The sequence below is a fragment of the Falco rusticolus genome, chromosome 2, assembly GCF_015220075.1.
Source record: "Falco rusticolus isolate bFalRus1 chromosome 2, bFalRus1.pri, whole genome shotgun sequence".
Lineage (NCBI taxonomy): Eukaryota > Metazoa > Chordata > Aves > Falconiformes > Falconidae > Falco > Falco rusticolus.
Window position 1 is genome coordinate 76,741,637 of NC_051188.1, and position 202,385 is coordinate 76,944,021.

General features: G+C 38.8%; 2 protein-coding genes across 6 annotated transcripts; one reads left to right on the plus strand and one right to left on the minus strand.

Moving 5' to 3' along the window:
• The first annotated feature begins 480 nt into the window (after positions 1-480).
• Positions 481-59,474, plus strand: SIM2 (SIM bHLH transcription factor 2). The gene is made up of 11 exons (XM_037376498.1): positions 481-655; positions 9,761-9,843; positions 12,742-12,831; positions 19,184-19,292; positions 36,201-36,286; positions 38,455-38,654; positions 42,519-42,625; positions 48,179-48,326; positions 50,151-50,319; positions 51,487-51,895; positions 58,750-59,474. Exons 1-11 carry the CDS (start codon positions 481-483, stop codon positions 59,472-59,474), a joined length of 2,301 nt encoding a protein of 766 aa, XP_037232395.1.
• Positions 59,475-67,121: 7,647 nt separating this feature from the next.
• On the minus strand, positions 67,122-190,897 carry HLCS (holocarboxylase synthetase). 5 transcript variants are annotated; one of them, XM_037376493.1, is made up of 12 exons: positions 190,644-190,719; positions 189,920-190,036; positions 186,897-187,049; positions 181,220-181,382; positions 177,518-178,467; positions 173,932-174,114; positions 145,883-146,154; positions 76,624-76,691; positions 75,459-75,619; positions 72,247-72,361; positions 68,215-68,428; positions 67,122-67,708 (listed from the first exon to the last, which is right to left on the minus strand). In XM_037376493.1, exons 2-12 carry the CDS (start codon positions 189,929-189,931, stop codon positions 67,537-67,539), a joined length of 2,463 nt encoding a protein of 820 aa, XP_037232390.1. In that variant the 5' UTR covers positions 189,932-190,036; positions 190,644-190,719; the 3' UTR covers positions 67,122-67,536. The 5 variants fall into 5 exon arrangements, with proteins under 5 accessions (XP_037232390.1, XP_037232391.1, XP_037232389.1 ...); XM_037376494.1 differs by having other exon boundaries at positions 189,920-189,995; positions 190,644-190,703; XM_037376492.1 differs by lacking the exon at positions 189,920-190,036 and having other exon boundaries at positions 190,644-190,897.
• Positions 190,898-202,385: the final 11,488 nt, after the last annotated feature.

A 202,385-nucleotide genomic window follows, 5' to 3' on the forward strand; every position in this document is an offset into this window, starting at 1 on the left:
GCAAGGATTGAGTAGAAGAAATCCTTCAGTGAAGGGAACCTAGTGGTTTGCTCCCCGCTGAGGAGAAGTTCCGATTCCAGCTGCAGGCAGAGAACCGTGGTTCGTGTAGGTCTTTCAGTCTCGGTTTCGCAGCCCTAGATATTGCAGGGTCAGAGCAGAACTGCCTCCTCCCGAGCGGCTTGCCTGTCGTGGTTGTGGCTCAGACATCGCCTCCCCCCTCCTCGCACCATTTCTGTTGGTGTTGTTTTTGTTTGGTTGGCTTGGCCGTTTTTTCCCTCCCCTTTCCCCCTTTTTTCTCTCCTTTTTACTTTTTATTATTATTGTTATTTGATTTGGTTTGGTTTGGTTTGATTTGGGTGATTTCCCTCCCTCCCTTCCTTAAACGAAAATACTAACTCTGAAGCCGAAATCCATGCCCCCTGCAATTCGGAAGAATCGGGTCTAATATGCCAGTGTCATCTTCGCCTTGCAGTAGTCGCGATGAAGGAAAAATCCAAGAACGCGGCAAAGACTAGACGGGAAAAAGAAAATGGAGAATTCTACGAACTGGCCAAACTCCTGCCCCTGCCCTCGGCCATCACCTCCCAGCTGGACAAGGCGTCCATCATTCGCCTCACCACCAGCTACCTGAAAATGCGAGCCGTCTTCCCCGAAGGTAACCACCCCGGGGGGGGCATCCGCCTCCCGCCCGGCCCGCACGGGAGGGACGGGGCAGCACTGCGGCCCGAAAAGGGGGACGGGGGGGGCGACCCCGAGACGAGCCCACAACGCCTCTACGTCCTGGGAAGAAGGGGGGAGGGGTGCTTGCAGGGGTCCCCGCACCGGGTGGCAAACGAGAGGCGAGAGAGGGAAAAGCGGCCGGCGGTGGGAAGGAGCCCGCTTCCCGGGAAGGGGAGGCAGCGGAAAGCCCAGGCTTGCCGCCGGGGTGGCGCGCGCAGGGCGGGCTGCAAGTAGCAGCTCTGGTGCTGCGAGACCTAAACCCGAGAGCAGCTCGCCTCAGTCGCACGTAGGAAACCGAGACCCCCCGGGAATCGCCTCCGGGGTGCGGACTGCGGGGGGACCCCGGCCGGTGGCTGCGCCGGGCTGGCGGCGGAGCGGGGGCGGGCAGCCCGGCCGGCGGCGGGGGCGGCAAAGCCCTCTGGTTAACACACACACCCTCTTCCCGCTCCTCCTTTGCTGCCCGTTCGGCTCCGTCTGCTCGGGGGGCACCGTCCCGAAAAGAGCGGGCTCCGCTCGTCTGTGCCGTGCCCGGCGCCCGCGGCCCCGGGAGGCAGCCGCCCCGGCCCCTGGGGGAGGCCCCTCGGCGCGGCGCTCCTGCCTGTGCCCGGGCACGGCCTCGGGGAAAGAAAAACAGCGTGGGTGTTACTGTTTTGTTTTGGTTAGTTTTCTGGAGGTAGAGAAGCAGGCTGGGAAATAAGGTGCGTCGGATTCTCAGCGAGGCCCTCCCCCTTCTCCTGGGGTCGAGGAGAGCGGGGAGGGCCAGTCCGAGCCCCCCGTGCCCCCGAGCGGGGCCGGGACCCAGCTGCTCCCCGGCCGGGGCCCTGCGGAGCCGGGGCCCTGCGGGCCGGCGGTGGCCCTCGTAACTCTTCTCGGCGACAGACAGCAACGAGGGCGGACACGGCTCTCTCCTTGCGCCGGGCTTTGGTAAAGAGCACCCTCCGGGCTGCCTGGCACCTCACCCCGAGCGCCGGGCGGAGGCAGAGCTGGGGCCGCCTTGGGCGAAGGGGAAGCGGCCGGCCGGCACCCACCGGGAGCCGTCGGCCGCCCGTTCTTTCCGTGCCGCCGCTGAGCTGATGGAAGCCGTGAAATGAAACACTGGTTAGTGTCTGCGGGTGGCTAAAAAAAGCCCAGCTCCCCCCTTTGTCATTTGTTTGTGCCTCTCCGGACGGAGAGCGGGGGTGAAGGAATTAGCAAATTCCGGAGTGGAAGGTCTGCTCTCCGTCGCGGTTTCTAAGCAGTATTATTAAAAGGCTGAAAAAAAAAAATAAGGTGGGGGTGTGGAAAAAAACCCACTCCCAAACCGAGAAAAGCTTACCGTATGGCTATCTAATTCAGTAATTTCGAGAGCAAGCACGAGCCGTGCTACAAGAACGCCAGGGCTCCTTTAGCGTGCCCTCCCGAAGCACACCGAGTTAGCGGGGCAAGGGGAAGCGAGGAGCTTGCTCCGCTGGAATTTCCAGCCGTTATCTCCCATCGGGCAATTTCCCGATGAGAAATAGAGCGTCGTAATTTCGGGGGGCCGCTCGCCGGCCCTGGTTGGGGAGCATGTCCCCGAATGGCTTTGATTTGGGAGGGAAGAAAAGTGGCAAGTTTCGAGATGCTGCTGAATGTGTCCCTGATTTTCCAGCCCTGCCGGTGCTCAAGAGCCACAAGACGACCCCGAGAGCAGGTTTATACCCACAGCTCGGGTGTGCTTTACGTGTCTGTCTTCCTTAAACAGGCCGGGCGTGCGCTTCCGCACACTCTGCTTATTAAGAACAACGTTTAAATGCATACAGCGAATTCCTGATCTTTCATCGTCTTAAGTACGGATGGAAATATATTTAAAACCAAAGCTTTGCATCCAGAGATGACAGGCCGGGGAAATAACCGCGTCCGGTCTCCGAGCAGTGCGCTCGGTGTCTGGGAGGGTGGAGGGTACCGGGGGGAGCCGAAGAGACGCGGCTGCGGGCAGTGCCCGCTCCCCCGCCGGCTGCGTTTGGTGCCGGGCGGGGGGGCTGCCCAACGGCACAGTCCTTCAGTACCCTAACTTCCCTTTCCCTCGAGATTTGTCTGCGGAAGGAGAGGAGGGAGAGTCCTTTCCCTTCCCATACCCGACTGGTGATTTCCAGCTGGCTGTACTGGGAGGGGAGGAGGGGAAACTTAGCAGCCCGAGAGTGCTGCCCAGGACGGTATCTTGAATTCTGGGGCAGCAAGACCTGGGGAAACTGCCCCTTAGAGCATGCTGGACTCGAATTGGGGGGGCGGGGGGGGGGGGGCGGGGAGTGGGCGTGCGGAGGGGCGAGGACACCCACGTCCCAGGTCCTGGGGCTTGAAATAAAGATGGGCACGTAACGAGTCCCCTTGCCACCCGCCGGCCTCTGCTCCCGGGGCAGTGGGAGCTGCGCCGACGGCGCTCCTCCGGGACTCGCCCCCGAAGCGGCCGCCGCCGCGGGTCCAGCGCCCCGGGCCGCCCCGGCCGGCACCGTGGCATCACCCCCGTAAGGCTGAAGGGAGTTTACTTGTCGCAGCCCGCGGTGGCGGGGGGCGGGGGGGCAGGCGTGAGACGCCTCCAGCGTGCTTGCTAGGCCCGGGGTAGCTGCAGCCAGCGTGATCAGAATTGTTGTCAAGCTATAAAACTGGCTTCCAGCTCTGTCTAGACTGGAAGGGAAAAGAGAGAGAGAGAGCGAGCTGTGTTTTTAAAAACTCCAGTGGATGGCTTCCCCTCTACCCCCCTCCACACCACTGCTTTATAACCAGAACGAACTGACACACAGTTTAGGCAAAGCGTGGGACCCTCGCCGAGGTGTCTGGTCCCAGGGTTCGACAGGGCTTGTAAGGGGATTCAGACGGGTCTCCCCCTGCTCACCCCGGCCAGGGTTTTCCCGAAGATGCACGTTTTGGACTGAATTCACATATCCCCCCTCGGAGGCGCCCAGTCAGGCTCCAAGAAGTGAGAGTGAAAGGAGATTTATATTCCAGCTCCTTCCTGCCCTCAAAGTGGAAGCCCTGGAAGGCACAATTTCGTGCTCCGATATCACAGATTATGCCGTGCGGTTTCACTCTGGCCTTCAGATTAATGAATTAAGGTCCAGGAGACAGCAACCTACAGCCTCCCCCACGCTCCTGCTCTGTAACATTGTCTTCTCTTGTGTTTTGATTTTTTGCCAAGGCATTTATTACTGTAGAACAAAAATACACCACGGGGCTTCTTTTGTCTTGACTGTCAGTATTTGTAATTTTAATTTTTTTTTTTCTGAAAATGAGCTAATGGAAGAAAGAGACGAGAGAATAAATCACATTTTAAATCCGCGATTCTCTGCCCCCGGCTGTGGCAGACTGGTTAGATTGTGACACTCTTCCGCCCCCATCCCGGACGCAGTTTCCAAAACTGACTATAAAACTGCACATTTATGCATGTTTAAACTTGGTGGGAACGAGCTAAATAATCAGTGACACAAAAGATAATGTGCGCTATACAAAATGATCTGAATAAAACGATTGAGCGGTAGATTTTAGACTTCTCCCTTATTCCGAGGCGCAGACAATAGAAATTCCTAGGAGTACACAGACTTTTCGGTCCCTATTTAAACCTGGCCGTGAATGTATATTTTAAGAAAATTAAGGCGAATTGCAGCTATTCCATCTAATTTTCATACGCACGGGGAAGAGGCTCATTAAATAAATAAAGCCCGAGCTGACGGCGTGAGTAATCCCTCTTCAAAACCGTGCCTCTATTGTAGTAACCGCTAATAGTGTGGCATTAACGGTCTTTACTAAAACAAAAGTGCCGTTAGGGCTTCCCTGGAGCTGCGCAGCCGCTCCCAGGCGGCGGGAGCCGGCAGCCGGGCGGTGCGGGGACGGGCGGCAGCGGCGGCGGGGTCGCTCCGGCCTCTCCCGCCGGCGGGGAGGGAGGGAGGCAGGGGGCGCGGGAGGAAGGGGGTCACTGCCCCGGTGGCTGTGGCTCTGCCCGGGACCTCGCCGTTTGCCTTGAGCCGGCTTTCGGGCCTGATAACGTGACCTGGTGTTCCTGGCTCGCCGAGAAGAGCCGGGTTTGAATTTGTCCGGGTGTCCTGGAGGGCGTTTTTGTTGGTGGTTGTTTTGGTTTTTTTTCTCTGGGACTTGGCCTTTTCCCTTTTCTTTTCTTTTTTTTTCTCCCCCCTCCCTCCCCCAACTAAAGTCTTGATCCTTACGTCCGTCGCTCCCATCGCCCAGCCCTCGGTTGCCTTTCCAGCCGGTGACGCTAAAGCCCGCAGAGAGGAGGCGGGCGGCCCTGCACATCCCTGCCGATCCTGCCAGAATCAAGCTAACGCAGCCCTGCTCTTTCCCAAAGCGACGCCGGCTTCGGAGCCTCCCCCGCCGACTAGATGTTACCCCCGCCAAGGCCGGGGGCTCCCCGTCGGCTCCAGACCGAGCCCGGCCCCTCGGCCCCGCCTGTCAAGCGATGCTATCCTCCGTGCCGTCGGGGCTGAGATACTTAGCCCCCCGCTCCAGACGGGGCTTAGGGCGAGATGTCAGCTTTTCCCCTCGCCCAGACCCCCGCTGTCTGCCTCACCTCACGGGCTGACAGGCCACCCCCTCCCCATCCAACCCTGGGCCTCGCCTAAACGAGGGAGACAAAGCTAGACGGAGAGCAAGGGCCTCCGCCCCGGCCCCGGTTGGCAGCCCGCCGCCCCCCCGGTAAGTTCCCCGTTGCTCTCCCGGCCGAGGGAGGCACAACCGCACTAGGGAAAAACATCCCCCAGGAGAGGCGGCGCTGAAAATCCCGGCGCTTGTAGTTGACCCAGGTTAGGATGGCGATTGAATAACCGGGGGGCACCAGGCGCCCCGGGGGAGCTGGGGAACAGTACAGTAGACACAAAGGAAATGCTCCAAGTTACAGGGCAATCCGATACTTCACATAATACATCGCTAAGTAATTCTTTTAGCAGAATCCCAAGCAGAAAAGCTACCGGGCTTTCAAACGTGTGTATGTACGAATTTATACATTCGGAGAGCAAAGGTGGGAGTTGTTTTCAAGATTTCTAGATCTTATTACAGTTTAAGTCATCCCCCTCCCTGGAAACTGGGAAATGGTACAGAGTGAATGTTGAGGTACGTTGAAAAACACTCAGAGATGTCAAAAGACGGTGGGGAGGAAATCGTGCCCGGGTTTGCCGAAGGGACGGGGACGCATTGTGTGAGAACTCCGCGTCTTTCAATGGCAAAAGTAGCACGTACCTTGGGGTGCCTGTGCAAAACCCCCTCTCTGCCCCTGGGACGCCGTTGTCGGAGCTGAACCTGCCGCCCCCTGCCCGGAGCGGCGGGCGGGCACAACTGCGATTAGGGCCGGTTATTTGCCCGTTCGCGTCGCCTGCCAGGCATCCCGCTGTGCCCGTCCTGCCCTCCTGGCACGGTCCTCGTCCGGACCAGGGGTCGTTACAGACACCAGTAAACGGAGCGCAGACAAGGAGAAGGGTTCATCTCATCCATGTTTGCCGACGGCAGGGTGCCAGGAAAGAAGATGTTGCTCCTGGGACCGGCAAGTCACCCTCCCCGCAGGCAGCGCTTCGCCGTGCCAGCTCCTGCCCGCCGGGGCGGGCTTTGCCGCTGAGCCCGGCCTCGGCTCCCCGGGCTGTGCGCTACCGGCAGCGGCCGGAGTCGCCCCAAGCCGCTGGCTGCAGGCGAACCCCTACCTTCTGGCACGGCAAAGGGGCTGCGCTCGGGAGACAGGCCCACCCCCACGGGCGTCCCAAGCGTTTGTAGTAAGGATGCTCCAGCTACTCGCTTGCTCGCCGCGAAATCGCTTTCTGGGCCAGCGTCGCAGGTAATTCGTGCTGCAAGGGGGCATTTAATAACGTTTCCTTCGAAATGACCTGTCCGGTCCCGCACCGGCTGCACAGCCGTGTCGGAGACCCGACAGCCTTCCCCGTCGGTGACCCCTTTCCGGCCGAGGCCACCCCAGCAAACTCCCACCGCGTTTAAGCGATGCAGGAAACGCTGGCTTTGTATCGGCAGCTCTTTTGGCCTCGCTCCAGTCCAGTGAGTGAAAATGTGCGTTATTTACTGGCTGGGCAGGAGCAGCTCGTCTGAGTCTATTGCATCCATATGTTTACAGGACGTACGCTGCGCGTTTGCTGATCTCTCGGAAGACAGGTTAACGGGCGTTAGTCCTTTATCTGAACTTAAGGTTTTATTCGTTTCGTTTCCACCTTTAAAGGGATCTGCTGGTGGATTAAATGATAAAATCATCGGCTTTAGAGTAGGCTTAGACGAATGCCAGGCTGATCCACCAGACGCTTTACGTTTGATGCGAGTTCGCAATTGCAACTCCAATTTAGAATTTCAAAGGGAACAAATCTGCGGCAGTGACTTTTTTTAGTCCGGGTTAGGAAAGAACCTCAAAAATAGTGGAGATTTTAGGGGTGCCGTGAAACGGTACCTGGCCCAGTCGTGATGGACAGGACGGAGCAGATTGCCATGCACGGGTGTGGCAGAGATACCGTTCGTTCTTGAAAAGCTTCTTCGTGAGCGGCTCAAGAAGTAAATCTGCTTCGTCCTTTGGAAAGTTAAGGCTCGTTTCAGGACGGTTTTTAAACCACTATGCGTAACAACCCCCTTTGTAGGGTTCCAATCCCATGTTTCAAGATTTGCAATAAGTAAATCGAAATAAAGGCAAGCCCCGCAGCACCAGGACTGCCGTTTCCATTTGTCACCGTCTCGGAAAAGGGGCTGCAGGATGTCTTTGCGAGGTCCTTGGAAGTTTAGGAGCCTTTTCCAGACTGCCAGTTGGGAAACGACGTAGAAAAGTGCGACTTTTCGTTTGTTCTTCAAAGAAAGTTTCCCAAAGCGTGGTCAAACCTGCCTCTCGGCCAAGGGAAGGTGTCCTTCCCCTCCTCACGAGAAAGCTCAGCCGCACACCGTGCCCTTCTGCGGCGCGGTTTGGAGAGACCCGCTGGGGCAGCCGGAGCGGAGCGGCTGTCACGGGCTGGGGAGGCAAACGCCTTCTTGGACTGACCTCGGGTGCTGTTAGTGTCTTGCGACGCTGGGAGGGAGGTGTCAGGGACGGCCCAGGTCCCCGGGGTGCCCTGCCTGGAGCTGGGAGCCAGAGGCTCCTTTGTGCTTGACCGGCTGGAGCGGGGCGCGGGGCCAGGCTCCGCTGACACCGGGAGGCGAAACGCGCGGGGAGGCACCGCGGGCAGCCGCGCTTCTCCACGCGTCCTTCTCTGCCGACCCCCGCTTCTCCAGCGGGAGATCCTGTCCACCTCAAGGGAGGCCCCAAGAACGGGGGGAAAGGTTCCCATCTTTTCTAGACCAGGGCTACCTGCCGACACACGGCCAACGGATACGCGGATCCGGGAGGGCTTCGGCCAGAGCGTTTAGAAACACGGTCCAGAGCTGCAGCTCAGGGCAGGGCTTTCCGCCTGGGTGCCAGCCGCTTCTCCCTCCCGTAACGGAGCCGAGCGGGGCGCCCGCTGCAGTGGCCTTTGCCCCCGCAAGCTTGCGGCGGGAGGTTTCTTTGAAAGCACCTGGTCGGTGAGAGGGCACCGGAGGAAAACGCGGCTCTGGGTTTTATGGCTGCACATCGGTTTGCAGCGACACTGAAGGCTGCCCGGGCTGAAGGGTGCAGGGCTGTGCATCCATCGCACGCATGTGTGTCCACGCGAAACGCTACAGGAGGGACCCCCGGCCGCAGTGAGCCAGGGTGCTTGTGGAGCCGTCGACGCCAGCCCCGCCGCCAGCCCAGCCGGCCTGGCAGCCCCGAACATCCCCGCCTTTCACCCGGCACCGGCCCTCCCGCAGCGCCTGTATCCTGCAGGCCAGCACGGGCAGGACACCCGTCGGGCTCCAGGTCCTCTCAGAAGCGGTGCCGTAGCCCCGAGGGCTGTCCTTTCTCTCCAAAAAGAAGACACTAAACGGATGCGGTCCCGTCCCTTCCTTCCCCCGCCATCTGTGCGCTCCTGAGGGTAATGGCACGCTGCAGAGCCTGCCGTCAGGTGCCGACATGAATCTCCAGCTCTTCGGCTGGCGCGGGTAGTGGTACCAGCTCCACCGGGGAGCTCGTGCAACCCTTCTTTGCGTGGAGGAAACTAAAAACAAACAAATGAACCCCAGGCCAGCGCCCCCCCCCAAGCCCCCCCAACACAGCTCCATCGATAACCTTTCGCTGTCACCAAGGCAGAGCAGGGCACACGGGCTGCCCCCACCCCGCCGGAGAGCGCTATGGCGGAGCGGCGGGGCCGGGGCTCGGCCGGGGCCGGGATGGCCGCAGGCAGGGGCGGTGCGGGGCGGCGAAGCTGTGCAATTGCGCCGGCAAATTGCTCGGTCCCGCCTGTGAGCAGGTGACGAGGCCGTCGGGGCAATTTCTCCCCTACTGAGCTCCGGCCCTTTTTAACAGCCTCAGCCCCCTCCCCAGCCGGGACCCGCCTTGGCCAGCGTGGGGGTCGCCGGCACCGGCACCCCTGCGCAAGCTGCGCTCCCGCCCAGCCCGCTGGCCAGCGGCAGAAGTGGCGGGCGGCGGGGGGGCCGCGCCGGTGGCCCGGCACTAACTGAAGACAGGGGATGTCTCATAGCTCCCTGTGCCTTCCGTGTGGGAACCCCGCCGGGCTGTGCCTGGCAAGGCTGCGGTCAGGCTGGCTGCTCCGCGCCTGCCTCCGCTGCGGCTCGTCCCTCGGGTCCTCAGTGTGTGACCGGTGTTCCCTCATCCTGTCCGCGGGGGAAGTGGGGACGGGCGCGGTGCTGCTGGCAGGACGGTACCGGCACGGCGGGCGGGGGGAAGCGGTGGGGGCAGGCGCGTCCCTGAGGGTGCACTGGAGGGCGGACGGCTCTCCGGGGAGGGAGAGGGTACGTCCGCGGGTGCCCTGGCAGGGACTTCCAGAAAAAGAGCAGTTTTCTTCCCAAGAGTGTGCGTAGAAGGGACTCGGCCTTTCCCACGTGGTGAGCACCCACTCCGCGGTCTGGCCCGCTCCCCGCGGGAGAAGGGGGAGAGCGGGCGGGTTGGGGACAGTGTGCGTCCCGTCGGGGAGGCATGGCGGGCCCGGCTCCGCTTCCCGCTCTAACCAGCTCCTTGGTTGCCTTGCAGGTCTGGGCGACGCCTGGGGACAGCCGAGCAGGATAGGGCCCCTGGATAACGTGGCCATGGAGCTGGGATCCCATTTGCTTCAGGTAGTGGACGCCTTCCTCCTGCCGTACGCGCTGCGCATCGGCAGCCTGGTTTTGCGGTGTGATCAGCCGCCAGCCTCTTCCTCCTCTTCCTCCGCTCCCCCGCACGGCGAGAGGAGCCTGGGCGAAGCGTCCCTCTTATCCCGAGCCTGCACCGGCTGGGAGGGGAGAAAAAACACCAACCACCTCAGTAGCTTTTTGAGTTGTTTGTTTTTCTTTGGCCTTTGATACTAGCAGAAGTAACAGCTCGCCATGGCCCTGATCGGCTCCCTGCGCACGCAAAGTGTCTCCCAGCAGTAAGAGCGATAACCAGGCGGCCCGGGGCTGCTGGGGTGTCCCGCAGGCAGCCCCGGCCAGCGGCAACGGGGAGCGCCTTTGGGCTGGGGGGTGCCGGGCACTGGCGACCGTCGTTCTCCGCCGGTGACTCGGGAGGAGGAACCCGTGAGGGAGCGCAGAGCTCCCGAGGCGGGGGGCGAACATCTGGGTCAGATCTCCCGCGGACGTTAGCACCTGGAAACACCGTTGTTCGCAATCCCGTAGATCCGCTCTGGAATTCCTCCGGGTTCCCCCCGCGTAGGAGAGTTTAGGAAGTCGTAGCTGGGGCGTGTGTGCCAGCCGTAAGAAAAGAAAAAAAAGAGTAGTTACGCTTAGCTCCATTTTTTTTTTTTTTATATGTGAACTTAATACAGCAAGGGGTTTTCTCCCCCGATTTTAAAGACCTAGTAAACCGTAATCATTTAACGGCCGTTTTTATTGTGGGAGGTTAATTCCTGGTCACAGAGCCGGGGCTGTTTTCACTCGGCTGGGGATGAAAACCTCAACAGAAACCCTGTTCGGGGTCTGTGGCCGCTCCCCCCGCCCAGCCGCCGGGAGGCCTGGCCCACCTTTGTCCCCGCCAGCCCCGGTGGCGTTCGGGGCGAGCCCCGGCGGTGGCCTCGCGCCCCGACCGTTGGCTCCCGCGCCCGCCCTCCCGCCTCGCGCCGCGGCCTCTGCGCCGTGTGCAGCCCCCTGAGGCGGCTGCCCCCCCCCCGGGCCCGAGCGGCGGCGTACGCCGGGGTCGGCGGGGCGGGCTGGCCGCGGAGGCTGCGCCAGGCCGTCCGACCTGCAGCCCTGCAAAACGCCGTCCGCCCTCCTGAGGCGAAGGGACTTCCACAGAGAGCGATTTGGTTCGGTACCGACCGCGTACAGTAAATGGAGATTGATAAAAGTTCAGTATTATCTCACGAGGAGGTATTTCTAGCCTTGAACGTTTTGTTCCAAGCAGCTGATGTATCAGCTGTTTCGGAATCACTAGTCTACCTAGAAAACACATTCATAGCTGCGTCATAAAAATCACTGTTGTTGCACTTGCTTCTCCTCCCTGTGAGCTATTTCACACTTTTGTCTGGCATTAAATGAACTTAAGTAACATATGCTAATCACCTGTAATACTCCTTTTACAGTTCAGTTATTTCTGAATTATGAATGCTTAACATTTTAGTAAAACCACATTTACTGTAAACTTCTTTCAAGGGTTCTTAGACTGAAACCTTACGTGTGGTGTTTCAGTTTCAGCGTGCTTTTCTGTACAAGAAAGAGAGCTACTGCACTGTACAATGCAGTAATGGAAGCATCAGCACGGTTTTTGTTATAATACTGTGTAGAGCAATTGCAAAATGACAGTATTTAAAAGCAAAGTTATGGCTAAGGGATGCAATAATTTATTTCCCATTATAATACTTCTACAAAATTTAATTTATGTTTCAAAAAAGTTAAAAAACTAAAGGCAAAGAATAATCTGGTTTCAATTACATGCTGCAGAATCGTTAGTAGGCCAGAGAATAATTTGGAATATTTTCTTATTGGGGCAGCACTCTGAGACCATGAAGCATACAGGTCTTTATTGCTTTTCTCCTGATTCAGTAACTTAAAAGATGAATTAAAATAGACATTTCTTTATGTGTGTACTGTAAAAATTATTTTTCTTTTCCAAATACATTTTCCAATGATGTTCGTACTTATGTGTTGATCAAAGCTTCCTAAACTGTTTAGAGACAATGGATACTTTTTGACAAAGGACATCAGATATTTTTGAAAAAACACCTCAAATTGAGCACTGAAAGATCAAGGTACCCCCAAACTGGTAGTTGTGCATCCAAATCATGGCCAGATTTGGCTAACCTGTACCGTTTGCAGCATAATATTTTGTCTTGTATGAATGATGTATGACTAAGTTAAACTTCAGTTTTTACTCACACAGGTAATATTTACTTTCCAGTCAATATCCCATCAATAAGAATTTGTAGGATTGGATCTCGAGTTTGCATTTTTTATTACCACTACTTGAGATTCACAGACTAGGGATATAGCTTAATAAGCATAAATATCTATCCTCAAGTGTGATAAAGTTGTGAATGCTGATTTCTTTTACTTTCTTTATCTATGTTCACATAGTTATGGCAGATAGTCCTCTGTTCAGAAAGACGTTATTAAAAATATAGTCAAAGAAAGTTAAAACATTGCTTATGGTATCATTAAATATATTGCAAATAGTGGTAAACTGTGTCTGCCAATTATACCATAAAAAATGGCTTGTATAGTACTAGACTTTCCCCTAAGTACCACATAGCTCAGGATTTGTACTAAGTACTAAAATAACCAGAATCAACAGGAGAATGTTAGCTTGAAGTGAAGCAGTAAAGCTAGCATCTGTAGGGGGAATGAATTGGATTTCACAATGTGTGTGTGTGTGTCACAGAGTTTGTAGGAACAGCATCGGATAAAAGTTTCTGTTCCTTAAATTCTGCTTCTGTTTGCTGATGTTGGATAGCGATCTTCCTTCCAAAGACTTCAAAAATTTTTCACTGTAAATGGTTTAAACAGAGTGCTTGCTTTTTACCCTACATATTTTTTCTTTTTCAGACATTGGATGGTTTTGTTTTTGTGGTAGCATCAGATGGCAAAATAATGTACATCTCAGAAACAGCATCTGTACATCTTGGCTTATCTCAGGTATGAGTGATTTATTCTGTCCATCTGTTAAATACAGACACTAGATTTGGAACCGAACACTGATACCTTGCCACGTATATAATGTAATCGTTTTTTAGGGGTATTTGAAGGTTCAACTTTGTTCTCTGAGAAATGGTCTTACTTGAATATTCAAGTTTCTTTTACTTACAACCACATCATGGCTGTCTTTATATCTTTTCTTGTTCATTGTATTTTACTCCTCATTACCTTTAAGAAGGGTAATAAATAATATGATATTGCAAATTGCAGATATATACAGACCTTGAAACCCAAACCTATTGCCTGTGTGGTGACGCTATATGTCTGAAATAAAGTTTAGAATTCAAGTCTATATGTTTTAGATTGTGTAAGATATTGAGACTTACTATGAAATAGAGAGGAAATCTGATGTGGAACATGAGTTTTATGGTAAATGTGCTTTAGGAAAAAAAGAAAAGGGGCAGATTTATGAGTGTTCACATGGAATTCAGGGTAGTTTTTCCTGAGTTTTTCCAGCTCAGTGGTCTTTTCAGTAAAGCGTTTTATATGGTTGTGATAGAACTCATAAAACTCAGTTTACTACTGTTTCTGCACAAGAAGTATAAGGGGGTTTTATTGGTTTTTTTCTTAGAAGGACATTTCTAATTTTTTGCCTTCTTGGGACAGGCACAAGGGCAAATAGCCTGAATTTATTGCAGAGTGCAAGTTTCCATACCTTTGTGTGTAAATGTATTACACAAATTCATTGGTAGCACCTGACCTAAAGCTTGCCAAAGTCCAATAGAAAAAATCCTAATTAATTTCACTGGATGAGACTTGCAAGAAACAGAAGTGTTTCTTTAGAACCAGTTGCAGCTCAAACACGACTTGGAGTTAAATAAAGGGAAATAAAGACTTAATGGCAGAGGGAAGAAGAAGGAGGAGATGAAGGTGAGAGGGAGCAGGATGTTCTGAAAATGTCTGGGGAATATGCCCTGTGGCTATTGCCATAAACAGGAAGGGGCTGAGTTGGGGAGATTATATGTGTACTTTAACTTTGGTACTAACTAATACTTTTGATTGAAAAACTGTGAAGTCCTTTGGATGTGTGTTTATAATAGTGACATTAACAGCTGTGAAAAAAAATAGAACTCTAAATAGCTAGAAAAAGCAAGTATATAATCTCATAAACACCACTTCTAAATCCAAAGGCAACTACAATCCCTGTTTTTGTAATCTCTTTTAGAAAAGGTAATTTTGAGAATCAGTATTCTGTGTGGATACTTTTTTTCTGCCAACTTCAAAAAATGTGTCCAGGGAACATTCTCAGTTCAAGCAGTTTGTTCAATTGAGTCTGTTACAGTATAGTATTAGTTGTTTCCTAACATTTAATGCATGTTAAAATTACTTTAAATATTGCTTTTTTTTTAGAATAAACTTTCCTAGAGAATGGCCATATTTTCTACTCTGAATCAACAGCCTTATTAAAAGTTTTTCTTGCTCTAACTTTTTGAAAAGATCCACCACATTGCTGACTGCTAAAATATATTCATTTAGTCAGTACAATTATTCCAAAGCACTGAGCGTTGCCATCTGTCCTTGTTGAAGCAAAGTCTTATTGTCCCATGCTGCTTGCTGTTTGGTAAGTGCTAACTGATCTTGCAGGTTTTGTCCAGAAATTGTTTCTTTCTTTTCTTTCTTCTTAAGGAATATCAAGTCACCAGATCCTGGAGATCTCAGTACTATCCACTCATCTGGTGAAATTAAAGAACTACGGGATCAGTAGGGCACTAAATAGACTTTGCCACATTCAAGGAGAGGGGACTGAAAGCGTCATACAAGTTTTAGTCATATTTAGCCCGCATGCCCTTACAGCCATCTGCACAGACTGAATTCCATGTGCATTGCACATGTAAATATCTATAAACCCTTAGTGCAGGGGGTGCCGAGGAAAACTAGAGGATTGGGTCATATTGCTTGTTGAAGCCAGCTTAATAAGCAAAATCACAAATGTTTCACTGTAGCAGAGATTTGTAAGTGAATGGGCTGTATCTCCCCAGAATGCTATAGATCGGAGAGAGCAGAGGGATGTGAAATTTCAGGGCATATTTTAGACTCTCAAAACAGTAAGTGTTTCAGCAATTTCACAGCAGAGTTTTTCATTTATAAATACAAAACCCCAGCTAAACAAGGCAGTGATCCCCCCTCTTTTTCCTCACACTGTCTTATCATTTAATCTGTTCTTTCTGTGTCTCAATGTTCCATTTTTGAAGGGTCAATTTTGCTTTAAGTACCACTAACATTAATACCAGGCTACTCCTACGTACTAGGATATTAATACATTAACAGTAGGATATTCCTGTAAGCTTCCCAGGGCTCTAAATGAGTTCTTGTTCCTACTTCTCTGGAAATAACTGGGAGTTTTGCCACTGACATCAACAAGAATGAGATTGGTCTGTTGAAGCAAATTCTGTGAGTCTCCCTCACCAAGTCATAATCCCACACTATATTTCCAACAAGTGCTCTTATAGAGCTCCAGCCAATACAAGCTGAGACCAGAGTGATGATGATTGTAGAAAATCTTTTAGAGTGTGCATAGAAAGGTCTTTTTATTAAATAATTTGACAATTAACTAGTCTACACATCAATTTCCAGTTAAAGTGCAATTTGTTTAAAAATATGTATTTAAACTAAATAAAAAATCCATTTAAAAATATTTTGCAGTATATTCTTGGAGCCCTACTACAGTAGCCCTTATCTTCTAGTTGATCTTGAATTTAACTTCAGCAGAAAGAAATTAGAGCTTCTGAATAACCCTTCACTGGCTGGTGTAGTTAAGCTAGTTTAAAATTTAAAAACAACATTAAGGATTGTTTTTCAGTACTACCTCACTGTCTGCAGCACCACAGAATCAGAAACAATATTTCTGAAAAGGCTATGTCTTCATTTGTGGAACTATTACTTAATTTGTGGCTTTGGATTTTGATCTGCCTTTGCTCTCAACTGTAACAGTAAATTCTGTAAATACTGATGGTTAGGACCCCCTTCTCCATTCAATTTCCATAATTTCAATTGGCCTCAGACCAGTGTTGAACTGACTTGTACTAGTTGAGAGTGCCAATTCCTTGCCTCTTTTTTTCCATGGATAACAAATAGGTTCAAATTCCCCAAATACTTTTCCCCCTCAGAGTCCAAAGGCACAGAATGGAGAGGAAAATCCTCTTAGGAAACAATGGTGAAAGATATATTTTTTAAAAATTTTGAAAGTCTGGAGCTTATTCCAGCCATTTTCTGGGACCATGAGGGAGCCAAGCTTATCTTTGACTTTTGATAAGTCTTGAAATATTTAACCACAAACATCTAACTTTTCCAAGAGTTTATTTTACTTTCATCACATAAGTATATGAAAGGCCAAATATGTAATTATTTGCTCTAGAATCCATCTACTTAGTCCTCTGTGTTTATTATGAATCTTTTCTTGGCAGGAAAAAAATGTGCAGCTGAGTTACACATAAAAAACCTCTTAGTAGGAAACAGCAATATTTGGTAGTAAGCAGGTATTTACAGATATTAAAAAACTGCATCAAGGAAGCTGGTTTAATAAGCCTGAGGCATGGGATCTTAGAAGGTTTATGAATTGAACCATATAATTTATTTTTTTAAGTTTTCAGTGTTACATTGTAAGCACTATGCAGAGCAGGAGACTGTGGTCAGTTCTAAAATTATGTACACATATTTTGGTTATTTGACCCTTACATAGCCCCCATCTCTTTGCTGATGGCTTTATGTTTCCACTTGCATTTTTACAGTCAATTTTGGTTTCAGTGTTGTATGTTCACCTCCTGCTGATTTTGTGGGGGTTGCAAATGCATACATCAGAGTAGAAAATATTCCTATGTATATAACGGGAAAAAGTAGTCATTAGTTTGACAAAGCATTTTAGTTTTGAATTTTAGATAGGAGCCCTGGGATACAAATTACAGTTTGGATAAAACTATGACCTTGGGTCCAGCCCTGTGAATCCTGTGAACAAATGTGTATTTCTGTCAGTAGTCCTTTTGAAATAGTTATGACTTTTGCAAAAGCAAGAGATACCCACAACTCAGACTTTGTAAGAGAGTAGATGCATGTTGATGTGGTTATGATTATACTTGGTAATAGCAAAGAGGCAAGAAGATCTTTTGGATTACTACAGTTGATGTTGCTAGTCAGGTTGGTTGATATTGTTTTTATAAGAAAGTGTTTTTATTGAAGGGAGAGATTGTTGGCACATAGCCTCCCATGAATGATTTTTATTGAAAGCTGTATACTCTGATACAATTGTTTTAATTTCAAAGGGAAAACATAGTCTTCAGCAAAATCTTTATTAGCCAAAGATAAAATAATAGGAACAGGGTCATAAATGATATTTCTTTTGGTTTGAAAACTGGCCAAAGCCATGCATTTTTGCAATGATAATTTTTTTCATGTTCTGGTTTATTAAGCATATAGGCCAACAAAATGCCCATCACCATAAGAATTATTAGAATTTTAAAAAATAATTTTTATGTGTCTGTAGGTGATTGCGGTATTTACAGAGATAGCTATGGACATTTACAATACATTTTCCTCCATATAATTAAAACCAAACAGAAGCATTGAGAAGCATGACTCATGGTGAGATTGTATGTTCTCCTTCCTCCTCTGCCACTAAAGCTTGAATATGGTGTGTTACTATACAGGTTCCCACCTGTTACAATACTGAAAAGGAACAGCCAGTGCTTCTTAAGGAGCACTTTTAGAGAAAATTACAAAAATGGAGCAACATAGATAATCTCCTTTCTCTTCTTCCTTTTCTCTTTCCTTGCCTTGCCTTGTCCCGTCTCTCTCCCCCCACCTCCTGTCCTCTCTTTCTTTCTCTCTCTTTCTTCACCTCTTTCTCTCTGCCTTTTTTTCTTTCTTTTTCTCTCTCCCCATCTCTCCTTTCCTTCCTTCCTTCTTTCTTTCTTTCTTTCTTTCTTCCTTTCTTTTCTTTCTTTCTCTCTCTTTCTTCACCTCTTTCTCTCTGCCTTTTTTTCTTTCTTTTTCTCTCTCCCCATCTCTCCTTTCCTTCTTTCTTTCTTTCTTTCTTTCTTTCTTTCTTTCTTTCTTTCTTTTCCCCTTATTAAGTGAAATTTTATTCTGGTTAGAATTTCAAATCAGTGTTGGTGTTTTTGTTTTTGCAGGGAGGGGTTGTTGGAAAGAAGCAGTGGGGAATAGATGGCTGGAAAAAAAGTTAGTTTGCATAGTCTTGAGAAGAGACATTCCATGAATAATGCAGAAAATGGAACGATGAGAAACATTTTTGGAAAAAGATTGCTTTGTGGGGTAGACAACTTCATTTATTCGAAAGAAAAGGCAACTCACACATCTCAGCAAATCAGTAGGATTGGCTCAGAATAATAGGTTAAATTACTTCACCTCTCAGCTGTCTCTGATCTTGGGGGCCCAAGGCACATCAGGCCACACTGAACAATTGGACAGCCTGACACTAATTTAAAACACAGGCTCAAAGTATTGGTTCACTCCTTAAATCAATTACTGCATCTATCTGGAGACTTTTGTTGGTGAGTTTTATACGTGGCAAATAGAGTTAGCAAAAAGGACATACGGTGCACGCCATTCATTTTTTTGCAACTGTTATTATGGGTACAACAGTGAGAAAGACAGAAAAACATTCTTGTGTGAGCAAAGTTCAGGTTAGAAGAGGGAATACACTATAAGATAGATCTAGTCTTTACTGTGCATGTTTACTTAAAGCAGTGAAGGCTCAATCCAGCACCCATGAAAATCTATGGACGTCTGCTTTTGAATTCACTGGCTACTGTTCTGAGCCCTTTGCACTACTGTGGATTGAGTGTGGTGGATCATCTTTGAAAAGACACAAAGGAATTGTGTCAGTCTAGTGGTTTGGCTCTGAAGGGCCAGCTGCCAGCTGAATGCAGGTGATAGTTTCTGGGAACTTGTAGAAACCTTATTTTTCTGGATATCGGTCTTCTTGAGAGACATTAATATAGTTCACAGAGATTTTATCCCATTTTGTGGCAATCTAACATTTCTACAGCTGTGTTAGTTTACTACTTCATTTGCCAGCTTTCTCTAATAGCAGCTCCTCTGTATCCAGATCATCACCAGAAATTCCCATAAAAGCCCCTCTAATATTAGTTACTACTGAAGAAGGAATTAATTCAGTTTAATGAGTATAATTTGGAACACAGTTTTGATACATTCAGCTTATGTTTTAATGGTGTGTAGTTACCCAGATGCAGTGTATGCAGGTTACTTAAGAGCATTTTTGGGATAGGAAAAAACATAGCCATCTGCACTGCTTCATGTCTTACATGTCTCTTCACAGGTGGAGCTTACTGGTAATAGCATTTATGAGTACATACATCCTTCTGATCATGATGAGATGACAGCTGTTCTTACTGCTCACCAGCCTCTTCATCCTCACCTCTTACAAGGTACTTGTGTGAACTGTGATCCAACTACCACTGAAAAATTTAAATAAGTTACAATCCTAGGCTGAAATGTGACCAGTTCGTATTTATCTGATACGAAGCTACATATGTGAATGGAGGAGGAACAGGAAACTGTGACGCATGATTTTGGTTTGTTGCAGTAAAGGGAATAAGGTATCTTAGATTAAATAATGCTTTTCATGCCATGGAGTCCGCGCAGTTTTGAACAGGTGTTTATAGATTTTGCCCAGTGGCCATTTGATTTCTTTTATTTTGTCATCACTCCTGAGATTGCAGGAATGTTGCAATAGTCTAGTTGTGCACAGCTGTGGCTGTGTGGTCTTAGTGGGAAAAAAAAATACATTAGGCAATTGGGAAATAGGAGGACACTTTTAATGCTTTAAAAACAACTGTTGAATTCGAAGCTTTGACAAAAAGCTAGACCTAATGCCCTCCACTACAGGAAGAGCAAAAATGGGTTTTGTAAATGACCTAGATTTAGAAAATCTCATTAAAAAGTGATCTCTCCAGGAAAGTAATGTCCGCTTGCCTTGATACTGGATCACTGATTCACCAAGCCTCTCCACACATCCTGTTCAGGTGCTGCAGATGATTCACCCACGCGTACCCATACAGCATGATGTTAAGCTGGATGGAGTGTCAGGGAAGACAGCAGAACTCTCATTGATTATGTGAACGCCTGGATCAGACTGTCCACCCTGGCTGTGCTTAGCCACCACACATAAATATTAACATAACCCTTTGTGTATTAAGTTGTTACTTCAGTGTTGTAACTACTATATCACTAACAAAGATATGCTCATCTTCGCACTATAATCCTCAGTAGCTTTCGTTTCCTCAGGAGCAATTCTTTTAACTTTAAAACACCAGAAATAACCTGGCTCCATCGTGTACAATGTACTTCCACATATATTTCATAACTACTTAATCAGCTGGAGCTCACATTCTGCTAGTTTTTACTGGCCTTCTTAAAGGACAGCTCCTAAAAGCATGAGAAGCTTTGGATTTGAACTACAACTCTGTTTAGGATCAGGCATTTTTTTCACAGTTCTGGTGCCAATGGATTTTCTGTAGTTGGTGATCTCACCGCAGTTCTGACTGCTGTGATTCCATCAGTGCATAACCATGTACCCCCTGCATGCAGGGAAGTTTAATGTGCCTGGAAGCATATGTACTGGTCTGAGTGGTGTAAATGGAAGAATTATCTTAGTCTCCTTCTCTCCTCTGCCTCCCTAAACAGGTTGTTTTGCATACCCTTTGGTGTCTTAAAAAACAAACTTATTTTTCTTGGACTCTTCTCCTTCTAGTTGTTACTTGACTACTTCACAGTTTGTTCATTCCTTTGTCAGTTTGGTTTTTTTTTTAATGTTGACATTTTTTAAAACAAATTTTTTATTTTTTCCTAAATTATTGACAGGAGAGGGGACACTTCTGGTTGAAATGCATGACTTATCATGCAGTTCTGCTGGTATCCAGAATTGGTAGTAAGACATTTTTATACCCACTGTTTTGCCAGTGGCAATAATCTGTTTTTGTTACCTTTCTTTTTTTAAAATTTGTTAGCTGGAGATTTTTTTACAGATTTAAAGTCATGAGCAACTGATTGGAATTACGTCAAATGCAAATAAGCCTGCAGCTCTTCCTGTTCTCTGTTCAGTGAAATGGCTCTGTTTTACTAGAAGCAGTGAGACAGCACACTAGTACTGCAGTTCCAGAAGGTTTTTGGGTTTTGGTTTTTTGTTCAGAAATAGGTGCTGCCTGTTTCTTGCTTATGTTTGGATATCTCTGGATGCTTATCATGTCTGTTAGCATTTGTTTTCTGAAACAATCAGGTCTCTCATTTTTTCTACTTATGGTCAAATTCTTTATTTCCTTAACAAATTCTAGTCGCTGTGAAGTATAATTCTGTTCTGGTTGTGTCTCAAAAGACTTTGCACACAATTGAAACTTTTAAATTCAGTTGTGCTGTTTCAGTCTGAAATTCTGCTGATGGTATAATTAGCCCCAGATACATTCCTCATTCTCTGTAGCTTTCTTTACCTCATTCTACATAGATGCTATTTGTTATTAGTATCAAGCTCTGATTTCTCAATAGCGCAAAGGTAAAGGAAAATTTACTCTGAAATGTGATCCATTTACACGTTTTGTTTTGTGTAAAATTTTGTGTGGCAGAGGAAGTTGGTAAAAACCTCAAAACAACAGCACCTTATTTGGATTCCTAGACTTGGAGAAGATAAATAAAGGAGTTAAGCTGTGTTCTGGTTTGTATAGGGATTATTTAATGCAAATCTTACTTCTGTGTGTCTCTTCTCCATAAAACATGTGGACTGGGTGTATTGAAATATCCAGAATCCATGGCTAAATCTTTTTAAAATGAACAGAGTGACCAAATATTTATTTATATTTGTCTGCCCTGTGCCAGTAGTTCTCTTTTCTGCAGTGTATACATTGTACATATGTATCTTGAGGTATAACCTGAAACTACCTAGGCTACAGAAATCAAAGCAGATTTTCTATTTTTCTTCAGTGAAGCCCTGAAACCTACTTAATAAACGACAGGAATGAAGAAAGTTCTGTCTGTACCTTAGTAGATATTTTGAACATTTAAATGAAACATGGAGTTCTACAAATAATTTAGAACAGAGGGAGGTTGGGCGAAAGTGGCTTTATTTTCTAATAAAAAGGAAATCAGACTTTCTAAAGAGCATTTTTTGTCATTTCAGTTTGATTTTATCTCTTTTTTAAAACATGTCTGAAACATCAAGTCACAGGGTCAAATAAAATAATTCCTTTTATAACTTTAGTAATTTATAGATCTCTCCAATCTGTCGTATTACTCAGGAGTAAAATCAATATTGCACCTCAGACACAGAGGTTTATAACACAAATTTACAGCTTGGCTCATGTAACTTTACTTGCTCAAGATGTGTTCTTCAGCTAATTCTCAGATACGTATATACATTTCTAGTTCAGTTGCTATTTCAGCAGCTGTAGCTGGATAAGATCCATTATGATAGAAATAAAATCACAAATGTGAACACACGTATCTATACTTTGTGGCATTCTGTTGGTGGTGTTGAATAACCCAGAGTACAGATTACTTTTGACCTTCAGTTTTACAGTCTTAGTAAAATTTTATGCTATCCCTTTATTTATTTCTTCATTTGCTTTTAATCTTCCTCATTGTCCCTCATTATCCTCTTCAAACCTTCCCTTGTACGTCCAGTGCTTCATCAATTCCTTAGAAGCTTTTCTGAAAGACCAGACAACATGAGAAAGGTGGAAGCCTTGCAGCTGTTGAGCTCTAGAAGTTTTATTTGCATGCGTTCTATTTCTCAGGGAAATGCAAACTATTGCTCACTGCATAAAAGCTGATATAGTGTGTATTTCTTTATATTGTGCTTACTGTCACATTGTTTTTCTTCATATAACTCAGCCTGGTACTCAAAAATAATATATCAATTTAACAGGCAAAAGCCTTTTTCAATTATAACTTCTAAATTTTTTAAGTTTGCCCTGGACTTCCTAATGTTTCAGGTACAACAAGATGTGCCCATCTTCAAATATAGGAGGGTAGATACTTTGTTTTTATAAAGACAGTGAAAAATTATTGAATAATCACATGCTTCCAGTAGCTGGGACTTCATAGCAATCTTAAATGTAATAAAATTTGGGAAAATGGATGTTGGTGAAGTAGCTCTTGTGTTGTGTCATCACTCTTCAGATAAGTCCAATGTGGTGCTATAGCAAGCTATGGCAAAGAAAGCTTTTAGGGCAAGAAACTGGAAGGCAGCAATTCTGAGAAGCATTTAAAGGTCATAAAAGAAAACAGCTTGGTGTGAGCTCCTGTTGTGAAGCTGTGGCAAAATGGAGTAATGGAAAATCCTTGTGTATATAAGCAGGGGAATAGTAAACAGGAATAGCAAGGATGAATTAAGGATGAAAATAATACTGTATTATTTTTACAGTATTAGTGAAATGGACAGTGGATTTTTCTGTGTAATTCTGTTGTCCACTTAAAAAAAATATGGCAGTTTGGAGAAAGTATAGAAGAGACCCACAAACATGATTGAAGGACTGGAAAGGCTTATAATGAGAGATGAAAAAACACCATCTGTTTGGTTTATCAAAAGGAAGATTGGGAAGTGACTTGATTACTGTGCGTGCATACTTCCAAGGGAAGAAAATACTGGGAACTAAAGGACTGTTTTAGAAGAAAAAACATATCAAGGACTAATATCTGTGAACTGAAACCACAAAAGCTTAAATTAGAATAATGCATACATTTATAACTAGGAGTCTGATTAATCACAGGAACAAAGTACTGAGGAAAGCAGTGGTTTCTTCCTCTTTTGATGTCTTCAGATCAAGGCTGTATGCCTTTATAGAAGATACGCTTTAGGCAAACAGAAGTTACTGAGCTCAGTGCAAGAGTACCTGACTGAAGTTTAATGAACTGCAATGTACAGGTTACATCTGTGATCTAATGCTCCTTTTTGTCCTTTAAGGTCTACAAGCTATGACTCCATGAAAGCCATAAGCCCCGTGATCTGTGGAGGCTTTGGAGAATTTCAGCTTTAACTTATAAAGTCTTTAAGCTGCCTTTTTAGTTGCATGACCGGCATTGAAAATGTAAAACAATATGTACTGATCCCTTGCTATGAAAGAAACCAACAGCTGGACTCTCTTTCTGAGGGTAGCTGGGGTGGGGAAAAAGAATAATTTCTCTCACATATATATTAAAGGTAGGGTATGCCTCAGCAAATCACCGCACATGAGTCTTTAGGCCAACTTTGCACCAGTTGTAATAAATTTAATCCATTATATTCAACTGGGATGAGTTAGTAGGAAAAGAAAAAGGAAAAAAAAAAAAAAAAGAGAATGATTTGGTATCTTTTCCAAATGATGTGTACTGGGTTGTGCTCAGATCTCAGGTAACTTTATTAGCCTTTCATAACTTTCCAAATATTGCTTAAAATGTTTCTGGTCTGCAGCATTTCAGTGTGTTCTGGCTTGGTTTTGTACTGTGAAGCCTTACACCTCAGTTTTGCACTGCCTATACCACCTGTATTTTTTGCATAGGCTGATAGTGGGATTCCTGGGCCTCTATCCTAAGACATGCAACAGTTCACTAACAGGAACATAGGAATTGTTTCATGGTGTAGGGCTGAGCAGCTAATTTCTTAGGATGTAGAAAAGTGGGTTTGATGCATGCTGTCTTTCCTTGAGGACTTCCAGTTCTGAAAGTTTTTCTTTTCTGTTTCTTCAAGCAGTGGAACTAACAAACTTGGTCCACTGGATGAGATTCTCCTGCTGGGGCAGAAAGTAGTCATCCAGCAGGGTGGCTAGGCTCCAACACGTGGGTATGAGGAGGTAACATTAGTTTCTGAATCTTGGAAGACTGCAAGATTATGTTTACAGCTCACTGTAGACACTCAGTGCATGCTGCGTATCTCCCCTGCTTATTGCAGGAGACCTAGTAGGTCGTGGTTGTGGTGCCATGCAAAATTCTGCCTAGCCAACAATAGCTCCAGAACTTCATGGAGGCATGTGAGGAGCTGACCCCTTTCCACACTTCACACATAGTGTAAAACTAAATGTCTGTCAGGCTAGTAAGTCTGAGCTGCTACAGCTCAGCATATGGTGGGAGGCAAAATGCTGGCAAAGGTTTGTGAAGTGACTGTTACAAAGTGCTTTGTCCAGAGGTGATAAGCATTTTGAATGTGTTTGAAATAGTGGTTGGCTTTCAGGGACCGAATGTTGAGGATTGCACCAGGATTATTGACTACATCCAGCTTCCCCTCGCATGCTCTTTAGATGAAACAACATACTGACACAAGCTGGGATGCACATACTACAATAAGTTGGGACCTTAAGCCCTCAAATTATGTTGCTGTCAAGTGTGTCTGTACTAACCATTTTTGCAGAAATTTTTCTGTTAGCAGCATAGAGTGGTAGGCTTGTAGCAGGATAGTAGCACTTACTAAACCATCTGGATGTTTTTGGAAAACGCTGTACCTCCTGAACCATATCTCTAAGAATAAAGAAGAAAATTTGTGTATGAAATATCAGGGTAGTGCAGGCTGGATATGACTAGTCAGTCCATCTGTCATCATTGCAGCTGAATACAAGCAAGCAAGCAAGCACATGAAATAAGAGATATTTGCACTGCAGGATAACTGAGACAAGCAATTAAGCAATGCTGAGAGGGATTCAGCATTGTGTGTTTCTCTTCCATGTGTGCATTTGGAATCAGACATTGTGTGTCTTTTATTGGTTTCATATGTTTTTTTCTGAGATTTTAATCCTTTAAAATGTCTATAGCTTCCCAGCTTTTGCTGACTTGCACACCAAAGCACAGTGTACTAAACCCAGCTTATTAACAAGCTCCAGAGCAGACAAAGGGAAAAAGGAATACTGCAGTTGTTGTAGACATCTCGGTTGTCTGCTAATAACTGGATAATTCTTATATGACTAGTTATAAGCCTAATGTAAGTTACACAAGGATTTTGGAATACATTGTGTCAGACTTTCTCCATTCTGGTTGATGCTTTAAAGAGCACTGTATCAGTCAGCGAAGAAGCAAATGCCTGTTCCTATCAGGGAAGAACATCTTCCCTACGTACATTTCATTCAGTATTAAAAGAAGGGAATAGAAAATTGGACATCTGGAAAAGTCTTTTTTACACTAAGTTTTAAAGACATTTTTCTAGTAGCACATATACAAAAGAAATGTTGATATAAATTTTTGTTTTAATTAATCTAAAATATTTTATAGGATCTAAAAATATTTTATAGGAGAACTGTTATTGAAAGATAAAGGTTTAACAGGATGATCCTGTTACCACTGTTTGTTAGTGTTAATTTAAACTTGAGAAACCAAGAAAATACTATTATTATGGATGTACAAAAGTGGAAAAGAGGGAAGACTGTTGTCACCCCATTAAAAAAATCTTTTTTTGTTGGTAATTAGCCATACTATATATCAAAGATAGTAGAGTGCTTCAGACTGCACAAGATATTTGTTTCCTTTCTGCCTAGTGCCCTGTTGAGTTTCTCCTGTAAGAAAAGTTTAGAAGCATCATTTACAGGAGCAAAAGAAAAATTGGGCAAATGCTGGAAAACATCTAAGTTTGGGTGACAGGAATGGTAGTAGAGACAATTTACCCTCTGCAGCACTGACAGGATTCTGCATACAGTCAGGACACAGAACAAACTGACCAAATAGGGACGAAATTTGGGCAGCACGTGCAAGCTTGAAACTCTAGGACAGAGGACAGCAACTGATTGCTCTCCTACCATAGCAAGAACATTACCAGGACAAAACAAGTCAGCCCACAAACTTCAGTTCTAGCTTAGTATGTGTGTAGGGACTTGCTCTCTCTTGCTCGCTCTCTAATTTGCAATTTTGCCATGTAAGGTATTTATATTTTATCATTCAACCAGTGCCACTCATTTGCTAAAAAGAAGATGAGTATTCTCAAACACTTAAGCCTGTAACTTGCATGTGTATATACAATGCTGCAGTGTAATAGGGAGAAGGGAAAGCATGTCTGGTTTGTTTTTTCTCTCTACTTGAAATCAGTTTGACCAAGTAAGAAGGGGGAAATGTTGTTTTCATACATCCCTTTGCATGCAGTGTTTTGTCTTGCAGAATAGTTTTGATCACAACCTCACTTTTGCACTGTTCTTTTTAGCCTAGCAATAATAAAGATGGTTAGTAAGCACCAGGCTTACAGGTCTGACTCCTCATTTTCCACTAACTCATCTCCAGGCCTGCTTCTGAATTTGTCATGAGCAAAGTCCATCAAAGGCATTCACAAGCCCATTCTCATGCTGGCCCTGTCCTGGATTCCCCGCTTCAAGGACTACCTTAAAACTGTGTGTGCTACTATGCAAGCTCTCTTTTGTGTGCACCTACAACGCTTTTGCCTCTTTTTTGTTCTGGAAGTTGGTGTTGACCTCATTCAGAGTTAAGGGGTAGAATTTGTGACATTCTTTCTCCCGTGCCTCACAAAAGCTATAGCCTTATGCTCACAGGAGACTAGCCAAGATACTTGCATGCTCTTTTAGTCAGCAACGTGCTGTGTGGGACCCAGATGCTTTGCAGATTACACAAAAATAAGAGTAGAACATGTGTGACTTCATACTACAGAGGAGCTAAGAAGGCAATAACCAACTGAACGAGCAAAAATAACCCAGAGTGTTTTGGGGGTTGGGCAGTAAAGTGTTATCCAGACATGAACTTGCGGTATCTGTGTTTCCACCCTGTAAAACAGTCCAGCAGGGACATGGAGCACAGCTTATCACACATGCATGCCTTGTCTCCAGAGGACTGCACTAGCTTGAGGCAGGCACGTGTCTCCACACAAGTTAGATGGGAGGAAAGGTAGAAGCAGGTGACCGTGAGCTCAGTGCTTTGTCTAATCGTGCCCTTAGAGAACTCTTTTCATCTTCTACACTATAGCTGAGATTTGACATTGCACCCAAGCTGCCATGCAGAGCGAACATGAATCATTAGTTGTGTCAAGAGCTCCCAGTTTTAATGCTGCTTTGTATTTTTCATAGTGACAGATGAGGCATACATTCTTAAAACAGTGCATGGCGCAGCAGAGTGCAGTTTGCATGGTGATGTATATTAATTTACAAAGTGGTTCTGCAATAAAACAATGCCATATTTTGCTAATGTCAAAACTTGGGAGCTTTGCAAAAGACATATAAAATAGTAGCTTTTGCCTTAGAGAAAATAAAGGCATGAGAGGTGAAGTTGTGGAAAAAACTATGATGATTTTTTTTCTCAGTCCACTGTGCAAGCAGCATGCAAACCACAGAATTCTGTGGCTGTTTGCTTTCAAAAGAGATGAAAGATGGAGTGGAAAGAAAAGATGGATTTCATAGTTGCACCCCCAGGGATGGCAATTCTGGGTTCCATAAAACTAACCATAATTTCACAGAAATGCTTGGAGAATCCTGTTTGGCAGTCATGTGCAATAAGAGTGAACAAATGCACAAATTCTTTGTCCAAATTAGCAAGACTCATTTTCTTTACTGTGATACTTATTCTGTTTATGAGAATAAGAAAATAAAAACCTGTAAAATATAAACAGGCTATTTTATTCTTGACTAGTACTTGTAGTCAAACCATAATCCGTGATATAGGAAGCTAAGAAAATAAAAGGGACTAATGGAGAAGGCATTCTTTATAGAAATGGTACTTGGTGCTGTGAGAAAGAAATATATCTTCTGTATGTCCATAGACAGCACTGTTTTTCTGTGTTCTCAGTCACAGGTTGCTGTGTTTCAGCTTTGTGAGGATGTTAACATATGGATAACTTTGGGCTGGGATCTGAATGAAGCTATTTACTCTCTGCCTCATTTATAACATTTACTGAATCTACTCAACTATATGGTAGCAGTGCTTCAGGGAGGGAGCCTCTCCATAATGAGCAGGCAATATAGTAATATATTAGTAGAATAGAAAAACCTCTCTGAGTCTGATAAGGGAAACATGGAGTTTGGCTAAAAAATAAACAGCGATGCATTTGAAATAGATGTCTTGGACATGGATATGGACTCTGACTTGCAGTACCTCCCCCTCATTATAAATGATACCTCAATTTTATTAAAATATCTGCTAGTAGACACACTGGAAAAGTCAGGATCTCAGTAACTAGTTACACCCTTCCAAAGAAGAGCAGAAAGAAAGACAAAGAAATCTGCTCAAAGTGTATGATCATGTTGATCAAAACTAGTATTTTACTTACATTAGTTTTAATTTCCAACTATTACCAGTCACCCAGTTGAGGAAAAATGGAAAATTGGAATTCCAGGATAAAACCCGAGTGACTCACAGATCATTCTTAAAAACATTTCAATAAAAGTTTGTGGAGCAGTGGGGAGAGGACAATCACTTTCAAATGTTAAACATCGATACAAGGCAAACAAAATCAGGGATTTGCTATCATAAGTAAATCCAAGTTATAACAAATACTGGAAGTGTTTGTCTGCTAGAAAAATAGACCTGTGATTGTGTTCCGCATAACTAAAGAAAAGCACTGTGCCAAAAATGGGAGGGTAAACATTTAGAAAGAACCCTAAAGCTTTGCTTTTCATCTCTAATTCCTGTAGCAGATAAACACATCAATACGTTCTGAGAAATGTTAAAAGCTGTACGAAGATGGCTGGTCTGCTTTTCAGGAAGGTCTCATCAGAGCCTTTCAAGATACTTACCAATTTAGAAGTGGGGGTGGAGGTTTATTTTTAACGATAACAGTTATGAGACATTTTCTTGACTCATCTCGTGCAAAAAGTTTGAACAGAAGAATCTGCAAACTTTGAAAATTCTTCAACTGACTTATGAAAAGAAGGATCAATTTCCAAGTTATGTTAAAATTGTTTGGGGGTGGGAAATAAGTCACATTCAGGTAAAGAGGGAAAATAGATGCTGACATAGAAAGTAAAGGGGAATATGGGAAAAGCTGCAGTACGCCTGTAAAGGAAAATGCGTTAAAACCTTTCTTATGAAATACAGAACTGTTTGTCAGAATTATAGATGGCTAGGGCAAATGCTAGAAAATGTGCAAATAAACACACAAATTTCATCATATATGGTGAACCTTCTGGAATAGTCGGTATTTGAAAGAAATGGTGCTGAGTAGGAGATACAACAGTAGTGATGTTTTGCATGAATTGCAGCAAAATTTGCCATCTCCATGAGGTGACTGCTTACTTTTTTGGAAACTCAGGTGGTTGGGAGAGGAATGGCTGGAGACCAGTCCTGCAGAAAGGGATCTGGGGGTGCTGGTTAATGCTAAGCTGAGTATGGCCCTGGCAGCCAAGAGGGCAAACCACATTCTGGGGTGCATCAAACACAGTATAGCCAACCAGCCACAAGAGGTGATTATCCCACTGAATTTAGCAAATTTAGCATTGGTGTGGCTTCACCTAGAGGGCTGTGCAGTTCTGAGCCCTGCAATTTAAGAAGGATGTGAAGGGCCTTAAATGCATCCAAATGAGGGCAACAAAGCTGGTGAAAGGGCTGCAAGGCATGCCTAAGGAATCTGGGTTTGTCTAGTTTGGAGAGAAGGAGGCTGAGAGGTGACCTCGTTGCTCCCTACAGCTTCCTGAGGAAGGAAAGTGGAGGGAGATGCTAATCTCTTTGCCCTGGTATGCAGTGACGGGACACATAGGAATTGTTCAAAGCTGCACCAGGGGAGGTCTAGACTGGACATTAAGAAGCATTTCTTTACAGACTCCCTAGAAAGGTGGGTGATGCCCCAAGCCTGTCATTGTTTAAGAGGCATTTGCACAATGCCCTTAATAACATGTTTTAACTTTTGGTCAGCTTTGGAGTGGTCATGCACTTGGACTAGATGGTTGTTGTATGTCCCTGCCAACTGAACTATTCTATTCTATTCTATTCTATTCTATTCTATTCTATTCTATTCTATTCTATTCTATTCTATTCTATTCTATTCTATTCTATTCTATTCTATTCTATTCTATTCTATTCTATTCTATTCTATTCTATTCTATTCTATTCTATTCTATTCTATTCTATTCTAATTCTATTCTATTCTTGTTCTGTTCTGTTCTGTTCTAATTCTATTCTGTTCTGTTTTATTCTATTCTATTCTGTTCTGTTCTCTTCTCTTCTATTCTATCCTATCCTATTCTATTCTATTCAATTCATTTCTATTCTATTCTATTCTATTCTATTCTAATTCTATTCTATTCTTGTTCTGTTCTGTTCTGTTCTGTTCTAATTCTATTCTGTTCTGTTTTATTCTATTCTATTCTGTTCTGTTCTCTTCTCTTCTATCCTATCCTATTCTATTCAATTCATTTCTATTCTATTCTAATTCTATTCTATTCTATTCTATTCTATTCTATTCTATTCTATTCATTTCTATTCATTTCTATTAATTTCTATTCTATTAATTTCTATTAATTTCTATTCTATTCTATTCTATTCTAATCCAGCTTTCCAGTTTTACAGCTTTTCAGCTTGCTTCTGGAAGCTCTAGTGTATGGGGCAATATAATGTATAACACATAATGCCTCCTGCAGTGACAAATGTGAATTTACATATGAGATTGTTTTACTCCAATCTAAAATATCCCCAATACCACACTGTGTGAAGATACAGTTGTCTCGGTTCCAGGTGCTGTGAAGGCACAGCTGGAAAGTAGTTCACCATGGGAGATACTGTTACGCTTCATGAAATCTTCTCTGCTTCTTGCAGCTCTAAAAATACTGTTCTGTAAATACATCGAGTTACATCCATCCAAATACACACAGAATACATACACGGAGATTACAGTGCTGTAATAGTGTTTTATCTATTATTTATTATCGCTAATAATAATATGAAGTACATCCTCATGCAGACAAATGGGGTCTCTTTTTTTAGAGATGAAAATATCTTCACATTGGATCTGGTTTTATTTCTTAATCTCCCTTTCCATAAAAGAAAAAAGGAAAAAAGAAAGACCAAACTCAAAGCTGAGCAGTACGTAGTTATCAATATCTATACGGTTTGAGTGAATTACCATTTTTTTCTTTGATACATACAGAAGATAAAAAACAATAAAGATTGTTCTTATTCGTTTTTTTTTGTTGTGTTAACTCAGCTGGAACATCTTTATAAGACTTTCTGGTCTATTCGGTAGCATTTTGTTTCTCATCCTTCACTAGCTGATGATTTCATCTTTTCTCTATAACTGATATAGTTTATAAAGAGATTTTTAACATTTTCTTAACACAAAGGAAAGGCATTAACATCACTTACAGTGATGCATTTATATAGTTAACATTTGAGAATAACTAAATATAGTGGTTAAGCTACGTTATTAGATGGTATGAATATTTTCTGATAATTAAAAAGGCTATTTTCCTTCAGTGTTGCTTATATTCTGTTTCAGTCATAACAATTTACTACTCATTATTCTGTCTCTTAAGTTTCATGTATATGTGCTTAACCCACAGTTGTCTCAACCTTTAACTTCTTAAGAACAGGTAGGACTTGGTTGGTTTCCTCTCTGTTATCTTCTTGATAGCCTAAGATTCTTTCTGTTGTTTATATGTGCTGTGCTTACTCATTTGCTTGAAAGAACACTAGTGATATTGATAATTACATTACCAGGTCTAGATGCTTTAAGTTATATTTTTTGCAGTTTTTCAAAACTTAATTCTGACTGATAAAATCACTTAACTCCTAAGGATAATTGGTTACATACACCGCATAGCCTGGAGTGCCTATTTTACATTTACTGTTCTTCTATCTTTCACAACTGGAGACTTTTGCTATATCCCTGGACATCTTCAGTTACTTTCCTTTTACAGAAGGTGCTGGATATTTATGCTACAGGCTTTTTTCCTGTATAACTGAGCTGTCATGCTTACTATCTCCTCACAATTTTGTGATTAACCTCTGCAGCAGGACAGCATGCATTAGTAATCACTCTTCTCACAGCTCATCTGATTTCTCCTATTTTAATATTCAGCATCTCCTTCTTTACTTGCTAAATCTTTAAGTACTTAATTTCCTTTCTACATTCTCTTCATTAGAGTAGACCATTTTAACTGCATTAGGTACAGCCTGGATGTGATGTTCTAAGTTTTGCATTATATTGATGGATGTGTTAGTATCCAGCAGGATACCAGGGCTTTTCATTTCCTAATCAGCTTTACAACTACACATTTACTTTAGTTCTTTTCTGCTTTGCTACCCTCTTCTACTAATTCCAAGGGTATTGGGAAGTCACACTGGCAAAGGTATCAGTTAATATGAATACTAATTCACATTGTTCACAGCCTTGCACACCTAGGCTCTTTATGTGACAGTTTTGGTCTTATTGCTCCTATATATTTTGCAGTCTCTTGATCAGGTCTGCAGATAGTTTTATCCCCAGTAGGCACGCACAAACACACATATGTACACAGAGCCCACCAACAACAGATCAACAGGGACAGCAGAACAGTGCTTTTACAGGCACCACATACACACTAATAACACTCATGTAAGCATGAGCAATGTGGATGGCCTTGTCCTGCTTTTCCTTGCCAGTGAGTCATTCTCAAAGCTCACTAATAGGTTTTATACTCTCTTGCACACACTCACAAGCTTCTCTGGTAGTTTCTGTGTTCTTCAGCTCCAATCCTGCAAATGATGCCCAGACACAATTATAGCACCTGCACATTATTCACTGGGCACTTTGACATAGCCATTAGCCTTAACCAGTCATGTCACAATCCCAGCAGGCTGCTTAAAAATGCTGTGGCATCCTGCATCTGCCCATCTTATGGGACACACTGCATTACTAGATAACTGCATTAGTAGTTGTTACGGCCCCAGACCATCCAGGAATGGTCAAGTGCTCTTTTTCTCCTTTAGACATATTTTGCTTTTTTCTCTGCAAAATGACACTGGGGTCCCACACAAAAACAATCACTCTTAAGACACACAGGAGGAGGAATGCATATCATCCTGTATGTACTACTTTGGCCTCTTCAGGTAAAAAGGCAGTATACCACTCAGCCCAGGTTCTGTCTGGCCACATGGACCATCTCTCCTTTTGCTTACTTCAGGCATCTTAGTATCAGCTAGGTCAAGACTCAAAAATGGAACCTCCCAGATAAGTCCCCAGTTACCTCATGGGTAACTCATCCCTCTTTAGATTGCAGGCATGAGATATAACTGATTTAAAAGACTACTGTTTGTTGGTTCAGCAACACACTGCTAAAAAACTAATTACAGTTATATGTAATTTTGCACTTGATTACACAAAATGACAAAGCTACCGATTATTACTCTTCAGTCTCACAAGTCACGTGTGGCTACTACTGAATTACAATTCTATCACCCTTCCCTCCCCATACCACTTAGTACTAGGGTGCAGCTCTATTCCTCTTTACTCTGTCCTCCTATACCACATAGCATGTTTGCACTTGCATTGTTTTAATCACCCTCTTGCTTTCCTAGAAAGTCTGTAGCCAGTTCCAGGGGGACCTCTTGCTTACAATCCTCATGAAATCAGGGACACAAGGTATCTTCTTAAATAATTAAATAGCTAATAATGTAAAATAATAAAGGAAAAATGTTATCCTCTAGTCTGGGTTCTGCTCTAGTTTTATCAACACCTGAAGACCACACTGTGGATCATAAACTGCTGCTGGTGGAACAGTGAAGTTACAGCTAACTAAGTGTTTCTGTAGCAGTGTACTAGTCTACAGTAACATTTAAAAACAAAGGAAGCAGCAAATAGAAGGCTAATGAATAAGGTGCCTGGAAGGAGCTTGCTACTGAAAAAGACTCTTTAAGATCTTGTGGCAGGACATTTGAGAAGTTTAAGAGTTTAAGGCACTGCTTCCAATTGCACTAATAATCTTTTTATAGAAGTCATTATGTAAGTAATTAAAAGACAATTAATGTAAGTCATCAAAATTGCTGGCAACTCACTTCATGTCTAAAGATGGTCTTTGTATCCTCATTACTGTTTATTAATTATTTTTCTCCCTTGCCCCCTTGAAGGGAGAAAGTTACCTTTATTTTGTGTGCATGGGGCTGTGGCAGAAAGAGAGCAAGCACTAGTATTAGGTCACACAGAAAATTTGTATCGAAACCATGAATTGCACTGATGTTCCTATCTCCCAGATCCATTCTTTACTTGTGAAATCACGCTTCAGCAATAGTAGTCTGTACTGTATGGCTTCCTCCCACCAAATTGTATACATTTGTATTTAAAACCCTATAGTAGATGTGCCAGTTCATTTAAATGCCTGTTTTCCCCATACGGATCTAATTTGCATTACAAAAATAAATGGAAAATTAAAATGCTCAGGAAGGCTGATATTAGTTGAGATACACTACATAGTGCATTTCTTTTCCTTCCTTGCTAAATCCTTTTTCTGTGGTTATATCTTCAGACCTTTAAACTCAGAACTTAATATAGAGAGTTTATTGGTTTCCAGGTAGTGGTCTGAGGCTCAAACCAGTGCAGGTGTGTGGCTAAGAGGTGTTAATTAGGTGATGGATGCACAAAAATTGGGAATACAACTCAACAGTTACATCAAATTAAAGCAAGACTCCAACTGATTACAGTGGACTTTGGATCAAACCCTATGGTGAGTTAGAAGGTAATACAACATTGCAAAAAACCTGAAAACCGCTCTGTTTCCCTGATTTTCCTATTCACAGATGTACCAAGTGAGATTTCTTTCCCTAATATAGTTGTGTTTTGGCAAACTGCAACTTTCAGTAAAAAAAGTCAGAACTATGTCTGAACTGTTACTGAGAATAATTAACATTAAATATAATAGTAATTTATTCTTAGTAGAAAATGTGTACCTGAGCAATATTTAACTTTAAGACATTTCTGGAGGTTATGCATGAAGACATTTGTTTAAAAACATCTGCCAAGATGGTTTTGGACATCAGTGAAACAGGTATTAATATTGCATATGGAGACCAGAAGTTCATCAGTCTGGGCACAGCTAACTATGTACGCTCAAATTATTACAAAACCAATGAATTTTCTTGTTTTCCTTTCTGCTGTTATTTTAGAGAGTACCTTAATTTACCTAACACTCCAAAGGGCATGTTTCCTTCCCCCTACCAATAGGGGCTGGTAACTAGCTGTTTAGAAACAAGGGTGGTAAAACCAGAAATGTGGAGACCTAGTCATGTTGACTTGTCCAACTTTCACAAAGAATCCTAACATGAAGGTGAAATAAATCCTAAGGGCAGAGATTGAGTGGGAAGTAGAATGGCTGGATTCTATTGCTCCCTAAGGCTGAGATGTAAGCACATCTGTTAAACCATGAAAGGCGATGTTATGGACAGTTTTGAAATCTTCAGTAATAAATTAGCAGTGTACTTTATGTTTTCAGAATATGAAATTGAGAGATCATTCTTCCTGAGAATGAAGTGTGTCCTAGCCAAGAGGAATGCAGGATTGACATGCAGTGGCTACAAGGTAATGTATATAAGCTTTTCTCTCCCCATCCCCCTCGCCCAGGCAAGTATTCACAAGTGACAAGTTTATTTCAGTTTTTTACATATGTGTAGCTGGAAGCAAAGACTGTGATGGAAAAAATCAGAACAGATGCAAAAAATGCCACTGCTGATTGCAGATTCCCTTAGTAATGCAAGTCTAGACTCTCACCGTGAGTTGCAGTTTGCTTTGTTGCACATTCCCACATCCTGATCTTTGTTTCAGACTGGGGAATTGGCTGGAGCACAGCCACAGAGGTGTGAGGAGAGCACACAGCTAGGTCTTATTCCCCTATGGAACTGGAGGCAAGTGAGGCAGGAAGCCATACACAAGAAATTGGAAGTCTTCCCACAGCCTTCTGCCTTGGTGTTACCGTGCTCTGTCTGAGCAGACACCCAGTTGTAGGAGCCACTTCTTTGGCTTGACCAGAATTACCTTAACATTAATGAGACTGTAATGTTACCCTAAACAATCATTACTATCAACTCAGGGCTGAATTATACTAAACCACCATGTTTGTTTATAAATCTTACCTTTTGTATTAATTTTCTATTTATTACATGAAATCAGAAGCCACAGCAAATACTGAGATTCTATAATAATACCTGTCATTCAGGTAGTTCTTATTTTCAACTTTACAGTGTGCATTTGCTGCTCTTTGAGCTACATGGTGTAATTCTATCACTTCACATACAGTCTGGTAAAGATTCATTTTGAGTAATTCGAAAACAAAAAGAAAAGCATGCAAGAGAAGCAGAGCTCTTTTAAGGAATGTGTTCAAGGTCCAGACATATATCTGTCTATTTACACTACTATCTACTTGGTTAGACTGATAATTCTGCATTATATGGACCCCTATTTGCTCAGCTGCTTCCCAGCAAAAATAATTCTGTCCCAAAGCTGCAAGTGAAATCAGGTAAAAGAGTAAAGCTTTTAGTGGTGGTATCTCTGTATGGGTTTCTCCCCCACTCCCATTTATGACTGCTAATCAGAGGGATCACCTTCACTCTTCTTTTGGTCACTATTAAAATTTTACACAGTGAAACATTTAAGGATGTATTAATCTAGAGAGATGTTGGCCTAAATTTATTCTCTTTGTACTTGGAGTCAGGAGTTAATTTTGAAAATATCACCTGATTAACTGAAGCACAGGAAGAACTCATGAATCAAATAGTATAGGAATTAGCAGGTTCTGCTGAGAGAAATTAAATAAGTTTTGCTTGCTACTGTTCTTTTGCTAAACATCCTAACCACTTGGTGGTTGGAGAGGAGGCAGGAAGGAAGGTTACACAGGAGGAGCCTGTTTATAGATGACTGTTTAGTAGGTTGTTCAGAAGTACTATATACAATGTAAATTAATTCCTTTCCATTGGACACAATTAAAAGTCAAATACAGAAATTAAGCTGATGGATGTGTAGTATGCCTTCTGTTTGGAGTAGGAAATCAGCAGGAGCACAAATGATTCTCCAGGTTACCATTCCACCCCCCCTTTAGCTGACATTATGGATTTTTACAGTCTAACACTGAAGTTATTGCTTTTTTGATTAGGAATTGCATATGGGGATTCAGGAATCTTGTCTCAGGACCCTGGGCTTGGTCACATGTCAAAACAATGTCATATGAGCTTGGCTGGAGAACTTAATTTTAGTGCATATACAGCAGTTAATCTTTATAAATGTGATGCATTAATCTCCACTGGGTTTTTAAAGTGTCTGTTTTTCATCAGAATAAGAACTCATTAAAATATAAATGTTCATATATACCTCTGTGTGTGTGTGAGAGAAGAGTAATTTAAAAACGCAATTTCCAGATTATTTGATTAATGAACAGGAATACTGACTGTATCTACAAGAAATCTATATCAAAGAGAGTTTAAAGTATTAACTAGAAAGCAGTCTAGATAGTCCCCAAAGACCATGTGCTTTAATACTGGATTAATCATGTTGACAGTAAACACAAAAAATGACATTTACTGTGTTTTAACCTCCATTTATAAATTAACAGCACTTTTGAAGCCTTAACATACTACACAGTATTTAATTATTGTAATTGTATAGTGCTTTATAACCTCATTGGAATTGGGCGGTCATCTGAGTTGCAGCCTCTTCCATTGCCATCAGATACTGAGTGTGTTTTCTTCTCCTGCCAGGTGATCCATTGCAGTGGCTATTTGAAGATACGGCAGTATATGCTAGATATGTCTTTGTATGATTCCTGTTACCAAATCGTTGGACTGGTGGCTGTAGGTCAATCTTTACCTCCCAGTGCAATCACTGAGATCAAACTTCACAGTAATATGTTTATGTTCAGAGCAAGTTTGGACTTAAAATTGATATTCCTAGATTCCAGGTAAGCAGCTATTTAATTTCTAGCATAAATGTTTCCAAAGTGTTATCATAAGCTACAGTGTTTCCAAACAGGTGAAGATATCCATGAAAAAATGAAGCAGTCCAAAATAGACTTGGACCAACAAAGACCATGTGGGTATTCAAAGCCCTTCAGGTAGCTGGATAGACCATACTTCATCTTGAATGCCAACATATAAAAGCCTGTACAATTGAACCTATAGTTACCTACAGTTTCAGAGAGTCAGCTAAAGCCTTCTTGTTGTGAGTAGTTGGCAGATGAGCAGAATTACATTTTTACCTCAAATGACATAAATTTTAACACACAAAGCTAGCAAAAGGAATAAGGATGTACCATGATCAATAATAACAGTAACAATAACAACAACAACAACAATCATAATAATAATGATAATAAACAACCCCACAGCTGAAACCCTGAGATCAAATGACTTGCTGGGGTCATCCAGAAAGCTTTTGACAGATTAGTAAGAAAACATAGTCTTCTGCACTTTAGTGTAATAGTCCAACAATGAAATCAACCCTACTAATGGGATTGTTAGAATGAAGATGAATTAATTTGGCTACTACATGAAAACACAGGCTTTTTAAAACGTGTGAAAATGGGTATTGCTGAGGAAAGAAAATGCTGCCTTCGCTCTCAGCTGGTAGAGCTCACATACCAGACAAGAGCACAAAACCAGAACTGGAGGAGTTGTGAAATGATGCATTACTCTCTTTTTGAAACATAGTATCTTTTAGTGTACAATGATACTTTGTACACTGCAGTGCAAGATACCTTGAGGGGAAAAGCCCAATTCCCAGACAATATAACAGATTTGACTATTGACAAGATGATCATTCTTCAGAAATCCCTGCATGTGGAGCAATATGTCACATACACTCTCATTTCCTTGGCATTCTGGATTTGCAAGAAGCAGAAACAATACTCATGTGTAGCAGCGAGAAAGAGCCTTGTACCCAAGACAGCGGCGAAGTTTTGCATGGCAGGTCAACCATGCAAGAACATGCTCCTTCTCCACCTAAGTCAACGAGACGGTGGGCTATCAGCTGCTAAAATACAAAGAACTAGTTGTTTCTGGAATCCTTCTTTTTTCTCTTTTATCTTCCCCCCACCTCCCCCACCCCCCCCTTTACTTAATGTTACAGCTACAAAGCAGCACAAGGGTTTAGCAACATGTCTTTGCGTGTGGAAAAAAGGAAATTATATGCCTAAAAGGAACTGCCTGGAGACATAAGTGTCTTCAAAGGAGACAGTATAACCAGAGGTGTTGACAGGAGCACAGATAGGACCAGTACTGTTGCAGAGTTGTGTTTACCAATGAGCAGATGGGTGTCATCCACACACAGGACAACCAGGGGTAATAAGCATTACCAAAGCCCTTTGCTCTCCCAGCTGAGCAAACCAAATTACATTTGCTCAGAGTAGGGACACATTAGGAATAAGACAAAACCGTTTTCAGGCTTGCTTCTGGTATCCATACAAGGAAAAGTATTGCTAGATCTTTGGAGGTAGCAGTCACAGAAGACAGGCCAGTCTGAAAGCCATAGGAAGGAGCAGTTAAATAAGCCTTTCTAGGTACTTGATACAAAGTGAAACATGCAAGAGTTCATTTATCAAGGTCACCAGAAAAAGGAGGCGGGATCTGTTGGTTCTGACATTCCTGGTGCAGCCTGTGCATTCACTGCCACATGGTTTACAAAGGCTTTAAAGAACTCTAGAGGGCAGAACTGATTATGGGGCAAGCTCTGTTTCCTTCCGTGTGTTGGTCACAGCAAAGAACAAAGTTCAGAGCCCAAGCTCCCTACAGTGGCTTATTGAGGAGTTGGTTTGGTGTCAAGGTTAAGTCAAGCGGCTAAGTTTATTTCCAGATTCAAACTTTTCAAAAGTTTGGGTGTCCTAGTAACTGCTAATGATGGGATTTTGGCCCATGAGAAGACCAGCTTCAAAGTGAGGCTGCATCTCGAGAAAAATTAACATGTGGCTTAGGTTTGGGGCATTTTGCTTGGGTTTGGATTATCTGTTCCTGTACTTTCCAATTAAGTGAGCAGGATGAAACTGCCACCCTTGTTTTAATTGCACTGAAGTCAGAAAGGGCACTGAAACCTGAACAGGATCTTTCACCAGTATTTCACCATGCTGATAGGCTTAAGCGAGAATTTGGGCCTCTAGAATTGTAAACCAGGAGGGACAGTGCACACTGCAGAGGAGAAACGCAGGCATATGTTCACATATCGTCCTGCAGAAAGGGACACACGCTCACTACACGCTGGCAGTCCCTGACTGAGGCAAAGGCATGCAAGATTCTCCCACATGAAGGCATAGCTAGGGGAAATATGGATGTATTTGTACGGTATTTATAATAAATCAGACCATGAAGGCTTTTTTATTGTTGTTTTTCTGATTTCCTTCAGAAAATCCCACCACCTGACACTCTCTCAAGTAGAATGTAAAGTCCCCAGTCTCTGTGGGATCCGCATGATTGCCAAGTTAGGGTATGAGTAAAGAAGATACGTAATAGTTACAAAAGAAAAAAAAAGTAATCAAAGTTTACATTATCTGCAACACTCCCCCCCTCATCCCAACACATGTTGATTGAGACCCCTGTATTAATTTCTGTAGATATGACTGTGTTATTCTCTGATACAGTGTGTCCTCATTAGTGTTGAAGTCCAGACCAGAAGTATCTTCTTGACGTGGATGTCCTGACCACCCCCACTCATTGCACTGCAGTTCATGTCATGAAGAAGCCTTAGGCATGTGAACTGGGTTCCTTCTGGATTAATATAAACTGGAGGACAACCTCCAAAATCATGCCAAAGGCACTCCAGTTGTTAGAAAGCTTTCAGTCCACAGGCCTAGACTAGAGCTAGTCCCAAGTAAAAGTCCTGAAACTAAAACAGGCAGATGCATCTGCTGCTGCAGAAGTAGATCCTCAGCAGTAACAATTTTATTCTACAGACTGCCTGCTAATGGACTGTATTGCTTGTTAAGCTACACATGCCTTTGTATGGTACCCGTGTTCTACCTTTTTAGGTGAAGAAAGCTCAGGACAGCATAAAACACCCCCAGCAACACTAGGTGAACAAGCCACATTATGGCTGGGTTGCACAATGTACTTTAAGGATTTTTGTTCTCCAGCAACTATGCTAAATAAACAAAAGTCCATTTTGAACCATGAAATTTGACTCTTCAGGTCTGACCCAGTGTAGGTCTGACCAGTGTAGTCTGGCTCTTTAACATCTGCAGAGATGCTGCTTTTTCAAGTTTGTTCCATTATTCTACTTCTCATCATGTGAGAATGTTTTTCTGAAGTTTAGCTTCAGCCTTCCTTTTCTTAGCTTGTGATCTTCATAGCTCCTTGACTTTCCCCATTTTTAGCTGCAACAATCTCCTGCTTCTTCTTCTGTCAAGTGTTAGCCTGAATTTATTTATGGACCATGATCACAGCTTCTATGGACTGATACACATGCTACACTTGTATGTTTGCAAAAGCAAATGAAAATGTGTCAGCAGTACACAAGAGTAGTTTTATTGCTTTATGAATGGCTCCTCGACTGGATCTTTGTGCAAAGGATCATGCATGGCAATGGCAAAAGCCCAAAGTGGAAATAAGTAACAGAACTCTTTTTCCTGCCTGCGTGTAAGGCTGGCCAAGGAATGGCTGCACCTTGCTTCAGCTGGGTTGAGAGGGTTTATTTTCTTATAAAGATGAGGTTTCTGCTTCCAAAACTAACATTTTGTTCTGCAGTTTTTAGAGGCACCTGATTTGTTGGCACAAATGTTACGTTAATGAAACTGAATATTCCTAGAGATTCTGCGTATTATAGAATCTTCCTTTTCCAGGGTGACTGAATTGACTGGATATGAGCCCCAAGATCTCATAGAAAAAACCCTCTACCACCATGTTCATGGCTGTGATGTGTTCCATTTACGATATGCTCATCATCTGTGTAAGTAAAAAGAAAGCTAGAATGAAATTTATTAAGTAGAGTGAGAAGTTTTGCAGACAACAAGTCCTATGCTGGAAAATAGAGAAAGCTTTCAAAATCTTGACAAGATAGATTTTTCAAAAGTGCTTGGCTATCAGTTAAGGAAACCGGTAGTTCTGCTAATAAGCTAGATACTCAATATGCTGTGCTTCTGAAAAAAACCATGCCTGGCCACTTTCATCTTTCTGCTTAAAGCACCTAGGCTCTTTTGAAAATTGGGACTTGATTCTGGGCCGTGAACTCCTGAAAGGAGAAAAGCAAAAGAGTGAGTGAGTCAGAGGGAAAATCTGAACTTTACTAGCCTCTGTTGTTAAGAGAAACGTTATGCAACAGCTCTCCATTCCTCTGAAATATGTTAATCATAATCATCCCATGTTTGAAGTGAATGCAAACCCAAAAAAAATCTTTAGATGAATGTTCATTAATAGCATGTGGATGAGGTTTGGACAATGGAGTGTCAGGAAAAAAATATTATACATCTAATAATTCCCCATCTTCCAAAGGAGACACTAATCATATCTTCAGACATCTGGATTTGGGAAGCAGTTCATTCAGTAGCACATTAATTTGAGAAGCAAATTGAAGGAATAGTTGAACTCTGGATTTGGCACACTGTGCTGCAGCCCATATGATGCAAAGATGACATCCAAAAATCAATGTCAGTGAATTTTTTTCCAGATTGCTCCTGTACGCTGAAAGCAGCCAGAGTAAAATCCTTCTTTCAGGCTTGCTGAAGGAGAAAGCAGTCAGTTCTTCACCTTACTATGTGCTATGCATAAGGATCTGGACTATAAAGGAGGTTGTAACTGTATTTCTTAAGTCAGTGCTGAAACTCCAAGTGCTGAGTTCTGTTGATGGCAGTGAGTGTTACACCTGGAAAGCAGAATGTGATCTTTGCAGTGAGTTCATATTTACCAAAACACTGTTGAATATTCTGGGCCATTGCAAACTAAAAACTAGAATGACCAGGATACATGGTAATGTCCTGTTGGGGGCATCCTCTTTGTAGTGTTAATGTCTGCATTTGGATTTGACTTTTGACCTGTACAAAATATCACTCACTATTTTCACAAGACTATTTGAAATACCTATGTCAACCAGTATAGAGATGATGCCGTTATAGCCACAATCATCTCTGAAAAACAGTTCTCTGTTTTAGAGCAGAGTGATAGATAATTCTGTGCGTGTGGTAAAAGACTTGTACTTTGGCTGCTGATTTGATCTATGTATGACTGGAATTTTAGATAAAGAGACAAAAAAACCCCTCAACCAAACAGAATAATTAAAAGCAGTTCTCTAGATACTGTATCTGAATCACAAAGGTAACGTAAAATTTAAAAACAGAATAAAAATGCAAGACATATGCATAGAAATTAATGAAAGCGTCAAAGCCAATGAATGCCAAGAAGCAAAAAATAATGGCTAATGCTTGGGCAACAGTGGGAACAGTGCAGAATCATGGTTAGAATACCAAGTAATAGGAATTACTAAAACAGATGTAAAGTGTGCAAACTTCCTCTGGGGAGCACTGTTATAACTCCCCCACCATCCATCAGTAAATGTCTTAGGAACATGAACAGTAAAAGGCTGGCAAGTTTGACGTACCATTCTATAAAGCAATCTAATGATTAAGTGTCATCTGATGAAGAAATCTGGAGAGAAACATCTTACACCCAATAAGGGTATTAAGAAAAAAAAAAAAAAGAAAAAAAAAGGCAACCCTAACCTAGGGTAACAAATTGCTTTTTCAAAGAGGAAAAAAATAAAATCCCAAACTGAAGACCTAAAGGAACTGAACTTTAAGTTAGGCAGCAGAGAGAACAAAACAAAGGAAACAGTGAGGAGAACAAGTTAGAAGTGCTATAACAAGAACACCGGACTGAGGAAAACATAGAAGTGAATATCTGCCTAAGGTGTGCTGGCAGCCAAGTGTTTCCTGTTTTAAATATTTGATTAGCTTCCAGCTATATGAAAAAACTACTTGCATTTGAACTAGTTTTATTTATTTCTATAGCAGCATCGATATACATTGTGTTCTGCAGCTGGGAAAATGCGGCCACACATATAGTGAGTCCCTGCCTAAGGATCTTGCATTCTAAAAGACAGGATAGAGAAGCTGCTCCAATACAGACAAAATATTCCTTTGTTCCAGTATATGTAAAATATTTTTCTGGCCTCAGAGAAATCACTTCATTTGCACCATCCTTTCTCTGTGAGGAGGACTTTGTGCATCCCACATGTTGTAACGTCATTGCTTTTCCCACATAAACTCTTACAAAAGCCACATCTCTATGCCTTGGCAAGGCAAGCCCTGGGCCCAGCTGATGTCATCACCAAACAGTTTTGCTGCTTCCTGGAAGTCAACCTATGTATTTATAGAATCTATCCTATAGCAGAGCACAGTTTACACTCTGTCTGCAGCACTGAGTCTACTTTTGCTCCCCCAGCAATTAAACCTTCTGTCAGAGCTGCACTAGGCTTTAAGAGGGCAAAAGAACTGTCGAATTTGCTAGGGCACGGTCCATTGACCGTGCTGCTGGAGGGCTGGACCGATGACACACTGGGTTATGTGTGCCAGGGAAGCTAAACCAATAACCGCTGTGAGTGAGGAACCAAGAGGTCCATTTCACTTAGTGGTACCCTTAAGTGCAGGCTAGGAACTCCCAGCCACATGCCTGTGAGCCTGCTGGAACCTTTTAAAATAGCCATCTATGACAGACCAGAAGGACCAGCCCAGCCAGCCCAGTGCCTTTTTCAGATTGCCTGCTAAACCAGGAGGGAACCACAACGGCGGAACACCCAGTTACAAATGGCACATCCAAGAGCCAAGGCTAAAGCCACTGAATCCTCCCGGTTTGATTGCAGCAGAGGCCACCAAGAAGCCTGAGCCTGCACAGATTGTCTTGGTAGTGGATTTACCTCACTCCCATTTCTGAGGTTTCCCAATCAGCATCAAACAGGGTAATTTAACACAGAGCCAAAAGGAAATTGACCTCATTTACTGTATCGCAGCTACTATCCCCTAGCCAAGGTCAGACTTTCCTCAGATTGCTAAAAATGCAGGAGACATGGAGTCCTCCCCCATCCCAGGAGAAATATTGGTTTATCCATATAATTAGGAAGAAAAGCTGAAAACTGTAGTCATCAGTGGTTTTCACATCTTTTAAAGTACTGCCTTAACTGGAGAGCTAAAACAGGGATTTCGAAAAAATTGGTGAGAGAGAGAGAGAAAGTCAAAGCTAGTCCCAAAGCACACAGAAGAACTTTGTTATAGCTAGCAATCCATCACAGCACTGATTTCTATTTTGGAAGACTGAGTAGCAAGGCATTTTGGATTAAAGGAAAACCTGACCATTAAACTAGCACGAAGTCTTAGTTATGAAAAGCCTAGACCACTTTATGAAAAATATCTGTTGGCTATCTAGGCCACAATGTAAGCATCATTTCCCAGAACTGGACCATTTGGATTATAGAACAACAAGAAATATAGTGATTCCATGGCATATAGCTGCCATTATTACAAATATTTTTAGAACAGGCTTATTTGGCATTGTTACACGGAATCTTTGAGTAGCAACTGCAAGACCTTTACCTTGGAGTGATACACAGCACATAAAGAGTACACATGCCTTTATATTTTGTAGGTGTGTTTACATACTTACACACATATTCCTCATGTTTTTCTTAAATATCTGTACATATGCACACATCTACCCTATAGAGTATTCCATTTAGAAATGCTGGCATGAAAAAGGACACCAGCAAGAACGAGGCAAAAAGCTATCAAGAGAGACTTCAAACTCTAAATAGTAGTGGCTTGATGTCAGCGAGGATGGGTTTTTGAATGTCTTGCAAGATGCTGGTTTTTATCTTGTTGCTTTCTGAACAAATGGATACCATATCCTGTAATGGAGGGAGGACTGACACTTCCAGAAAGATCTGTCTATAGCCATTTTGTAAGAGCCTGATTTTCTTAGGGAGTTTAAATGGATTTGAAGAAAAGTTTAAGTATGTTGTGATGTGCCCAGATGGACAGGAGAGTAAGCAGCCCAGAGGGTTGATCTATATGTTACAGACTTAGAAGACCTTTCAGCAAGAACAAGAACTCTTGTTCTTCTATTTGTCAGTCTTGCATTGGGCAATTCATATTATTCACATTATTGTGGTCTCTGATTACTATTGAAATTACAAACCACTACTCGCCCAAATAACAACTGAACAAAAAAAAAAGTCAACCACAGTGATGACTGATAGCCATATAGTTAATTACCAAACAGTGAAAAATCCCCCAAAGATCATGCACTCTTTAGTTCCCAACTTAATATTGGATGCCCTCCCTGTGAGAAAAATCTTCTATGAACACTAATTATAAGGCCATATATTTTCAATTCAAGTGTTCGTTTGCTCTACTAGAGTTGGCTGAAAGAGAAAGCTGTTGTTCTATTTCCTTATTATGTATCTGCTTCTGCACCAAGCATGTACAATGGGAGAACAAAATTACAGTGTGCTTTGCTACTAAGTTGTCTAGTACAAGCCCTACATTTGCAAGCAGCAATTCCATTTCTTAATCATGTATTATATAAAGGAATTGCTGCTATTTATCACTTTTTTTGGGCATCATTTATGTAGCAAGCTCAGCAGCTTATTTCCTAATTTAAAATGAATAACTGATTGTATAGAAAAGTAAGACTATCGAGTTTCCTAGAGGAATGCTCCAGGGTCACACAGGAGAAGAACCACCTTTGAAGACTGAGCGTTAGCTTCTAGTGAATCATTAGACAAATGCCTGGCACTGAAACAGGAATATTTGTGGCTAGGTTAAATATTTAGAGACGCTGCACAATTCCTATTGTAGCATAGCCTTGTGCCAAAACATCTTTGTTCACAGAAAATCCAAACCGGTGTATAGAGGATTACGTTTCTAGTGAAAACTATCAGATAACTAGTCCACCTCTCTGTCCTTGTCTTTATTTGTGTGCTTAAGAACCAAATAGCATTTGAATTTTACCCTTTTACATCAACCTTTAAAATGTAGAGCTTACAGAGGAAAAAGCATCATAGCATGAAATACATTGCAAAATACACAATAATCTATCAAGCTATGATTGACAAAAGTGCTTCCAAATGTGCTGGAAAAAATTCAAGCTAGTTGCATCTGCTTCAAAATATTTTTTCTGTCTTGAACCTTTCTTTTGCAGTTAGAAGATCAGAAACAGTAATTGTTTTTGCAGAATGTAAGCATAAGAAAGAAGGGTGAACTGGAAAAGAAGGAAGACAAACCTTAATAGTTTGCAATGTACTATTTGTAAACAATAATGTGACCTTGTGAAACTATGTAAAGGGCAGGACAGCTACCTTTATAAGGGGGTTGTTTAAAGTTTGGTGGGAAGAAGAGGAAGTTTAAGAGAGGGGAAGGAGGGAGAAAAGTCCCTGCCTTGCAAATACATCTCTCCAGGAAGCGATCACAAGTCCAAGCAATGTGAAATGCTTTTTTTTTTTTTATCGTATTCACAGTGCTGGTGAAAGGCCAAGTCACAACCAAGTACTATCGACTACTGTCCAAGCATGGAGGCTGGGTTTGGGTACAGAGCTATGCTACTATTGTGCATAACAGCCGTTCATCACGGCCTCACTGCATAGTGAGTGTCAATTATGTCCTTACGTAAGTCAAAATACTTTGTACCATTATGTGTTATCAGTAATTGATTCATTACTAATTAAATCCTTGAGTTTGTTTTACTTGTGCCTTCCAGTATCATTCTGTGCTTGCATGTTACAGCCACTTTTCTCTCATATCCTCCCTCCTGAGCTGAAAAGAACTAGTATTACTGATGGTTGCCTTGTATGCCATATGCTTGAATGTAATTACACTGGTAGCCATTTGCGTTAGGCCTGGACCCCAGTTCTGTAATTAGCAGCAGAACTGCACTGGGCCTGTCCAGTGAAAACTACTGCTACCCAGCAGAGGTCACAGCGTCATTTTGGGAGACAGAGACACGGTAGGAAGCACTCCACCTTTGAGGGACAGGTGAATCACCAAGGATTCCCTCACTTGCCTTGGGCTGCACAGTTACTCAGGGCAAAACTACATTCTTACAATGGCAAGTAGCTCCCACTGAGCTGCAGAACATACAGCAGTTTGGATCTGCAGTTTATGAATTCTAGTTCAAGTCATGAAGGCGTTACAAAATTCCGATCTTCATATAAACCTGAGACAGCAATCTATAATGAATAAGAGGGATAAGTAATAGTGAAACATGTGACTGAAGAGATAATAGGGGAGGGGGTGTGCCCGCTCCCTTTTGTTGAATAGTGCAAAAAAGCAGGGAACTATACACTCTTTTCTTTTGTCTAGATGGGTCCATTTCAAATCTGGATTGAAAGTAAGATGTGTTTGCATGATGTGTGGTAGGATCATGTGTGTTTGCATATTACAATGTTATCACTGATACCTGACTTAGGGATCTAAACTGTGTGAGCTGAGGAACCACAGAGTGTTCCCTTAAGCTACTTGAAGCAGGTACTGACCCCTAGATACACTGGCTAATGCTGCCCTCGTTCCTGTACAGATTTAAGAGCCAGCAGCATGAAGGAAAGACTCAGTCCTGCAATCTGGTTGAGTATCATGAGTTGGGGCAAGTGATTTGAGTAAAAAGAAGGACACCGTGCCAGGGATGTAACAGCATATTCTCAACTTGAATTTACTTCCAGGTTATTCATCATCAAAAAGTGATAGAAATGAGTTCTAGATAGAAATTGAGAGAGAAATAGTTTTTTTCTAGTTATCCTTTAAAAAATATGTTCCACTGTTGCTACTGACAAAACCAGAGGAAAATGTTCAACCATCAGAACGTTATCAATTAATTGTTTCAAAATATGATCCACAGTGTGTTCTTGATTTGGTTTTTAACTTCTTTTGTATAAAGATCTGCCCTGTCTGTGGAGCAAATAAAACTGAACAGAACAGAGGAGAAATGAAAGTCTAGAGACTGTCATAAAAACAACATTGCAGCTCATGTGGTCTAGTTAAAAGCACATCGTGCTGACAGGAGAGGAACATTGCTCCTTTTCCTTTCCTTAGGGCTAATTGTGAGAGCCAGGGCAGAGACCAATTCCTGATTGAGGAGGAGACAGATGAATTGATCGGTGCCTTTCTGTCAGCTGACATGGATACGATTCTGAACTGCAGGGTGCCACAGAAGGCTAAGAAGTTCGCACAGTTTAGGTTCAGAGAGTGGGGACACTTCGTACAAAGATGTTAACACAGTTCCCAGTGGAACATTTGTGAAAGACTTGAGTGGGGACTGGGTCAGATCATAAGATTCACTGCCTGCTGACATCCCCAGACTTGCACTACAGACTCAGTGAAAATCTTGGAAGAATGAAAATGAAAACACTGTCAAAGCTAACATGTATTTTCAAAGGAGCTATTTTGTGTTTGTGTGGTATGTTTGAGTATGTATTTTATCGGACTTTTCTTTTGCAGAGATATTGAGTATAAGGAACTTCAGTTGTCACTGGACCAGGTTACTATTTCTAAGTCACAGTTTTCATGCAGAAACTCAGTATCTACCTCGCAGGAAACAAGGAAAATAGTAAAACCCAAAAGTAATAAAATGAAGGCAAAACTCAGAACAACGCCTTACCCACAACAGGTAACTTTTTCAGCAGTATTTACTTACCAATTGTTGTCATAGAGTGCTTGGGACAGGACAGAGATCATCCAGAACTGAACTTACTGTAAAACTGACTATAGTACGCTCTGCCGCAGGAGCTCCCTTGTTAGGCTGGAATGCAATTAGACCCTTTTGTTCTTGAGGTGGACAGCACAAGTAGTACAAACCAACTCTGGTGAGTGATGCAAACACAAAACCTTTTGGATATGGAGTATGTAAAGTACTTAACAAACAAAATGCTTTCTTGGTAAAAAGAATAAAAACATGTACTAAGAATAGCTGTGTTGTGAAAATTTGGGCTGGTTTAGAATGCACCTCATTCACTGTTGATATGCAGAGTTCTTAATGTCACATAGGTATTAGCAGTTTCCTTATGCTGGAAAATGCATCACAAGAATGAATCCTAGCTGACAGAGCACTGGAGTGGGATTTGGAGTATCTCTCACTATCACTGGGTGAGCTAGAACCAGATGTGAAAGGAAACAATGGAGCTTGTCTATAAAACTGGGCTGGTGAGACCAACACCCACAATGACACATTCTGAGACTATTGCTGGAAGGGGCTACTGTTACCTTCAAACAGCACTGACTGCATCTAGCACATACACTGCATTCGGGACAGTGAGAGCCCAAAAAGGATTTGGAGTCTGGAGAAGAGGGTGGGAGAGAGTGGGAAGAGAAAATCATTGCGATAGGTCATGCAAAGGACAGATTTTGTCTTCTTGCCATTCTAAAGCTCGACATGCCAACATATACAAAATCATATTCATGGTCTGCTACCCCATTTATCAGTGAATTCCAGTGCTTTGCAACGAACATCTGCCCTCAGGTATTTAAAACTGCCTACACTTACTAGCTAAAATCAAACTGGAAAAATTATGAAATAAACCCTTAATATTAGGATGACAAAATAGTTTTCTGTTCCCATGTTAAGTGAAGGTAAAGTTATCATGAAGACAAGGAACTTTAAATGCGCTGGTATGCCAGTCCCTTTAGCCAGTGAGATCACAGTTCAAGGAGGCCCAGCTCTGGATGCCTGTATGATATGTTATGTGGTTTCATATAAAAGTTAGTCATTTAACTCTCTTCCCTTCCTTTTTTTTTTTTTTTAATTTCTTTTTATTTTATTTTATTTTATTTCCCCCAGCAATACAGCTCATTCCAAACAGACAAACTGGAATGCAGCCAGGTGGGAAACTGGCGATCCAGCCCTGCAGTGAATGCTGCCACCATTCAAGAACAAAACTTCCATTCAGAAAACAGTGAACTTTTATATGCCCCGTCATATAGCTTGCCTTTCTCTTACCATTATGGACACTTCCCTGTAGATTCTCATGTCTTCAGTAGCAAAAAGCAAATGCTGCCTTCAAAGTTTGGGCAGTCTCAAGGAGCACCTTGTGAAGTTGCTCGATTTTTCTTGAGTACGCTGCAGACAAATGGAGAATGCCAGTGGCATTACGCCAACTCCTTGGTACCCAACAGCCAGTCACCATCCAAAAATCTTCCTGAGCAGCCAGTGAATATCCTTCGACACAATCTTGCACAGAGTTATGAAGGTGGGTGTCACTGTAGAAAAAGAAAAAAAGAAAAGCAAAGCTGTGGGGTGTCTGGGGAAGATTTGTAATTGCAGTTTGAAAACAGGAATTACAAGGTATTTAGGAAATACAAAAAATCAGGAACAGTGAAGTGTAACAACCACTATGTTTATAGTATTCACATGTTCATCTCTCTTCCCATTACCATTAGCACTTGATTAGGAATATTATTAAAGCATTACTTGCAAAATTTTTTTCATGAGAATCACTTTTAGAACAGGGCAGAGATACTGTCTCCTTCGATACTGGCACAACCTACCCTCATATTTTGCAGTATATCAGAGTTATTTAGGGGAATTGCTCAGGTAAGTCATTGCTGAAGTCAGAAAGAAACAACTTCTGTTGTACTTCAGCTCGCATACAGCAATTAAAATAAACGTGATCTATTTCCATAAAAATTGAAGGTTGTCCTTTCTGAGTAAGAAGCCATTCTGAATGTCTTTACCTTACAGCTATTACAGTGAATGAGTAAATGAAATGCACTGTCTCCTGCTTTATTCAAAAATGTCTTCTGTGCTTCTCCCCAGTCAGCTGCATTATCTCTCTACACAGATGCTCAGCTCAAATGCTTTGAAGGAAGCACTGAAGACATTGACTTCTTTGAGGTGGCAACCTATAGGAAACAGCCTTGCAAAGCTATAAAGTAACTAAATGCAAACAAGCTCAAGATACACTCTTATCCTTAGATCTTATATATGTTTACATCTATCTGCATACATCATTTTGGTTAGTTAAAATCAGTGATGAGGACTGACTGGTTGACATATTACGGTTATAAATTACGTTGACATTATACGGTTATAAAGTTATATGGAAACACTTCTAGCTTCATTGAGGATGGGACAGAGGAAACAGTAGTGGAAATTTAAAATAAAAAATCTGGAAAAGATAGGCTCAGGGTTATTGAGTACCAGAAACTAAGCATTTATTCATGTAGGGACATGAAATTAGATATCCTAGATCTGAAGGGAATATCTGCAGATGTTAAAAGCTGAGCTTGCTACATCAGACAGAAGATGGTATCAGACGTTGAACGTGTCTCCAACAGAGCAGCAAGTAAGTTCTTCCCAGGATTTTGTCCTTCACAGGACCATTTGACCTGACCTAGCTGACTGTAGCATTTTATTTTGCTGTTCTGTGTTTAGGTTGAATATGAACAAGACTGAAGCTCTTCTTACAGCCCAGTGCAGGTTAAATGCTTTTTCTGAGCTCATGCTCCTCTGATGTGCTGGCTTCCTTTTGTCGCTGTTGTGGGCAGGGCTGAAAAGGAGTAGCTTTAGACCAAAAATAGGAAATGGTTTTGTCCTTTCTAAAGATGTTGCATTTTAGTGGAAAAGGAAAAAAAGCTACATCTTTTGAGGATGAGTATAAAGACTGAAGTAAATCCTGCAGAACCCAGTAAGTCTGAAGGAACAAAGCTATTCTAGGTGTACAGAAGTCAGCCCAGCTTTTCTTCTCTGCTTACAGACTAACAGACGCTATGAGACTGACTGAGAAAGTACATCCATCCCTTCCTGGTCAGAGGGTGCCCTCAGAACACTGAGAATGGATGTGGAAAGAACAGCCTGTTCAGAGAACAGTCTGTAAAATTGATTGTGGCCATAACATTTGCCAGAAAAGCCTAGCGACCATAGCAGCAGACAAGCAATTTACCATCGGTCGGTTGATATAGTCAGATAACTCCTAGTAAATATATTAAGTCAGAAGGATTCCATAGCAATAGTGTTAAATATGTTAGGGTAAAAAAAAAGTCCCAACAAAAACCTGCAAGCAACTGTTGGTATTTTTCAATTTCCTCATGAACAGGAAAATGGAACTGTGATACCAGTGATTCTTTATTCTTGTTCTACCTCAGATACTGTTGCTTACATCAGAATATGTGGGTTCTCTTTTGAGCACAGATGTATTTAACGGATGTTTAGCTACTGGGCATTTGATGAAAACTGACTTGGTATAATTAATTGCCTGCAAAAGCACTTAACAATTTTACTGTTCAGGAAGGAAAAAAGAATATGGTCAAACTCAGGCCTGGTCAGAGGTCATTGCGTGAGTTCACACTCAAGTGTTATAAGAGGGGAAAGAAAAATGGAGCCTCTGCTGCAAAGAGGATTTATATCTAATTGTTTCAGAGTTTGATTCCTCCTGAGGTAGAATTAGCCTTGTCATACTTCTGTTGAGGCTGGTGGCAGAAGAGAAATTTGAACCTTTGGAAGTGACTTTTTACTTTGAATTGAAAGGGGCATCTGATCTTTCTTACATTGTCAACTGCTGCTTTTTCTAGCGGTTCATTGAAAAACTGACAGCCAGTAAGCTTCAAAGGAGAGAGGATCTGCTTAGTGTCATTATCTTCAATCCAAAGACAATGCCAAATATGACATCTGGCAACCGGATTGGATGCAAGGGCTATTCCACATCACATCCATAGCAGCATCTGCCAAAAATGCCGTAGGCCAGAGACATTTTTCTCTATGGAAAATAGCTTCTTTTGGAGAGATCAGAGATTTTAAGATGATCATGCCAAGCCATCAAAGCTCTGGAAAAGCACGTAGCAGATAAAACTGTCTGCAAATCAGATGCTGCTGCCTCAGAATCTGGTTTCAAAGCTTCCACTTTCTTCCAGCTGGCCTAGTCATCAGAAAAGAAACTCACTTCAGAAGAAGCAACCATCTTCATAGTCAGGGAATTTTCCTTTGTACACTTGAACGGATACATTACTAGTGTAGGTACCACAGCACCCACTTCTCATTAAGTTATGCTGTTGGCCAGTCTGTACTATCTGTGTGAAGCTTAGTGACACGGATTATGCCAAAACTGAGGAAATGATGAAGAATACTGAGAAAATCTGTGAAAAAGCTCTGGTCTATCTTCCTCCCCCAAATCACCCCCCTGTCCCAGTTTAGCCAGTGACTACTGGAAGAAATAGATGACATCTTCTTTGAAAAGTATATTCCACTAGAGACAAAGAGGTCTTGAAGATCGTGTTGTCTTACTACTGTTTTTGGAGGGTGAATAATGTAGACCATAGCGATGACAACATCAGCCCACGCCTCAGATGACTTGCAATTAGGGTTCAGGTCAGGACACAGCACAGATATTGAGCTAACCTGAAAAAATATCTTTTCCATGGGCAGGGACAGTGTAAGACCTTGTTGTATCTTTGTCTTCTTTGACACAGAGGAATATCAGCATGCCTTTGCAATGTGACCTGAGCAGTACAGTGGCTCTGCTTGTTGGTCTTCAGCAAAACTCAAAGCGACTGAGTAATTGCTCTTCTCTGAAGGTCCTTTTGCACAAAGAATTAGGAAACATACTGAAACATCATGGGCTACAAGTAAACATCCAAGTGTTGTTATATCATCGTTTCAAAACACAGTAACTGTCAGTACACTCTTCTGAGGTTAGTGTAGATCAGAAAGCCCAGGAAAAATTATGCAAGACAAAGCATGCATGAAGAGGGGATCAGCTGTGCCCTAAAGAACAGACAAGTTTTTCAGAGACAGGATACAAAACTGCTGATAAGGACTGCATACCTTTTGCATGAAGATCAGTGCTGAGTATCAGACTTTCTTTGCTTTAACCTGGTTTCAAGTTGCTTTTCTTTCATTTTTAGTGCAATAGGGGCAATGAGAGAACAAGGAGCAGCTGTACCTATTAATGTCTTGGTACAGAAAGGCATGTTTGTGAATGAAATACCTTTTGGGCAAGCATCTTTCCCCATTGAGCACCATCTGATCTTTGACTGCACTATTTAAAGGTGAGGAGGGAACGCTCCTCACCACAGCACTCAGCTTGACAGGGGCAAGATTGCTGCAGTACACTGTAGCTATGAAAATACTTGGTATGTTTTAAAAAAAGATCAATACCTGCTAGAGGAGCCTTCCTGTTCCCACTTGGATGGTTGGATGCTGAAATCTGAGCAGGCTTCCAGGTGATGGGGCTCTTAATCTCCAGGTTTTCCCTCAACTTGTCCAAGTTGCACCCTGTGCGCCAGTGGGAAAGCAGAGCTACTTGTCAAGAATTAGGAGACATGATGCCTGAAGGACTTAAGTTCACTGTTGCAGCTGTAGGCTGCTAGGAATGGAGGCAGTGTAAGTAAGTATAAAGGGCCTTCTAGAAAGCTGTTATCACTCTGGTATGACACACAACCTTAGATGTGCAGTGTATCTACCTTGCTTGGCATAGCTGGATTGCTCTGGCAGAACAGTGGCCCAGAAAGCATCCCAAATTAATGCACTGACTTCAATGACTGTAATGTGTTTTCAGCACTGGAAAAGTACAGAATGCATGGGAGATCCTCACGCACCTGCTGAGGCAGGTACTCTGGCAATACCCACATGCCAGATGGGTGGAAGCAATCCTGGGGTGCTGCCCTTCTACAGCAACACAAAGCAGTTGTCAGCTTTCTATTAACTTCTGTATGAAAAACTCCCCAGGAGGAGTCTGTCCCCAGGCATACTTGGGCTTTTGTCTGCAAAGGAAGACAAAAGCAGATTTAAGCCTAGCTCCAGTAACTGTTCTGAATGTAAGTGGACAAAAATGACTGGGCTCCATTGCACTGCAGACACGACTTGCTTAACTGTCTAGTCTGACTCCACAAATGTGCCGACAACTTTAATGGAAGCCTGCAAACAATTAACCAGACCCTTACCTTCTTCCTCAGCAAAAGAGATGAGAACCATGTTTGAGAACAAAATTTCCAAGTATGCAAATTACTTCTTGGTATGAAGGTGGCAGCCATCAGCCCAGCAGAATTTGAGAAGACAAAAATGACAATAAAAAGACAGGGGCCAGCTGCTGCAATGCTTCAGCTTCTTACAAGTGTGGGCTCTAAAAACGGAAAGGGACAATCTTTTGTTAAGAGATTAGATCCACAAAGTAACAATACTCCATGCTGCAGTAAGAGAACAAACCCATCACTCCTATGGATGTCTCAAGTGGGAAAAACACTAGAACAAATATACCAGATTAGTTAAACCTTCTTAGTTATATGTCAGTAACTCTCAGCACATATACTTAATTCATAGTAAAAATGCCAGATGTGTGCTAAAATTAGAGTGGTATAATTACATTGGTAAATTTTCCAAGTTATACTCAAGCACGTGGCTGAATCCCTGTTTTGATTTGTGATCTAAAAGGGCCATTTTTCAACAGCTGATGAGAATTCAGTTTACTTAGGACTGCATATACTTCTTGGAACAAAATATATAAATGAAAATTAAAAAGAATAACTTGAAACATTATTGTTTCTAGGAGGATGTTGGGTCAATCAAGAAGAAATTGCATCCAGATTCCTGTTTAAATTCTGGTGTTAATTATGTGGTGCGACTCCCTCTGAAATTAATGAAGCTCTGCATATAAAAAGAAGTACAATTGAGCTATTTCTGCTTCCTCTGTTATACATGAAGGCTTTGCCAGTCTACTATAGCACAGGGAGTATTTAATTATTAGCGGGTACAGTTACGTCAGCAACCACTACAGGGGAACTCCAAAACCTTTAAGACGTTAAATAAATTTTTTAGAAAAACAGAAAATCCCTTTTACAAAAGGCATTTAGGTGTCCAGGGCTTTCAGCGAGCATAACACAAAATAGAGTTTAGGTTTAATTTGAGAAATTTGCTAAGTGCCTCATTTAACCTTTAACATAAAACTTTCAAATATGCCTTGGAGGAGTAGTATAACTGTCAAACTGTTCATACAAAACAGTGCAAAGAATTAGTACTCGCCTAAATTTAGCTATACTGTATAGGAGTAAACCAGTGGCTTTTTCTCTTACTATTTGTAGACAGGAGTGTCCAAAAAGGAAAAGCTGCATAAAGAAAGCAGAAAATGATAAAAACAATTCTAATTATTTCAAGAGTTCAGCTACCATGCAGAAACTTGTGAAAACTAAGATCACTCAATATATTTTAGAGGAAAACCCTGAATAGAAATCCTTGGTTCATACTCTCCTGAAAATTTAAGAATCAATTTAATTAAGAAACACTTTAAGAATTCCATGCGTATCCGGTCTAGTATTCCTATATTCAAACAAACATTCTCAGTGTATGTTACATTTATATTATACATTCAGCTTTATTAAATGATAGTACCTTAAAAGCAGAGATGGAGCTTTCTCAATAAGTATTTATGTTGCTTTTCAATAGATATTTTTAATATCTGATGCTAGTTTTTCAAAGAGAAAAAGCACAGCCTTTAATGTGACACAAGCTAGATATTATGTATATCACAAATAGGTATCATGAATTAGATAGTGACGTGTCAGTATGTATTACTGCACACTCTCTTCTTTCCTTACAAGGGTGAGTGCCCAATACACTTCCAGAGTGATGGGAAGAATAAATTCTGCTTTACTTTCATCATTGAATCACTGACATGTAATAAATGTTATCCATCCTTTGGTAAAACATTTGATAAATCTTTGAAAAGAGCTTACTTAAGGTCAAGCTTTTTGATAGCAGGTCACGTTTCCAAATATTTCTTTTGTTGAATTTCCCTAATTTAACCATATTAAATTTGTGTTTTAAAATTATTCAGTCAAATAAATAAACGGGCTTTTCACATGGAAAACCTTTTCAGAATTGTTCAACACTGTTGGCCCTTCTGAATGGGTTGGTGTGGGGTTTTTTAACTTTTCAACAGTCTTAAAGAGACTTGTCCAAAGACACTGAGGGAAATGGGATTGTCTCTGACATCTTCACTGGGACTTGGATCCGGCCCAAACCAAATGGGTGTCAAAATTCAGTCATAAAAAGTGTTAGCATCTAACTATTATATGAACTCATTGTCAGTAATTAACGTTTTCTCTTTCTTGCAAGTGCCCATATCAAACAGAAGATACAGCCAAGATGCTCTATCTGACAACTTTACAAGCTGCACAGCACCCATGCCAGGCAGCAGATACAAAGAAGAGATTTATGATTCTGGCATCATGAAACCCAACAAAATAGAAACCAGGATTCAGCCACCTCACCACCTCATTAAAGAGGAAAACAAGTTAGCTTTTAACAGAGACCTACCAGAAAAAATGAGCAACAACGAAAGTTCTTTTTCAAACTCAATAGCTAACTCCTTGCTGCCAAAATCAGAATGTTTTCAGTCTAAAGCTATAGGACAATTAAGTCACCTCCTGCCAATGCCCTCAGTATATGAGCAGACAAGAAGGATTTGTATGAAAGAACCCAAATACGGGCACATTAGTCACCACGCTACAAATCTAGATGAACTGGACAACAATGAGATGACTGGAAAGCTTGATCATGACTCCGAAAGTGAACGTGTGATGGATGTGAGATCCTCCGGACAAGTTCCATTTGTGCTTCTAAATTATCACCATGTTTTAGCCAAACATGGTACATTTCAATCTTCATCATGTACAGCGACAGGACATGTAGGAGAAAATTACGGATACAATTCTGAAGAAGTAAATACATTTATTTACAAAAACCAAAGCCCCTCATCAGCTTCTTCTCCAGAAACCCACAAGGAATCTGCACTACCCCATTATATTGGAACTTCTGTAATAATAGCCAATGGAAGGTGACGGTAATAGAGGAGTATTTACATTTAATTAAGAAGCTAAACTGCAATGATTTGCAAAAAGCATGAGAAAAAATGGTTACATTTACTGAGCATAGCTGAAGGTCAGCAGAAGGGACAGACTTGTGTGTTCCTGGCAAGTCATGAATAACAGTACCTTCAAGGTCAGGAAAACACCCTACATCTAGCTTCCATGCTTCGTTGTCACAGATTAAGCTCTGGTGCCAGTGAGAAGACATGTTACAGATCTTATTTTTGTTATTTCATAGTGTGCAACAAAATCAAATGATAGGTGTTATATGCAGAGATTTATATGAAGAACATTTTTTTCCTTAACCCCTCCTTCTCAAAATATATTCAGGATTCTTTTATCATAAACTATACACTCTAATTTAGGTATTTTTGACAAACTGTGTGAAAAATTGCATCAACTCTCCGCCCATGTGTTAAGCATCCTGATAAATGAACTTTGTTTAAAGAAAAGCGATTATTAGTATCCATAATGCAGCTGTACTAACTAAACAGAACTGAGTCTGGAAAAAGCTTATTTATTAATTATCCAAAGGTTTTAAAACTAAATAAATCAAATCTAAATTTGATTTCTTTGGCATAGCTTTCAGTGTCCTTAGATTGTTACCACCACCATTTGTCTTGACAAGGAACAATATGACAAATTGATACATACAAAAATACGTATTAAAGGGTTACAGGCCTTGTCATGGCAAATTGGGACAAATCATGTAGCAGGAACTAAAGACTATTCCTCATAAAATGTTGTAATAAGAAAAATAAAAAAACACCCTTGTGTTTCACGGAGTATTCTGGGAAAAGGCTGTGCAGATTTTCAAACCAGTATTTCAAAAATACATCTTAATAATAGCACCAGAAATGTTTCCTTTATAGTCAAGGGAATAATGAACATTTATGCTGTATTTTAAACTTACCAGTTGACTTCTGAAGTTTGAAAGGTTCAGCTTTTAACACACTGAACTTCCTTAAGCATAAATCTCAGTGTCAACACAAGGGTAAGATTAATACTTGACTGATTCGTGCACTTCACAAATAATGCCAGTGGACAATCTGAATATGGAAAGTCAAAAGTCACTGTACAACCACAAACCCCACAGTTGCACTTGTAGTAAAGCAGAGTTTGAGTACATCGGGGTTTGGAACGGACGCTTTGCACCCACGTCAGTTTATGCTAATAAACTGCAGCAAGTGAAACTCATACAGCACACATTTACATTTTGTCCCGCCTATTAAGAATAGATTTCACCCCCCCCCCCTTTTTTTTAATTCTTTGTAAAGTTTACAAATGAGGAGACATACGGATCTGTGTGTGTTTAATTGACAACACTTAGTCCACTTTGTTTTTCAACCACTTTCCCAAACATTGTGTGGTCTTGATAAAACAACGGACTCCCAAAAAATAGCTGTAAATACCAACAATAAAGTTTGTTGTAGAACTGTGTCAGCTATATTTAGCTACCCTTCTTAGCCCCAATTCAAGGCTAATTTACACTTCTAAAACTTTCTCTCTGTTACCAGACTCTCTAAGAGACCTTTGCTGAAGAAGATGCTTACCTGGCTTGTGCAATATGGAAATAACACTTGCTCACGGATTGCACCTTGTCAGATAAAAATGTAATGAAGTACACACTTCTAAAAATTACATGTTCTCTATCCTTTATATGCAGCAATAATATTGTCACCCCTTGTATGTATATTTATTGCTATGAGTACACAAAAATACTTTTAAAACGTATGTTTGAAAACAATTTTCAGCATTTTTATTGCTTCCTGCTGAAAGGTTAACAGAGAAGGCTTTATTAAGAAGCTAAACCTGTGTTCACCTGGAAGCTCACAGTTGTCTGACTTCTTCATTTGCGAAAAAAGCATGGGAAATATCTCCCATGATAAATACAACCCGTACCTAATCAGCCATTACCAGATTACTGACTTAAAAAACAAAAGCAGAACCAAACCAGCACATTCACTCACTCAGCGTAGCTGTGCTCCTTGCTTTGTCCAGCACTAGAGAAGTTAGGGAGTCTACAGAAACGTTATGAGTGAATATGATCGTCACTTGGACTTCATAAACTGAAGTAGTGAGACACCAGTTGGTTTTATAGCAGCTTTGGTTAACAGCCTTCCCAGCCAGTGTCACCAATAAACGGGCTCACCTCCTTAAAAGATGCAATTATTCTAAGACTCGTATGTTAATTTTGTTAAATTAAAACCATGCCCTATAAAGCAGTAACTGACATTGTTTGCATCATTAAAAAGAAACCTGATGCACAACTCTCATGCTACACTTTCCCCTATACCTCATTAGTGGCGTTGCTGCATGCAAAGTCAATCTGGTGTATTTTTCTGTTCTTGTAAGTACTTCTCACTATGAAAACATATTTTCAGGAACGTCCAAATTAAGCTTCGGTTAAAAAATGCCATTGATATTTTTCAGTAAAATACCACAAAATATTTTTCCAGCGTCTACCTTGTTATTCACACTTCCAGGCTTTATGCAATGAGCCTGAGCAGAGGAGGTGTTCCATCATTCTCCCACAGATGTTTTACAGTATGTGATATTCAGGTACATGAACTTTCCCTGCTAGGCAATAATGAATCAATTACGCATTCACATATGATAATACAGGGTAGGTTTTAGAAAAGACCTTTGATTTAAAAAGCAAATGTGTGATATATTTTCCCTGCTATTCCAAAATAGAAACAGCAATTTTCATTCTGGAATGAAATTTCACATCTGGAACATGAGTAAACTATATTGAGAGAAAAATACGACTTTTAGTCAGTTAAACTACAGATGTTCATAGAACACTGCACATAGAACTGCACAATGCAGCCCAGCCATTGACAGTGGCAATGTTTTTAATAATTTGAAAAAATTATGTCGCCACAGTGAGTGTGAATTGGAATGTATTATGAAAAATAACCTAATTTCTCTCTGATGTACTTGTCTGAGCTGCTACAGACACCTTTGTCATGCGACTTGATAGGATTTTAACCCTTAGGGGAGTTCAGACCTAGTGTGTAAATGATACGGAGAACGAGAGTGAAGAAGTGAGAGAGGGAATATCTTAGCAAAATGTGAAGTTGGAAACATTAATCCCTTATTGAGGTCTCCAAGTTTTTATCCTATTAATAGAAACACCACAATGTAAATAAGGTGATAAGACAATAGACTTCTCTCTAGGTCACTGTAGCCCTGTAATTTGAAAAAGGGTATTAAAGTAATTTAATGAAATTAAGCACAGTGGACAATAGGTGTAAAATTGGAGAATGTATCACCGAGAGAAAGTGCAAATGAATGGGAAACCTGTCAGAGTAACAGTGTTCCGCTAAAAATCACAAGATGGGACACTAAGTATTTTTTCAGTTTCAATTTCAGTCACACTTCAAAAACAACAGAGAGAAAATTTTACTATTCCATTTTTTTCCTGAACATTAGATTTTGCTTTTTTTATATGATGCAGATAAAGCTATATGACAAATGTAGGTGAAAAAGCAAGCAAAACAAACAACCTAGTAATGCTCAGAATTATCTATGTATTCCCTAAAAATGTAAAGCATTTTTGCTTATTTATTATGTAAAACAAAACTGTTAAAATGTTAAATAAAATCCCGTAGCCAAAGGAAAATTGAGTTGGATTTCCTTTTAACAGAAAACACAGGCTTTCACAAAGAATAGTGTTGCATATTTGAAATTTTATTTCACTTGTAATATGTACTATACTTGACAGTTAATGTACTATAAAATACAAAGATTTTTTAAATTTATTGTATTTTAGCCACATTGCATTTTAAAGGAAAATTCTTGGAGAACTGAAAATAACACAGAATTGTTAATGAAACATGCTAATGCAAGATACTCAAACATGACATCAGTTTACAATTCTTCCCTGCAGTGCTTTTTTCTCAATCATCTGTTCCATGCCGCAGCCTGCAGCACACCATCATTTTTTGACCTCTGTGCTTTCCTCAGTTCAGATTTAATTTCTTTGGTGTCTGATCAGTGTGGTGCATCACTGCAGTAACTTACGCATGCAAATGCTTTTATCAAACCAGTTACCGCCAGGAATCAGCCCTTTGTAGCACAAATCTTTTTCATAGCAGATATTAAAAGCACTTCAGTGTGGTTTTTTTTTTTGTAATTTTTGTGTAAAGCTACGGTATATTCCAAAGCAGTTGCAGAGAGTAATTTTTTAGACTGCTGATGTTTTGTAGCTGAATCAGAAAAAGCAAAGAAATAAAAAAAAAATAGTTGTACAATGAAGCTGCCCCAAAAAGAATTACACGCTTTGTTATTTCTAGGTAATAGCCCTTGATTTGTTGGATGTATTTTTAAAAATGCTCTGAAGTCTTATAAAACCTTTTACTAGAAGTGAGATGTACTGTTTGAACTCCTAAACGTTAACTGCATCACTACTTTTTCAAATCTTTGGAAACAGCGTCGGTGCTGACTGGACACAACCCGCTTACTCTTTCTGAACCCAGACACGTGCCAACACGCCCAGCCTGCGCTGCAGAAGTTCTCCCATCAATAAACAATCTCTGCAAATATTTTCACAATGTGTAATGAGAAATGTTATAACAGAGTCCAGGAGGAAAAAAACGAAGTCACAGAAATATGGACATTGCAATAGAAGTTTTTTGAAAGCACTTTATCAAGAAAATAGTTTGATACGACATCAGCCTCACAATGGAAGAGGTGTTTTACTAATCTGGACAGTTGAATGAAATGAAACATTTTCAGTGCATTACTTCTGGGTCTGGAGTCATCTGATTCTCTCCATACCTATGTCCAGAGACATTCTACACCACATTCATCTGTCCTACAGAAACAGCAATAATAACAATGACTTTCATACAAAAATGGCTTTCTGGGTGTGCCAAGTTTGCCATAAAAAGAGTAAGACTCCTGGCTGTGCTCCTCATCCACCTTAAGGTGACCGTGGCACAGGCAGGTCCACTGGCTTTCTTGACAGGAAGAGCTGCTGGTCAGGAGGACCTGAAGGAGCTGCTCACCATGCAACGGGAATTTTCTTTATGAAGTTCTTTGGTTCTTCTGAAGGAAAGGTCAGGTTTGTAACAAACACTTTATCCAACTCAAAGCTGTTTCCCCAAGACAACAGGTAGGTTTATACACACAGAATAGGCCACTAAAAGGTAGAGGCAAAGCGGTGCCTTCCCACAGCACCTACCTACGCTCTGACACATCCACACATGGTTAGTTCTCATTTGCAAAAAAGGAATTTCAATGCTAAGGTTTCTTCCCAATGCAAAAAGTTTCGGAATAATCTTACAACTCAAAGTGAGAACTGAACAAGCTTTCCATTACGAAGGTTATGAAAAAATCCAAAAGGAACAACAGCAACCAGAAAATATCGCAGCATTTCACTATTAAAAAATCCATCTGCCTGCTGCTCAGACACCATGGTAGTGTAGCTGAGTGAGGGTTTGCAGTCCATTCTGCCCTTCACGCAGGAACATGTCATTTCCCCCTCTTCATTCTTTTACACTACTTGTCCCTAGTGAAGGGAGAGTGTGTTTTAAGGAAGCAGTTTAAGTCAAAACCTGATGCATAACCTGGTGGTTAAAAAGCAATCTCTACAGGCACTCATCAGTCTGGAATATGAGCGAAATCAAAGTTGCTTCCTACAGGCACACAGTAGCAAAACAGAGACAGTGTTTTGGCTACAAATACTGGATTGAGATCTAAATTTTTGTAAAACTCTGTGGCTGGCAAAAACTGTACCAGAGCTATGCTTTCTGCAGCTGACCTGCAGCACCATGCATTGCTCATAAGCTGCTTGAAGGAAAAGGTAGAAAAAAAGTGGAAGATGCACAAGGAAGACGTGAGTGTGCGTATGCGCACGCACACATTTTTTATATCTGTATACATAGACAGTTTCTTCCTTTTATTTAAACTTTACTAACTCAGATTCAAGTTTCATTTGATTATAATATACATCAGTATTTGATTCTGAAAGAAAGTTAGTTGCCAAAAGTTAACAGCTCGAAGCAGTTTTGAAAGCATCTGGTGGGAAAAAGCAAAAGCTGGTGTCATGTGTATCATTTTAACTATGCCAATTAACAGCTGTCTCCACTCCACTGTATAGTTCTATGAAATATTGGTGGGCAATCTCACATGATGCAGATCGTGGGGGAAAACAAAACACCAGGGTACAGACAACCAGACAGACCATCTACTGTGATACGGAACATAAAATCCTAAATGTAATAGGGACAACTTAATTTCTAGCACTTGCTGCCAAACCACCTAAAGCCTAATATGCGAGGATTACTCTAAATTACCATTACAGACTAGTTTCTTTGTTTTAAGACTTCTTGGCTTTGTAACTGAAACAATCTACTAACATGTTCAGATCGTTTATGAGGTGAACTTTAACCTAAAAAACCCATTTCTGGCTAGTAGACAGAAGTCCTTTGTGGAAACAATTTGGCTGATCCACCTTCAGTAGGGAGACGGTAATACAGTAAGCTGTGCTGCCCACTGGAGGAAATGAAGCTGGCCACATCACACCTATGACAAACTTTTCATTTGCAGGGAGCTGTTTGAAGTGCTGTGGTGGCCAAGCCTCCTGGTGCAAATTCGTCTTGCTCAGGAGAAAAGCCTGACAAGCTGCCATTGCACGGAAGCTCCCACATGCCTGCTTCACCACGTTTTCCACTCATGACGAAGCTGTCACACCTAACCTGGAACTGTGCAGCCAGCCCCCAAGGCAAGCTGCTTTCAGGTCAGCAGGTGTTACACCTCTTGCTTTAATGGTTAGCAGCAAAACCAGATGTCCTGCTTTGGGAAAGGGGGTGACAACAGAAACAATGGAAGAGAATTTGGACCCAGTTTAACGGTATGTTTTCTCTTTTTCACTATAGCAGTTGTTTATGGTAGGGATTTTAAGAGCTGGGCAGTTTCTCTTACTTTTTGGTTAATTTCCTTGCTATTACAATAGAGTTACTATTAAATTCTAAACTACTTAGGACTTCCCTCTCCTGACATGGATTCTACAGTTACCTGGATAAGAAGATTGCAACTAGGTGATACGCTACTCCAGCGGGCTATTCTTATGGCGGCTAAAGCCTCTTGGAAGACTACGATTCAAAGGAGATACGAGACAATTTATTCAGATCCAATTGACTAAGAAGAGCAGAGTACAACTAATTTGGATAACTAACCACAGTTCTTAAGTGCCGATGGAAAATTCTCCAAAAACTCAAGGCAGCCATGACAGAGTTACACACCTGAGCCCAAAGCACAGGATGGTAAATTGTTGCACAGGCCCCCATGGAGAAGAACCACATCAGCAAAGCTCTATGCTTAGACCTGAATTTAAACACAGTGCTAATCCCAGTAGTTCAGAAATGCATGATGAACTCCTCCAGCTGTTTCCACTGCAGACAATGCATAAACCATAAAAAGACACAGTAAAAATGTAAATATTGTACTGCATTGTGCTGAAGTCCAATAAAAACACAGAGACACAAAAAGGAAATATTTAGCCACTTTGGTTTCTCAAATAAAGTGTGTAAATAAAGAGAAAGTTCTGTTCCTTGCAAAGTATTCCTTTGCAATCAGGCCACTTTTAAACAACTGATGCTTACAAAAAAGTCAACATAGATGCGTTTTATTGTGCTAAAGTACAATAAAAACACAGAGACACAAAAAGGAAATATTTAGCCACTTCAGTTTCTCACAGTGTGTAAATAAAGAGAAAGCCCTGTTAACTGTAAAGTATTCCTTTGCAATTAGGCTGCTTTTAAAGAACTGATGCTTACAAAAATATGTCAACACAGATGTGTTTTAAAGTTAATATGAAAGAATAAAGGCCTTCAGCAATGAGTTAACTACTTCTTCTCAACTGTTGAAGTAATCTGTGTCTAAGAACAAAGATGTCAGAAAATCAGAAGGAAAAAAAATCAAGCTATCAACTACCCTCTCCACCTTTAAACAAGTTTAGCTGCTTGGTGCCAAATACTAAAGAGCCCCTCTTTGCGCTGAGGGGACTGTTAATGAACTCTGAGGACTATGAATACTTTGGGACTATGAGGTTCCTCAGCATGTCAAAAGAGTTGCCGTCTGGGCGCACAGAGTCTACACCCTTGCCTTCTTCATGAACTTGAAGGAATCCATAATCATCTATCCCAACTATCCATGCAGTCGGGCCCTCCTCACTGTAGAGACGGACTTGCTTGCCACTGCAAATAAAGAGAACCAGATGGTTAGGAATTAATTGGTGGACACTGCACAAACAATTAAAAATAGCTTAGAGGACTAATGTCTAGCAGAATATTTTTATTTCCCACTTCACTTGCCCTTTATAGAGTATGATTTTTAGCAGCATTTTCTACCTTCTTTAATTCCTTTCTGTGGAATTAACAGAGCTGGAGTTAATCCAAACCGTCTATTTTTTTTATGAAAGATGTGAGTACAACAGCTTCATCGCTAGCTAAACAAATCATTCCCAATTCCTTTTGTTTTGAGATGACACATGTAAAATACATAGAAGCATTCTTTAACTCACGCTAGTCCATTGATTTTACTATATGCTATTTTTATCCTCCCTTAAAAAATTACATCCTACTTGGGAGTATGTTTTAATTAAGTCGCTAGTATTAAAGGCAATCTAGTAAAAAAAGACAGAGCATTCAAGAGTTCTTTCCAACTTTTTTAAAAGAAAGTTTGAGAAGAACATTATACTTACCTATGTATCCAGTACTTGTAGTAACGGGGAAGAACTCCGTTAGGCCCTTTCTCCTGAAAAATATCTATAAGCCTCTCCAGCATAGTTACAGTTCTTGCAATAAGACAGTCTGCAGTTAAAGGCTTCAGCTTTGTCCCCTCTTCCTTATTAAATTTTGTGATGAGATCATTGATGCATATGGTGGGGTTGCTGTTATTCACATTAAAGCCAAAGCCTGAAGAAGACAAACCAGAAGAAGAGGACAGGATCTGTTAAATACACACACTTTGTTACTGCCAGAAAGTCAGTACTTTATTCAACTGCTTGATACAATTATCTCTAAGTACGTTTCCAGTAGCTGCTTTTCTTCAGTCTTACAACTTCAGATCTTCCCAGTTGTGTCTCAGTCCAGATTCTACTTGTTCCTTGCCCTTAAAATGCCTCCTCAGAATTGTAGAAACAAATCCAGTGCAGTCTTTCAACAACACACCATCTTATCAATGAGGTTTAGGAAGACGGGAAGTGGTAACTTGCATGTCAGTTACAATAACATCAATGTGAGAAATTCTTTTACTCCCTGGAAGCTGACAAGTCATTAGCTAATTGAGAGTAAATCATTAATCATACTCTAAGATGAAGTTTTATCTTTCAGTCTAAAATTTAATCAAGAGACCTCTCTGTTTACTAGAATTAGCTGATTGCATTTTCTGAAAATTAAGCCTCTTCACTCAGTTGATAAGCCTTGTTTGGCTTGAAGATTTAACTTTGCCATGTAAGACTCCAGTTTGTTTAATCTATCTTAGTATATAGCATATCCTTTAGAAGCCTCAAGTCTCTCACTGAGATTTCTCCAGCTAGAATAATGTTGGCAGAACGCCTTTCTTATTTAAATATGGCTCTTGGGGCCTTTTTTGCAGCCTGCTGAAACAGGCTTCGAGGGATGTAAAGAAATATATTGTATTACCTGTCTATTTTTTTCTCCTAATAATTTGGACTTTTCTTTCCTCAGATATTTGGGATAAAACCCCTGCCTGCCAATCAGGTTTAGACATGATACACCTCCATCTGCAAGAAGGTCCAGATGCACTGTTTTGTAAATTTGCTATTAATGAGATTATTCATATATGGAAGTAATTTGTATTAACTACGAGAAGGATCTCCTCAGCGAAGAGGAGTTTTTTACTTTTAACTAGTCAGAGAATGCATGCAAAGAAAGCCACAGCGATCAATACATCAATCCTACAGAAATGAGGTGAACTGTATCATTGGAAAGAGAGAAAGGAAAAAGAACTGGGAAATATAATGTGCCATGCCAGCAAATCCCAACTCAGCTGTTTACACCCAAATACAGTATAAGCGAAGAGAAAGTGACTGTGGCCATTAAGCAGTGATTGGTATTGTCAGGGTGCACAGCAGGGCCTTGGAGACCCTCTGCAGGCTCAGGACACTCAGGCTTGTATGTATGGAGATCACGACTTCGCAATCCAAAAATTGAAACGGACATGAAAGACATATCGAGAAGGACCCAGGGATAAATGCGGTGGCAAAAATGTAGCCAGTTAATTTGAAAAATATTAGGTGCTCAGGACTCCTAGGACATCTCTGCATTGCCCATGTGAGAAGAGTGAAAAATAAACATTTAGCACTGATCTTGCAGTGTGCTGATGTGGCTAATACATCTTCCAGTTCTAGAACCAGCCCTGCCTTCAGCATCTCAGCATCGGAACACTGTCCAGGCATGCCTTAGCTGCACACAGAGGCAGACAGAGCTTTTGCAGGTCAAGCGTGTTGGCTGTCCCTTGCATTCCACTTGTGTTTGGCTGCCTATGTCTGTTCTGAGTCTGGTCCTCACATTAATGAAGTATATTCTTCTGCAGAACTCTTCTTCCAAAAGTCTTGCAAGAATTAAGTTCTTTTAAAAAATATTTTAAAAAAAAACATGTTTAAAAGTATGAACATGAACTGTGTCATTTGTGAGGCCTTGAGCACACGGTACAGGTGAAAAGGCAGGTTTGTCTTTCACCTTACTCTTCTCAGGTACTTCTCAGATCAGTGAAGCCATGCAGACGATCTTTGATTTTGATCATTACCCTCATTTATGGGACACTCTTCATGAGTACCATGTAAACAGTGAGGTAAGGAATCTGCATGACTGTAGAAAGGGGATGATGCATCTGGCTTACCTTTCCTGTTGTGGAAGTCTGATCTCATTGCTACTACTATTACAAGAAGTTAGATGTCATGAGTTACCCCTACTACTCTCAGTGACATACATCACTGAAATGATGGAAAAGATCCTTGGACTAGTATGTGGCTAGTAAGTTTCAATCTTAGAAGCTTCCAGGTGAATGTTAATGAAAATGTACATCTTTGTATATACCTCAGACCGAGATGACTCCTATGGACGTCAGAGAGAATGCATACAGAAAGTTTCCATTTGAATTTGAATGTTTTGGTGTTTAGGGTAAGAAACATAAGGTACAAAACAAATATGTAATGTGCAAAGAGATATTTGATAAGATGAACTACTTTCAGAGCCATTTTTGCTTTTCTTGTGTTAACCAGAACAGCCTCTGGAAAAAACATATGGAAGCAGTAAATGGTTGACGGGGCACAGAGAGGCTTTTTAAGTGTCTCAGTGCAACTTCCATTCTGTACATGTAGATTATTTACAAAATGAGGATATAACAACTGAACAGAAAATTTAACAGCTGGGCATGTTTCACAGAAGGAGGTGATGACTACTTCAAGTGTTGTGCTTGTTCACACCTTAAAATTTACAGCACCTTGACAGAAATGGTATCATACCCACACTCTCTTTGCAAGATACTTCACTTATCTACTGTGCTACATTCAAATACAAACCAAATATTATAATCTTCTTCTTTAACCTTTTAGACTTAGTAATTAACTTCCATTTAATTTTTTAGACATAGCAGAGATAATTACTTTTGGAACCAGAACCTAGAGCTCTGCTGCCATGCTTCTAAGCATGACTGACAGTTCTGGGCTGCTGCTGGCTATGGGAAAAAATTACCTTAACAAATAGCAGGATGATTATCAGACTTGAGATGATAAAAACATCTCCATACTTACCTGTGCACCCAAATGTCTTAATGCACTGGGACTTGCTGGAGAACACATGTACAGTCTTTCTGAGATTGGCTGTGCTACCTTTTTGGAATCAGCTTTCCAGGCAGACTGTCTCCACAATGAAGAAAGAGATTGCCACTCTTTGCCCTCTGACCCAACCTTCCCAGCCACTTTGCAAATTTTACTTTTTGAGAGGAGTAAAGGTGGTGAGAGCCTGGAACAGGTTGCCCAGAGAAGCTGCGGGTGCCCCATCCCTGGAGGTGTCCAAGGCCAGGCTGGATGGGGCTTTGAGCAACCGGGTCTGGTGGCAGGTGTCCCTGCCTGTGGCAGGGGGGTTGGAACCAGATGATCTTTAAGGTCTCTTCCAACCCAAACCATTCTGTGATTCTATGATTCTATTAAAGTGATTAATTAACCAAATAATTACATTGCTGCTCCACTAGTAATACTCCAGTTTCTAGAAACTTATCAAAAGAAAAACGTTATGAATACATTTCTAAAGGATGAAAGGAGAAATTAAAACATTACTCTGTGTTCGCAGCTCTTTTTCTCCTGATTTAAAAGACATGTTCTAAAGAACATGTTAAATAAACTGTTTGTCATGTTGCAAACAAAAAAAGCAAATTGAAAAAAATGGATACATTTTTCAATATATTCTACTAGTTTTGCAATAGAACAATGAGGAGATTTTCCCTCTCTCCTGTAATGCTCTTTCTTTGAACTCTACTACAACTGCCCAGATGCTTGCATTTACATTTTCCTTGTCAAGCATATGGAAATATTAAGAAGAATGAAAACATTTACTTTCTGTGTTTCCTTTTGATTTAATATTGTGCTTTATTTCCTTATGCCTGCTGTCACTATTTGTTCTTGTCCTTATCATCTGAACTCATAAAGACATTAATAACAAGTTTCTTCAGAAAAAAACAGTATAGGAAAGCTTGAAAAATAGACATTTACCAATAAGCATATGAAATGTTGTTTCAATAAGTGTAGAGTTTACCAGAACTCCACCAAGTTTCATAACATCGCTGTAGTAAATATCATTTGGCCATTTTACTCGCAGGTCAATATCCTAAAGAAACAAGAACATACATTTAGAAACACTTTTGTTCTTTGATACATGTTTCATTCACCACACCATATTCTATAGTTTCTCTGCCTCTTTGCCACACTAAGTATGATACTGTCAACTACTCTTCATAATAAGAACCTGCGTACATGCTTCACAAATATTACTGAAGAAGTCACATTAACATGGGTACATGGTTTACTAAGGAGGTTGGCAGCTGTTAAAGACAAGTATCTATTTATTTAAAAAACAAATGAAAAAAAATTATGGCAGATAACAAAGAATGACCAAAAGGGGGACTAAAGATACTAGAGATTTTCAGTCTCCAATTGTGAGGTTTTATAGAATTCATTTCCTTCATTCACAAGTACTTGTTAAAGATTTAAAAGATCTATTCGAGAAAGCTGCAAACTGTGGCAGCCACTGTGGCTCACTGCTGATAAACAATCAGGGTAACCCTACAATAACATCAACACTGTATTTGAGGATCCTTGCAGAAACCAGACAAGACGACAACGACATCTTGAATTTCAGAAAGGAAATTTAGCAGACAGGAGAAATTCCAGTTCACAACTATGTAAATACTTCAGTAATGTCCTAAATATATTCATGCTTTCGGCAGCTACGCTCAGGCAACACCATGGAGCTGGAAACACAAACTCTGCTGTGTGACACCATTCCAGCGCAATAGAGAAGTTTTTGTTGAAACCACAGAACTGAACTGAACTTTGCACCGGCTACTTAAACACAAAAAGAAAGCAAATGTGCTTCCTGTAGTTTGAAAAACTGCATATGACTGTGTCCCCAGAGGCAAATTATGGGAGGTGCTCCAGGACTACAAGAGTCGCATTCCCTCCTATTGTAGATTATGAAATCCCTTTACAGGATGTGTGAAAACTGCACCTGGGTCCATGTCTACTTTCCTGACAGATTTAAAGGCCAGAGAGGAGTCCATTACACGTACATTGACAGGAAATACTACCTGATTTTGCTATCAAAACATTCTAAGAGAGAGTATCACCAATTCATATTCATTATGGAATACAACTCTTCGCACCGGGAAAAGATTTATAGAAGACTCTTGAGACATGTGAAGTACGACACAGTTGAACAGTATTATCAGTGTTAAGAGATCTTCCAAAGAGCTATTCAGTAGATCTTACTTAAGGAGAACATACACCTGTAAGACACCAAACACTAGCTCTGCAACGGAAGTGACAGCAAGCATGAAGAACAACCAAGTCAACTGGATGTTCTCATGACGTAAACCCACAAGAGAGACCTTGCCACAAAATGGAGTAACAAGGTACTGCACAACTATCTACATACCAAAGAAACAATGGGTTTCACAAAATATGCTGGAAATGGAGCACATTCTTATCTTCATTTACTAGAGAGAGATGCCTGCTGTCCTCAGAATGGGAAAGCAACTCATTCTCTTGATACAAGACCCACTTGCATTTGCAGCACTAACATCTAACAGTAAAACTTCCAACTCAGCGGTCAGATTTTCTCTGCAAGGCCCCAGAACAAAGGCCTCCGTTGCTGCCTGTTTAGCACAGTTAACATTCATGGCAATCCTAAAAATGACAACTGGCTCATAAGCTGAGACACAGGTATTTAGGATTTCTGAATGGAAATCCTGACTGAAATGGACTTTGAGCGTGGCGAACAATGTTAGAGTGTGTTAAAGTATTAGTAAGATTCTGACATACACACAGGGAGGTATGGAAATTTGGAGGAGAATGAAACCTCATCTATAGATCTGCACATTTTCTATAGCTACTGCAGTGTGTATGGCATAGATGTTCATCTGACATAAAGAAAAGCCCTGTGTTACCCAAGTCTAAAGGGGAAATTTAAGAATTGAGTTTCTGATAAAACTTTGAATTTCCTTGATTTAACGTACTTCAGTCCAGACCCTTAATGCTGGTTTCACCCATTGTCTAGGGTGGATGGACTATCAAAGAGATTCAGTAGCTTTGTCTTGGTTAGAGCCAGCTATGTATTATACATGTGCTATACACAGTACATGGATTATTGATGCATACCATTTCTATATTAATATTTAGTACCTCAGTCACCTTTTGCCTCACAAACAGGGTAAAATAAAAAATGCCACAGTATACCAGGGTAGGCGTACAGAAGCAAAACCACCTCCATTCATAAATTAACTCCTTCCCCAGTCAGACCCATATTTTATAAAACTAACTCTTGTCCCTTCTATTTTAAATGGTTAAATTATTCACTCTAGCCAAATATTTTATATTGCAAATTTTAGCCCGAAGCATTTTGTTTTCATAGTCAAGTTATGAAGCACTGAAGTTAGAAGGTTTTAATAGAATGGCTGACAGACCCTAAACTACAGCAAAGCTACTGGGTGCCACTATAATAAAGTTCATGTGTAAATGTGTATAAGTCATTGATTTTCTGTAATATAGGAAACATATGCTTTAGTTAACTACTTCTGTAAAATACCAAAGTTTTATAGTTAGCAAATATTAGGAAATGGTAACATTAAAAGGGAGATATATGGGGTGAGGAAGAAGACTGGTTCTTCATTTTAATACTGATGACAGGACACTTGATTCCCTCTTGAGAGCAATACTCCTAAGTTCTTGCTTTAGAAATCAGTTTTCAAACTTAAACAAGGGTTGGAAAAATCCTTTAAAAGGGATAAAGTGACCACTGAAACAGCACCAACAAAAAAAGCAGAAAAGGATTTGTCAGTTTTATTCATTTTTCCCTCCTCCCTCTTCCCCAACTACTTCAAAATCAAAACAAATTAACTCAATTGTTAGACAAACAAAATTGACGTTTTCTTTACTGCTGAAGACTGAGTCTTAAGTTTCGTAAGATGATGAGTGAAATGATCATAGTATACTTGATCAGATCAGTAAAAGACAGTATTCATCATATGTACACTAGATTTCTTAAAACATATAAATAAACAAGCATGGATGAAGGTTAAGTTTACCACTATATTAGTGCTGAAGAACTATATTATGCATTCAGACATTCTACACACAGAAAACATAGTTAAAATTTGAATTTAATGAAAATCGAAACAGGAATTTTGAGATAAATTAGAATGACATACCTCATATCCTGGTATTGATCTAACTGATTCTACCACTGCCAAGGACACCAGGTGTTGAACAAAAGGAATTCTCTGGCCCAGGCTGGAATATAGAGGAATGGCGATATGTAAAGTGGATAGTGCACAGCCCACTGGACTGAGCCAAACGTTTCCACCACGACCTGGGGAGGGAGAGAAAAAAAGTTGACTTCAAATCAAGAAGAATACGTTTATAGAAAAGATCACTTTTTAAATGTAGATAGCTACAAAAGAGAAAGATTCAGTAGTACCCACCCAAGAATCTACCATAAGTCCTGTAATGGAGTCTCCAAACTAATCTTGAAATAAAAACGGTTAAACTGCAAAACTTTGTCTTTAAAAAAACCTACAGGTTGTTTAATGGGGATGCTGCTACTCAGTTTCCTAAAATGTCCTAAAGCACTTGCTTCCAGGATTGTCCTGTTATCTGATAACATACACATTTCAAAAAACCTTGCTTCGTTTACGTGAAAGAGTATTTGTGAAGATGCACTGTGGGCATCTAGAAATCCATCCACATTGTGAATCAACTTGTCACAAGCTAGATCTGTATCAAAAGCCAGGTTAACCACCTTCATGAAGATCTGTGCTCATTAGAGCTTATTAGAATTGGACACTGTGTTCTTCTAACAAAACGAGTGTGGCTTTTAAATCAGTGCTAGCACCTTCCTGGGAAAGGGACAGAACTTGCTTACATTTATTTGCAAAAGATTGTGAAAACCCCCATGTCAGTTAAGGCATGTCCTGCAGACTCAAGAAACCTCTGTCTCAGAGCAAGTCAAGACTCAGTCTTGCTCTTGTTAAGTCAGAAAGGAGTTCTGATTTGGAAGTCTGACTTGTATTGCACTAAATGTAGTGACGGCAGTTTCCATGACCGGGGAGACTTTTTGGCAGAATCTAGAAGACCACTAAATCATTTCTGCAAAAGCCACCAAACATCCTGAAAATGTTTACTTTGGTCTCAATTAACTTAGGTTTTGAGTTTGAATGCACAGTTCACATGGGAGGAGAAGAGGACACAATTATTCTATATGTTATACTATCAAAAACACTCATAATAAATGTTTAAGGCAGCTAGGTGACATTGAAATGCCTTATTTCATATGCTTAATACACATTTATTATCACTACAAGGAAACTCACTCACCTTTCCCTTCTGTTTGTCGAACAGCAATTGCTATTAAACCCATCTCCTCAGGCAACTTGAACATTAACCTGCCAATTAGGAAAAAAAAACAACCCCATGCTTATCAGCTGGAACACTAAGCTACATTCAAGAAAATCTAGGCTTAAGTATCAGGTAATATTTTATGTTAACATTGCACTACCATTTATCCGTTTTCAGTTAACATTTATTCTTGACCAAAAAGCATTAGAATATTAAAATAAGATTAACTGAAAAATGATAAAGTAAAACATTACTACATCTATTACACTGGGAAAAGTTATAGCTATAGTTCAATTAAGGTGCCTTCTGATAACATATGTTTTCTTGAAGTGCTTATTCTTTGCGTGTCACTATCTTCACTAAGTGACAACTAGCAATTCTAGACATTTGTTTCTACTTACAGCAAATTTTTGTTCATACTACAGAATATAAGAGCAGCAGTTTCTGATTATTTAGAAAACCAATATGGTGGCAATAAAGCAGTTTAAAAGATACACTATCCCCTGAGAACTAATTATGATTTAACTACAGTAAATAAATCTACACCTTCTGAGAACTCTAGAGAACACTGGCTTATTTTAGGCTTGTGTTCTGCTTTTAAAATAGTTTCACTTAAAAGAATACTAACTTTCCTCTGGGGATAAGTAGAAAGAGCACTTTAACACCACCAAATGAGTCAATGCTAGACTTAAAGAAAGAAGAAAAAACCCTACTGTGAGAACTTAGTTCAAGGCACTTTAAACCAGATCTGAACTGTACTACAATCCTCCTCCATTTCACATTTTCAGGAAGAGTTATTTAACAGATAAAACATATTCAAGACGTTGCCAGCAAGGTAAACCTAGAAAGTGATGTATAGCCTACAGATCTACTTCTAATATGGCCACAAATGTCACATTGTTCATTCATATAAAAGCAATTTTGTCGTGGAGATAAATGCAGTTCAAATCAACAAAGAGTAGTATTTAAAACTATTTCCTCTGAATTTCATGTATGTATGAAATGTGTTTCAAATTCTGCAATCAAGCCAGTATCCATGGGCACCAAGGACCAGCGGCAAGCAGAAGTGTCCCCCCTGCTGCCCACAGCACAAGTCTATGCAAGCAACAAGCTAAGGAACTATCCATCCCTCCTGCCTTGCAGGCTGAAAAGCAGGGCTTCGGTAATGCTTGGCGCTGTATCAGTAGTGAAACGCAAGTAAAAACCCCAAGGTTTCAGAATACCCTTCAAATGGTTCAATTGCCTTTCATGATGATCAAAATGGGGAGTTTATTGGAAGCCTCAAGCAAAGTCTGGACCACAAATGCCTTCGCTAATTAGAAATACTTGAACCCAAACTGACAGAAGCCATAAACAAGCTCCACGATGTTTTCCCACATTAATTCTGAATCAGTGAGACATTGTCAAAAACCAATAGCCAGAAGATCTTTTTGCTAGTCCCCTTGCAGTTCACATGAAATACAACTCACGAATTCTTTCCTTTGGACCCTACGGATTATACACTGAGACCAGGCACACCTATTTACCACCAACATTTAACGTTTAAAAAAAGCCTCTTCTTATGCTGGGACCTAGGGGGAAAACCCTCCACAGCTCATGAGGCTTCAGCCCAGTCTTCTGGGAACAGCGTGATTTCAGTTACAACACCAAGTTCATGGTTTCACAACACAAAATCTAATTTAAATTTGGAAGCACAGTTTGGAAGAGATTACAGGCTTTGTTGAAATACCCTGACTTCTGTTACTTCTCCATTGACATATTTGCTTTTAAAGAGGTGGGGGGGGGGAGTCATTGCTGCCATGATGGGAGGAAAAATCAGAACAGGAAAAAAGTTAATTATGAATCCAAAACACAGGCCTCTAGAACAAAGAGATATGATTAACAGAACATATGAATGTAGCTATTAGAGGCTTGGCAGCAGGTAACAACATATTAAACACAGAGACCGAGTTTGTACTTTTAAGGGCCATGAAGAAATTCTTTAATGGTCACAACATGGGGAAGTTGTTAATACCCAGACAGATACAGCAAGAGACAGATAGATTTATTTTTACTACTTCCTGAGATTCTGCTGGAATTACTATGAAGCCTATGCTAATAACCTTCCCCCCACACAACAGCCTCCTCAAACTTCAGAGCTTTGAAAATTGTGTGTGCTTGTTAGTCTTTTTCTGGGAGAAACAACTTGGATTTTCTTTGCCAGAAAAGAGTAACCATACGTGCACATTTTTACATATTGACTTCCCTTCTTTTCTTTCAACTTAATCAGCTGCACATTTAACAATTCATTTTTTCTGCAGAGTGACTTAATCACAGTGCCCACCACATTCTCCCCCCAAAATTTTTTCCTTCAAGAAATTCTCTGTTCTCTTCTGTGCTCTTTAACTAACTTGCTCTACATATTAAGTCAAAAGACCACCCTGAGGTACAAGAGTAGGGAAACATGAAACATCTGAAGACAAATTTACCCATCAGGAAGAGTATCAGATGGCACCTATATGACCATAGAAGATGATACTAGAATTTTATGTAAAATTTTCTTTTCTGCTTTGAACATTTTTGTGGTATTTTCCAAAACTTGAACAAGACACTTTTACTATTCAAGAATATTAAACCATCTGAAATATTAAGAGAGAGATTCTATCAAAATTTTTTATACAAATACCCTCCCCCCACCGTGTAGTTCATACTATGAATGCTGTCAAGAGTAATAAACAATACTTAATTGTTTTATAGAAATTTCAAGTCTAAGGAGGACTCTGTCTTCATGGCTAGTCAACACAATGACTTTTCTTCCTACATGAATGTAAAATGGGAATTGAAACCACAAAAACTATGTTTGAATAATGTTAACAGTCTGACAACTATAAATTTCATTGATGTTGTGGGTTTAAGATTGAAACTCTCATTAATGCATCCTGCTGTGTTACAGTATTGCAGAGGTATTACAACAGGCAGCATTACATTCCAGATGTTAAAATACCTGGGCACAAGAGGGTAAGTTATGAACAGATTTCTCCCCTCACTTCAAGTTCCTTGCCTGAAAATCTCACTCTCAAATAGCTTGTTTATAGAGCATTACAAAAGCGACATAAAACTCCTTTCAATTATTAGTCAAATGGAAAGGAACATGCCTTTCGACCATTTTCTTACATTATTTTGGACAAAAAGGTGCCCTGAACACTTGCTTTACTACTTTATATCCACTGTTTCTGTCCATTATGTCCAATTTGAAAATGAGCAGTGTGCCTACTAATATTTTTCCTAAACTCTCATTTGCCCTCCACCTCCTTTTCATAGCCCTCAGCTGCATGACGCTGTGTCTCATTCCACACTCTGCATGCTGAATGACCTGCCAGAGGGCATGCTGGACAAGCAGAATAAGTAACTCTCGAGTCCACTCTGCAGACTCCTTGCAGGCAGCATTGATGGGGGTCTCTCCTACCTGGAAACCTGTTTTCAGGAGAACAAGAAAACCTGAAGGAGCTCAAAGATATGGAGGGCATCTGTAAAACAGGCAGTAGTCTGTCTGAGAGCTGGTGGGCCATGATCAGAAAAGAAGCCACCAAGAATGACATCATGGTGGGAGTCTGTTACAGACCACCTAATTGGAAGCAGGAAGTGGAAAAAGTCTTTTTGAGCAACTTCAGGGCATCTGCAGATCATGGATCCCAATTCCCATCAGAGACTCCCATCTCCCAGTACCTGCTAAAAGGCAAAGAAAGCATGATGCAAACAATCCCAGCTGACTTGCAGTGAACGCTAAGGACAAGCTCTTAACCCAAATACCAGATGATCAACTGGAGTGATTGGCTCAATCTGCTACAAACAAGGGAGTGATGACTGGGGAGGTGGTCATCTGTGGCAGCTTTGGCCATAGCAAACATGAACCAATGCTGAGAGAATCAGGAACGCAAGTAATACAGTACAAACCGTGGATTTCACGACAGCAGAATTCAGTTTATTCAGGGACCTGACAGATGGAATCTTATGAAAGGCAGCTCTGAAGGGCAAGGGCACTCAACAGACCTGGTCTTGAAAGACAACCTCCCACAGACAAAATAAGAGTCCATCACAATACTGAGGAAAAGAAGTTGATGAACAAGGAGTCTGGTATTGCTAAAAAGGGAATTTGTGACTGTAAAAAGAACATGCAAACGAGATGGAAGCAAGGTGAAACACTACTAAGGCAAAAAGTAGAAACATTGTCCAGACAAGTAAGGATGATGTTAGGAAAGCTGAAGCTCAACTACGGTAGGTCAGCTACAGTAGAGATTGGCAAGAAACATGGCAACAAGATTTTCTACTACTACATGATAAGAATAAACAAGGAAAATTTGGGGTCACAGCTGACTGAGGCAAAAACACAGCAGACACACATAAGTCTGGGTTACTCAATGCATTCTTCGCCCCCGTCTTCACCAGCAAGCTCTCCCAAGCCTTTACACGTACAGACAGGGTTCAAGAACAGAAAATACCAACAGCAGAAAAGGACTGATCTCATAAATCTCTTGAGAAATCTTGACTCGTACAAGTTCATGAGAGCAGATGGGATGCATCTGAGAGTGCTGAGAGAGCTGGCTGATGTTTTCTATCACCACAGTCCCAGAAAAATTGAGAAGGGCAAATTTGCTTTGGACAAAAGTGCAAAAATGCAGCCACCTTCACGATGGGCTTTCACAGCATCCTTGTATCCAAGTTTGGCATTGTGGTCTAGGTGAATGCACTATCACGTGAGCAAAAAGCGTCTGGATTCTGGGATTGAAAAGTAATGGTTTGTACTCTACCTGTAGGCTGGACTCAACTGCAGTTCCTTAGGGGTTCATCCTGAGGCCTATTCTATTTAATATATTAATATCTTTACCAGTGACATGTAGAAGGAAATGGCATGAACATTAATCAAGTTCGCAAATAACATTGAACTGTGAGGATAACTAAGCACTGGAATAGGATGCCCAGAGAGGCTGCAGAGTATTTCTGTCCTTGGAGGTTTACAAGATCTGACTGGAAAAAGCCCTGAACAAACTGGCCTGAATTCATTGTTGACCCTGCTTAAAAGAAGGAGGTTGGACTAAAGACCTTCAGGAATCCCTTTCAATCTGAGTGATTCTTTGACTCCAGGAAATGTGCAGAAACTTGGTATATCTCTGGTGTTTCTAGCTGTCTTTTAAGTTTGGTTGAAATCAGTCAGAAACTAGCCATTAGCTACTAATTACTAAATTAGCAATTTAGCCCAAAGGCTGTTCACTGGGATTGCCTATCCCAAGTAGGATTCTAGATTAAAGTAATTTTCACACTCTCTTACTAGCCCAAATATTTGATTTTATCCATCTTCCACTTTCCATGCAGTATGTTATACATGACCAGGTGCAATATGCAGGCTACCAAAAGGTTGACTCACACAACTGAGACAGGTAGAAGAACACCTAAACTGTTTATCCTACTGAGGCTTATTTACATTATAGGAATCTTACCACTCAGCACTGTCATGACTGCCTACATCCAGCTGGCAAAATACATGCCAGAATACACTACTACATGAACACACAGTTCTGTTTTATTAAAAAAATTCATAGCTTCTTTCACTGTAGTGAGTTGGTACACTATATATACACTATAGCAATGTTAGTACAGAAAGGACCATTTAGTGTCAAATTCTCTTTGAACTCCTTAGATACATTAAAGTCCTACACCAGTGAGAAAAAGCGTAAGGGATTACAATGTCCCAGACTTGTGGAAAACTAACTTGGACTGCTGGTTTCTTGTACCTTACTTCAGTAAGTACTACAAAAAGATTGTCTTGTACTAGTCATTACTTCATCAGCAAGGAATAACCTGTTAATACTATGAATGACATAGGTGAGCAACTTAAACATGCTTTGGCTAGTTGGTTAGTCTTGAGAGCAGTGCGCTAATAACAACAGTTCCAACAGAACTGCAGTACACAGGAAGACTGTAAGTAGGGCAAAGACATGTGAGTTATTTTTCAGCTGGATCAATGCTGTAATCTGGCTTACCACAAATGAACACTGCTGTTGGCAAAAGGGAAGCAACAGTAAAAGAGGCCAGTGGCTAGAAGGGAAGACTAAACCACCTCTTTTGTACCACCCATGTACTTATCCTTGATTTAAATTACCATATTATGGCCTCAGAATACTGCATGCTTTGCCTGTGGAATTGCTTTGAGAATCAGGCCTGCTGAACAGGCAGAGCAAAACTCTTACCGTTAAATGCTCATTTTTCCTGCTCACTGCATTTTTCAGCTGGTAATTTTCTTGTCTCTCTATTTTTATACCAGATATTTTATAATTAGTCCTTTGTATATGTTTATAGGCTTTTCCTCTTAAAAAAAAGAAAAAGAGAATTTTAAAACACAGTACCATACAGCCAAAGGTGTCAGGAAACATACCCAAATGAGAAAGGACTCCAAAAAATTGGTTTGCCAACAAAATGCCAGTAAAATTTGAAACCTGGGTTCAGACACACTGGTAATGTTCCAAAACTGGAAACTTAAAGAACTTCTTTATTCAGTAAATCAGCTTCTCTGTGAATATCATCAAGACCACAAAGTTACAGTAAAGGAGGGAGTTTCCAAGGGAGATGTGAGAAGAGTTTAGGAGTTAAAGATGTTTCAATTTTTAATTTGAAAAGCAAAAACCTCTACTGTTTTGAACAATCGATTTAATTTTTTTCCCTATAATAAATAATCTTTTCAATTTATGACCTTTTTTTAATTTGAAAAAGCTACCTGAAGCACACTGAAAAGTTAACATAGGACAAATGGCAATGAAACACATTTCATTAAAAAAATGAAGACCAATGCCAAGATTTAAGAAACAGAATACTTACTGGAATGCAGTGAAACATATTTATCATAACTTGTTAAGAATAGAATCTTCAGAGTGGAATAAAAAGTTATAAACATATTGATCAAAACCAGATCTAACCACTTTTGTCAAAGTAAAGCACAGTACGGATGCTATAAAAAATTTAAAACATACAGATCAATGCAGCCTGTAGTGATGTCACTTTTAACAGTAATTTCATCACACTTCATTAGATTCACAAGCTCAAGAAGTGGGCCGATTTGAACCTCATGAGGTTCAACAAGGGCAAGTGCAAGGTCCTGCACCTGGGCTGGGGCAATCCCCAGTATCGATAGAGGCTGGGGGATGAAGGGATTGAGAGCAGCCCTGCGAAGAAATAATTAGAGGTACTGGTAGATGAAAATCTGGACATGAGTTGGTAATGTGCGCTTGCAGCCCAGAAGGCCAACCATATCCTGGGCTGCATCAAAAGAATAGTGGCCAGTAGGTTGAGGGAGGTAATCCTGCTCCTCTACTTTGCTCTGGTGAGACCCCACCTGGAGTACCGCGTCCAGCTCCGGAGTCCTCAGCACAGGAAAGACATGGACATGTTAAGAGGTAAGTCCAGAGGGGGGCCACAAAGATGATCAGAGGGCTGGAGCACCTCTCCTATGAAGACAGGCTGAGAGAGCTGGGGTTGTTCAGCCTGGAGAAGAGAAGGCTCTGGGGAGACATTACTGTGGCCTTTCAGTACTTAAAGGGGGCTTATAACAAAGATGGGGACAAACTTTTTAGTAGAGCCTGTTGCAATAGGACAAGCGGTAAAGGTTTGAAACAGAAAGACAGTAGATTTAGGCTAGATATAAGAGAACTTTTTTTTACAATGAGGGCAGTGAAACAATGGAACACGTTGCCCAGAGGGGTGGTAGATGCCTCATCCCTGGAAACATTCAAGGTCAGGCTGGATGGGGCTCTGAGCAACCTGATCTAGTCGAAGATGTCCCTGCTCATTGCAGGGGGGAGCGTTGGACTAGATGACCTTTAAAGGTCTCTTCCAACTCAAACTATTCTATGATTCTATAAGAGTGTACAAGTTCGGTCACTTCTGAGAAGGAAACCTTAAGTGACGCCATACAGTATGGCAAGAAACAACAACATTTCAGTAAGGTGGCAAATCTATTTTTAAATCAGTACCAGATTCACTTGTATGTTAATGCATTGCAAGCACTAGGATCTCAAAAATAATGTGTAGTGATTCTGAATTCATACATTACTACTTAAAGTCACCTCTCAGATGAAATAGCCAACCAAGAACTTTTTGCATACACAGCAATTTTAACTTAATATTCTGGCCAATTTCTAGTCTGGGTAATTACATTTCCTTACAGAAATTCCTCTGCAATTTACTAAGACAGCACTTCATTTCCTGTCTTAAATCACACAGGGTGTTAAACAGTTGCCACATTCCACTGCAGAAGTGATGAGGTTATTCCCAAGTAGCCACTCAAACAGTTAGGCTTAACGTGGAACAAAAGAAAGTGGACATATCGTGTAAATTGAAGTGAGCATGAAAAAGAATTCTGTGTAAGCAGAAGGTAGCTGACCTCCTCTGATCCTTCACAGAGGTTTCCATTGCAGACTGGGAAAAACTGAAGCATTGCAACAAATCCCCACCCACTTCTTGCTAAGTAACTGTAGAAGATCTAAAAAATTAGCAATAATGCTTATTTTCCTTAGATGAATAATTTTCCCTTTATCCTTTTACTATTGCAAGTTTCATTAAAACCAGTCATGCTTAAAATCACAGAAGTAATTTATAGCTCAAAGACTTTGATTTTCTTCTGTGATTTGCTTTTGTTTCTTTTATTTTATGCCTGCAACATATATTGTGCTCCAAATTTAGGCCCTGGTGGTTTATGATAATGGTAATGTGGTTGTCGCTATAAACCTAAGGATGTAGTAAATTTCATCTTCCCAATCCAATGCTAACTGGAAAATAATTTTTTTCCCTCCTCTTTCTAAAGATACACTCAATAGTTTCCCTACACTAAAACAAGAGGTAGCAAATTTTTATGCTGTTGGACATTTCTTGTGGTCTACAGATTAGATTTTACCTTTGGGGGACCTGTTGGTTAGTTTAACATTCTTTCTGAAAAATATTTTTGACGTGAAAAACAATTAACTAAAATTTCATGCAAATTTCTTTGTTACCACTTTCTTCCTTGGCCAAAAGCATGAGTCTCAATTTTTGAATTTCCATGTGCCTCTCTCACCATGTAATTTAAAAATTCACACAGAACTTCTAAGTTCTAAATGCTTATTTATATTCTTATTTCTATGATATGGGATACACTGTACAATGTGTGTTACAAGCATTGCCGTGAAGATGGTAATTTGACATGTTACTTGGCATTACATCAAATCTTCATAATTTTGGCCAGGTGTTACAACTATTACAAAACAACTATGGCTTAATAAACTAGCAGGTAAAGCACAATTATTTTACTTGCATGTCTTTTTTTCCATTGAGCTCTGTGAAATATGAAAATTTAGCAAACAGTATTACTAACACGGTTTTGCTGTGCAAAAGCGGTCAAAAGCACTGCATTCCTTCTATGTCAATAAGCCCAGAATTTAATTGCAAAACTCCCAGAGAAAAAAATGTCAGCTTTTTAGTCCTTCTCTATTAAAAAAGCTTAAACGTGTAGCATCTAGAAATTTCTTAAGTATAATGCAAGAGGTTAATTCAAAAGGATAAATTTAATGAGAACCTGGGAAAAAAAGGAATTTTTTTGTTTAAAGAGTGTTCCAGTAAGAGGCATTTCAAAAAAAAATTCTTAGAAAATGGCAATTTAGCTCTAAAATTTCAGTTAGCATTTTAAGTACTTTGTTTAGCAAGTAAAGTTTAGAATACTATTTTTTAAAAGGCATTATTAGACCTGATTAGATGTTTTCCATGCTCATACCTTTTTTTATAGAAAATACAGATTCAGCAAAGCCACTGTTCTCTAAGAGAAGGAGGAATTAATTTATCTGAAACAATGTAATTTTTTCTTTAAAATACTTAACACTTTTCTGGAGTATTTTCAGCTTAGTCAAAAATGTATCAATTGCTTCAAATATATGGAAATACTATGGTTTTGAACGATTTAAACTTTGAAATGTATCCACCCATGGTACAGAAACTGGGTTTTCACATGCCTCGGTTTCCCCCTGAAGCCTCAGATTCTGTTAAGGAGCTACATCTGCCATCCAACTTGTGGTTTCTCTTTGATAAGCCATGCGATGCTTCACAGGGGACGCACTTTTGGATGAGGAGTTTGGCCTACCAGCCAGAGTAGCAACATGGGCTTATCCTGAACTGGAACCTTCACAAGGCCTAGAAGTCCTATATGCATTTCTAATTCATTGTTGAGCTGACCTGAAATGAAGCATTGAGCTGCATTATAAATCCTAAACATTATACTTCAACATCCCTGAACAGAACTTCCCTGCAATTTCTTGTTCCCTGTGTGAAGACAGAACTGATGATACTTCAACTTTTTTCTGATTTTAAGTTGCAGATCATGTTAGAGATAGTAATCCAGAAAAATTATTGCGCTCTTTATGGTGAATAAAAAAAGGCAATAAACACAATAGCTGAACTCAGTTGGCTCTGAATTCATTTGTCTAATAATTAAAACACAAAAAATGCTCTCATCAAGTACTGGAGTCTTATACTAGCTGCTTCTTCCTAGGGCCAACAGAAACCACAAGATTTCTAAATTCAGTATTAAACCATACAGCGCTTTTCTCATGCAAGAGCCAACATTCAAAAACATAAATAAAGAACAGAAAAGTTCTGTTTCCAAATATGTTGTTAAATATTTTTTAAACCCCTACTATTAGACTGTGCCAACTTGAAGGCAGACTCCAATAGTTAATTTCATGGGTGATTAAGAAGGGATTTCAAAATAAGGAAGTTACTTTATGCTGGCCACAGCATCCTCTGTAGACTCCAGAAACAATCATCATAACGTAGACTTTAACCACAGACTCAACACAAAATGTGACTGATATTCAAATCCTGAAACAGTGAATTCTCTTTGTCAGGGTGGGTAAGAGAAAACCCAAAGGTCCACATGTAGCCTTGTTACTTCAAATTCTTCAAATGCAAGAAAAGCAGTAACTTCCTACTTCTGTAAAGTTCAAAGGAATGCTTAGTTTAAGACAACAAAATACATACAAATACCTCTTACTATGAGAGGTGGATGAAGGAGGAAAGCCCTGAACTACAGAGAGCAGACATCCAAGTGGGGAGTGCTGCACAACCATCCTGAATCATATATCTGGATCACACCTGCTGTTTACGCAGCAATTGCTAGGGGGCAAGAAACCATACAGGTCCCCAGGTAAACTTATACTTGGATCATGGCATCTTGCCGCTCTTCTGAGCAACGACAACTGACATTTGCACATAGTGGATGATGAAGTCTGAATATACCAAATATTGTAAAATAAAAAATGCCTTTCATTCTCACACCACCTTAGTAAACTCAGGAATTACTTGCAAATACTGACAAACATAACACGTCAAGTTCTAACTGTGTATCACTATAAACAGTACTTCAACTTTCTTGTATGAAAACTAAATAGAACTGTAGGATGGCTCACCCCCTGCCATTTCTCCCTCTCCCCCATCTTACTGCGGTATTACTCTGCTGTAGTATCTCCACAGTCAGGACCTGGTCACAAGTCCTGTTGTCTGTTACTGGCTCTCAGTGGATGTGTTTGATGACATGTGGTTCTTGCACTTGCTTGTCAGATCTATGTGGTACAAATACAGTAATAGTTGAAATCTGTCATAAATAATTTCTGAACCTCCTGACAGATCTCTGGGTCCTCCTTCACCTAATTTTTTTGGTACATTCTTTAGCTGTAAGTTAAAAGCAAAATCCAGGCACAGAAAAGAAACTTTGTCATTCAGCTTTACTGGCACGTTTCTACAAAACAGGTGTTCGGTAAACCCTGACGCTTGAATTAAATTGTGCTAAAGCTTAGTCAGATGTGAAGCTTTATCAGAGATGTTCTGGGCTAGTAAGTGAATGAGCAGAACTATTCAGATCACATGCAATAGAAGCAAGCATCAAAGAGGAGGAGGAAGACTTGGAGGATTTGTTATATGATACTATGACTCTTAGCAGTACTTAACACTAAGCAAGCAGAAATTTTGAGACAGACATGGTGGTATTTTTTTTTAAACAAAACAGTAAGGTTTTATCCAAGGTTAGGGTGGTCTGTAATAAATAATTCCTTTGGCTCTGGAGTAGGAGAAAAATGACCTGGGAAGAATGTCTTAAATAGGAAGCATCAACACAGACATACATATATATGGAATAGTCACAAATTAGTAAATTAATAAATATGTGGAAGAAAAAATATCAGTAGTTAGCATATTTGTGTGAAGTAAAAATCCACTCCCCACCAGCAGAAGGTTATCTCCCAATACCTTGCATTTGTAATCATGGCAAAATGAGCCACTGCTGCACGGAAACAAGCTGCTACTGTTAGCCCTACTCTAACAACAGGTCAGTGCTTGACAGCTATGTTGTAAGTCTAAGGTACAATTCTACACTACAGTCACAGAGGGTTGGAAGGAACCTCAAGTGCTATTTAAGTCTTTATCCCTTCCTTTTCTATGTCTGGTAAAACTTTCTCTAGACTACTCATAAAAACTTAAAACAATGGAGAAACAACAGCTTACCTAGGCAAACTACTTTTCTTTAGCAATTTTAAAGGAAAAATGACTGTACCTGCATTTCTGCATTAAAATGCTGTCCCATACCCACTGAAAACAGAGAAATGCTTATTCTTTTTCTTCCTGTAAGGGACCATTGACTTGAGTAAAGGTTTCTTTACACCAGTTTTGTCTTCTTTTAATGAAAAAAACATATCCTTTTATATCCCACGCTCCCCATCTAAGGATTCATGTTTCCTAGACCCTGAACTATTCCCTTTTCTCTGCTTTGTACTGTGCCCAGCAAATCCACACTTTTTGAAGCCTGGCGCTGAAAACTGGACCAATAACTCCAGTTAAGCACTCCCAGTGCTGAGCCGTACTGGAAGGATTACTCTGTACACTTTATGCATAACACAATTCTAAGCACTTTTGTATGAATTTCAGTCTCAGTTCTCACCTTGTTTGTTACACCAGTAAGACTTTTCTTAACCTCTATTTAATTGTTGACTTAAACTTCTAGAACTTCTCTTGAAAACTGATACACAACCTCCCTATCTTAATTTAAAGATTTGCACCTGATTACTACTCTATGTCACACTTATGCATAAAGAGCTGCATCCTATCTATTTCAGGCCATTCTTTGATTCATCAAGATCATCTAGAATATGAAACCTACCTTTCTATAACCTTACAGCTCCTCCCTACAGAGTTCAGGTTTTGATTGGCATACCTCAATACTGTCATCCAAATTATCAATGAAAACGACTCAGTTGGGCTAAAGCACTGGCAGATGTGAAGCCTCAGCAGTCTGGCCTAGTAAGTGAATCAGCAGAACCACTAACATGACATGCAACATAAACAAGTATAAACACCGCTTAAGTAAAATCAGAAAAACACAAGGAAACTTCTCAAACACATCCATCTGACAAAGAAAATACAATTTGTGATGCTGAAGCTCCAGTCAGGGAGATCAATAACTGTAATCTTCAACAACCCTATAGATGCCATCCACTTTGCTCAAAGCAGATTAAACTGAACCATGACTAAGAAAGGTACAAATACAATAGAAATGGAAACAAGCAAGTCAAATCAGTCTTTGTGCTATAGTTAAAACAGGAGCCTTAGTTGTAGCACCTTAAATTCCTTCATTCCCCCAAAAAATTTAAAAAGCAATTGCATAACCAGTATATTGGCCCAGATAAAGTGATGTTGGGGAACTACTCTTCACTCTTTCTCAGTGCTAGTGGTAAACATACCATTCCTAGGCAAAGCATTTGGATTTTGGGAAGTGTCAGAGCCATTTCCCAAGTCCAAGAAGCTCTAATGTAAATGATCATGAATTTTGGATAAAACAGGATCCAATAGGTCATAACCCACAAGAGTTGGAAGATCTTTGGTAATGCACGCTCCACATGGGTCTTAGTTTTAAGAAGGGTGTTTCAACACTTCCGCTGTGATACCAAGGAGTTAGACACCTAAAAGGAGAAAGATCACTTCAGAAAAAATGATCTCCTTTCCCTTTCTCCACTAATAGAATTTTAACAAGAAACTCTTCACAGAAATGTCAAGTGTTTGCAGCTGTCTGTCTCCTCCACCTTTCACAACATATTTAGCACTGAATATAACTGAGAAGGAGTAGGGTGAGGAAATACTTTTCCTTTCAGGTGTTTTTTTAAAAAGCCACTTTTTCAACAAGTACTCCATAAATAATTTTGACTTTCAAACATGGACTTAAGACTAACAGAACGCTCTATTCCTATCCATTCAGAATAAACGTGTAAAATTCTTCTTCCTATCACCTTTCTTGTAGTTCCTGGGATAACTTTTCTATTGCAGCAAATATTATTAGCTCCTTGTGTTCACTTTCAAAACCCTTTTTCACTAATCATTTAGTCTGACATCCCATAGTCATCCTGTCCCTGTAGGTCTTTTTCTCATTCACAATTTGTAAGCTCTGGGTCAGGAGCTATCATTTTGTGTTTGTGTAACTTCTAGCTTCTGAGCTATCACTAGGGTGGCTCAAATGATTCAACAACAGAAATTCAAATCGGTCTGGAATTTACATGATGTAGGTTGACAAGGGCTACAAGGCCAAGTACAGGCAAAATACAAGGCTAAGACAGCAGTGGCTTATGTTTTTCCTTGCAGTTCATCTACCACAGAGAAATGATTCTTTCTCACATACAAAATTCCCCACTACTATTAGCAGAACAGACAGAAATAATGGACTTTTGAGACCAGTAAATGAATTGACTATCACCCAATATATGGGTTCTTATTATGAACATAAACACACAGGTTTTCTGGAATTCTAGGGATATTTCCCATGTATAGAGACTAAACTGTTTCAGCTATCAAGTTGCAGAAGTGTTACATTGATTCCACGGCTATACATCAGAACATAAGCAGAGCCTGAAGTTAACTAACAGGCGAGATATATGCTAAGTGCTCAACTCAGGCAGAATACTTTTACACATCAGATACTCTTATGCAGCAAGAAATGGAACATTCATTCCAAAATCACAGGCAGATATGATCAAATAGACCTCTGTAAATATGCAGGGCAGAACCTAATTCTCCAGTCAGGTTTTTGTTCTACAGATCCTGAAAGCTGAGACACGCAGCAATGCAAGCCAAACACAACAAAAGGAGCGTAACTCTCAAACTGAAAGTATGAGGCACATATTTACAGTGTGACACTACCTGGAAATTCTCAGTGGTTTAACAACAACAAAAGATGAAAAGATTATTTTTTTTTTTAATAAATCTAAATCTTCATATCTAATGCAGCAACTGAATGGTTGGATATGGTCAAGTTACATTTGCTTACTGCCTATTAGTGTATGTTTATTTTAAAATTAATTATGTATATGACTATCCATTTTTAAAATCTACTAAAAAATCTTTTTAACAGTAAAAAAATTATTCCCTCAAGTCACATATTTCGAGCGATAAAACTTATATTAGTTATTCCTATATCAGATAAAGTAAGGTGGCTTCCAAAATCATTAAACACATTGTCAAGTTCTCAGTTTTAAATGCTTTTTCTAAACTCTACTGTCAAAATAATTTCTTGCAAGTTAACATAAAATACATCTTTGGTTATTTATTACATGCTATCTGTCTTCTGACAAGAACATAAACTTTTGATTTTGAAGAGTTCCTATAATTGAATTTCCTTGTATTCATTAGCTTTTAGGATACTTCCACAAAGAAAAGATGGCTGAATTTTAGAAAAAAGATTACAAAATATAAAACCTGACAGCAGAAGAATGCTTTATCTGTCCATTAAGCAAAACTCACTGTAACTTAAACAGCTATTTCCATGTGGAACAGACACTGTGAGGATTAAGTCCAAACAATGCTTGTAATATTCTAGAGGCATACATAAATACACAAAAATCAACTCATTCTAACAACTGAAAAAAAGTGTTTGCAGTCAAAATTAAGTTACTCCTTTAACTCCCCTTTTTTTGCCAGTGCACATGTACATCAATAAAATCCCCCTTTTCTACTGAAAAATTTTTGATAATCCAGTTAAACAGCACTCACTGTAAACTGAAGGACTTGCAAGAAGTAATACATAATTACAGATGTGCCTTCCCATACAAAAGCAAAGTTATTTGCATGGCTGACTAACATCTCTGGACTACATTTTGATGGTTTTGGTTGTCTTGCAACTCAGTGAAAATATTATCTGCAAGGCAGTTTGCCATGAGGCCTCATGAAATGCAGCTGTTTGCATGGCTGCCTCCTTCCCAGACAAACTAGGATTAAGTTTCTGTTGCCACAGAAGTTCTGCAGTCCTGATGCTTGCTCTTCTACCCCAGTGTTAGGGCTGTGTATTGGGCTATCGTATGAGGATGGCATTAGGCATGGCAGAGTTCATTTTAGACATCACTTATATAAACAGAGAAAATTATATATATTTTATCATTATTTGTAATCTTTTTTTAAAACAGAAAAGAAACAAGAAGCTGAATAGGATAAACTATCAGTATCAGCGCACACTTGGTAAGAAAAACTTTGTCACTCAAAGTGGGTCAAAAATAACACTGAAATTTTGATCAAAGTCCCCCTCTTTAATGCTTTTGAATATTCAAGATTGCATACAAGGAATGGTTAAAACTTTGGTTTCAATCTGCTATTACTAGATGAAATCAATTTGATTTGTCTAGACAGTCATTACTTGCTATTCAATCCTGCTTTGACAGTATGAGATCTTCCCATAAACAATTTTTCATGTATTTCTCTGTGGGATCCAAAGCAAAATTATAATTCTTGTGGTTCTGTTTCCCCGTGTTAGTATGCACTTAATCACTATTTATCTACAGTGTTTCTAAGAGATCTTGAAAAGCTAAATGATAACTATTGGCAAAGCAGCTGAAAACCCAAAGATGGATGATATTATAAAAGCACAAAAAGCATACTAGCTCTGTTTTTGAAAAATGATACGGTTAGTGACTTAGATACATTGGGCACTACTGTTCTACTACTCTGTGTTACTATTCTGCATAAGTAACGTTATGAAGAGCTTTGCATGTTCACCAAGGTCGCTCATTTGGAGCAGCTTGAAGGACATGCTTTGTTCAGGCTCTGAACTTCTGACTTTGCGCAGGCAGTGAAGGCCTGTGTGTACTACCTCCAATCCCACGGGTGACATGGATCAGTAACATGTATTTCTAAAAATCAGAGACAATAGTATGATGGTCTAAGATTGAGCTGTAACCATCATGTTTATCACACACCCCATGGCTGGGGATGAAAGCACTTGGGTGTAAGAGAAACAAATCAAACAGTGGATGTGCAAATGACTGCAAAATTATTATGGAAAAGGTTTTATGTAAAACCTCTTATTCTCCCACAGCCACAGGCATCATGTGCCAGAAATATGACATTGCTGCACACAATCAAATATGCTGTGCCTTTGCCTTAGAGTACAATGAATGTCTGACAGCAGTTCTAACCATAAACTCATCTAATGCTACGCATTGAAAAGCACTCTTGAAAACAGCTTCAGGCACTCCCAAATTACCATGTCTAGTTCTAGGCCTCTATAGCAGTCACCTGGACTTTCATTTTCCATCCATCTACTGAACGTCAAGGCCAAGTAATATTTCACTAGTCATGCAACAGATGCACAGTAGAACCACAGCATTTGTTATGTCTGATAATCCAAGGCAAAGTACACAGGAAATTTTAGAACATTCGACTCCTAGAGGTGGTGCCTCTATAGCATCCAGATCTCACGTCCATGCAGTACAAGTCCAAGACTGATTACAGCAAAACAACTTAAGCTAAACTATACATTAAATGTTATACAAGCACAAAATAAATTATTGACTTTGTCATGCCTTCACACCTTTAAATGTATATGGTCTTTGGTTCAATCATTTTCTTCAAGTGGAAAAATCAAAACAGTGAACTTCCATGGCACTTCTTCCATTTTTAAATATGCACTTGATGCTCATCAAATCAAGTTCGAAAGAATTATTTTGACTTCCTCTGGTTGTAATGATGCAAATGAGAACGAGTAAAACTGCAGCCATGCAAGTTAGTTCAAGTGCATTCCAAGACATGCAACCCAGTCCCAATATATTGATGCAAAAAACACGTACAGACACTGCAAAAAATGCTTACATCTCACTTTGGTCTGTGAAATTACGGACACAGTTTAACAGAAGTTCATCTATGTGCAGAGCTGTAAGATACTTTCAGGTCTTGAAGTTTTAATTATTTGTGAATCATGGGCATAATACAGTGCAAACATCCTTTGAAGTCATTACTGTTAAGTGCATTTAAATATGCAGAATAGTCTATTTTTATTCTACTAAATAACTGATGCCTGATATTACAGGATAGTAATACTGGGCCTCTGGCTAAATGCCAATTTTGCAATTACTTTCTGCCTCTCTAAAATTCCAGTGCAGTTGCATTTAGTGATCGTGACGGGCATGTTCCATCCTGGATGTCTGCCTGGCTCCACTTCTGCTTAAGGAATACCCTCCTTCATTTTAGAAATGTAGGCATCTTACTTTATTTAAGAAAACAGATTGAGAAATTTGCACATTCAGGACCTTAGTTTTTAAAGGTACATGTTATGGTGCGTATTTAATTTATGCAAACACTGGAATTCAGAAACTAGGAAACAAAGCTCAATGGGAAACACCATACTTCTACTCATTATATGAAATCACCTCAGCAACAAACTACAGCAGCTGTTTGTCAGCAAAACACAGCATTATCTTCCTCCTCACAGCAAGGAATTTGGAAAATATTTTCCAGATGAAAACTGCAAGAGAAGTTCAGGGAGAAAGTCGTTACCCTCTCTAAGTCACGAAGGAGACCTCATTATACAGTAAAATTGGTCACTGTTTCAAAGAAGACTACAGTTTAAGACAGAACAAGAATAAGATGATGGACAGCAACACTGACAAGAATTAGCTTTTTTTCTGGAAGACTTCAAGGCTAGAAGAGACTTCCCAAGATCTTGAGAGGAAAAAGTGGTCAACAACTCAACATCATGTCCAATCTGATTACTGAAAATATTGCATGTACATTTAGGCTTGTAAGATGCACTTTAAAAATACTTTTTTCCTTCTCTTTACCTTTTCTTCACAGATTGGTTAATCCATACAACATTTACCATCATTAAGAAAACTATATTGCCTCAGGGATTCAGTGCTCTTTTTCTCGCCACCTTCCACTGAATCTAGGCTACAGCTCATCGGCTTGATATCTGAAATTCAGTCTTCCATGAAGAATTATTATCCAAATCTAACTGTCTTAGCTTACAATGACAGTTATGAAACAAAATGCACATCATTACTTTAAGACCCATGCAGACGCAACTAGGTTAAAAATAGGATTTTAATTTAAGAATTACAAAATTTCTTAGTTCAGCAGTGACATTATTTTCAGTTTCCTCTACATCTTCCCACCCTTATCTTTCAGAACTGAACTTATAAAAACATATCATTAGACACAATGGCAACTGGAGGGGAAAAACAAACCCCAGAAGATAATAACTGGCAACCTACTAAAAACAAGCCGACTGGCTTCACGAAGAGTCACCATTCACACTTCTCAGGAAGACAGAGGAGACTGTCTTGTCTCAGATCCTTATTCAGTACACACACTGTACTCTCCTGAGCTGCACACAGCCATCAGAACAATGTACACACATCATGATAAACATACATGTTCAAAACCATTAATGCAAGACCTTCACTTACACAGTAACACAAAAAGACTTCTGTCTCTCTTTGCCTTCACACAGCATTATATTAATGCAAGAGTCTTGACAGCCAGTCACCTTTTGTAATTAGAAACTTCTTCAGTAGTGATGGCAGATATATAGTTATTTGTTTCTATTTTAAGAGCACAGGCACCTACAAACCTTGTTGAAAAAGAAATACTGAATAATGTGCCCTGGCACGCTTCTAATCTACTTAATCTCACAAATCATTAAAAAGTACAAAGAAAAATCCTTACTCTCTATTCAGAGTGTGGATTCAAGCCTATGTACAAAATTAAAAATGAAAGGTTACATTTATTTACATTTACATAATAGTTTTTAATATAAGTCATTCTTGCTTTTAGCAACATTAAAGGTCCTATTCTCAAGAGATGTAAATTAGATGATGAAAGATGACAAAAATGGTACATACACATCTTCAGTATAAGAAGCCTCTTTGGGCCAGGTTTTTCCTACCAAAGCAAAGATCTTTTCAAAGGGCCTTGTGCCAATCACATGTCTGTTCTTTCTCAGAGAGTGACTCTTCATATTATAATTTCACTTCATTCCGAATGTAATCAATTTTTAAAAGTTATTTCTGATACAGTTAACACTTACACTAGTACATATACAACTATTTGCACTACAAATATAAAGTTCTTTTAATTTAAAGTACTCACAAAGCAGTTGGTTGATAACTAATGCTGGCAGATGTCCTAGAATTCCAAGGCTTTAGAAAAAAAAAAAGGGGGCAACCGCCCCTCCCTGACAAGCATAACAGTCCTTTTTATTTCATCTGTGCATAACGCTGCTATGTTGTAACAAGTGGCATAGTATAGAGTACATGCATCAATCTCAGGAGTTAATCTAGGAGAGTAATCAGGCAACGCAAGCACTGAAACAACTTTTTCTTACACAGGTAGAAACCAGCTGCCATCTTTAGCAATAATGAACATTTTTTGTATTCTGACACTTGGTTAACATCAAAGCAGCAACACTGGAGAAATTACTTAGCTCATCTCAGCTCAGGTACTCACCTTGGTTGTGAATGTTACTGTAAGCAGTAACCATTTATACCTTCAAAGTAAAAGAGTCTTCTCAGCACCGAGATTTACCAGAAATCCAAAAAATTGGTCCCATTGTGTTTGTATGCCTAAACTCCTATGTGTGCATGTATGGTTATTTCCAAAAATAAAAAAGGAATCATGCATTTTAAACTCTGAAATATGTATTAAGTAAGAATTTCATATTTTCAGTTCATTCTTCCCATAAAGCAATACACATCCTTGCTATTAATTCTCTTAAACTCCCACGACTGTTAAACCACAAAAATACACAGGTAATCTGCTGACATTTCACTTATTCGTTTCTTCACATCCCATTGAGGTTAAATTTTCACGGAAATCTTTCCTATCTTTTAAGTTTAAGTAAATTGTACTATCATGTCTTGCAAAACTTTTTCTTGTTTTAATGAGTTACTTCAACAATTATCTCAATCATTTAAAACAAGGAACTTTGAGAAACGAAGAAATACTATGTTCCTTAGGAAAAAAGATCTCTACACTATTAAGCCTGCTTCTTATGAAATCAATACTACAAGTAGTCAGTTTCTTTTAGCTCTGTGGTTTACAGCATCTTCCCATGCTATAACAAACAAAAGCTTTCTGGGATCTTTTCTTCCCATATTCAAAAATTCTCATATATTTCAAATAAAAAGAAGGGCGGGTTAAAATGAGTATAGAGCTGAAACGTCTTATACAAGCTTATTAACAATTTTTCTGCACACCTATTGAAACAGTAGTTACAGTTTCTTCCTTCCCCTGACTTTCCTATTAATCATCTGTGACTGCAACTTTTATCCCTGCTGAACGTTACATTACCTTGCATCTTTTGCAGCTGACTGGTATTGTACTATTAGAATAGCAAGACACTCTCCAATGTAAGCAGTATAATGAGATCTTTAATTAAAATACTGACACTTTTTCTTTAAGGTAGGGCTCAGCTTTTTATTTCCCTTTTTTTACTAGTAATGAGTATTCATTGATATAGTATCATATATGTCAATTTTCAGTTTCTGAACACTAAGATGGAAAAGAAGTAAATGCATAAAAAAATAGATCACCCCCCACCCATCCCCCGACCGGTATTAATCAAAATCCTTCCAGTGGAAAAGGGTCATCAATTGAAATAATCAATACAAGCCAAAAGATGTAGATCCTTGGGATCTGGCTCAGATGTAACTTATTTTGTTTGTTTGCTTTTTTTATTTATTTCAACTACTGATAGCCACTGAAAAGGGCAAACAAGCAGTTTCACTGGTTCAAGTGCTAGGTTTTCTCGAAGCTTTATCATTACTGATATTCTGGCATTTGCTGCGTTTTATTTTCAAAAATTTTGTCTATTTAATGGACCTCTTTACTTGGAGTTGCTCATACAACACAAACTATTTACTTTGGGTTCCTTGTTCATGTGCTATTTATCCTCATTCTACAAAACACTTCACTACACACGTAGACATCTAGCATTCACAATTTATATACAATAATTAGCAACTCGAGAATTTGTCTTTTAAAGGAATTCATCAGCTAGTACTTTATATCCTGAGCTCTACATTACACCTAATGGCCTCCAAGGCAGCCACACCACTCAGAAACTTCCCTCCAACAACTCAGGGATACACATTGTAACTTATTAGCAGTTAAGCATTCAAATATCAGAAGATCTGCTGATGAGAACAAAGACCACATTGCAAAGCATCACTGTCCTCTGCTTTTATTTTTGTAGACTATCAAATCCTCAACAAAATAACTGAAGTCCAGGACAACCCTCCCGGACCAGAATCAAGATACAGAAAGTCTATGAATTTTCTTATTCTCAGTGCTACAATGAAAAATATTTTTCCTTCAAAACCCACCAAGCATTCTATACAGAAGAAATCCCTACATCCTTCAAAAAAATAAAATTTCACTCTAGTGATGACAGTTTCCAAGAACAGATCATACCTTGCCTTCCTTGCTTCTAGGATCGAAGTACATGTTTTTTAAAAAAACATTTGGGATCAGTTCTTGGGGGCTTTTTAGGCTGGCAGTGCATCAGGAAGGAACATGACCTCCTCCGCTCTGTGGCAGGTTAAGCAGTCTGATTGAACATTGCTGCTAATTAAGAGCTCTTGTTGTTTGGCAGGACCACCAGAGTACCTTCTGCACTTGTTCATGACAACAGCACCTCTTTCAGAAATTAAGTCTTGATGAGTGCAGACAGGGGGCCCAGCTGGTTCTCCCAAATCCTCCCACTGTATAAATGAAGCGTAATAAGAACACTGGTGACTACCAGGGGAAGAAAGGCTATTCGTGACCTCTTTTTAAAAACCAGAGTATACTTTTACATTGACTTAATTTTCTACATTGGGGGTAGATAATGCAGCTGGGAACTGTGTGAACAGAACTAAAAATCACAGGAGGTGATAGTGAATAATTTTGTAAGAAATATTTTATTAGGCAGGCTAAAATACATTTTTGCTCACAGAGCTTTCAAAATCAATAAATAATGTTCAGTGATCAGGCTACCAGAAGAAAGTTTCACATCAAAAGCGGAAGATCAAACAGGAAGAGGTTTTCTGAAAAAAAAAAGCATGTTATACTGATTTGGTATTTCATTTCTAAATCTTTAGGATGCATTCAGAAGTGCAGCTTTGTAAAGGGATGTTCCACAGGTATAAATAGTACGGGTTGCCCTATAAAAAACATATGGAGCTAAATCCTCCACAAAATACAACTCCCTCCCATTCAGAGTTAATATTGCAGCATACAGCGTCAACTGACAAATTACTGGCATCTCTGCAGGTTAGCATGATTTTGCCCCTCTGAAGACGTGCTCCCTGAAGACCTGGCACAAAACACTGGAAGAGCAATGGCAGGAAACTTGCCGTTATCTTTGCTGTACTTGTACTACATGGGACTTCAGGCTTCACGACATCTCGCTTAACAGTACATCCTAACCAAATCCGTAAGGTGAAGCCTACAGATTGACTTCCAGATAAAAAAAGAATGGATACCACGCTGCCAATTAAGTAGCAGAATTACTTTCTATTAAGATACTAAGATGCCACAGTCACAAAGCAGTAATTTTTTGTATTGTTTCAGAATCTGATCTTTGTACAAAAATCCTATGCCTCTGCCAGCCTTAACATGGTTGTTAAGAGCTAAAGCTTACGGAGATGTAAGAATAATTATTACTATTTTGAAATATTTATATCAGTATGGCCTATTATACTAAGTAGTGATTAGAAATAATTACATACAGAAATGATTACATATGTAAAGTGCCTGACTGTACCCTTCTGTGCTAGACACTATCAACCAGATATGACAAAAGAATATGAAAAGCTATGATGATTTGAAACAATCTTCTCCCTCAGTTAATGCATTTAAAAACAATTCAGTCCTTTTATTTCTCTTCTCTCCCCTGCCCCCCGCCGCCCCGCTTTGGTTGTATCTTGTATGAAGCCTTTACTTGAAGGTAGCTGATGTTAGAAATACCTGAGAGCGGACAATATATATTTGCTCACTTTAATTTAAAAAACAGAAGTGAGAATATAATAAGAACAGTAAGCAAGTGTCTTCATATAGTGCCTAAGGAAAGACATCTTTACATGTATTACACTGGCATGAAAAATACTACCACAAACAAATACTTGGACACATATACATGAGATGTGACCTGCACATTTTGTGTGACTGAAATTTTGTAATATACATCCTTATCTATTATTGGCTTTTTTCCCTCTGGGATGATTTCTACTTCAAAAAAGTAACCAAACATTCAACCCAAACTAAGAGTAAGGATGCCTCCCTCGGTGGTCAGCATACTTGGAGAGCATTCAGAGTAATCACAGTATTTTAGTGGTGGTAAGATGTTACTGCAAACATCACGCTGTAGTGGTATGTGCCATGTGGTATTTTTTAAGGTGCCTCAGCTTCTGAAACTCTGCAAATACATACTTCAGTTTCAAAATCAGAACATCAGCCACGACAGGTACATAGGTTAGCTGGAAAAACACGACCTAACAGTCCAAATTGCAGATGAGTACCACCATAGCTATTTTTTCTTAATCCTCAAATCACTGAATGTACCAACATAACTTTTCCTTATATGTTGGGAAAAAATAGGAGACAACTATCTTTTTCTAATTGCATAGTTTCAACAGTCTCCCTCCAGCTTTTTCAAATTTTTTCTTATATGTGGAACTGAGCATTGTGGAGCCATAGGAGGAGGGCTGGAGGGCAAAGAGCAAGTACCCATGAATCGGTTGGATCAGAAAGGAAAAACATGAGCCATTGTTAATAGCTGCACACATTGCAGAGTTGTACAGGAGCACAGTAAGTGTTCAATGACCATTTTCAACTGTGAAATACAGCACTAAGAATGGAAGCAGCCTATGGTGGCCATCGTTCAGTACAAGGTTTTCTACTGCATTAAGTAAATGCTTTCTCTCATATTCATATCCCAAACTAAGCTCTAATGGACAATGTTTGAGGGCAGCAACAGAAAATTGCATGGAAGATTTTTACCTTAGTTTCTCAATAAACCTCTATAGCTTATAGCATGGACAGTAAGTAGTGACAGTAAGTCCTGAGTAACTGTAGTTTAAGATTGCACATAAATAACCTTTGAACAAGTACCCATTCCACTTTTCCACCACAGCTTTAAGAAATATTTCCTATTTGTTATGACTCCTGTTCTGTCAGACGATCACTCCACCTTTTCTGGATGAGGGCAAAGGGGGAAGGGAAAGCTACATACTGAATCTCAGGCCTTCAGTTAGAAGCATAATTATGTGCTGTAGTGGGCTTCAGATTTCCTCAAATAAGCCCTTTTTCCAAAATCACCAATTGGTAAGTACTCAAAGGCAACACAGGCTCAATTAAAGGTATCTTTAAGCCATCTGTTAGTTTTGGGAAGAAGGCAATTCAAGTCTCTCCATACAACCAGGAATTCTTTTTGCGATGGGAAACAGCTGCATCCAGGCTAAGAGAAGATATATTCCACAACCTGGAACTGCTAAAACAAAGAACAGACTTAAAACAAGATTTCTGAACAAATATAAGAGGCAGGGAATGGTGAAAGGAAAAATTCAGAATCTGGCTAGAGTGGTAGACGTTGAAAGTACAGCCCAGGGCTCAAGGAAAGGATTGAAAAATGCCTCTTATTCCACAAAGCATTCCAGATAAAACTATGGCACTCAATATCATGCCATACGTTAGACCACTGTACTGTACTTGGCACATACACTACCTTACACAGTCAAAATTACAGCCTCAGTAGTTCATCAATTAATTTCTACCAGAACGGAGAGCCTACAAAACAAAGGCAAACCCAATGGCTCTTAATAGCAAGTGGGCAAATTTAACATGGGTAATTGCCTATATACTTCCAAAATTACGTCTCTCAAATTCAGAGATATTTTATTCTTGAATAATCTATTGGGAAAAAAAAGAAAAGAAAAGAAACTCCGAAGGAAAATTTTCATACTAAATTGTGTTGCACAGTGGCAGCACCATAGTTAAAGGATCAGGTTCTGGTCTGACTGACTAAAGGTTCACTTCTTCTAGAGGGAGAAACTTAACTCCTTTCCACATCAGAAAGACCTCCTTCAGGCAGCATTTAATCTACAACTTCCATGTAAACACCTGCCAAGAGCTATGCTAAACTGTGCTACATGCTGTAGAATATTTCTTTCAAACCTGGCCATAATACCTGGTGAGTCAATAATGTAAGACAGATGATGGTGTGTCAGAGCAAAGCTCCAGCTGGGTTAGCATCCTAACCACAACAACGATCCAAACCATGGCCAAGGCAGAGTAGCTGACCAGAGCAAGTACAAAGCCATACCTTTCTTGAACAGTCTCCCTGCTTTTAACAATTTGCAGCTCAGAGGCTTCTCGAGCCAAGGGCAGTATCTTTCCATATAGCAACCCTCACTGGATTTCTTTTCTGTGACCTCATCTGTGCAGCGATTTTATTTGCATTTAAGGAATGACTTTTATGTCTTTATATACTCTGTCACTGAAAAGCTATACTTTATATGCATGCGTTGCTCACTACGTATCTTTCATCTCTTGTTTGAAGCTGTTTTGTTTCAGACACAGAGAGTCCATTTCTCGTAAGTCACACTCCTGAATTCTCTCAGACACGAGGAAGTGACTCAACCTTGGAGAAGACATCTATCAAGAGCTGGTGCCCTTGGGGGTGATCACAGTACAGGCTAATTTCAGAAGACCAGTGGTGCTGTACAAAATCCCGTTTTATGAATAAGCATTTTTTTCTTATGATAACTTGCCATTATTACAGATAATTGCTTTATTCAATTACATTTACCAAAAGAGACATTAAGTTGCAAAAAGAAAGAGTTAAAGATGGAATGAATTAAGAGTTGAGAGAAAGCTGCTCAACAGCCACTTCATATCCTTAATTTGGAGAGCACCAGTATCCCTCACCCAGGAACAAGGAAAGATACAGGATCAAGGGGGTCAACGCTAAGAAGTTCAAGAACAGATGGTCTAAGAAAGATACTACCTTTCTTTGCATGCTGTACGTAACTTAAAACACTTAAGCCAACACAGCTAAGAACTGTAACAATATTACAAATTGTTTTCCTATACTATTCTTAATCTCTCTTCAAGACACCTTGGTTTTCTTTAGGCTAAGTCACTTCTCTTCATACTGTATGTAGATCTCTGAAGATGTCACCATGGTCAACATGTAGCCGATAAGCTTGTGCAATCTTCTTTTGGTTTGAATCCATCCAACCTCACCACTTTGTTGTTTTCTGAACACCCCCAAGTTTGTTTTCATCTTTTTCCACTCATGAGTATTCAAGACTGTACATAACACTCCAGGTGCATTTTTGCTAGAAAGTCACAGACAAGGAATATGACTGATCAGCAAAGACTGAATTACTTTTATTTCACAATTTACTCCTCCAAAAAACGAGAGACCCATACCTCCACAATGTCCTGTACACACAGCAATGATGATGCATTTCTTCTTTGACAAAATTACTCAACTCCACATTTCCTTGTTATGACAGCTCTTCCCTTGGCATAATACAAAACAGGTAGTTATACTAGGGTGAAATGCTCCATGCTTTTCATGGCATTTTCAGAGACTCAGTCCAGACTAGTATTTTCTATTTAAAGAGTTTTCTTTACTTTGTTTCTCAAATGAATCCACAAGTTTATTTTCTATAGCAAAGCAGTCAATAAAGATTCACACTACTGACTTCACTGTTAATCAGTATTACTGGAATTTCCTGTACATACAAATGAATATTTTAAATCAAAGCATTCAGTTGTGGGTTTTGCTTGTCAGTCACAATTCTTATTCTTTACTTCATGTCACCGACCACTGTATGAGAAATAAAGGAGGAAAAAGTCCTGTACCCAGAAGACTGCTTAGGTCTGCTTAACGTTTCTATTTGCCTTTTTAAAGTTTGCTTTTGGTTTATACGAAGAAATGAAGACTCAATATTAATAGATTCCTGAAATAAAAAAAGGAAGTTCCCAAAACTTTTCTTTTTAAAAATGAGAAGACATACTACATAACTTTATAATTCATTCTACATCTTAGCATGCTCCAACAGTCTTGCCATCACAACTGACCTAACCATCCTGCCATCACTGTTCTCTGTATTTGTGCAGGTGTATATAAATACAAATTCCAGTAAGATGTGTTCAATGAATTTATAACACCAAGTAGCATCTTAAGAGGTGGCCAAGACCTACTGTGTATTTGCACATTGTATTCAGGTGTAAACCTTTCACATTGAGTTTCACAGCCAAAATCCCATAACTTCTATTGATGTGAGGTACAGTTCAAAACAATTTCTTAAACCAAAAAAAATTGTTCCTTTCTCCAAAAAACCGATGCAATATCAAGGCATGAACCTGTCATAAAAAAGATATATATTCCTGCTTGCAGAAAAAGATTTTTTATTTTTGCAGTCAAATGGAACGCTCCAGTTAAAAAAGGCATTTGAAAGTTTCCTAATCTGTACTGCTAGCCTTCTGGTAGATCTGCCACTGAAATAAATTGATAACAAAATTATTTTTTGTCATATTAATATTTACTTATTTGTATTTTCTAAAGGTTGGATGATTACATCACCTAATTTCTAGTTGTGATGTCTCACGTTATTGAAGTGAAGGATTTTGCAACAGTAGAGGACTGTGTTGCATAAGAACTCTACTAAAATATTCTTATGCAAAACAAGTTTTGTAGCCCATGACTGTAAGCTGATGGTAGACTTATATGTACTTGTGGAGAATCACATTTAAATGATAAATAATAATATGCAAGTCAGGAAAAAAAGGAGCATTTATTTACTTTATTCTTTCTTCCTTCATTTTCATACAGACAGATTCTTAATTCAAAAATTCTTAAGATGAGGTCTTAATAAGTCATTTCCATTAGAGTCCCTGAAGACATTATTTGCTGCTTGAGGTTTCATTCATATTTTTGGAACTATCATACCATGAATTTGCTAGCACTTCTGTGTAGAAAGAACATAGTTTGGAGCAACACTAAAAATGGAGCAACAGACAACACAATGACTGACTTTAAGCACTCTATATATAGTTCATATATTGATACAAGTTCCCCATTTCATATTGCAAGACCTTTTCTGCTATAGTTTTGATGCAAAACTTGCTATTCTCAAATCACACTGAAAAAAGATGTTTTGGGCAGACAAATCCACTTTTTTTTTTCTTTTTTTTTTACAAATGCTGATTTAGAATTTATTTTCACAGAACAGTATTCATGTTTATAAACAGCGAGAGCTTTGTCAGACCTGAATTAAAGTCCTAACTTGTAACTTTACCAATAACATTTTGTACCATTTGGGGACTGACAGAAAATTCAACAGACTCCAGTGACACAGAACTTCATGTATTACAGGGTAGTGCCATCTGCACTCAGACGTGTAGCTATCAACCTTTGTAAAACAAATTACGTATTGATAGTGAACTTTTTATTCTGTTATTTATTCTGAAATGCTAAACTGAAAAATAATTCTCAACAATAAATACCCTTTTCCAGATTAGCATCCTATGCTACAGAAGTGTAAAGACAAAGGCTTTGATTCCCCATTATAAACACTTCACCTGACGTATGACCTTACCTGTTTTATCAACACATAAGCTACAGCAGGATCTTTGTTACTCTACATGCTCCCCAGTTATCAATGGGCTTTCTGTCACCCATGACTCAGAAAATTAGCCAATAAGTTAGGCTGTAAAAATAACAAAAGATGATCATCTGGAAAGATTCTAAGTCTGAATTTATTTTTTCTCTTTATATAGAGCTGTTATTGGATTAAGCAGCTTACACTTCCAGACCAAATATTACCAGGTCAATATGGGCACTACATTCGTTCCTGACAGCCCAAACACCTACATTCAAATTATATGTACACGTAGTTGGAATCGTAAGGTTCTGCATAAGGCAAGTTTTCTGAAAGGAAACCATCAAATAACAGACCTTTCTTGGATAAAGGAAGCACTGGTACAGCCCATAGATCGTGGAAGAAAAATAAAGCATCAGCTTATACTGAAGCTAGAGAAGACCCACAGATTCAGTGCCAGATTTGACCTGTGGTGTGTGTAGCACTGTACCATGATACTTGCAATGACTAAACTGACGTGGCATATTTGGTGGGGAGGTGTACAAGGACCTTTAAGCATCTCTGACCTTAAGAAAAAGATGGATGGAGCTACATGGATGAAGCTCAATAAACTATAACAGAAAAAAAAGAAAAAAAAGAAAAAAAAAGAGAAAACAAAAATGGAGCACATCTGAACTCCATAAAAGACTTCACTATTCTTTCAGGGAGCAATGTAGTCAAATTTAGATATTTATAGGCTTTTGGGGACAAATTTTACCTGAAACAGTTTGAACTCTTGCAAACCAAATGTGAATCCAAATTTTTTTCTTGTAAAATAGTTATATGTACATTGCACTCATGAAAGTTAAATTAGAAAAGGTGAAAATACAAACTGTAAAATGTTTAATTTCCTGGTATTTTTAATTGTGATGGTTTAATGAATCTACAAGTCAAAAGTGATTTATAATTAAAACTTCTCTTGCATTTTAATATAAAATATAAAGTATTTATTTTTAAGCTAATTCACACAGTAAAGAACAATCCGTTTTTGTGCTTGACTTTTTGAATTCATACCAATATACTATGTTGTTAAATACCAAATGCTATTACCACCCCATCAGAGACATTTGCTTTCAAATGAAAAGAATTATTTCAGCAAGTTGCAGCTGCAACTCCATTCACTTTCTCAATATTTGTAGTATTTTATTTTCTTAGGTGTCCTTATCTTGCTCTTGCTATAATACTTTACCATTCAAGTCCCCCAGCCTTTTGAGTAGCTCCAAATAAAACATACTATTTATCCATAATGGTCCAACACCAACATATCTCACAATGAGGGTTTTTTCCGTGTGTATTTATTTCCAGTTTTAGCAACTGAAAATTCTACAAATATGCAGACAAATAAGAGAAAAAATAAACACAAGACATCAAACGCTGTTGTGTTCCTGATTGCTCTTACTATGCAGTTATGTTGATGGTTAAAGACGACAGGAATTTTTTGTTATACCACAGGTTTTCAAAGTGTAGTTGTGCCATTTGCAATCTGCAGTTGGTTAATGAAGCTAAATTTAATTAGCTCAACTTCCTTGCAGATCCCATGAAACACCACTATTTGATGTATTCTGTAAGATGACCAAGTCTCCTACAGCTGGCTAAGTGTCACAATGAAAAGGCATCTATACTTACTTCTGGGAACTGAAATGAGCTGTTTTAAGTGGAGCTTTTCTTCCATTTTCTGAGGCTGCACTGCTCTGACCTTCCCAAAATCAATCCTTTGCGGATTAACATGTAAAGCAGTGTCGAATTAATTTCAGAAAGCGAATATGAGATCAGCCTGGGATCATACAAAACATCTAACTCCTAAATACACTAATGCTCCTAGCCGCTCAATGAGAAGCTGTCAATAAAAAGAGGGAGGGGGTAGTTAGAAGGATTTGAAGCGTGGAGCAATCTATCAGGCTAGTTAGAGCTTTGCCTACTTCTGTGGCATGGCTAATGCATTCCTCTAGAAGTTAATCCTATTTCTAAAGACCCTCCCGTGAGGAGCACATAGGCCGTGCCGAATGAGAACTAAAATGCATTAAAATTCTCAACAACGTCACCAAAAGGCACACTAGTAGATTCTGAGAGTTGACAATAAGATGGTTCATTAAAAGTGCAAGGTCTTAAAGAACCGACTTTTGTTACGATATGTCAGATAGAAAACATTCAACGCGTCTTTTCTGATGCACCTGCAAACAGCATCCTCTCTTAAAAACTGTTAAAAATTCAAATAAATAAAAATAAACTTGTATTAATGCTACCACTGTAAACAGAAATTGTCACAGCTTCCATGTCATTGCAAATCCACTACCAAAGAGGACAGTCAAGCCTCCTTTAAGTAAACATTTACATATAAAACATACTCAGTATCTGTTGGAGCAATACAGCACATGCAAATATATTTTGGTATGTTTGCCTGTTCTCCAAAAAACACATAGAAGTAAATTATTAAGTTACTACCTAAGAATGTAGTGCTTCTACTACACCAATATTTAGTTTTACATATGCCAATAACATTGCCAAATCCACGTTCATTCTGTACACGACAATTTTCAGAATTTTTAACTGAATATTGTACCTAAGTCAGCAATTTAAGCATCCATTGGCAATAAAGCCAGGAAACCTCTGAACAAGCTAAATATCATTTGGATACCCTCTGCTCTGCAGGCAGCAACATCAAAAGTCCGAAAGGTCAAAACCAGAATCCTTATTCATCAGTAAAGACAGAGAATAAAAGAAGATGGGGACCAAGAGAAAATGGATGTAGTTCATATTATGAGGCGTGTTTTCTTAGTAATTATAAGAGGGTATTGGAACCATGTAGATGAATAGAGATAACGTTAATCTTTATGAAGAAAAATCACTCATTTCCAGATGAAGAGGATACCAAAAGGCAATACAAGCTTTTTTACTATTGCTGTCTTCAGGTTGAAGTATGATGTGATTGTGAGAACCAAAAAGCAAACCCTCTGCCTTCAGTGTACCTAGAATCTTTTGGTGTTTTCAGCATATAAAATACAACAGAAGCAGGTTAAGAAATGTGCATTAGCGTCACCAAAACTGGATTAAGTAGGTATCTTGACAAAAAACACACTATGCAATAAACATTTCAGAAAACTGCATTAAAACCATGTATTTTCTATTATTTTCTGCTCCTCAAAGTTTAGAAAGTGAAACACATGCCTATCACTCCTAATTAAAGACTAGATATCTCATAAAGCTTATCACTAATAGTGATCCATACTTCACAGAATATTTCTTGATTACCAGATCCCAGAATAAATCTTAAGAGTAACAAAGGTCCCATTTCATTTGTAACCTGATAAAATCTGATACAGGATAAATGAAGAAAAAACAATAGAGCCAAGTGTTATTTCCATAAACTCATTTGTGATCCTCTCATCATACATCTACACTGTCTAGGCACAGTGACTAAAATGTGCTGTAATTTTGCTAGCACGAACGATCAAGAGTTCAACTGCCTTCAATTCAGAAAAGGAATGGAATTCGGATTTTTAGGCCAAAAGACTGGCAAAAAGAATTTTATGACTGTTTGAGGTCGTACTTCACCTAGCTGATTTTAGTCAGCACTATTCATTAAAATGCCTTCCCGACATCTACGTGTAAACAAACTCAGAATATAAAATGCAAGACAAGCAAGCAATTCAGCAGCAAGCAATTCTCACTCCAAGCAGGGGGAAGGGATTTGTAGCACCACATTTTGCTAAGCCATCACACAACTAACTTTTGGTTGGGTCTGCTTTTGTGATATAATCCCACAATCAGCACACAAGCACCATCTTGAAGATACTTTAAGAGAAGATGGAAAATCCAAACTAATATTTTCCGCTACTTCTGACTGCCACGAACTGGTATGAAAGATGAAAAAAATGCACTTTTTTCATCTCAACAAAAGTGATGTACAGTTAATCCTTCAAAAAGAGAACGGGAAGGCTAGTGAAAGATTGCAATGTTGACATTAAAATGTTTCACACTCTAAAATCAAAGGAAATGAACCAAACACATAGTTTCCACAATACAATGGACTGGCATAAGTTCGCCTAAGCTTAATGGGATAAACTCTCTGCTCACAGAAATACCTGAATCATGAGAAATAGCTACAAAAAAGGCCATTAAGAACAATAAAGTAAAAGGTGAAAACTAAAGTAAAAGTTAATTTTGTACTCAGTGTTGCAATTAAAAACTAACGACTGACTTTTCACTGAAAATCCTATTGCTAAATAGCTCTTTACACACACTTCTATCCAGAAAATAAGGTAATGGCTTTCTCATATTATTCAGAGCAACAGAACTTTAAAGTTATGAAAATGACACAATGCTGGTAACTTTTAACAATTCTATTACAGAACCGTAAAGACAATTTAGTGGGCAAGCTAAACAATGGACTGTAATTCCACTTCAACTCACCACTTTTTGTGCCATAGGTATTTTTGTGGCAGCATTTATGTTCATGTATGTTTAGAAATACTTATGCAGAAACTCAATGTGTCTCAGTTTTCCAGAATTTCCAGATTCCATCCTTAATATTTGGTCAGAAGAATTCCAAGAACACACTATTGACCAAAAGTAGATGGAAGCAATAATAGTAACTAATTTGTACAGCACAGTGAACATGCATGGGTTTTACTTAAAATACTCCCAAAAAAGGAAGCCGATAAGAATTCAGCATTTCAAAACTTTTACATAAATTTATTTCCAGAAAAGATACAAAGCTGGAAACTAACACTTTATGAGATGCAAGTATATTTGTGAAATAATATTTTGAGAAAACTTACACAAATCTGCATAAAGGAAAGACATAATAAGTTTTCTTCAGCACTGAAGTTGCACAATACAACTCCTAGTACAAAATGAAGCTTAAGTAAGATCACAACTGCAGATTAGAAAGCTTTTATTCTCTGGTTTAAAGTGAAGAGATAGAAAAAGGAACAGCAACTATGCCTTCTAATAAAATACTGTTTATTCTGAACTTGATTTTTTTTAAGGGAGTGACAAAGAAGTAGGAAGTAGAACAGTACTTAATTATTAATTAGATGGGGAGTTATATCATGCACTTGTGTTAAGTCTGACATTACTTACCAAAACTACACCATGTCCTTGGAAAGGCACCTCATGGGAAATGCCTTATTTTCCCATAAACTACAAGACACACACAACACATCAAAATGTTCCTGTAGTTATAGAGGAACGGTGTGCTTAGAAAAGCCAGTGATTTTGTACAAATGGACTGAAAATCAGATTTTGAAGGGAATGCTCCTGCTGTTGGGAACCTGACAGTGCTTCCAGTTGCTAAACTGACAATGTATTTTTATGTCCTAACTATTAAATTAGAGAGTAAAATTAAATTCCATTAGGAATGAAAAGGTTATGCTACTATTGTATAAGTAAAGGCTACACTGACCAATAATATATAGTGGGTCTAAAGGATACTGCCCACAATAATCCAGCATAGACAGTAAGACTGATCTTTTACAGCGAATGTTTTTCAGGTAATGTTGTCGTCAAACAAAAAGTTATATACATAGATACAGAAATCCAACATAATATCTTTTTTTCACATTTCTCAGATAAATTTAAGTCTATACTTAAAAAACCATGCAGGCGATAGTGGTATAATTTTAAGACTCATCTTTTTGCACTGCCTGCCATTTTGCACTTACTTTCCCATACTAGAATATCAATTATTATCAGGTTACAAAGATAAGCCAGTTATAGGAAATAAACTACTACTATAACCATAAAGAGGAGGATCATCACATCCTAGAAAAGGTAAGCTATTGAACTGCATTTGGTAAAAGCATGCTCACAATTACAAAAGATATCAGACAGAATCATATCAAGGCACTTTGTTTATGCCATGCCTAGCAGAAATGTTACTGATTTCTGTCACATTTTGATAGCTGCATACCAAAGCCTGTTCACATGTAAACCTGAGAGCTCTTCAAAGGTCAGTATAACCAGTCCAGACTCTGAATACCTTTCTGTAGGGCTCTTCCATAACCAGCCCTAAAAATCTCCCAAAGGCAGGAACCTTGGTGCTTATCCCTCAGATGGCCATAAGTATAGCAATGGACTGCTTCCTCCCAAAGACACCCACACAGCTATGGTACTCTGATATTTAACAGAAAGACAGGTTCTATGCAAAACATCCAGCAATAAGCAGCTGTCAACACCCCACACCCCCCCCCCCCCCAAATTGTGCATCCACACTGTGTCAGAACAAGTTATCCTACTGCCTTTACTGCCCAAAACCTGCCCAGACAGTTAGTAGCCACCATGACTCCAACACAGCACAGGTGTGTTAGAACGCACATTAAGTGTATTCATGCACCTAAGTGTATGGATTTTATAAGATACCAAGCATTTGAGCCACTCACATGCCTAAAAAAATGCACACACTTCAGCATTTCAGTGTATGGGAACATTTACAAGTGTGTTTTTATTATAATATAGCCAAGTGAATTTCATAATCTTTCTGCTTAGTGTTATATAGCCAGGTGGATTTCATAATTCTTTCTGCTTAGTGTTCAGCTCAAATCTAATATCAATATACTAACATTGTCTAAATGCTCATTTTAAGGTCTACAGCAAACACAGCATGGAAGGACAGAACCTGCTTAGACTTTTACTCCAAGTCATTTCAAGAAAGACAGATGTTCAACAAGATCCAGAAAATGCTGTTTGATGGATTGAAAAGCATTTCTCTAAGTGGATTAAAAGACTACAAGAGTCAAGATGTTTCTATTTGTGCTCCACACAATTATGCTCTTTAAAGAGACTGTGTTAAAACTGTTACCATGGTGTTTATATTCTAAGGTTACATGTTGACAAGTATGTCATTAAAAAAACAGCAGACACTTCAGAGGGAATCTGCTCCTGATCACCAGTTAAGCCGTTTCAGAGAGATTGTTCTGACCGCGTGTTTAGCACATTCAATTCTTATCTACTTTAAACAACAATCATAAAAGGCTTTTTTTCATGTGATACCATAAAACATACTAAAACGGTATCAGATTTTTACTGTTTGGCTGCACTGCTTTTTAATAATTGAGTACCAACAAACAGCTTTATCCAGCAAAATGTATCCAATTCATCAAGAGCCTGACACTTCCACTGACTGAAACTCATCCTTCAACTCCAGCTCTTACAACAGAGTGAAAACCTGTTTGGTTTAGCACCCAAGCCTGTAAAATTGCAAATTCTTCCAAGGGGATGACAATGCATCTACATCTGCAGAGGCTTCAGCAGCTAAAGCATGCTCTGCATGCACCTCACAGTCCTTCTATCAAAGCTGCACATGCAGACTCGTTGCTCTTTGTTACATGCTGAAGACTACAGTAGATTGAAGGATGAAACAGAGCTGGGCAAACCCTGTGGCCCATACAGCAGTGCATATGCCAAGAGAGGAGTCTACAAGCCAACCAGAGCCCAGTGAGGGCTTCCCCTTGACTGTGAAAGCCCAGAGTGTGCATACCTCAAGTTAGCATGCTGACAAAGGATGCTGTTTGTTTCCTCAACAGGCATATAATTCACCTGCTAAATTGTGAAAATATAAGAGAACTACCTTGCCTTTACTACGATGCTTGCTCTCTGTTAGCTAACTTAACATGGTTAAGTTTTTAGCAATAACTATACCGACTTTGATGTGTCTTTAGTGTTCACCTGCTAGAGATATTTTCTGTTTAACACATTAAAAGTGGGTAAAGAAACAATTCATATTATTTTATTTAATTCTGTAAAAAACTGTGTTTCACTTAAGGGAATTAGTGCCTTAAGCAATAAACAGAAGTATGCAATAAATGGCATCTGTGGGATCTATTAACCTAAGTGCTTGACTCTGCATCTAAATAATCCCCTTTTAGAGTTTCAGATTTAAAAGTTTATATACAAATGATAGCTAAGAAAGTTTTTTTTTTTTTTTAAAAAAAAGATTAACATGGACTGTGGATCTAATAGCATGTGCTGCTGCTGAGGATTTAGTGGTGATGCTGGTCTAACTTTTGATTGCCTGAATGTTCCTTTTCCCACTTGCAGAAAAATTACAGTAGTATGAGGATAGTGTCACCAGGTTAATTGCCAGATAAAGCAGGAACTTGTTTGAAGCTCCTGCACAATCTATTTCTAGCTTATGTGGGCAAGGCAGCTTGAAGGCCTTTCTAGCTTACCCTCTCTCTCCTTTTCAGTGTCGCTACCATATGTTTCGCTGTGGTGAGGATTTGCTGCCTGCCTGCTTGATCCGGCAGGTCAGGCTGATCTAAGCTGAATGGATGTTCCCATCTTTCTCCCACCTCCTTTCAGCATCATTCTGGAATATAAAAAAACAGCCCAAAGAAGATCAGCCAATAATAAATCATGAAGTTCAGGTTTGGTAGACCTTTAGCTTGGGGGAGACACAGGTGAAGAACTGGGAAAACAGCACACTGAGGTCTTTCCTCCCTGTTATTTGCAATCCACTCTCCAAACAGACCAAGAAACTGGTGCCTCTAGTCAACTGTGCATAAAACCAGTAACCTTGTATTGGACACTGACTGTAAGAGGTCCCATAAGTCACCATTAAGCCTGCTGTTTACCCTGTATGTCAGTGCTGTTTCTCACCCACTGTCCCAGTTAAGTAAGAGCAAGACGGTGCACAAGTAGGTATATAAAATCTACCATTATTTTGTCCTGTATCACATAGTTAGCAATTTACATTAGAACACTACAGAATTGCAGCAATGGCTTACAGTAGTGAGGACAATACCAGTCTCCTTGATTAAAACAAGAATAAATTCCCAATCCTAAACATTAAATATTTTATTACCTTTCCCACATCTTGCATATCTCTCCGTAAAAAATGTAATACATGACATTCTAATATACATCTGATAAAGAATTAATGGTTGGCATAATAGTTATCTAAGAGCAACAACTTCAACTACATGCAGAAAATGAATAGTTTGCTTTTTGTCCTTTTTTTCCCATAAATGCCTTAATGGATAAGAAAGTACTTTTCTGCACTCCCCAAAAAATCAAATGAGCAGGGATTATACCAACAAACATCAATGTTAATTCAAAAATGGATTAACAATTAAAGATTTGAAGTACATTAGCATTGATCTCCAGCATTAAATCATTTTGATCAATAAGCTAATCTGTAAATTTCATTAATTGAGTAAATCCTGTTTACTAAAGTATTCTATAAGCATAATTTACAAATACAAGAAGATGAAAATCCTGTGCCTAATAAAAAAAAATAAATTCAAAACTATTATATCTGTGTTTAGACAGCAATGGAAAAACAAGACTTCATAATTCAAGAATGTATTCCTACAGAGATACCAAAACCTCACTGGCACAGTGCTGACAACATACAAATCAAAAAACATCCTCTCGATACTACAGAAGTGGGACTGACACACAGTGGGCTTGGGCAGTGAAATAAATACATAACACGGCAAAAACCTCTTCTGGTGTTTTTTTCTAAGAGCTTGCTCATATACAAAGTTGTATGCTTTACAACTATACTGCTAGACAGGAAAGAGAAATAAGAAAAATTGGTGGAAATATATCCTCATATCTATATATTTTTATAGGAATTATATCAATACAACTACATTGATTAAAAAAATAGAAATCATACCTCTGACTGACAGGTTTAAATAGCACAAAACTGTTTAGACCAAAGTTAGTATTGAACGTGAGACTGTAAACTGAGTAGGTTAAGTGCTGCTAACTGACAATAAGTGAAGCATGAAAATGACAGATAGTGATTTATGGTATTTAATTTAAAAAAGAAAAAAAGGAGATGTAATTAACAATAAAGTGGGGTTTTTTTCTAGTTATAGGTAACAACATTTTACTGAGAAGTTAAAAGGCATACAAACTTCTATTTTCATCTGCAATTTTTATCTAAGTTTTGTGATGAGCCAAGTTGAAATGGTTGCACTTCAAAACTTACGAAATAATAGCCTTAGTGAGGACAGAAAAAATGATGGGCACTAATTGGTACAAAAACTTATGACAACTCAATGTATTTCACACAGAAATAAATGCGGAATTCTTTCCAATTCTTTTGTTCTCCTCTTAACCCCAGCTAGGAGAAAACAATACTTGATGTTTTTATGCAGTCATTGCTATAAACCCCTAAATAGTGGAACTGACCAGCCTTGAGATACAACAGATCCTGCACTATCAAAATCTAGAAAAAAACCCTGTCATGACATCTGAGATCCCAATACACACTGAAAAACATGAATACACAGAAAAAAGATCCTTTATCATTCACTTCATGAAAAGAAACCAGTTACAACATCAAAACTTATCACAAACTGACATAAATAAATTCAATATTTAGAATGCTAAATATTTGTTCATACAGCTTTAACTCAATTTGTAGGCCCTCTAGAAGACAGCTGAAGTCTCTAAAAATGAGGCCTATTTCAGCAGCTGCCTGCAGCAAGGGAAGTCACTCGTCAGCTCCCTCTGTAAGAGCCCAGCAGGTTTTGCTGTAGTCCAGCCCCAGCGGAATGAACCTCTGAACTGCATCAGTCCGTCTGGTAACACTGCACTTCCCTCAGACCCGCGTGGTCTCTCTGCCGTTGTAGGTAACGCTGGCTACACGTAAACAGCACGTAGCGCAACACAGTACGAGCAGATCTGCGGAGCAGAACACTGGTGGTGAGGACGCAACGTCTGCACTGTAAAGAGTTGGGGGTTGGATTCTGCAGTAACTCCAGCCTGCTTCCAGGGACTGCATGCCAATGACTGGTTGAAATGTACCAGGTGCGCTTCTGGTGCACAACTTCTGGTTACATTTCACCTGAGAGGAATCCAGTTCACACTGTGAGAACACTGGAACGTTAACCAAAGTGCAGTAAGAGAGGATAATTGCATTTCTTTCAGAAGTTCATTCCTGACCTGAACAGGTAACACAGATGCAGTCCCTGCCTTCCCAGGGCACGGCTATTTCAAATCAAGACTCTGCTTGCTCACAATATGAGCAAGTGGAGGCAAACAAGATTTTATACAGAATTCTTCTGACTAGTTCAGAGTTTTTAGCTGTATGCACCACAGTTCACAGTATTTCCCCAAATAACCTGTCATCTACAAGAGGTTAAATGTTAAAAAGTTCAGGTGTCATTAAAAATGTGGAAACAACTGTATCTTGCTTTAGTCCTTTAGAGAATATAATTTTCACATTATGATTTGTAGAACTGCTATATTATTATAACAACTACCCATAATAGAGCAGTGCATTTACTGAATTTGCTTAGATGCAATTTTTTAAACAATTAACCAAAATTTCGGATAATTTTTAAAGACATATAAAAAAGCCTCACAGTTGGCACATTCAATTTGAAATGGAATTCAAGTAAATGAGTTTTAGTTTTCTCAAAGATTTGTAACAGAAACTGGAACTGAATCTTACCTTAGGCTAATGGGTGCTGCTAGAACTTTCTGAAACAATCTTCCCAAATCTCTGACAGAATATGAAATACTTTAAAGTCCCATTTTTCCTCCCAGCAAAATTAGAACACATGAGAATAACTAAGAATTAGTGAGATCAACAGAGGTCAAAACTAAAGAAACGAATGGTAATTTTTACACATTGAAAGAGCTGTTTTCTCACAGAAGTGTAATTTTAGAGAAATTTGCAAGTCAACTGCAATCATGAACATTTTGTCAAACTATATAATGAATGCTACTGTTTTCCATACAGCCCACATGAAACCATGAAATTCTATACATTCAGTCAGACTTTCCACTCTGTACACACAAATTTGCTGGTTATTCCCTCTATAGGGAATATCTCCTAAAAAACAAAAAGCTATCTTTAGCCACAATACAAATACACTGCTTATTGATATACTTCACCATCCCCCTTTTTGATACTTTTGAAAATAGTATCTCACCTTGTATGTTTGACTTTGGAGGAAAAGAAAGTTCAAGTTATTAGTTTATGCCACCTGATTTGATGTATTTGTAAATCTATAAAGGAAAGTTGACTGCAATGGGACTTGAGCCCACCTTAATCTCAAAAAGCTTTTTTAATGTTTGTGAAGAATAAATACACGTTTTCTCCATGTAGCTTATCTGTTTTTCCTTATGCAGCCTGTTGTAAATGTAAATGCATTGGTACATTGATGCTTACATCAGGATGTACTACAGTGTTACCAACACCTCTGACTTTATAAGCAGCCTTGCAATATTTTTTAAACTTCAATACCTCAGAATAACACTATCAGACAAGAAAGAACAGGAATAACTTTAAAGCTGTCCTAACCTTATTCTGGTTTTTTGTTTGGTTTTTGGGTTTGGGTTGTTGGGTTTTTTTGGCTGTTCCTTATCGTCAAAATTCCTAAGTGGAGTCAAGAATTATACCAGTATAGTTCCAGATTGGTTATGTGGGTAACATTTTGCTTTTGAGAAGCACAAGGAAAGAACTGAACCATGACTATCAGACCTTCCCAGGAACTGCAGCAACATCACACATTACCTAAGCAAGTGCTGAAATGACAAAGAGGAAAGGTTGCAAAACATAAAGGGAGAAATGGGAAACGGGCATTATCCCAAGATGAAGTGGTTTAATAATATCTGCATCACTGAAGCAGCTCACCTCAGAAAGTGCAGAATAGTTAGCACAGTACAATGCACACTCAAAAGCTACAGTTGGAATGGATTTAGCACTTGTTAATTATAGGCTGAACACTACCATTACTTTAAGATAAATAGACAGGACAAGTGATTAAATTATAAAATTATAAAACATGGTTGTGGTGGCTGCACAATACCTGTATGTGAATATAAGTCTCTGTTGTTCATTAGATGAAAATTTGACACATAAGGGAAGGGCAACATGGTTGAAATGCCCAGCTCCCCAGTGGCATCCACTCTTTTACTTCCTACCCACTCCTACAGGGAGCTGACTATTGAGACTTGGTACTGGAAATATACATTGTAAATAACACCACTACTGTAAAGGAAACTTATACACAGTCTTGTCTAAAAAAAATTATGAAAAAGGTATCAGATGTCCTACACTGTTTCAGATTTGGCAGGTTCCTGTTTTTGTGATTTTTCTGGCAAAACCTCGATTTTTGAACATTGAAAACAGTTCTATACTTTTTACACACTAAATAATTTTAGTACTCTCAAACCTCCATCCAATATTTTTTCCTTAAAATAAGAAATGTGTTACATGCATCTTCAGTGTCCACAGAAACTAGAGGTGGGGGAAAAAAAAATGGCCACGGTGAAATCTTCAGTGACATACATGATGGTCACAGAACATGTTCTCACTGTTTCTCCAGGCTATACAGTGAGATTTCTGAGAGCATAAATCATTTCAGATGACTTATCTATAATCTAAAAAATAAAGCTTAAATACAAAAAAATCTGATTCTCATACATCTTTAATGGAGGAGAAGTTGAATGGATAAGAATTTGATCCAAAGGATATCTACAGGATTTTATGTATTTGTTCACATAAAAAAAAATACGTGCAATTTTTGAATTACAACCTGGTATACATATGGAGTGTGATCACTTATTGATAGTGTCTATCAAATGAGTTCAATACTCACAGATACTATATTACATTAAAAAAGAAAAGAGGAATTACTCAAAGAATGTATTCCTTTGATATTAGCACAGCACACACTTCCATTTATTGATAGTATTCATGCAAACTAAACAAGGAAATATTTGATAAATCTTAGTGGAATTCTAAAGAATATTTCTGTGTGCTGTTTATTACAAAACGACATTTAGAATTAGTTCCATTACAAAGTCACAGGTGCCAAAAGCACTCAAATGAATGCAAAATGTCAACTGCAAAACAGCTTCCCAATGATTCCTATGAATAAGTCTGCATTTACTGAGGATTCAGCCTCCTACACCCCCTGGGCACAGCCATACATCTTTCCCCTTTAAAGACTACATCTAAAAGCTTAGAAGCACTATGTAAACACCACACTGAATTCAAACTTGGCAAAAAATCTTTGGGGTTTTCACAATATAAATCTTTCCAGTCTTATTCTAGGTATAAGAATGTTTTTACTTGACAATTTTAATTAAATTTAGATTAGCCTACTTCAAAACAGAAGGCTGGCAAAACCAAGCAAGTAAAAAAGTAAGGCTTTTTCTAAAGAAACAACGAAAAAAATGTTTTAAAAGCTGAACTGCATATATCATTTACCTACAGAGTACTAACTTTACTGCTTATTTTGAAAAGATATTTTAATAAGGAAGGAGAGACATTGGAAATTACTTGCAGTAGTTAATATGCAACTCCTTCATTTCATAACTCTAAGCATCAATGAAAGCATCTTCACCACATTAAAAAAAAGGAAGTGGTTTGCAAAAGTGTCCCTGTGCATCAGCTGTTTTTTTAACTATGTTCTCTACTTCTACATTTGCCTATATAAACAATGAACAAATGTCTCTCTTGCGATAAGTCAAATATGTTTCTTTTTGGCATCTTGAGAGAAAACCTGTTTCATTACTATCCGCATGATTTCAGGTCCACATAAAGAATAGGAAATAAGCTGGTTTACATTTTGTCCTTGGAAGGAAAACAGGACTTGAGAGATTATTCAAGTTCTTTTAAAAAAAAGTAATAGTACATCTGCACAGTCATTACAGAAACTGAACTTAGAAAACTTTCTTGTGGAAAATGAGCTTTTGTGATCAACACACTGGAATGTTCTTGAGATTGGTGCTACTAGCAGAAAACAATAATACATTCTTGTACTCTCTTCCTAATTTGTTACACAATCAAAAAATACAGGAAAGGAAAGATGTATAAAGTTTCTTTAATTATTTTTTTTCAATGCAGAAACCCATAACACAAACTGAAATATAAAGGACTATCACTAATGGCAGCCCTGGATATTTCCTTGGTTGGAAAAGGCAACAGACCCCTGACTCCTTCTACGTCTGGCAGAAACCACCATGTATTGTGGGACTGTGAGCCCAAATCTTTCACTAACTGTATCTGTCTAAAAAGCTCTGCTCTCCTAACCTTGCTTCCCCTTATAACCGTAGAAAATCATGGTCACAATAATACTTCTTAGTAATATAGCTTCCATATGAATAAGACTAGTGCCTTGGTAAGCTTGATATCATTGATCTAAGCATTGATTTAACATAGAGGTAAGCTTGCAAAAGATGCTTGGACACATTTCTGTAATAACGTAATCCTTCACCTCAAGTTATATTCCACAGTTCAACTGTAGCACCATCAGGGGATGTGACACTTCATAAGAATCCCCTTTCCCCAAATTCCTCCCGCCCTTACTCTCAGGAAGGGAGAGTTTACAATGCTTTTACAGCCTGTATCTATGGCACTATCCAACTGATGTAGCTAAAATCCAGGCTATTCAGACAAACTCCAACTGATGCATAACGCAGTCTTCACTTCACAGGCTTGAAAAGACATGGGGGATGCTGTAGAAAGCTCCTGTACTTTGTACAGGCTAGCAGCTGCTTTGGGAGCTAGCAGAACACTTCCAAAAAGATTCTTCTCTTTGTAAAAGGAGCTATTCCTCTGTCAGTGACTTATCTCCAATGAGGTCCACATGGAAACAACTGGAGTGGAAACTTTATTGGCAGCTGTGCACAGCTCTCCCCCAGTTGCATTTTCCATATTACATTTTATAAAGTAGGAGTTAAAGAGTAACTTTCAAATTGTAGTTTATTTAAAAAAAATGAAGCCATGAGAGCTATGAAGGCTGGCAACCAACACAAGGTTAAAGCTGAACCTTTACCCTTGCAGACTGTCATAACAATTTCTTTGAAAGGAGTGCTACATAAACTGAACAAGCAGACAGGTTTTTGTGTTCTCACATAAATGGAAACTATGTCATATAAAAGAACTTTAATGGGCAAATGACACTGGCTTTTTTTGCAGCAGAGTTAAAGATTTTCTTCCTTTCATTTTTCCTTTTTTTCCAGTTGAAACACACATTCTATCATGCATAAGAGCAGCACAAATGGACAAATGCTATCTAAAGTTTCAGCTGCACACAGTATTTCATATTCTGTTTTTTCACCTTCCACTGCATTTTGTCTAGTGTTAGTGGATGTATCGGTACTGTAATGCATTTTTAAAGACTTCACAGGGAAAAACTATTACATTACGCTGCATTTGGTGGAAAAACTTTACTCTTTACAAAAGAAATGTTGTAGAATTTATTAAAACAAAAGTGCCAATAAGATTTTACTTTAATACCTGAGGGAGAAATACGATCATCTGCACCAATAAGAAAAAGATGCATGCACTAGGTGCTCTACTAATTACAACTGCTTTGGTGGGCAATATCATTGGTGAAACAGATGTTAGGGACCTATTAACAAAAGTTTTTCAAACATCTGCTTACAATTTTAAGGCAATTGTAAATACAGCACAGAAGGTCAATTGGGCTCATTAAGGTCTATGTGCAAATCTACTGCTGCAGGTTTCTTTTTAGCTAATACTGACTTTTTTTAACAGAGGAAATAGAGTTTAATAGCAACTTGTGTCAATTTTGATTGTGATTTCATACAACAACAAACAACAATTGCATGCCCTATGCTTCACCAAATAACCCATTTTCCTTCCTCTTTTTCCTCTCTACCTACAGCACACTGCCATGGTTCTATGAGGTGAAACACAAGGTAAAGGAAAGGTTATAAATTGGGCAATTATACAGAAATGATTGATTTTACTTTTAAACACCAATTATGAATCTTGTTAGGAAATATTCATTTGTTGGACCAGAGACAAATGAGTTTTGATTACAATGCAAGGTTCCAATATGCAAATTATCCTTAACTGGAGTCAGTAGCCTGCTTAAGTGTCAGAACAAGGACACTGACGTTCAGTAGGTCTAAAACATGCCATTGATTGGAAATACTCTTCATCAGTCTTCCTTGAACTAAAACAAGCCAGTAACAGTGGTTTTGGATGAACTGCTCAAGATGCAATCCCCTGGAGCTACAATGTTTCCATTGCAGTTGTTAATTAGCACTCCAAAATTCAGGAACACTAACTTGCACAGGAGTTTCCAAGATTGGTTCTTGGAGAAGACATCCAGTGAACTTGCTACCTGGAGTTACAGCTTGAACTAACCACATGACTGCACTAAACTAGACCTATAATAGTCGGATTTCTGTGAAAAGGGACCAGTTGTGAGTAGCAACCTGCAGCTGAAAGGCTTCCTGAACCAACTCAGTTACATTCCCAAGAACCTGTTTTCCACCTGGAACTATGTGCATTATACAAGGGAAAAACTCTTTGTAATAAACAAACCTCAAAGATTTTAACATAGAGAAGACATTTGTGGAAAGGAGGAAAAATGCTGTAATGTAGAGGTCAGTCACTATTAAAATCACAGTCTGTATCCTTATAATATTGTTCATAAATTTGATGGCAAGTGCTGATCTATTAAAACCCAAACTTAATTATTTTGTAACATTTTATAAGCAATTTAAAATTACAATTCTATTACTACCTGTCATAATTCACTAAAGGAAAATTAATGATTCTACAGTAAAATTGCATTTGAAAGCTTCTGAATTTCATGGCTTGCACCACACATGAAGAAGATTCTACTTTAAGTACTTTGCTGAACATTTTACACCAAACCCCACCAAACACTAAACAGCACCTTCAACTATCAGTAGTAGTACACAGTTGAAATAATTAAAAATAAAGTAAGTATAATATAGATGAAAGTGTAAAATTTGTAAAAGTTCTTTATATCTGCAACCTTGAAGCTGTGCTCATATAGATCTGAAAAAGTAATATGAGCCCTTCTTGTCTAAACAACAGCTAAATCTGAAAGCAAACATTAGACCTATCAGAAAACATTCCCATCAATAAAGACTTGTCTTTACACAGCTTGGCCCAATATTGCCTGCTTTAAAAACTTATCACCCTATCCATCTTCTCTGTGACTTACTAGAAAGGATATTTTGAATGTCTTACAAAATTTTTGCCAAGCCATTTTCCCTTCAGCTAGCATTTAGAAGAGTCTAAATGGACTGTGGATTTCTTTATTTCTTGTAAGGAAGTGAGTAGCTTAATTTTGTAGGGCTGAGGAGTCTGGAGATCACCACTGATAATCTGTAAACTAAGCTTTTTGATTCCTCTGTTTTTTACCTTCAAGTTAAACTTATGTGAGCTGAATGTCATTAATTATATACTTGATACTGAGTAAGTAATAGAATTAACATTATCCTTTGTTTCTAAAAATTCACAACCCCACTGTGGCAATTCAAGGGACTTCAGGTACATTTCATACCAGAAAGGGAAAAGCCTAGTGACATGAATTACACCATCTCCAACCTTCCCTTCAGAATTCAGACCATTTGAAAAAAAAAAAAAGCTAACCTGCCTTTACTTGTAGTGATCAGGATATTTTTCTTGCCTGGGGAAGTGAGGGGGGAGAGAGAAGAGAGGGGAAGGAATAACATTTCCTAATAAGAACACAACTAGGGGCACCTATAAAAAAAGACTTAGGAAAAGAGCTATCATTACCATTTCCACCAGTTTTTAAATTCCTCATTTCAATACTGATCGAACTTCACCTATGCAACTTAAAACATGATGCCAAAGAAGCTAAAATCCTCTAAGATCCTAATACTAGAAGTTAAACGAAAAATGTGCCCCTTCATTATACCACTTGTATTCAATGGATATTACTCAGAACCACTTAATTAAAAAATGCCAAACATATACTTCCAAATCAAATCCCAGAAATCCCAAAGAAACTGGGTGTGGGAAAAGCAAGGATCTAACCAGCAAAAAAACCAGCATAAAGGTAACACTGATGATGAAAGGATTTGCTTTAGCTGAGGAGGACATAAAAGATGAAGTTCTTCAAAGACCATTAAGTATTCACCAGCTCACTGCAAATTACACTAAACACTTAGTAAAGAAACATTTGGCAGATGTCAGCAATATGTAAGCCAAACATGTTCCTTACATTGAAGGATAATGTAACTACAGAGAGGGTTTGTTTTGGAACGATTTCTATAGCACAAAAATAATCTGGCCTCGTCTCCTGGCAAGGCTGGATTTACCAAGGAAGAAACAAGAGAGAACCATGACTACTTATGTGACAAATCCACATTTCTGCTGTTTATATATTTAATATCACTCCTGAAATAAGATATTACACACAAATTTGGACAATAACATTTAGTTTTAAAAAAGACTGCAACTGATCTTTGAACACTCAAATATTTTTGTAACCTCTTGTTTTAACAAGTGTAGTATATACACTACTGCATACACACAACTACTTTCTAAAGTTAAAGTCTTCCATATTTTGGATTTTGCTATTTCACTATTATCTGTTGCAGGTTTGGAACTACATACCTAAGTGTGATTTACAAAGTTAAAACAGAATCTAAACCCAGTGAAATCTGTGGGATTTCTTCTCCTCTCAATCTCCAAGTAGAAATAAGTTTTTGCAGAAGCGCACAGGTTCATCCCCACAGTTATTAGAAAGGCCAACTTGAACATTTAATGTTAAAATTAATACACTGTTAGGTTCTACTTAGGAAAACTATGCTTAAAGACAAGACAGAAAGGAAGGCATCTGTTTATAATTAGGAAAGATATCCTTGGCATAACTGATCAGGCTGTCAGTAAGTATCACTGCTAGGTAAAGCTTTTAGACTTCTTTTGCAGCATGTGAATTTCCTAGAATCAAGTCACGTCCTTACGGCTGATGCAGTCAGTACTCCAAGACTTTATGTGCACAGAAAGCTAAAAGCAGCAATTGAGATTCATGTGCGATTCCCAAACTTGCTTTCACTAGTGATCTCAAGTATGTGTAAATAGTAAGAAGTACAATAGTGTTGTATGTGCTGGTTTGAAACTAGTTCAGAGAATCTACACAAGCTTCACATCCAGACTGCCTTCACTGTACACTTACCTTACGGCAGATAAAGCACTCCCTCATGTTGGTATTTTGACTAGGAAAGACAGCAAGAATCTCTTTATCCCCTCTTCTCTTGTCGTTATACGTGGGTTTGAAATCTCTAGTTCTTTCCTCGCCACCTTCTCTAATGTCAGCAGAGCATCATTTGCACCAACACACATTTAATATGAACTAAATCAACAGATTTTAAAATAGAGGGTCCACCATAAAGGAGTAATACAGATTTGCCCTGTTTCGAATTTTTGAAATAAAGTGACTGAATTTTAAAATTGCCAAGTTATCTGCTACTGTCACCTACACAGCTACCAAGTTTCATGCAGCTTATTGAGACATTTAATGAAAATGCTATTGACTTTTACCATCATAATACTGTTATCATTTTAAAATAGCAAGGATCTAATCCCAGTAAAAGAAAACATCTTGATAGCTCCGGTACTCTGCTTATTACATAGTTGCAAGAGTGGCAGCTTCTTGAATAAAATTTCACAACTACGAGTTATCTGGGATTAAAGCAAATAAGGCAAATTTCTATTGTCATACACAATCCTTTGCACCAACTCACAAACATGAGATGCAAATGACAGCTAGAACTGTGGTGCTTGAACAGTAACACACATTTGTGAATGCCAGAGAAAAGGGAAAAATAATCAGGCTTTCCCTCACATACGCAACACATACAGTCCCTCATTTCCCTGGCCCCTACAGAGCACACAGTCCTTCACTCTCACCTCAGTTAGATGTCTGTTCAAGTTCTAGTTCAAGCTTCCCAAACAGACTCATCTGGTAACAGGATGACTGAGTTCTCATCAGCTGAAAATTTCACTCTTGCTGAGGCTGACTAAAATCAGGCAGGTGAGTTTCTGTTGCTTATCAGCTGGACTCCCAGCCAGGAATACAGACACTTTGAGAAGCTCATGCAAGGACTAGCTGTTCAAACAACCAAATTGAAATTACAGCCCACAAGTCTCTATCGGGAAAGAATCAGCAAGTGGACACAACATCTTCCAAACAGAAGACAACCTTCTCCTGAGAAACACTCTTAAGATCATGAAAACAGAGTTTTAACCATTTACACCAGTCTGAATTGGGACTGCAGCTAGCTGTTCATTATGGCTCTTGAAATGGCTGATCTGCTACTACCTTAGGGCAGCTGAATTTCTCAGAATTAGCTCTTCTCATACATAACTTCATCAATGTCAACTCTATTTATGTACCCACAAAAAAGGCATGCTGGTTGCATCTGACAGTTAAAAGACTTTTCTGTTCAGTTAGCCACATTTTGCCAGAGAACTAGACAGGTGGTTTCTTTGGCAATCTGCTATTTTTCACTGGGCAGAACTTCAAAATGGTGGCCCTCATCTGTGACATTCATTCCCAAAAAGGACATGTAGCGTTCATGTCACAGTAAATGAGCAACAGCTATCACACATCAACCTTTAAATTATCTATCAGGAGTAGCTGTGCCCAAAAAGGAAATATTGCATCCCTAGCAAAACAAACCAATGAACCACCCACATGATCCAGCACTTACCCGACGCAGTGCAAATGAAATAGTGGGCTACAGTCATCCAGTCACCTAACCACAGTAAGGAAATATTGTTTCCTCTGAGGAATTCTTTCCCAAGGTCTCTGTTTAAGCACTTCATACTTCCATAATTCTGTCAGAAGTACTTGGCAGAAGCTGTAATACAAACATAATGAATGGCAACCCTTACCAGATTACAAACTACAGTCTCTGAAACTTGGGCCTCCAGAGACATCTATTTTATATAGCAGTTTTGTATGTGTAGATATGTATCCAAGTGGAGCTGGAAGCTACACTTGCCAGAAGTACAGTAGCCGCTGACTATATTCCTAACTCTAGGCATCACTGCTATTTGAGCACATTTCAGGGGATATTGCAACAAGATATAAAAATTTCAGGCAGCATTTCACAATGCCCAGAGTGTTCCCTGGACCTGTTACCTTTTCCTTCAGTAGTAAGTTCAAGGTGTTGTCCCACTTGACTTGGTGCATGAGGGATTTTCGGGATAATTTACGAACAGAATTTTAAAGCTGATGAAGCTAGAACTAGAACATTTAGAATGATACTTGGAATGACCAAAGACACATATAAGATACTTTGAGAAAGCTTCATTTATTGCTTGCAAAACCATGCAGAAGGACTGCAGAAATCACTCCAGCAGTGAGCAGTGGCAGTTTTCTGTGACACCACTGTGGAATTGAATTAGAACCTGTTACCAGAAAACCCACTTCAATTAGGTGGGGCGTGGGTCAAAGGGTACAATTTGTATTCCTAGCTGAGCTTCCAAGGCTTTCTTCTTGCTCATGCTTCTGTTGTGCCTGACACAAATATTTCATTTATATCAACAGTACTGTTATCCTTTTGTTGTCACTTAAGTGCAACTAATCAGAAATCTCCTACATTAAAAATCAAAAATCACCTGTTTTACATCCTCTCAGTGCTATTTTGTACAATCCACAGCACTGTGGGTCTAGAAAGTATTTATCATACTGCATTCTATTAAGGAAAACTCATACAATGTATTTTTCACCATGCTCTGCAGACCTCTTCCCTTCACATTCACATAAACTTTTGGTTTCCATAGGGACCACATCTGTTACTTATGGCATTCCTATTCAACACTTGCAGCATAACAACATAAACACAATATAGAAATATGCTTGCCAACCATTACACTCAAATGTAAAAGGATGTACCTTTGGTTTTCTACCTTTTCATCTCTGTGATAAGATACTATGCAAGAAATTACTTTTTTTCGCCCAAAACATTTATACTTGGGCTTATTTTGCAACTTCAACATCCTGTAACAGACATACAGCTATAAAATCTCCCATAAAGAAGGCAACTTGTCTGATATCACTTAGAATCTGAAAAGCAAATTTCATTTTAGTTATTTTTAAGCTCATTTTGAAAATGAAACCTAACAATTCAAATCCTCTTAAGTGCTGAAATAACATGTTATTTTAGCAGTCCTCTGAGTTATGTTCTGTCAACACAACAAGAAAGAGCTCCCACAAAAATTTTTCAATTTTAGCCTATCACGAACCTCATGAACCAAAGATGCATGGAGTTATAAGAACTAAAGGATGAGGAGCAACTTACTTCTTATTTTTCTTAAAATATGTTATAATCCAACTGTACTGGAAAGTTGTAATTTGTCCCTGAAAACACACAGCATAATAGTCACATGTTAAAAAAGGGCTGGGGAAGACCCTTGAAAAGCATTCTAGCTAGTTTACAAAACAGAACTAATCCTGCTCAAATCCCAAGCAGAAGGAAAACAGAGTAAAATTTTTTTATCAACTTATTCATATAAACATAGGAAAGGGATGCCTTAAAACATCACAAATCACTTCCTAAGATTAAATTCTGTTGTACAAAAGACTAGAAGTAGATACTTAACTCCTTTCAGAAGTCTTCATGTGCTTATGCTATTAAAGTTCACAACTGCAAATATATTTCATATACTCAAGTGATTGTGAGTAGATTCTAAACCAAAACTCTTCTACCAGGTGTATTTGTTAAAAAGGTAATATCTACAAAATGAAAATAAATATATTTAGAGAGCTAGTGCTTTTTGTTCTGGAAGCAAAATCATAAAGCGCATGGAAGGGAAAGAAGAAATTACTGAAGAAAACCCAAGCAGGACTGTTAAATTCCCACATTAGGGAAGGTCAAATTATACATACTTTCAGTTCGAGCCTGTAGCCTCGACTTCTACATGTAGAGCCTGCTAAAAACAGTTGTAGATTTAAAGAAAAAAATGAAGTTGGAAAATGGCACAACTATGACATGTAAATTTAAGCCCCACTCCTGTACCAATTTCTACTTTGCAAGTATCCTTAAAGCCACACACAGCCTCAACAAAAAGTTATGTGATTTGACAAGCAAGTCAGTCTTGAAGCAGCAGCAGGAACACTGCAGAGAAAATGTTATACCAACTACTTTATGGCCAGTACTATTTCTGGCTTTAATTTATGAGTCCATTTCCATGCAGAACTGTTGTACCACCTTAAAAAGAAGGCTTAAAATTGTGATATGCAGTTAGATGGGGAAAAAGAAAAGGGGGCAAGGCAAGGGGTTTCTAATTTCAGAAACAAACAAAAAAATGCAAGATTGATCACTGTCACCCAAAAAAAAGAAGCTGCTCCTGTCCTTGGGGACAGGATAAGGGCCTCTGTTGTTAGAGGATCAGATCACTTGTGCTATTTACTTATACAAGCTGCGTAAGACCGTAGACTCCTGAACGGTCAAAAGACTAAGGACATGGATATAGTGAAGAGCAAAAAAAACCATGAACATATCATAATTTCTTGTGACAAAATTTTCAGTTGATAGAGGTGAACAAGCAGAATTGAACTTCTTTTCCACTGTAGATCATACTCACCGATTATGGTCTGGCAGAAGAGAAGCAGTACAGAGAAGAGGAGAAATTTCAGGAGGGAAACAGGTTCTAGTCAATAGGTTTTGACAAAAGACTGAAACAGTTATACACTCATGATTATGGATGGGCTGAATCTGAAGAAGAAAAATCTGTAGTAGAAATAAATCAGGTATTCTGAGAATTTCTTGATTTGGCTTGAAACACAAAACCTTAATGTGAGCATCTGCCATACAGCTGGTGCTTTAAAACAAAGTAGGTAAAATCAGTGGACGCAAAACTAGCTCACATTTTCTGAAACAAAATCCAACTCAGAATATTGGCAAATAATGCAGACACCACACATATCCTAGAAACATGAATATCAGTGTTTCAAAACCACCCTCCAGAATGTGTTCACACAGAAAAAACCTACATGTAAATGTAACTAATGCTAGGAAGACCTAATACACTATGTAATATGGTCCAGTGCAGAAATCTACGCACAAATGGCATACACACCAATAATCACCTACTTAGGAAAAACCACATCTAGGGATCATATTCCTACCTTTCTTGTAACGAGGTGGGTATGAGCCACTGCATAAGATGGAGAGATGGCTAATGTATTTTGAAACCTGAAAACCAGAACGAAGCACCTCAGATTTACTAGAACACATAAAACTGAAAACACAGACTAGGCAAATACTTCTGCCTTACAGCTTGTTCCCCTGATGATATTAATATCACACAATAAAAAGAGACCTTTAGAAATACTGAAGTACATGACTGATTGAAAACAAAACAATTAAGTTTGAGACTTTTTAAAAAAAATTACAGTTCTGAATATGTAGCCTTCAAAATTTAGCTCTTTTAGTAATTATGTGGTTGAAGCTTGTTAAAGACACACACAATATGATTTTTTTGAATTCAGCGTTTAATGGGGAAAAAGCACCGTAGTTTACTGAAGAGCAGTTCATTTGTGTCACCTAGCATTGTACCAGATGTGACTGCCAGCTGGCTCCACAGCAGCTAGAATGGGCAAGCAGTCCCAGCAGGCCAGCTTGCAAAGCTGGCTGGCATCTCTCCTGTGAAGCCCAGAGTAGGGTGCCTAGAGCACTGTTGTAAAAAACCCCAGCGTTCTCTTCAACCAAATTAGTATGTGAAGTCTCATATGCCAGCATCCATTAGATACAGAGTAAAACATGTCCATAAAACGTTCAACTGAATTACCTTTACAGTACAAGAAAAAGTGAAAAAGAAATTATAGCACAGTTTGACTCTTGGTGTTATTTTTTTACATTTTATTCATCTCTGATCTAGTACTTGGTAATCTGAATTTACCTTAAGCTTTCCTTCTATAGTTACCATCACTGTAAAAAACAAACTTCCCTATTTCCAAAAAGGTTTTGCTAGGTACTAGATAAATGCAGCTGCAGACCTAGCCAAGCCATTAAGAGAACCTAGCTCCGGATCCACTAAATGCAATCTCCATTTCTACACTTCTTGTTTTAACACAATCTAAAGATTTTTTTAAAGGAAGTGAATGAAGTGTGTGTTTAAAGTTCAGACAGAATTCTGCTGAGGATTTTAATTAAAAAAGCTCCATCTCTAGAAAGCCTCCCTGACATGAGTTAGGAGAACAGTTAAATGGAAGGAAAATTTACATACAAAATCTTGAAAAATCTAGGGTTATCACACTTTATGAGCCATGTCTAATTTGTATGTGGCACATCTGGTATAACAGATACGATACACAAGCAGGCAAATATTTGAAGTAGTAAGTGTTTCCCAGTGTTAAAACAAACACCTCAACACTTCAGATTTTTGTTCAGCCATTTTTCCACAGTGGGAGAGGAAGCAGGGAAGGAAGGGTACTTATCTGCTTACCTACTGTTACATTCTACCACTTAGGAATTATCACTCACTCACCAAGATTTTTGGTTTCAAATCCAAGTAGAAAGTGTTCCATTTCATTTGGTTCATGTTCACAATATTTCACTGCTTAACTTGGCAAAACATCAAAATACAACATTTTCACCCTTCTTAACCTCTCCTGTTGGCACAGCAGTTTATTAAAGCTAATGCCTCATAGCAAATTACCATTTTCCCTCTAAACCAATATAATTCTGTTGTCATGAACACCCTGTATTACAGCTTCACCCAACTGGAGAATATTTGTTCCTTCTTCGCAGGTAAAGGGCTACAGTTTCTGTTCAGTTATTCCCCAGTTACTATTGAAATATAATTTGTCAATGACTAAATATTATCTGTTCTGATGACCACTGAATGCTGAAATGTCCAAATAGTATATTAGATGAAAAACAGATTATCACGTAGAATCCTAATGTTCCAATTATCTGCACTTTCAAAACCACCTACCATACTTTCTATGTCCATGCCATGTTGAAATAAAAACCAGAAGAGTCTGGAACAGTAACATACCTTCATCAAGGAGCTAATGATGACCAGCAGACATTCTCCTAGACTGAATTATGTTGTAGCCAAAATGTAACAGGACCTGCTTATTGATTGACATGGACTTCAATAAAAAAGAAATCTTCAGGTCTACTCCAAGTTTACTTATTATTCCCTTTTCCTTCCACCGCTCTGCCACAAATCTGTCTTGTATCTAAAATCTTCAGAGCAAATGATTTCTCTGTTCCCCTTAGTAGCTGGTTTCCACAGAATTATGGGTTTAATTTTCTGGTGAGTCTTGCAGAATAGTATCAATTGGCATTAAGTATACAGTGTGTTACACCTATTCTAGCAGATGTCCCCAAAAGACATTTATGTCTATCTCTTGTCTACTCCTGTTTCTGCAAAAAACACTAGGAAAAAAGATTTTGTTATTTCTGCAACCCATAGCTGAAAACAGTTCAATTTTATGAGTTCATTCTTTCCTTTTAGTTTCACCTTTTTTGAACTATTTATGTTGTTAGTTAAAGAGAAGGTGGAATTGTGCTAAATTTCATACCTGATACTGCTATTTAGTTATGCTGTGAAAACACTCAGAAGTCTGAAAACAATCTCCAAGTGTAACAAATGTTTTAACTGGTTTTCGGAAGAAGAAGCAGATGAAAAATAACAGAGAACATGAAGAAGACGGCATGCAAATTCCTGACAATACACATCAGAAATACATGTAATTTACACATTCCAAGTCAGCTGACACAGATATAGGGAAGGAGAGGTTTAGAATATTACTAATTCTTTTTGAAGTATTTGATCATTACAACTTACTCATTCCAAACCGTTTTCAGAACTGCAGGATTTAAAGTGGACCAATTAAGAGTTTTAAGACAACAAATTACAAGGAAAGCTAAATTCAATACAGTTTACCTAAACAATTTTTTCCTCCTATGTATACCAGGTCAAAATCTGAGCTCCTAACTGAATTCAGATTGATTTCTCCTATTTATTATATTTTTTTTATCAGTCAGCAACTTTCAGAATCATTTAAACATGAAATTACATTTTAAAAAAAAAAGAAAGACAGAAGTTCTGCAATTTCTAGTTGGTTTTGAACTGGTATTAATTAATTAAATTGTAGTAAACAGTAAGTTATATCTTATCCATCTCAAATGTGAAATTGAAAAACTAAAAAATAAGAAAATAAAAATTACTGATAACAGCAAAATACTGGAAATGCGTGAGGAAATTACTGGGAATAGAAATAAACATAATATAAACAGAAAGCTTCTTTTTATTGTTCCCAAAAGCATTAATTTGCAATCCTTGTCTATGACAGAGATTAAGAAATACAATAAATTTGCCTAGAAGATTTTAATATGTTTTGTATACCTAAAATTATAACTGCTTAGAAAAATTACTAGATCAAATTAAGAACATTTTATAATACCATTTTATAGTGCTGTGAAGGCCATGTTTGTCTGTTAAGCAAAATAAATCCTCATTTTGCTCTGTCAGAAGGGTTAAAAAATCCCTCAGGAACATGGCATGCAGTGAAATGCCTATGACAATATATTCCATAATCAATTTCTAGCTCGATGGCTAGAGCACACGGCTCTGTGGAAATCTGAGTTAATCAAACACACTTCAGTTCCTAGGGACAAGATTAGCACAGTCAGTCAAATCCATTGCAAAGGTGATACCCTCTGCCTGAATGTAGTTCTCTAGGCTGAATGTTTCCGTACAGCAGGCATTTCAACCAGCTACACCAGAATCTTCAATTGTCATTACTTCTTAAAAGCAAGAAGCCTCTTGACATAAGGATTCTTTCCTACCTGAAGCTTTATAGCATGCTGGTACTACAGCACACAAGGGTATCTTCTATTTTTTCTGACATCACATTGTCAGTATTCTGATGGAGAAAACATGCCCCAGAAGAACAAATCTGCACTTAGCTACAAAGAAACCCACGTAAATACAACTGAACAGTAGCAGAATGCTGATGCTAAGATAGAAACAAAATGACAAGCAAATATAAGCTAGAGTCACAGTGCTTTACTGACTTCCCAACACCTTCCCATGAAAAATCCTGTGGTGCCTGGCTAACATAAGAAACATCCAAGCCACTCACAGCTGCTTTTCAAAAACCCTGGCAAAAGGTGATTATTTCACTTTTCTATTTTCAAACCAATGGGTAAATTGTGATGGAAAATATTAAGCATTCCACTAGCATCGATCCTTGCTAACCTGACATGGTTGACTAACTTAAAATAATTCTCTGGATTATACATGACACCAACTACCTCACAAGAGTTTAAACATGCATTAAAGCAGGTGGCCACCAGCAATTTCTCTTACATCTCACATCTGGTACTATACTCCATATAAAGTATATACATTATCTTCTGCTAATAAATCAAGACTTGAGTAAGAACTCTTTTATCTAATTTCCAGTCTTGAAACTTAAAAACTGTAAAATAACATTCTTTTTTTCTGCATCTGTGGACAGTATTTTAAATTGATTTCTTCTTTCATGGAAGCCTGACAGATGGCTTATTGAGATCATATACATTCTTCTGTATTGCTTCATAAATGTATTATCTTGACAAAACTTCTGCTTCAGAACCCAGTAGCACAAACAAAGCTTATTAGAGGAAAACGTTTAAAAAACCTTAAGAAAATACATGGAGAAAAATTTCTTTCTCCTAGGGCTGGGATGAGGGTCTATACTCAACAAAGAAAGAAAATGTTTTTTGGTACAGGATCAATACTTCATCAGAATTATATCCAATGCCAGAAATAAAGAGTTCTAACATGGATTGTAAGCCTGTTTGACATCCCTGACACCTGCATTTATACCAGTATATCAAACAACTGTTTCTTCTGAGGGCACCAAGTCCTGGTTTACTCCAGTGAAGACTGAAATATTATTTTTAGCTACTAAAGTATTATCCGTATGTTATTCCTTCAGTGTTCATAAATCTGTTTCAATGCAAGTCATATTGTGCAATATACATCCTTGAAAGGAAGCTGGTTCTGTAGCAACTAGTTTGCAAGACCAAATTAGTTTCTCCTTCATGAGAAAACAGTCTTATGTTTAAACAAAACAACTGATTATATGGGTGAAATATTTTAGCTGAAAGATGATGCAGCAGTATAAAAATACATTGTTCTCTTTAACTAAGCACACAGCCTATCTAATACTACCAGTAAGTTTTAGGGGCTTAGAAATGGGTGAATGAAATTCCATTTTGAAATTTTAACTGCCTATCCAAGGACTTGAATAAAGATAGTAAATTAATGGATGGAAAGCATTACAGTCAGGTGGAATGAATTCTGAAGCTTTTCTCTGTCATGTAACATGCAATTTAATTTATTACACGATATCCAAAAAGTATAATGTAATATGTTGTAAGTCACATTTTTAAAAGCATAAAATATAAGCAATTTGTGGGATTCTGATTAGTTATTCAAAAATTATGATGCTGCTACGAAAGATTAAAAGGATGACTAAAAATAAGCAAAGCATGACATTGTAATTTGCAGATTCGGTTATGATTGTAATTGTTATTTATCCTCAACAAAATAAAGTGCCCACCTTTCTGCATAGCCCCCAATTTTCAAACAAAAAAAGTCAGAAATGGAATCACCACATGCTTAAGAGGAGCTATTACCAGCCTTTATGACTTCATAAGAAATCAAGCCCAAACACTATGTCAATTATCTTTCAGGAGATAATTTGCCATTTGTGCAAGGAAGTATCGGGCTTTTGATCAGTAATTGGTTTGCTAAGCATTCTGACAACATGTAGATTTTTTCCCCAGTTAATACTGTGATCTTCTTACATCCCACTTATTTTACCTTAAGCACAGCATACTTGATAAAGAAATATATTCCGTAAATACAGGTAAGATTTGTTTCCTTTGAATGCCGTATTTTTATCTCCTCTTTCCTGTGTCTCAGCCTCCATCTCCCTACTGTTTTTTTCTCCTCCTCTTTTCTCTTCAGTATGCCTCCTCATCTTCCTCTGTGAACGGACAGACCGATGATCCGTTCAAACACAGATCAAACAAAAAATGTCTATAGGACAGTTTATAGTTGTATTCTGCAACTGCTTAATGTAATATGCCATAAAAGCTTTGTGTTTGCAAAGAATCCTTTAAAATGCTTTTGGTTTTTTTATGTAAGATAATATCATCAGTAAAAATAGTGTCAGTTCAAGTTTACAAAAAAACATTTGGAAGTTCATCCACATTTAACAGTCAAGCAACAAGAACAATGCCAGTAAATTCTTTTGAAAGCAACATGAGGTACAGCATTTTATAGTAATCCTGGGGATCACAAAACTGCAGTGGGGGAACCTCACTTTTTTTACACACCATTCTACAGGCCATGACATTTTAGGCTAAATGATATGAGGTGTGATAAATGCAAGCCTTCGTTTGAATACAAACAGATTCTTAAAATATTTTAACTAGGAGTATAAGTGAAAATAAATTAGGCCAGTGGGATTTAGGTAAAGAATTCAGATTCTGTGGGATTTTCTTAGTTTACTGCTTAAGTTAGAAATTACACAAGCTTTGAAAGTTTTTGGCTCTGGAAACAATCAGGGAATTATTCTGAAATTAAATCACTATCTTCTGACTGCAGCATAAGAACAAACAAAAATCAGTGTATTTATTCTTAACAACACTTGAACAGGTGCTGTCTAAACTTCCCTAAAGAGCCATAAGTTTCTAAGCTCCTACCTTACTCCCATAGTGTTGTAAATCCAACCTCTTTTTCTTTTTCTCTTAGGGCAAAAAGATGGAGAAGTGCAAAATGGAAACTGAAAGCCATGACCCAACTTCAAGTTTCTAAGAAATCTAATTAAGCTCTTCTCCCTGTGTAGGGAGACACTGGCACCTCCAGAGAATAATTCAGACTTTGTGTGACTGCACTTAGTTGTAGTTAAGCATTCAGATCTTTGTTGTCGTTTCAAATAAAAACAAAGTCAAAAGCTAGCACACCGCATATTTGTCTCCATGGCTGACAGCAGTGATTCTTCCTACCAGCTTCTTAAAACGATCAGATAAAAATTACTCTGCAGATGTAATTCCAAGGCTGAGGTAGGCCCTACACATCACTTAAAGCAAGTGCAATGGCCAGAGGAGTTGCCAAAGCAACACATATTGGGCTCCACTTCTCCAGAATTCCCATTTTCTGAAAAAATAGGGAGTCTGTTTGGAACTTGCTTATACTGAGTATCTCCAGCACAACTCCTTCATAGATTAAGTGTAAGAAACATGCACAGTGCCCACCCAAGTGGATTCTTTACTAGTTCCTAAACAGGGGCTTCCTCAGCCACACATAATGTGGGCAACTGGTTAACCACATTATCAAGTCACTTAGATATCTACCTGCTACTCTTACTTTATTTGAACACAACATCTTCAATTTATTCTTTTACTAGTCTGATGATTATAAGAATGACAATAAAAAGGTATGGGGGAGAAATGTAGATCCATGACTTGTCCAAGCCCCGAGCTACTCAATGAGGTTAATTAGGGAGGTGGAGAGGTTGTTTCATCTGACCACATTATCAACATACCTAGTTTTGCTATGCCTTGCCCTCCCCATTTTAAGTCAGCGGGTCATGTCCTACACTGACTTAGGCGTGTCTTTGATTTTTTTAACTTATTACTATAAGCACATGACTTCATTAGAGGCTGTATTCTGTTCTGAGCTCAGACTGGTGGCAATAAGGTGGCAGGTTTCCCAGTGCACAGAAAGCTATTTGATGAACAGAAGGATAGCCCTACCTGATAACACGATCTCACTGACACTATGGAACTGGCCCTATTACACTTAACAATATGCTACAAAATTATGATTGAAAAAGCATGAAAATTTTTCTTAGTGAGGCGGAAAGATGAATCCGTAAGTGTTTCTGGGTAGTTTAAACTTCAGCCACATATCTTTTTATGAAATAAAAGTTAAAATTCAAAGGCATAATTGACAGTCACAGATGAATGAAATGAAGAGCAAATGAATAGCAATAACACATGTAATATGTTGTAATTAATATTATCAATATATAACTATATATTATATATTGTTATACTGTATTCTATTCCACATATTATATAGTTTTTCAAGTTAATCATCTTCTTCAAAAAATGTGATTTGTAACTTCGGCATGCAATTTTTTCATCTTAATACGAAGTCTGTTTTAAAATGCTTGCATGAAAACAGCACCGTGTAAAATAAAACAGTAAAATGTTATTGAAACCCTTCCATTTCCATTCTTTAACTCTCATTTTTACTGTGCAGTCTTACAGGGTTTCCTCTCATATTTAATGAATGATGAGTGCTCCAAGGCTACATGTGTATTCATATGACTACGAATTGTTCAGGAACTTCCAGCAGCAGGGTAATACAATATACTATAAGAGTTCAACGTGGGTTAATTGCTCTGCAAAACGGGTATCTTTTTTTTATGACTCAATCCCCTTTGGGAATGCCAAACCTCCCCCTGAACTGACAGAAACCGTGCAAGCGGGGGGCCCACTTCATTAACAGGAAGAAAACCTACTAATTTTACATAACAAAAAAAAAAAAAAAAAGAAGAACATATTTTTCCTTCAATTCCATGAAAAATCAGACACACAAGGTGCGTGACAGGAAAATAGGGACCTAATTGTTTAGCGCCCTCAAGAACTGTTCACAACAGGTGGAAAGAAAGGCACGGAAAATTGACGCAAAGATGACAAATCCTAATACAGAAATCTTTCAGCAAGCATGTAATGAAAAATGGTACTGCACAGAAGAGTCTGGGAATGGCACAGAACCAAATCAGTGCCAAAAACTTCCGAATTCCTCCCTTTCTACAGGCGAGGAAGGGAACAGACTCTTGGCTGTATTACAAAAATTCCTGCATGATCTTTTGTTATCAGGCTGAAGGACAGCTTTCTCTAACACTGGATGATGCAAAACACTACCAATAAGTGAACAGAAGAATAATGTATGAAATACTATACATTTAAAACTAAATTAGCAAAAATTACTGTTGAAATTAATTTGATTTGATTTAAGGGAAACAAACATATTCTGTTATTTGAGCTAAACTATATCACCAAAGGAAGGCACAAAATATTCAATGTAAGAAAGCCCTTAAGGAAAACAAGCACGGAAACAGCTATTACTAATGCACTAACTTTTTTTTTTTGAGAATAAAAAGCTTTTCAACCCTATAAATAGAAAAAAATGGAAGTTAAAATGTTAGCAACCCCAATGACGTAAAGAACAAAGGAAGATCATATTATATCAATGCTATGTTATATGGGAGAGATACAGATTAAAAGCATAAAATTCCTTAAAGAGCAGGTCTACTGCCACTAGTATCTAACTTCATTTTTAGGTTAGACATTCAAGCATAGCATTCCCATTCGACACTACAGTTTAACAAACAAACAAAACCAAGGGATCTAAGCTTCTAAAAGTACTAAGAACTATTGTGAGAGTTCCCTGCACAAAGAAGTACTCATTATCCAAACCGATAAAATATTTTTAGTTATGTATCTGTAGGAAAGATTAGGTATAAAATGCATATACCACTTACGTTGCAACGGACTGATTTATCAGCACACATTTTTAAAATATTCAACACCAATGCTTCCTGCCTACCATGGTATTTTCCCGCTCTCCAACACACATACTTGAGGAAGAAGGGTGTAAGGGGTTAATTTTTACAAACTGTTAATGTTGGTGATAAAACATTTATTTATAGCAGACTTCTAATGTACTAGGATAGTCTTAGCATGCTAAAAGACAAAGATTATGCTTTGAAGACTTTGTACTCCAACAACCCATACATCTTCAAGAGAGGAAACCACAAGGTCAGTGACACAGATTGCAGTTGGTTTTGACTATTACAGCAGAATGACCTCCTCCACCCACCTAAGCCTAGCTTACGAGACACAGCTAGCTAGAATAATATCAAAAGTAGTAAACAATTTTCATAGCTTTTAAGAAAATGGTTGATGAAGTTGAGCCAACAGTTTTAAGAAGAATAAGTCTGGCTTGTAGTTACAGTCCTAGTGGAATTCTGAGGCATGTATCTGAGAGGGGAGTCTTTAAACAGGTATGCCTGATGATGGAATGAAAACAAGCACTGTGACTGCATGACATATTTGGCAAAGTGTACGTTAATGCCGAGTTTCTATCTTCAAATGACACTTCAATCCACTTCCCACAACTTACCTGATTTTAATTTGGTTTTAAAAAAGATATGGCTTAAACTGAGCAGAAGGGAGATTACTGAGGTGCACGGAATGACTAAACACAAGGCCACTGTGCCTACATAGAGTAAAACATCACAAGGATTTGGGAAAAAACCAAAAAAATCACTAAGTACAGAATAGTTTGTCAACCTCAGCTTGTTTGCTTGTGCCTCTGAAGCGCCATTCCAATGTCCTTCAACTATATGCTACTCTTACTTTTCAGTAACTTAGCAGCACATGTAACTGAATACAAATAAACCAAGAGTTTTAACATAAAATGAGTTCTAATGCTCACTTTCCAAAATCACACCTGTAGTACAATTTTAAAAAATTCAACAACTTCAATCTAGAAAAGCATAAAGAAAACTAAGAGCACCAATGATGTAAAGGATTTTCTTTTTCAAAGCTTTTAACTGTTTGAAAATTGTTTATTCTAAGCTGACATTTTATTTAAATATCCTATTCGGCAATTACGAAAGGAACTTCATCCTACATTTCATTCCCACTAAAATTCACTATTTTTGTGTCAAACTCTTCCTAACAATGGCACTTTGTGCTTCTTAAATATTGGGGAAAAGGGATCCATGATGGCATTTCATGTAGAATACATCACATGCTGGCTTAATCATGTATAAATCAAATCTTCTGACAACTAAAACATTAAAACAGGATATAAGATGCCAGTAAAGAATAAAACTAAAATGTATCAGTAATTAATTTATTTTTAATGAGATGCTTGAGAAACCATTCCAGCCAATTACAGTGTGTGAGTCTAGTATGTCTCTACAATGTAACACTTCTATCACTATACCAAATGCATCCTCAAAAATAATGGTTTCATCTTAAATCATGCAATCCCAGGCATGCTCTGAGGACAGGAGACAGAGAAAATGGAACTGCTTCTGGCAAGGTTAACTTGTTCAGGTGGCATTAGGGTAAGTATCTTTGAAGACAAGGTTTCTGAAATGAAACTTACAGAAAGAATTTCCTTTTAGAGAAAAAACAAGGGAGTGTCTAATCTTTGGTAGGGATTTTAAAATTTAGTTTAAGAAATAAAAATGGAAATGCTTTTAAAAAGAGCCTCAAATTATTCAAATAAGGCTTTAACATGAAATAATAAAAGCAATATTGATAATGTAAAACTATATGACATTTAAACAAATCTTTATTTTGCAATTAGACTAATGCCATTTAATTTTAGATACCTACAGGTGAATTCACACTTCGTGTGTTACCTTGGGACACATGAATGTATGCCAGTGATAATACAGTGTGTATGTTAATAAAACCACCAAGACCTGCCATCTGGAGAGCTAATGAACAATCAAGGGATCCCAAATTAAACTACAGAATTTTCCCTTAGAATCTTTAGGATAACACTGTCAAGTTCAATCTATTCACTTAACCTCCAGAATCAATTTTTCAAACTTTATGACAGGTCTAATAGTTTCCACCTGTTTCTCTTGCTTGACTTTTGACTGGCACGTTACCAGCCAGGGTGGAAATGCAGACAAAGACCCCTATTAGGCTCCGGCTGTTTCTCTACTGTGAGGTTGCTCGGCCATTAAATTAGTTCCAGCCCACTTTCTCCTTCCACTCTTAATTTTTGGGGGGTATAAAGGTTTGGAGAAGTGGAAAGGAAGACACAAAATTTTGACATTCAGTTGGTGCCAAAGGTATAAGAAAATCTAAACTCATGAAAGTTAAATGCTAAATTTATTTATAATTTACTAACTAAATTTACTACCAATCACACTAATTAAGTTCTTGAGGTGTCTGTATCATGTTTTCAAATCATCACAGGCTTGGTAAAATTTGGGAGATCCTAAGGCAGTCTATCATGTAACAAGTGCTTATTACAACAGATGATTACATAAACACAGTATTGCAATATTTTTCTGGGAAGCACAAATGATCAACAGGTACCTATTTTTTGTTCAAGCAAAGGAAACCTTTTTTCTTGAGATATGGTTTCCTTTCATTCAGAGTGGGCAATTATAAAAACGTGTCATATACATACGTTAACAAATTTGTATTGGTTCATTTGGAAGTACCTTAAAAATCTGACAACTTTTTTCTCCAATAAAAATTACCTAATAGGTATTTGCATCAGCTTCTAGTGACTTATGAAATGTTATCATCTGTGAAGTCTAAGGTACTTTGCTGATTTGCAAATCACATGGACTACATTATTCTGTTATCTGCGACAACAAAGTATTTGTAACAACATCAACCGTAATACTTAAGACATATATTTTACCTTATTAAAACAAAGGTCTTTCTGTAAGACAAATTGAATTGTTCCAATTATAATCTGATTAGGATCATCTTCCCAGTATAAGCTACTTAAGGCCAGTACTTCTAGTTTACATCTTACCTGAAAAATGACTACTTGAGCTGCACCATGATGGGGAAAAACTTGAAGACCTACATCTGTAAGCCCTTCATTACATTTGGACTCTTAATGTAAAAAAGCAACCTGAGTGCTGACCGCTCTGCTGGTACAGCACCTTAAAGATATGAGAGTAAAGGTTCCACAGTCACTGAAAAACCAAGACCACTTCTCTTAGCTCCCTTGCCTTTCTTGATAACATAGTCAATCACATATAAATTGGCCAGACATGACTCTATTTAGTTGTGATATCTAAACAAATTCAAAAAACACTGAACTGTATATCTCATCTTACTGAGATGTGTGAATAATGCTACCAAGAACCCCACTAAAACCAGCTGTCAGAGAAGAAAGGTCTTGACTTATTAATTATCACGTTGTCTGTTACTTCACAGTACTTCTGCTTTCAATCCAGTGGGCTGAACATGCTGTGAATATTAAAAATTAAGAAGCAAATGATACAAATGCTTCTATAAAATAACTCTTCTCTTTGTGGCCTCTGATCTTGGATTTGTCTACATCCAAATACCACTGCAAAATTAGTTGCAGGATAAGGATGTAGATCTGGGGGAAGGGGAGCAGAAAAACTAGATAGCAACATTTTTTTTAATGTGTGTGCACATAAGTACATATGCACACACAGAAAACAGTTTTCAATTAAAATAAATTGCTATTTGATTCCAACTGTCTCTAAATTGCAATATTTTAGAATAGATTAGCATTAGTAAATTCTAGCACAGCGTCAAGGCTACAAACTGATTTACTTTAATACTGTTCTAATGCATTTTCATTCACAGATTTTGTGTGCATATATTCTAAAACAAATCACCTTTTATTATTTGCAAGAAAGCATAATCTTTAACACATTGGTCTCACAATTCAGGCTTTCTAGCCAAGAACTAAAGCCATTACTGCTGGTTAACTTATCCGTTACAATAACATTCAAGATGATTTAAATGATGATGCTGATTTAAAAAACAAAATTCTAACCAAAACTCCTGAGGTTATTTTCATCAGTAAAATTCATTTGCAATTACTTCAGATAAATCAACAGTGATATTCAAAAGTAGCTGCCAAGAAAAGTTATAGCTGCAGGTAGAAACAGACGTAGAATAATCTGTCCTGAAAAGCAACAACTTTCCAAAGACAGTTTTTTCCACCAGACTATTTCACATGAAATGGAATAGTATGGTCTTTGTACGTAGACTCGAACCTAACGCTTAGTAACTGTGATTTTATCACTTACTTCCACTCAAAACTCTAATGAACTACCTTCTCAAAAGCATCCCACAACTTGTTCATAAGGGTCATCTATGTGATGATGAAAGAATGTCTAGCATAACCCTAATCAATGTTTTCAAAAAATGAAACAAACTGACTAAAGAGTATTTTAGTGAAATATTCAGTAAAAGGAATAAGAGAAAACAGTAATGTTAAAATTAAGGCCACAATCTACTTGGTATAATTTCTGTCAAATAACTAACTTACAAAATAACTTGTACTAGAAAATGCATATAATCTCATAAATATGCGTATTTAATACCGTAACTCTCGTATGGTGATACTCATGCTTTGCCAGAAGAATAATGATTAAACTCCACTGTCAAATAAAAATTTGTCATACTCAGCTCTTCCCACCCTTGGTGGCTTAGTATTTTATACATTATCAATTACTATTCTATAAACACAAAGATGTCTATTTTGTGTCCTATCTAGAAGATAATAGTGTTTGGGTTTTGGTTTGTTTTTTTAAATGTATTTATTTATTTTGGCTAGCTTGTAGGCAACAAAATAAAGCAAAGAGAAAAAAGTTTCTTTTTGAACATGGTTACTATAACTGTGAATTCCTGATCAGAAAGTTTATTTGGTATGGTCTAGATCACTATCTTACCCATCTAGAAGATTCATTGTTGTTGTGGTAACTTCAGTAAAAAGAAGAATCTTTCCTAGCTTCTTTGTTTGAAGATTCTGTTGATATGTCTTCAGGTTGAAATGTTCTGATGAGAACTGTCCCATGTCAGTGATGACTGGCATGATAGAGGGAGTTATCTCCATTTTTGATTCATAGGATGAAACAAATTTAAGAGACACCTTGCTGGATGCTCTTAATCCTTCAGCATCTACATTTCCCTCGAGCCACTTCAGAAAAGCAAGATGGATTTCCTGTGGGCAAAAGAAATAAAATAAGGCATATAAATACAGACCACCACTTGTGGAGACATACAAACATTCTTCCAAGAACATTTTTATTCAAGCAATCATCTTCTACGTCAAAACAGAAAAAAACCCTCCAACTCCTCTTCAAAGATCAATTACTGCTGCTTGTTCCAGTCCAGCCCGGCCTGACTACTTGGTATTGTCTTCCTAGACTTGAGATTATGCTCCTTTGCAGATTACTTAGGCTTAATAATCTTTATAACAGGATACGTAGTGGTTCTCCTAAATAATGAAGCATGGAGTGCACACGCTCATCTGTATTATGCAGGCTTTTCAACATGCTAAGTTTCTTTGCTGGAGGCCCTTCAGTCCATTTCTAAGACTTGATTTGAAGGATAAAACAGTAGCTAAGAAATACATTTACTGATTCCTCAGCTGAATACCTGCTAAAAGGGCTCACACCAGTCACAAGTGCTGTTCCATAGGGCTCAGCATAGGGGCCAGTCCTCTTTAGTATCTATATATAGAGAGAGTATATATAGAGGCCAATCCTGTGAGGTTCAACAAGAAGTGCCAGGTCCTGCAGCTGGGTCACAAGCAGCCCACGCAGCACTATGGGCTTGGGGCAGAGTGGCTGGGAAGCTGCCCAAAGTGGAAAAGGACCTGGTAGTGCTGGTTGACAGCCAGCTGAACACGAGCCAGCAGCGTGCCCAGGTGGCCCAGAAGGCCAACAGCATCCTGGCTTGTATCAGAAACAGCGTGGCCAGCAGGACTAGGGAAGGGATCGTGCCCCTGCACTCAGCACTGGTGAGGCCGCACCTGGCATGGCGTGTTCAGTGTTGGGCCCCTCACTGCAGGAAAGGCATTGAGGTGCTGGAGCGTGTCCAGAGATGGGCAACGGGGCTGGTGGAGGGTCTGGAGCACAAGGCTTATGAGGAGCGGCTGAGGGAACTGGGGTTGTTTAGCCTGGAGACAAGGAGGCTCAGGGGGGACCTTACCGCTCCCTACAACTGCCTGGCAGGAGGCTGTAGCAAGGTGGGCGTTGGTAGCTTCTCCCAGATAACAAGTGACGGGACAAGAGGAAAGGGCCTCAAGCTGCACTAGCAGAAGTTTAGATTGGTTATTAGGAAAAAGTTCTTCACCAAAAGGGTTGTCAAGCATTGGACCAGGCTTGAGTCACCATCCCTGGAGGTATTTAAAAGACACGTAGATGTGGCACCTAGGGACATGGTTTAGTGGTGGAATTGGCAGTGCTGGGTTAAGATCTCAAAGTTCTCTTCCAGCCTAAATGATTCTATGATTCTGTATACTATCAGCTAACGGAGGCTTTGCTACTATCACATTAAATATAGACAAAAGTGAGTTAATTAGCTAGCTAAAAGGGAAGCATGTAACTCAAGAATGCCCACAACTAAGAAAATTCTGCCAGTGTATGAAATGCTGTTGTATATATGTTGCATATATGTCCTGTCAATGGCAGAGATAGCACACATTTCTGTGCAAAAGATTTTATATACAAGATTTTTAATGAAGATACATTTTTATATATTTTATATAGAAGATGAAATATACAGGTGCATTTATATATAATTTTATATCTCTACAAACTAAAAGTTTGATTTTTATCTCATTTTCTTGAATGTGAAATTAAGAGATGAATTACTGGGATTATTATCTGTCTGGTGACACCCTGAAACAACTGTTACACATTCACAGAACTCTTTCTGAAGATATCTAATTCTGTTTTGGGAGATTTGATATGAAACATTTACCATTTCTTTAGAAAGCGTAAGTTAACAGCCATGAACACAGAAGCTGGGACTTCATTTTGCTAAGTGTGTAGCTTAAATTTTGAAGAGCTTTCCTTCTAGACTCAGAGTAGTCTTTTATATGATATATATGAAACCACATAAACTGGTTTTTATTCTACTGAAAATAATGCACTAGTGATTCTTGCCCTCAAATTTTTGAGAGAAAGACATCTGACTTCTAAATAAAAACCTAACCAAACATGTTCCCCTTCTTCCCATTACTGCCATATCTGGAAACCAAAATACAAATGTGTCTTATGTGAGTGCTAAAGACAGGACTAAGCTCTCTTTCCCCTAAACAAGATTTCGCTGAGCTCCAGCCCAACTTCTTAAAACCCACAAACCACAATTAAGAGCAAACTTCCTAAAAGCAGTTATCTGTCCAAGGAATTACTCCAATTTTCCAAATCCCACTGTTCTATCTTAAGAAGGAATGAGAAAAGTGGTCCTGTTCCTAACACCTTTCTATAGACTTTCCATCCTCAGAAACTACACATTCTCAAATTTCACACAGACACTGCTGCTTGTGTGACAATCTTTGTATACCGAATATCAGCAGACTTACTGGTTTGCAGCAGAGCATAACACAAAAAAAAGAATAGTCTTCCCAAATGCAATCAGGCGCTAGCACCTAAGGCCCAGGATGACCTAAGAGTGACTCAGTAGCTAAACTTCAGTTACAGACAAATTACTTCTCGTTTCTTGGTTTTCTAAAGCTCCATCTGAACTCTTTCCATCCAACCTCTTGGATAAAATACACTTTAAATATTTTCCTTTTTTTTTTTTTAATATATATATATACATCATAAATGATGATGTGGCATTAAAGGTTTTATAAGCATGTCTTTTACTTGATCTGCATGAAGCAGTTGTATTCTTCACTTAGTGGTAATATCACAGATTTGACTGCTGCTAAGTTCTTTACACACTATCATACTTGTTTTACACACACAGAGTAACTTATTACCTGTAAGTGGTATTTAGAAAAATTATAGCTTTTGTTCTTGTCAGGGAGTATATAGAAAAACTGTGTTTAATCAGAAAGTGCATTTTCCTATGTCCTTTCCAGACACAGAAATCCACTTAGCTTAACTGATTGCACAAATTCTAGACACAAAAACATAATTTTAACTCACAGAAAGAAAGGTTTACAGACTTACAGAAACAGACATTAAGTTAAAAAATAAAGGTGCTTAAAGTATTATTACATTCTAAATAAACAATGAAAGCACTCAATACTATGTGTCAGAAAGTCTGGTGTACTTTGCCACAGCATACTTTCTGAGAAGATTGAAATAGCATATATTTATGTGTGATGTTACATTATTACAAATATGCCACATAATTCCTAACTTTTATACTCTTGAGTACATTCTTTCAGGTGATTTTTTCCCCCATAGTTTTTAGGTTTATTTCTTGATTTGATTTTCTTGTTTCTAACGCATACTGAACCATTTAAGAATTGTTACATGTGTATAATTATGAAGCTAATTTTCCCCATAACACACATGTTTATTCAGCTGATCAAAAATATAAACATGAATAATTCATAATTAAGAACAGCGTTTCATTTTTAAAAAATCCTAAAAATAATGGGTTTATATTTTTAACACAGCAGGGTAGCTAGCACTACCCAAGTACACACTAGAAAAATTAATTTTCACTGTAAGAACCTCCTTCACACAAAGTTACAGAAACACAGATGCTGACCCAATGCATTTTGGTCCCCACAATCACACACATTTTTGTATAATGAAATTAACATATATAAGAAGCCGGGGTTAACCTCTGCTTCAACTCCATTTGTGCGATGTGTCGCCAAGTTCAGGATTCAGGTTTGAATTCACAAGCTATCGCCAGCCACATCCGCTGTTCTGCAGCAACCTCTGGCGGCCATTTCAATGAGAAGTGTTGGTTCAGCAACTGACTGGCCTTCCACACCTCTGGGACCAGGTCAGGTGTGTCAAGCAAGGCACCCAACACAAGGTAAGGGAATAATCAAACTCCTGGACACTGCTTGTTCTGACCATTACTAAAATCCTAAAACATGCAGGCACAAGCATTAAATGAGTATGCAATCGAAAAAGCTGTAGCTGTTACATATTCAAGCACCACCAACAATATCTGCGTACAATCATACTAAAATCTGTATTACGCATAGTATCAGTAACATACCTTGTAAATATAATAACTACACTTGGTTTAGGGTGGCACAAATATATTCTGAAATTCTTATTCATCATTACTGCATCAGTTTTAGATAGGAGAACTGAAGTCAAGCTAAATTTAGTTTCCTATAAACCTGCTCATTTTTCACATCACATTTATACGTACATTCTCTGAAGCAGTTACTGCCTTCTTTCTTAAAGTAAGAATGAAATTTGATCCATCAACCAAACAACTGGCAACAAGAGGGCTCATCAGCTTTTCACAGTTAAAATAATCAACTTACAAATTTAATGTTTGCAATGAGAAATTTTTTCTACCCATATTTTAAATAGTAAAAGCACAATATATTTTCAATGCATTGTAAAAAACAATTATCAAAAGCAGAAAAGCACTATACCAACAGGAATTACCCACCACTCCTCACTAACAAATTCTCCCCCAGCACTCCAAAGCACAACTCAAATCCTCCCAGACGGAAGCACGGAGATACAAAATTCCAGAGCAGTGACCGCCTCACTCATCTGGTACCCAGGGACAAACAGGTCAGCCAGTGGAATTTTGACTGTGAGACTGGAAGTGTCACTGAATGGTAAGTTGTTCTGAGCAGGTAGGGAGATACAGTGGATGTTAATTTGCAAAATCCATAGAAATAGAGTTAAGCCACTGCATACTACATACCCTCAGCTCTTCCACTGATCAGCGCAAAGGTTTATTAGGGGTCACTGTATCAAGGACTGGAGCTCTGACATTGCAAGTTGTTAAACTACATTTTAAATGGTAATTGTAACATAAAGAAGGAAGAGTAAAAGCTGTATTTGGTTTACGATTTAACATCTGCTTTCTATGATTTTAAGAGTTTAGTCAGGTGTGTGAAGAAACTGCTACGTAACAGAAGTTTTCTTTTGCTGTTTAAAATTCTTTTTGTTTTCATAATCATTAGTTTCACTTTTTCCTAATTCTTAGTGGTTGAGATTGAACAAAAAGGAGAAAAGAGGGAGACATAACAGACAAAAACCAGCTGCATAGGAACCCTTCTCTGTTGTAGTATAAAATAACAGAAAATTACAGCTCCTGATGGAGAAGATTTTATTTGCACCTGGGCTCTATCAACCAGTGAGACTTACACACAAAGCACATAAACCTTCAGTTATAATGGTTCAAAATAATCCCAAACCACAGACTTTATTCTTACATTCTACTTATAGATATGAAATGTCAATGTATTTTCTTATTTTTATATGTATGTTCATATACATGCACAGATATACGGAAGTATCTCTCTCATCGGACATACTTGGGACTGGTCTTTTCTACCAAACCCTGTGACGATAGCTCTTAAACTCTGTATCAATGGAATTCTTTGTTAAGACAAAATTCAGTCACAGCCTAAATTCATTTGGTTTCTATTAAAAACATGGAGGTGAAACTAAACGAAAGCTAAAAATATAATGTCATAAACCAAACAAACATTATACATCAGTCAGTGCTCTCCTTTCTTGGGAGGAAAAATGAGACAATTTTAACTACTGATCCTCTACCCGATGACTCAATATTGTGACTATAATATAATACTTTAGCTGTTGCTTGTTGAATAAGTGAGGCCAAGTATTCACTTTCTGGATATATAGCTAGAACATGATTTAACAATTTTCTCCTTCCTTTGCATAAAATGTAATCATTTCCAATGAACTACCTCTATTTTTGCTTCACTGTACTTAAAAAAGTTCGCAGTTGATGCATTGATTCAATTATTATCAGTTGATGTACTGATTAAATCACATACACATATATGTTTATTAACTGCAAACAAACAGAGATTACACAGGTAGGAAGTACTAGCCTTTGAGAGGAGCACATGAATAGCTCGTCTGGAGCATGACCACGTTTATAGACGTAACACCTTCAATATAGCCAACCTGGGGTTTTTTCTGATTTGACTATTTTCAAATGAGTGTTATCCAGTTCAGGTATGACTTCAAACATATATATTTCATTCAAATTCTGTAATAGCACTGATAGAAAAGAACATATTTTAATAAATTGGAATCTGATTTCAACTTTTAGGATATAAAAATACACACATACATATATACACAAAAAATATATTCTTCTTGTATTACACAGCTTTGCTCAACAGCCCTTTAAGTTTAAAGGTGTTAAATTAGCCACTGGAGAGCTTCCATAGCATCTCCTAAATCCAACAGAAACAAACTGAAGTCCAATGTGGTAGTAAGCAGCAGGGTGGTGCCAGCAAAAAACACATCTACAGTGGCAACTCCAGCCCCAAATGCTAGTGACTTAAGAGGCCAGCAGTAGGAAAAGTCAGCTATTAGCACAAGAGGGCAAGGTTTTGGCAGACATTTCTAACTAATGAGGCACACAAAATGCTTTTCTGATGCTGCCTGTGTTTTGACTTCCTGTAATAATTACATACTTTGAGATCTGAAGCACACAGCAGTTTCATAACACAACCAAAGCCCCATTTCAAAATCCTGTTCATACTTAGTCAGTATAGAAAAATACTAAAAATAAATAAATATTAAATGGTACCAAAAACCTTACTGTAAAGATGCAGAAAAAACATGACATTATATACAATCTTTATTTCTTCCATCTATATATTAATAATATATATTATATATGTTATATATTATATAGCCATATTTCATGCCTATCATCTATATATTACTTTTTACTGAGATTTTGTAAAATATTTTATAAATACTAAGTTTAGTAGAAGAATCCTTAATTAAAAGGTATGACATTCTTTCACAAGCGGGGGGGGGGCAGAACCTGGTACAATACCTTTCTCTTTAAGAAAAGACTGAAGAAAGGAGAAAAAAAACCCCACAAAATTGAATGATCAGATGAGGGAAGAAGATAATCTCTTGGCCCTCACAGCCTTGACAGAGGAACTGGAAGAGGATGAATAGCCCAGCTGTAACCTCTTCCATTGAAACACTCACAAAGATGGGAGAAAGGTTGCTTTTTCCTCCCAAGAAAAACAATGCTGGCAATTAAGTTGTAGTGCCACCTTCTACTAGTTCAGCAGGACTTAGGAAAGCTGTAGGTAGCAGATGTATTATTTATGTTTGTGTGTCAAAGCCAGTGTCTCCAACAATACAACCAGGTTAAGAGATTCATTAGATAGTCATAATTATTTCAATATTGTTCAAATGTCATTAATATGCAATAACATTACCAAATCACAGAACAATGACTGCAGTCCTAAGTGGTTGCCCTTTTAGACTTAAGAAAGTGTAAGCCTGAAGATGGATTTTGTAACAATTGAAATAAAAATAAACAGAACTGTTAACCACAAAGGCTATTTACAACACATTCAAAATCTGATTTGAAATATATACTCCAATTCATTTTCAGAAAGTATATATATAGAATTTTTCTCTTAATATTAACTGCTTATAATTAATTTCAAAGTTCAGTCTTTGTTCAAGGAAATAGATAAAACTTGAGCAAGCTAGTTTCCCTCCATGGCCCCACTAGCTGATTTCAATCTATGTTCAGATTACTTAAAATATTTTCATTTGTTTTGCATATTTTATTAATAGGAAGATATTTCAGCTGAGGTCACTCTATGCTAAGCCAAGGGAGAATCTGTGCATCTATCTTACTCTCTGTGGTACGCAGAGGGCCATTATTTTAATGACTGGTGTTTTAGTTCATAGTATAAAAATCCTAGGAAGGAGAGAAATTCCCAGTTCTCCACTCTCTCCTTTCCCCATCCCCCCAAGAACTTCATAAAGATTTTATTGTAGTACAACTGAGGTGCATTCTCATTTCATGTTCTCATGAACTTCTGTAGTTACTTTGCTGATATTTGCTATGCATTCTCAGGATACTACATAACCAGGAAATCTGTTTCAGTTTATTAATAACCCTTTTTCTATTTCCTAAACCCAGATACGGTGCAAAACATGAGTTGATTGCATAAAATATAGAAGGGCATTCAGAAAGATGGAAGGGTTTGGTAACTTTAAATTCACAACCAACTGGATTTTTAGGAGTCTCTGGTGGCTTGGGTAGTTACTTTAGTCTGCAATACAGTTTCTCAAGAGAGGCAGAAAAAGCTAGTCATTTCTCAAAGATCCAGAGACCAAGCTCCTTATTTTTGTCCCCACACTTCAGTGTGTTTTTAAAAACAAGTATTACATTACATAACAGTGCATCATCTCAGCAGTAAGGGGAATAGAAACAGTCACATATAGAAGTGGGTCCATTTTGCCAACAGATATGTAGACTATCTAGTCCAAAAAAGGGAAAGATTTTTAATGAAGTGTTGCAAGGTATCCTTATCCTTTTTACTGCAGTTACATTTCTTTGAACATGGAGTATCGTAGATTTCAACCCACTCCCAGTCTACATGTGCAGTCACTGCTCATAAATCTGGTCCTAAATTTGAATCCAAAATGAAATGTAGCTTTAAAAAGTACTGTATATAGGCAGAAAATTAATTTATCCAACATGCAGCAGTCCATTCTAAAAACAGACTGCAGGGTCCAGGTCAGAATTCACTGAAAAGTATATCAGATGTTACCTTCTGTAGAGAAAAGAATGCTGTCAATAAGGTTAAAAAGAAAATAAAAATAAATCAACTAGCAATGAAAACGAAAAACGGTTTTCATGTCAAGTTTTTCATATCAGTATCTCTGTTGGTTTTAGCACAGTGTTATGCATAGGTATTAGGCTGCTAGACGGCACACGCTATCGTTCAGTCACGCAAAACAAATACAGGAAGTGAGGCAATCACATTTTTTTCTTTATTGTTATATGCAAAAAAAGTATCAAAAACTCTTAAAAGGATGGAATAAATAAATAAATGACTACATACTGCCCTAAGCATAACATTTGTTTTGATTTCACAGTGTTGATAAAGTACTGCCTTTACAGTCCCTGACTAACAGCCTTTGCAGCCACAGGACAAGGCCCCACTGCACTGTCCTCAATGCAGCCCAGAGCTGAGCAGGGGAATGAGGACAGCAGAACAACACTGTAAGGTGCATCCTGGCTTTTGCTTTTCTTGCTCAGCTGCAACAGAACAGTCTGGAAGCAATCTTCCCAGCAGCTGCTCTCATCAACAAACTGTTTATTGTAAGAAAGTGGCTGGGTCAAAGGCTAAACGTCATCCAGAACTGAAAGCGTATCTTTAAAAAAATCTGAAGCCGTCCATGCATATGAAAAAAAGCACGTTACATATGAAAGAGACCCATATTCCATTCTGAAAGGCCAAGAGTCTACTTAAACAAAAACTTAATTTGATGAAGCAGTATTTTATAATGCTGCACTAATTTACTGCGGCTTGTGCCGATTTTGAGGCATGTACAAGGTTTCTAAGAAAAACATATAAGTTATTTAAAATTCAATCTGCGTTATATAGTAAAAAAATAGTTGCATTAAAAATATTCTAAAATACTTTATTAATACTGAATAAGTTAGCTCCATATTCACACACAACAACAAAAAAATAAGTACTCCTCTAATGCATTACAAATGCACCATAAACGTGTTACACAAGTTGAAAAAACAGGTTTAGGCTCAGTATCAGTTTGATCCCCCAAAAAATAGAAAGAAAAAAATCTGCAGGTTTTATGATGCAGGTAGCAGAGCAAGATGACGTACTAAACACATGGGTATTAAATCCTCCACAAGCACTCGCCAACTCAGTTTCAAACTTTATCTGAAACTTTTGAATGCAGCAGCCCATATTCAGATGTCAAAACCTCTTCCAGAATTCCCAGTTACGTCAAGAGTCACTAAAGGATTGAATTTAACCAGGTTTTAAGCCAAGCATACTTTAAAAACTGTAATTTACATTACCATATAACTACATTTAAGCATGTGAACACACACACACGCACACAAAGGAACAAAGAACGTATGCATCAACCCCTCCATATTTAGCATAATTTAGTGATATCTATAATAAAGTTTTAGTTTAAACTAAAAGATACTAAAAATTACAGGACAAAATCTCATTTAGTTGTTTGTAGCTCTTAATCTCAAAAATTAAACAGTATATGACCACCTATGCAAGGTAAACTGGTATCATAACATAGGACAGCAATTGGGGTGTAGTTGCTGCAACAGACTATAAAGCTGACTTTGAGAGTAAAGGATCAGTAAGAACAAGGTCTGCTTTTGACATAATATCACTACACAACACTTCACAAAAATGAGCATTGCAGTGAAAGGGCTGATAAATCAGAGGACTAGTAGGTGTTGATTTATCCTACCAGAAAAAGGCATGACAAATTACAGTTTGACTATTTAATTCTTCATGACACCTACTTTGGAACAAAACTGTTGCTATATTTTTGAAGAAAAGTGTACAGTAAATTGAGCATATGTTTAACTGTGCTAAAAATAAGCACAGAGAAACCAGGTAGAAAGGAAAAGACATTCCACTTTTGCACTAAAATCTGAACATTATGCATATTAAAGTGTGGGGTTTTAAAAAAATAAATAATCAAAGTCATGTTTAGAAGAATAAATTAAGATATAAATCTAACCCTAAATGCTGTATGCATTTATTTTAAATTACTCTCAAAAGTATTCTGTATTGACTAGGAAAAAAATACAGAAGAATTTTGTTCTCAGCTAATAGGGCAATAAATTAGATGCAATATATTCAGCTGGTAAAACTGGCTCTGTTAAACAGCTATCACATAATAATATTTTTATTTGGTACCAAAACTCTTTTTTTTTTTTTTTAAACTGAGGATAAAATTGTTGAAAATCTTGGAATTAGTACTAGAAAGAGTTAAGTAAATAAAACTTAAGAAAATATTTTTTCTTAGCACTGATAATACACAGTTCTTAGTTTAAGGTTTTCTATCAGGTTCGTTTTGCCTTTCAGCAGGTTTATGTACACAAAATGTGAGTGAATTTAGTGTTCATTAATATGAAATAGTAGAACAGAAGCCAAAGATTCTCCTCTGAGCACTGCAAACATGCTTTCAACTTGAACGACAAGATTTCAGCTGTACCTCAGTTTTGCCCCTTCTCAGCAATAACTCCCAATTCTGTCACACTGTAGGGGGTTTTGGGCTAAAGAATTTCTGTGAAATATTAGGGCGAAACCACAACACATTTTCACATGTACCACAACTCAGAGATTACAAACAGTTATGTCCCTAAATTGCACATCTAATGTTCAACATGTATTATATATTTTACAATTGTTTCTAAAACATATTCAGGTTAACGTAACAGTTTATAAATAATAAAAAAGATACTACAAGAAACATCTTAGAAAGGAAGAATTTCTTGCAACTTAGATACTATAATGGCAAGAACATGCTTGGCATATTATTTGTAGTATACATACTCCAAATATAAAAAACAGTATTAAGGTAACAACTACTAATTTTCACTGTAACTAAGATCTCCTTGCTAACCAAGGATCCTAAAAAAACACTAGCATGAGAGCACGGGATTATTCCAAAAAAGTGAAATAATGCTTTTTATTTAGCGGAAAAAAATAAAAAAAGTTGAGCTTCATGCTTCGAAAATACACTATGTACATATACAGCAATGTAAAATTTAGATATCAAACAGAACTCTGAAGGAGGCCTCAATAATATTCAGATTATCACAAATTAATAGATTTTTCTATTAACACGGGAAAAATACAGTATTCACACCCACATACTATAATGCTAGTTTGTAAGAGTGAATGACAAACTGTATTTACAGTTATCCTAGCTTCATCTTTTCTTAACACATTGTAATTCTCTCCCTTTTTCAGTCCTTTCAGATTTAACACTTACTTTCTTCTGCTAGGATTGAAACCTTGTTCAGAACAAGAGGTAAATTTTTTTTCTTCAGAGCTAAAACAAGAAGATAGTAACCCAATCATACACTGCACTTTGCCATAGCTGTCAGGGTCCTGATACACAGGCAACTTCAAGAACCAGCTTCAGAGCCAGCCTTCTCAGAGAGCAGCCATCTGAAAGCATTTCTGCGATGGTCAGGGATAAATGGGAAAAAAACCAAACCCAAACTTAATTTGCCTTTTGGAGGTGGACACAGAATATACTTAACACTCACAGGGATAAGGCTAAACATTTATATAGACAAACCCTTTAGCTACCCAAGGGCTGAGTTCACTTTAGTCAAGTCATATACACCACTAGCTTCTACTCCAAAAGACCACGTCTGGCACACAGAACTTACAGTACTGCAGACAACACAGTAGAAGTCAAAGCTCATGACTGAAATTCAGGGTTTTAGAAGTGACTTTGGGAAGGCACTTGAAGCAAACAGGAACAGACTTGAGACTGAAGACAGCATATGAGAAGTGGTCAATAGAAGTAAATACAGGCAGTCAGGAATATTTTTGACAATGGCACATTCTTTATTCTGAAGGACTTTGGATTCCCTTGACTTGTCTCTGAGGATAACCACCTGTTTCTGTGCTTAGGGATATTTATGGTCTATTACCGTTAACAGTTGAGGGAAGACCCAATCTGTCAAACAAAATTTGCAGTATTTTTTAATGCAAATGGTAACACATAATGTAGAACATAGCCCAAAGAGAACTCATTTAATAAAACCTAACCACAATGTGAGGAAGCATGCTCTTGCATTGTTTTAAGACTCAACTGAATAGCATACCTGAAAAAGAAGATGCCTTCATTTTTTAGACTTTTCTCATTAAAATTTAGTACTAACCCAAGCAAAGAAATGTCTTGCAGGGCAGTGGTCTGCCGGGGACAACAAAATACAGCCTTACAGAAATACCTGTTGAAAACTATGTAAACAGTAAACGCTTGCTACATGTGGTCACTAATGTAGCCTGTTGCTAAGGTTAGTGACTGCAGTGCAAGCCTCAGACTTCTGAGAAGGCATAAAAGCTTTTAAGTGTAGTAACAGTAGAGCTTAACATAATTTTTTATTCCAGCTTAGCAGCCAGTGAGTGAAAAGGGTTTCCAGCTCCCAAGTCACATGGCTGTATTGTGCCTAGCTCTATTTCCTAGCTGACTGACAACAGAAAGTGGCAGAACTGAAACTTTTGAACCCTGCTGTAATACAAAAAAGAAAAATAGCCAAGGTCTGGGCAAGAAAGTCTTATGGAGGTAAGGACTAAGACTATGACATCCTACCCAGACTACACTTCTAAATTCAAGAGCCTGGCCAGAATGAATCAAAAGCTTTGAAAGACTGAAACCCACTCCAAAGATGAACTTTTGATTGAATATGAACCACCTCTGTTGAAGGCCCTAAACAGTCTCAAACAAAAGGGTTAACTTCTAAAAACAAACTCTCTTGAGGGGAAACAGTTTCAGGGATTACTTCAGTCAGTACTAAAATGCAAAAAAAAACCCCCCAAAACACCCAAAAAGTTTAAAATGCATTTCCAGAATAGTCTCACACAAACTAATGAACTCAAGCTACAGACAAAGTGTATACTTAGTCTGTGACACCTAGTAATTAATCTCTCCTTGGTTAAATAAGGACAGTTTGGGTCTCTGTTTCTTTAATGTAATAGCCAGGGAACCAGGAGACTGAGAGGAAAGCAATTATTATTTAATTTTGAGTTTCAAGTTTGATGTGTACTTTCAGTTTGTTGAGCCAGTGTTACCACACAAAATCAGGAACGTAACAGTGGTTGTGAAAGTAATATTCTACCAGCAAATTATCATATGCTTCCAAGAGGAAGAGACATCCTTGAACAGATGGAAAAATTGTTTTGTATGGAGCAATACGGATAGCAAGAATTGTAGTAAGGCTTACTGCAGTTCAAAAATGTCTAATTATCTATTCCTGGACTGCTAATTGGAGACCATTATTAGACAGAGTAGATCACGTAGGATAGAAAAAAAAAAAAAGCTTGACAATATTTAAAGAAAACCAAAGTCCACTGCAGAGATAACAAAAGCATGACCCTATCATTGCTACCTATTCATACATACCATTTGACTGAAACACCAAATTAAACATTGCTGCTGCCCAGATGTTGCCTATGGCTAGGAGAGGTAGAACAAAAAGCCTTCCATAATTGCAAGAGCTGATGAACTTCTCTTTCAAATAACAAAATTAACACTTGCTGCTCAAATGATATGAATACAAGGACAAAGCAGCTGCCGTATCAATGTAATATGCCCCTTTAAACTTGTATGTTTTCTCCAACAGTGGCCAGCAGCAGATGCACAAGAGAACATAGCAAACATAAGGTAGTTATCTCCTCTTCTAGCCATGTACATCATAAAGATTTGTGAGCCAAAGAGCATATGCCTCACAGCTCCAATGAAGTATTCTCCCATGAAAGAAAAGTAATCTTTTGAACTTAGTTCAAAACATTCCTGACATCAACTATGCTCATTTAAAATAACGACAGAAGTATTCTAAAAACAAAAGTACAAGTTTAAATGCTTTAAGGTATTTCTAACAAAACCTCAGGAATTCAAACAAGCAGCTCAAATATTTATGGTAATTTGCAGCTCATACTGCTTATGGTAACTTTGGGAAAGTCCCCTCTCTCTATAGGAAGCAAAAAGTAAAAATAAACATTTGCTTTCAGCTACTGTATTTTCCATCAGCTAATATATTGTACTAATATACCAACATGTAAAACACAGTCAAAAAGTGGAAAACTAATTAGATAAAAGTTATCTCTGCAGCTGCTGTTCCTGTCAGGTAGCTGTGGTACACGAACTAATCATAATACCAACAATTCCATAGAAGTCTATATTCCAGACCAGAAAAATGCATGGATAATTGCTTATTTCATGAAAAGAGTTCTGAAGTCAAAACATGCCATACGTATTTTTTTTATTTAAATCTTGACAATTATGCACCAACACAATCAGTTTTCCTTCTTGCAAAAAATATCAGAAACATCTCCTGGAATTAATTTTTGTCGATTTTGACTGCATGGAAGTGCTGAGACATGCTCCCACAAAATAGTTCTGTCCATCTTAAAATTCAGAGGACCTTAAGATGTTTTGCAATTGCTAACAGTTGTCTGTATACGATAGGTCAAAAGCATCCAGGCAGAGTTCTTGAAAAGGGAGGAGATGGTGTTACACTTTCTCCAACTGTATATTGCTCTTCTTTGGATTTTTATAATAAGAACAATGCAACTTTTTCTACTGAAGTTATGACCTGCTTCATCAGTTAAAAGGTAAGTTACAAAGAAATGATGTCCAATTACTTTGTTGCAAGTGTCACATCAAAAAAGATAGGACAAACAGGAAAAAGGAAACATATGTATACTATTCAGTAATACACATTATATCCACAATTTCCCTTCACAATTGGACCTTAGCAAATAAAAATCACTTAATCTTTATTTAGAGTCTCTTTCTGAAGTTATTAAAAACTGGTATTCACTTTATAGTAAGTCTGTATCAAAGAGCAAGAAGCTGAGCAAAAAATCTAGAGGAGAGTTCTTCGTACAAACAATGTTTTGAGACTCAAAAGTCTGTGTACCCACTTTTAAACTTACTAAATCATCTGTCATTCTGTCTTCAAATCTTAGTTCTCACCATGTGCAAAAATTGTGAATTTATTATGGCCACTACTACTCTTCAACTGCAGTAGGGATTCTGGCCCATGTTAAAACTAGTCTCGTCAATACTGATCCTGCTAAGGCTTGGCTTTAACAATTATTTTAATTACACATTTATTCAGTTTTTACCAATTAAAAGAAGGATATTTTGAAACATTTTCTGAAATAGTACTTAAAATATTTCTTAAACAAGTTCAACAGTACAATTTAGTATACATTTGAGAAACAATACACACTAGATAAGGGAAGTGATTCTCAATAAAACAAGCTGTAAAAATCAACTGTCCTGTGTCTTACATCCTAGTGAAATAATCAATTCAAAATAGCACAGATTTTATAGCTGAATTTATTAGATATGCATTACAATAACTAGCAGCTGTAGGGAATGCTAGAAAATGCAGTAATACAAGTTGTTTTCTATATGGTCAAGTCCTGCTCCTTACCTCTGCCTCCTCAGCTGTTGCCCCATTCCCCTCTCTCCTCCTCCCACACACGGCACTGTCTGTCTTCATCATCTGGTATCAAACTAGATCCACTAGCTCTTCCTCCTGAGGTTTTTCCCTCTTCAAAAAGTTCTTACCCTCATCGGTCAAGGAGCATGCTCCAATTTACACACCAACCCGGAGAATAAGTCCCATCTCAACTTTTCTCAGGGCTGGAGTTCTTCAGGGCCAGTTGTCTTCTCTGGGCCCATGTCGCTTTCATAATTTCTACTATATCGTGCATTTATTAAGGGGTAAAAAAGAAGACAATTTCTGAAACTTAAGGTTGCTAATATGACTAACAAAATAAGATTATATGCAAACTTTTTAAAAATACACATATTAACACACATATACACACAGACTTACACAAGTCTGTAATATAATTTTATACAGATGTAGTACCATACTTAAGTACAGAACTTCAGCACTGTTGTAGATCCTCTAGTGTTTGCACAAGGAAATGCTGGCACAGATAAAATGGTGAGCAGTTGAAATTCTTACAACTAAATCATGCAATCCTGTGAAGTACAGCTCTGTATAATCTAACTGTAAGAATACAGACTGCCCTGATGGACTTAGCTACACAGCACATTTACAGAGGACACTTCTACTGGCAGAAGAAAAATACATGAACCGCGAAAACAGACAGCAAAAGGTTTATTCTGATTCTTTTTTTCTTCTGAGAAAAAATTGCTTCAATATTCATGTAAATCCTTTGTAATTAGTGTCACCACTACAACGGCCAAGTAACTGAGTACAGTGATTTACTAAACTGGAACACATTCCACTTGTTGTGAAGACTGACTACAACCCAAAATAAAAAAAGCTTTCACATGAAAGCTGTTGTAGAAATTACAGTAAACTTTCTGATTTAAGCTAACAGCTGTTCTTTAATCAGCTTTTCACTATAAGAACTGCATAATGTCAGCCAGCTAGTCAGATGCCAAATTCCATTCCCACTGCACCTGGAATTTCAGGATTTCCTCAACATGTCAGAAACCCCAAATCATTTCTTAAAATGAACTGTCAAATGATAAATACAACAGAATCTCTAAGTCGGTCCCTTCCCTATCAACTGCTGACAAGTCATACACAATTTTTTTTTTTTGCAGTTTTCTTCTTTGACGACAAACTCTGAGAATACTAGCCTATCTTCACAATCAATGATAACTCTAATTAAACACCCATATTAATTTTCCAAAACAAATTCAGCTTGAAAAAAATAAACTTTGTGTTTGGACAATTTTTTCCTGATAACATTACTGTGTAACTGAACTGTCAAAGAATTGTTAAGAGTCAAAGAAATATATTCAGAAGACCTCAAATGTGGTAAATGCACTGTTTCAAAAACAGCTAAAGTTTGCAGTTTTGTCTTTTTTGAAGTGTAATATAAAGAGACACTTCTATTTCCTCTTGGTTATATTATTCAACTTTTCCCTTTAATTAAAATACATAATCTTTTATCATCTAGCCATAATTTTTTAAAAGGTAAAGATACAAAAGAAGCACTAATTAAATTGTTAGATGATCATTAGAATGATTGCTCATTGTGGAAATGTATCGTCATTTCTGAGCAATGGTAACATGATAGCATCTCACAGGACTCCAGCTGATGCCAAGCCTGTTCTCATTTTCCCAGTCTCACTTACATAAATTAGCTACAGGCCCCACCAACAGTCAGAGAATCTCAAGTTTTTTTATATTTGGAAATAATCCACTTTTGTCAGATCTTTACCAGTGAGGTCATAGTAAATGAATCTATGCCAAATTGCCACGGATCTCCAGAGTGTTTGTCACAAGTTATGGATTCTTGCTATCTAAAATCACCCATCTGCTCAAAGGCAGTACCCTGAACCCTGACTCCAAAAGGTTTATCGGTTACAACTTCAGAGTGCTGAAACAAAATCCATGACTTTAATTAAGACAGAATGTGTGCCTGTGTTAGACACACAGCCAACATGAATTTGGATTAATCTGCCACTGTGGATTTTACCTTTTTTATTTAGATTCCTATTAAGAACTCCAAAATAAACTGAAACTAAGAAAACTCACACACTGGCTAGCAACACTGTGCTGAGTGACCTGAACTCAAGCAATAGTACTCAACTCTTAACGCTATTCTCGGTCATTTCAGGAGTGAGAAGTTAGCAGAAGATATGAAAATCAGGCTCGCAAGTGTTTTAAATATATATATGCCATTATGAAAAAATAAAATTTTCCATTCTCTACAGTATGGAAAGAAGATGCCTACTGAAAAAAGTGGTTGAAGTGTCACGCACACTGACTTGAAGCAAGCCTTGAAACATGATAGAATACACTTCAATGTGAGTGGCACTTTGGTCAGATGCCAGCACATAATAATTTCATATCAGAGTTAGCTCTACAATAAGATTAAATGCTACTCAGTACAAAAGGCATTAACTTTTAGTTCTCACAGCAGTATAAATACCCTTTTTATGGAGATTTCTATAAACAAGGTATTTTCTTTCATTCCTCAAATCTTCTTGCATTTTCCAAATTATTGATTCAATAAATGTTTTTGACAATACATAGCCAAGAAGTTGTTTACAAACCATAATGCAACTTAAGTATGCTATTCATTATTATATGCCTACAAATGTGATACGTGGTTGTTTAACATAAACAGCATGCTTGCTGCTATCACGCAAGAAGGAAAACACATTTTTTAGCTAGAGAAGTGTAAAATAAAGGGAATGTTTGCCAGGTTTCTCGTTCCCCCTACCCCAAATATATGGTAAATATTCCCTGAAGATAAGCAACAGAAAAGCAAAAGGTAGCTTTAGCAACCACCTGCAATTACTTGGCTATACCTCTGGAGTTCCCTCCATCTCCCATCAAGATTCTTAACCGTTTTATTGTATTTTAACACAATATACCATTGATTCTTGTAGAATTTAAAATTACTTTTTAAAATTGAGGAAATATTATACAGGGAAGTCACTGAAAACATGCAAATATATTTTAATGTCAATGTATATACAACACACTATACATAAAATGTTTTCCATCCCTTTATTTTTTGCTTTACTGTGTGCTGCCAAATCCAGCTCACAAGTGACCCCTACCGGTACGGCCGCTTCCCCTCACCAAAGGAGCTGTATAAAAAGAGCTGCAGCTGCATCCAGCTTTTGAGAACAATCGAAATTCACAGCGATTTTGATATAATACTAACAATAATATAGGTCAGCTGAGAAGGGTCCCTGATCAATACTGGAGTCTCATAGTGCTGGTGAATGCACTGAAAATACCTGCAGCATGCCAGCCTTTCTTCAATAAACAGCTCCAGGGAGAAGTCTGAAGAAATTTTCATGACTGAACAAATTAAAACATCATCTAGCCTTCTAATACTTACAGGACCCAGCATGAACAAAGCTCAACTGTCAGTCAGATCCTGAACCTGGACTACTGAGGGTTTTTTGCCTCAAAAGTTAGTGAAAAACTTTATAGTTACATAATCATTTTGCACTGTAAGATTAGTTAAAAAAGCAGCCTCTGAGAAGACAGCCAGGAAAGCCTAGTCTCCTGCAATTGTGTCTTATAGTTTAACTGCAATAGCTCTCATCATCTTTTTCTCCATGCCTTCTACATACAGTCACTATTTCCAGTATCTCCCACACCTTCCTTCTCCCTCTCCTTTCTCAACAGGGCCAGCTAAACCCTAGAACCATGGAATGGTTTGGGCTGGAAGGGACCTTAAAGATCATCTAGTTCCACCCCCTCACCCCACCCCCCCATGGGCAGGGACACCTGCCACCAGACCAGGTTGCTCCAAGCCCCATCCAGCCTGGCCTTGGACACCTCCAGGGATGGGGCACCCACAGCTGCTCTGGGCAACCTGTTCTGATGTCTCATCACCCTCACAGTGAAGAATTTCTTCCTTATATCTAATCTAAATCTACCCTCTTTCCGTTTAAAGCCATTACCCCTTGTCCTATCACTACATGCCCTTGTAGAAAGTCCCTCTCCAGCTTTCTTGTAGGCCCCTTTAGGCACTGGAAGGCTGCTATAAGGTCTCCTTGGAGCCTTCTCTTCTCCAGGCTGAACAACCCCAACTCTCTCAGCCTGTCTTCACAGGAGAGCTGCTCCAGCCCTCTGAGCATCTTCATGTCCCTCCTCTGGACTGGCTCCAACAGTCCTGTGTCCTTATGTTGGGAGCCCCAGAACTGAACGCAGTACTCCATGTGGGGTCTCTAGAGAGCCGAGTAGAGGAGAAGAATCACCACGCTTCTTTTGAAACACACGTTGCCAGGTCATGTTGAGCTTCTTTGCAACCAATAAACACTCCCAAGTCCTCCTCGTCCTGGCTGCTCTGCCAGCTGGAAGGGGAGCAGAAGAGGGTGGGTGTTCCTGCCAGAGTGGTGTTCAGGCAGACTGGCAGTCCCACTAGCATCTCTTTATTGCCAGGCAAGACTGACAGGCTGCCTCATAACTAGCTTTGAAAGGCATCCCACCCTGGACTGTATAACAGAATTTGTTATACAAATTCAACTTCTTTAAAGTTTTTACCTCTACCACATAATTGGAATCCAAAAGTTTGAAAATGTAACTGAAGAACTGGCAGATCTATTAGGAAACTAAACTAATAAAAGGTATGTAGACTAATATAAGACTGAGGATAAAGAAGAAAGATGTGCTAAAATATACAGTACTTATTCCACCTCCATCTACTACATGACTGTACGACAACTTTTATACAACTGCTCACTGAGGTACAAGGGGTAATATCACCGAGAAATAAGAACCAATATCTTGGTTGCCATCTGCAGATCTCTTTCTCGTCCCCTTTCTATCCACTGTCACTCATGCTGCACTTACCTTCAAGTCCTGTAGTTCAGAAAACAGAGAGGAGTATCCCTCCTCTCAGTTACTCTACCAAGTTACCACAGAACAAGAAATTACCCTGTGCTTGGTAAGCCACAGTAACTGACCTCAATAATTCTCTTAGCTACTTCACAAATGTGAAGTAACACCACATAATCTTAAATCTCTACAATTTATTCCACCATGCTGTTGAGTTCTCTTTTCCTACACCCAGCACTATAATGGACCTGGTGCCCCAAAAGCCCTATGCAGCCTAAGCATGTCTGAAACTGGCCTCCTCTGTGATGAACCTGCAGACAATTTAGTTGGCAACCTTCTTGCCTCTGGAAGTGGGCACAAACCAGGAACCTGCAAGGGCCCACACCTCAGACAGGTGGCATTAGCTCTCAGAAGAACGGCTTTCTGCTCTCCTCTGCCCTAGACTGCTCTGAACTGTTGAAGCAGGAGACAGTCCTTATGTACCTTCATTATCTTGAGTGCTGACAGAAAGACAGAGAAAGAAGAAAAAAAAAAAAAAGAAGAGCTACTGACTGTCCAACAACCATCACCTCACCTCTTAGAGGGTCATTCCTTTCAGAACCACATCAACACCATAAACAGTAGAGACTATTATTAGAACCCAGACATTGATACAAAAAGTTTTTCAACTAATGACAACAGCACTGAAATCGTTTTGGTTTATGATTGGTGTGACCCCTCTGGGTTTGCAAGTTTTGTTATAAAAAAACAGAAGTAAATTTGAGGAGGGGAGGGGGAAGAAAACAAAACAAACATAAGCAAACCCACCCTCCCTGCACACAAATGCAACTCAAAGCCTTGCAAGCCAAGAAATAACTTTGAATTTATTATGGAAAAAAACCCTAAGCACGTGGAGTTCAGTTACAAATATTTTTTTAATTGATAGTACTTCGTTATCAGTCCTTGGGTTAAAGTCTATCTTACAGATACATTCTTCAGAAAGCTGCCTAAGAGAAAAAGCATGCTACTTGTCAGAACACCAATGGTTTGCCAAACGTATGGCATTGCCTAACCAGCCTAGCAGAAACACAGCTTTTAACAGCAGAAAGAGTTCCACACATGGCATACATTTCCCAAAATGAATAACCTGTTCCAGCAAATACACATTTTTCCTGGTACAGATGCATTTACAATGCTGTATCTTTTTTTTTTCTCCGGAACCAACTTTGCCACAAAAGCCAATTTAATTCCTAGCCAAGAGACAAACTGACAAAGCTTTCAAGTACAGACAAAGATTTCTGACAATGCACTGTTCATTTGAAATAATACATGTAATACATTAACAACAGTACAAAATGTTAGACACAAATATTTGTCAGCGATCAACAGAACCCTTTCAGATCTCTCATGTGGTGTGCTTTTCATTCGATACTCGATTACTCCTGCACTACAGAAAAAGAACAAATTTCCTTTCTGGAATAAAGGTCTCTTGCTTTTTGTCCTGCTGGCTAAAAAAGCAGGGATGATGGTTACACTTTGAGGATGATAGCAGAAAATAAGCAAGTCTTGTATTTTGTAGATTATATGGTTTTGGTTCACTTGGATAGCAATCAAAATAAAGCTTTTGAGTTTCAGTGTAACTATCCCTGATTTTAGCACTAGAAATTTTTTTAAAACTCTTTAGTTTCACAGCTGAAACTCAGGTTCCACAATATACATTAATATGCATGGAAATATTTCAGAAACAATTGTCTTGAAATGTACCCTGAAATCTAGGTTCATTATAGTGTTAGCTGAGAGTTCAAATTTCGCATCCTCAAAGAAAGATTTATTCAGTATAAAGTAACTTCATACTTTCTTTACTGACATAATGGACTTGGAATTTAAGAACAGCCAATGCCATCACAGAATCAAAACTGCAGCTCAAGACATATAAATCTGGTCCAACTGAATTCTGATTGTGTTGTAGTGCACAAAGTTGTTCAAATACACAGTTGTCTTTGCACTATGTTAACCTTGTGAGTGCAGTATTCTATATCTCAAAGTGTCCTTTAAAGGAAAGTTTGAAAGTCAAGAAGTATGTTCAATTGCACTTTTTAATCATTCTTTCTGCCTTATACAAACAAGAGTTAAACCCCCCAACTTCAAGCTTCAGCCAGTATGTTTGTATTGACTGTTTATTATTCTGGAAGAACATACTGTTTAAAAGATGGTTACTAATAGCTGAGCCGAAGTAATGAAGACTGATTACATTTCATCATTTGGCTGCCATCTACTTGGAAAATATCAAAAAAGTGCCTCAGCCTAACACAGCCTGAGGAGTTAGTCAAATTTAAGAGACTTCAGGATCAGCAAACGTGTGGGAGCAATATACTTCCTATTGGAAATAATCACTATTCTGACAAATCTCTCTCATTCTTCAAGACAAGAATTCTTGTTTTGAAACCTAGATGATATTACGCTGAAAATTACAGCAATAAAATACAATCCTAGCATTTATGTCTGAAAAATTATCCTCTAAGATGTCAATGTGAAAGAGTAAATATATAAGCGTTTAAAGGCAGAGCTGCAGAAAAAATCAGATCTCTATGCTTGAACCTGCCACTGAACATATGGGTGCCAGACAACAGGCTTACAGTGATCACCATTTGTTTCAACACTTTGAGTTTACCCTGCACCACAGGGTGACACATTCTGTGACACAGAATTTTCTTTTTACAGCAATGTGCAAATCAACAATTTGCTTAACTGCTTTATACCAGATCAAGGAAAGAGGAAAAGAAGAAGGTGATGTGTTTAAATATCAATACTTGTCTCTAAAGTTACATTTAACATCAACATGTTGTGTAGATTTAACTAAACTTTTAACCAGCAAGTAATCTGCTTTTCATACTATATTGCTCTTGGTTGAAACTGTCTTCATTGTTGTAGCACCATATCAATATAATACAGACTTTTCCCAGTTAACAAAATTTTAAAATGTCTATTATGTGTGCATCTGAAGCAAACCATACTTGAAAGCTGTAGTGAAAAAAGTCATGTGATGAAAGAGTTGCCTCAAGTGCTGTTACTTTCCAGGCCCCTGACCTTATACACTACTTACAAGAAAGGAGATCAGGAATAATAAGTGCACACTGTCATAGTAATCATTCAACACCAGCAGCAGCGAGCACTAGCTGAGGATTGACTAGCATAATTCTACATGGTAAGATCTAGACCTCTTAACAGATGGACATCATCATCCATACTAGAGCATTTATTTCAATTAGAAGGCATAATAATGCCAGGTCTGCTCCTAATTTATTGGCTATTTAAAATCCACATAGTAAAACTGTGATTTTAAGATACATGATAACCATATAAACTGGAAACTAAAACTTCAAAAAGTAAATCCTAACGAGGAATAAAATAATTTCCAAGCCACCCCTCAGAAGCAGCTAAAAATTAGATTGCAAAAGGCACTGTCTAAGACCCAGAGAGTAGACAGAAAGATCTGAAAGTCTTAATAATCAAATTTATACCAATCAGCATAATAGATTTGATGGGAATATTAACAGCATTGCAATAATGATACAAAAAGACACAGATTGTACAGGAATTGTAGGCAGAGGGAAAGAGAAGCTATTTATTCATATAATAAAGTCGAGAGAGTTTTATTTGATGCCCACAATGTAGTAGAAAATAGTTCTGATGAAAGTTCTGAAGTGATGAAGGACAGAAGGGAAGAGAAACCAAGGAAATCACAGAAAGCAGGGCACAGCTCTACTGTAAATGGAAGCTTACAGATCAGAAAGAAAAAACTAACCTAATTAGCACTTTAAATGTAAAGAATTTTAAAACAAAAAAAAAATCTACATCTTTTTCTTAACAGAGTAGATAATGCAGAGCAAAATCAATTATTTCTTTCACATACGCAAAAGAAGCTTGTAGTTTCTAAAAAAAAAATAAAAATCTGACAAGGTTAGGTCTACCAACAGTTTTTAAACATAATGGTACAGATGTAACCTCCAGTTCAAAGGTGAGGAATCACTAGTGAATTGCCACTCTTATAAACAAGGAGAACATTTGCCATTCTTCCATTTTTTTAACTGCCAACAGGACACTGCACTTGCTTGATCATTAGTTGATTCATTATGTCATTTCTTATTACAGAGAAGCATAAGAAAAATGATCCAAAAAATACTTGCTGCTAATGAGCTAATAATGCTAATGAGATAATATCTCAGGGAAAGAATATACTACCCAATTCATGCTCAGTGACCTGTACTGGACAGGCTCTCCACGCAACTAGTGATAAAAAAAGAAAGAAGTTTAGAAGTACTAGAGCTTGCAAGACAGTTTCCTCCATTTCCAGTATTACTGACTCACTCTGATCTTAAACAAGTTTAAGTATTTCCTCAAATTATTTACCTGTAAGGTACATTTCTGATTTCTCCTTGCTCCCTAGGAAAGCAAGAAGACTTACGTAGAACATGTTGTATGGAGAAAAATAAATAACTTGTTAGAAAGCTGAACTATTATAGTCCTTATTTATTTTAATATGCTCTCTTCATTATTGACTATAGTTTTTATGCAGAAGTTGCAACTTCCTTTTACACAATATTATGGGAGCATGCCCAAGTGAAAGATATTGAAACAATGACTACACATACCAGCACAGAAAAATTACCATTTAAAAAAAGTCACCGAGGAAAAACAACATCAAAAAACCTAATTATAGTATAAACTTCAACTATACAGCACACATGGCATGAATACCTTTAGTAGATGGCCTGCAACCCTGCAATATGCCACTAGATGGCAAGTTTGGATAGAAAATAGTGAACATTTCTTCATGGCATGTTTGAAAATTGCAAGTGCATAGGAAAAGAAACATGAAAAAGCAGCAAAGGAGGAGAATAAAAAAAGGCAGTGTTCAATAAGCCACAAGTCTTCTGTATAGAGAACATTTAGTATTAGTCAAAAAGGCTAAAAAGGGTTTTAGTTTTGTTTCCACATCTGCCATACAAGCAGATAATAAATTCTTATGAATTTACTGCTCACAGACGGAAGAACGTGTTTCTTATTTAGTCACATCAGCAATATTGGCTGTAGCAACCATGAGAACCCAAGATCTGGAGGAAGGCTGAGAAAGGAAGCAGTAGAGCTAGGTCTTGGGATAGCAGACTTCAGGTTATGCAAGGAATTGCTCATTAGGATTCCTTGGAAAGCAACCACAAAGGGGTTAGGGGTACACAACACATCTATAAGAGGATGAGGGGGCTGGGTTCATTCAGTCTGGCAAAGAGGAAGCAAAACAGTGATTTAATACAACCTGTAAAGTTAAAAGAACGGCAGTGCCAAATACTTCTTCATAGCGCCAAACATTATAATAAAGCATCAACAGCCATAAATTGCAGCTTGATAGGTTCAGGCTGGACATCAGGAAAAAACTTCACTAGAATGGTGCAGCAGAACTGGAATAGGTTGCAGACAGGTTGTAGCATGCACCCTTGGAAATTTTCAAGATTCAACCAGACAAAGGCTGGCTGACCTGATGTAGCATTGGCAACAGCCCTGCTTCAAGCAGAAGGCTTGATACAAGAATTTACAATAGTATTTTCACTGTTGTAAAGTGGAGAGGGATCTGGCAGAGTCTGGCACATACAAAAGGACAATCATTCAAGTGGAATAAAAAAGAAAAAGCTCTCTCTATTTTGCCTAATTTTGATCAATTGTTACATCCAATCCAAGTTCCTATAGGAGGGCATTACTTAATACACTGGTATAAAGTTTGGCAGTACCTTCAGAGACATAGAAAACAAGTGCAGATTTGAATTTACAGTGAAATGAATGAATTAATAAAATATTAATAGTATTTTAGTCAGTTTGTCTGGATCTGCTACTGACTTGCCTGCCATAGAACGAAGTCACGTATCACATATTACCAATCTATAAATTGTACAAGGCTTATCATACCCACCTTCTGGATTAACGAACTGTGTTTTGAGAAGTACAATCTGAATCTAAAATATCATCTGAATTATTTAAAAACATCCAGCTGTAATATGTCACTTTGTTCATTTATTGATCCTGCAGCCAAAATGATGGTATAAATGATACTGCTGGAAACATGCATCCAAGGAGAAGCTTCTACAGTTAAGTCCCCCTAAAGACAAACATCTAATTTCTGTGCTAATGTAAGGGTAGTACAGAAAAGGAGCAGGAATCAGACAAGTGTTCTAACAGCAAGCAGTGACAGCACTATACGGGTTGGAAACAACCACCTTGAAGAGTCCGAGTATTAAAATATTAAAAGCCTGTATTGCTTTTTAATCACCCACTGCTTCACCCTTTCAGATCAATGTAATATGGTTCTCATGTATTTGAAATCACATTTTTAAAAAGTTAAAATTACTGCTTTATATGTTCTTCACAATTCCTCATGGCAATGTCTCAAATTGAGAAGTCCAGAATAGTCAACTATTTCAATTACAAGTACCTATTCTATTTCCAGGAAATATTACAACATCCTCAGCTCTTCACTGTATAACCACACACACCCCTGTTCACTCAGGTCTTTCGGTTTTGGTCTACCACACCATTCTCCGTAATTTGGGTTTGGTCTTTTGTTGCCAGCCTATACTATAACCCGCTGTAAAAGAAAAACAAATCCTGTCTTTGAAATCACTTCTCTCTGTAACTTACCACAGCCTTGTGTTTTGATATTGCACAGGCACGCAAATAAGCGTAACAGTTCTTAACAGGAATATAGCAAATATATCTGAAAAGTTAACCCTGCACAATTTCTCCATGGTTCAGTTCAAAACTACTACTAGCAGGTAATAAAATACTGACAGAGTAGAAATGAAACTTTGCTTACCTGTAATACATATGTAAACCTCTCCAAACAAAAACACCACATAAGAAACAAGGTGTATTTAAGTAAACACTGAATGTGTCTTGTAAGGTAAATCTCAAATAACTAAAATGTAAGCAGAGACCTTACCTCGTCAGAAGAGAGAAGATAAATAGGTGTTAACATAGGAATTTCACTTAATTCACAACTCAGGCCAAGTGACATCAGGATCTCCTTGAGAACTTCATATCTCTTGCTATTGCTTATCTTAAGCAAATTAAAATCATCTTCAGTTTGGACATCCATAGAATTGATATCCAGTTCCAAGTGTACCTGGAAGGATATGTGCAAAGGGAACAAAAAAAAATTATTTTGTTGGTATTACACATATTAGCGTGGCAGAAAGAGTTCCAAAAGTAGCTTTGTCCTGACTGTGGTTGCTGCAGTGTTACTAGTACAACTTAAAATTTCTTTGTCCTCATCATAGCTACACTGGTAGGGCTTTATTATCCTAATAAACTACAGAATACCTATGTATTTATATTTCTGATTCAGGGATAATCATTGCCACTACACTACAATTTTCTCTGAAATCTAGACAAAATATTTCTTCTTAATAAACTGGTCTTCTCCTCGAGGTATTGTTCAAATTTGTATTTACTAACTTAAACATCTCCTTCTGCTTTTCATGCCTGCTAGCAACCTAGAACAAACAGCAATATTGGTCATATTCTGGCCTGTACAAAAGCAGAATAATATTAAAATTAAAAAAGCTTTATCAGAGGTTGCACAAGATATGTAGAACTCAGGCAAGCAAGCCCATACTGTATCACGCTAATTAAGTTGCAATCAGTGCAGATAAAGAAATGCTTGTGTGTGGAAGAGCACCAAGAACCCCTGAACACCACCTTTTAGAGAATCACTTCTCAGGGTTCAGGCAGATGCTTAAGGTTTGAACTAAATGCAGAAGAAAAAAATTTAAAATCCCTTACAGATCTCCTTTTTTGGTTTTTTTTGTGGGTTTTTTTTTTTTTTATTATTTTTGTGGAGGTTTTGGTGTTTGTTTGCTTCTTAAGTAAGTGTTCCAAGATATTTAGAAGCTTTTGTACCCTACTATATGCATATTCGTTTAATGAAAATCACAAGCTGTTATTTTTGTTCATTTCTCCTATTTTGCACATTTTAATGATGTTCTTGATCTTTCATATATGATCTACTTTATTGAAATTCAGGGAAATATGCTGAAATGGGGGGGTAGATGGAAGAGTACAGAAAAAAGAGAAACAGTAAGTCTGTGACAGAAGATTTAACGGCTGATGTCACTGTCAGTCCCCTGAAGAGAAAACAATAAGGCTTTTCAAATCCAGACTGGAAGTCATTTAAAATTATAAAATGACACAATAATCCTTTTAATCTGATTTTTGAAGCTATACCATAATGCCCTTTTTCTGGAGAAAACCTCTGCAGTATTAAGTTTTACTACAGCAGAAGGGTCAATTTAAACGGTACAGCAAAGCAGGTTTTACCATGGAACTTGGAGAAATGGATAGCAACAGTATCTAATCAATTTTCTAGTATAAGCATATAGCACATGGGTGGCAAAGCTTCCTACATAAAGCTCTACACATGCTACTATGTAGAACAGAGTTTTGAAAAAGCTAACAGATTTAGTTGATAAACTGATAAGAGATGAAAACACTTCTAAGAAACCTGATGAATATTTCTGAAATACGTAACTGCTAGATGAGTGTATGCTACCTGATACATGAGCAGTTAAATTTGAGTGCTCTGGGATCCTGAGAAAGTTCTCCTGTAACTAAATTATCGGTAAAACCAGGTCCTAGAATCTTTCATAAAGTTTGTTCAGCTGTGTCTTCCATTATATTCCTTATCTACTAAAATACTGGTAAATAAATCTTGCTCTGCTTTTCTCAATGTGCTGCTTGAAAGCAAGAAGTAAGGGAAGTGATAAAATTGCTAACAGCCATGTTAAAAAGAAAACGGTTACCTCTGCTCCTAACTGAAGCCAACTCAAAAGGTGTAAGTTGCTTTCAGCCTCACTTTAAAAGTTTTACTTCAAAATGGCTGAAATCTCTCTAGATTTAACAGCACAGGTTATACACCCAGGTAGACTCATATTTACAGGGCATAGATGTATTTTCTAAACTTAATGGTACCTCTTATCAGCCTTTCTTTAGCCAGATATCTGTGAATATTTAAATAATCAGTGACCAACATTTACCTTTAACACAGCCACGGAAGCTTCCTCACCAATTATCCAAGACGACAGAGCAAAAATAATAAAAAAAGATTATGAACACTTTAACTTATCAGTTGTTCACCTTCTTGAGGGGGTGTGGGTTTTGTTTGGTTAGGGCTTTTTTGTTTGTTTGGTGTTTTTTCTGGGTGTGCTTTTTTAAAAAAAACCCAAACAAACAACAATGATCACAATATCGTAACCCTGGTGACGTACCTATTTGCTGGGATGTTCTTATTAAGTGGAATGAGTAAGACTTTGGTTCATTCTAGACTCCTGCACTTCTGTCCCACAGTTGTTCTGAAGTATTTGTTTCGTGCAGAATGTTAAACATCTAAAAGTTTAAAGCCTGAAAGAAGACTCAGGAAACGACCGAGTTCCCAGCAGACCAGATTCTCCCTCTCTATGCTGCTCCCTGTTGTCATCTCCACCCTTACCAATCCCCACCCCCCTCAAAAAAAGCAGCATGTATTACTGAGTGAAAACATGTCAAAGTACAGAAAGAAAAATAAAAATTTAGAATTTTAATTTGGATATTAAATAGAAACAATGCATTCCAGTTGAATAAGTTTTTTTCTAAGTGACAAAACAGCAAGGCCCACGTCACGAACCAAACATCCATCTAGAAATCAGCTTTGATCAAAACACTGTTAAAGAAACCATAGAATGGTTTGCTTCATCCACACCGCTAAGATACAAACAGAATACAACTGAGAAACCAGTAGCAATACTAGCAAAAAAAAGAACCAACAGACCTAAAACAACAATTGTATTTCAGTGCAGACAGAGGCTAACCTTTACTGTGTAGTTACTTGCTCTAGCAAGAATTCTACAGCAGTTTTTCTAGACATGACAAGTAATAGAGGCTGGGACTCCCATTCACTAGTCAGATTTAAGTGCTGGCTACCTTAACCTTATAAGAGGAGACGTCTCTCAAGTTTCTTGCAAGGCTTATTTTACATCCTTTGCTGACTCTCTGCTTCACCATAGCTCACAGTTTTTTAAAGGATTTTTCTTTTTTTTTTTTTAATCTTGCCCAGTACAAGCTTTCACCCCAAGTCCACCAATGACTTGGCTCTTGCTGTTCGCACCTCCAAAAGTCTGCAAAATGCACAGCTGTACCACTGTGCAACTTCTAGCAGGCAGAAAAGGGTAGCTCTGCTCCTGAAGATGCTTCCTTACTATGCCTATCTGCTCTCTCTACCACCCACTGTGATCTTGTATGATCTACATGTGCATGGCTACACAGTGAAAACAAGGAAATGGAACAGCAGTAACATTCTCTACCATTCTTTAAGCTTCCTGAGGATCAAGTGAAAACCATTCTGCATTCAGAGTCCTCCTGCATTCACAGAGACATCCATCTATACCTCCCCTTGACAAACATCTGAGAGCATACAATAGAAACAAATGAACTTTTTTAGCATACCACAACATGATGTGGCAATAAGCAAATTAATGCCTCTGCATACACAGTACCTGAGAAAGAATGGCTTCTCCTCCACTGTCTCCATAAGTCAGATGAACCATAACTGTATCTTTATCAGTATTATTTAATCGACTCAGTATCTTCACTTTGCTGGTATCTTCCTTCATCACTTCCTCAAAAATACAGCCACTGACCAAAAGATTTAACTTAATTTCAGTGCTGTCCATTTTAGAGAACATTAATTCATGCACAGTCTTCCTCAGTTTGTTTTTTCTCTTTATTTCTATGCCATCAAAAGTAAAAGATGAAGAAAACCCTAGAATCTTTCCACCTGCAGATAAAAACTTCATAAATTGTTTGTGGTTCTCCTCAGAAATAGGCTTCTCTGTGGCAATGATCAACAGCCGTGAATTATCAATCCATGGAGCTTTCAGAACTTGTTCCTCACGCAGCTGGTAGATGGTGTATCTGTCTGCGTCAATGCATTCCTGAAGGACTGATTTTACCTGCTCAAATTCCACTTTTGCAGTTTCAGAACCAAGATAAATCAATACATTAGGGGGCTTTCCAGCAAGGTTTACTCTCTTTACTCCACTTGCTAGACAGTCATCATTCTTCTCTTCCAGTTTGCTACTGTAATCACCAGAAAGTTCTGGAATGTTTTCTGCAGAGGCAAATCTGACAGATTCAATAGTACTGTTTTCAAGTTGCAGGCATTCACGACAGCTGGAAAGATGCAAGTGATGATGGTCTGCAGCACCTCTCTCTTTGTCAGATAGACTGCTGGATTCATCTTCATGCTCACTTCCTTTCTCTAGCTTGGATTTCTCCTCTTCACTTTGTCCTGCAGACTCAGCTACTTCTAATCCTGATTTAACAGTTGTCCCAAAAGTAGCAGCAGGAGTCACTTCATCCATTTGTGTACTGCTTACAATTTGCTCTTTTACAGATGGTGTCACTTGCGCCAACTCCTTCAGAGTAGATTCCTGTAAATGGACAGCTAGAAGAGGTAAAGAACATGACAAAGGGGTTATAAAAATTATATTGAAAGAGCTATAATGAATATTCACTACCACAAAGAGATTTATATTTAATTTCAGTACATATCTATAATAGCATGAATTTCACTTGTTTGACACACCAAATCCTGAACACCACCCTCCTCCCAAGAACATAATGCATTTGGACTCAAAACAAGTCATTTACTCAAATTACTCTGTTTCAGGAAAGTCTGACTGAGAGCACAACACTCAGTATTTACAGGGCACATTTAAACAAACTTAACATTTATCGGGAGTGCAAGAATATTTGTACAAAAGTAAAACATGACCACTACTATACACAATGCAGATCTGCTCTTAACAGAACAAGTGTCTATGGGTGGGAAGGTGAGGAAGTTCTCATAAATGCATCACCTTGTCAGCGTGTTATTTTGCCTGTCTCTCCGTCCTCAGCAAAGGACAAAATGAAACAGGGAAAACTGCCTTACCTTTGGAAAAATACTGGTCTCTTAAGGAGGGTAGGGTGGAAAATAGCTTGCTGCTATTTTGAAATAAGCTAATAAAGTGATGATATTGGGTAAGATGTAGACATTGAACCATGTCTCTTGCATTGCTGAAGGCTGCAAATAAAAAGTTTGGCACAAGTAAAAGGGAGTAAAAAAAAAAAATCTGAACTGCTTTCAGTCTGCAGAAAGGGAGACATGCTGACCAACAGCAAAACTTGGGAGCTAAGAATCTGAAGGAACTAGCAAACAGAAAAAATTGTTAAACCTTCACCTTTCTACCCCCAAAAAAGGATGGAAATGCAAAGATAAAAAATTTCTGGCAAATACAAGTGAGAAAAGAAGAGCAAAGATAATTATTGTCAATGTGAAACTTGCAGGGCAAACTAAATATGGAAGAGGAGAAAAAAAACCCCAACCCTCAATTCTTTTTTCAGCTTCTGAGCCATGAAAATATTTCAAATCAAAGTCTGCAAAATTTTATTGAATCCCTCCCCACTTCCATAAGGCCAAATAAACTTAGTATGTTTTTGTTTCTGATTTCTTGAAGAAATCAGCAAGAAACTTCATTAACAAAATAGCCAGCTGACACACAATACACCAGATCCAAATTCAGTCACTTTCTTCATTTAACAGCACTTCTATCAGCCCCTTTGCCTAGTTTGGAGCAGTAATCTGAAGCAAGATTTCTTCATCCTAGAATTTCACAGCTACCAGCCTATATGTGATTTCATCAACAGCCTCCATCAGCCTGCTCTCCTGGAACAGTTCTAGCATGTACACAGCACCTGAAGCAAAAGGAGCCAGAAAATATTCTGAGAAGTAAATGACTGGGGAATTCTTTCAGTTTCCATCCCCTCCTTGCATGAATGTTTTTGCAGAACAGCATCAAGAGACAGTTTCACATTGTCACATCAGATATATTCATGAGCATATTCCTACCCTCTTGCACCCCAGGTAGCTGTTCTCAGTTTTGGCCTTCCCTGACTTCTGCCAATACACTATGATCTACATAAAAAAACCCCAACCAAGCAAATAAAAAACCCCACAGCCAAATACACCCACATACACATACTACACACACACCAAAACAAAAAACCCAACTTGCCTGCCCTCCCCCCCCCCCCTATTTTTTTGGGGGTGGGGGGGAGAAGATTACAGCTGAGAAGACACAAATAGGCAGGAAGAAGTGAAACTATTGCTGAACAAGTGTGGCTCTACCCCCTGAGAGCCCACTACTCTACAATACAATACAGACTCCATATTATGGCACTTTTACAACAGTGCTGGAAAAAAGAAATTTAAATCTCATGCAGCAAAGGGAGGTGAAGCTTGGACTTCCCACAACCCAGACAACAATTCTATTTAAGAATGGTGTTACAAGTGCAACCATGGTATTTCCTTCTCCTCTCCTTGGAATTAGCCACGAACTCCCCCCCTGCCTTAGGTGAAACTATTAAACTAATGAGGACACAATGGTTCATAGTGTTGATATCATTAAAAATGCTCCCTAAAGAAATAAACCATCCACCAAAAATTCAGAATTCAAGGAGCAATGACACCATCCTCCTTCCCCTAGTTATCCTTCTCCCTGTTTAGAAAGCACCCATGAGCTTTTCTCCCAATGATCTAAAGTTTAAGATGCTAGACTTACAGCAATTGCTCTCAGCTTATGTTTAGCTTTGAATACACTTATTTCAAATCTGAAAAAAAGAGAACATTTGCCTAAAACTTTCTGTACTGTTTTTTTTCTTCCAAATAGATTAGTTAATCTAACAGGTAAGACTGACAGAAACAGTATTTTCTAAATTCACATTTGTGACATTAACACATTCGTGCATTTGCAAAAGGTTAACACCAACTTGAGTACTCAGATCTCATCATACTAAGGTTAATTACTGGCAGTAGCTTATGAGGCATTGAAAAGTGGGGTTTACTCCAAAAATCTCTTGATCCATTTTTTCTGCTATTTCTGTTGTTGCATTTGTAAGACCTTCTGTGACTTCACTCTTTGAGCTCACTCAAAAAGTGGTCTAACTTTTCAGGAATCTCTATATTTGACCGTATTCAGTATAAAATACAGCAGTGCTACAGAGTGATCAATGCCTAAAATAGCAACAGGAAGAAAACATCGTGCCAAAATAAAAACATGGGGGTTTATGTAGTTATAAAGACTATATGCACAGTCCTAAAATAACCATGAAATAAACAAGTTCTACCATTAAAAACAATTGGTGAAGATACTTACAAACAATCTTGTGTGGCACCATTCCGTTATCCATTTGAAGCCTGTCTTCCATGAACGCTATTCCAAGGTTACTGAAATTATCTACACTTGCTACAGCAATTAACTTATAAGGCTCACCAGGTTTATAGGCCAACGGTGAACAATAGTCTGACCACTTCACAATCTAGAATAAAGCATATGCATGTTTTTCCAGTTTGAAAAGGTTACAGAAAAATATCAAGTCTGCAAGATGAACTGCAAATAAAAACTGCCATTCCTTTCCGAAGGATTCTGCTGTTAAAAAAGCAGCAAAATAGCAGGCAGAGCCAACAGAGGGACATTATCAAACCAAAATGGCACAATTGGCAAACCCAAGGACTAGGCGTAATTTTAAAGAAAGTACTTACATAAAAAGTGTAGCTACTAGGAGTATACAATACTAAAATGGCAGAATCACTTTTAAGACTTATTTCTGGGATGCCTCTTGTGTTTAAAACAACCACTACATTCAATAGTAGCATGAGACAACACATCTCAACTAGAGAAGGCTTTCAGCTGACAGTTCCTTTCACATAAAAGTGCACCGTTCACGACTACAAAGGTCAATGAGACTGAATACAACCAAAAGAACCTACCGAAGAAGGGTTATGCAGCAAGCATAAGTTACCTGCTGCAAGATTCAGTCCTGAGAGAAGTAAACAAAGCAACATCCATACTAAGTCTTGATAGGAAACTGGGAATACATATACATCTTCCCCAAAGATCAAGGCTATAAAAGCTTCAAGTTAACACACAAAATGGCAAGAGTATTACCACATTCTGTATGTAAAATTATATCTGTAATTATTTCCAAGACATGGTTTTCAGCACAAATTCTAAAAAGAATGCTCATAAAAAGAGCAGAAGCAAACTACTAGGGTTTAATAAAAGTACACATCAACTATCAGAAGCATTAACTAAACACCGTAAATTCAAGCTGTTTATCTACAATTATCAAAAATTCTGTTCTCCAGAAATTAAGCATTGTGAAAGTGACACACCAGGATTTGTTTTCTTCAAGAAGGTTTGTTAAACCCAAACTACACAGCTGCACCACCCTGGAGAACAAGTCTGAAGTTTAACTATAAAAGCCACAAGTGGAGGAAAAATGAATGAGTTTTCATTTCCTTCTGAAAGGTGGGCACATTAATAAACAACTACAGATCCGTCTGCTGACTCATAACTGAAAATGACCTCTTTTAAACTTTATGTTTGTAAAACAACAATATTCAGATAATTAACAAGCAGTGATTTAAGAGTCAATTCTGAAAGCAAAACCGAAGTAAGGTACCCAATTTCAGTAAAAATTGTGTGAAAGGCATGACAGCCTTTATGCTTTATAGGATACACAAACCAATTGTTCTCGTGTGAAGGTGTATTTAAAGACAACAAAGCATCACCTGTTTTCATGACCTAAAAATAAAATTAGCATTCACCATGTAATATGTTCCAAATACTGGGAAACAAAGTGCAATCCCCACATAGCAAGTCCAGCACTTTGATGCCATCACCACCAAACCACCTCCATGAAGTTCACCCTTTTATCACTACACACAAGATGACACACTGATTAAACTCGGTAAGAAAAAACACTTCTTCTGAATACACAAAATGAGGGTGAGCTTTTGGATATTTTACTTGTTCATAATTAGACTACCAACTACATTTACCTTCTTATCTACTGCAGTTAAGTGTTTACATAATATCCAAAATAATATATTTCCCACTTTTGACTTTACAGTGTTTCCCAAGGGAAAAAGAAGAAAGAAGAAACTGAGATTTCACACAACCTTAATGGTTGCATCTCCTTTCTAAGCCTTTCCCAAAGACAGCTTACAACTAGTGCAACCTAAATGAGACCATACAGCCCACCCTTATGTTGGTGGCCTTTGGACAGCTGACAACTGGCTGGATATCTTCTGATACATCACATATACTAACCCTCAGTGAACAAATTCAGTTTCAAAAACAGAAGAAGATAGCTACCTGTGGGCAGTGCGTTGGTGTTTACCACAAGATCAGCTGCATGCCTTAACTTAAGGGTTAAACTCCCAACTCTGTAACGTAAGAGCAAGTAACAGCTTCAAAGCAGCCACACCAGAACAGTTTGTGAGAGCCAGCCCTCAAATTCATGACAGATGTATCACTCGGGTCCTAAACTCCTGGACATAGCAACTACTCACTAGCAAAATCAACGACAGTGAGTTTCTACCTCCAGGGCTTCTGAAAGGTCACCTCCATAATTGTACTACAAAGAAATACCAGCTCAGAAGTTACAGGATACAAAGTCTCCTTCTGGAAGATAACTGTACCAGACTTTGATAGATTTGAATCATTGTAATTGGAGCATCAGTCAGACTTCACCTCACTGTCACCGCGGCAGTCTGTGACCAAGTCAGCCCAAATTGTCCTCACCAACTGTCTTGAGTGATGGCCTGGACAACACCATCACTTTACAGATGGAAGGAATTCCCAGCTGTGTTTAGTCTATTGGTATAACATCCACAGGTGGAATGGAAGTCTCCAGCTGTAGTCATAAGGTATAGAACTCTTAAGGGGTTGCTGCTGTTGACAATTCATGATCACCAGTGACAAACATGACAGAGATTTATGATACATGATACCAGCTTCTTTCGCTATTTTCCTCCCCACATGACTGGGCTACTCTCTGTGTTGGAAGTAAGAGACTCACACCATATTTTGATGTCCTTTCTTACCCAGAGAACAGGCACAAGCAGGTAACACCCACACGTCACCTGGAAACTGTGAGGAAGATACACTGATGCCCTTGAGCTTTTTTTAATGGCACCAAGTAAAACATTAGGCATGCTAATAAGTAAAAAGTAGTTATTGCTATCTAGTGCAAATAAAGTGAATACACAAAAGAACCTCACAAAGTAAGGCTGTTGCCAAGACATATGACCTGTAATCCTGCTCACACAACAATCCATTTGCTTCACACAGAACAAAAATCCTCAGAGAATATTTTCAAACAGGCCAGGCTTTCCTGCTATGACTAGAAATCATCAAAATTCTGTCACAATACCACATGAAAGGCCAGCTCTTAGCCAGAGATGAGGAATTATTTAGACTCCTGCTTTCTGGGTCCACCTCAATTTGTCACCAGTCACAGATCACTGATAGCCCTACAAAGAATGGCTATTCTGTCTATAAATTCTTGTAGGTCACAGGAGCAATCTGTTCTTAGAGCCCATCTATGTCAACAGCTGGCTGCCAGAGGTAGCAGAATTAAGAGCACTTCGTTGAAAGTGACATGTACACAGAAGAACAATAAACAAAATAAAACAGCAGTCCTTTTCCTCTTTAGTTTTCTTTTGCCTGGACTATCACTTTTGAGCTTCCTGCATCAAATTAATTATTGTCTACATGAAATGCAAACATTTTCCATTCTAAAGAAAATCCAAACAAAACCAACAAGATGAAAAAACAACAAACCCCAAAAGAACACCAAAGTAGAGCTTCAATGCAGATGTTTTTGTGAACCTCTCTGCTACAACAAGTAAAAAAAATAAAATCCTCCCTCAGCCTTCTGTCTGAGTTGGCCCAGCACTCCCCAGGTGCACTCAGACAACGTAGAAAGCACAAAAGCACAAAAGATAGGTATCCTATCTAGTTTATCTCCCAGAAGCAGGGTCCACCTGGATGGATTCCAGAGTCTTATATCAAAGGCAACAAAAATATTTATAAACCAGCAGATGTGACTACTTCCTGTGTGCGCCAAGGCAACATGAGGCCAGTGGAAGCAGGCTCAGAAGACTTCAGCTGAAAGGGTCTCAGAGCTTTAGGTACCTCCAGTCCTCACACTCTGAGCTTCATGGAGACAATAACTTTGCCTGATGCAGCACTTCATCTGGATATCATTCCTCTAGAGGGCAAAGACTAACATGCTCCAAAAACACGCTCTGTTCTAGAATTGAGACACCTCCATGGAGGGTCAAAGTACTAAAAATTTGATTGCAGGCACAGATTTGGAATTGTGCCTATTCCCAATTTGTCCTTCTGTTCCTGCACTCAAGTTAGGTAAGTCTAGTTACCAACCACTCTGCTCTCAATGCTCACTCCAGCAGAAGAATCCTTGATCATCTCTCAGAACAAGTAGCCTGGAAAATACATGTTCCTCATGCAGGGAAACAGACAGGCTGCAACCATCTGTGTATGTGACAGGTTTCCTTTAACTCCAAGAAGGAGCCTGAAAACTGATGCCAGAAAGCAAGGATGGCCCTTTAGGGTGCTAAGCCGGGGCCATTCAGGAAGACACCTTATGACTGCCCCCATGTAACAATCCTAGCTTGTGGCATAGTCTGTTTAACTGCAGGGCTCTGTCGATTTTATGGTACCTAAACAACCAGGCCAGATGTCTTTATTACTGCCTACCCAGAGATATCCTAGCATGCATGTCTTTCTATTTCTCCTTTCCAGGTTCAGTCTATCCTCTTCACTTAGGAAAGCATACAGCACACCCAACAAATGACTGCCTTAGGAAGGAACCAGGACAACCCATACCGCCTGGAAGATTTTTCCTCCCTGCAAGGTAAGTTTACGTTTTGCTTTGGGTTACAACCTTTCTCCGCTTCAGACCTGCATCCAAGTTGAGACGTCCAGGCAGCAAGCTATTCCTCATGAGAGAAAAAAGTTATAAAACCAACCAAATGCAGGGGAGAGACAGACATTATCTCAAGTTCATAGTAAGTTTGGACAGGGTCTGGATACTATTTTTATGCATAATTTGTTTACAGATATTATATATTCAGTAATACAAGTTTAAGAAGAACATAATCTTCTATAGCCACATCTTTGTATTTTCAATATAGCAGTGGAGAAGGTACTTTTTACATTATTAAGCATCTAGGACATGAATATTTGGTAACTATGCTTGCCATAAGGATTTCAGTACCTGTTTAATTTATATCTTTTGATGCCTCAAACCCACATTGAAAGTATTACACATAAAAAAGCAAACAACTTATAAAATTCAAACGAAGACATACTGCCACTCTCCCACTGCATTTTATATAAAAGCAGAGATTACAAGCTTGATTTTGGCCTTACTTCTGCAGACTGACATAATAATCCAAATGTATAACACTAACTTGCACTTAGAAATCACAGTGAAAGGAAGCTTCCAAGAGAGGCTTCTATTTCAATTACAACTTTTCACAAGCACTTGGTTGGAGGTTTGAAGAGCATATTGGAAATTGTAACATATGCTTGCTTTGTATATTCTTACTGAGGCATTTGTTTCATTTCAGAGACAGGATACAGAGGTAAATGGATTTCTGATCTGCCTTAGTAAGACAGCTCTCAAGCAGCTTTTTTCCTATTCAGCATAACTAACCATACATGCCTTACCCAAAGTCATGATGGAATTCTGCAGTTCCCACAGCCAGAGAAGCATGCTACTAAAAAAGAAGCCCTCAGTAAAATGTCTATGGGTCTATTTGAAGCATAAAATAGAACTAGTGTATTAACAGTGATTCATTTTAATGAAGAGATTACCTTTTTATTCCCAATAACATTATAAACATACAAAATCTATCTGCCATTGATTTTTCTTTTTCCTTCAAGCGTTTTAGGTTTATACTCACCAAATGACCCATCTGTACTACTTTCTATGCAAGCAACAAAGAGAACTACTTACCCCTTTTGAAGAGCCAGGTACCTTCTGCAAGTTATCTGTCTGAGCTGAAGTGCTTTCTGTCACAAAAGCTATATGTTCTTCTTTAAACAACTTATCAGGATAAATAAAAGGAGAAATAAGAAGTAGACTCCATCTGTTTAAGTCATCAAGAAACTGAAAGAAACAGGAAAGAAAAATAAGTCTGTATAGCAACGATCCGATTTTACAATTCATTTTTAAATTATGCCCAGCCTAAATTAAAATCTGACCCTTCAGCCTTACATGAGGGGTGTCTACAATTTCACACTCCTCCATGAGTTAAAAAAAATTGGGTAAAGCTCTAAACCATAAGGCAGGAACACATCAAAAGTAAAACTAAAAGTGACAAGCCAAGCTTTTAAGCCAAGTCACACTCCATCTTTCAGCCTTACAGGAAGAGTGCAAAAGTAAGTGGGCCACAAGACCACTGTGCCACTGGCACTGTGACTGTTGTGGGCCATTTGCTACTAGAAACACCCCTCACTCAACACGATCCTCTACTCTCATTGACACCGCAGCTCACCCCGCCTGTTCCTTCCCTCTTCTCCCCTAACTACACAAACCCATGGCCCTGCTGCCTCACTCCTGGTGGCTGAAGGGCACTGCCTGCTATTGGGCAGCGGCTGAGAACGCAGTCACAACACACAACCTACCTGGTCAGACACTAAAGCCCCTCTAACTGCATAGTAGTCCAGGCGGCATTAATTCTAGTTAGGTAACAGTCCTCCAGGAAACTTAATCCCACTGCTGTGTCATATATGCTGTCTCTATACCCATCTGCCTAAAAGACCAACCAACCTGTGAGCCACAAATGACCCAAAAACTATACAGTACCCAGGTCTAATTTTTAGAGGTGTGGGGTTTGGAGTTTTTTTGGTTTTGCTTTTAAACAAAGTTTTACAAATTTACAAAGTTTCCGGACTTCCTTTGTAAAGCTAGTTATATGAAAGACAGTTGTATTTTGTGGACATGTGCAACCTCAGGACAAATTCTTTAAAAAGTGATTTGAAAAATCTTTAAAAGAACATTTCAAATAAAAGGAGCGGGTTAATAAAATAAATTAAGTCCTCAGGCATTTGCACCAAAATTACTTGTTCAGTATATAACTGAGTTTAGAGTTAGCTTAGACTATATAATAAGTTTAGAGTTAGAGATATTACTCATTCAAAATATATTTGTCTGTTAGATAGTCTATCCACATATCAGATCATTGGACAAATGCTTCCATCATTAAAATATAAAAACGGTTCCTTCTCTTGCCTTCACAAAGGAGCAAATAAAGTTCAGAAGCTGGAATCAATAGACTGAAGAACAGTTTTAAGAACCTCGAAGTTTCCAAATACATAATCTGTTCCTGTACTATATATTACATCAATTTTTACGTAGCTATTGATTTGAACTTCATTTTTCTGCCATATTTTAAAAGTGGCAAACATTAGAAATAGATTACTTTGCTACTACTATACTAGAAACACATGCTTTGCACACCTTCAGTATTTATATGTGGAAACATAAGGGAATTTCCCTGCAGCACACTAAATTTGTACATCACTCCACATCTAAAATGAAACCACACAATATTAAGCCTGTGGGGATAGCTTGCCAATTCAACCAGCTTCACCGAGCACAGAAGCTGCAAGAGTAAACACTGCTGCCTTCCACAGGAAAGTGAACTGAAGTCATGCAACTTTGTATTATCTTAAGCATCCAGTTTAATTAAAGATCAAACAAAAACACTTCACAGGTTACGATTTATGACTTGCTGGTATCTTATCTTAAGGAATGTACTGGTTATATTCCAGTGGCAGTTAAACCTACTCCGAAAGCAAAGCAGCTAGTTAACCTTTTTCTCTTCGCAGGTGTTCACAGACTATGCAGAGAGCTTCACGGTGATGCTGCCTCTATCTTTAATTAAAGCAGCCAGATGGGAGCCCTTACATGCCACAATTACCAAGGTGCAGTGTGGCAGGCATCTTCCACACGGATTCTCAGAATCAAATGCAACTGGTAATTTTCAATATGTCTTTTTAAGAGACAAATACTATTTGAATACAGCACTGACTTTACACCAAACTTCAAGCCAAACTCCAGTTCCCTAGAGGGCTTGCCAACTCCCAGTAAACACAAACGGTCAAGCTTATAAAGTCAGTCTGTGTGAATTACATAGCAGACAGAAAGATATGTGCTTACTGTGCAAGAACCAAGACAAGCTATTTCAGAAATGAGCAGAAGTGGAGCAAAGAACAGCATAAATTAGTTGAAATATGATTTACAAAACAAAAAGTCAGGGCAATTGAGGCAGAACAACTCCTCTAAACCTATGGACAATTACATGGCTTTGTTTTTAAGAGCTTTATTGAAACGTGAATTCAGTATTTAACTTTTCCATGAGAGATTCTCAGATTGTCACCATCGCTTTAAGCATGAAATAACCTGCTCATTAGATAGCAAAAAGACCATTTTTTAACAAACTCCATTAGCACTTGTGATCTTATTTTCACTGCACTGAAAACATCCTCTTTACCCGCTGAATTTATAAAAAGCTTCTCTGCTTCTTGAAGAATAGTACTTTGCCAGCAACATGCTTCATAAATACATTTCAGTAATGCCCATTTAAGTAAAATGGGTACCAACTGAAAAAAATTTCCACAAACGCACATACAAACATCAGCAAAAAGGAGAGATCAGAGAGACCCTTATCCACAGGAATTCTGGTATTTAGTGACAAGTTTAGACAAATCCAACATTCATTTGAATACTTCAGACGATCTGGGGGGAGTGCCAGAGGAGTTGCACTTCCAGACTTGAAAGCCCAACGCAAGCTTGCTTTCAGTTTTACTTCATGCGATGGCAAGCAAACTCGTTCCGACGCGATATTTCTGCACCGTCACGGGCTGCCACAGCCTCACCCCACCCTCTGCTCTCACCATCCATTTCCAAAAAAGTGATTTTCACAGACTTGCGTTTTTCGTATCATTTTCCTCACTTGAAACCAGGTTTTGTACCGGGAGAAGCATGCCGTGCTCCGCAGCCAACAGCTCAATCCAGACCCCAGCCACGTTTTAAATCCCTGACACAAACCTCGAACGCACAAACACGGCACACATTTTCAGACTAAAGCCCTGTGCGTGATAAAAGCTGTTACCAACACGGCAATACTACCGGGTTCTCCTCGCCAAGCGCTCCTGTTGCCACAGCTGTACTTACAAAGCTGCACCTCACAGGCATACAGCAGAAAACGCTCCCTCAGCCAACAAGCTACCGCGGTGAAGCGAGGCAACTCCGACGTCCTGCGATCTTCTGCCAAGGCAGGTACCTGGGTCTCGCCTAAGCCGCCCCCCCCCGACAAGCAGGGCGGTGCCAGGCCCGGCGACCCACACGAGGCATTCTGTCAATCGCAAGCCCCTGCCCGCCACTGACCTGCCGCGCTCCGGCTGAGAAAGCGCAGCCCCGAGCCCCGCAACCGCCGCTCCGTCCCCGCTCCGGGCTCCGCGACCTCAGCCCCCCGCCACCGCCGCCCCGCCGGGGAAGGCCCCGCACCGCCCCCCTCCCCCTCCCACCCCCTGCGGCCGCGCAGCCCGCACGGCGCCCGGCAGGGAAGGCGGCTCGCCGTTGGCACGGCGATACGGGAGGCCGTTGCCGGCACGGCTGCTCTCCCGCCCGAGCGGCCCCGGGCGCGGCCGGTCGAAGCGCCTCCCAGGCCTCTGCCCCCACGGCTCGGGGCGGTACCTGCGTCTCGTCCGTGAAAAAGACTTTGTTCCCTATCCTGAGGCAGACTCGCTCCTCGGGCGGCACCTGCCAGCGCGGCTGCCGAGCCGGGGGCGCCGGTGGGCCGGCGCAGCAGCAGAAGGTGAAGGAGCAGCGGGAGCGGTGGAGGCGGCGCATAGTGCGGCGGATGACCGCGGCCGAGCAGGGCCTCCAGCGCGCCCATAGGTAGAGGTAGCAGAGCGTAATCAGCATGGCGCGCTGCGCTGCGCCCCCCGCCCCGCCCCGCCCCGCCCCGCCGCCGGCCCGGCCTCCCACCGGCCGCCAACGGCCGAGCGCCCGCTGAGAGAGGCCCCGCCCCGCCCCGCCCGGGCCAAACAGAAAGGGGCGAGCCTGCTGGGCGAGCCGGCCGGCCGCTCTGATTGGCTGGCGGCATCGCGCCCTCGGCCCCACGCCCCTTTTAAACCCCCGGCGCGCCGGCTGCGGGGGGGCCTCGAGCCCCGCTGAAGCGAGCGGCGGTGGCTGAGTGCTCGGATCAGGCAGCGCTGACGCGAAGGAGCACCTGGTGCTGCAGGAGGCACAAAATCCTGCGTTGAAGCAATATATAAAAAAAAAGTCACCGAGAGGGCCCCGCGCTGTGTCAGCTGGCCTGTGAGGAAGAGCGGCCTGTGTCCTCCTGCCTTGGGCACCACGACCCGGCTCCTCAGGGAATCCTACAGTTTCTGCTCTCCAAAGCCAACACTGTCCTGATGGACAATGGGTTTGGGTTAACACAGCAGTTCAGTGTTGTGGGGCAGCCCCCCAGCTCTGTGCACCGTTCCTTCTGCAGTTCCGATGCAATGCAGGGAGCTGAACTTGCATTTCCACTGTAGGGATGGGTTTGCTATCCCGGAAGCTGCATTTGACCTTGCCGCTGTGGCTGACAGAGAAGTATATATCCAGTAGGCAAAACAGTGCGAGCCAAAGTATTCATTGGTTGGTTTTGTGCAGCAACAGGGAAGGACCTCACCTTCCTCAGACATGGCTCTACACTGCCCATGGTATCCAACCGGAGCACTATCCCCTCCGGCACAGAATCTCCAGGTCCCACACCTCTTCCAGCACAGCCGCCAGAGGGCAAAGCGGGCACAAGCGGATGCATTTGATTTCAGCCCGTTCCTTCCGTTCTCTAACGAGAAAGATGAAGTCAGGGCTTAGAGGGGCTGGTAATTGAAGCTGGAGTGAAGAGCAGCCTGTGGAGGAATAAAACTGTAGGATCTGCACGTGCCACATGTTGCTAACACAGCTTGCCGCTACAGAAGATGCAACAGACTTGACAAGATACCCTTTACTCCTCTGGTGCATGGAAGTTATTAAATAACTTCTGTATTTTATATAAGGTAGTCACAACATTGAGTTCTGTGTAATGAACACATGTATCAGTCTGATCCTACAGGTATGTAGTAAGTGAGTGAAAAAAGAAGGGGGGAAAAGGCAAAAAGGCTAGAAGAAAGAAGCCAACACCAACATTAAAGTTGCAGCTGACCAATGCATGACATTAGTTTCCTGAACAGGGTGTGAAGCTACATTCTTTTTTATTGTTCTGAACTCAAGGCCTTGTATGCACTTGAAAATTACTAAAATAGGCATTCTAAAAGAACCATTTCCTAAGTGGATCTCCAGCAACAACATATAGCACTGCAGATAAACAAGGAATAAATTGGCCCTGTGCATTTTGGAGCAGGCATCAATATGAAAAAAACACTACCAGTCATATGACAGACATTTTAACTACTATAAGTCTGCACCCACACCAGAACCTTGTCCAAAATAATAAGAATCACTGACATAATTTTGATTTCCACAATGTATGGCAGAAGCAGGTGACAGTTTCAGTTGGAGGGTCAAATAATTTAAATAATTCTCCTTCTCCATCTCAAGCTTAAGATATACTTGCCTTGTGCTGCTGCTATATCCTGTACATATTCTACAGAGAGAGGAACAGTGTCTCCAGTGGTCCTAACCTGGCATTATACGCTGTTCCTTTGTGTGCCACTGTCTTGTGCAGGAAGTCAAAATACTTACCCAGGCACATCAAAAGAAAGAAAACAAGCCAAGTATACAACCTCAAAAGAAAGCTCTCAACTTTGGAATCCACTTTCCCTGTAACAATTCAACAGCACATGCACTGCTGACCTTCAGAGCACACACAACTTCAGAGCAAAACACAACTGTTTATATAATCTTTCCACAATTAGGAACATGCTTTGCTTAAACCTGTAGTGGCATTGAATGCAGACAACTATATTATGATCCTTTTTGTTTTTAAGGTTCCCTTACCCTGGAAAAGTTTATGAGTACCTGAGAAAACTGAATCAAAACTTCACGATGCAAAGGAATCTAAAGCAGAACAGTATACAGGCAGAAACAGTCACCATTTTAAAGCAAGTTTCTACATATATTTGCATAGTCTCAATTAGAATAATTTGAAGCCATAAAGTTGCTGTAGGTTTTCTAGTTTCTATTATAGTATAGCTTGGACTTCATCATGACATGCCGTGATTAAAATGTTAAGAATTCTAGATTGGGAAACATCCTTTTTTTATTATTGTGAAGCCAAGGCCTTGTACGCACCAGGAAATTTACTAAAATAGGTATTCTTAAAATAACTATGTCAATCAGTTCCTCCTGACAGGAGGGTGGAAGGAAGCCTTGGAAAGAAACCGTGAGCAATATTAGCCCTCAGACTTCCCAGAACATCTGGGGTTTTGTCATAGAGGAAAGATTACTGAAAAATGGTGCAAGATGCTGAACACACATACACACACATACACATACGACATTGTTTAAAAATAATTTGAAAAACCTTGAAGAAAGTGAGTAGGCTAAATTTTGTATAGCTGCCCACAAGCTTGGAGAATCTGATGCCTCACACCCCCCACACACACAATGGGAGAGAAACACCAGCTTCTGCCTGTGGGGGGTAGATCTCCCTTAGGTCTTCTAACAGTCCATATGGGAAGGCCCTCAAAGGAGGCAACTCGGAACAGGGAGCCAACTCTACCATGTAACCTCAGCATACATGAGTGTCTCTTTCTGACTTGAAAGGAATATTATGAGGCTGGCCTTGCTGTGCTTTGTGTATGGCTCGGTTTCTTCCTCCCTCTGTTCCCTAAAAGCTTTTCCAACAATTTCTCTTTGAGGAACTTTGCATGCTATTAGTGGCTACAAATGCCTATGTCACATTGATTAATACCAGATATTATTCAAAACAATACATGTTGTAGAGCTATCCTGTTTCCTTGACTATATCAATTTATATAGAACACTATTCTTGCAAATGCAGAAGTGCTTTCACAAGAAAACTGAGTAAAACATGTTTCCCAAAAAGATAAAAAACCTCTTCCAATTAACACAGAATAATTATCTTATGGCTCATCTCTCTGTAAGAATAAAGTCTGTCAAAGTTATTCTCAGGTAGTATCAGAAGTCTGAAAAATATTCCTGGCTTCTGGGAAAATTGGATGAGCAACTGTAACAGAATCTGTTTTCTGATTCTGTGAAGTGTTCACCAAATACAACACCTTGTTTTAAAATCAAGCATATAGTTCTTAATATTAGACAGCTATGACTGGCCTAATTGCTGCATCATTTGTTTTTTATTTTTAGAAACTAGAGATCATACAACGCTACAGCTGCTTCTATTTTACTGGAATAAACCATTTTCCACGGATCTGCAACCTGATTTTAGCTAATGATTTCCATGAAAATACCAGTTAAAGTTGTGTGCTTTGATTAATTAGTACAATAATGTAATATTAGCTTACAAATTTTCTACAGTGTTACAGGTATTTATATTAGATTACATTATAACTTTATTTTTAAATTTATATATTCAATAATTTTGTAATAATTACAGTCTTGCAGGGCTTTATCAATAGATTTAATTGAGGGTAACTTTGCATCTTCCAGAGAGCTATATGTTAGTAGTTTAGGCTTTAGTCCTGCACTAATATCCATGTTGGCAGATTCTGTCCAGAGGTATAAATCAATTATCCCCACATATGGATCTGATTGCAAGATCAGGACTATAGACATCAGTTGTGTAATGCACACTTCTCTTTCAACTATCAAGTTAAATTAGGTCTAAATAAAACTAAGCTGTTGAAATTATATATGTGTATTTAAGACTGTAACTCAGCAAGATATTTAATTACAATTTAGGTTACTTAAGAAGTTTGCCATTTTTTCTCAGGACCCATGCTGCTATTTAATATATATTTTGTTATTTGAATATTATTCACTATGCTTCATCCTAAGGTACTGATTTTGATACATAAATGTTTAAAGTTATTGCAACTGTGCATATATTTTCTTCTTTGAGATACGGTATTATTTACCTAGTTATAACTTTACAAATATCACAGTATTTAAAATAGGGAGGAAGTAGATTTAGACTGTAAGTCCTCTATTACATATTGTCAGTGCTTCCCAGAACAGCATTTATTTAATGGCTTTGGCTTTTGAGTTTGAAACATGTCTATTTGTCACAGCAAGAAGGGATGTTTTAAAGAACAGGAGAAATTTACCTCAAAAAATCCAATCCCAGATTCTGTCACTGAAGACTACTTCAAAAACATCAGAACCTGTGTTACTTTTAGCAGTCTTAGGAATGCCAAGTAGCTAACACAACCATACAACTTGCATCAATATAGGCAAATCAGTCTGACTTTCAAATCTGACCTAAGCTCCTCCCTGTTGGAAAAAAGACACTTAAATTTAAACAATATCACCAGACTGCACAAAACCCCGTACACGCAAAGGTGTACATACACAGTTTTCTAATACAGAACAATTTCAAGGGGGAAATGATGTCTCCAAAAGAATATATCCAGTGGTCCTTATCTGTGGGACCAGCCCCTTCTTTCTGACTAGACATGTGCTACCTCCAGTTGGTTAATTACTTGAAAAAGAGCCACAAGGCTTACCCAGGAGGGATGTGACTCCCACTGAGAATTTTGAGTGTCTTCTCAAACTGACTGTTTTGATGGTTTCTTCAGCTAAGCCAGCTAAAGGGACCTAATTTGTACTAAATAATCAACAGATATTCCGTGCTCAGTAAATTACATGATTTTTTTCTCTCTGGGAAGAAAGTTAACATTAGATACCAATTATATTTGGGACCTGAATCTGTTTCCTTTGATGTCAATGTGTGAACAGCACCAGTGGAAACAGAATTCAGCTTTAGGTTCCTTAGAATCCTCTTACATCTCTACGGTAGTTGGGAAATAAAGGAAACAAAGTGAACTGTAGCAATGAACCACAACAATGAAAATCCAATAATGTCATCCACCAGGTAATAATTGTTCTTGTACAATGTAACAGGCTATGAGTAGGCACGTAGTAAATGAGAACAGTGGGAAGAAAGCATGGAAGAAGTCTGCTTCTATTTAGTCTTTGTAGGCTTAAAGCACCTAAGTACTGAGTTCAGCTCTGGGGTTCCTAACATAAGGACATGGACCTGTTGCAGCCAGTCCAGAGGAGGGACATGAAGATGCTCAGAGGGCTGGAGCAGCTCTCCTGTGAAGAGAGGCTGATGGAGTTGGGGTTGTTCAGCCTGGAGAAGAGAGGGCTCTGGGGAGACTTTCTATCAGCCTTCCAGTGCCTAAAGGGGCCTACATGAAAGCTGGAGAGGGATTTTCTACAAAGGCCTGTTGTGATAGGACAAGGGGTAATGGCTTTAAACGGAAAGAGGGTAGGTTTAGATTAGATATAAGGAAGAAATTCTTCATTGTGAAGGTGGTGAGACCCTTGAACAGGTTCCCCAGAGCAGCTGCGGGTGCCCCATCCCTGGAGGTGTCCAAGGCCAGGCTGGATGGGGCTTGGAGCAACCTGGTCTGGTGGCAGGTGTCCCTGCCTGTGGCAGGTCCCTTCCAACCCAAACCATTCTATGGTTCTATATATCACATACTTTGAAATTAAAGACTCCTCAAAGCAATGACATTTATACCCCTTATTCTTTGATAGACAAGTAATCTTTTTTGAGCTTTCTTCTCAATCCATCAAAAAGCAATCAAATTAAAGGAACATCCCTGTAGTCTTGAGGAAGTCACTAGGCCTGTCTTTAAATCCTTTCACCTTCACTCATTTTTAGTATCTTTTTCAAATAAAAATAGGACATGGAAAAGATTTCGTTCAAATTCATTGAATTCAAATATATTCAAAAAATATATTTGAATTCAAAATAATTCTTAAAATCATTTTACATTTTAAATTCTCTTCGAGTCTCTGTTACACTTCTTTAGGACAGGATGTTGATGAGTTTTCCCAAGACATGCAAAAAGAGTATATCAGGTATTTCATACAGAGCAAGTAAGGATTTTGTAAAACAGTGACAGAAAAAGATAAAGGGTGTGGACTGTTTTCTGTCTTAAAGGGTGCCAATTATTTTCCATGTTATTTGCTAACCAAACTTCACAAAAAGCCTCTGTTTCCCTGGCAGTGCTCTTCCCAGGACAGTCTGCCAGCCTGAGAGCTCTAGCTTTGAACTGTTTGGGGGAGTCAAAAGAAATCTCATTAAGGACATGTCTCTCCTTTTACCTGAGGCCGTGTTTGTTTTAGGTGAGTATTCTTTGGGAGTTAAGATAAAGGAGGGGCTGAAAGGCCCAGGCAGGCACCCAGCCTGCTACAGGCTTTAGAGCATCAAACGCCATGGAGGGTGCAGCTGCAAGTCTCCTACTCCAGGCTGCAGTGGGTGGCATCTGCCACTGCTCCTGGGGTGCCCCACAGCAGCAGCAGCAGCACCCGCCCCTGCCCCAGCCCAGGGAGCACCCCGAGAGGTAAGGCTGGTGCAAGCACGTTTTTTTCAGCAGCCTTCCTTTCAAAACTCTGACTGTAAGTATCATTTGAATGTAATAATTTCAGCATTGAATAGACAATGGAAAACAATTTCCAACTCCAGAAATATATGTTTCACTTGGAACAGGTATTTTATTTGTTTTGCTGGTATTTATCCTTTTCTGACTAATATTTCAGAACTTAGATATGGAAGTCAATTAAAATTAAGGTTGCAATAACTGATTTATTATTTTTTTTATTTACCTTTCGTATCTGAAAGCACTTTTCCATTTTCATAACTGTACAGATCTGCTGCACAGCAGTGCAATTGAAAGTACTGTTAAGAAGAGCATCCATAATTGTAGTCTCCCCCACCAAACAAAAGGCAGATGTAGCATCCACCACTGTGTATGCTCTCTTAAGCTAATGAGATCAGATTGCCCATGTCAGTTTAATGCTGGAGTTGCTTACTCAGTAAATAACCAGCCATTCAATGACGGCATGGAATCTGTATTTAGACATACTGTCAGAGAGGGAGGTTTATTTTTTTATTTTGTAGCAGTGCTGCATAAATAAAAAGATTTCAGTATTAATTAAAGCATCATTTGGAGTTCAATGCAGTCACTTTGAGTTGTGAAATCTTAAAGGGAAATAACAGTTAAAAATATGTAAGTGATTGTCTAGTTTGTTTAATCAGATCGTAGACAGAAGACAGACTAATACTGCCATAGAAATCAGATTTACCAAATCAAAACATGTTGAAAAGAAAAAAACCCACATTATTTTAAAAGATGCTAGCAGAATCTAACAAGAGGAGCCGTACTGTACAGATATTACCACAAAGAATTAACTGTGGGAGCGTTATTCTATCTTAATCTTCCAGCAGCCCTGCTTTATGGAGGCCCTGGATGCTCACAGCAAGAGATGGTGAGATGACAGAGAATCAACAAATGGTGAGACTGCATTCTGGAGAAAATAATCCTTATAGAAAACAGGTGAAGAAATTGAAACCTTTTGAACGCAGAAGTGAGACCTGGTCATCTATTCATTTGTTCTTTCAAGCATGTCTTCAGTGTTTGAAAATATGGTTCAAATTACAGTGTTCTGTATGTGATAACGGTTAAGAGTGTCTCTAATTTTGTATCAGATACAGAATCACTATCAATTCTTAATAAGGTGTAGAAAGTAATGCTTACTCAAAACGACCCTTATTTTAACAGCAGGTTTTATTTGCTTAATTATAAAAGAATATCCTCAGTTTGAAAACTCCAGACTACTGTATGTGATATTTTGTATATTAGGGGGAGTTTGAGTGAAAATGACTTGAAGATGAAATTTAAAAAACATACTTTCAGGTGCAGAATTTTACTGAATTTTTTTGAGAAGGATGTTGCTATAGCTAAACTAGCTAGGAAATAAACAGAAAACTGGATTTTGAAGTAGCTCTTACCACCAACATTTGAAAGGCATCAGGATTATTAGTTTTGCTTACTCAAGTAGGAAGATTTGCCAGGCTCAAAGAACAAAAATAAAGAGAGATTGAAGCACATTCAACATAGGTCCCAATGCTGCAACTTTAAAAAATGTATTGAAATGGTTCTACTCCCATGCCTAGTTCTAAGTAGCTGCGTAAGTTTTTGCCGCATCTGATCTGCAGTTACATCTTCAACTTTTTACCACAGGCTCAGCAGGTTAAGACAACAACTCTCCTTAGCACAAGTCTTTAAAGACTTGCAATTTCTACTATATTCTAGCACATGCAACACCTTTTTCCCTTGTAGTTTTTGTCTGCTGATGATGGAGGTTGTAACTGTACAGATCGGAGGGACTGCCACACTCCTCCCAGCAGGTGCTTTGGGAAAGCCTGTGGAAGAACATCTTTCCAAGCAGTGTTCCAAGCTTTGCCAGAGGCACCTGTAAATTTGCAAGGATGAGAGGAGTCTTACTCTCCTGAGATTACACGCTTACAGTGATGATTTCAAGAAGCTAAGGTTTCTGAAATCAGGAAGTTGTGATTTATTACTGAGGTTATGTTTTTGTAGAAAATTTTATTCAACGAGCTCAAAAGCTTTAATTCACACTGGGGCTTCTGCCCACTTGTGTGAGAAAAGAGAACCATTTATGAAGTTTTCCACATTCATGCTAACAGCCTGGCATTGTTTCAAGCCAAACATAACTGAAAAAGTCGGTTTCAATTGTTTAACATTTCTCCTTCCTACCAGAAGCTTCACAGATCATTCTCATTCATACCTTATGGCCCATCCACACTGCTTCAGCATCCAAGATGCCTCTGTAACTCGGGACCTAATGAGGGCCAAAGGAGGGCTTTAGGAGCCCTTCCATGTGGTTTTTAAGAGGGTCACAACAACTGAGGACAGATGCTTGGATTCTCTGTGTGATGCATAGGTGGGAAGAGGTGCTCCTTAATACATACCTACATACCACAGCTGTGGAAAGCAAGAGGTATCTTCTTCAGCAAAGTTACTGAGGCTTCTAGCAGGCGGCCTTCAAAGATGGATTGAGCACACTGGTTTTGATAGTTAGTTGCATGCTGGCTACTTTTATTTGCTGCAACGTATACATACAAATGCCAATGCTTTACAGATCAGTAGACACTCCAAATGCTGGAGAGTGAAGCAAATAAAAATGTCAGTATCCTCTGTGTGTAATTAAAAAAAAAAAAAAAAGTAGTTTAGGAATATATGTATAAGAATCTAACCTGAGAAACTGAAAGATGCAGAGCAAAGCACTAAAAAATGAAAGTACTGGTACAAAAAATTAGTATTTTTAACTCTAATGCCAAGAACATGTACTACAATATACCCTATAGTTACCTCTACATAATATACTTTTCCTTATATAAAAAGTAACACTTTTCCTACTACCTAAATTCAAATACGCCATTATTTATGCCCAAAGAAAAGCCATGAAAAGTAATTTAAAGTTACTATTGCCATATCTACAACATAATACAAATTGAACATTGACCATTTTCTGCTCTATACAAACTGAGTTAGATTTTGCAGTTAATTGACTTTAATCAGAATTGCTTTTCAGAAATGCTGTGTATAGTCTGTAAAGAAAAAGCATATAAAATGTGTTCAATTAATAAGTATTATTACAGATATAATTATTAAAACCTAATATGTATTCCAAAGAGAAGGCAGTAGAAAATACAGGTCAATAAAGAGAAAAAATACTATTTTATTTTTTATGTAAATATGAAAGGAGAAAAATAACATATGGTATGTGACACAGATACTATGATGACATCTACAATGTTCAGCCAGATCATGAGTCCATTTTACTAGGTACTGTGGAAACAAAGTAAATGAGTCTCCTGCTTAAACACACAGACACAGACACACTCAGACACACACACAGACACACACACAGAGACACACAGAGACACACAGAGACACAGACAGACACACACAGAGACACAGACACACACACCACCACCCCCCCAACAAAACCCTAACAGCCTGAAGACAAATAATTTTGGCTACAAGACAAACAGGTGGGTATGAGAGAAATAGGCCAACATAAAAGATACAGAGAGAATTGTATAGCACTCAGTCCATAGCCCGAGGGGTTTTTGGGGCCCACCAAAATATCCATGCTGAAGCCGCTTCCTCAGAAAGACAGATGAATTGCCCTGAGAGTAGCAAAGGTTGTCTTTCTTTGTGGCAGAGTGGGTGGTTTCTAGATTCTGTTCACTAGAAGTTCTAGCACAGCAAAGCTAAATCTTCCAATTTTATGCAACATCAAGTTTATAGCAATAGGAGGAAAAAAGTCTTCTTGTTTGAAGATACAGAAGAGAATACATGCCTACAAGATTAAGTGATAGGGCTCAGTGATTTTGGGACATGCTTTCAGGTTTACATTCCACGTTTATAATCTTAATAGGATTTAGTAACATTAACATTTGCAAATTATTGGGTTTTGTTCTGACCTTAATTTGAAGGAATGTATTCTGTGTATATTTAATTATTATAAATTTTTATTTTTATTCATTTTAATTATTATATTTAAAATACATTTTTCCTACCTACTCTGTTGTATCAAAAATGTTTGGTTTTTTTATTGCTGTTCGCATACAAATATGAGATGCCAGCTGTCTCTTGAGTTTACTGTTTGGACTCGTAACATGCTTGTGTGATCTTTGATTACAGTTAAGCCTGCTGGCTTGAACATTGCAGCTCCAAACTACTAGTTAGCATAGTCAAAGAAGTATTTTATAAAAAAATAACCTCCCAATCCCTTAAAGTAATTGAAAATCCTTTTTTCTTCCCATCAATGAACTTCCATTTGGTGGTGTTATTAGGTCAGCAGTTGCTATAGATATTCCATAAGATTTCCATAGGCAAAATGTACAGCTTCATGGCTTTATGGCTCATAAAATGTACAAACTCAAATGCTTTGTTAAGTGTGCAACTATTGGCAGACTGCAGGCACGTATATTCTCTGAAGTACACTCAGAGTAAAACAACATGCAACACAGCAAACAGCAACATTACTGTAGAATTTTACAGTTAACTGTAGAAGAATAAAAGTGAAATCTTCATTTTTAGCCTATTCTAAATAATAAATATGTCTTTTTACAGTCAGAACTGGGTGGTCAGCTAATAAATTTTAGATCAAAAGGAGCCTTGGGGTTTCAACATCCGGTGAGGTGAGTCAAATCTTATCACTTGGTAAAGGAAAAGTGACACCTTCCAAGACAAGAGATATTGTTTCTTGGGAGAAGTATTTGTCTCTGGGGTATCTCTATTTAGTAATACAGTTTAACTACTCACCAGAGTCCATAGATTTTTATCCCTCTACAAGGAACGATGCCCAGGCTGAACAAAGCCTGAAATGACATGCTAATAACAAAACCAAGAAAAAAGTAGTCTTAAACAACGTTCTTCTGCTTTTCTAAAATATATTTACATTTACTAATATGAT

Coding starts and splice junctions, on each gene's coding strand:
- SIM2 (XM_037376498.1), top strand. CDS start 481: ATGAAGGAAAAATCCAAGAACGCGGCAAAGACTAGACGGGAAAAAGAA. Junction 19,293..36,200: donor TCATCCTCACCTCTTACAAG/GTACTTGTGTGA, acceptor TTATGTTTTCAG/AATATGAAATTGAGAGATCA. Junction 42,626..48,178: donor ACGATATGCTCATCATCTGT/GTAAGTAAAAAG, acceptor TCGTATTCACAG/TGCTGGTGAAAGGCCAAGTC.
- HLCS (XM_037376492.1), bottom strand. CDS start 190,874: ATGCTGATTACGCTCTGCTACCTCTACCTATGGGCGCGCTGGAGGCCC. Junction 174,115..177,517: donor GAGAAGCCATTCTTTCTCAG/GTACTGTGTATG, acceptor ATATCCTTCCAG/GTACACTTGGAACTGGATAT. Junction 67,709..68,214: donor TACAAGTACTGGATACATAG/GTAAGTATAATG, acceptor CTTTATTTGCAG/TGGCAAGCAAGTCCGTCTCT.